Below are 288,358 nucleotides of genomic sequence, written 5' to 3'. Positions count from 1 at the left end.
AGAAAGAAAAAAAAAGGCATAGCACCTTTCAAGGCAGGCTTTTTTGGAGTGTTTACGCTAAAAAATTATAAGCAGCACAGCTACAGGAAACAGTGATAGCAAAAGCTATCTAAAGTGTGCATGTGTGAATGCTCAATAGAAACCATATTTTAATTATATACTGGCAACATTCTGGAAAGCAAAAATGATACAAGCACCTTGTTAGGAGAGTTAGTAGCAGGAAAAATTGCAGCTATATTCTGATCACAAGCAAATGATGGTTCAACATCTCATTGATACTGATGTACGTCAGTTATCACCACCACCCCAAAAATTCAATATTTGCTTCAGGATTTCATTTTGTTTATTGAATACTCCACAGATTCTTTTGTGAATGAAATTTTTATTTACATACTGTATCTAGAAGCAGATACATAAATCCTTATACAATTATTTTTCAAAAATGTGCAAGAAATTACTATAATTTTGTTTACAAACCAAAACACATTAAAATCAATGGACTTTGGATAATTCATTGTGTGGTGTGCTTAGTACAAATACCGCACACCTAGCTTGAAACATACAGAAAAATGTAAACTACAGCAATCTGGATTGCAAGTATTAATTTCATGGCACTCCATCACCAAGATAAAATTCTTTAACCCAACATGTATTAATACAAAACTCTGTAAGAATTTTTTTCATTATCTATGTGTAGGGTTTAGAGCACTTTCCAGATACAGCAAACTCCATAATATTTTGTGATGTTGTGAGCTATTAACTATCCCATGTCTTTAATAAAGAATGGTTTTTAATATTTTTCTTCGTAGAATTTTAAAAAGTATTAAAAGAAATAAGATTGGCAATCAATATTGTACCCATCATTTAGCTGAAAATTTAAAAGTTATGTAACTGAGAACCATTCCTTACTGGAATCACAGGCAATATATTGCTGGTATTATGATTTAATTTACATATCCATAATTCACTCAGTATGAAATGCAGAAAAGAAAAACTGCTCATATTTTGATTAGCCCAGCCGTCAATTTTCATATAAAAGCACCTCTTAGCATGATCAGAATATGAAATGTATATATTTGAAAATAAAATTTCTAATTAATAATAGCATTTCTAAGGCTACTAATGGTGGAAGCCATCTTGATAAAAAAGATGGTATTGATTGATGTCAGCAGCAGCATAAGGGACCTGCAACCTGACCAAAGAATATAAATAAACTTCAATTTTGCTGTTCAATTAACTACAATTAACACTGTTGTAAGAATCAGAAAAAACCTTTCTGACATAATATTGAAATACAAGCTGTAGCTTCATTCTTCTAATTAGTTAACCAGCCAGTGTCACCAATAACTTCCATCATCTTGTAGCTTCAGAAATCAATTTTATTTCAAAGTTTCATCTTCAAATACATTTTCCAATAATTCAGTTGCAACTCTGACTGTTGTACTGAATAAAAGAAGCACTGTTTTACTTTAAAGGAACAGAATTAAGTTGTTTTTATTTTATTTTTATTTAATCTTTATCTTCTTTTAAAAGCCTGAAAATAACTTTTTTCAACCTACCATATTTGTTTTCTTCCATTTGGCAAACACAGATTTTGTTCCTATATTTGTTATGGAGCACAAATGAAGACCGTCTTTCCTGACTACAGTTGTAGCCCTTTAATAATTTTCAGTTGCCTTGTAACTAAACAACATTACTGTGGCTATCACAGTAATCATTATAATAAGCAACTATAAGTCAATGTTGTCAAAACAGGGTTTCTTAATTTGTGCTCCTACTATTGGCTGGAAGACTGCTTCAGTAACAAAAAGAGATAGATTCTGAATCTGGCAGCTTTTAAAAAAAGTCTTTACAGAATGGTGGATTTCAAAATATTTGAAATTTAGGACATTACAGCATCAGATTACAAAAAAATTCTAGGCAGGTCTTCTCTTAGGTCTAAATTACTTGTCAGGGTCCTTTTAATCAAACCTATGGAAAGCTCATCAAAAAGAGCCAATTAGAACTGGACCTTTTACTAAGTTTACAATTAAAGTACACAGCAAAGAAGGCAACTCAAAATGGACTGGATGAATTTAACCAAAAGTAATATTTCAGAAGTGACCAACTCTGATAGGTGACCAAACGAATAAATGAAGACATGGAAAAGAAACTTAGCACACAAGTTCATATATATTTTCTTAATACAGCAATGAAATTGGGATATTAAAGTTTCACATGTTTAAGCCCTTATGCAAGGTCCATTAAATACTTATGCACAAAGCATATTTTAAATGTATCTTTAAGTTTGTTAAACATTGGGATATATTTCACTAATTTTATATCATTGCCTAATGTACTACACAATTCTAGAGACTTTGTACAATGTACAGTCCCTCTGGATTGTATGGGGGAAGAATTTTTAAAGTGAAAAAAATGTGAGAGGTTTCATCCTAACAAGCATGTTTCATATTCCATAAAAATGATTTCCTCCGTCCTCCCCTCAGATAGAATCAGAACACTGTACCATGTTATAAGATTATTGTGCCTTTTTTAATAAAGTTTGTAGCCCTGATTCAAAGAAGAAGAAAAAACCTCCAGAAGAGAGAAATCTGGATTCAAGCTTGCATAAATATATATGAATGGCAGAGACAACAAATTAAACATATATACTTTGCTGAGAATATTTTTTTAATATTCAAAAATATGATTGGACAAAAGAAGAAATCATCATCCTCTATCCCTCAGAGCAGACAGGCTTTATCTGCCTTTGATATTTTTTTTTTAAATACTGTGGTCCAAAAAATAAATAAAAAAAAATATATAAATTTAGCATATCAATTCAGGCAACCCAAGATGTAGTGCTACTGTAGCACTTTGCAGCAATAGTGTATCCAATGCTACAAACTCATTTCAGGGGGCAAAAAAGCTAGATAAAATAACCAGAAGAAAATGATTCAAAAAGGATTTATCCCAGCTTTTTTCTATGTTGATCTTTACTAAGTAGCAACTTCTACCAACTGCTGACGGAGAAGGTGACAGGCTAAAAAATATAACATTGATTTAAAAACAAAACTAAAAAACAAATTTAGTCATGGTCACCTTTAAAATTGAAAGCACAAATGTAAAATAGCTATAAAGGGAAACACCAATATGATGAATATTGCACAAGGAAAACTTTTCAATCTAGGGCCTAGTCTCCCAATTCAGAAATCTCTTTTAGAAGGTCAGGCTCCCCATAGACTTTTTAAATGCCACTATTCTTGTCAGATGTTAGAAATATTTACTAAATTGATATGATACCTTTATGTCAAAACAGTCAATTTTCATAACAGCTCCTGAGACTGTTAGTAACAAAGCCCTTTTCTGTGGCCACTATATTAAACCAAAACCCCTTCTGTTACTAATTTCAAATATACAAAGGTTAAAAAAAATGCAGCCTTAGGTATAATTTGTTTAAGCCCTCCCCAACTCCCCCCAAAAATCCCAGAATCAAATACTAAATATCAAAATGCAAGAGGGAAAAGGGGGAGGGCAGGGACAACCAACTGTAGTGTAGAAATTGTTTTCAGAAGTCTTGTCACATTATCACTTTAATTGATAGTTTCTACAATTAGGGAGATTTGTAGATTTTTTTTTCCCAACAATGTCATTAGTAATCCATGTTTAACATAATTTTAAATACTACAATTTCCATATTGATGCTCTGTACTGTTTTTCAAAACTGTTTTTAAAAGGCTGTTTTTAAAAGGAGAAGAAAAAATTATAAGGAAATTCCAAGAAAAAGAAAACTCAACCCAATTTCTCAAAGGCAAAATAGCGCATACAAACTACGAAATCATTTAGGAGAAAGGAGGTTTCCAAAGATATGCTGCATAACTATATTCCATCACACAGCTACATCAATTAATAAGTTTTAAATTAGGGCAGTTCTATGGAGATGTTCATTTAGGATGCTGGGAAATCATTTTCGCTGTATACCTAAATTCTGTAATTTATCTATCTGTATGTTTTGTCCACAATTATCTTTATAAAATAGGCCATTTTAAGAAGACAAAAATTCCATTCTACAAGTTTCATTTCACTTTTACTTATGGTTGAATACACATGAAATGCACTCAATGCATAAAAATCACAGTGGATAGCAGCACTTGGGGAAATTAAGGAGAATTTGATCATTCACATTGTGATTATTTTCTGCACATTGATGAAAGATAGCTATTTCACACTTCTAAAAACCTTGTGAACCTTTTTTTAAAAAAAAAAAAGCCCCATAAAACAAACAAAAAACACCAAACATAAACAAACAAAAAAGATGCATTACCCTTCTTTACACACAAAAATGAAACATTGTTATGGCAGCAAAAGATTTTGATAGCAATGAAAATTTGTAAACTGTATTTCAATCTTTTTTTTGTTCCCAAAGTGCAAGATGCAAGATTCCCATAAGCTTTCAGTAGTGCTTTTCTTGTAAATAATCCTTCATTTTGTTTGGCAAAGGCAGTTTCTGGATCAGGTCTATTCTGGTATACTGACGTATAACAAAACGACACAGGTACTGTAAGGAACGCACCTGCATAAACCGAGATACTGGGTTTGTCAATCTCACTGGGTAAGTTGCAGATCCAGGCAATCGAGACCGTGAATAGCAAAAAGCTCCATTTTCAGAGTCCCTGATTGAATGTTCAATTAGATCAACAATAGAAGTATGTCCCTCCACATCTGGTTGTTCATAAAAGCTAAACCTACCATTTGAATGTTCAATTCTAGTATGAAGGGTTTTACCATGGGAGCGAAAACTCAGGCTTAAAAGATAACGGTCATCAGAGCTATCTCGAACAAGAAATGAACCATCAGGCACATTCGCCAGTTTTCCCTCTGCCTCCCAACGTGTGATAGGGCCCCAGTACCATCCTTGTTTTGCAAGTTTTTTCAGTTCCTCTGTGAGGCTCGTCACAACCATTGGACCACTACTTTGTACAGAGTCATAAACTCTTCCAACTCCTGGGGCAGAGTTAGGATCAAAATTCAAATGGCAGCGCATACTTTCAGCCACATGGGCATCTGTGCCATTCAGTCCATTAAAGTTCCTTTGGATTTGATTATTCTGAATCGGAGGTAGCAATGGTGAGAGTGGAGGGACATCACTGTGATTAACTCTTGGGCTTTGCAACATGACTCCTGTGGTACCAATCAACAAACCGTTCACTGCCTGGTCCACAAATATATCTGGAGCAACAACTACATCTTGATCCACCTGACTCTCATCTTCATGAAAAGCATTTCCGCCCACTTGAGAAGAAACAGTTGAAACTTCCATGGGTGAAGAACTATCCAGACAGTAACTACGTGATCCTTCCAAAGGATACATTCCCTCATCTAAAGGCACAGTATACTGAATGTAGTCCTGAGGCATTAGTCCAATAACTACAGGCACATGTTCATCAATATGAAGATGTAGGTCCCCATTCTGGGATTCTGTACTTTTTAATGTATTGTTTTGTTCTTGAAACACACTATCTGACTGCAAGTCATGGAAGTCCTTTCGAACACCATTCAGTGCTGGGCTTGGGTTAGAGGAGTGGACCAAGGCCTTGACTTTCACTTCCATTTTGATACATGTCTCTTCTGAGTTTGTCGATCGAAGGGGCCATGGTGTTGGACTGTAATGGTGGTTACGGAGGGATGTGGATCTTAGAGGTCTTTGAGCTCTCACATCTTTAAAGGTTATTGGAGCAGATGAGGAAGAAAAGGTATCGTCATCAGCAGAGCTTACAGATGGCGTGCTGCCTTTCCCTTTCTGCTTTTGTTTTGCTGAAAGCCTTCTTTTTAAAGTACCCATTAAGCTTTCACTTTTTGATCTATTTTTGCCACCTTTTTCATCTTCACTGTTAACTTCACAGCTAGCCAAATCTTTACCATAGCAGCTGCCGAACAAGGAGTCATCTTTTCCAAATTCACTTAATGATGGCTGCTGAACCACTACAAAGTCACTTTCTTCTTTGCTTTTATTTAAGTTAAAGGATTTGCGAATTGTTTTGAGACTAATTTTCTTCATTATGACAAGCTACCAAGTCTGGCTGATCAAAAACTCTTCTGGTATTTTAGCCTTAACACATGTAGAGCAGCCTCTGCTTCATGTATGTATTTTATCCAGTCTCATTTAACTTCAAGAGCCATTTCCTGGAAACAAATAAAAAGACATTTAACTTCACACAAAAAAAAAACATTTTAAATGAAAACTACAGTATTTAAGAGATGGACACCAAATGAATGCAAAGCTGTACTTAGAAAATCCAGTCAAGTTCAAGAAATGACTTAAAATTACAACATTTGCTTTTGAGTTGCCTGCCAGTTTTTCTGGTTTTAAAATCACATTTTAGTTTTATATATAATTTTCCTCTCTCCTTTGCTATATGAAAGACCAACCCAAACACAGGGGAAGCTGACTAATTGTTGAAGATGATAATGGGTACAACAAGCTTCCTACTCCAGGGCTAGATTGTGACTGGTCCTAACATGGCCATGAGGAAATTTTCCGGTGTAGACAAGCCCTAAGAGACCTTCACCCACTCTGTGCGCCCAGCCTCTTTGGTTCCCACATCATAGCTCCAGGCATGGGGGGTGGAGAGCAGAGAGAGCAAGGTGTGCCAGCTCAATACTACTCCTTACCCTCTTCTTCCTTCCCCACCCCAAGAGTATGTAGGCAGAGAGGAGTGGGGAGTAGGTGGAGCCTTGGCTCCATTCCTTCTCCCACTACCCCCAAGTGAGATGAAATGGTGCAAGGGGCGGAACCAGGTAAATGGCTACAATAAGTTACTTCCCCCCTACTCCCTACTGGGAAAATTCTTTCCCAGGGCTCCTCCTGAAGCAGCACAGCTACATGCCTCTCCTTACTTATGAGCCATGCAGCCTTGTAATATGCCTTTTAATTTGTGCACCACAACTATATTCACTCAGTTACTAACAACCAACCTTAATTTTTTGGTATAAATTATTACAAATGGAGCTCCCCAAGTAAGGGCTGCAGGATCATGCCCAAACATTAATTTCAGGATTTCTGTCACACTTCAAAATGCCTTTTAATTTAAAGAACACTTTAAGAAAAACCATGTGGCTACAAGAAGACATAACCATGAAAAACATTTTCTTGTTATTAAGGAGCAGTAGTTAAGAGTGAAATGAGAATTTCATTCACAGAATTGGCAAAGAGTTCTGTGGCACCTTATAGACTAACAAACGTACTGGAGCATGAGCTTTTGTGGGTGAATACCCACTTCGTCGGATGCATGACGCTTTTACAGATCCAGACTAACACGGCTACCCCTCTGATAAATCACAGAATTGGACTTATAAGTTATAATAAGACAATATTAATAACAACAACAACAAAACAGTCTCCTTCACATCTTATTACAGGGTAACTTTTTTTTTTTAAAGCAAATCAAACAAGGAAATTCAGAGATATGGGTATTTCCAAAAATTCCTTTCATTCACTTTTCAAAGGTTCTCCCAACTCCCTTTTGGGTCTTTTCTTTAAAAAACAGGTGCACCCAGCAACATCAAATTTCACTTCTCTTAGAGACAATGTTAAGAAGGAGCTTTCACAAGTTTGAGGGAGTGCATGTAGGAATTATAGAGATATTTAAAGGTGGTGTTGTGAAAATACCTAAATATGTATGTAAGTAAAATACATAATGATATGGCATGGTATAATTATTATTAGAATGAGTTTGTGATAGCTGAATTACTCATGAGTGGCAAAGTAGGGAGTAGCCAATAGAAAACTACATTGGGGCCACGGGAGAGGGAACGCTGTATATAAGATGAAAGGCCAACATGGGGAATAGGAAGGAGGTAGCCACTTCTGGAAATGGGAGGCTGTCTGGTCCAGCTTACATTCCAACAGGACTTGGATCTATGACTGGCTTCCAAGGTTTACAGGTACTTCTACTACTGAGCAATTCTTAAACATTTTTTTTTAAAATCTAAGGAAATACTCAAGGAAAAAACCACAATGAATCTATCATTTACGGCATTTACAAATTAAGTTTCTGGATTTCTTAATTCTCCCTGCGCCCTCCACTGTCAAACGTTAAGAATGTATGTAAAATGTTTGTAAATTGTAAGTTAAGGTTCTACTTTACAAAAATCAAACATATTTTAAATTATGCATATGCAGAGTATGATCATCCAAACTACCTTAACTTTGACCCCCTTGGAGCACCCTGATAGCAGGCAACACACATCTGCAAAAACTTTATCACAAAGTTTCACTAAGTTTAAGAATAAAGTATTAATTTTGAAGCCTTTAATTAAACGAATCGGTGGGAAGAGAGGAAAAGGTCATCTCTGAATTTTTCTTGGTTCTGAGTGCCACTGTGGGAGCAGAGTAGTTCTTTTTAGGATTGATTTAAACTGTGCATTAGCATACTTTTGATTATTTGAGGATTTTTGCAAAATGGAACCTTACCTTGGAATTTCAGGCTAACATATCTTGAGAAAACTACATTATCAAATAAAACTAAAATAACTACTATATTGTAAAGCAGGGATCAGCAACCTTTGGCACGTGGGCCATCAGGGAAATCCGCTGGTGGGCTAGGCAGGTTTATTTACCTGCAGTGTCCGCAGGTTCGGCCGATCGCACTTCTCACTGGCCGCGGTTTGCTGTTCCAGGCCAATGGGGGCTTCGGGAAGCGACATGGGCCGAGGGATGTGCAGGGCCGCTTCCCACTGCCCCCATTGGTCTGGAACGGTAAACCGCAGCCAGTGGGAGCTGCGATTAGCCAAACCTGAGGATGCTGCAGGAAAACAAACCTTCCTGGCCCGCCACCAGATTTCCCTGATGGGCCTCGGGCCAAAGGCTGCCGATCCCTGTTGTAAAGAATACAAGAGAACTGTGTCACAAAATGACACTGCTATATTTTAAAATGCTGTAGCTGCCAATATTTTCTCATGCTAGTCCAGAAAGAAAGATCTGCCACTGCAACTGTAAACACTATGTTTTAGCACAGAAACCTTCTGGATTATAGGTCTATAACTTTTGGTAGCTAATATATTTATCAGATTAATAAAGCATATCATGAGAATGATGGTCATGCCTTGAAGTTATAAAAACGTATGCAGTCATGAGCAGGATTAACCTTGGTATGTCCGAGGGCATCAGTTTATTCACCCAGGAACAAGCAACGTGATCAAATGAACTATGGTCCTGGCCTGAAGCCCACTGAATTCAACTGAAATACTGAATTTAACTGAAATTGATTTCAATGGGCTTTTTATTAAGTCCTATTACATATTGGACCTTCTGCATTGAGAAATCCAGTGACTTGGTTTAAGTTAAAAATTATATTGACCTTGCTACATCGCAGGGCTGTGAAAAATCTGGCACCGTAAACACCGCAGTTAGGTTGACCTAACCACAGTATAGATGCAACTATGTTGATAGATAAATTCTTCTGTCAACCTAGCTACTGCTTCTCAGAGAGGTGGATTAACCATCAACAGAAAGGTCCTTTCCTTCATTGTAGGAAGCATTTACACTGCAGCACTAGAGTGGGTGTCCCTGCATAACCAATAGCTGTTCCTCTGTAGCGTAGACACACCCTTAGACACACCCTTATAGCCTCTGTCTCAATTCTTCCAGACGTAAACCGCTAATAATGCTTACCTCTGAGAAGTAGGTAGGCCTTATATTGAGGGCTGTTAGTAAAGAACTGTACAGACATCATACAGATGTGCAAAGAATGAAGCATTTAGGAACTCACTGGGACACTTTTGCATGCACAGATTTTTCCCACCTAGGGATGACAAAAATTAGTATATGTATTATTTCATGGAATGCATCTTGATGTCGTATTTGTTATAAAAATAGCAGTTAACACCAGCAGGACAACTTCATTTGGAACTCTGTAAGAATTATACTATTGCTGAGTCCCTGAACAGAAGTGCTTTCTCAGTAGTACCTCCTGCATAGTCAATTTTAATAAGATCTCAAGAAAGGTCTGCTGCAGATATCTGCTGCTGTGAATATGCAATAAATTATGCCATGGTGTTCCAAAAAGTCTAGTGGACAATATAAATATTTTAGGAATACTTTGAGATCAAAGGAAGGAGAAAGCTATAGAGACAACATGAAATGAGAGTGGAGACAGCCAGGGACCAAAGGAAGAAAAAGAAACATAGTCCAAAAACTTTTATTTTAAAATCAGATTTTTACCAAACATAATTTAGAAGAAGACATAGATAGTCAGTGTAAACAAACTGTCTCACAGCCCACCAGCAGATTACTCTGACAAGCCGCAGGTTGCCCACCACTGATCTAACCTGACCTGTATAAAACGGGCCACAGGAATTCCCTGATTTAATTCCTGTTTGAACCAGATCATGTATTTTAGAAAAACATACAATCTTGATTTAAAAATTGTTGTTAAGTTGTTCCAAGGTTAATTACTGTCGCTGTTAAAAAACTGCAACTTTTTCCAGCCTGAATTTGTCTAGTTTCAACTTCCAGCCATTGGATCTTGTTATACCTTTGTTTGCTAGACTGAGGAGCCAATTATCAATTTTTTGTCCCCGTGCAGGTACTTAGAAACTGTGAACAAGTCACTAGAACTATCTCTTTGTTAAATGGACTAGATGGCGCTCCTTGGGTCTTACCACTGCAAGGCATGTTTTCCAATCATTTAATCATTCTCAGGGCTCTTTGCTGAACCCTCTCCAATTTATCAACATCCTTCTTGAACTGAGGACCCCAAAATTGGACAAAGTATTCCAGCAGTGGTTGCACCAATGCCAAATGCAGAGGTGATATAACTGCCATACTTCTACTTGAGATTCCTCCGCTAATACATCTATAGACTGATTTAGGTCTTTTGGTCACAGCATCACACATATGTTCAGCGTATTATCCACCATTGGAATCTGTATTGGAATCACTACTTCCTGGGAGAGAGTCCCCCATCTTGTGAGCATGGTCTACACTGTTTGTTCTTTACATGTGGCTGTATCAAAAGGCACATTGGTTGCTTAAACAAAATTCTCCAAGTGATCCAGCCCAATGGTTCTCAAACTAGGGCTGCCGCTTGTTCTGGAGAAGCCCCTGGCAGGCCGGACCTGCCACGTCCGCAGGCTTGGCTGATCACGGTTCCCACTGGCCGCGGTTCACTGCTCCAGGCCAATGGGGGCTGCTGGAAGGGCGGCCAGCACATCCTTTGACCTGCTCCGCTACCTGCAGCCCCCATTGGCCTGGAGCAGTGAACCACGGCCAGTGGGAGCCACGAACGGCCGAACCTGCGGACGTGGCAGGTAAACAAACAGGCTCGGCCCGCCAGGGGCTTTCCCAGAACAAGTGGCGGCCCTAGTTTGAGAACCACTGATCCAGACCACTCTGAATCAGCAACCTATCCTCTTCATTATCTACCACGCCCATAGTTTTTGTGTCATCTGCAAATTTTATCAATGGTAGTTTTCTGTATTCTTCTAGGTCACTGATAAAAATGTTAAATACGATAGGGACAAGAACCAATCCCTGCACGAACCCACTAGAAACACACTTGTTTGATGATAAGTCCCTGCTTACAATTACATTTCATGACCTGACAGTTAGCCATCTTTTAATCCATTTAATGTGTACCATGTTAATCTGTATGGTTGTAGTTTAAAATTAAAGTCATGTGGTACCAAGTCAAATCCCTTAGAGATGTCTAAGAATAATATAGTAACACTATTGCCTTTATCAACCAGTCTTGTAATCTTATAAAAAACAGGTTTCAAGTTAATTTGACAGGATCTATTTTCCAGAAACACATGTTGATTGGAGTTGTTATAGTGATGCTGTATTTAAAATATATCGTGAAAGCTAAAGAATGCACAGAATCATAGAATATCAGGGTTCGAAGGGACCTCAGGATGTCATCTAGTTCTACCTCCTGCTCAAAGCAAGACAAACACTAACTAAATCATGCCAGACAGGGTTTTGTCAAGCCTGACCTTAAAAACCTCTAGGGAAGGAGATTCCACCACCTCCCTAGGTAACCCATTCCAGTGCTTTACCACACTCCTAGTGAAAAAGTTTTTTTCTAATATCCAACCTAAATCTCCCCCACTGCAACTTGACACCATTACTCCTTGTTCTATCATCTGGTATCACTGAGAACAGTCTAGATCTATCCTCTTTGGAATCCCCCTTCAGGTAGTTTAAAGCAGCTATCAAATGCCCCCTCATTCTTCTCGTCTGCAGACTAAATAATCCCAGTCCCTCAGCCTCTTCTCCTAAATCATGTGCTCCAGCCCCCTAATCATTTTTGTTGCTCTCCGCTGGACTCTTTCCAATTTTTCCACATCCTTCTTGTAGTGTGGGGCCCAAAACTGGACACAGTACTCCAGATGAGGCCTCATCAATGCTGAATAGAGGGGAATGATCACGTCCCTTGATCTGCTGGCAGTGTCCCTACTTATACAGCCCAAAATGCCATTAGCCTTCTTGGCAACAAGGGCACACTGTTGACTCATATCCAGCTTCTTGTCCACTGTAACCTGTTGTCCTTTTCTGCAAAACTGCTGCCTAGCCACTCAGTCCCTAGTCTGTAGCAGTGCATGGGATTCTTCTGTACTAAGTGCAGGACTCTGCACTTGTCCTTGTTGAACCTCATCAGATTTCTTTTGGCCCAATCCTCTAATTTGTCTAGGTCCCTCTGTATCCTGTCCCTACCCTCCAACGTTTCTACCACTCCTCCCAGTTTAGTGTCATCTGTAAACTTGCTGAGAGTGCAATCCATGCCATCCTCCAGATCACTAATGAAGACATTGAACAAAATCAGCCCCTGGACCCACCCTTGGGGCACTCCGCTTGACACTGGCTGCCAACTAGACATGGAGCCATTGATCGTTACCCGTTGAGCCCAATGATCTGGCCAGCTTTCTATCCACCTTACAGTCTATTCATCCAGTCCATACTTCTTTAACTTGCTGGCAAGAATACTGTGGGAGACCATATCAAAAGCTTTGCTAAAGTCAGGGAATAACACGTCCACTGCTTTCCCCTCATCCACAGAGCCGGTTATCTAATCATAGAAGGCAATTAGATTAGTCAGGCATGACTTGCCCTGGGTGAATCCATGCTGACTGATTTGTGCTCATCCAGCTTTTCTAAATAGTCCTGAACTACTTCTTTCTCCACAGAGGGCTGGTCACCTCCTCCCCATACTGTGCTGCCCAGTGCAGCAGTCTAGGAGCTAACCTTGTTCGTGAAGACAGAGGTGAAAAAAGCATGAGTACATTAGCTTTTTCCACATCCTCTGTTACTAGGTTGCCTCCCCCATTCAATAAGAGGCCCATACTTTCCTTGACTTTCTTCTTGTTGCTAACATACCTGTAGAAACCCTTCTTGTTACTCTTAACATCCCTTGCTAGCTGCAATTCCAAGTGTGATTTGGCCTTCCTGAGTTCACTCCTGCATGTCTGAGCAATATTTTTATACTGCTCCCTGGTCATTTATCCAATTTTCCACTTCTTGTAAGCTTCTTTTTTGGTGCGTGTTTGATTGTTTGAAAAGTGTGAATTGGGAGTGCTCTGTTTTGTGTGTTTAAAATATTTCAGAGCAGTTTCAATTAAATCATTGTGTCAAAATGATTTAAATAGGACATCTGGCACGTCTGTCATAATGGTTTATGTGTGGGACTGTGTCAACAGAAAGTTTGTGTATTTGTATTATAGAGCTTTTATGCATTTTACCTATTTCACCTAGGTTAACTATAGCCATTTCCTGAGATAAACACTATTTACAGTGCTGCCAGAAGACATGACTATGTAACAGGCCAGCTTTGGAAATTAGACACACACTTTTTCTCCTTAAAAGAGTTAATACAAAAATCAGACACACCCATATGTGGCCAAACTTGAACAATTACAATTCAAATGATAATTCTGAAACACTGAATAGAAACAAAAATAGAATCAGAAATTGACACACAGCCATTCTTTAACATGTATTTATAGAATTTACGCTTTCCTATAATTAGGGCTTCAAGTCTGTCACAGAGGAGAAAAGAACTCACGGATACTGTGTCTTCTCTGTTTGTCCATGTGGGAAGGCACTAGGTGGGTTGCCCCACTGCCCAGTGGTGAGGGTGGCACTGAGGGGAGGGACAGGGACGTGTTGGAGAGCCAGACTGCTCTGCACCCACTCCACAGTGGCAGCTCCTGTGTCTCACAGGACTGGGCCCAGCTCCCCACTCCATGTTGCAACCTGGCACACAGGGTTGCTCAGCTGCCCTTCCATCATGACAAGGGTACAGCCTGGCCAAATTTGAATGAGTGGCATTGTAAGCTGGTAAGTGTGGAGTGGGTTTGCTCTCAATGCTCAGGCACAGCCTCACAGGACCCACTGTTGCCCGGAGGGAGCCTGAGGTAGGCTCTCTCTTAACCCTTGGACCCAGCCCCACAGGATGGGAGTCATCGCTGCAGGGTGAGTGCAGGGCAGGCTCACTCTCCAGCTGCCTCCCCCTGCCAGGGGCCTCCCACCTTACTAGGATGGAATCAGGGTTTCAGTGACTGTGGACAGGGTGCTGTTGCAGGTCATCGGTGCTCCCCAGGCAGGGGAGGAAGAGGAAGCAGTGGTTGCAGAGGAAGAGGAGGATGCTGGTCTGCTATGATTTTGAAGAGGTAGGGTTCAATTTCATTTATCAATTGCCCTTCCTACAATTAGGAATTTTAATTAATTAACTTGTCCATTTATTTCCATCAAATGGAACATGAAAATATTTAACTTGATTTTTACACTTACAACTACACTATTGCTGCACTTAGAGTATGCTCTAGGTATCAATTTAGAAATACAAAATCCCAGCTATAACAAGTTATTAGATTTATTATAGTTTAGCATAAAGTATAAGAAGGCTTATCTACAAAGTTTATAACATAGCAAAAGCACATCCTGTTTCAGAGCATTCAGCACAACTGTGCACAGAGATAAACTGAACAGAAAAATATAGACAGTACCCACAATCACCACTCAATGCATGGCTCTGGAGATTTAAAAAAGGAATTTGTATGCCTTTTTTTTTTAAGGGGGGGAACACGTTTCTGAAACATTTGATTAAAGCCTAATACTGAAAATTGGGAAGTACATAGTTAGCCTTGGATCTAAAAGCATCTTAATACAAATGCATAGTTACCTAAAAATTGTGTACTTAATTATCATAGGTAACATGCCACTGATTTTTAATGCCGAATGTGCTATTGATTTGAAAAAGGAAATTATGCTTATAGAAGAAACTGACATGACATAGCCCCAATTTACTAAGAAATATGTACATTTAAACTTTGCACTACACATTAAAGCCACAGCCACTTAATTTCTTTTTATTCTGTATGGATTCACACCAAATGTCCAATACATCGTTTAAAATTTTTTAATCCTAAACAATATATTAAAAGCCTTCACCTAACTAAGTCACATTTCTTTACTGATGAGGCACAACCACAATCAGGTTTCAATGCACTGAAAGATTCACAGTAGTTTAAATATTTGCATAATTCAGATTTCTTTTCAAACTGAGTACTCAAAATTTACCTTAAAATGAATACCTCTGTGATCTAAGAAGCCGTGTCAAAGTATTATGGAATACTTGAAGGTTGGGGCAAATAGGAAGTACATTTATTTTTATACATATCAACTGTTAAGAAATGGTTCTTTAAAAGCAAACATCACTTATTTTACTTAACACTTCTTAACTTCCACTGGTAAGTTGCACCTTCAGCAATATGTTAAGAGACGATGCTGTCTAATGAGATTTTCCCACCATCCACCCTCAACACTTCAAACAGAACTGTAACAGGGTCTCCTCGGTCCTGCTTCTGTCTCAGTCGACAAACCACACAGAGACCCTGGTGCTGGTTCAACATCCTGTGCAGTTTATTTATAATTGAGTCCCACCACACCTAGCATCTTTACAAGCAGGGGGAGAGCAATCACTCTCTCCCCCTCACTGCCATTGACTGGGAACAGTGAACCGCAGCCACTGGGAGCTGTGGGGCAGCCATGCCTGAGGACGGTCAATGTAAACAAACTGTCTCATGGCCCAACAGCGGATTACCCTGACAGGCTGCATGCGGCAGGTTGCCCACTACTGGGCTAATGGCTTATTTAGCCTTTCTGCCCTGCCCCACCCACAAATTATGCACAGGTCTGCCTCATCAACTCCAATCTGCTATGCCTGATTGGAGCTGCTGTGACTCAGGGTTTCATGCTTAGCACTCTGTAACAAGTACTTAAAATGTTTAATGTAGAGAGTAATGTCCATGTCCACACTAGACACTACAAAATAAAAAATTCCAGGTGGGGAAAATTACAAACTGCACAGCAAGCTTCAATTTTTTCACTGTGTCACAAGCACATTGGAGATGCTGCTATGTTTTCTTTTTACTAAACTTGGACTACATTCCTGGGTCAAAGGTGAAAAAATCTGCTTTCAATTAAGCCATTTTAATCTGAATACTTCTTTATGTTGATGCTCTGATGCCTTCTGAAAACAAAGAAACACAACAGACCTGTTTGGGACTGGTCTCAGCACTGTTTTAAATTGTGCCAGAGCCCATCCTCTCTCCTTGCTTTTCTTTGGAGCTCTGCTGCTCAGCATGGGCCTTGTAGCTCAGCATAAGAAGTGCACAAACACACTTTCATATGCGAGATGGAGAGAGGTAAAAGCAGTTCTGAGGTCCTTATGGACTTGATGATATAGATAATTCAAATCTTACACTTTCACAGTTTAACAGTAATTCAGGCCCTTTCTTGTCTAACAATAAATAAATACCTACCTATGCCCTGAACTTTCATTATTATGCACCAAGCATTTAAACCTTCAAAACTTTTATAAAATGACTAACAAAGGAAAAAAGTTTTCTGTCTCACATGGGTCTAACAAAGTCCCTTTTCCCAATGGCAAACAGCATACTCTTCTCTAGCTCCAAACACAAAATAGCTAGTCCCATCTGTTCTACAATTCTTTTTACCAGAGATATATAAAGCATAAGTAGAAAAACTGCCCATCAGTAATAATGCTTTATCAGCACATACAGCAAATCTGGTAACCATTATCAATCCTTAGAATAGCAGAAGTGAGGTTCATCTTTGCTAATAGAAAAGTAGGAGGAAAACCACATTAATAAAAGAAACCCTTGAAAGTTTCTGTATCACTAACAGTGCTATCAGTTGTACACAAAATGACAACAGAATGCAAAACCATTTAAGCTGACGTCAGAGTGCAGAGTTGGGACCTGACGACTGGCCCTACCCTCAGGCAGCATCACCTTGCTTGCTAGTCTTTTGCCTCCTATAAGGAGGCCAATCTGTAGCCAGACCCAACACTTCTACCAGGTAACTGGATTGGCCAGCAGGCAGCTGAAAATGCAAACCTGCAATGGGCTGAAACAGACCCTTTCCCTACTTCACCCACCACTGCCTGCAGGGACTCCTGTATCTTTCCACATCTGTCTGGTTACAGTTCAAAGTAATACCTAGGTATCTTTTTTCTTTGTATTTGAAGTTTTGAATTTTTCACACAACTGCATTAACTGAGTTGTTCAAGTATTCCTCTTTTTCTTTTGTATGGCTTGGGTAGGTAGCAATGACTACAAATTTATATCTAAGTTTGATAGCACATTGTCCTTCAGCCCCCTGGCAAAAGAATGAAGGGGACACTCAGATATGATGTTGTTTGTTTGTGCCTGGTATGACAGTTCTAAGATTCTGTTGCTCCCCTCTCCTTTTTTTTTTTACTGCTGTTAATACCTAAAAGAAACATTGTCCTATCTTATTAAAGCTATTTTAATAAAAGTTACAGACACTTGGCTAGAATTACTTAACATGGTGTGTGTCTTCATAGCTAAGGGCAGAAAGCAATGTACTTTTTAAATATATTTTATTACAATGAAATAAAGGGTCTTCAGCAGGGGGACAGTTTCTAAAACTATTTATTTGGGGAGCAAAAAGTCTACTACAAATTTATGTAATGAAAATGAAAGGGAGAATAGAAAAGATATTTGTAAAACCATAAAAGGACCTATGCTTCTCTAAATTAGGACAGTCTCTGCAAAAAGAAAACACATAGAAGTATCAACAAATGCTTTTAGTCCTGGAGAGCTGGAACACTTGTTGAAAAGGGCATAACCCAATCAGTCATCCACATGAAAGTACTGCCAAAGAATTTTAGACAACAGAGTTTGTCTTTGAAATCCCAAAGCATTTCAAAAAGTAATTTTAGAAACACAGTACAACTGTTTAAGGTGTACACTGAAAGGCTAGAAGCAATAAAATAAAGCACTTTCTCAAAACAATTTCCTGGCCAGCATTAGTCTAATCATTCTTCTCCTAATATGACTCCAATAACATCACCTCCAGCAGCAATTTTCAAGCCTTTCCCTAAAAAGGGAAAGAAAACTGGCTGTAGAGTAACAGCAGTTGAATGCTCGTACACCATTAAAATGCTACTCCAATTTTCATGTTGGTACTGCAGTTAGTTTTTATTTTATACTGTACTGATTTTGATTAATATTTCTGTAACAAATAAATACAGTAACATTATTCATGGTTCCTGAATTGAAATATGCACCAATCGCAGAGAACACAAGTGCACATGATGCGTAGTCAACTCAACAAGACTGCACCAAACTCGTAGCATGAATGATATCTAAAAGAACAACCTCCACTCCAATGGCCACATAAAAAATTGAATATGGTCAAATTCCTATACTGATTTCCGATTATTGCTGGCTATGGAATAAAAAGCCAGTGCCATAAGAAAAAACAATCCACAGAACATACTCTACTCAGACTTGTCTACACTAGCAACCTATGTCAATATAACTATGTAGCTCAGGGGAGTGGAAAATCCACACCCCTGATCGACGAAGTTATACCAACCTAACTCCCGGTGTAGACAGTGCTATGTTGATGGAAGGGCTTATCTCATCAACATAGCTACCGCCTCTCAGGGAGGTGGAGTACCTACCTTGACAGGAAAAGCCCTCCTGTCGGCATAAGTAGTGTCTTCACTGAAGCTACAGCGGCACACCTGCATCAGTGCAGCTGCACCGCTATAGCATTTTAAGTGTTGACAAGCCCTCAGTTAATTTGGTCTCAATCTGAAGAGAGTGTGGAGGGTTAGGAAGAAACAAGAGAAAGTAATGGTACCATATCATTTTACACTAAAGATTATGTGAACATCAGATTTAGAAATATACCATAATTTTACTTTGTGATAGCCAACTAGATTTATTGTTGGTGTAAACTGGTAATGAGGAAAAACTGAAGGTGACTTATCGAAAAATTCTAGGACCAACTGCATATCACTTTTTACCCCCATTTTGTGTAGCCAAAATGAGGTTTCTCAAATTTGTATGTACTATTTGTTAGGTGGAGATATGCATTTTTATTGCTCAATTTGTGTAAGTTGTATTTTTCCATTTCTTAATACTAGACAAAGTAATAATCCAGATTCACAAACTGATGTAGTTTGTAATGGACAGACTGATATATGCATTATTCCTAACCAAATATAGCTCTAAAGGGGTAGTGCAGCAGAACCTCCACTTAGACAACAAGTTGGAAGAGGAGATGGTGATCTCAAAATCAAAACTGAAGCAAGCAGAACTGTAACTAGGCATTTTAATGCCCTGGGCGACCAAGCATATTTGCACCCCTTACAGGGTTTATTTTTTTAGGTGATATGAGTTAGGATATTATAGATTAATGATAATGCATTTATTTTTGTGTATCAGTACAGTATGTAGACAATAAAAGCTACCATATGATTTTTTCAGGTGCCACATTCATTTTCACACAGTCCCACATCCCTATAGTATCCTTCCCATGCCTAAGTGTGGAGACAGAAGAAAGTATATGGCAGTAACTGTGAAATCAGATTATGCTGTGCTTCAGTGTGAGACAATGCCAATGCCGTTGTTATAGTGGCTAGATGGACATATCACTGAGGTGATGGCCCCGGTCTCGTAGAGAACGGTTTCAGGAACAGACTGGCTAGGTCACAGCCCAGAGTACTACAAGCACAGGTCACAGTGGACATGCTTCTTCACCAGTGCATATCTTACCAGCAGCCCCAATCCAGATCTGCACTCAGTGCAGATTTCCCTATTGGTCTCTTCACCTGTACAATAAATGCCCTGTATTTTTATCTGTCTAGGCACAGCTGAAAATTGTCCCTAGCCCAAAATTAGAGGCCTTTTAAAAGAAAAGCCAAGATGCATTCACCATTCTGGGCCAGTCTGCCCTGAAGGTGTCAATTCCCTAATGTGCCGATAGACCTTGCTGACTGGCTAATGGTGCATTATAACAATGATTTAGAGGGAGGCTCCTTATTCTTTTCTCTGTAATAATGACTAAATTAGGCTACGGCAGCAAGAAGTAAGGGTAGGTCACAGTAACAGGAAAACACAGCATGAGGCGGGAGCACATCGTGTTTTACCCCTACTGAGAGTTGACTAAAAAAGCATGTTTTACTTTTGCAATATTTACTTTCTTTGGCTATGTCTACACCTGCACTTTTGTTGGTAAAACTTCTATCAGTCAGAGGTGTGGAAAAAAAACCTTGCTACCCAGGGTTTTCAGAACCCCCAACAGGGGCAACTTAACTATTTTACTTTAGGCGGTGTTAACAGGAACTCAGCTATTCTGTCTGATAAGATCCATGCAACTAAGCATACTCTATTTAAAACTGCAGTTTATTAGATTTTTAAGTACAAACAAACAAATAGGTTTAAAACATCCCAGATAATTACCAAATATCTGGAATGGTATTGAGTAATTAACAGCAGGTTCACAGTGGCCAGCTGCTCACCTACCGGGGAGAAATGGTATCAGGAAAAACATCTTTTTAAATGGCTTCAGAGGACTGCTTTAAAGTACATTTTATTAGATAATTTTTTATAACTAACTTTTATAAAACACATGGGTCACAATAAACCTTACTGCATTATTACCTTTTTAATAAACTTTTACTATTAAAAGAATCTGGACTCAAGAAGTTTTAACCATCAAGGTTTTTAGTTTCAACTGTTTGCTTGTTTGTCCCCTCCTCCCATTCTGATTAGCAGAAACTACCAGCTAAATATAACCTTGCTTCTAAAAGCCTTCTCTAAATTAAACCTTAATTATGTGGTGTTTTATTTTATTAATTTACAGTGGCCAAATGCACATAAATATGGTTACAATTAACTTAATTACATTTTGAGGTACACACATCCCTTAAATCCAGGGCAACACCCTGACTGACTTAAGTTCCACTGACAAAAACACCAGTGTGGCCAGTGCTATGTTAGCAGGCAACACGCTCCCACCCACTTGTTGGGGGTGGCTTAATTATGCTGACAAGAGACCTCCCACCGGAACAGAGCAGCTACACGGGAGACCTTACAGTGGCACAGCTGCAGCGGTACAGCTGTGCCACTGTAAGGTCTGTAGTGTAGACATAGCCTTTGTTTCTACTGTTGCTTCCTCTAGCTGTAAATCACAAGCAGCCCAGGACTTGTCTGAACACCTCCTCCTAAACATCGAAGTACCTCTACTCCCCACCCCCTATTTTAGCAAACAGGGCAGATGGCTCATTCTATTGGGGTAACACTTACCCTATTGTTACCCTCCTGCCCCTCCCTGTTCCAGGGTTTTGCCCCCTGCCACCACCTGGCAGCTCCTCCCTGGCCAAGTGTGCTCCTCGCCCCCTCTCTTTCCCCTGCCTCCAGCTGTCCGTGTGTGCGCACGCGCACACACACACACACACACTCAATTTCCACTCCCTGCTCATCACCTCCCTCCCCCTGATTTGCCTCCTTTAACCTTTTTAATCCCCAGCGAGGGCAGCAGCTTCAGCAGATTTTACTGAGAAATGAGCAAGCTAGTAGGAGCCAAGCTAGCACTCAGTGCCCTGCCTGCCTGCTGCCCTGTCAGGGTCCTAGTGCCGGGAATCCTGCTCCAGCCAGGGTCACTGGGTCCACAATCCTGTGGGGATGGGGGGGGGGGCCTAAGAACCCTAGGCTCCAACTGGACGTTTCTGGGCCCAATCCTGGGGGCGGGTGGGGGAGGCTGACGTTACTGGGCCTGATCCTGTGTACTGCCCTATTTTTGCGCCCTGTGCAGCAGCTGCCCCTCTCTAGTTACGGCCTGAGAACGGTCCACAATGTCATGCTACTGTGAAGAGAACACAAGGCTGCCATTGTTCCTCACCACTTTAAGACTGAACTTGATGCCAGAAAGGTGAGAAAGATACTGTATGTTTTTTACATTGCTTCCCTCTCTCAGTTAAAAGCTGAACTGTGTTTAAAAAATAATTATGCACCGCCTGGCCAGGGCGTACAACCTGAAAATGAAAACTTGCTTTCCGTTTCAGTTTTCTTGTAACAGCCACCAAACAGCACTTATGTGCCTTATGCTGTACTTTGAGGGAGCACAGACATCATTAGTCATGTCTATACCTCAAAGTAAAGGGGTCTTACTGGCTAAGAGGAAAGAAAGGAGGAATTTAACAATGGTACAGCTCAGGTGAGCTGTCAAGTACCATTTATGAGAAAATCAAGTCAGAAAACCAGCTTTCATTTTCGACTGCTGCTTGGACATCCTACTCAGGAAAGCTAACACAAGACTTTCAAGTGCAAGTTAACAACCTGACTATCATGCAGTAAGTGCTTCAGTTTCACTTTCCCAGACTTGGTTTTTACCATCTGACAGAGATGACCTGGGCCCTGATACTACAATGGTTCCACTGGGTGTAGAGGTTCATCCCCATGCCACCAGTTGCAAGATCAGAACCTTAATTAGTTTATCCCCACACATACTTAATGAAACCAGATTCCACACATTGCAGTGGCTTGTTTTTTTATTTATTTGAGTGATGCATTCAGCAGGGGCGGCTCTAGGTATTTTGCTGCCCCAAGCACTGCAGGCTGCCTTCGGCGGCTTGCCTGCGGGAGGTCCCCGGTCCCGTGGATTCGGTGGCAGCCTGCAGGAGGTTCACCGAAACCGCAGGACCAAAGGACCCTCCGCAGGCATGCCGCCGAAGGAAACCTGCCTGCCGCCCTCGTGGCAACCGGCAGAGCGCCCCCCCGTGGCTTGCCGCCCCAGGCACACGCTTGGCGTGCTGGTGCCTGGAGCCGCCCCTGGCATTCAGTCTTGATAATTATGGTTAATGTTCCAGACAAATCAATGAGACTGTTCACAGAAGTAAAGTTACTCATATTCTAAATGTTTACAAGATCAACTCTTAATGGAATGAACTGTGAACCTAGAACTGCATCCACATAGGTGGACTTCAATGAGCAGTATCCCAACAAAATCAATACAGAGGAGAAATTATGTTTTTCTTCATGCACTACTCAAAAGCTTTGATACCTGTTATCTACTAAAATAACCAAAGTAAAGCATACAGAATGAAGTTACAACAAGAAATGATCCATTCCATGTAGGTAGTAGCTACACAGACCATGCAAACACTCATACTTATGTTGCACATGTGTATCACTGTCCAAGAGTCTGAAACAAGTTTGCAAACTGACACCTGAGGGCAACTAGAGTCAGAATGAGTTAAACAGGAAAAGAAAAATATATATATGTACAATATAGCTTCCCCAGTGTGTAGATTACAATCAGATTCTATAATCAGAGGATTTGTACTTTATTTTAATTAGAGCTTATTTTCTCCTATCATACTTTCTTGAAGCATGAATTGAACCCCAATCTACTACTGCTGCAGAGATTTTGTACACACATACCTACCTACCTGCCTCAGTTCCTGCTGATTAACTATGGTGGCACCCGGGACTTCTCAAATTAACCACAGATTGGCTGTCTTTAGACTCCAGATAGTCTAGTATCAGGAAACAGCTGATAGATTCCATCTGATGAAGCTGAAATGAAGAAACTACAGTTCTCAGCACTTCTACCTCTCCTCCTTCAGTTAAATGCTTCTACTTTTAGAAACAGGGGAAGAAAAGGAGAAACACTAAAACAAAAAGTTTGTCTTTCATTATAAGACACTAGTCTCTCTTCCCAACTTAAAATAAGATGCAGCCATACTTCAATATTTAGTTAACCCCTTCAATAAGTAAATGAAAATTAAATGGATTTGCTTGTGCCTTTATGAACACAGCAAGCATGTTGCCTTGACAAAAAAAAAAGAAAAAGTAAAAGATCTTTCATACCCATCTGTATAACACACAAACACACACACACAAAGAATTTTAGATGCAGAGGAAGTAGAAGCTGAAAGGTAACATTCCTCAGATTTGTAGAGAGAAATAAAAAGGAGATCCAATCTGGGGATTTTTCCACAAAATGACCAGAAGGATGGCAAGAAAACCCGTTGCCTACCATTATCTAAAAATATTTGTCATCTTAAAGTAAGGCAAAGGTTAGGAAAAGTTATAAAGTTGGATAGAGAACCACACCTACTTAAGGATTCAGATAGTTTTACTACTTTGTATTTTTGTGAAACTAGCTGGTACCTACTGTCTCTAGGTTAACTGAAAACACCAAAAGAATAGAAACACTAAGGGCCTGTCTACATTTACCAGAGGATCGACACACGGCGATAGATGTATTGGTGATCAATTTAGCGAGTCTAGTGAAGACCCGCTAAATTGACCACAGATCGCTCTCCCGTCGACTCCTATATGCCACCTGAACGAGAAGAGCAAGGGGAGTCGACGGGAGAGCGTCTCCTGTCAACATAACACAGTGTGTACCCCGTGGTAAGTAGATCTAAGTACGTTGACTTCAGCTATGTTATTTACGTAGCTGAAGTTGTGTAACTTTACAACACTTGCTTCTCAAACTGCTATATAATGTCAAAAAAGGAATTGATTTGTATCTACAATCTATGAGATCCTGATAGTTTATGGAGTTCCATAACATAACAAGCAATTTATTTATTTTTTAAATGTGGCTAATTTAGAAAGGGACGGTATGGGGACAAAATGTGTGGAAGATACTTCTCATTCATTATATAAATTCTCATTCATTATATAAAACTTCATATAAATTACCCACAACATTAGAAACGTACATCATTTTATATCAACGTGACTTGTATTTTTTTAGAGAATTTTATTCCTAAAATGATTACTGTTAAATTCCACTTGACATTATGGGATCTTATTTTGAAATTTTCAGTGCATCGCCTTGATTAAAAAATTATTATTAAATATTCAAAGTAAAAATACATGCTTCACATTTACTATTCAAAACATCAACATACTGAGTAAACATCAGTTTACCTTCTTTATCTACATTGTGTAATACCTATACAAATTGCAAACAAACTACATTAAAAAAACATTCAGGTTGCAAAGTCAAGAACTCAAAAGTTGGGAAATACCAGAATTAAGGTTGCCTGAAAAAGCCTTCCTCCAGGACCTCTGCCTGAGAGACTCAAGTGACTTCAACTTGGACTACTCTCATGCTTAAAGTTATGCATGTACTACGGTCTCAATACAGCAAGGTATGAGTTCCATACAGGACAACTATTGTGCCTGTGTAGAGTTTATTGTAGGATTAAGTACTTTGGCAACTCTAGGATGCAGAACAAGGCTACAAAACACATTTCTGGCACTTACATTTTCCATGTCTGGTCTCTGCCCGATAGAGAAAGAAGCAAAGTTTGAGTAAAGTTCTTTCAGCTCTTTGAATTTTGGAGAAGTGTGTGTGGGACAGGGGAAGGGAAGGGAATCTTTTTTTTATTTTTATTTTTTAAAGACTATATTGAAAGGTTAAGTATGAGATATGAAACTGTAGTTACTCCTGAGGACATTCTGCACCAAAAAATTAAAAATTCTGCTCACAATTCTGCAAATTTTATTTCTCAAATGTGGAGGCTCAAGCATGGCACTGGGGAGCACAGGCCACTGGCTGCATGGAGGTGGGAGATCACTGTGAAGTTCCTCCCCACCCCCAAGGCACAGACTCAGTAATGAGGCTACATCCAACCCTGACACAGCACAAGGACAGGGCATGCCCCAGAAACACCCCAGAGCCCTGCCCCTCTGTGCCAGGTGCACCAACTCAGCAAGGCAGGATCCAACTATGGAGGGATCCAGGTGTGGGTTGAGAGGGTTCTGTGTGGGGCAATCTGGGTGCAGGTGGCTCAGTGGAGGATCCAGGTACAGGGGGAGATCTAGATGCACAGGGGCTTGTTGAGGGGTTCTGGGTGCAACAGTAAAGGGACTCTGCAGGGGGTCCAGGTGAAGGTGGTTGAGGCTCAGCAAGGGGGGAGTCTAGGTGTGGGGGGATAGAGCTCGGCAGGGAGGTCTTGGTGTTGGACTCAGCAGGGGGTCTAGATGCTGGAGGAGTGGGGCTCAGTAGGGTGGGGATCCAGGTGCAACTGGTTGGGGCTTGGTAGGGTGGGGTGCAGGTGGCTCATTGGGGTGGTCCAGTTGCAGGGGGAGTGGGGCTCGTCAGATGGGGTTCTAGGTGTGAGGCTCGGCGGGAGGATCTGGTTATGAGGGGGGTCTGGATGCATGGGGGTTGGGCAGATGGGGGAGTAGCTCCCTGTACAGTAATCCCTCCCGCTACAGCTGAGGAGCAATAGTTGCAGGAACCGTGGGGGCGGGGGGAGAAGAGAGTTTGCAGAGCTTCCTACAGCCAGAGGAGAAATCTGGGGGTGGGTCTAATATGGCCCTGGTTGCTGTGCAGAAGAGGAAGTCTCGTCCTCCCGAGCCCAGCCGGGACTGGCATCTGAACCTGGCGCAGGGTAGGAACCACCAGCCGGGTCTTCCCCAGTCCTGTCCCCTGCCCCACAGTGATTTACCTCTCTGCCGACTGCCCTGGGCACCTGAAACATATTGCTGGGGAGGGTCCCATGATCGCTCTTGTGACTTCCCTTTCCTTCCCCATCAGAAAATCATTTTTCTGCAAGGAAGCAAATAAATCTGTACAGGACATAAATTCTGCACATGCACAGAGGTGCAGAATGCCCCCAGGAGTCGTTAGTGAGGATTAGTGGTTTTACTTAGATAGAAACCACAGCAGAAAAGTATGATGGGACATGGTCAACTTGAAATCTATTCAGTTTTATAAAAGGAGTTAAAAGTAATGTCAGACACTTGCACCCCAAGTTTCTCCCTATCAATTCACATTATCCCACCCCTTTAAACATTTATCTCCCTTATACGGCTTTGTTTAAGACCCACAGAAACAAAAGTGGAAATGAAGGCATCGCTAGGGTCTATCTATGTAGAATAGGTTGAAGGATCAGTATCTGACTATCCGGGGAAACAGTGAAAATGACTATACCCAACATACTGTCAAATACAGTAACTCCTCACTTAACATCGTCCCAGTTAACCTTGTTTCATGCTGGAAACAACGTTGAACATGCTCATTTAAAGTTGTGCAAAGCTCCTTTATAATGTAGCTTGGCAGCCACCTGCTGCGTCCACTGCTTGCAGAAAAAGCAGCCCGTTGGAGCTAGCTGGTGGAGGCTTGGAACCAGGATGGACCAGCAGCCCCCCATCAGCTCCCCTAAGTACCCTGTGCAGCAGGCTATCTGCCTACTGCCATGTGTGCTCCTGCCCTCTGCCTTGGAGCTGCTCCCGGGAGCCTCCTGCTTGCTGTACCAGGAGGGAGAAGGGAGGTGGAAAAGGGGTGCTAATGTCAGGGTGTTCCCCTCCCCCCGCTCCTGTACTCCATCTCCACAGAGCAGGGCGACACACGATAGAGCTCAGGATGGAGGGAGCTTGCTGGCAGCAGCTGCTGTCTCAACTTGCTGATCTACTTAAAAAGGCAGTGTACTTAGAGTGGGGTCAGCATACTTAAAGGGGCAATGCGCATCTCTTTCTCACACATACGGTGTATGTCTCTGTCTCTTCCTCTCCCTCTCCCTCTCTCACACACACACACGGTGTGTGTCTGTGTCTTTCTCCCTACATTTGTGCTGCCTTGTAGAGTGTGAGGCTACATTAACAACGTGTTAACCCTTGAGGGCTCAGCCAAGTGCTAGTTCATCATTTAACACAGTGGTTCTCAAAGGCCAGCACATCCCTCGGCCTGCGCCGCTTCCTGCAGCCCCCATTGGCCTGGAGCGGTTGTTGGAGTCATTAGGCATATCCCTAGATAATTCAGGAAGGTAGAAAACCACAGTATTAATGAAGTCTTTCTGTACTAGGCCTGAATTGAACCAAAGTTATTTTATGCTTGTCCAAAGTGCTTCCATATTAAACTCTAATTGAACTCCCAGGCTAATATTGAGAATGGAATGTGTAACAGCTTCTTATCAGTGTAAGACACCAGAAGATAGGGCCTCTTTTTACTATCTCCTGTTTAGTTTAGAAAGAGGGGAGGGGAGACAGGGTAATAAATTCAGAAGTAAACCAAGGTAACAGCCTTGAAAAGTTACGAGATGAATTGTCTGCTGTCAAAGATGATTTAATTGTTAACTATACACTGTATAGGAGTGGGGAGGAGACTAGTGGGGGGTAATGAGGATGCCTTGTTGAAATCATGTATAAGAAGACACACACAGCTTGCATCTGTGTGCAGGATCTGAGATTGTAATATCTCCCTGGCACCTTACTTGAGCTCAAATAAACTTTTTCTGCATTCTCCACCCTGGTGTGATAATTAGTGCGACGCACACCGGGCAACGAACCACTGTTTGCTGCCTCAGGCCTTTTTGGGCCGGCAACAGTCTTGGCGTCCCTGGGTGGGCTCGAGGCAAAATTATGCCTTGCCCGGACTCCTCCAATGGCCGGTGGACGACAGTCACAGCCGATGCCAGCGCGCACCGGTGCTTTTACCGGGGCCTCGGCAGGGACGTGTCAGACCGACCTTGGAAGGCACAACGGTGCAACGCACTCAGATAGTGGAGAAGCAGCTGCAGGCGACGGTGAGGAACCGGTCCTGTGGAAAAGGTAGGAACAGTTCAGTGCTGTTAACCTTTTGTTTGCCTGTTAAGACCTGGGGACGCCCAGTGTCTTCCCATAGGTATGGGGCAGGGATGGAGTACAGGCAGGGCATGGTGTATGCCCCCAGAATGCATTCTAGCAAATTGGAAAGTGTTTGGTTTGGATCCAATGATTAAGGGTAAACTAAAAAGGTTCTGTACAGTTGACTGGCCTCAATATCAACTAGAGAGCCAGGAAAGGTGGCCACCAGAAGGATCACTTAATTACAACATGATCCTTCAATTACTTTTGTTTTGTTAGCAAATGGGTAGCTTTTGAAACTGTTTGTATAAAGAGCTCTTGTAAAAATCCCCCACCATATGCCCCAGAGCTGCACTGGGAGGAGGATTGTCCGTAGGAATAATGGTCTTGGTGTGTGTGTGTGTGTGTATACCAGTGTGAGTGTCTGTTGCTGGAAGACGCCCAGATTAACCTGTGAAGCAAATGCTAATGATCAGGAGTAGTCTAACGCAAGCCCAGTAACTAGTGGATCTTTAGGAGATCCGACCCACGGTGGGCTGACTCAGCCTGGCATCGTCCGGCGAGGAAGCTGCCTGGGTCTAGGAATGTGTGAACCTATCTTCCCTCCCCCCCCTTCCTTTCCGTGTGGGCTACTGACAGTCTGATCATCTCATTGAATGCAATTAGAGTATACGGCGCTGTGTCTCCCAGAGACTAGCCGACGCTCTTTGCTGAAAGGAGATGTAGAAGAGTCAGTCATCCTCGTTAATCTCTCCTGTGTGAGTGTCCTGTAGGGAGAGATTCTTAGTTTATGAGCCGCTAGCGCGGACAGGGCCCCCCTCTTTGTGTGTGTAAGTGGAAAAGGGGGGAAGGGACAGTCTAAACGTTCTACCTCACCCCCTAAGGGTACCCCAGCATAGTACATGTACGTACATTATGGTCCTGAAACCTGCAGGTATTTAGAGAATTGGAATCTTTACACGCGTAAAAATCCATCTAAACAATGTCCATTAGAAGGTACCTTCAATCTAGATAAGATCATATATCTCAGAGGAGCTTTTAATTACCAAAGAAAAAGCCTCTGACACAGTGTGAGCAATTCGTCTAGGAATGGGTTAATTTGAAACTCTGCTAAGCCCAGCGATAAAGAGAGAGCTGCTCTGTGTATTAGGTCAGACTATGTTAAGTACAAAGAAAAATTGCTTTTAGCCCCAGCTGGCTGTGGGAAAATATAGACAGAGGTAAATTAAAGGTAATCTAAGTTACAGAACTGAGATTGCATTTGCAAAGCTTAACTGTTCAGTGAGATTTAACAGTCTTTGCAATCCCAGAGCTGGTATGGCTTGGTGACCTGAACTGGAATCTCTGAAAGAGACACTGCAGGAGATTCCAGGGTGTAAAAGAACAGCTCTCCCAAGAGTGGAAGCATGTTGGAAATACTGGATAAGCTGTATACAGAATAATCTCCCGTCCACCTATTCCCCTTCTCTGAATGTTATATACAGACGTGGCCAGTCTGGATATGTGTGAGTATTAAAGTGGCTTAAGGCTTGGGGAAGCTTTGGGGTTTGGTTATATGGTGTGTTTTATCCTTCCCCCAACGTCCTGCAGTAGATAAATTGGTAACAGATTTGTCACAGTTTGGTGAGTAATTGAGAATGGGGGAGCCCTATAGAATTTACACCATCTATTTGTTTTACCTTTGTTATGTTGTGTTTCTTTTGTTTGGAACTGTTGGTGTTATATGCTGAGGATTGCATGATTAAAGGTGAACCTACTCTCAGCTACAGTAAGTCTGAGAACTAGAAAGGGGTTCTACCCCCAGTTGCAGCAGGACTGGGCAATAGAGTAGTTGGAGAAAAAGAACAAATATGTACTTGATAACTAGAATTGAGCAATTAAGAGCATAGATCATGACCCAGACAGCAACTCAAACCTGCACCCAGGGCAAGTTGCAGGCTTTGAGACAGGATTTCCAGTTAGAAAAGGAAGCCCTGGTTAAGCAAGTACCAGTCCTTCAGGGACTTGCCAAAATTTAACTATTTGTGCTCAGCATACACCGTAATAGTAGTGTGTTTGCTACAAGGGGAGATTAAATAATTAAACACCAGTGGGCCATGTGTTTTGCCCAGGTGGCAAGCCTCACAAGGGAAGACTTAGGTAGTCTTGTGAGTTAAAATGTTTTAGGGAAAAAGACCAGAAGGGTGGGGGCTAGTTGAGAAGCCAACCCCCCCTTAGTTAAAACTGGCAGTGGAGCAAATTGGTGTCTAGGGAAAGAACGGTTCAGCTAGAAAAGAAGGATCGGGCCCAGGCAGGCAGGCAACAGACGGAGAGATTGGAAAACAAGTTGGAAACTTTTGACGGTCTAGTGGAAGAAAGGAGTAAATAGGTATAAACATGGGGATTTCAAATACCCAGGAGGATACTTGTCATAGTGATTTAAGTTGAGAAAAGTGGTTGTTGGAGAAAATAAGTGAGTGATTTAAGGCAGTGTGAAAAGTTAACTCCGTAGTTGCTGGAGGGAACAGCAGTTGAACTTTGTAAAAACGCTAAAGAGAAAAATTCTTGGTGTCTTTGAAATGTTTGTAAATAAATTCAGGCAAAGAAATTATTAGATTGCAATCATTTGGTTATGACCCATTTAGTTGAATTATCTAAAAAATGTTTATATAGTGCTATGTAATTGAAATCTTATTAGGTTCTAAAGGCACTATAAGTGATGATGTTTTCTTTCAGTGTTTAAAAGCAGGAGTTAAAAGTACAAAGCAAGTCAGGAAGCATCTGTATTGATGCAAGTTATCTAACTGATAAAGTAGAAGTCACTGAGACCAAAGCTGCCTATGAAACATATATATGAAAATATGGGGTAATTCCCCTGTTTTGCCTGAAATCAACTAAGGTATTTGTATATTTTCAGTGATGATTGATTGCCCAGAAAGGGTAGACTTCTGTTTTTGCCTTTCAGATAATCAGAGAAAACTGATGCTAGCTGAACAGCATTCAACATACCATGCCTTTGATGGCACAGTAAAAATTATGTTTTGTTTTATGTTCTGTCTTGTGGTGTCTGTCTGGTGGCCAAAATTGTTTTGTTTATGGGATGGTCTGGATTGGAATACAGATACTTGTTTTGTTCAACTTGGAATACAAAGTGCTTGGATAAATTGGGAAAAATGTGATATACTAAAGTCTAATACATCTCCTTAAGTAAGAGAAAGAGAAATTTTATTGGCCAAATCTTTTAATTGAAAATTGTTAATAAAACTTGCATACCAATAGTTTTTGGAAGCAAGGACATGGAAAGTTAACCCACTCCCCATATTGTACATGGGATCCTTCTGGCTATCTCAGATTTCTAGCCAGAGGGCTGGGGATGGTGGGAAACTATTGGACTAGAGGCTCTATGAAATAAACTCATCAAAGTGGGTGTGCTTGTCCTAACTTGTTGTCCCAAAGCTCTGGAAAAAGTTATTTTAGTGAAAGGATAGATGTGACAAACTTTAAATAATAAGACTAATGTACTGTATAAAGGCAATGTATATGTGTTCATTGTTAGAAAAAGATGTATAAGTGAAGGCTAAGTTTCCTTTGTAGGTTAAAAGAAGCCAAACAGGACAAAGGAAGAAGGACGAGTTAACTGAGGAAAAATAGCTAACATGCTGAGTTTAAAGATAGGGCATTAGCCCCATTTCAGGACACTGCTCTCAGCTAAGACTTAGCTAACAACCAAGACAAGGGAGGCTTAAATGTGCCCACACAGCTGTAAAGTCTGCAAATCGCTGACAGGCACTAATGAAATGTGTTAGGTTTCTTTTTTCACAGGTAAAGATGCACTACACAAAGACCCTAGGAGTCCTGCCACCCTTGGAACCAGGAAACTGGATTAATGTAAAGCTCCACCAACGAAAGACTGCTTTTGCTCTATGCTGGAAAGACCCTTATTAAGCCCTGCTGACCACCAACAGCGTTGTGCAGTGTCAGAATCCAGGATTTCCTGACCAAAAAGGACATTAAGGACTGACCCTGGTGTAGAAACCAAGAATTATACACTGGCAGGAAGAAATTTGTGGGACCCCTGTTTGAGACTGTGGTATTGATTAGATTTTGGGGTTTATTCTACAGGCTGCGCCCTGTGGTTTGGATAAATCCTTCAGCATGTATTGCTCACAAGGGGCTGCCATTAGATTAGCACAACAGAAAGCCTGGGTTGTTTCCTCTGCAAGAAGAGGGAATTGATCAGATCTCTGTGGACTCAGGCCAATAATACAGCAGCCATTTGAAATATTCTTACAAGCTGGGAACATGATAAGAAATTGGGCTAACTAGAAGGGGCCACTAGCCTTATTTTTAGAGCTCAGCTATCCCAAATACAGGCTGGAGTTGGTGGGTTACATGTCATTTCCACCCTCAGTTCTATGACCCAGAAGTTGCTGACAGAGATGGTATTGAGAATTACTGAGACTGGGAAGGTATTGCAGTGGGATCTGGTATATTTAGATGGATCTTGAGCACCAGACTTGGCCCACTGCCCTTACAGACTATCAGGAACCATCTGATCTGTGGTCAGGGGGATGACATACTTGGACACTTTCTGGATGGAAGTATGCACATTCACAATGCTCCTTCCAGGCATGAGGACCGGTTAGGGTGGGTGTGGGCTTCCACATACCGAATCCTACCGGGTCCATAGGGAGGATGAATGTGGGACTGAATACCCCAGCTCCCTAGAGTTTAATTGTTTTTTGTCTTCAAAGTATGAGAAAACTCAGCCAAATGTTTGTTGAGTATTCTCAAAGGGGGGGATTGTTGGAGTCATTAGGCATATCCCTAGATAATTCAGGAAGGTAGAAAACCACAGTATTAATGAAGTCTTTCTGTACTAGGCCTGAATTGAACCAAAGTTATTTTATGCTTGTCCAAAGTGCTTCCATATTAAACTCTAATTGAACTCCCAGGCTAATATTGAGAATGGAATGTGTAACAGCTTCTTATCAGTGTAAGACACCAGAAGATAGGGCCTCTTTTTACTATCTCCTGTTTAGTTTAGAAAGAGGGGAGGGGAGACAGGGTAATAAATTCAGAAGTAAACCAAGGTAACAGCCTTGAAAAGTTACGAGATGAATTGTCTGCTGTCAAAGATGATTTAATTGTTAACTATACACTGTATAGGAGTGGGGAGGAGACTAGTGGGGGGTAATGAGGATGCCTTGTTGAAATCATGTATAAGAAGACACACACAGCTTGCATCTGTGTGCAGGATCTGAGATTGTAATATCTCCCTGGCACCTTACTTGAGCTCAAATAAACTTTTTCTGCATTCTCCACCCTGGTGTGATAATTAGTGCGACGCACACCGGGCAACGAACCACTGTTTGCTGCCTCAGGCCTTTTTGGGCCGGCAACACGGTGAACCGCGGCCAGTGGGAGCTGCGATCGGCTGAACTTGCGGACGCAGCAGGTAAACAAACTGTCCCGGCCCGCCAGGGGCTCTCTCTGAACAAGTGACGGACTGGCTTTGAGAACCACTGATTTAACAGTAAGGCATTCCCTGGGAAATATCTCACCCTCTTCCACCCTCTGACTCCACAACCTCAACCAAGCTTCACAATCATCATTGCTGGGTAGGTATTAAATTGTTTAAAATTTATACTGTGTGTACATAGCATGTATATCAGAGGGTGGCCCTTGAGCTCCTGGCCAGGGAAGCTAACCCCCCCCGGCTCATCCCCTACTGTCCCCCCTCCCCTGCAGCCACACTACCGCGAGCAGCGCTCTGGATAGCGGGGCTGCATGCTCCTGCAGGGCAGCATGGCAGCGTGTCTGGCTCTGGCTGAGTGGCGTGGCTGCCAGACATGTTGCTCTGAACGGCATGGTAAGGGGGCTGGGCCGGGGGGTTGGATAAGGGGCAGGGAGCCCCAGGGGGCAGTCAGGGGACAGGGAGCGAGGGGGCTGGATGGGGCAGAGGTTCTGGGGGTGGTCAGGGAACTGGGGGCGAGGAGGGGGATTGGATAAGCGTGGGAGTCCTGGGGAGCCTGTCAGGGGTATGGATAGAGGTTGGGGCAGTCAGGGGAGAAGGAGTGGGGGGGTGGAGTCCCGGGACAGCGGTTAGGGTTGGGGGGTCCCAGGAGGGGGCAGTCAGGGGACAAGGAGCGAGGGGGGGCGGGTTGGATGAGTCAGGGGTTTTGAGAGGGCAGTCAGGGGACAGGAAGTGGAAGGGGGACAGGCTGTTTGGGGAGGCACAGCCTTCCCCACCCGCCCCTCCATACAGTTTTGCAACTCTGATGTAGCCCTCGGGCCAAAATGTTTGCCCTCCACTGGCGTATATAGTATATATATAGTATATAGTCTTTTGTCTGGCGAAAAAAATTTCCCTGGAACCTAACTCCCCTTATTTACATTAATTCTTGTGGGGAAACTGGATTTGCTAAACATCATTTCGCTTAAAGTAGAATTTTTCATGAGCATAACTACAAGGTTAAACAAGGAGTTACTGTATACAGTAAACAAAACTGAAAAGAGAATATTCTTCTCCCTAATCTCTTAAAATTATAGAATTATTTCATGTTGCTCATAACAGTAGATACAATTATCACAGAGAAGTATTTTCTCTAATTACCAGTCTTTTTAAGCCTAAAGCGTGCACTTGGACAGATGTACTACATAAATATACACAACTAGTTAACGGCCCTAGCAATTCTACCTGCATTGAACTCAATGGAAGCAGGATTTCGGCCCCAAGGCCTTGATCCTGTAAACATTTCTGCATGTACTTAACTTTATACTGAATAGGTCCATGGGACTGCTAACGGGGTATAAAGTTAGGCATATGCATAAATCTTTGCAGGATTGGAACCTTAGATATGAGTAACTATATATAAATGTATAGTCCTAGTGCTGTTTACATGATTACATAGTTCTGTAGTCCTTATTTGGAGGATTGGATATTAAGCATTAACTGGCTGAAGAAATTCGCAGTATAAGATTTGCACAAATCTAAAAAGATAATTAGCTTCAGAGTAATGAGCTTACAACTTTGCAAGTCAAATAGTTGCAGAGCAAGGAGTCTACAAGCTCTGCTGCAGAAGCCAATGGCTTCTGACAGCTTGAAGCAAAAACTGTCTCAGATTTTTTTCCATTTCCCATCATGCTTAAAAAAGCGCACCACCACCTTCAAAAATTAAAGACTTGGTGGGACAAATCTCATGACTGAAATATTGGCATAAAGGAGTATACCTTGTTCAGGAAGGACAGGTAAGGGGGAAAAGGGAGGAGCTGTAGCATTTTACACCACAAACACACTTGCTTTGAGGTTCACAGGGAGGTAAGAGACAGACCAGTTGAAAGTCTCTGGGTAGATTAAAGGGGGGAAAAAAAACAGGAATGACATCATGGCAGGAGTCTACTATAGACCACCAAATCAGGAAGAGGGGTTGGATGTGGCATTTCTAGAACAAATAACAGTAACAGTCATAACACAAGACCGGACAGTAAAAGGGGACTTAAAACTACTGAGGACAACTGCTGGAAAAGTAATACAGCAAAACATAAAATTTCCAGTAAGTTTTTAGACTATATTGAGGACAACTCTTTGTTTCAGAAAGTGAAGAAAGTAGCAAGGGAGACAGCCATTTGTGACGTGATTGTGACCAACAGGGTGTAATTGGTTGCTAATATGAAGGCAATTTGAGTGAAAGTGATCATGACATGATAAATTTCATTATTCTAAAGAAAGGAAGGAGAGCAGCAGAATAATGACAATGGACTTCAAGAAAAGCAGACTAATAAATTCAGAGAACCGATTGGTGAGGTCCCATTGGAAGAAAATCTAAGGGAAACAGAAGTACAGAAGAGCTGGCAGTTTCTTAAGGAGACAATATTAAAAGCACAAGTGCAAACTACCCCTATGCAAATGTAAGGGGATTGTTGTCCCCTTACTAAAACTCAGTGGGGGTGTTTTGGTGGGCTATCTCCCAGTACCAAAAGAAAGGGGAAGGGTCGATGGGAAATCAGGACCCTGAGACTGACAGTCCCGAGGAACAATGGGGAGAGGCCAATGCTCCAGGTCAGCCTGATTGACAGGGTGGGCAGGCTAATCAGGGAGTCAGGAGTCCTCCGTGTGAGCTGGAATTGCCTGGGTCAGACAGAGTGGGGCCAAGCTAAGGAGAAAGCAGGGTCCCAAGCTGAGTGGGAGAGTAGAGCTGTGCCGGGGCCAGAAAAGCATCCCAGGAAGCAGGTCAGCGCTAGGAGCATAGTCACAAAAGCAGCCCACAGAGCAGATCTGTGCTGGGAGGAGAGCTGCAGCAACCAGAGCCAGAGGGGCCAGAGAACCAGCCCAGGGAGCTGGAGGCATAGCAGCAGTCATGCTGAGATAGAGTGGTGGAGCTGAGGCGGAGTGGAGCTGGAGCAGTTCAGAGCCGAGTGCGGTGAGCAGCTGTGGAGAGCGAGGGGTCATGGGCCCAGTGCAGGGAGACGCCCCCAGCCAAGATGCCTTGCAGGCCAGACTTGGAGGGGGATCGTAACCCGGACGGAGTGGGGGCAACACTGGGAAGAAGGGTCCTGACACCTAGAACCTGAGAGCGTGTGGCCATGGCCAGAGCAAGTGTCCAACCTGCAGCATCCCTGCAGCACTGCCAGGGCCTGAGAAAGAGGCCTGGGATTCATGAGGAACAGACTGAGCTTCCCTTACATTCCAGAGGCTGCTGTTTGTGATGTCCTCGTGCCACTGAGCAGGGTTATGTGTTTTCCTTTAATCCTTCCCATTTTTTCCTTATTTTTTTAAAACTGATTGCTGTTTAATAAATTGTATTGTTTGAACTGTATGTAATGATCAGTGGGTCAGGGAAGCATCCAGTGCAGAGAGAGCACCCCAGAGTGGTGACACCCTACCCCCTGCCCTAAGTGACCACAACACGGTTGCGGGTCAAGCCCCTCAGGAATCCTGGGCCCAGCCTTGTTGGCGTTACGAGGACTCTGCCACACAGGAGAGTGGAAGGGGAGCCTTCAAGGTCAGGCAGGCCCCTGGGCAAAGGAAGTGGGAGCAAGGACTCAGATCCTTTCACTAGCCCACTTCACTGGGGTAGTGTATTAGCCAAGAAAGTTCCCCACAATAGCAGGACCATTCCCCCGCTTACACAAAGGAAAGATAGGAAGCATAATAAGAGGCCAATAAGGCTCCATCTGGAGCTCTTTAATGACTTGAAAATCAAAAAGGGATCTGCAAAAGTGGAAACATGGATGAATTGCTAAGAAGGAGTACAAAAGAATAGTGCAAGCATGTAGGGACAAAATTAGAAAGGAAAAGGCACAAAATTAACCTACCAAAGGACATAAAAGGCAAGAAGAAGAGATTCTTTAAATACACTAGGAAGTCCCCAACTCAATAAGTAACTGGTTAAAAGACAGGAAACAAAGGGTAGGTCAGTTTTCAGAATGGAGACAGGTAAACAGCAGTGTCCCCCAGGAATCTGTACTGGGATCAGAGCTGTTCAATGTAATCATAAATGATCTGGAAAAAGGGGTAAATAGTGAGGCGGCCAAGTCTGAGGATGATACAAAATTACTCAAGATAGTTAAGTCCAAAACAGAATGGCTAGAGTTACAAAGGGATCTCACAAAACTAGGTGAATGGGCAACGAAATGGAGGATGAAATTCTAAGTTGATAAATTCAAAGTAACGCATATTGGAAAACATAATACCAATTATACATATAAAATGGGGTCTAAATTAGCTGTTGCCACTCGAGAAAGAGATCTTGGAGTCATTGTGGATAGTTCTCTGAAAACATCCACTCAATATGCAGCCGCAGTCAAAAAAGCAAACAGAATGTTGGGAATCATTAAAAAAGGGATAGATAAGAAGACAGAAATTATCATATTGCCTCTATATAAATCCCTGGTATGCCCAAATCTTCAATACTTTGTGCAGATGTGATCGCCTCATCTCAAGAAAGATAGATTGGAATTGGAAAAGATTCAGAAAAGGGAAACAAAAATGATTGGGGTACAGAACGGCTGCCGTATGAGGAGAGATTAATAAGACTGGGACTTTTCAGCTTGGAAAAGAGACGAATAAGGGGGAATATGATAGAGGGCTATAAAATCATGACTGGTATGGAGAAAGTAAATAAGGAAGTGTTGTTATTTACTCCTTCTCATAACACAAGAACTAGGGGCCACCAAATGAAATTAATAGGCAGCAGGTTTAAAACAAAAGGAAGTATTGACAACACACTATCCTGTGGCACCTTATAGACTAACAGACGTTTTGCAGCATGAGCTTTCGTGGGTGAATACCCACTTCTTCAGATGCAAGTCATCTTGCATCTGAAGAAGTGGGTATTCACCCACGAAAGCTCATGCTGCAAAACGTCTGTTAGTCTATAAGGTGCCACAGGATTCTTTGTTGCTTTTACAGATCCAGACTAACACGGCTACCCCTCTGATACTTGACAACACACTGTCAACCTGTGAAACTCCTTGCCAGAGGATGTTGTGAAGGCCAAGGCTATAACAGGGTTCAAAAAATAACTAGATAAATACATGGAGAATAGGTCCATCAATGGTTATTAGCCAAGATGGACAGGTATGGTGTCCCTAGCCTCTGTTTGCCAGAAGCTGGGAATGGATCACTTGATGATTACCTGTTCTGTTCATTCCCTCTGGGGCACCTGGCATTGGCCACTGTCAGGAGAAAGAATGCTGGGCTAGATGATCTGACCCAATATGGCCGTTTTTGCGTTATGTTTAAAAATATACAAATATAAAATAAAGAAAACTCCTGCCGTCATCCCTCAGCCAACAACGTCCCAGAAATAAGAAAAGAATAAAGTGTTTTAAGGCTTTTATTAGATTAGCACAATTACAACTACTCACAATCTCGAGATTTAAGCTCTCCCACAAAATCCAGCAAGGGGGGAGGCCTTCCAGGGTGCATCTGAAGAAGTGGTGTTTTACCCATGCCTGAACCTTATGCCTGAAGAAATCTGTTAGTCTTTAAGGTGCCACCAGACTCCTTGTTGCTAAAGGTCAACAGATTCAGGCTATTTTGGAACAGAAGGGAAACTGAGTACTGAGTTCCAAAGCCAACATGCCCTGCCAGGAGCTTTTACACCTAAGGGACACCAGCTCAGCTACTCCCACTGACCACAGCTAAGGCAGTATGGCATGGGGAGAGAGGTATTCTCGGATAGGCAAATCCCATATTATTTTTGGAGTACAATTTAAAAAAAACCCTCATTCCCCAGTGTCTGTCTTGACAGCTATTCATACTCTTGCTGTACGTCAAATCCACTTGACCTAATGTTACATTTTCCTTGTTCATTGCATCCATTCATGTCACCTCTCCTAATTTGACAGATTACTTTTAACGACTGTAAAGTATGTAAAAGGCAGATTTCTAATATTGAAAGAGATTGTAAAGTCTTGCTAGGACAGAAAAAAAACCACACTCAGCCAAGGAAAGAACTGGCTAATGTGTGTCTTGGAGATACAGCCCTACTCCAGATCACTTGCCAACAATATCAAGCCTGGAGGGAAGGCTCTCCAGTTAGTGGGAATAAAACAAGAAAGCAGGCTTCAGAGCTAGACTGCCCTGCCAGAAGGATCTTCAGTCTGAGTAACCAGAAAGAGGGTGCGTTTTGATCCTACTCAAGGACTGTGCTTTAGAGCATGGAAAGTAACCTACTCAACACACTCCTACAAACTTCTATTATTCACATACAACATTAAACATGGAAATCACTCAAAGTAATTAAAAATAAATCAATCAGAGAAAAATGAAAAAGTACAAGTTGCAAAATCAAGTCTGTTTGGAGTATCACTAGCAGCAGCTTTGTGGGCCGGAACAGCAAACAATGTATAATTTTAAAGAATCAGATCATCAGCTAGTGGTAACAAAGGTAGGAACTTTGGTTGCATTCTGAGCCATAAAATCAATCAGTTAATCTAGATACCTGTGCGCTGTCACTGCCACTCTGCCCTCCCCCCTCAAAAAAATAATCACCCTAAAATGTGAGCATCTAATCCCTATACAAGCCCTCTGACTGATGAGCTTCTTGCAGCATCATGTGATTTAAACAATGGAAATATAGCTTTTTACTATGTATTGTGTTAGGGGGCAGGAAAAAGTATTACATATATACATGGTTTTCATAGCAATATTACTATTAGTTTCCAGTGACACTGTCATTTTCCAATGTTTATATTTTTGTTAGAACATGTAGAAAACATACTGAAACATCTATTACTCACACCTGCAATGTCAAAGACAAAGTGGATTTCATCCAAAATTACTTTATTGCAGGTCACAATAAATAACCATCACTGTGACAAGAACATAAACACTGTAATAAACCTGAAGTTTTCTAAAAATGTCTGACCATTACATTTAACAGATTACAGAAATGAAGGAAGTTAAATCAAAATACATAATCTGTATAAAGTTATTACGGAAGCAATATTCAGAGGGGAGTGTTACAGCCAACAAATGGGTTCACTGTGCATCTCAAAGTGGGTGATACTTGGACATTTCAGGATTGTTTTTATATTACTTCAGAGAAAGTTAAATATTGTATCTTTTAAATGGATCAAAAATCCTTACAAAACAAATAACTAAAAATCTAATTTTATTTGCAAGGCTCACTCTGTAATAAAAATGTGAAAGCCACTTAGGAACAACTTTTTAGACTTTACATAACAAATGCTTTGCCCATATAGCTATACCAGCAGAGCCCCCGGTGTAGATGCAGCTTATGCCAACAGGAGTTTTTCTATAGGTATAGTAATACACCTCCCCAAATGACATTATTTATGCTGAGAGAAGTACACTTCTACTGGCATAGTTGTGTCTACACTGGTGTTTTAGCCAGCATAGCTATGTCAGCTGGGGGATGTTTTTTTTCCACACTGATGACTGACATAGCTATGCCAACCAAACTCTGTAGTCTAAACCTGGCCTTACATAAGATGTGGCTTACATTCTTGCCCTTACATCTTTTACCCAGTTGGCTTGGGTAAAGGGTCAGAAAATGGTGGTGAATAGTTAAGAACCAACAGGAATTTGTACAGGTGCTGAGCACTAATGAATCCTGTTGAAGTCACCTAGAATTGCAGGTGCTCAGCAGCTTTGTAGCAGGGATGACTTTTATTTAGGTGCTTAAACTTGAATTTAGGAGCCTAACTGCAGGCAGCCAGGTTTGCAACTGTTAGCCTGTTTGATTTTGTTGGTTTCCACCACACCACCACCAGTGTAATTCTATTACCTAATAAAGGACAGCATGACTGGAAGGAAGAATGCTCTAATCCAGGAGTAGGCAACCTATGGCACGCGTGCCAAAGGCGGCACATGAGCTGATTTTCAGTGGCACTGACACTGCCTGGGTCCTGGCCACCAGTCTGCATTTTAAATTAATTTTAAATGAAGCTTCTTAAACATTTTAAAAACCTTATTTACTTTACATCCAACAATAGTTTAGTTATATATTATAGACTTATAGGAAGAGACCTTCTAAAAACGTTAAAATGTATTACTGACACATAAATCCTGAATAAATAAAGACTCGGCACACCACTTCTGAAAGGTTGCCGACCCCTGCTCTAATCTAAAACACGATGGCTAGCAATGAGTGATGCCCTCCCCAGAAATTTCCAGAAGTTCTTTCCTCCCCCTTATCCTGGTGTGAGCAGAGGAATTCTCTTCATTCCCAAAGACAGAACCAGCTGCTGCACAGCACTCTCAGGCTGTTCAGCAGCAGTCACTGGGTCTCTCTTCACAGCAGAAGCAGCACTAGAGAATTGCTTACAGTCACTTTTTTTTTTTTAGCAAAAATAATGGTATGTAGGAGGATTAAATGTACAAAAGCAAACAATATTGCTGTGTCATGTCTACCTCAGCATCTGTAATGACAGGCAAATAGCAAATCAGCAGCAACTAGCAGTGGAGGAATATTTTAAAATGACGTTGATTGAATCAAGTTACTTAAAAGCAAGTCTCCCCTCCCTACTCTCTTTTATAGCTCAGGATTGTAAACCCTGCTTCTGCTTCACCTTCACCCCGAATGCCAGAATAGCAATATATGATGTAGTCAAACGAGTTCACCAGTAATGCTAACACAGTCCTAAATCAACCCGGAAAAGCTAGAATCCTGGGTTTAAATTGCATGGAGTTGTATACACCTGTAATCTTTCGGAATGGTGTATAACCACACAGCCTTTCTAACACTTAACTGCTCTAGGGATTTCCACCCCTCCATGAAACAAGGTATTTCCATCTAAGTGTAATGAACAATTCCATAACAACAGAATTGTGAAAAATACAGCTCCTGGAATTCACTGGATTGTAGGCAATTTTGTAAAAATTCTTCAGAACATTTGCCATAGAAAAAGAAGGATTTAATGTTACCAGAATAAAGTAATATTTTGGATTACATACTGTACTGAGTCTCCTGAAGGCACAATACAGAATGTGCAGCAGATCAGGGAAAGGTAATGGGGAAAAGGTAGCTTTAAATGGCATTGGGTATACATTAGTGATACCAGGGACTATTCTAATTCACAGTAATCTCTTGATGGCTAATCCCATAGCCCAGAATCGCCCATATCACTGTGTGCTATGGCCCCTAACTGCAGGGCTTGCAAGAATGCCAGTATAGGTTGTGTCTGCACAGCAGTAATTCTCCCTGGGGTCCCTTGCAGCACAGTTCTGTCCTCTGTATCACTACAGTGACAAATAGGCAACTGATCAAGAGGCATAATCCGTCCCTTTTTTATTTTCCAGTATTTAAGACTAGTTCTCAGAATTAAATTACTAGACCAGACTGTGCATAATGTGCTGTCTAATGATACATCTTTAGTATTAATACTTTAATATTATTACACAGATTGTCCTCTTTTTGCAGCATTGGTGAATCCACACCCAAGGTAGAGTGCATCTATACACCTCAAAACCAGAAAAATATTGACAGACTGGAGGGTATAGGAAGACAAGCAACTAAAAGGTGGAAGAAAAAGACTGGCGGGACTGATTTATGAATAAAGTAAAGATTACAAGAACAGGAGCAGAAAACAAGTTGTTAGGAATGAAATTTTAGCAGATACCTGAAAAAGCAAGCAAAGAGATAACTGAGATTAAACCCAGGAATACATAGTTTAAATATCAGGAAGATGGTTCTAGCTGTAAACTCTATTAAACTGTGAAATAATCACTCAAATAAAATAGTGGAATTAATCTAGTCACTTACAACTGGACAAACCACTAGAGACTATCTAGTAAAATATAATCCTATACTTCAAGGGTATTAGCAAGCTGATCTAATAGAATTTAAAGATGGAATCTGACATCCACCAATTTTGCAGAAAGCGAAATCTTAAAAATATACTGCACTTAGTATGTGTTCTATGCATTTTCAAAATTATGGCCCTAATCTCATGCTTGGATATGCGCAGGTGGGTCCCTATACTCACAGGAAGACACCACTGATTTCAATCACACTCTGATTTATAAGGGTTTGACTGAGTGGATCCAATAGCAGGATCAGGGTGTAAGATACAGAAGCATACAGAGATAGCATCAAAAACACTTAAATCTGCCCATTTTTTCTACCTTGTTAAAAGTTAAGACATGGTATTAGAGAAATATTTTGCTATTTTCTCCCCTTTCTTTACTTTCCATATTTGACAACACTATGTGTATAGGCAGTTTTCACTTTTTGTGGGTCTTTCACACACAGCAACAGGGAAGAGAGACTTCTTTAAAGTGTGACTGTAAAAACACCAAAATGCCAGGGAAACGAAGTGAGATAACTTTATTTTGTTAACTGAATAAATTAGGTTGTCTGTGACATTTTAAGCTTCCTTTAAGAAATCCAAAACTAAGGGGAAAATGAGATCATACTGATTTTGTACGTTTTTATCAAAATTAAGCTGTTAAAAATTCTAATGTCCTTTTTAAAAAATCCCATCACTTGTCCAATTTACTTAGTTAAGAGTTTCAATTCAAACGTTCCAATTACTGTGAGAGAGAATATGAAACCAGTGATAAGCAGAATAACCCCAAAACCCTAGTCTCCACCTGCAGTTAAATTGGATGTATATGTTTTTGAATGGCATAAAGCTGCATTATTTAAACATGGTTAATAAATATTCCAATATAAATACAAGTTTCCTTTCAGGGATCTTTCTTGCCTGATGCTACTATAAATTTGTTGAGCTTTGTTACTGAAACTGCAGCCCTTGGTGAGTAACAACTCAAATATGCCTTCTGGTGTTTGCTAAATAATCTCTCTCTCACTCACTCACACACACACCAACCTACCAAACCTACATTAAAATGGAAATCAGTTGAGATTGCCTATCAGTAATTTAAGGGTAAGAAATATTACAGGAATATCTCAATTATTTCAAACAAACAATACAAACCCAGGAAATTCAAAGTTCAGGTTAAACTTAAAAGAAACCCAAACATGTTGTTGTATGGAAATGTACAGTTAAGACCCACAAAATAATCTCAACTCTGCCCTGTAGTCATCATGCCACAACCATACAATGATGATCAATGCAATTTAGTGTTTGTAGCCCTGGACTATATTAAACTGATTTGTAGATTCCCTCCCCCACTATGTGGTTTGAGGTGTGCTTGAATTGCTCCCTCTGGCACTGCTGCCTCAGGACCATCATGCAGCAAGACAGCACCATCAGAGGAGCTGAAAAACACATCTGCACACATAGACATCTGCACACACGCATTGAGTGAGTCTCCATCTTTCACTTCCATCCCACCACTCTCCTCCTCTGCACACCTCCCCTTCCACCCAGACACCCAAAAGCAGCACTGTGGGGAGAGAAGGAGAATGGCAGTGGCTATAAACAGGAATGTCTCTGCACTTCTACCTCAGTTTCCCCAGCAGTGCTGCCCCCAGTGGAATCAACACAGCAGTGCCATGAGAAGCCTTTCAAATATTGATTGAAAGTTAGCATAACCATAGAAATTTAAAGGAGCAGTGACAGTTGGGACCAAGTAATCTATCTATGGTAATTCTTAACATGAGTTCAATCTCTTTTATGCCACTGTCTCATTGCACAAGCACAACTGTAGCATGCAAATTAGTTATAGAGGAAGGATGATTGGTTGAGTGACCTCAGCTGTTGGTCTGGCACTGTCTATAATCATAACAATTAAAAATAATAACTTAGTATATTTGCAAGTTAATTTTTTAAATGTAGCTTTTACACAAAATGTAAATTATTAACTATATGGAAAATCTGAAGAATGTATATTCTGCTAAGGGTTGATCTACACTTGGAACTTACATCAGCATAGCTATGACTCTCAAGGGTGTGAAAAATCCACATCCCCTGAGGAACGTAGCTATGCTGTCCTAACTCCCAGTGTAGACAGAGCTAGGTCGACGGAAGAATTCTTCCACTGACCTAGCTACTGCCTTTCAGGGAAGTGGATTAACTACAATGAAAGGAGAACTCTTCCCATCACTATAGTGAGTATCTACACCAGTGGTTCTCAACCTATTTACCATTGTGGGCTGCATATGTGGCCCACAATGTGTTATGTGGGTCACATCCAATACTACCTGTATAGCCCCGAGGATGTCACATGGGCTGCAGCTATGTGCTGATTGGGCCGCAAGCAACCTATGGGCCACCAGGTTGAAGATCACTGGTCTACATTGAAGCACTACAGCAGTGACACTGTAACATTTTAAGTGTAAACATACCCTAAGTGCTAAACTTCTTCAAGGGTTCACTTAATTTGAACTCTAAAATAAATCTTAGTTTAATTCACTGAAATCATTGTATGGGGAGGGTTTATCTGCATTTCTTAAAGAGGCTGAATACATGCTTTAAGGAAAAACAATTCAGTTTTGACTACAGAGCTGTAACCCCACTTCCACAATTTTATTATGAAATATGTAATAGGAAACAAAGAACCTCATTAGTGAATTGCTTAAGAGAAATTAAACATTTTATAAAAGCATTATGAAAACTAAAGCAGATATCTTTTGCTTTAACTCATAATATGCTTTCAGTTTATCAAATATAAATGCATATTTTCTTGTGTAATAGCTTTACTAAAAAAGATCTACTAAAAAATTAATGACTACTTGTACTTATTCTCCAACAATCTTCCAGAAAAATTTAAGACTTCTAGCCAAGCAAAATAAATTATTTCATGACTACTATGAAGCTTCCCCATGATCTATACAATCTAAGGACATGCTTATTAACATGAACCAACAGTAATACACCACTACCCCGATATAACGCTGCCCTTGGGAGCCAAAAAATCTTACCATGTTATAGGTGAAACCGCGTTATATCGAACTTGCATTGATCCGCCAGAGTGCGCAGTTACTCACCAAGGGCTGCAGTTTCAGTAACAAAGCTCAACAAATTTATAGCGCGTTATATCCGAATTCGTGTTATATCAGGTCGTGGTATATCGGGGTAGAGGTGTACCACACTTCAACTCTCCAGAAGAGTTGTACACATAGTGCAGTACAACTACTTCTGGGCTATAACTCCCTAAGAAGCAGGGAGGCATGGTAGGCGGCATATTTTTACTGGGGGATATGTACGTGATTTGGGGCAACACTGGGGAAAATATATTTGACAGCTAGAAAAGAGGTATTGAGGCAGGTTAGCAGAAAAGATGCAGAGTGGTAACTGGAAGTCAGGTGGTGACACTTTGCCAGATTGAAGTGAAGTGTTTGCAGATCCCATCCCCCTCACCCAGACAGAGTGTGATCTGCTCTGCACCAGTGTTTGCGTCTCAGAATCATGGAAGCCCAATTTAATTTTGAAACCAAAAATAATGGAATCACAGGAGCTCAACTAGGAGCTTCTCTGCTTAAAGCTCCAGCAACTTTGGCAGCTTTGATGATTTCTGGCAACTTTGGTGTTTTGTTTTGTTTTGTTTTTAAGTAATGGACTAACCATAGGCAAAGACTAGGCTGTAGTTTGTCTGTTTCTGGTGGAGGAGGAAACAGTTTGGGGCAAGAAGGCTGGGGTGCATAGGTGGGTCGAGTTGTTTCAAAATCTCTCCTCTCCCTCTCTCACACAGCAGCATATTATTTCTGCTCTCTAATTACTCCTGGGTGAGAGAAGATTTATCAGATTTATATAATGCAATAATAACAGTGTGACATTTAGATTTTAACCTTCTCCTGAGCCTCTGAGGCAGAGGCCAAAGGGGGTGACCACAGCACGACCACTGGGCACCTGGCCTGCAGGGAACTTGGTCGGAGAGCGACTCTGCCAGCTCCCTCGTATGGGGGAGCTACACACGGGAAAAATCCTGCTGCCCTCAGCACTGGGATTTGGAGAGGGAGCTGGGCAGAGGGAGACTCCTTCCTGCACCGGCCTTTGTGGGGTTGGGTTGTTTGTTTTGGTCAAACTCAGATCCAGCCCCCCTCGTGGGCCGGGATTTTGGGGGGTCACGGACAGACCCAGCCCCCTTCCTGCTCTGGGATTTGGGGGCGGGGGTATCTCTGCGGCCCTGCCCCGGGCGCTGCTCGCTCCCCCGCAGGCCGCGCCGCGGCCCCGGTCTCTCCGCGAGGCCTGGCGCCGCGGCTGGTGCGGGGAGCGGAGCGAACAAAGGCAGAGCGGGACCCGGGCCGCAGCCCGCAGTGGCCGGGGCGGAGGTGCCCGCTGCCAGGGGAGCTCACCCAGCCAAGGCCGCCGCGTCCCGTCGCTCCAGGCCGCTGCCGGCACCGCGGCCCAGCTTCGCGGGCGGCACCGGGGCCGGGCCGGGCCGGGCCGACCCCCCACCACCGCCGCCGCGGCTGCTCCCCGGCCGGGCCGCGCTGCGGGACTCACCGAGAAGGAGCCGCCGTCGCTGCGGGCCCGGCTCCGACTCCACCAGGCTCCCTCGCCGCCGCCTCCCTGCTCCTGGTGCCGCCGCCGCTTCCTCCGCCTCCTCCTTCCTCCTCCCCCCGGGCCTCGGAGGGGCGCAAGGGGGCAGCCAGCCCGCAGCACCCGCCACCAGCAGCCACAGGGACGGGACCGGCGGGCTCGGCCACACGCACGGCTCGGCCGGCGCCTCCCGCTCAGCCCTGCCAGCCCCTCATCCCAGCCCTGCCTCCGCCCGGCTGCCCTGCCCTCGCCGCCCTGCGGGGGAGGAGGCCGTCAAACCCCTTCCCTGGCCCGCCTGGCCCCCTCTCTGCGCTCGGCTCACTCACTCCGTTCCCCTTCTGCCATGCCCCTTGCCGCCCGCTGCTCTCTGCCCTTGGGTTTCCTTCCTCCCTCGGCAGCTCCAGCAGCAGGAGAACCCGCCGCAGCCTAGCCAAATCGCCCCTCACGGAGCACGGTGCCGGAGCAGCCACAGAAGGGGCCAGGGCTGGCCGAGGATGCACATGGCTGCGTTGGAAAGATTTACGGGAGGGACCGAAAGTGAACAGCAGAAGTGCAGCTTGTATCCCCCACTAGGAAAGTCTTCATTTGTACTTGTTTATTAAGGGAAGTCCTTTTGTGATCCAGTAACCTCCTTTCCTCCTAAATGGTCCACTTTTGGAACCCTCGCCTTTGTATAAGTTTATAAATAAGGCGTATGCAAGTGCAGTGTGCACGTTTATTATGCTGTCTCAATCCCCAAATGGGTACAGTTCACAGTTTACCTTCAGATGAATGCCTCGCTCACACCCCCATCCTTGCAAGATGCTCAGTTCTCTTAACTCCTACTGAATTGAACGGAAGCTGCAAAATACTCAGTAGCAACCCTCCTGCCTCTGCTCTGTTTATGCCAGATCCTACAAGGTGCTGCTGAGAACTTCCTGTGAGGTCAATAATTTCTATGGGAGTTAAATATGCTCAACACTTTACAATATTGTGTCCCCGAGGATTTGTATCTTCATTTCTGTTCTCCTCTCGTATAGCCTGACTTGTATCTCCTTGGCCTTGAAATTGGCATTTTTTAAAAGGCCATTTTTATCTTTCAAAGAGTGCCTGCAGGAGTATGCAACCACAACAGCTGATAAGCTTTTTTAATGTAAATGAAATGCTAATCAAGAACAATAAATAAATAAATAAATAAATAATCCTTGATTTAGCCTTTTTGACAAAAAGTGACCAGAAAGAACAAAGCTGATTGAAATCTGTGGGCAGCAAGCAGCCTGACATTTATAAAAATATTTACTGAGTGATGAAACCTTTGACCTTTTGAGTAATATCAGTGCCATGAAATATGTCTTTCCTCACTTCCTGTTTTGATTTATAGAGTTAATAACTAATGCAAATCAAGAACTCAATCCTGTAAATACTTTCACACTTATGTAATTTTACTCTTGTGAGTAGTTTCGTAGGAGTCAATGAGACAATTCAGATGAAGGAAGTTATGTATTTGCTTAACTGTTTGCAAGATAGGGGCTTAAGTTGCAATTCTTTTGGGCCATAGTCCTTTAATTATTTAAACACATGCTTAACTTATAAGCATCCAAATAGTTCTAGTGAATTCATGGAGATTTCACTTTTTTAATTCTTCTATGGCCTGGGGATTCTATGGATAGGGGATTATTGTATGAATAAATTTAAGTTTTTATAGCCCAATCATATGAGATTCAATGAGAAATGAGGACTATCAATATCTCTCAAGTTTGAGCTTTCAGCTTGGAAACATATGCTGTATTCTTTATCTTTCTTTAGAGAATGCCCATTTCCATTTAATCTTTTATAGCTCTTAATGTGTTTGGTACATTTCAATGGATAGTGGACCAAATTCATCCCAGAAGGCACTGACTCCAGTTACAACAGAAATGATATTTTTTAAAGAAAAGTTTAAAATGAAAATGGTCTTTTTCAGGCATGGTGCACCTAACATCTGAATAAGCATATATTTTAATGGATTTATAATATTGTTATTATGGTATGAACAGTGGTACAACAATCAAGACTTGGATATGGTACACAGTTCATGATACAAGGGTGGTCATATACAGATAAGTAACATCAAAGAAAGTATATTGGGGAGGTTGTAAATATTTAAGTAACCCTCTGGGAATGGTAAAAACTGCTCCATTTGATGAGAGATGTTGGTCCAGATTGATCAGAGTCTAGTCACTCTCATCTTTCCATATTTACAGTTTCTAAAAATAATTGGATCTATGATCCAATTCCGAAACCTATTGATGTGATTGGTCCTATTGAAGTCATTGAGACTATTTGACAAAAAGACTATATGTCTAAGGCCGTGGAAGAATGAGACCATATTATTGGTAATGGGGTTTGTGTAGAGTGTAGTGATATTCATATCATAGAAGCTGTTTTAAAACAATATTAAATTGAGTGTTTTGTTCAAAGGTAAAATTAAAATGGAAAGTCTAATTCCAAGGCAAATCAGTAAGGGGTGCTATTCAGTATGCCTCCTGTTTGGGAGACCTGTGCACCACTTTGAGAAGTATGAAAGTAGGTTTTGGGGAGGGGCAGGAAAGCTAAACTGGACAGTAAAAGGGAGTAGTGAAATGCAAGGACTAGTGAGGGTACGGGGAAATGTCTGAACCCCTTAATATAGCTGGTGGACTTTCCCTTTTACTGGGTAACTTGTTGAGCATTCAGCAATGTAATCCAAAGGGTGCTCAGGGCAAATCAAGGTTTGAAAGAGATCTGTGCAGAAAGAGGGGTTAAGGCAGTGTTTCTCAAACTGGGGTCGCTGCTTGTGTAGGGAAAGCCCCTGGCGGGCCAGGCCAGTTTGTTTACCTGCCCCGTCCGCATGTCCGGCCGACTGCGGTTCCCACTGACCGCGGTTCGCTGCTCCAGGCCAATGTGAGCTGCTGGAAGCGGCGCAGGCTGAGGGACTTACTGGCCGCCGCTTCCAGCAGCCCCCATTGGCCTGCAGAGGCGAACCGCGGCCAGTGGGAGCCACGATCAGCTGGACCCGCAGACGGGGCAGGTAAACAAACCGGCCTGGACCGCCAGGGGCTTTCCCTACACAAGCGGCAACCCCAGTTTGAGAAACACTGGGTTAAGGAAAGTTACGGAAAACCAGGAGAAATTGCAGTAAATGACTGTTTCAGTCATATTACAATAAAGTCAGTTTCTCAAGTGAGTGTTTTTGTGTCTGTATATTTTTCACAGCCTCCATTCTGTTCAGAGTGCAGCACTTGAATGAGTAAGGATTTTCAGAATTAGATTGTTGAATTAATGGAGATATTTTGGTGTAAACATTCTACACTACTTGATGGACAAAGCATCTCCAAACTGCTTATCTGACAGAACTAGTTAAACTAGATCCTGTACTAGTTACAATTGAAGTCAGTGGAAATTTTGACACTGTCTTTCATGAAAGAAGGTTCAGATCTATAATTAAGAACAGAATAGTTTAAATGTAGACACTTTTTGAGACTCTTCATTTGTTGTTCACACAATGAATATTGCATAAATCTTTATCATATGAGGAAAATGTTCAGTTCTGTTTTTACCAGACTTTCATTTTTGCCCCGTCCACATCAGTTCTGAGTTAGCAAATAATAGAAGGTGAAGTTAAGATTATTTAACTGTATCCAGAAATAACTGCAGGAGCAAAATAGAGGCCATCTTTTAAAATCCTGGCCCATTATCAGGAATAAAATTAGGGCATTGAAATCTGATTCAAGAGGTCCAAGAGAAAATTTCACAGACTTTAAAACACCCTCTTTATTTTTAACAATGAATTGTTACAATTTAATTTTTTTAATGAGTAGGATATTTTTCCTGCCCAGGAAATATCATTTGCCATACATATTATTTCAACTTTATTCTGAGTTAATATAGGCCCCAGTTCATCAAATACTTAAGCATGTATTTAGTCTCACCCACATCATTCCCTCTGATTTTTCTGACAGTATTTCTGTTGACATCTGAAGGAAGCCTGTTGCACAAAACAACTGTTCCCTGGTACCACCAACTAGTTTATATTTTATCTTTTGTGTATGTACTTCACTCAGCATGCATAGTAAAGTTTGATTGACACTAACTAATCTCTGGTTTTAGTCAATTTAACTTTCTTATTCCTTCACAATCCTGTTCAATGTGGATTTTCAACATCACATTAAAATTAGAAAAGAAACCGATGTAATGCCTTTTAAAATGTAAACTACTTTCTTTAATGAAACATTTCTATACTTTCTAAATTTTTTAAGACTGCCCTTATAAATGTAAGGCTTATGCTATTTGAAAGTGTCTAGTTAAGACGCAAGGTGGGTGAGGTAATATATTTTATTGGACCGACTTCTGTTGGTGAGGGAAAAAAGCTTTCATGCCATACAGAGCTCTTCTTCAGATCTGGGAAAGGTACAAGAAGTTTCACAGCAAAATACAAGATCAAACAGACAGTTTATTATAAGTATTTAGCACATATTCTAAGAGATCATTCAAGGTGAAGTGGCCAGTTAACACCCCTATAATCATAGGACAAAAAGGGGGGTTAGTGGGTCACAGATTGTTGTAATAACTCATAAATCCAGTGTCTTTATTAAAACCATGATTTTTAGTATCTACCAAAGTTATTAATTTACGCTCCCAGGCTCGTCTTTTGAAAGTTGTGCAGGTTTCCTTTGAGGATGAGGACTGAAAGGTCAGATATAGAGTGATCGCTTTATGAAAAGTGTTCACCCCGTCGTGATATCGTGTTTTTATCTTATCATTTTCCTGTGTGAGTTCATTGGGAGAGTGTAGTGATTGTCTGGTTTCACCCACATAGTTGTTGCTGGGGTATTTAGTGCACTGGATAACGTACATATGTTTGATATCATCACAGCTACCTTCATAGAACCAGTAACCATTCCAAACACACTAAGAAATCTGTTATCTACAGCCACTCAGGCACTCAGATACCACAGAATATGCTCTGAGGAGAAAGTCCAGTATATACACCTTAACACACTCAAAACCGCCTTCGCTAAACAAGGACAGTCCACCAGAGAAGTAGATCACGTCATGGAACATGCCACACAAATATCCTGAGAGAACCTGCTTCAATACAGAAATAAAACCCCCTCTCATTGCACACCCCTGGTTTGTCACCTACCACCCCACACTAGAACCCATATAAGGTGTCATCAAATAACTACAACCAATACTTGATGGGGACTCCATCCTATAAGAAATCTTTCCTGAATCCCCTCTTTTGGCCATCAAACACCCCCCCCACACACACAACCTCTCCAAGCTCATCATCAAAAACAAGCTTCCCACAGACCAGGAGACACCAACTCAAAGCAGAACCTGACCCTGCCAGAACAACAGATGCAAAACCTGCAGACATATCTCCATTGCTACAATGATCAACGTCTCCTCCAATACACCTCTCAAGATCCCTGAGTCCTACACATGCCTATCACAATATATGGTGAACCTTTCAAAAGATGATCCTGGAAGCTTAAATTCATAGCTTTGCTAGATACTAAAAAGCATGGTTTTTATAAAGACACTGGATTTATGGCTTATTGCAACAATCTATAACCCACTAACCCCCCATTTTGTCCTATGACTATAAGGGTGTTAACAGGCCACTTCACCTTGAATGGTCTCTTAGAATATGTGCTAAATACTTATGATAAACTGTCTGTTTGATCTTGTGTTCTGCTGTGACACTGACTCCTAATACCTTTTCCAGACTTGAAGATCTCTGTAGCATGAAAGCTTGTCTCTCTCACCAACAGAAGCTGGTCCAATAAGTGATATTCTTCTAGCTGTGAGGCAAGCAGAACACACATGAGCACTAATCTACAGCTGACTTCCAAATATTAAAAAAAATCCAGGAAGCCATTCAGTCTTTAGAAGTATGAATTATTCCAATATAGGAGTGTCCAATTGTGATCATTTGCCAACTGACGTAATGATGTCTTTCTGAGCAGAAACAAAAATGGTGTGGGTTAGATTGCTCACACGCTCTGCGTGAGCAGCAGTATGAAACTGTGCAGCCACAGGAGCAGATCAGACACCAGGTTGAGTGTTTTTGAGTCAAACTCCACCCGCTCATTGTACACCCACCTGTGTGAGAAGGAGTATAATAGTCTTGTGGAGGTTGCTTCCACTCAGCATTATGATCTGCAATATGAGTAAACCCAACAGCAGATTAAGGAGGTTCTTTACATCCTCTTTTACCTTATGTGGGTATGCAGCTCCCTAGTTATGACTGTGCCCAAAGGAAGTATAGACATGTATACTTCCAGCTATTTAGATGACTGCATATTATGGAGACTTTAGCTTTATGGGATTCTAGTATCTTTAAGACATTTCAGACCCAGCTATATATATTTTTTCCTCCAGAGCAATAGTACATTTACTTTGATTAATTTTGTCTTAAATTGATCTACTGGCGGGGGGGGGGAGTTAATTCAGTTGAACATGGGTTACTTAGTAAAGCATCATGTTCTTAAGTACAATACATGTTTTTCTTCTTCACTTCTGGGGAGTGTAAATTAGAAAATGCATTTGTCATACTTGATCACTGAATCAGGTTTATGTTTTCTGTCTCATTTTTAAATAATTAGACTATTTGTTATATTACATCAAACAATTGCAGAATATTGGACAAGAATATTAACTCTGTAATGATATCATCTTATGGGAATGTTTTTGTCTAATTTAGTAGACATTTAGTTCCAAATTACCAGTATTTTAGTATACTTAAGTTTGTGCATACCAAGATTTTCAGCGTCAAAAATGTGAGGAATGTTATCCATTTAAAAAGAAAAATCAGTCTATTTTAGGTAATCAATATTGCAGTATTTGCTAGTTGAAATGATAAATTGAGTCAATCCCTAATTTCCATAAACAAAGTATGTAACATACCATAAGTAAAACCCAGAGTTTCAAAATGACGTTGGGTGTCTGAATTTTTGGATGCCCAACTTGAGACATTTACAGGGACTTGATTTTCAAAGAATGTGTGCTCAGCACTTTCTGAAAAGCAGAACCTTTAAGGAAACACAAATGCACACACTAATGTGCCAATATCATTGGTTATTTTTTAAAATTATGACCCAAGTTTTAATTTTCTTGCTCTTGTAATATTTTCCTACAACAAGATTTTTATTGGCATAAATAATTATCTTCCTAAATAATGTATTGATGCAAGCTGCTGATGGTTCTACTTTATTTTTCCTAGGTTTTCTTTTTGTGTATCTGTAAATAAATTCCATTTTAAAAGAATATGTGAAATGACTGACAGATGTACATATTTTTCAGAGCATAGTTTATTCCTTACATGCAGAGTCCCCCATCATCACTTGATCTCATTGGGGAGGAAAACAAACACAAATTATGTGTGACTTTTTTCACTTCTGTCTGATATTGGCATTAAATATGCAGTTCTTACTGTGAGTGTTCACCCCCTGGTGATTCCTGGCCTCACTAAAGTTCATGGCAAAATTCCCATTTACTTAAAGGGGACCAAAAGTTCACCCTAGCTGCTAAAGATAAAAGGACCATAAGACAACATGTGGGATGTCACTGAATGAAGCATAAGCAGCAGCGCTGGAAACTACCAACCCTAGTTTGGGACAGGTCCAGTCATTCCCATAGCTGCTGCTTATACTTCTTTTTCTGTTATGTTGTGACATCCCACATCTTCTCATTTAGTTTTTTTAAGAACTAACAAAAGTAAGATTATAATTTTGTCAGGGTACCTGTGATGATCAAGACTATTATCCTCTCCTTCTGTATTGGTCAGTGAGTATACAAACTGGATCACAACATGGTTTTCTAGGCAAAGTTTATCTTTGGGTCAGCTCTGAAACAATTCGCTCTTCATAAAAAGTCTTTGCTGGGCAGAGGTCAGCCATATGAAATAATAAACAACTGTTAACAGGACAATGAATAAAACTAGTTTGTCTGGGACTTTACAACATCCTCTGTCAAATACTGACAGAAAATGGTATGTTTTTCTAAATGAAGATCTAAGCAAAATTTTAGTTTTCAATTAAAATAAAAAATAAAAAACCTTGAATTAATGTTTGTACCAAAAAATTTCCTGCTAAAACATTTTTAACTACTTCTAGTTATAATGCTTAACAATTTCATTCTATGTCAAAAGGAATCATTTAAAAAAAGGAATATCTTTGAAAGTAAAGTACATATGTCCAAAGCAAACATGTTTAAAGTTTCTGGTGAAGATAATGTTGCTTAGTTTCTGGCAAGAACAAAGAGAAGTGGTTTCTTAGATCAAATTGCTCTAATAATTACACTTACGGTAGACATCAAAGGCAGAACAGCAAGATAAAATGTAATAAAATTACTTCTGATGAATGCACGGAAAGACTGTTTGCCTACTGAAAAAAAAATAGCAGTTTTCACTGTCTATGGGCCAAAACCTGGGTAAAGCCAGAGTAAACTGGGCCTTGCAAACAGGATCCTTGCAAAGAGTTGTCAGGAGAATAGTGTAGAATTCTCCTTCCCTTTCAAGACACACTGTAAGTCATCAGAGTAGCTGCTACAGCCTAGCATCCAGTCCCACTGTTTGACTCCACCCTCCAACCATAGGCCAAAGTATCTACATACTTCTGGAACTATTGGTCACATCCTGGCTTCTCTCATCATCTGCCACAGTCTACCCCTCCAAGATGCTACAGAAACAGCTGTTGCAGAGCACTATGTTGAACAGAGGAAATGCAGAAGCCCCATAAAGGCTTTTCTGCAACCTCCTTCCTTCCTCAATAAAAAGATATTCCCAACAGGACATTTTATGGCCACTGGTATCAGAATTGGGGTGGGTGGTCCAATAGTTTTAAAACAGATATTTCTCTTTCATTGGCAAACTATTTATTTCTCTGTAGTCAAGTTTATTCTATTCAGATACTTATATCACCCTCATCACTGTGGTATCCAATCCCTACTCTGCAACCCTCGCAAAAGTAGTCACACTGAAGTAATTGAAACAAGAGTTATAGAACTGGAACATTCATTTTTATAAAATTCAACTTTTTTTTAATCCAAGTGCAAAAAAGCAACTGAAATATTCCAGATGCCACTTTATGTTGTTCCAAAGCAGGCAGTTCTAAGCCTCTGGCCACACAGAGGCCATAGTTTTGGGGGGAAAATTAGAATTAATGTAGCAGGTAAGAAACCTCCATGTGTGATTTGACTGTTGCCATAAACAGTTGCTTGTGACAGTTGCCAGTGAAAGGTGTTTCCTAATGAATGGTTCCATTTTTGAGGGAAGGCGCAGACTGAAGAAGTCTTATACTTTGACCTTTCAGGCTAGAGCTGGTCAAAATTGCTTGAACAAAAATGTTTTTCATTGAAAAATGGCCTTGTTTCAACAACAAATTTTCGTGAACATTTTCCACTTTTTCAGGATGATTTTTCACAACCCTCTTTTTTGTTCTTTTCACCCTCTTCCCCTCTTCCAGAGGGAGAAGGGGAGTGAGAAGAGTGGAAGGAATAGAAATGACGTTTTTTAATTTTTTGTAATTGTTCAAATAAACCAAAAATCATTCCTTTTGAAAACTTAAACATTATTTCTACATTAATTTTGTCATGAAAAATCTCTCATTTTTCAATCAATTCCAGTCCAGACTTTGTAAAACAAAAAGACAAGCAATTATAGATAGCACCTTTTTGTTAAACTAACTGAAAATAAAGTTGTCAATATATCACACTCAATTCACTAGACCTTGGAAAAGCGAGCAATGTAGAGCAGTAGATACAGAATCAAAATGTTAGTTCACTCCTCAAGTTTATAGTCAATTCAAAAACAGTGCATAAAAACCAAATACGTAGTATCAGGTACGATTGTGATCTGATGTTTTTCCACTTGCTGTACAGCAAGTAGGTGTCCCATTGGCTGCCAGAGTTGCAATCACTCACTCCAAACATGAAAAGGCCAGATGGGACATTCCTAATCTTTTTCTTACCGCATATATTTAAAAAATAGAGTCCCAGGAGCCATAGAATATATTCAAATGTATGGATATAAGTGCTTCTAAACTTTTAAAATATATCCCCAGTCTCATGAAGCCTGCAGACTTCACAGTTCTGACTGAGCTGTTGTCCTTGATTCTGCTTCCACTCAATTTAGTGGAAAAACATCAAATTAATGGGTAGAATCAAGCTCCTCAGATCACATGCCACTCTTTTTTAATTCAGTGGCAAAACTCCCACTGACTTCAATAAGTAGCAGAGCCAGCCTCCATCATGACAGAGGGTCATCTAGGCAAAATCTGAGTGAGAGGCAATGTAATATCATATATGGGGTTGCGGCACTACAAAACCCCATGTGCCATGTTGCAGTGCCCAAAGTGGGAGCAATGCCCAGTCCTGAAGGATAAGAGCTGCTGCTGCCAGATAAGTGAAGCATAGGTTCACTCTCCAGATCTGTGTGAAAAATTGTTTTATACCTCCTTTTGTCAATTGCATAATATGCTTGAAAAGGCATCACACATACAGCTAAAGGCCACCAGAGGCAGTCACATTCTCCTACCCCCATTAGCTCCACCAATGACTCCAGGGCTGCTTATAATGGGCTTGTCATGTCACAAAGTACCTGCAGCTGCTACTTTTAATTGAAGGCAGGTTGTATATAAAAGAAAAGCTTCTCAGTTTCAAAACTTCTTGTGTATAAAAAACTCAAAGTCATAAAGTGGTTGGATTTAAAGTAATTGCAAGTTATTTTTCAATCAAGCAATTAGTTCCACTGGCTTCTGGAATAAAAATACCTATTGCAGAAGAAATCATATTTAACTCTAGGTAGCTCAGGGTATTGGGGAGATGTGGACCTATTCATGTCTAGGTCACAAATGCAAATGTGGTCCTCATTAGCAGGAAGAAAGTTCAGTAACAAAGACATCAGTTCTTTAGCCAATGTGCAAAGAGTTGGGAACCTCATGCTGTTCATTGTATATAATAAACAGCAATGACAGGAGGCTGAACTTTTTCACAAGAGAAAATTGTGTTGAAAAGTGATCTTTCTTTAAAAAATGAAACTTTAAAAAAAATTGTCAAAATCAGTTTTTCATAGGCTCTTCATGTTAAGTTTTATTGAAACTCAAAATTGATATTGACATTTTTAGTTTACTTGGAATTGTGTCTTCTTACTGGCAATGGAGTTCTGAGTAAATTAAAAGTTTATCCAAAAATATCATGGAAAATTGTTGCAGAAGATGGGGAAAAGCAACTTGGTAAATTTTTGTGAAATTGTTTTCCCTTTGTTATATTTTGACCAGCTCTAATAGTACTGCTGATAGTCTCAGCAATAATATATTGCTGGTGGCCATTGAAAGTCACAGCAGGAATGAATTTGGCCCAAGGATTAAAAGGGGGATATAAACTGAACTACAAACATTCACCTAAGCGTTTCTCTCTCCATGTCCAGGGTACAGCAGATTGCCTCGCCAATGTGGAAAATCTTGCCCTACTGATCATCATCCTGTACTAGTTCTACAGACTTTGGTTTCCAGAATATGAGATCTTTAAACAGTATTATGTTCATTTGAAAATCTTCCACTCAGTACAAAATTTCCCAGTTGTTTTTATGAAGATACCTGTTTAGTAATGGAATTAACACCTAAACTAAAATGTAGTAAGTGTGTATTTTTCAATTTTACAGTCAGTTCTTATGTTAGAAACAAAATCGTTTGTCAGTTATATCAGGTTATTTTGAAGGCACGTTATAAAATTCACATATGGTGGGTTAACATTAACAATTGGACAGTTTCAGGGGGAAAAAACAATATAAAGAGTTCAGCTCATAAATAATTTCTTAGGTTATTCTTAAAATTCAGAATCCCCAGGAACCTTGCCTGCCCACATTCACCTGGCAGACTTTCTCCCATAGCCTCTTTTGAGATTAATATCATCTCCAAAGGGGCAATGGCAAAGACAATAATCTTCTGAACAAGACTGTCCTTCACCAAGCTTTACAACTATCTAAAATATTTTGTCATTATTTGGTATTAAAAAGGTAGTTGATATCCTCACTGTTGTTACAGGGATCCACTTGGTGCTACAGTGTCATAACAATGGCTTTCATCACCCTTGCCATATGCATTCTTTGGTATTTTCAACACTCTTTGTTAAAGTTGCTGATCCTGGGCAGAACAGCAGAATCCTGGTCACATTGAAAACAATATCAAAACTCGCACTGACTTCAGTGGGGCAGGATTTCAGCCAGGAACTCCATCAAAGCACAGCATATAATACTTAACGTGATGTTCCCTAGCTGCAAATGATTATCCAGCAGTGCAGCATCGTCTTCCACTGCACAGCAGTAAATGCAGTGGGCTTGAAGCTGCTTCTCAATATGCAGCCTAAATCAAAACCTCTAAACCCAGAATTGAGAATGTTATAACCCTAAATTCAGAGCTGCAAATGCTTTCAACTGAGCCTGATAGACAAGGGCAAACTTTCATAAACTGGAGGCTGATATGCCTGCAAAAGGAGCACATATAACACAATTACTTTGCATCCACACATGCAGGCGTATATATTATTTTTTGGGTGTAAATCCATCTCTAGTTTTGTTGAAAATGTTGCCCTGTAAAATAGATAATGCTTTCCTTCAATAGAAGCTAAAATGTGCAACAATGGTAAGCCACTAAATGTCAAGAATTAACAGGTAGATATTCAAAGTCACAAAAGGCAGCAGGTGCCTGACTCCCTTTAGCCCTTTAAGACAATGAATGTCTGACTGCCATTTATGCCTTTGAAAATTTTCCCCCGAAATGTGTTAGGATTACATGAACTCAACATTTCTTTGCTTTTGTGCTCATCTGTATAATCATTTTGCTAATAATAAAATACTTTTATAAATATATTGATATGAGGCAGGGCAGAACACATTTCCCACTGTAAAGTGGATGGCTACTTAGCAAAATTGAAGAGAATAAAAAGAGAAAATCTGAATGGAGGCACATTCAATAGCTACAAGAACCTCTGCTTACTTTGATTATGATGAGAAGAGAAAGAATATTTTATCATAGATGAAAAAAGGAAAATCTTATGTGCCTACTTTGCAACATTAAAAATAGAACATTATTCTGAAAGATATTACATAACACTATATATACCCCATCTTGAAAATCTTTATCAAATATAGCCATAACATATTAACTTTTTATTATTAATAATCAACCATAGATCAAAAATAAGGAATAGATCAGGACATTCATATTTATCAAGGATATGCAATGTGGGATCAATTTTTAAACTTGGCACCTAGACACCCATTCCAGCCACTTTTAAATGCCTGAATCAACACTCTTGTTCCTAAAATGGGTATGTAGGGGTTAAATCCTGGCCCCATTGACATCCATGGCAAAGCACCCACTGACCCATTAATAGGACTAGGCTTTCACCCTAGGTGGCTAAATACAGACTTAGATGACTGACTTTAGGTGCCCTCACTTGAAAATTGGACTCTTCATGCAATAATTTAGAGCCTATGTCAATGGAACACATTATCTTTATAGGATCATAGTGTCCTGCAGCTTGATAAATATTCAGATGAATGTAAGCTTTTCCTTTAAAAAAATCAAATTGGTCTGTAACAACGCTTCTTTGAATTGATTTGTACTGAAGCATCAACTTAGGATATTTAACATTTTGTCTAATGGATGTCAGGATATTACAGTGACGGTTGTCACTGTCCCATAAATAAATGGAGAACAGTGTATGATTTACCCAACCCAAAGGAGGCCTATCCATAAAACTATCAATGGGAAATAATGTAAAAATTACCACAAAGAAAAAAAGCTTCAAGATAGTTTACTATTAACAACTCTGAAGGGCTCCACTTTGAAAATTTCAAAGGTTACCAAGACACGAATTTAGCATTCTATATAATTAAAAACAAGAAATAACTTTATAAATTTAGCACAGTACAGATGCCTCAGTAATTGAGCCTGGCTGTATTGTTTGTCTCAGTCTTGCAGCTGACTTCTGTCTCTTGATGAGACTATGAAAAAATAAGGAGGAAGTATGGCACTGTATAGTGTCTTGCAGGATACGTGGTAGCTTTTAACTTCTGCTGAATCTTAACTCTGCACCATGTGGCCAACACTACAGCTAGGGTTGTCATTTTGCCGCCAGCTGGGCCACAGTGACTTCAGCTGCTTATAAGTCACATAGCTCCTGTGCTTTTCTGACATCACAACTAGAACTGGTTAAAATTTTGTCAAAAACTGGGCTTCAACAACAGAAATTTGTGGAAAAACTTATTTTTGTCACTGAGAAAACTGACGTGAAAAACATTGACAATTTTTTTGAAATGTCTTTTTAAAAAGATTATTATTTCCCACTCCACAAAAAAGCTAAAAAAAAAACAAGCAAAAAAATGTGAAAAATTTTAAGGAAATTCAAAAATTTTAATTTTCCCCTCAATTTTTCCATGAAACATACACTTTTTTAGTCAGTTCTATACACCATTGTGGCAGAGTGCTTTCCATCCACACTTAGCAGGACATTTCAAGGGGGGTCCCACAGAGTTGTGTCATGGGTCCATTACTACTTAATATTTTCATTAACTATTGGATGATGGAGTAGCAAGTATGCTTGTAAAATTTTTAGATGACACCAAGCAGGGAGAGATTCCAAGCACTTTAGAGGACAAGGTAAGAATTCAAAATGATCTTGATAAATTGGAGAACTAGTCTGAAAACAAAATAAAATGAAATAAAGACAAGTGTAAATTACTGCACTTAAGGCAAGAAATAGCAAATGCACAAATACACGATGTATTGTAATACAAGCATTATACAGAGTTTGCAGGAGAGAGCTTGATTTTACTGGTTATGATAGCAGGGTGAGGAATGTCATTCACTCAGTAAAAATACTTTTCCTAAGTACTGTGACACAGATCCTGAGACACTGGAGTGTAGCATGATTAAGTTTCACCACTTAACAGTGTGTGTGTGTGTGTGTGTATGCGTGTGCACAGACCCAATAACTGGCTAGACAGTGGTATTGCAGAAAAGGATCTGAGGGTTATAGTAGATCACAAATTGAATATGAGAGAACAATGTGATGAAGTGGCAAGGCAAATATCATTTTGGGGAGTGTTAACAGAAGTTATGTAACACACAGGAGGTAACTGTCCTGCTCTCTTTAGAGCTGGTGAGGCCTCAGCTGGAGTACTGTGTCCAGTTTTGGGCACCACATGTTCAGGAAGATGTGGAAAAATACAAGAGAGGGGAAAAAAATGAAAACAGATTTAGAAAACCTAACCTATAAGGAAAGGTTTAAAAAAGGGGCATGTTTAGTCTAGAGGAGAGAAGATTGGATAGGGCTTTATAACAAAAGGTTGTTATAAAAAGGACAGTGATCAATTGTTCTCCATGTCTACCAAAGGTAGGACAAATAGAAATCAGCTTTTTTTGCAGCATGGAAGATTTAGGTTAGATATTAGGAAAATCATACTTAAGCACTGGAACAAATTACCTAAGGAGGTTGTGGCTTTTAAGAACAGATTAGACAAACATCTACTGGGGTAGACTAGGTATATGTAATCCTTCCTCAATGCTGGCTGATAGAGTAGATGACCTCTCAAGGTTCCTTTCAGCCCTACATTTCTGTGATTCTATGATTCACTTTGCTTAACTGTGCTTGTAGAACTGAAATCTGGGAGATTCTGAGTAATTATTGCATATTGGCATGGGCACTATTCCCAGCAAAATGAGTCATGGCCACGTCTAACCTGCCCAAGGCTTCCTCAAATTATTGACTATCAAACTTTGCCTTTCCTCCTACATATGTTTTATCATTTGCATTACAGTAATACCTAGAGCGGTGGTTCTCAACCAGGGGTACCTGTATCCTTGGGGATACGCAGAGGTCTTCCAGTGAGTACAGCAACTCATCTAGATATTTGCATAGTTTTACAACAGGCTACATAAAAAGCACTAGCAAAGTCAGTACAAACTAAACTTTCATACAGACAAAATGAGAAAGTAAGCAATTGTTCAGTAATAGTGTGCTGTGACACTTTTGTATTTTTATGTATGATTTTGTAAGCATGTAGTTTTTAAGTTTTAAGGTGGAATTTAAGGGACGCAAGATAAATTAGACTCTGAAAGAGGTACAGTAGTCTGGAAATGTTGAGAACCATTGGCCTAAAGGACTTACTCTCAGTTGGGGCCTCATTGCACTAGGCCAGTGGGACTCAAACTTTTTTACTAGCAGCCCCTTTCACACAGCAAGCCTCTGAGTGCAACCCCCCATATAAATTAAACACACTTTTTAATATATATAACACCATGATAAATACTGGAGGCAAGCAGGGTTTGAGGTGGAGGTTGACAGCTCGCGACCCCTCCAGGTAATAACCTCGTGACCCCATGAGAGGTCCCAACCCCCAGTTTGAGAACCCCTGCAGTAGGCTTTGTACATAGTAAGAGACCGTACCAGATCCAAAGAGCTTACAGTCTAAATAGACAAGACATATAAAGTGTAAGAGAAGAAACAGAGGTGAAATGACTTCACCAAGGTCACACGGTGGATCAGTGGCAAAGTCAGGAGTAGAACCAGCTCGCCTGGACCATGCTGCTCTATCCACTGGACCATGCTGCTTCTCAGTGCTGTTTTTTTCCTGACTCCTCCTTTCTTAGCTTTCTTTCAGCCTGGTAAAATCTCTGCGAAAACCCTAGGCCTGCAGGACAAAGTCTGCTTATATAGGGGCACCTTCAACACATGGGGGGAAAGCATTGTAGAGTGTTTGCAGGAGAGAGCTTGATTTTACTGGTTACAATAGGACGGTGAGGGATACCTCTTCACACAGCAAAAAAATTTGCCTAACTACTGTGATACAGATCCTTTAACGGGAGTGTTCCATGATTAAGATTCACCAATTAACAGTGTGTGTGCGCAGACCCATGCTAAGGGGCTTATCCTCATCTGATGGCAACTGATTTACTTCAATGAAGTTGCATTGTTTTATACCAGCGATACTCAGACCACAGTGGTCCAGGAGCTACATTAGTGATCAACATTACCCAAAAGACCCATAGTAGGGTGAATTCATTGTTTCATTTACTATAGTACTATATATTCATATTTAAATAGTATGACAGGGAAAATATTTTATATCTATTAGGGCTGTTGATTAATCACAGTTTACTCACGCAATTAACTCAAAAAAATTAACTGCGATTAAAAAAATTAATCAAGATTAATCACACTCTTAAACAATAGAATACCAATTGAAATTTATTAAATATTTTGGATGTTTTTCCACATTTTCAAATATATTGATTTCCATTACATCACAGAATGCAAAGTGTACAGTGCTCACTTTATATTATTGTTTTATTACAAATATTTGCACTGTAAAAATTATAAACAAAAGAAATAGTATTTTTCAATTCACCTCATACAAGTAATGTAGTGCAATCTCTATCATTAAAGTATAACTTACAAATGTAGATTTTTTTTGTTATGTAACAGCACTCAAAAACAAAACAATGTAAAACTTTAGAGCCTACAAGTCGACTCAGTTCTGCTACTTGTTCAACCAGTTGCTAAGACAAACAAGTTTGTTTACATTTATGGGAGATACTGCTGCCTGCTTCTTATTTACAATGTCACCTGAAAGTGAGAACAGCATTGGCATGACACTTTTGTAGCCAGTGTTGCAAGGTATTTACGTGCCAGATGTGCTAAGCATTCGTATGCCCCTTCATGGTTCAGCCACCATTCCGGAGCAATTAATTAAATCATACAGTACTGCAAAGAGCTGCAGGAGACACTTAAAGAGCCACTTGTGGCTCTCCAGCCTCAGTCTAAGCATCATTGATTTACACCATCTGAGCATCTGCCCCATGTTTTTAAGCCAACCATCCTCCCCTAACCAGTCAGTGGACAGTAGAAAAGTTGGTGTGGCCTTGAACTGAAAGCTTATAAGGTAATAGCATGCCAACCAGTGTGAATTACTATAGGAAAATGAAGTCACTAGACTCATCAGTACCATATTTTGACTGTTTATATGCGAGTGATTTTTACTGGTTCTCTAAGATCTCTTTTGTATCAAAGCTTAATTAGTATATGATAATTTACTGCAACATTTCTTACTGTGATACCTCTAAGCAGATAGGCAATGCATTTGAAATGTCTGTTTTTATCTAAGAAAGTAACTTAATAAAGCATTACTTGCAATTGTTTAACATTCCTATGTCAATCAAAACATAGTTCACCCATGTCACTTTTGGATGGTATTAATTCACAGAGGAAACTTAGATGTTACTCTCCAGTCTGTGACTCTCCTACACAGATTCAAAAGACAAAGGCTGCATTGTCTGCTTCTAAGGAAAAACTGCTGCAGGCACTTCTTTTGTGTTCCTAATGAACACCATATGAAAACAGTCATAGAACAACTCTACCCATATGCACTGGTTTATTAAGTCATGATATATGGGCTGCCCTTCTTGGCATGCCTGGGTGCATATGACAGTAGTGAGATAACAGTGGCCAATTTAATTACAGGATATTTTTTGTCATGAAGCTACTGATATATTGCTTTGATTGGAATTTTTAACATGGAGTTAAAAGTGTGAGAGCACGTACATCTAGCTTAAAAGATCTATCAACCAGTGCAGAAATGTGCAAAGGGAATAATGCTTAGTTACTCTAAATGCTATTAAATCAGTGCCATTCCTTCATTAAACTGGAAAGTTAGACTTTTTAAAATAACAAATATTGTTCCTTTGAATTTAAAGTTTCTTCTATGCAGGGTATGATAGGCTGTTCAGAGGGCCAGGGAGCCTACCAGTTAGTGCACCTCACCACCAGCCCCTTGTCTTTCTGTCAGGGCAGTAGAGTGCCTGTTTCTTGACCCTAAGCCAGGCAAGTTTTGGCATCTACCCATGTCTGGGCCTTCACCCTTAAGGTTGTGAGGGGGGACGCAGGCCTCCCTCTCCACCACATACCAGCCCAGGGTCCTGCGGGAAGCAACACCAGAAGGGTCTTCCATGCAGAGAGTCTAAGTCCACTACGCTGAGCTACTTCCTACCTCCTCCAGATTGAGGTATGGCCTATATTGTCCAAGCAGAAGAGTCCAAATGAGCAGACTCCTGCAGGTTCTCAAATGGGGTGGTGGTTGGAAAAAACACTGCCTGTGGGCCTTACGCACTCTGTTGTCCCCTCTAAGGTTCATCCTTCTGCATGGCTTCCTGAAGGAGGACTCACCAATTCAACACCTTTGACTGGGCTTCTGAGCTCCTTTTAACCTGCTCCTCTACCTGGAGTATGCTTGGCAGGACTGGAGGGGCGGGGCTATGTGGGCCCAATATTGCCTTTTAACTCCTTCAGGCCCAGTGTGAGGTTTATATAGCCTATCTCACAGGGGTAGGAAGAACGGTCTAGTACAGTGTTTCCCAAATTTGGGATGCCGCTTGTTTAGGGAAAGCCCCTGGTGGGCCGGGCTGGTTTCTTTACCTGCCGCATCTGCAGGTCCGGCCAATCGCAGATCCTGCTGGCTGAGGTTCACTGCTCCAGGCCAATGGGAGCTGCTGGAAGCAGCGCGGGTTGAGGGATGTGCTGGCTGCCACTTCCAGCAGCTCTCATTAGCCTGTAGCAGTGAACCATGGCCAGTGGGAGACGCGATCGGCCGGACCTGCGGACGCGGCAGGTAAAGAAATTGGCCTGGCCCACCAGGGGCTTTCCCTAAACAAGCGGCGTCCCAAGTTTGGGAAACACTGGTCTAGTAGACAGTGCACTGGGCTAGACTCTGGAGACCCTGGTTCACTTCCTGGTTCTACCACAGACTTCCTCCATGATCTGGTGCAAATCATACTTCCTCAGTTCACCATCTATGAAATGGGGATAGTGTTTCCCATTTCATAGGAGCGCTGGCAGGATAAAGTCAATTAATGACTGTGATGCCCTCAGATATTTGCAGTGAGGAGGGTTATATAATAATACATAGGTGCTCTGTAGCACATTTTCTCCACAGACCTCAAAGATTTTACAAAGGAAGTTGGTATTGTTATTCCTATTTTATAGGTGGGGAAACTGAGGCACAGAAAGGACAGTGACTTGCCCAAGATCATCCAGCAGGCCAGTGGAAAAAGTTAGGAATTGAATTCAGATTTCTTGAGTCCCCCATCCACTAGGTATAAGTACCTAGAGAGACATGCTTGATAATAAAGATATGTGTAAAAGGAAATTTGGGCCCTAATACAAAATAATAAAACCCTTACATGAACTATTATGATATAATGTCAATATAGAAGTGAATCTACTATTTACTATGTAATCTAGTCTAAGGACATTTTTTCTAGCTATATATAAACTCTGGGATAGATAATCAGTTTGCAATTTAGTCTAGGGTAAGGAGCAGTGCATTACTGCATTGCCTCTGGAGCAGGCCAGGAGAGAGATTGTGATTTCTTGAGTCACAATCTCCCTCCTGGTCTCCTGCTACTCTGGAGAGGGAATAAACCCTAGCAGGTCTATATCTGTAAGAGCATCCAGTCCCCAATGCATTGGCATACTTATATAACTGAACATGTTGGATAAGTCAAGTCAAAGTTCTGTTGCCTCCCATCTTCTTGCGAAAGGGGTGTTGGACACAATGGCTGGCCCTAGGGGAGATCACTTATCTTTTATAAGTAGAATACAATTACAGATAGGATGTGTTTCCATATATGATTTTTTTTTAATTCCTAATTAATTTGTATTTCTTCCAAAGATGCTAGTCTTCCTGTGAAGGTAACTCAAGTTTAATCCATGTGTTCTAATGACAGAAACTATGTTTCATAATAACACCCTTTTCTGGAGGAATGGGGTAAACCATAGAGGTTTTCCATCCAGTAAAAATGTCTCCTTACTAAATCTTAGTATAGAAAGAACAACTGACAACACCAGAGTGACAGCTTGGACAAAAGTAATAGTATAGAAAATGACTTTCTGAACATGAATTTGCCAGCTTGTGTCTGAAAGTTTCAGAAGGACTAACCACCATCAGATTGACATTACCATGCTTGCTGTTAAAGATATATCGCTTTCAATCAGTGAAGAATGGGCTGCAGGAAACTAGCATCAAAAGCCAGTGAAGTGAAGTAATGATTTATTTATGTGCAACCTGTGATATGACTATGACTATGACATATGAGAATATGACTTGCACAGTTGAGAGGGCTGTTCTGAAGAAATATTGCAACAGTTTGAAAAAAAATGAGTGCTTGCTACTGAAAACATTATATTAAAGTGAAATAGATAATAAATATCTCTCAAGGTGACAGTTCAACAGTTCAGCTCCACGAGGTCACAGGTCAGTGACAGCTTTCAATGTCATAATGGATTTTTCCTATAAAAGGCTTGATAATTAAACAAAGCACTGGTGAAACAGTTAGTTATGCTAACTTGACAGTACTTTACGTTTAAATATTTAAGCTTTCACAGTCAGATTCTCTTTGCTTCAATGTGAGGCAAGAATATAATCTATTTACGTTGTCAGAGGAACATTAGCAAAAGAACTGTTATGTGAGCAGTTATTTAAAGTTGTGCTTCTTCCAACTTAAATCTTACCCTATTCTGTCTGTTTAATATGGTCACTAATAGCATGACATCCTGCACCCATACCACTTCTGGCTGTTACATTATCAGATCTTGTCAGATATGTGGAAAAAGCTTAGCAGCATCAGCTTCAAGTCTGAAATACGTTAACTCTTTGGAACTACAGGGTCAAATACAGGATATGGTCCACTCAGCCTTTCATCCTTTTTGGGTAGATAATGACTAGAATCTGCATTTCTGGGCCAAATTCCTTCATACTATAAAGTTTATAGGCAGGGCTGGCTCCAGGTTTTCTGCCGCCCCAAGCGGCGAAAAACAAACAAACAAAAAACAGATCAGCCACACTTTGGCAGCGGGTCCTTCACTCCTTCTCTTCCTCTTCGGCAGCACTTCAGCGGCAGCTCAAACAGGAAGAGAGGGACTGAGGGACCCACCACCGAATCCCGCAGAAGATGCAGACGTGCCGCCCCTTTCTATTGGCCGCCCCAAGCACCTGCTTCCTTAGCTGGTGCCTGGAGCCGGCCCTGTTTACAGGCTACAGAAGGATGTAGCTTGTGCTGCCCTATGCAAGGATTCTTGGGAACTGGTTCAGCCCTAAGGGCTGCCCTAAGTGCAAGAGCCCTGGTGTTAATATATTCTACATTTTAGTGCAGAAACTGCCTCTGACTCACCTCAGCCCCACTCCTGGATTGGGGCCTTCTGCAATGCTGGTATGTACAGTCAGCAGAGTGGACTCCCCTGATCCTGCATGGGGCCTTCTGCTCCAGGCGTATTCCCCAGAATGGGGACCTTATGCATTAGTGACATTTCCCAGAAGGGGCTTCAGTAGAGGAGTGAATTCCCCTGCTTGTGCAATGAAAAACTCTCACTGAAGTTAGTGGGAGTTCTGGGTGCACAGGGAATGCAAGATTGGCCCCAAAATGAGTCATGCCATGCAGTTCACTGTATGAAAGTCTTTTGTGAGAGAACTTTGACTCCAAGGTCCCCTTCAATTTGTGTGGACATGGAAATCTCACAGCACTTTTAGTATAAGTAGAGGTTTGCCATGGTACCTTGGTCAACATTTCTTCTTTCATCTCACTGTATTGCAGAGGCTCGTAAGTTGCTGCCCTCCGTGGCAGAGGTGCAAAATTTCAGTGGTGTTTTACATATATAGTTGAGAAGTGCTATACACATGTAAAATGTTAGTCTTGATAAATCAATACTTGGATGGGATTCAGCTGAGAAGAACCCTAATGTTATAGGAAGCTATGTTAGTGGCTATAAGGGGCTGATCCTGGGAGGTGTAAGTTCAACAGGAGTTGTGAGTGCTCAAAATCAAGCCCTTAGTTGGTAGCACTCTTCCTACTTATGAGTGAGATCCTTAGGATAGGGCCAGGTCCTCTGTTACGAGCCAGATGCACACATAGCCCAAGTTTATGGGCGGGTTGTGGCGGACAGCGTCAGAAAGTTCATCTTTTCACTTTGTGCTGGTCCAGTCCCCACAGGAAAGATAGACAAACCTCCAGTCCCTTACTTCTCCTGTCTGTTCTTATGGTAATGAGGACCTTAAGAAAGTACTGGGGCTCACTGATGGACCATGGATCATAATTTGAGAACCATTCATTTAATCTAGTTATTTTTAAATTAGCATTTTATAATTAAAATGTTCACTATTTCTGGGTTAACACTCTTATCTCCTATGAGCATTACACCACAGTTAATTATGTTAACCTACAGTAAAATGCTAATTTAAAAATAACTAGATTAAATGAGTAAATTAACAAATACATTTTTATCTATAGGCACTCCCAACAGTTTCAGCTCTGGACTAGAATACTAGGAATTATTGTCAAAAGATAGCAATTAACTATTAGAGGTCATAGATACGACTGTGGCTTTCAGGTGCTACCGTCAGATGCATATTAAATAATAATTCATTTTTGTACCAAATATTTTCAGTGACCTTTGTGCTTTACAATGGTATCTGGCATTAACATTTAGGGGCAAATCCTAATCCTAGTTTGTAGCCCACAAAATTGGGCTATGTGTTGGTGAGTTGCAAAGGGAAGGAATCCTCCTCACTAGGTCCTGGAATAGCATCGCTGTGCAGGCATGCAATAAGAGGCTCCATAGCTCTTATACTCTGTGCCTGGAATGGCTAGTAGATCCATGTAGACATGAATCCACCAGATCCACTCCCAAGGCTCCCTGGGTGCTGTGAACTAGGGGCCAGGATACCACACACACACACACACACACAAAATCACATCCCCACAAAGCACGAGAGATGCAATGGGGTGCCAGCACCTTGCTGTCCTTCATGAAGTGGTTCTGATATCATTAGGGGACTTCTCTACAGCCATGAGATGAGGAAAGGGAGAGACAGGATTTGTCCTTAAAGAAAAGTCACATAAAATAGAAAACAAAAATAAAATCCCTGCAGAAATTCTACGGTTTTTTGAGGGAAACCCTTCTGATTTTCCTTCCTAATTTGTTTGTTTTAGAGGTGACTAGCAGTGGCCCTGATTCAGTAAAGCACGTAAGTACATGCTTAACTTGGAGGGCATGCTTAAGAGCTTTGCTGAACTGGAGCCATTTTCATATAAATCATTTAGGTGCATTTTTTAAATTATAACTTGCAGTTTGCTATGCTCTTAACTTGTTTCTAAACAAAATATTGAGAGGTATTTTTGTCATGCATTCAGGCTATGTCTACACTTGGAGCTGGGGGCATGATTCCCAGCTTCAGTAGACATACTCATGCTCTCATTGAGCTAGCGTGCTAAAAATTGTAATGTAGCCATGTTACCATGGGCAATGCAAGCAGCATCACAGGGTAGCTACCCTAAGTTCAAACCTGCCCACACCATATGGATACATACCTGGGTGGTTAGCCCATGCCATTACCCATGCTACTGCAGCTACACTATTGATATGTCTACTCGAGCTGGGAACACCTCGGCTTCAAGCATAGAAGTAGCCTCAAAATGCTATTAAGAATTTAAACAGCATAGGAAGAGAGTTCGGCTTTTGGTCAACCAGATGGAAATGAAAAACTATAACAAAGACTAGTGTCAAATCATGAGACATTTTCTTTAGATTCCAGCTAGGGCTGGGTAGGAAATGGCTGTCCCATTCCACAAATATCTTTGAGAAGTTCCTTCCAAATCAGGATGAAAAAAATCAATCTTGAAAATTTTTGTGACTCAAAATTTCAAAACAAAATCCAGTTCAAGTCAATCAGAACATTTTGTATTGATTTTGACCATTAAAAAAATCACTATAATTAACTTCAATTTCTAAATAAAAAGTTGATTAGAGACAGAAAACCAGATTATTTTATTTTAAAAATGTTTGAAACTTTTCAAATTTTGTTTCAATCAAAAAATTTCACAAAAAATGACCCTTTCCCATTAGAGTTTTGGTTTCAGCAAATTGGCATTTTCTAACTGTCCACTGTCTGGAGTGGCTCACAACTGTGAGTGCCTATTTCAGGGAAGAATGACAAAAAACAAGGGCAGACACCCCAAACTAATGGTATATTCTATTATTAGATTTCACTAAGCCAGTAACAAATGTGAACTCCTGAATCATTATAGCAGTCTTACCATGCAGTCACAGACAGTTCCCTTAGATTCTCCAGCCTCTCTTATCACCCAGACAAACTGAACTTTCTGATAAAAGATTATTATCTTTTATCACACCACATCAGGTTTCTCCCGGTCCCAAGAGACCAGTCACTCACGCCAAATCAATTGGTATTCCAGATCTTACCCAAAAGACAACACTGGCTGCCAATTCTATAGCAAACGAACTATAGGTTTATTAGCTTTAAAAAAAAAAGAAAAAAGGAATGAGAGTTATTAAGAGGTTAAAACAGATAAAATATAACAACAGGTGAGTTTGTAAGTCCAAAATGGTGGTAGTTTCCCAAAAATCTTTTCAGGGCTACCCAGAATAACTCTGGGCATGTCCATCTTCTTATTCAGTGATTCTACCTTGTTAGAATCCAAACAGTCCAGATATAAAGGATCTTCCTTTGAATCAGTACTTACCAGTATATCTTCTTTTCCAGACAACTAAGTGTTTGTATCCACACAATGGCCAATTGCTTTGAATTTAGCACCCTTCTTCATTTGCATTTGATTAGTTATTTAGTCATAGGGATATACATAATGTAAATGCTTGCCATTACATTATAATAGGAATAGATAAGTGAAAACAATACAAGTACATTCCAATAGATTTCATGAAGTTCTAACACCTGAATACACTGTTACATTAACACACTTTGATCTAGGGTTATTTCATTATCAGGAATGCATAATATAAATGTAATGTAATAGTAAACAACAGGATATTGATAGGCAAAAACTATAGAATTAATATCTCCTTTGATCTCTATCAACACACAAGTGAATTGGCCTGAATATATACTAATACATTTAACTCCTTTGACAGTCGCACACAAGTGAATTCTTTGCCAACTTTAGAGAGAACCTGTGCTGATTTATAATTTGGTATGGAAATAGTGTGAAATTAATTGTGTGTCCCCCCCCCCAGTTTCTGATTTTTGTTTTATCATAATAATTCTTTTTCTGATTACAATGTTCCCTGCTGATCACCAGAATAGTCCCTCTACCTTCAAATATATGAATCTATAAACTTTAGCTGGTCTCCCAAGGTTTGCTTTGAATTTCAGGGTTCGAAAGCAAAATTCAAAAAGGGCAAACTCAACATGAAATAAAAATCTTTTCATAAAACCTGTGAATCAAAAACACCAAGTTCTACATAGCTCTAGTCCAGTCTCATTCTATGCTTCTCCTGGTGTGCAATCCAGATCTTAACCCAATAATAAAATAAAAATTGTATCCACCCAGTAAACCAACACTGAATTACATTTCCCCATGACATAAAATATATGAAAAGGGCTAGATTCTCATTCTCTTGTGGTGTGTTGGTTTTAGTTTTATCCTGTAGCTGATCAGACTTCTATAGTTTGTAGAAGTTGCATTCTTAACGTTCAGTCTCTGGAAAAAAATCACAGGAATTTCCTAGGATAGTTTGGTTAGTTTTCATCTTCACTGGGAGAGACGTGTCAAGCTCTGGGTATTGCTCTGCATAGAGCTGATCTTGGTCATAAGTTGCACAAATATAATCAAGTTTTGAGAAAATTAGTCATAGAATAAACAAAGCAATAATGCATCAAGTGTTCTCCTTGCCACGGTAGTTTAACAATAGTCTCTCTTTATGTGTGGGTCTTTTGTTTCTGGATCTGGGAACAGCATATGGGCAATTCCCCTAACCCTCAGAGGTCAGATTCCTTTATATCTGACCTCCACATTACAAACAGCAAACAAAGCCACTTGTGAGCTTTCTCTATTTATTATTGTTATTCATGCAAATCCTTGAATGGTACTATTTCAGACAGTCATTGTTTTAACCTAAGCTATAGTTTATGGAAAATGTATGCAAATAGACAATATATTGAGAGACTAACAAACAAAATATGAAGTTAACAGCAACATAATATGTAATAGAACTTTATTATGAATTTCTCCATGATGTATTTAGTTATGGTAAGCAAAGAAAGGTTATAAATATTATACCAAAATGCATCATGTTCCCAGTTCAATGCCTTTAGATGTGGGCTCATTTTCATTTCTTTTTGTGTTTTCTTTTTCTTTCTTTGCTATTTTTGAAGGGGAAAAAATCACACTACAAATATAATAGCGAATATATATGGTATATGGAACAGGTATTACAGACAATGTAATAATGACAATGCTTTTGTACATCAGAATGTAACTTACAAAGAAGGCTAAGGTTAGCTCAAATTCTTACAAGAGGAAAAATAAAGAATAGCCATTATTGTCAATAAGAATCAAAGGACAATACATTCTGAGGCCCAATAACATTAATGTTAGATGCAGTGTAAAATATGAGTGGTGCCCAAAATTGCAGACAATTGTAAGGTTTTGTCTTGGTTTATCAGTGGGGAAAGGGGATCAGTGTAGTGAGTTTCTCCACAGCAAGAATATCTCAGAAGTTGTTGAACCAAGTATCTGTGGCGGGAACATGAGGGTTATTAGAAGCTATGGAAAGGTAAGCAGCAAAGAAAAGCAAATAAAGGAGGGGATCCAATTTATTAGTGTAATCAGAGTTACCAAGCCCCAGAAAGGCAATGGGCATACTAAATCGTATAGAAAACTCCAGAAACCAAGTGTATGTTGTGTTGTGTGTGTGTGTGTGTATTTGTAAACGTTTCCAGAAAGATTTGGTCTAGCTTGCAGTCCCACCAGAGATGTTTAAAGGATCCTATGGAATGATTGCATTGCGAGCATAGATCAGATTCAGTGTGGTACATTCTATAATATGATTGTGTGGTATCTAATGCAAAGTTTGTCATGTCAGGAGTCTTCGGAAGGGTCACGATGTACTGAGCATTGTTGTTATGGTAATGTTATAGTAATGTTATAGGTTGTTATTTCATGTATATAATTATGAGGCTGAAAATGTGTCAGAGACTCCCCTGGGGATAACAAACCTGGTGCATATCAATTTCTTTGTTAAATTGATGAACTCATATAAGCTTGCAGTGCCAGCAGGCATAACTGGACACTGTAAGATGGAGGTTCCTAGGGTTGTGTCTGGGACCAGAGATATTGGCTAATGTCATTTGGTTGCACAATCCAAGGAGCAGTTTACATGCCAAAGGCTGTGTGTGAACAGCCCAGGAGAGGGGATTCTCACAGCAGAGCTGGGTAAAGCTGGCTCCCAGAGTAAAGGATTGGAGTGACCTAGCAGATCACCGGTCCATATAACACCAGAGGAGAATGTCACAGTCCCCTGAAAATTGGCCCCCTTCAAGTTGTATCAAGTTGGGCCCCCCAAAATGGAGGCACCCAAAACACTAGTCACTTTTGAAAATGTAGTCCTAAAATAGTAACTTATTTAAACACGCCATGTTGATACAGTTAAAGGCAAAATCAAGAGTACTGGGAATTTAGGATTCAGTATTCTTTCTTGTTGATGATAAAGTGGACTGCACAAATTGGAAGTAGAGAATGTGAAAAGCAATCCTACAGTAGCCAAGAAATGGACTACGTGCTCTGATAAATTTGTAACATAAATGATTCTATATGACTCATCGCTTGTTTACAAAATGGGTTTGACTGGTGTAAATCTGACGTTAGGTGTTATAACTGCTTTAGGTTCTTTTCAAATAATGGTATTTAAGCCAGGCTTATTTATAATAACAATTGTCCTCTGGAACTTGATCTTCTTGTAAGGGCACTTACTTTCTGTAAAAGAATAATATTCTGTATTTCATGAATAGGGAGTGGGGGAAATCCAGCAATTAATGATAAACTACTATGTATGTGGAGAATGCAGAAAAAACGTGACAAAATACCTAGGTAGGAATTATTATTCATTGTTATGGCTAAGACAATGAGTTTATGAGTTTATGAATTTATTCATAAATTCAGGTTCATCTCAGTATCTCAATGTTGAGCTTATTTTTAGAATGGGACACAAACTCTATTAAATGTCTGCAAATTAAAATTTAAAAATAAGAAGATGGCTTCGTCAAACTTGGCTAGAAAGTTTGCTTCCATCCATTCTTCCATGTAGAGATAGCCCTATAGAGCAATCCTATCCTTAAAAGTGGTGTAAAAACCTTGATGTGGAGAGACTGGATGGACAAAGGAATCTTGACTGTGTTGCAGCTAATTGACAATGATAAATTTAAACCATTTGTAGATCTTCATAACAATTTGGCTTGTCCTGCTCCAGATCATGGAAATATCTTCAGATAAAGCAATTACTTATGAATGTATTTGGACCAGATGCATTTGGAGCTCCAGAACTTTTATTATTTTGGAGGAAACTTCTTGGATTTACTCAGCCAGCAGTATCCTTTAATGACTTTCTGGCCCCAAAACTCTGCTAAAGATTGATAATTTGAAAGTTCCTTGGAACAGAGATTTAGATACATATGGTAACTGTCTCCCTTTCAATGAAATACAATTGTCTCTAATGTTGAAAGGCAACTATAGACTGAGACTATGGCTTATTCACCAGAAGACACTGGTCCCCACATAGACTAATGGTAATGGGCCTCATAAATGCTGAGCATGGTTAGATATGTAACTCCCTTGGTGCTACATTAGCTCATATGTTTTGGGAGTGCCCCTGTATCAAGAATTTCTGGTCTGAGGTGGGTCAAAGGGCCAATTTATATTGATGTTAAGTTGGAGCCCTCCCCGTTAAGTTTCTTTCTTGGCTATATTCCTGATACCTGGAGGTTACCTGATAACAAGCCAGTGTGTTTCCAATGCACAGCTTTGGTAGCTAAAAAATTACTTCTGCAAAAGTGGAAAAGTTGATCCCCAGTAAATATTGATGTTTGGCTCAGTGACATGGCTGACCTTGCAGCTAACAAACAAGTGGCATTCCACAGAAAGGGAATGCCCAAAAAATTCAAAACAAGTTGTGATGACTTTTTAAAGGTCCTCTCCTCCCTTTATCCTAACTCTCTTTATTTAATTTGTGTATTATGATTAATCTGGTATTTTGGTATATTTGTTGTGTTTGGAAAAATTAATACAACATTATAAATAATAAAAAAGAAGATGGATAGGAAGTAGTGCATGGAGATCCTTACTCTATAATATAATGAAGATAAACTTCTCTCTTTCCCCCTTTTTTCTGCTTCTCAGCTTTATTTCCTTTTTGGGAAAGGCATAAGGGAATTACCATATTTAATAAATATGGAGAGAAGTAATAGGCTCACCACTGTTAAGGGTACAACTAAGTTACATTATAAGTCCTGCTTTTAGCTCCTCTGTACCTTTGGCTTGGAAAATTTATTTGGACTGAAAATGGCCAGGTTTATCCTTAAGGCAAAAGAACATTCTGCTATATAATGTAAATAAGCAAGGTCAAACTCTTTCTGAGTTACAGGTCACTAGGCATTTAACATTTATCTAATGTGTCTTTGTTGTTGTTCTAGTCCCAAAACAGCTATAGCTATTTGAAAGATTGTATAAATTCTGAGTGTATCTAAATATAGATCTACCTTCTCTTAGCTCCCATTTCCTTACTTGCAAACATTTACTTTGGGCCAGACACTTGGCTGGTGTAAATTAGCTAGTTCCATTGACTTCAATGATCAATGAGGATGGACTTAAGTACTTGCTTAAAGTTATGCACATGTTTTAATGCTTTGCTGAATTGGAGTCTAAATCTATAAAACATTCTGGCGCTATTAACTTCAACAGAGCTATATCACTTTGCCCCAGCTAAAGATCTGGCCCTTTTATTTAAAACTCTAGTGCTCCTTGGTATGTAAATACAGTTGCAACCTTAATTTGAAATTAGAAATTTTCTGTCTCTTTTATCTGATATTTTATGTGAATATTTTGGATTAGATTATACTTTACTGTTTTATGCCTGTAATGCTATAGCCAACTTAAAACCTTATAGAACCTACAAAAGCTCTCATATCCAGCAATCCAGAGTACCTTATGTTATCTTTTCATGTCTGCAAAATCTTACAAGGAATTCTTCCCATGCCATCTGCTAGCACTAAGCACTGAAGTGTACTCTACCACCTTGAGACACTGCATTAGTCACTGAAACTCTTCTGACTCACTGTTGAGCCAAATTAGCTGAAATATCAATACCTTTCCTTCCCAATACTAGTTTTATCCAAGCATTTAATGGTGTTTACTTTATCTAGAACAGAGACTCTTTTTGAAGTTCTGAACCATTTTCTCTCACAAGGAAGCTTTATTAATATAAGTTTACAGGCAAAATGCTGTGCCTACATTTTTGTCTGACTCATCTATTATCACATAGACTGTAGAGACTTTTTTAAATCTAGAATCTACTAAAACTTCAAAATGGTTTAGAATCTTTCAAAGCAAGAATTTTGCATTCCTAGCAGCTCATCTTAAACATGGTAATGGAAAAAAGAATTACAGCTACGTTAGCATTCTGTGTCCTGAAAAACTGCTAAGATAAGATTTATCATACCAGATCAAAGCATTGGTTCAACATCCTGTCCAAGCCAAGTCATCTGCTTCCAGCTGTAGCCAATACGTGATGTTTCATATGAAAGTGAATCCTTCTACTCCCTAAGACAGAGTTCATTGTGAGGTACTGTACATAGTGTTGACAGTTTGGGAGACACAACTGCATCCTAACCTATACAAGTCATCATCTGAGTCCTTATGCTGCTCTAACCCATGTGAGGCTGGGTTGGAGCATAATCAGGGATCTGTAACAGTGTCTCTGACATCCTCATTTACCTCCTTTACACTGGATGGAATAATTAGACTGAGGCAGCGATTGGGTTTTCTAAGCCCTATTAAACCAATGAGTTCTATTAAAATAGCTCCCCAAGTCTTAGAAGTGGACAGAGCTTTTGACAAGGCACTTAAGTGTGTGCCTGTGCACATGCATACACACAGTAGCCCAAGGCCTTTATTTTGTTTATTTGCTAATTGAAAAAATGCCTTTTGTTTTCTCTTTGTATAACCATGCCCCGCCCTCCCCAAACAACAACAACAGCAACAAAAAACACCTTGGAAACAAAGCCTGGGAACAAAATCTCTTGTAGGAAAGGACTTTATTGCTGATGGACTGGGTTAGCCCACTATTCTAGCTTAGAAGATAATATTACATTTTATTAACAATGAATAATTCCTGATAACTATTAAACTGACAGTGCATTCTTGGAGTTCCATTGACTTCATTCATAAACTACTCGAGCTCTACTTTCATGGCTTATAGTATCAGTGGAATTTCTTTAGCAGTGAATTATCTCTCTGGTATTCTGAAAGGCCTTTATGTATTACTGTATATTTCACTGTAATATATCATAGTATCCCCCTAGCAGTAGTGTAGTTAAGGTTGTCTTGGTGTTTTCTTAGTAAGTTCTATTTTCTGAAACAAGTAATTTGCCCAAAATCAAAATGTAACAAGATCAGGTTTATCATACAAGGTCTCAGATCTGGAGACCATTTAAAATAAATTGCACAATAATGCTTAGGTCATTTTTGACTTGGTCTGTTTAAGTAAAATATAAAATGGAAATGTATAGGGATTAGATAGTATGAAAGACTTGATTAACATTTTCTCACCATATTTTGAGTCTTTACATCTTTTGAAGGACAATTCACTCTTCAGGTGAATTTCATCCCTATGCAAACAGCCAGGACAAAGCCTATATGCCACTTGGGTCCAGCCTAGGTTCTCAAAATAGGGCTTCAATGGGACTAAAGCAATATATAGATCTTATGTTGGCTTTATGCTCTGGGGTGAATTTAATCACTGGGATGAAATCCTGGCCCTATTGAAGTCAATGGCAAAACTCTCAATGACTTTAATAGGGACAAGTTTTCATGTTTTCATTCTTTATATGTAATTGATAACTGGGCAACCAGGTGTAATTTTATGTGTTCCAGTTTAAAAAATATATTGATAAAATGAAGACAGTTCACAGAAGGGCTACTAGGAAGATAAACAGCTTGAAGGAACTGATGTATGAGGGAAGATTAATAGAAATGAATATGTATAGCTTGCATTAGGAAAAGGAGGATGAGATGGATGGCATGTTATCAGTCTATAAATATGTGAAGGTTGTTAAAATCAAGGAGGGGGAGGAATTGTTCATAAGGATGTCAGGAGGAAAAATGTAGGCATATGAAATGGTATACATAAAAAAAGATTAATCATCAGAAAAAAATGTTTCAAGGAAAAACATTTAGAATGTAGAATAATTGCATGAGGTCCAAAGTGAGCAATCATCAGAAACAGTTAAAATAGGCTAAATAAAACCCTTATAAATATTCAGTGGGGACATTCTGATCCCTGTAGTAAAGGTGAACTAGAAGACTTTCTCAGTCTTTTACACCTCTGCTATCTAGCCTGAGATTTTAAAAAACTAATCTTAATGGCAACTAGGCATCCAGATGCTTTAGGTGGTTATGAAAAGTTTCATCCCTAATCCGTGATTCTGCGTACAATAGATCTCACAAAAAGATATGCTGAAAGTGTTCTGATGATCTAAAGGATGGTCTTTATCTTCCCTTTCGTTAGTCATACAGTTCCAGTATTGTTTGTTCTATTTTCTCTTAGATAGCAGGTTTAGCAATTCAAGCAGGTCCATTAAGCTTTCTTTTACACATTTCTGTAAGGGACAGGCAGGATATCAATTCTATTCCATCTGACTGCCCATTGGATTGTGTGAGCAGTGCCCATATTTGTAGGTGTGAGCAGTGCGCTTTTACAGCTAAGGCTATGTTGACTCTGGCATGCATACTCAAGTACTGGATCGTGTACATGCTCACACGTGCTCATCATATTTGTGCCAAGAGTCCACATATGCTGTGCTGGAAACAGGTATAGTGCTGGTGTAAGCGTGCGGACTCACCCCCTGCAGCACCTCCTGCTGGTCTCTGTCGGGAATTAGCTCGTCCAGCTTCTGACGCGCCCTCTGCAGGCCGGTGATCCGCCTTACCACTGCCGCTTGGCCTCTGTGTCCCTCCCTGGACTCCGGTGCCCCTTTATCTGGGGTGCTGCCCCCTGACAGTAGACCCCTCAGTCTCAGGGTCTCCCCGCCCAGGGGAACCCCCACCCCCTATCCCCACCTTGCCTCAGTGTAAGGCTACTGCCAGTCAGCAATTAGCCCCCATTCCCTGGGGCAGACTGCAGTGTATGCCACTCATCACTGGCAAGGGGGGGTTGGACCCGCTACTTTTCTCTGCAACCCAGTACCTCTATGGGGCCTTGGACAAGGCCCTGCAGCCTGGAGAGTTGCCAGCCTGGAGCCCCCCAGCCCCTCTGACCTTTGCCCAGCCCTGCCTCACTCTAGGCACCCTGAGCTTTGCAGCAGTCAGGCCCCTCTCTCTCTGAAGGTGTGGCTGCAGCTCTGCCTGCTTCCTTCAATCAGCCCAGTGGCTGCTTTCTCCTGCCACAGCCCTTTCCTAGGGCTGTTTTAAGCCCCTCAGGGCAGGAGTGGGTGTACACATATATACCCACATATATCTACCAATATACCCGCTGTTGTTATACAACATTAGCGCAGGGGTGGTATCTCACAGTTCTGTGCATTGCAGGGAGATACTCTAGGAACCACTTTGCTATGTGTTGTTGGTACTGTCCCCTGCCTTCACACCTTTACCGATGGTAGTTCCTGTCATGTCACCCCTCACTGTTATTACCTGCAAAATGGGATGGAAGATATGGAGCAATGGGATGATGATCTGATTTTGTTTCTGCTTCTTATTTCAGGACAAATGGTTATGCATGGAATAGGGGATTTGTGAGGTGCTGAATGGAATTTGGGCAGAATTTTCTGACATGTAGAAGACATCTGACCTTGAGGATCAAAAACAATTCATTCAGCTACCATGGTACAGATATCGTGAATGCTGGTATTGCCATGATATGGCCTTGGGTGGACCCAGGGGCGGCTCCAGGCCCCAGCACACCAAGCGCGTGCTTGGGGCGGCATGCCACAGGGGGCGCTCTGCTGGTTGCCAGGAGGGCGGCAGGCAGGCAGGCTTCGGTGGCTTGCCTGTGGAGGGTCCGCTGGTCCCGCGGCTCCGGTGGACCTCCCGCAGGAGTGCCTGCGGAGGGTCCGCTGGTCCCACAGCTTCAATGGAGCCGTGGGACCAGCGGACCCTCCGCAGGCACGCCTGTGGGAGGTCCACCAGAGCCGTGGGACCAGCGACCGGCAGAGCGCCCCCTGCGGCATGCCACCGTGCTTGGGGCGGTGAAATGTCTAGAGCTGCCCCTGGGTCGACCATCACTTCTGGTGCAGAAGAACCAGCATTGTGTGATGGGACCACATTGTTTTGGAAACCTGGGATGACCAGCAGTGACTTCAGAACTTCCAAATGAAGAAACAGAGCTTCATGGAGCTGTGTGAGGTGGTTGCATCAATCCTCCAGTCCCAGAACACTTAATTCAGGTCAGAAATTCATACCAGTTCAGAAGTTGCTATTGCCATGTGGAAGCTGGCTACACCAGACAGTTATAGGTCTGTTACAAATCACTTTGGTGTTGGAAAGTCCACTGTCGGGGTTGTGGTTGTGCCATTTTTTGAGGCAATTAACAGAGTACTTGGGTGGCTGCCATATGAAAAGTTTCAGGAATAATAGCTGGATTTCAGAGGATGGGGTTTCAAAACTGTGCAGGAGTCGTTGATGGTACCTGTGATAAATGAAGGGGAGAGTAGCTTCCTTTTGTGGACACCCAGCCAGTTAGTTACCTATAAAGTCCCCCTTGGTGACTGTTCTCTACTTGCTTTACCTGTAAAGGGTTAACAGAGTTCCCCAGGAAAAGGAAAAGGAGTGGGTACCTGACCAAAAGAGCCAATGGGAGGGTTAAAACTTTTTAAAATGTGGGGGAAAAACTTCCCTTTGTTTGTGTGTTGTGTCTCTCCAGGAAAGAGGGGAACAGAGGGCAGCAGGAATGCTGTGTAAGGCTTGAACCAGGTATAAAAATTCATCTTCCATACCTAGAAGAAATTATTGGACAGGGCATGTTTAAATAGACATGATTAGGTTTATTTTTTTTTCATGTCAAGGCTGAATCCCCACTCTGGTACTTTGAGTGCAGAAGGTGGGGGCCTGCAATGATTCTAAAATTTGATACTTGCCACTCCAGGCTTGTATTACACTCCCAAGGTTACAGCTTCTCTCTGACCTTGGCTTGGTAAACACTGCGAACACCCAAATGCAAAAAAACCCACCTTTGAATCCGGGAAGGAGCACTTGGGAATTCCTCCATGTGGTGTACCATCAAGCCCTTTCACCATCACCCGCCTGCCCCGGGAAGAGCTGAGAAAGAAAACAAAGGAAATGAGCTGTGGCTATCAGCTAATCAACCAACATGCACAAACCTCTTAGGACATCAAAAATCCAATCCTGTTCTTAAAAAAGGTAAATTTTATTAAAAATAAAAAGGAAAAAAATACATCTGGAACTCAGGCTTTCTGCTAGATCTTAAAAGAAACAATTACAAAAATTAAGCACCCAAAACAGATTTCTTGAGGGTTCAGCTTAAAAGTTACAAGCAAACAAAAGTCTCTGGGGTTAGCACAGAGAAGATCCACAAACCAAAATTAAAAAAAATAAATCTAATCATGTCTATTTAAACATGCCCTGTCCAATAATTTCTAGATGCTGAGAGGGATGGGCCTGGCTGCTGAGAGTTTAGCAGGGTACCTAAAGTGGAGCCAGGCTGGGGAAAGGCCAGAGGAGCTGGGGAGCTCCGGCCTGGAAAACCCCCAAGCTGCAGGCCTTATTAAAGGCCAAGAAGGGTACTGGGGTTGCAACGGGGCATCCCAAGGGTAGGCAGAGGTAGCAGGTCCAAACCCTCCTTGCCAATGATGAGTGGCAATTATACTGCAGTCTGCCCCAGTGAGTGGGGGATAGATGGTGACTGGCAGTAGCCCAAGACTGAGGCAAGGTGGGGATAGAGGGCTGGGGGTTCCCCGGGGAGGGGACACCCAGCGAGACTGTGGGCTACTGCAGGTAAGGGTAAGGGGCACCGGGGAGGGACACCAGGGCCAGCGGCAAGTGGGACACCGGCCTGCAGAGGGCGCTCCTGAGTGGAAAGAGCTAATTCCCTGGACGACCATCAGGAGGTGCCACAGGGTGAATCATCTCCCCGTTACACCCAGTATAAGCTTTATACAGAGTAAAACGGATTTATTTGGGGTTTGAACCACATTGGGAGTTGGGCATCTGAGTGTTAAAAACAGGAACACTTCTGTAAGCTGCTTTCAGGTTAAGTCTGCAGCTTTGGGGCACGTGGTTCAGACTCTGGGTCTGTGTTGGAGCAGACTGGCGTGGGTCTGGCTCAACAAGACAAGGTGCTGGAGTCCCAAGTTGGCAGAGAAAGCGGGGGCAGAAGTTGTCTTGGCACATCAGATGGCAGTTCGCAAGGGGATTTCTGTGATCCAACTCATCACACCCATATCCCAGTACTTTGCCTATCACATGGGGCAAGTGAGTGTGTGAATCAAAAAGGTTAGTATACACTCATTCTACAAGGCTTAGTGGACCACAGAGGCAGATTCATGAATACAAGTGCAGGAAACTCTGGAAAGATTCAAAATGCCAGGCTGCGTTATTCCCCAGAAACAATATTGTTCTGTATAGTGAGCCTGTGCCAACTGTTATTTTGGGGGACCCCAAATATCCACTCCTGCCTTGGCTCATGAAACTATACCCTGACAGCAATAACCCTGGAAAAAGGGAATTCAGCTACAAGCTCAGGAGCTGTAGAATTGTCATGGTATGCTGAAACCTCATAGGCTCTGCCTATGCACTCATCTGGATGCCAATCTGGCATCACCTGCTGTTGCATAATGTTTGTGAGGATAAACGGAGAGTATTTCTGTCCCAGGTAGGCTCAAGACAAGTCCAGTTTGTAAACTCTGAACAGGCAGCCAGATCCCATCCAGGTGCAAACTGAGTTTAGTTCTCAGTAGGCGAGGGAAATCAGGGATGCCATACATGCACATATCTTGGCACAGCAGGGAGACAGAAAATTACATCTGCCAGTGTGGCTGGACACCTTCATATCCTGTACAGCTGCTGGAATGCATGCGAGGAATCATCGGTACATACTTGTGGAGCTACACATTTTGTGAGGGGTTTGTTCCCCTGTAGCAAAAGGTTGTTAGCCTTTCTGTGACACAATGACATTGCACACATTCAAGACAATCACCACAATATATCTTCCTTGGTTTATCACTTGGGGTTGGGCTTGTCAAGTGGACAGTGGAGACCGAGTTGCACAGTATTCAGTGATTTTATCTTGACTAGTCACACTTGCTTACAAACCTCTGTTATCAGGAGCACTCAATCTCTCTTAATGACCTTATGTGCCCACTTCTGAGCCTCAAATATCTTCAGTTCACCAAACTTAAGAAGGAGGGGCCACACACTTATCAAGGAAAAGATAACATTTATCAAAAGTATTAGATGGAATGTTTAATTGAAATATTTTTTTAACAAGAAAGGTCAGCAACAAATCTTTGAAAAATAAAGGGAATGCAAGTAGGAACACTGCCCAAATGTTAATGTCTCTGCACCCATCTCCTTGCCCTCCTCCTGAGAAAAGGGGATACAACAGGGAAAAGTGACTCAGGAAAAACCTGGGATATCTCCTGAGAGGGATTTGGGGGCAGGCACTTGGTGGGATTCAGAGACTCACACAGGCTCATTGTTCACCTCCTGGACTTTCAGGTGGATTCCCCTGTGAGGGGTTTCAGGTGCCGATGGAGGATGAGGTCCTGGGAATCCTGCAGTCTCCATGTTCTCTTCCAGGTCACTTGGGGTGGGGGTTCTTGAATCAGGATTCAAGCACCCTGGGCAACAGCTGGAGGAGGAGGAGGTGGCAGTTTCTGGTTCTGTGGCCTCAGCAGAACCCAAATTTGTTCGACTACCAGTTCAATGAGCCTCTCCATTAAGGAATGCTCCCATTCCCTATATGTGCCTTGTACTCCATGAACCAGTTCATCAGGGTCTCTTCTTGCTGAATATCCCACTCCTCCCGCATCCTGAGGAATTCAAACTGCTTCTGGTTTCTCCTGTCCATCCTTGTGAGCTGCTCTTCCTTCCAGGGTCCTTCTCGGTCTGCCTCCGCTGTCTGTGGGGTGCTGCTCCTGCCCTCCTGGCATGGTTTCACTTTCGGGAGCTGAAGATCCTGTCAATTCAAACAGAAGGGTAGCATTATACTTTTGGCCTTTGGAACAAGCTGAAAAATCCCCTTCACATAACATTACTTTGCTGTAGAAGGCCACAATTTTGATACTTTTCAGTATTCCAGGAATGCAACTGCTAGATTATCCTTGTCTCAAGTTGGTGGGTGGAGGGTGGGGGGAAGGAGCTGTCCCTTCCAGGGGCCATGTTTATGTCCAGTGTACAATTTTTTCTTTAAGGGCTAACCAACATTTGGAGAACATAGTATTTTTCAAGGTAGCAGAATGGAAAAGACAAGTGATTTTCCAGTCTCATGGAGGAGATCCGGCAGTCTGTGCCAGAGAAATGGTTCTACTTATGGTCACCCCTCTACATATTGTTGAATGGAGCAGTTTGATCAGCTATAATGGTAGACCAAACAGATTTTCACTGTAATTGAACCTTAAGACCCAGCTGCTACACCAGAAATTTGCTGAAATACGCTTACAGGAGTGGTAGACAATCGTGGGAATAGAGGTAGAGAACAATTGAAACTTGAGACCTAGTACCCACCATAGTGCTCCCTATCCACACTGAAAACTGGCACAGGCATGGGGCCGGGCCACAGTCTGAGGCATGCACTTACCCACTCCCCTCAGGCATACTATCTTACTTGCCTTCTATTTGCCTTCAGACATGTGCTCCTGGGGTTTAAATGTGGACAATAGGTGGGTTATGGCAAAACCATGCATATAGACGTGTACAGTTGCTAGTGTAGATGTACCTTAATAGCGATATGTATAGATAACTGCATAAGAAAATCCCCAAACGTCTACCTAGACCCCCTTCCTCTCTTCTACTTATGAGCAATATTTGACTGACAAATACATTTCCACTGTTATGGTGCTACTTTTGATCAGAATGTGGTGATTTGGGTTTTCAAGATCAGGGTGAAGAAAGAGAAAGAATTTAGCATAAGAAATCATATGAGTCCTCTAATGACCTTATCATGGCAAAGGCTGATTGGAGGCAATCCTGGCTTAATATAGCCATTTTCCTTTAAGGGAACATGTCCACCCTTCAGCTCTAGTCTCCTTTCTCTCCCAACAAAGGCCCTGTGTTGTGGCGACATACTAAGCAGACAAATAGGACTGGATGTGTTTCTCTCTGCAGCTTTAATGACACTCCTGTGTCAGTCCTAATCCATAATTTTATCTGAAGTATATCTCAAAGAGCTCACTCTCCCTCTAGGAGCTGCCTCCATTGCACTTCAGTCCTGGGAACAAACAACCAAGCTCATCCCTGATCTCTGGTCCCCTGTGCAGTGGCACAAGTTGCCCTTTGGGGTGGCCCAGTTATTTGTCACTTTCATTTTATCTCATCTTTTTTTAAAAAGGTCTAATTAACCCCCTTTTGATTAGTACAGATGCAATTTAAACAGCATGTCAGATGGTGGATGTCTAAAAACACAGTAGATCTGAACTTGCAGCTGGTCTTGTTCAATCCTTATTCTGTTGCACTTTAAGCATTGTGGGATCTTTTCATTTGATGGTGCACAAACTCTCGCACATAATTTTGGGCTAGATTGTGGTTTCAAACCCACATTGGCAGGTGGGAGGGATAGAGAAGGATGAGCTGTGCACTAATAGCAGTTCCCAGAGATGCTCCCTGTTGTGCTGGGGAGGCACAAGCAGCAGCAGCTGATTCTATACCCTTTAACAGGGAGTAGTGTGTACTTCCCCTGTGCCAATCCAGCTTTGCTTGTATATGTTCATGCATGCATGAGAACAATGTCATAACCGCTCTTTTGCTCTTTATAAGGTTTCTACAGTTATTCTTGCCACTGGAGTCCCCTGGTCCTGGTGTACAACACTTGAGTGTGGCTGAACCTTGCACAAAAGAGCAAGTTGAGGGAAGGGAGAAAGCACCTTCAGTTGTCTCCCCAGGCCTGCACAAACATTCATAACAAGGCACTATCGAGCAATTTGTCCTGAATATTTCACTGTGAGATCTCTGCAGGGATAGAGCCTGCAAGGGTGGTTTGGAACTCAAAACTTAAAATCTAAAATGCCGCTGGCATTGAAACATCACCATCTAAATGTTGCTTAAGCTGTGCACAGTGTGAACCCTCCAGTTGTGCTTTTATTAAACAGGCAGCCAGCGACTGGCCTCTAGTATTTAAAACTTAAGTAGTGGTTGAATGAAAAGCTTTAGGTCTAACAAAGTGCTGCATGCTGCACATCAGGCAAATGGTTATATATCATTAGCCATACAGAACCCCTCCAGCCTGCTTTCTCAAATGGACTGTTAATGTAATTAGTTGTTTTATAATTATATAGCTAATTACATTATGGGGAAGAGACTTGCTGGTAGTAGAACCAGAAAAAGAGCAATTTTGCTACCTTAAGCCAGCAGGATCTGTATTATATCTGTCTAACCCAGGCTTCATTCAATATCAGGTCAGTAAATTTTCTTAATGCCCATGGGAGAAAAGTTTTATGGATAACAGAATATTTCTATAATAAATCACTTTCTTATAGATAACTATAAATCTGCTTCCTTCAGGCGCTGAGCACAGCAGCAACAGACACTGGATTGCTCTTTCCTCTGTCCTTGAAATTCAGAGTTGGAAGGTACCCTGGGCAGTTAATTGGCCTTCTTAGCCGGAGACCTATGTTCAATACATGCAATTTAGATTGCTGCATGCTAAATTTTAAAAAGTATCATTTTGTGGTGGGAAATAGATTCCTCTCCTGTAAGCATTACCCAACTAAGGGCTTGGCTACACTTGCAAGTTAGAGCACATTAAAGTAGCCCCAGGCACCCTAACTCATGACCCGTCCACACTGTCAAGGCACTTAGAGCGCCTGGACTCTGCAGCTGGAGCGCTCCTGGTAATCCACCTCTACAAGAAGCATAACGCTTGCTGTACCTTGGCTGAAAAGCCCCTGAACGAGGTGTTGCATTACTGCGCTTTGATTGGCCTCCGGAAACATCCCATAATCCCCTTAAATCAAGTGGCCACTCTTGTCATTGTTTTGAACTTGGCTGTAGGAATGCGGATATGCCCTTTCAAAGCTCAGTTTCTGACAGCCAGCATGCTTATCTGCTCCGGGACAAAGCAAGCCATTAATGTGGAATGTTGCTTGCTGTGAGTGTGTGAGAGAGAGAGGCGGAGGGGAGAAGGGTCTGCTGCTGTCTGAACTTACAAGACGGCATGCTAACATGTCAAAAACCCACTCTCTCTCCACTCACATACACATTCCTGTCACACTCCACCTCCCCCCCCCATTTGAAAAGGACGTTGCAGCCACTTGCGTGTTGGGATAACTACCACAATGCACTGCTCTCTGTGGCATTGCAAGAGCTGCTAATGTGACCACACCAGCGCACTTGAATCTGACAATGTGGACACACTGCAGCACTTTCCCTATTGTGCTCTCCAAGGGCTGGTTTAACTCACAGCACTCTACATCTGCAAGTGTAGCCATGCCCTTAGTCACAATAGTTATGCTAACAGCCACCAGTGCCTTCATAATATCACTACTGTACATTTTTTTGCACTGAATGTCAGCTATTCCATGATGTCAAAACATCATCTGTAAATAGTACTGGAAGGATTCTGGAAATCCTTCCTGTAACAGGGTGGCTGATTACAGAATCAGCCCCACTTCAGGAGAATAAGGGCTTGTCTACACTTACAGAGCTGCAGTGGCACAATAGTGCTTAGTGAAGATGCTACCTATGCAGACAGGAGAGCTTCTCCTGTTAATGTAGGTACTCCACCTCCCTGAGAGTTGGTAGCTGTGTCAAAAGGAAAAGCCCTCCCATGAACATAGCGCTGTCTGCACCAGGAGTTCAGTCAGTATAACTGCTTCTCTCAAGGGTGTGGATTTCCCAAACCCTTGTGCGACATAGTTATACAGACATAAGTTGGTAATGTAAACCAAGCCTCAAGCAAATACCCCATAAAGAACAAAAGGTGGCTGCAGTAATGGAAATGAACGATGGGCTTAAGTGGTAATAAAAACCCAGCTGGGGAGAGGTGTGTGTGTGTGTGTGAGAGAGAGAGAGAGAGAGAGAGAGAGAAGGAGGCAAGACAAGGCCAAACAAGCTAGCTCATTGTCCAGGCAGAGCAGCCTCCCTCGGAGAGACCCCATTAAGTGGGAAAGAGATAGACCTAGAGGAGAACTTAAGAGGCTGGGTAGCAAGTGACACAGGGAAAACTACAACACAGATAGAGCAGTCCCAGCTTTTCAGTTAGGGGCCCTGGTTCCAGAGTGGATGGTTGGGCTCGGTTCCTCTGCTGACTCCACTTTAAGGGTTTTGAGCCCAGCAAGTGGGCTACAGGCTGAGGAAGAGTCTCAGAGAAGAGGAAATATTTTTGTTTGTGTTAAGGACACTGGGGACTTTCAGTTGGGACAATTGTGACCCTGGAAGGCGTGGACTTAAGATGGTGACACAGCTGGAGGGCGAAGTCACTAGAAGAGGAACTGCTGGAACAAGTGTTAGCAAGGGGTGCTAGCCCAGTCAGAGCTGCTACACCACTCGCAGGGGTGAAAGTAACTTAGAGGGCTTATGGGTACGCCGGCGTTCTGAGCAGGGGGTGTGGCCTCAACCGGAAGAGGCGGGACCTTTAAATACCCAGGCCCTTTAAATCACCCCGGGAGCTACCAGCTGCAGAGCTGCTCAGGGGTGATTTAAAGGGCCCTTTAAATCACTGCTGGAGCCCTGCTGCTGCTACCCAAGGGCTCCGGCAGGTGGGCTTGGGCAGTGATTTAAAGGGCCCAGGGCTCTGGCCACTGCAGTGAACCCCGGGCCCTTCAAATTGCCAGCCTGGGGAAGCTGGTCTGGTCCGGCACGGCATACTGGCTCTTGCTGGTACACCGTACCGTACCTGCTTACTTTCACCTCTGACTCCTGGTCACAAGGGGCTCCCAATCCCCATCTGTTATACTACCAAGCAAGTAAATTTGCTTCTATAAAAAATACAAATATTTCCACATTTGTCACAACTAACAACCCACAAGCTTTATATGAGCATGTTTAGTCCTACAATTAATTCAAATGTGGGTTATTTGGGGGAGGGGGATGGGGATTGGGAGCCAGGATTTTAAGGAATTCAGTTCTGTACAAGACACAAATTTCAAATGTTTGTTGGCACACTAAGTATTTACCACAGGATGTCTTTAGGCTGCCATTCGTAAAGTTTTCCTATATTAATCTCCCATTAAAAGTCATTGCATAACTATAATGTTTTGATGTGAAACCTGATTCTGTGACTTGCTGTTTCTAGTGGTCTGTTGTGCTGTCTTTACAAGTGTTTAACTTCTACTAGTTCTAATGGCAGTTATACATTTGTATCAGTGCCTGAATAGACCCTTTAGGGTATATCTCCTCAGCAGCTGGAATGTGTAATTCCTAGCTTGGATGCATGTGCACAAGCACATGCTAGCAGCTACAAATAAGAGAGTGGTTGCAGTGTGAGAAGTGGTACAGGTGGGATCTAGTTGGGTTGTATTTGGGTGGACAGCCAGAGCTGCTGCCTGTGTAGCCATGACAACACTGCTAATTTTAGCAAACTATCTTGAGCAGAGCTAGCTGGTGTAAGTCTACCTGAGTTAGGAATTACACCTCCTAGCTGCTATGTAGACATAATTTTAATGATTAGATGGTAAATTCTAGTCTGATGGCTGCAACACAAGGCCTAAATGGTGGAGAAGACAAAGGAACTGAGAGCTTCTCAGTGTTATAAGGGGGATGCAAGGAATTCTTGTTTTGGGGGGAAATTGCCTAGGCCTCAGAATTCTTAAATTGTCGTCTATCTTCTGTAGACTACACTTTGAAAAAGGAGGCTCAGCTTCAACTTAAGTCACAGTGTTTAAACACATGCCCTCTTTACTGAGTGTGACTGCAGCTTCTGTGTTTTAGAATTAGCATATTAACTGAATAAGATCATGGTCAGAAAACAACTTTGTAACAGTGACATCTTGGCAGCCATAATTAGTGTCTCTCCATGACTTTGATATCCAATTTCTCAGTTTACACAAGGCAGTTTATGCAAGTACTGCAACCAAATGTCTGAAAACAAAGCAGTATTCTTTCTCCTTCATGTGTTACTCACTATTCATCATCAGTGATTGAGACTATGGAGTCAGAAATCAGCAGGCTGGCAGTTCTGTTATGCATTTAATTCCTGAGGCAGAATAGAATAGATCCAGCTCATTCTTTGGCAGCTATTCTGACTCAGCAGCTGTGGCAATAGCAAAGACTTATTTTTGTTCACTAACTAAGCAAATTTGACTGGGGTGAAGGCACACATATGGCTAAATTTTCAAAGCAACTTCTTAAAAATGTTCCCACAATATTTGGAAAAGTACCCATTTTCACAAGAAAATCTCTGTAGTTGCATATGCAAAGCAGGCTTTTGTACATATAATCATATGTACTTGCAAATGTAACAGATGTACTTTTGTAGGCCCTTTTTGAAAATATGGTCCAAAAGGGATCAAATAAGAATTTCTGTTCCAGAACATACCAAAGGGCCTTCCAGTTTCTCTCCAGTAGTATCTAATTCTTAATGCTTCAGAGGAAGATATAAAACCTCAATGGGGCCAATAACATGCAGTTCCAAAGTACCATTTTTAAAGAACAGTTTTTCTTATAATTACTGAAGAGCTCATCAGCCAATCCATTCTTATACGCTTATAGACATATGGCCAAAAAGAACTCTTATGTAGTCACATAACATCTTTATATCTCTTGCAGTGTTGCCTTATTTCAGTGATCTTAGCTTTAAGCACAAGAGAGGCCTCTAAATAGCTTGTATTGGGTATTAAAAATTCACATATTAATAATCTCTTTCAAAAAGGATACACTGTGATCCTCAGATATCAAGCTGTGGTGGATATGAAGTTGGTCTGTATTAAGTTATGACTAATGTATGTAGACCTGGTTATTGGGATGTTCACTGCCTGACTATATTGGTTTAATTTAATAGCAGATTGTAAGAAAAACAAGCAGGAAGCTAAACAATGTCTTAAGATAGGGCACTCCGCATGTACACTTGAGGGTTGTTATGGGACAACGGGAGTGCCAATGACTCTGAGGAATCCACTTCAATCTCTTGCTGAACCTACTGATCTGGGTTTAAGAAGCAGGGCTGAAGCCTGGGAACTAACAGGAACAAAGGACCTCAGGATGGATTAAAAGATACTCTTTTTATGGGGGAGTCAGTTTGTTGGGGGCTAATTAAAGTCAGACTGACACAGGCACCCTGTGGCATGTCTGAAGAAACTAAGCTTGCTTATACTATCACCAGGAGATGATAAGCTTTAAATAAGATAGACATGCTTATAGACTGTTGTTTTTAAAATCCTCTTTCTCTAAGTGCTTTCTTCCTACTGCTGAAATTAATAAGCAAAGTAATTAAAGTGTCTGGTTACTCTATTCACTACTGCTCACAGACTCCCAAAGGAGAGAGCTGCAGGTGCTGAACCTAGTCAGACCTGCTGGGTCAGCATGGTTGATACAGAGTACTTACTGTAGTCTAGGGCCCAGCCTTTAGAGTGGGAGAAATGCATGAGTCCATTCCAGGAGAGATGAACATACAAAGCCTGAGACCTGAAGGAATGCACTTAGAGACAAGAAGGGAGACAGAGGTTAGGCAGCTGGCCCTGTAATCTTGACACAAATATGGCTCTGATTACACCCCATAAAACCCACTGACTTGACTTGGGCACCAGTATGTAATTTCATGAGTATGTTGTAATTCTCTGAATTATAAATTTTAGCAAGAATTTTCTTGGACACAACCTACAGGGTTTATCACTATTTAGGGCAAATACTAATATAATTATAAATTACCTTAATACTCAATAAGTTTTAAATTCAATTATGGCTGCTATTCTAAAAGACATGAATAAGTTGTCATTTTCAAAGCTGTTTCTATAACCATATTACCACTATAGATCAAGGGTGGCTTCAAATTTTAGACAAATTCTATATCTAGAGTAACTCCACTGATTTTTATTGAAGTTACAAAGCACTCAGACAACTGAGAGCCGAATTTGACCCATTGTATTTGGCTGTCATTTGAGAATTAATATAACTAAATATGGATTGGAACAAATATGTGGACACTGGTATGCCTCCTTGCACTATCCTTGGGGTAGCTGATGTTGCCATTTTTCCTTGTCCATCCTAGAAGTAAAACACTAAGTTGTATTCAAAGCTAACTGCAAAGCAATGTAATACAGTAGTCTGCAAATGCAAGGAATTTGCATACCAGTGTGTGAAGAACACACAGCAGATTCCTCTTCATATATGTTAGGCATAAGGTACCTTAAAATAAAATGTAATGTTTATTTTAGCACAAACTTCTTATTTTTTTCTTTTTTTTTTTGTAATACTTAAAAATAACATTCAGAGCCACCAAGCTGTTGCTTGCATATTGGGGAAACAATTATCAGGTGTTAGTGGGTATTCGTTATGAAAGGAATAGCCTATATGGGAAATACAGACTTTTAAATATGAAATTTTCAAGTTTTATATTTTAAATGGGTTTCATCTTGAAAGGTTTTAGGATACTTTTCCTCTATCAAGACGAGGATTCCAGAAGACAAGTGGGCGATTTATAGTCCAGTTCCAAAAAAGAAAGATTACTGTAAATTTTCTTCTTTGAAAGAAGAATGTCAACTGATCATAAACTAATTTCAAGCTTATTTTTAATTTTGCTGATGGATGAATGTTGAGTGACTGGCTTTTGCTAGGGTTCTTCCCCCTCCCCATGCCAAATAGCCATTTTAATAGGAGTTTTATGTTGAATTTTCTGTAAATTGGTGATACAATGTCATCTTAAGTCCTTTTCAAACAGAAGGCCATGCCAACTTTCTCAAAAGTAGTCTTATGTAACTGAATTTATATTATTTTGCGGTTGCGGGTGTGTGTGTGTGCATATTTAGTCTCTGTGCTATGAAAAACAGAATATTTTTAATTGCTTATTTAAATTAGACTTTTCCAAGTTGATGCTTACTAGCAATGACCTAATTATTTGAATCAGATTTGACCAAGGTAGGCCTTGCAGCTGATTTATCTGAAAACCTTGCAGTGCTCCCCTCCAAGGCCAAGTAAGCAAAGCTGCAAACTGTGAGAATCAAGATTAAAGCAGAGAAGCCTCATCTTTTTGGGTCATGAAGCCACCTCAGGGAAAAATAATATTCTAGACTCTCCAAGACCAGCCCTCTTGGAAAGAAGTCACAACATCAACATACAGGCTACACCAGCCTTTGACCAATCTCTCCCTCCTCCTGAAGAAGGTCCATGAGCAAGAAACATCATAACATGCCAGCAGAATATCACTGTCTGTCTCTTTGACTACCTTTCTAACTCCTACGCTATAAAAGTCCAGAAGTCTGTGCAATCTGAAGATTTCACAAATTCCCTGTTATATTAAGTATCTTACTTTTCATTTTCATTTTTTTTTTGCTTGGAGATGTCCTAGCCTTTTTATAGCTTTCTTATTTTTAGAATATGAGTGTCTGTATGTATGAGCACCCAAAAAGTCCACATGGAGAAGGTAAGAGAAAGAAAATGCCCCAGATTAAAACATTCCTAGATATTATCCCATAAAATTGCTCATTAGACTGCAGTGTGATTTTGTTTAAAAGTTTAGAAATAGTTTTGAGATTGTCTGACTGTAATTTCCGGTGAACACGACTTGTCAAACTTCTGTTTATCAAGAGTGTTCTGTTAAAGTATTATAACATCTCAGGAATGGGAGGAGGGAAGGGTTAGTCAACACATAAGAACTGAACTCTGAGATGAAAACTTTATAATTGTCTGTAAAATTATAGCTAGACATTAGATATAATCTGGTAGTACTAAACTTCTTGACCAGCTTTAAATCATAGATTCAAATGACTTTGATAAAAAATAATCCTTGGGATTTACAATCAAACAGCCAGTTACCTTATTAATATATATAAGGATTGATTATTTTTATATTAACTTAATACTAAGACTAACTTGATGATTTGACATTGATATAATCTTGATTTGATAGCAGTGATGTTTTGTGTTTAGTTTAATATTAATGATAGCTTAGATTTGATATGTTTTCTTGATTTTATTTTTGTTTTTAAGTGTCTTTAATAAAATTTGTAAAAAGATAGTCATAGTTCTTTCAATAAGCAATGGGGTGCAGAACCTTTGAGGACCTGAGTGGATATCATCCAGTCAGCCTAAAGCCTACTCAGCTCCCCCAGTGGAACGCACTTAAAATGACCTTTTCAAAAACACTATGAATAGGACAAGCAATATATTTATGCTTTATGCAGCCTGTGGTGAGCTTGTAGAGCTCCCAATAAGGTCAATGTTGATCCGAGGTTGTCTATGTCCTTCCCTCCCACCCCCAAAGATTATTCTAGTTCAAATCTTTTGTTTGGGGTGGGGGGAGAGAGAAATGAAGGGAAGGACATTCAGTGGAAGGTTGTCAAGACCAATTAAGGAATAAAATTGCTAAAACGGAGCTGAATGATAAACTTTATAAAACAGTTCAGCAACATGACTTGCAGATCAGATTAATAGAAATTTGTGCTCCTAGGACCCACAGTTGTCAAAAGATAAAAAATAATAATGTTAATCCAAGACTTTAATTGTCTTAACAAGCTCAGAGACCTTGACAAATTTTGATAGAACCCTGTACTGTTCAGAGACTGATTACTATCCAGGGACATTTGGATAATTACACTTCTTGCAGATATCATGGTGTCAGGTTTGTGGGTAATGCTGAGCCAAATGCTATTTTGGATATTTGACAAATAGCAAATGAAAAATGTGCATTTATAGAGCCAGTCACAATATTGTGCCTAGGAAGCAGTAACAGAAATAATTATATGGACAAAGAATGATATAATGAGAAGTTGTTTGGTTTCTAAGGACCAGATCAAAAGCCTAGGTAAGTCAATGGGAGTCTTTCCATTGACTTCAATAGGTATTGGGTCACACCTTAAACTGATATAATTCATTTGGAAAAATCAGTACAGAGCTCTCAGATGAAGTCTTCACTGAATCTAGATCTGCAAAGTTTGCTCAAGACAAGAATTTTTTTTCTGATGATTTTACTTGTCTCGAGAGAAACACCACAATGTTCACCCAAGAGCTCTGAAGGAACTCAAATATGAAATTGCAGAACTACTAACTGTAGTATGTAACTTATATCAGCTTCTGTACCAGCTTCTGTAACTTATATCGCTTATATCAGCTTCTGTAGCAGATGACTGGAGGATAGCTAATATGAAGCCAATTTTTAAAAAAGGATCCAGAGGTGATCTTGGCAATTACAGGCCTGTAAACCTGGCAAATTGGTTGACACTATAGTAAAGAACAGAACAGACACATAGATGAACATGATTTGTTGGGGAAGAGTCAACATGGCTTTTATAAAGGGAAATCAGGGCTCATCAATCCATTAGAATTCTTTGTAGTGGTCAACAAATATGTGGACAAGGATGATCCAGTAGATAGATTGTTCTTGGACTTTCAGAAAGCCTTTGACAAGGTCCATCACTAAAGGTTCTTAAGCAAACTAAGCAGTCATAGGATAAGAGGGAAGGTCTTCTCATGGATCAGTAACTGGTTAAAAAATAAGAAACAAAGGGTAGGAATAAATGGTCAGTTTTCAGAATGCAGAGAGGTAAATAGCAGTGTCCCACGAAGGTCTGTATTGAGACCAGTGCTGTTAAACATCTTCATAAACGATCTGGGAAAAGGTGGTAAACAGTGAGATGGCAAAGAGTTACAAAGGGATCTCACAAACTGAGCAACAAAATGGCAGATAAAATTCAATGTAGATAAATGCAAAGTAATGAATGTTGGAAAACATAATACAAAACTATACGTACAAAATGATGGGGTCTAAATTAGCTGTTACTACGTAAGAAATAGATCTTGGAGTCATCATGGATAGTTCTCTGAAAACATCTGCTCAGTGTGCAGCAGCGGTCAAAAAAGCTAACAGAATGTTCTGAACCATTAGGAAAGGGATAAGAGAGAAAGTATACTAATGACATCATATAAATCCATGGTATGCCCATACCTGGATTACTGTGTGCAGTTCTGGTTGCATCATCTCAAAAAAGATATATTGGAATTGGAAAAGCTTCAGACGACGGCAACAAAAATGATTAGGGGTATGGGACAGCTTCCATATGAGGAGAGATTAATAAGACTGGGACTTTTCAGCTTGGAAAAGAGACTAAGGGGGAATACGATAGAAGTCTATGAAATCATGAATGGTATGGAGAAAGTGAATAAGGAAGTGTTATTTACCCCTGTAGCAGGGTGCTTACCCTGCTCCTGCCCTGAAGGGCTTAAAACAGCCCTGGGGGAAGGTTATGGCTGGGAGCTACTAAGCTGGGCTGATTGGGAAATGGCTGCAGCTGGGCCACACCCCAATCAGGCCACAGCTGGTCTGTATAAAGAGGCTGGGAGCCAGGCTCTCAGAAGTCTCTCTCTAGGTGTAGAGGGAGATGGACTTGGCTGCAGGGACTTCAGCAGCATACCTGGGTGAAGCAGGGCTGGGGACAGGCTGAGGAGCTGGGGAGCTCTAGCCTGGAAAGCCCCAGGCCAAGGGGCACTAGGGGTTGCAGAGGGCAGCCCAGGGGTAGGCCAAGGCAGCAGGTCCAAACCCAACCTTGCCAGTGATGAGTAGGCTGATACTGCAGTTTGCCCCATGGTGTGGGGGCTAGACAATGACTGGCAGTAGCCATATACTGAGGCAAGGCAGGGATAGTGGGTGGGGGTTCCCTGGGGAGGGGAGACCCTAAGACTGAGGGGTTACTGCCAGGGGCAGCATCCCAGGTAAAAGGGCACCGGGATCAGGGAGGGACATGGGAGCCAGAGGACAGGCAGATCACCGGCCTGCATAGGGCGCACCGGAGCTGAATCGAGCTAATTCCTGAAGTCACCAGCAGGCGGCGCCGCAGGGGTGAGTCTGCATGTCTACAACCCCCTTGCATCACACAAGGACCGGGGTCTTCCAATGAAATTAATAGGCAGCAAGTTTAAAGCAAACAAAAGAAAGTACTTCACACAACACACAGTCAATCTGTGGAACTCATTGCCAGGAGACATTGTGAAGGCCAAAACTATAACTTGATTCAAAAAAGAATTAGAGAAGTTCATAGAGGATAGAACCATCAATGGCTATTAGCCATGATGGTCAGGGATGCAACCCCATGGTCTGGGTGTCCCTAAGACTCTGACTGCCAGATGCTGGGACTGGATGCCAGGGGATGGATCACTTGATGATTGCCCTGTTCTGTTAATTCCTTTTGAAGTATCTGCCATTGGCCACTGTCGGAAGACAGGATACTGGGCTAGATGGACCATTGGCTTGACTCAGTATGGCTTTCTTATGTTCATAGTAATATTTCTTCTGTGTTAATATGAAAATAAAGAATATCCATTTCTATCATCCAATTATTTCTACATTATTAATTATAATTTCAACATTTTTGAATAAGCTAACACGGCTGCATATAGGAAGATGTATTTCCTACCCCATCTTCAGTTACGATCATCAAAGGCCCTCCCTTCCTTTTAATATCTGTCTACCCCCCCTAAGTCAGAATGCAGTTTAAGACAGAATATTTGGCTCTGTGGCTTGCCTCCTCTTGCCTTCTCCTTAATTGACCCTATAATTGACTCTATATTTGACACCAAAGGATTTACAGAGTGCACTAGGTCAATCAGATACATCATGGTGTTATCTCCATCAAGTTAAATCTTTTGACAATCATTATTGATTTAGATACAAGCAATTTGTTTAAAATGTTTCACATAAACTGTATCTCAAAATGCTTTGAAAAGTTAAATGAAAATAGGAGGGAGGAGCTGGAAAAATTACAAGGTATGGGCAAGGAAGAAAAGATGTGTTTTAACTATGATTATAAATGAGGTGAAAGGAAAAATCTCCATAGCTGCATCCAAACTGTACCTGCAATGTTGCACATGGAAACAATTTGTAACAGATTAGATAATTAAGTACTTGTACAGCAAGCAGAATTCTAGGTAAAAATCTAGAGTCCAAATTAAAGCACATTTTGACATTTGGCTCAGATTTTAGTAAGAAGAAATATAGGAAAGCTGTTCCTGATGGTAGAAACTATAGCGGAAAAGGATCTTACACCAAAAGTAGCCAGGTTTTGTAAAGGGACCAAAAGGATATCATTGCTAAGGGAGTAGAACAGGGGGAGAGTTCCTGAGAGATGCCTAAGCAGAATTATGGATGGTTGTAAGAACAGGAAGGGCACTTTTTAAGTAGATGTTTAACTGGAGGAGGAGGATGTTATGGTTATGTCAGTTTGTATGAGTGAGATGGCGGTATGCAGCAATCCACTCTTGCTGGAATGTGGACAGCCAGGACTCATGGAAGCTGTAGAGAAGGAGTTGCAACAGTTAAGCTGAGGAAAGGCATGATGAGGATTTTATCAAAGGTGAAGTCAAGATAGTGTCTTGTAGAGGCATTGTTTTAGAGGTGATCATAGGAAGATTTTCAGAATAGGAATACTGGGAAGAGAGAATTCAAGTGGAGTGAACAATGGAGGCAAATGGATTGAGAAGTGAGATAGAAGAGACTTAGCCATGTTTGAGAATGCTCCTCAGAAAAGAAACATATTTCTCTTTGAGACATTTAGCTGAATGACAACTACAAGGTCAGATTAGACTAGATAGTACGCCTTACAAGAAGTATGGAAAGATCTGAATATTTGAGTATCATCTACAGATAATATGACAAATAGAGAGAAGGTAAATAGAGCAAACAGTCAAGATCTGAATATCTTAGGATACTGCAAAGGAAGACACAACACAAAGGGGGAGTTTGAGATTAAATATGATTGATAAAAAAGAGATTGAAAAGAGGTGTTTGAAAGGTAGAAACAAACCATGACAGGAGGTAACAGAAGACAGTGCACTACTGTACAGCCTGTGACTGTGTAGAGCAGAGAGGCAAACAGAAGGAGTTTGTCTGGGATCCCTCTGAGCAGAGGTACGCTAAGTGCTGCAGTAGGGGGACTGCGCTGGTGTATCTGAGTGTCTGTTGGGGGGGCAGTTTGGCAGTTTGACTGTGTGCTTGATTGTTTGATTGCTTGTTTGACCAGTTTGATTTGGGAGTGCTTTGTTCCAGCTGGGCCTGACTGTTATAAAAAGGCAGTCAGCTGCGAACCAGCTGAACGGCGAACAGAAGGAGTTTGCCTGGGAGTTCGCCTGGAGAGAGCTCTTAGAAGGAGGAGACCATGGATGCTGAGCAATCCGCCATTGTGACCTGCACAGGATGCGCCATGTTCGTCTTCCTTCCACAGGATAGGAGTGACTTTGTCTGTACAAAGTGCAAGCTGATCTCCATCTCGGAAGAGAAGATTCAAGGTCTGGAGAAACGAATAACAACCCTGCGTTCCATAAAAGAAAATGAGGATTTCCTGGATAGACGTCAGGATCAGCTGCAGCGGGCACAATGTTCTGAAGATTCAGAGCAGGCTACGCAGCGGGGACAGAAGGCCAGCAAGGATAAGTGGCGGCATGTGACTTCCAGAAGGGGAAAGAGTACCAGAAACGTCCACGTACCAGAAACACAGATACAGGTGAGCAACCGTTTTCATGTTCTCTCCACAGGTACTAGTGCAGAGAGTGGAGTGGATGATACACCTGAGGGAACAGAGCAGAAGGAGACTCCACTGATTGGAAGGCATGAGATGCACCGTCCTAGGGATGGGGTTCCACGACCACCACTCCCAAGAGGAGGAGGAGGAGGGTTGTGGTGGTCGGGGACTCTCTCCTCAGGGGGACTGAGTCATCTATCTGCCGCCCTGACCGGGAAAACCGAGAGGTGTGCTGCTTGCCAGGGCCTAGGATTCACGATGTGACGGAGAGACTGCCGAGACTCATCAAGCCCTCGGATCGCTACCCTTTCCTGCTTCTCCACGTGGGCACCAATGATACTGCCAAGAATGACCTTGAGCGTATCACTGCAGACTACGTGGCTCTGGGAAGAAGGATAAAGGAGTTTGAGGCGCAAGTGGTGTTCTCGTCTATCCTCCCTGTGGCAGGAAAAGGCCAGGGTAGAGACCGTCGAATCGTGGAAATCAACGAATGGCTACGCAGATGGTGTCGGAGAGAAGGGTTTGGATTCTTTGACAATGGGATGGTCTTCCAAGAAGAAGGATTGCTAGGCAGAGACGGGCTCCACCTCACGAAGAGAGGGAAGAGCATCTTTGCAAGCAGGCTGGCTAACCTAGTGAGGAGGGCTTTAAACTAGGTTCACCGGGGGAAGGAGACCAAAGCCCCGAGGTAAGTGGGGAAGTGGGATACCGGGAGGAAGCACAAGCAGGAGACTGCAAGAGGGGAGATCTCCTGTCTCAGACCGAGAAAGCGGGACAATCAGCGGGTTATCTTAAGTGCCTATACACAAATGCAAGAAGCCTGGGGAACAAGCAGGGAGAACTAGAAGTCCTGGCACAGTCAGGGAATTATGATGTAATTGGAATAACAGAGACTTGGTGGGATAACTCACATGATTGGAGTACTGTCATGGATGGATATAAACTGTTCAGGAAGGACAGGCAGGGCAGAAAAGGTGGGGGAGTTGCGTTGTACGTAAGAGAGCAGTATGACTGCTCAGAGCTCCAGTATGAAACTGCAGAAAAACCTGAGTGTCTCTGGATTAAATTTAGAAGTATGAACAACAAGGGTAATGTCGTGGTGGGAGTCTGCTACAGACCACCGGACCAGGGGGATGAGGTGGACGAGGCTTTCTTCCAGCAACTAACAGAAGTTGCTAGATCACAGGCCCTGGTTCTCATGGGTGACTTTAATCACCCCGATATCTGCTGGGAGAGCAATACAGCAGTGCACAGACAATCTAGGAAGTTTCTGGAAAGTGTAGGGGACAATTTTCTGGTGCAAGTGCTGGAGGAACCAACTAGGGGAAAAGCTCTTCTTGACCTGCTGCTCACAAACAGGGAAGAAATAGTAGAGGAAGCAATAGTGGATGGGAACCTGGGAGGCAGTGACCATGAGATGGTCGAGTTCAGGATCCTGACACAAGGAAAAAGGGAAAGCAGTAGAACAGAGACCCTGGACTTCAGAAAAGCAGATTTCGACTCCCTCAGGGAACTGATGGGCAAGGTCCCCTGGGAGAATAACATGACGGGGAAAGGAGTCGAGGAAAGCTGGCTGTATTTCAAAGAAACCTTATTGAGGTTGCAGGAACAAACCATCCCGATGTGTAGGAAGAAAAGTAAATATGGCAGGCAACCAGCTTGGCTTAACAGTGAAATCCTTGCTCGTCTTAAACACAAAAGAACAGCTTACAAGAAGTGGAAGATTGGACAAATAACCAGGGAGGAGTATAAAAGTATTGTTCAGGCATGCAGGTGTGAAATCAGGAAGGCCAAATCACACTTGGAGTTGCAGCTAGCCGGAGATGTTAGGAGTAACAAGAAGTGACAGAGGATGTGGAGAAAGCTAGTGTACTCAATGCTTTTTTTGCCTCTGTCTTCACAGACAAGGTCAGCTCCCAGACAGCTGCACTCTGCAGCACGGTATGGGGAGGACGTGACCAGCTCTCTGTGGAGAAAGAAGTAGTTCGGGGCTATTTAGGAAAGCTGGATGAGCACAAGTCCATGGGGCTGGATGCGCTGCATCCGAGGGTGCTAAAGGAGTTGGCCGATGAGATTGCAGAGCCATTGGACATTATCTTTGAAAAATCACGGCGATCGGGGGAGGTCCTGGATGACTGGAAAAAAGCTAATGTAGTGCCCATCTTTAAAAAAGGGAAGAAGGAAGATCCAGGGAACTACAGGCCAGTCAGTCTCACCTCAGTCCCTGGAAAAATCATGGAACGGGTCCTCAAGGAATCAATCCTGAACCACTTAAAGGAGGAGAAAGTGATCAGGAACAGTCAGCATGGATTCACCAAGGACAAGTCATGCCTGACTAACCTAATTGCCTTCTATGACGAGATAACCGGCTCTGTGGATGAGGGGAAAGCAGTGGATGTGCTATTTCCGGACTTTAGCAAAGCTTTTGATACAGTCACCCACAGTATTCTTGCCAGCAAGTTAAAGAAGTATGGGCTGGATGAATGGACGGTAAGGTGGATAGAAAACTGGCTAGATGGTCGGGCTCAACGGGTAGTGATCAATGGTTCCATGTCTAGTTGGCAGCCGGTATCAAGTGGGGTGCCCCAAGGGTCGGTGCTGGGGCCGGTTTTGTTCAATATCTTCATTAACGATCTGGAGGATGGTGTGGACTGCACCCTTAGCAAGTTTGCAGATGACACTAAACTGGGAGGAGTGGTTGATACGCTGGAGGGTAGGGCTAGGATACAGAGGGACCTAGACAAATTAGAGGATTGGGCCAAAAGAAATATGATGAGGTTCAACAAGGACAAGTGCAGAGTCCTGCACTTAGGACGGAAGAATCCCATGCACTGCTACAGACTAGGGACCGAATGGCTGGGCAGCAGTTCTGCAGAAAAGGACCTAGGGGTTACGGTGGACGAAAAGCTGAATATGAGTCAACAGTGTGCCCTTGTTGCCAAGAAGGCTAATGGCATTTTGGGTTGTATAAGTAGGGGCATTTCCAGCAGATCAAGGGATGTGATCATTCCCCTCTACTCAGCACTGGTGAGGCCTCATTTGGAGTACTGTGTCCAGTTTTGGGCCCCACACTACAAGAAGGATGTGGATAAATTGGAGAGAGTCCAGCGGAGGGCAACAAAAATGATTAGGGGGCTGGAGCACATGACTTATGAGGAGAGGCTGAGGGAACTGGGATTGTTTAGTCTGCAGAAGAGAAGAATGAGGGGGGATTTGATAGCTGCTTTCAACTACCTGAAAGGGGGTTCCAAAGAGGATGGATCTAGACTGTTCTCAGTGGTAGAAGATGACAGAACAAGGAGTAATGGTCTCAAGTTGCAGAGGGGGAGGTTTAGGTTGGATATTAGGAAAAACTTTTTCACTAGTAGGGTGGTGAAGAACTGGAATGGGTTACCTAGGGAGGTGGTGGAATCTCCTTCCTTAGAGGTTTTTAAGGTCAGGCTTGACAAAGCCCTGGCTGGGATGACTTAGTTGGGTTTGGTCCTGCTTTGAGCAGGGGGTTGGACTAGATGACCTCCTGAGGTCCCTTCCAACCCTGAGATTCTATGATTCTATGATTCTATGATAAGGAGATAAGCTGTTAACCAATGTGGGCACACTTTAAATGAAACTCAGTGAATAATTCCCCCAGCGTCATTACTCCTACACAGTTCTATTAGAGATCAATAGGAATGTATACAGTAGAAACTCAATTATGTAAAAGTGAGCTCATAAGTAGAGATGTGTTCAGCAAGGGAGCCTGCTGACTGAAGGCAAGGAGAGGAGCTGCTTATACCAACCATTCCCCTTCGGCCGAACAAAGATAATATGAAAAGGGAGAGAAGAGCTATGTTGAACACATAAAGACTTCTGTACAGAAATAGATTCTTAAAAAAAAAAAAAAGACACTTCTATACCTGAAGGTCAGGATTTTCCTTTGAGGTTTTCTGCACACATAGCTAAAGAGGAAGACATGGAGAGATGTTGCCTGAGCTACTGGCTTCCTCAATACCAGCAGACTGAAGAGGAGGTGACAAGAAGAGAAGCTACATTATGCTTTTTCTGTTTAATATTCTTCATGTGTATGACATAGATAGTTCCTCTTTTTCTTTGCTGAATTAAATAAAGTATGTCAGTGCAGGCTTGGGTCTTCTATGTCTGTATAAAAAGGCAAATAAGAGGTATGAAATAATAGGTCTTGTGTCTTTATAAATGAGCTCAGAGGTTGTGATTCTTTGTTTTTGGCTTAGTCCTAACATCTCCTGATTGGATTGTTTCAAGGTTTGAGATGCTACAAATACTGGTCTTGAACATATCAAAATTTGGAGCATTTGGCTTAAGGCCTACAGAGGAGTACAACAATTTAATAGAGAGGCATCATTAAGGATTGCTTAGATGCAAGTGGACAGCAAGAAAAATGTACACAAAGGAATGCCAAAGGGGACGGAGAAATCAGAGTTGATTGGTAAATAGTTACGGGAGTCTGAAGGCTGATGAAAGGCAGATGGCTGAGAGATGCAAAGCAGAAGGAGAGTATATTATCTCTGGGATAGGCACTTACAATAACTGGGGCCCAGATTCTCTTCTTAACTGATAAAGTGCTTAACCACACCCCATACAAACTGCCAAACCTTCCTTCATTTCCAATAACAAATGAAAAGTGTCCTTACCCAGCATCCCCTTGCAGATACACCAAGCCTCATGACATCTTTTTTCCCTTTGGCGTAGCATTTGAAAATATTAAGCAAAAATTGGTCATCTTGATTACCTTTGATTTACATAGCTTAAAGACAGTGGCCTGTGAATGAGAGAGTTTTCTGGACCTTTCTCTCATGTAAATATCCATATAATTCAGGCATCCAACATGGAGCAAAAATATTTCCTTACTTCCTTAGTGCTAAGGCTGACTGACCATATTCAGACAGAGAAAGGGCTTTCATTAGTCTCCTACAGATCCACCTAGCTTTGCACTTTCTTCTGAAGAAATGTTATTGAATCTATTTTAGGGAGTGTAATGCTCTGTACCTCGGGGGAACACAAGCACCCCCATGTTACTCCTTGTAAAATGATTGTATGGTATCCAATGCAAAGTTTGTCATGCCGGGTGTCTTCAGAAGGTTTGTGATGCCCTGAGCATTGTTGTTACAGAAATGTTATGTTATAGGTTATAATTTCATGTATATTATGAGGCTGAAAATGTATCCTCATGGCTTAAAATAAACCCAGGCAAAAACTCTCCAAGAGCAGAGAGGCATGCCTCATCAGGGCATGTATGGGATGAACTCTGCCCATCCTCACAGGAACAAAGGTTGCTGGCCTAGGCAGCAACAAAAGAATCTGTTGGACTCCTGAGGGAGTCACCCTCCTTCCTTTGGTCAGTTTGGAACTGCGATGAAGTAATGCTCACCTGACTCTGAAGGAGGGAGGGGCAAAGCCAAGAGGGAAGAAAGGACATGTTAAAAGGAAGAGACATTTTCCATGCTCTTCCTCTCTCTTCCACCTATATCTACAGACACAACACCAAGTGACTGAAGCACTGATCAAAGGGGAGAGCTTGGCTGAAGAGCAACCATTCAGCCTGTGGTGAGAAGCATCTAAGTTGTAAAGGCATTGACAGTATTAAGATGAGCTTAGAATGCATTTTTGTTTTTAGTTCATTTGACCAAATCTGACTTATGTTTTGACTTATAATCACTTAAAATCTATCTTTATAATTAATAAATGTGTTTGTTTATTCTACCTGAAGCAGTGTGTTTGGTTTGAAGTGCTTCAGAGGCTCCCCTTGGGATAGCAAACCTGGTACATATCAATTTCTTTGTTAAATTGACAAACTCATATAAGCTTGCGGCGTCCAGTGGGCATAACTGGGCCCTGCAAGACGGAGGTTCCTAGGGTTGTGTCTAGGACTGGAAAGATTGGCTAGTGTCATTTGGTTGCACAATCCAAGGAGCAGCTTACATGCCAGAGGCTGTACTTGAACAGCCCAGAAGTGGGGGTTCTCACAGCAGAGCAGGGTAAGGCTGGCTCCCAGAGTCAAGGATTGGAGTGACCTAGCAGATCACCAGTCCAGATAACACCAGAGGGGAATGTCACAGGGAGTGATTGTGTTAGCTAAGCAATTCCTTCTTTTCACTTCACAACTGAGGTACAATGTCATTCCACTAAAGAGTGAAACACTCCCATGGAACTCACGAGTTTCCCACAAATCTCATTGTGGAAACCTGAGAGTCCCTGTTCCTGTCTGATGGGAGCACTTTACTTTTCATTGTATGAGGTTGTAACTTATAGCCAAAAGGAACGTCACTCTGCTAGAGATGTTGTTTCTGTAGTTGCTCATGAAAAATTTCTTTCCACTGTTAAACCTGTGTGATTCTAGCCTCTGTGGAAAAACTAATTGCAGCAATGATTGCAGGTTTATTATTACTTTAATAAAGCCCCTTTGTTTTATTACTCCAGTGACACAAATACTATCTTGCAAAATGATGGACAACTCTGATTACTGAGTGAGAAGAAAAATTAACACTCTGAGGCAGGGCTGGATTAAATTTTTGTGGGCCCAGTACCAAACATATTTGTGGGCCCCATGGGGCAAGGTGCAGGGGGGCGGGATGGTCAGTCTCCACAGTCAAGGGCAGGCTGGGGGCAATGATGCACAGCGTGGCAGGAGCAGCCCAGCTCTGCGCAGCCCACCAGGAGGGCACTGTTTACAAACCTGCAGCTGCCAGATGCACACTGGCCTGCCCAGCCCTGTGCTGCCAGCATGCCCCTTTCCCTTGAGGGCAGGCCCGCACCCCACCGCTTCCCTGCCCAGTGTCCCACCCTTATGCCCAGCACCCCCTTGCCCAGAGATCTCCATCACAGATCTCTATGCCCAGCCCCCACACCTCCCAGAGACCTCCTTTTCTGGCCTCCCACCACAACTGCAAAGCACCCTGCACACCACACCACTCACCCAGCACCCTCATAGACCTCCCCACTGCCCACCACCTTCCTCATAGTTCCACCATCACAGCTGCACAGCATTCCATATTCCTGAGGGGATTCTGCACCAAAAAATAAAATATTCTGTGCACAATATTTTAAAATTATGTAAATTTTATTTGTCAATAAATAAATGTGGAGGCTCAAACATGGCAGTGGGGAGCACAGGCCACTGGTTGCACAAAGGTGGGAGATTACCCTGCAGCCTCCCTCTGCCCCACCCACCCCAAGACAGGGACTCAGCAGTGAGGCTGACACAGTGCAAGGGCCAGGCCTGCACCAGAAACACTTTACGGCCCTGCCCCCCTGTGCCAGGTGCACCAGGTGTGAGTGAGCAGGCTCAGCCCGGCAGCAGGATCCAAGTGCCAAGGGACTTAGTGTGGGGGATCAAGGTGGGGGTAAGAAAGTTCTCTGTGGTGCAATCTGTGTGCGGGCAGCTCAGTGGGAGATCTGGATGCACAGAAGCTCATTGGGGGGTTCCAGGTGCAGGGGCAATGAAACTGCAGGGGATCCATGTGAAGGTGTTTGGGGGAGGTGGGGTTCAATTGGGTGGGGGGTCCAGGTGCAGGTGGTTGGGGCTCAGCGGGGAGGGTGTCTAAGGAGGTCTCTTCGGGGTGGTATGCAGGGGAGGTGGGGCCTGTCAGGGTGAGGGTTCGATGGGCCTGCTTAAAAGGGGAGCCTCAGCTTCTGCCAAGGGGATGCCACATGCTGGGCTCTAGCTTCCTCCCCGCCCCCGCTTTCCCCATCCCATACCCCTTCCCTGCTGCTCCATCTCCTCCTCATCCCACCCCCTTCTTTCCTGCCTCTTTCCCCCTGCCCCTGCTTCCCCAATCCCCTTCTCTTCCCCATTCCATGCCCCTTCCCTGCCGCTCCAGCTCCTCCCCACCCCGCCCCCTTTCTCTCACTGCCTCTTTCCCCTCCCCCCTTCTCTCCCCCAACTGTCCTCACGGTCCGGGGTGTTGGGGCAAAGCATCCTATTCAATTTTGCTTACGGGAAGGAGATCAAAGCCCAATAGTTTCGCCCTGCAGCACACACATTGTGGAGTTACTAAAAAAGTAAGGCTGAAATCTATGTTTTAGATAATTTCACTCCACTGCACGCTGGCACTGCTATGAGCAGCAACCCCTGCGTGGCTGGTCTGCAGTGGGGGAAATGACACACAGGGCCGGCTTTAGGAATTGCAGGGCCCAATTCAAACAGTTTCAACGGGGCCCTGGCAGGGATGTAAAAAAAACCACATGTAAAAAAACACATGGGGCTTGTACTCACCGGGCGGTGCTCCGAGTCTTTGGCAGCACTTTGGCAGTGGGTCCTTCACTCGCTCCAGGTCTTCGGCGGCACTGAAGGACCCGCCGCCGAAGTGCCGCCGAAGACCTGGACCGAGCGAAGGACCCACCGCCGAAGTGTCGCTGAATACCCGAAGTGCCGCCAGGTGAGTAAAAATTAAAAAGGCGCCTCTAGCCAGGGAAGGGATTCTCACTGGGCGCGGGGCCCTCTTAGGCATTGGGCCCGATTTGGGGGAATTGGTGGAACAGGCGTAAAGCCAGCCCTGATGACACAGCATCGGTGCAGGCAGGTGAGCTGGGTCCCTTCACTCGCTTGGGGGAACTTCATGTCCCGCAGCGAGCGACACGGAGCCCAGCGCCCGCGAGGAGCCCCAGCGGGGCTGGGCACCACGTGGGTTTCCCTGCAGGGTTGGGGGCCTTTGCAGCCTGCCCCGTCCTCGCTAATCCCCAGCGCGGGGCTCTTCCCTAGGGGAGCCCGTGGGACCCGCCCTGCGCCTCCTGCTGCCCCGTCCCAGCAGGGGGACCGAACTCCGAAAGGCAGAACGCGTTCCGGGCGCGCGGCATCATGGGAATTGCAGGCCGCCCCGGGAAGAGTGGTGGAAGAACTGCATCTCCCAGGGTCCTTTGCGGGAACGGACTACACCTCCCAGGATGCCTTGCGGGTTGTTGCGCCCACCCCCAGCAACGGTCTCTCTCCCCTTGCTCCCGCCCGGGCAAGGCGGAGCGGATTCGCTGCGGGACGCGGCGGTTGGATTCCGGGCGGGCGCGCGAGCAAGCAGCGCGGCGCCGGGGAGATGGAGCTGGCCCCGCTCATCAGGAAACTCGGTAACTGTCCCGCGCGGGGTCGCCCCGGGACACCCCTGCGGTGCGGGGCTGGGAACGGCCGTGGGCGTGTGGGGCTGAGCGGGGGCTGAGCTGGGGGGCGAGAGCGGTTCCCGACGGGCTGCGTGTCCGATAGGTGGGTGGGGGTGTGTGTGTGCGCGCACGCACGTGTACAGTGGGTTTGTGCATGACACCGGCAAAGCCCCGCGGGTAGCTCCGCGCGCACACACGTTATTTATCCCCAGTGCTCAAGGCAAAGCACCCGTGTCAGACACGAAGTGCGCGTCGGATCTTCCTGCCATCCCCGTGCATGACTGAGGCTGGAGTTTTGCTAAACTTGGTTTCTTTCATGGTGATGGGAATGGATACAGCTTATTGTTGTTCTCTGTTTGTTTGTTCGTTGTTTTGTATATGGACAGAACTACTTACTCTTACTCCGAAGAAGTGGGTATTCACCCACGAAAGCTCATGCTGCAAAACGTCTGTTAGTCTATAAGGTGCCACAGGATTCTTTGCTGCTTCTACAGAACCAGACTAACACGGCGACCCCTCTGATACTACTTACTCTTATTTCCCCTGTTGAGCCCAGTGGGTTAGCCCCTATTTGGAGTTGTTTCTCTTAAGGAGGCGAAATTGATTATGGCAGTCAAGTGGTTTTTTTTTTTAATGCAAGTGCTGTTTACTTACAAAGAATGTGCACAAAGTCCTTTTTCTCTGAACACAGTAGAACCAAAGTAGGTCGGGTTTATCAATACAGCCTTTTATTTCAAAGTGAATTTAGAACGTTAGAAGATGCTCTGTTGACTCAGGGATGGAGAATGACGTACCATTTGTCCCCATGACAAGCAGCAGCACAAGGTTTCCTAAATCTTAGATTTCCCTGCTGAGACACCAAACAAAACTAAGAATTGGAATGGTATTGTAGATATGTTTCTGAACCACTTTAATTCCTTAGCACTCCTTCACCATCCTCTTCTTCTTTTTTTTGCACAGGTCATCAACTTGCAGAGATAAGAGAACGAGCTCTCAAGAATATATTGTGTAAATTAGATCATAATTTGATTTCATATGCTGATCTAGTCCAAGAACAGTTGCTTTTTCTCCATTTGCTGGAATGGTTCAATTTTCCTATAGTACCGATGAAAGAGGAGATATTAAATTTGTTGGACAACTTGGTAAAGGTATAACATTTTGTTCTTAAAGAGTATGCATTTACAATATTAGACATACAGGTCTGTTGCAACCTACGCGCACTTAACATGCACAATTTCAACTTTACGCTGTACGGACGGCGTTGGGGCGGCGTGGCCTGAAGCGGAAGAGGCGTGGCCTCAGGATTTAAAGGTCCTGGGGCACCAGCTGTGGCTGGGAGTCCCAGGGGCTTTAAATCACCCAGGGGGCTCCCAGCTGCAGAGGTGGTTGGTAGCCCCTGGGGCGAACTAAAGGGCCCGAGGCTCCAGCCACCATGGAACTCCAGGCCCTTTAAATCCTGCCCACAGCTCCGGCGGCGGGGTTGGGGCCATCATTTAAAGGGCTCCACTGGGCTCCCTGCCTTGGCGGAGCCCTTTAAACCCTGTCCGCAGCTCCGGCGGCCGGGCTGGGGGGGGCATTTAAAGGGCTCCACCAGGCTCCCCGCCGCGGTGGGAAGCCCGGCGGAGCCATTTAAACCCCACCCATCGCTCCGGTGGCTGGGCAGGGCGGTGTTTAAAGAGCTCCTCCGGGATCCTTGCTGCAGCGAGGAGCCTGGAGGAGCCCTTTAAATGCTGCCCTGGCCTGGCCGCCGGAGCGGCGGGCGGGATTTAAAGGGTTTGGGGATATAATTTTGAATATACGCAGTTTTCGCTTTACACGATAACCGTGGAACGGAACCCCCGTGTAAGATAAGACTTGCCTGTAAATGGAATTTACTCACACAGTACACAGTGCTCTTTTTTTTTTTAAAGAGTGCTTTGCAACTAACTTAGATTAATTTATAAATGAGGATAAGTATCACTAAAACCATTGTATAGATGTGGAAACAGACACACAGGTGAAATAACGTGCAAGATGACACGGCAGGTCAATGGGAGAGCTGGAAAAATAACTCTGGTCACTTGATTCCCAGTGCAGTGACCAATGTCCACTTTTGCCACATAGACTGAAATAATCAGCAAAATGGAGAGCAGGGATTTGCTTAGAACAGGGTTAGAGAAAACAGTGATGAAAATGCTTTTCCTAAAGTTTCCAGCACTGGTAATATCTGCACAGCAGCATTATTGCTGAAAAATAGGGGGATAATTGCCCGGTTGGATGCATGTAAAGAGGTTAATGGCTTGCCCCAAGTGTCACAGCTAGTCATTGGCGAAGTTGGGCATGTAATAGGATCCCCAGACTCCCAGTTCCCTGCGCTAATCACCATACAACAATGTGGAAAAACATTTGATATTGAGTTGAAAAACTTAAATTCAGCTTTTTGTTATCTTACAGAAAATTAAAGTTCAATAGCTCTGTCTTTCTGATGTAGTATAGAAACTTTAAGAAATTGCCAGCATGTCTTAACTGATTGTCCTCTTTCTGATCTAGCATCCGTCTGCTGTCCGGCAATTGGTTGGGATTGGTGCAGTGGAATTCTTTTCTCAACTTCGTCATAATATGGATCCACATCTGCAGACTGTAATTGATGGGATTCTAGATGGGCTCTTCCTACTTCCTTCAGAAATTCCTGCCAATTATCCAGCAGTGTCTTATCAAGGACAGCCCTTACCATCAGAAGACAAACCAGGTAATCTGTATTTTTGAAAAGTTTACTTGCTTGGTATTTTAAAAAGAATATTCTAGTTTACACTCTGTTCGTTTTCCCTTCGTGCTCTCTGAGCACAAATCTCTTTGGGAGAAGGCACTACAGAGTTTTGTTTTATGGGGCTCCTTATCTGGTGCTCATGATGTTTGTGGGAAAGGATGATGATGTATCATTTATGTTGCTCACTGGCCTAACCCCCTTGTGTGTGGGGAAAGGTAGTGTCAGCAGCTATTCTAACTTTGAGGTTGCAGTGTATGAGAGTGGAACAATTCTTTTTTTGGGGCTCTTGCAGCCTTTCCGACTCTTCCACAGTTTCTCTGTGCATAACTTGTTTATTGGGCCTCTGTGAGGAATCAAGATTAGGCCATTAACTAGTGTTAGAGAACCTAACTGGTTTTATTGGTTCTTTTTTGACAGTTCAGGCAGATTTTTACTTCTCCAGTTTTGATTGTGTGTATGAAATGTGGTGAGCCCCTCACAGCTACTAAGCTGCAGTCCCTCTCATATGCCTACCCTAAATATCACAATTACTACCTTACAGTAACTTCTGGTTCCAGTGTAAACTATATGTGAGAAGCATGTGCTAGTTTTACTAAATTCTTTAAATCAGAAGCCATAAATGCCTCTTCTATAAATAGTTAGCCTTTTTTATTGTAGGGGAAATTTAAAAATCAGGCTAACAGCATGGATGTCGTTAGACCAAATGAGATTCCTAACTTGGTTTTCTGAAGCTTACTTTTGGGAATCCATATTCCTACTGATGTTCCAAAGGGATATTAGAATGATACGGTGTGTGTGTGTATTTCATTTTTTTAATTATTATTTATATATATCTAAAAGCCCAGTAAACTACTGAGCTGACCTGCTACTTACTTTAAGGTTGACTGTGTATCTCTAAACTATTATTCTCTTTGGAAACTTTACCTATTTTGTTACAAAATTAGTACTTCACATTAAAGGAAAACATTTTCTCTCTTTCAGTTTTGTTTACTTTGTTCATTTGGCAGCACTTTGTATATAGTCAGTTTCCCTGTTTATGTGGGACACGAAGGAAACAGAGAAACCTCATAAAAATTGGAGAATGTGATTGCAAAATTACAAATCGAGAGGACTCGGGCAAAGTGTAATATCTGAAATGACTTTTAACTCCATTTTTCCTATAGATAAGATTTATAATTTAGGGATAAAGTAGTAAACAATTCAACCACAGAATACAGAAAAATATTGTATTTATATACAATGAAAACGTGCTTTTTTATTTACTGCCATGTTTTGTTTGGTTTAGTTTTACCCCAAGAAGAAATATTCACTGGATATTTTCACCAAGGCAGAAGTAATTTGCAACAGATGGAAATCCCTCCCAAAAGATCAGTTGGTATGCAATTGAGATAATTCTGTCATATCCATATATTCAATAGAGGATTCTGTGGACAATATAATTTCCAATATCTTTTAATTTACACTTGGCATTGTTGTGCCTTCTGCTTCCTGCTGCCATTTTGTGAATACTGGCCTCATAGAAACTCTAGTGGTAGAGATGATAAACCTCCATTCTAGTGGAGTAACAATTAAAAGTAGACATTTAGAACATTTTAAATTTTTTTAATATTTTAAAATTTAAAGCACCTAAGTCCCACTGGAAAAAGTGACTTAGGGAATTAGGCGCCTAAATACCATTAACTTGCAATGAAATATAGACTCTTATATGCCTAAGTCTTTTTTGAGAATGGGACCTAGGTGCTTTTGAAAACATTATCCTGTATCTAAATAGTAAATGGCACTAATGCTTTTTTATTTATCTAGTATCACTGAGATAACTATAGCAGAAACATAGCAGAAGTACCTCTGTCACACGTGGCCCTGGTCAAACTTCCCCTGACTGGACAATCGTCTTATTGCTGTATTTGGATCTCATATGCTGGACATGTGTGCTCTTAAGCTTCCTGTGATCTGAGTAGGCTTCAGAACTGTCTGTTCCCTTGGCTTCTTTGGCATATTTCCTGTCCATGGTCTCTGTCTGTTACCCCTTTAAGGAAATGGGGCCCTGGGGCCCCATTGCCAGTGACTCCTAGCCCCAGAAGCCTCAGTAGTTCAAGCACACCCTTTTCCAGAGTTCCACCTTGTGAATTTATAGTTCACCTTTTCAGGGACATGGACATATGATAGTTGAGGGAAACAGACCCAAAGTCTTTTTGCAAATGTTTCTAAACAAGTCATTCTTTACTTGAGAGAGCATAAAAGATGTACAGATCCAGAGACACCCCCTTCTCCCACCCCCGGCTCCCTCTAAAACACTCAAAGCCTGCACACATTTCCCTGCCTGAATTTTCTTACCACTGGCCACTGGGGGCCATGCCTGCAGACAGTCAACATCAGCAAAATGTCTTGCAGCCTGCAATCAGATTATCCTGATGGGACGCAGGTTGCCCAACACTGCTCTATAGCCAGTGAATCAGACCAGTATGCTGGAAAGTAATCCATAATGTGTAATGTTCTTTTAATTGTGTTCTTATCAGTAGCGTGACAAGATGAAAACTAGGTTTTACAAGTTGACATTGATGTTACCATACTTCTTTCACTAATTCACTTTTCAGCAACATATTGGCCATCATTAGGAATACAAAATTACTTGCATACAATTTTTAATTAAAAGGTTAATTTAACAAGATATTGTCACAAAGTGCAGAAATTACACAAATTACAATTAGGTGTAGAAATTGGAAATAAAATTATTTTACGTTCAAGTTTGGGAAAGTATGTGTTTTGGCAGCAGAACAAAATAAGATTACAGATTGATGCATTTAAGGTAGGGGAAATATTGCTGCTACGTCTCCTTACTGAATCTTTTTATGTAATATCAATGAGTTACTGCAACTTGTTCATTCTCTGATTACTCTGCTGAAAACTCAATGCATTGGCAGCTCTTCAAATAGATGTAGTTCAATCAGGTTTTATAACTAAAAATTCACTGTACACATGCTGCAAATATTGACTCTCCTAAAGAAGTACATTAACATTTTTGAAATATGCTTTTTAAAATACTTTTGCTATTTTTAACAGTAAATCAGGCAGTGAAATGTTTGAAGTTTTCCACATTTCCTTGGTTAACACTGACCACAACGGATAGACATGTTCTTTCATCAAATGAAAGGTATAGTAATGGAGATTTTATAGTTTATATTTTTTACTTCATTGGATTTCAACCACTCAAACTTTGTTTTTCAGCACTAACTACTCCTGTTGTGAATATTTTTTAAATGAGTTGAGTGATTATGAAAGCTATTCTGAAGACTGATAGCAGTCATAGTACACGCTACCCACTGCAGTGTGTTAACTTTGTCCTGTACCTTTGTCTTTAGCATAAATTGCTTTGGGTCAGCCAACACTGCCAATTTGTGGGTTTTGGGATGTGGACAATTTGTTGGTACTAACTGGAATGAGATCATGAACTTACTTTGCATGGGCCACCAAATCATTATTAGTAACTAAAATACTGTATATTCCGGCGTATAAGACGACTTTCTATATTAAAAAACAACGCCCAAAAATCGGGGGTCGTCTTATACGCCGGGTATAAACAGCAGGCGACTGGGATTTAAAAGGCTCTGGGCTCCCCGCCGCAGCGGGCAGCCCAGAGTCCTCTGATTCCCGGCCGCGGCTGGGATTTAAAAGGCTCTGTGCTCCCCGCCGCAGCGGGCAGCCCAGAGCCCTCTGACTCCCCGCCGCGGCTGGGATTTAAAAGGCTCTGGGCTCCCCGCCGCAGCGGGCAGCCCAGAGCCCTCTGACTCCCCGCCGCGGCTGGGATTTAAAAGGCTCTGGGCACCCCGCCCCAGCGGGCAGCCCAGAGCCCTCTGATTTCCTGCTGCGGCTGGGATTTAAAAGGCTCTGGGCTCCCCGCCGCAGCGGGCAGCCCAGAGCCCTCTGATTCCCGGCCGCAGCTGGGATTTAAAAGGCTCTGGGCTCCCCGCCGCAGCGGGCAGCCCAGAGCCCTCTGACTCCCGGCCGCGGCTGGGATTTAAAAGGCTCTGGGCTCCCCCCCTCGGAAGGGGGGGGGTCGTCTTATAGGGCGAATATAGGCCAAAACCTATATTTTAACTGTAAAATTAGGGGGTCGTCTTATACGCCCCGTCGCCTTATACGCCGGAAAATACGGTAGATATGAATCCAGACAGCTGTAGCTATTTTATCTCAATTCCAGTTCCTTGAGCCAAACACTCCTCCTTCCTGGTGTGAAAGGCTTTAAACCTTGATGTTACTCCCTTGTTGAAAACTAGATCATTTTCTAATGGTGGAATTTTAGACTATAAAAGCCTTTAAAATGTTGTGGTAAAAACTTCTGTTGCTTGAATCACTTAAGAATAGACAAAACAGAAGATAGTGTATGTCTAGTACAGAGATAATGGAGGAAGATGGACTAGATTACTTAACAGACCTATTCCATCTCCAACTGATTCTTATCACTGTTTGCAGAAGAAACAGATTTGTCTACTTTTCCCATGTGATAAATTCTAAAATCTGGAAAATCTATTTAATGTTTTTAATTTTCCCTTTAAATCTGACAGATCTCTGGTTCATAAAAAGGACAAGGTTGCTACTTTGGCTTGAGTATTTAAAAACTATTTGTAATGAAAGAAGAGGCACAGTGGGGAAGAGAGGGTGGAGTGAAAGAAAATTGAAAAAGGAAAGAAGGACTTGAGAAAGGGAAATTGGTGGAGAAAAGAACTTTTTTTAAAAGGAAAACAACAGTAAAGTTAGAGTAAATGCCATTTGTTCTAAATTGGGCTTCCTTTATGTAAATTCTTACCTCTGACTGAAATTCTCAATGTTGCTAATTTGGGTAGTGGTAATGGTAGAATTTTGTTACTGATGACATGAGTCAATTTGTTGTTTACCATAGCGAATGACTAAGTTCACAGGGAATTTCTGATTTTCTTATCTCAATTTAAAATTCCGAAGGGGTTAAGGAAGTAGCTTCTCCTTGAGAAATCTAGGTTGAAACTTGGTTTGATCCAAATGGAACTGAGTTTGGGTGTAACATTTTGCTTGTATTGATCTTCACTGTTGAGGATGTGAGGGAGATTTCCAAACCTGATCCATTCTTTTTAGGTGACAGATATGAGGAACTGTCCCAAACTGAGGTGTCATTAGAGGAGGTTTCGGAACAAATTGATAAACTAAACAGTAATACGTCTTCAAGACCTGATGGTATTCACCCAAGAGTTCTGAAGGAACTGAAATGTGAAATTGCAGGACTACTAACTGTCATTTGTAACCTGTCATTTAAATCAGCTTCTGTACTAAATGACTGGAGGATAGCTAATGTGATGCCAGTTTTTAAAAAGGGCTCCAGAGGTGACCCTGGCAATTTATGTGAGGCAGTAAGCCTCACTTCAGTACCGGGAAAATGGTTGAAACTATCATAAAGAACAAAATTGTCAGACACATAGATGAACATAATTTGTTGGGAAAAAGTCAACATGATTTTTGTAAAGGGAAATCATGCCTCACCAATCTACTAGAATTCTTTGAGGGGGTCAACAAGCATGCGGACAAAGGAGATCTGGTGGATATAGTGTATTTAGATTTTCAGAAAGCCGTTGACAAGATCCCTCACCAAAGGCTCTTAAGCAGAATAAGTAGTCCTGGGATAAGAGGGAAGGTTCTCTCATGGATTGGTAACTGGTTAAAAGATAGGAAACAAAGGGTAGGAATAAATGATCAGTTTTCAGAATGGAGAGAGGTAAATAGTGGTGTCCCCTAGGGATCTGTACTGGGCCCAGTCCTATTTAACATATTCATAAATGATCTGGAAAAAGGGGTAAACAGTAAAGTGGCAAAATTTGCAGATGATACAAAACTACTCACAATAGTTAAGTCCCAGGCAGACAACAAAGAGCTACAAAAGGATCTCACAAAACTGGGTGACTGAGCGACAAAATGGCAGATGAAATTTAATGTGGTTAAATGCAAAGTAATGCACATTGGAAAACATAATCTTAACTATACATATACAGTGATGCGGTCTAAATTAGCTGTTACCACTCAAGAAAGAGATCTTGGAGTCATTGTGGATAATTCTCTGAAATCATCCACTCAATGTGCAGCGGCAGTCAAAAAAGTGAACAGAATATTGGGAATCATCAAGAAAGGGATAGATAATAAGACAGAAAATATCATATTGCCTCTATATAAATCCATGGTACACCCACACCTTGAATACTGCGTGCAGATGTGGTCACCTCATCTCAAAAAAGATATATTGGAATTGGAAAAGGTTCAGAAAAGGGCAACAAAAATGATTATGGGGATAGAACCCCTTCCATATGAGGAGAGATTAATAAGACTGGGACTTTTCATCTTGGAAAAGAGGCGACTAAGGGGGGATGTGATAGAGGTCTATAAAATCATGGGTGGTACAGAGAAAGTAAATAAGGAAGTGTTACTTACTCCTTCTCATAATACAAGACCAATGGGCCACCAAGTGAAATTAATAGGTAGCAGGTTTAAAACAAACACAAGAAAGTATTTTTTCATGCAGTGCACTGTTAACCTGTGGAACTCCTTCACAACACCCTCTGGCAAGGTCAGTATTATAACGGGGTTCAAAAGGGAGCTAGATAGGTCCATCAATGGCTATCTTCCATGAATCTATCAACCAAGATGGGCAGGAATGGTGACCCTTGCCTCTGTTTGCCAGAAGCTGGGATTGGGTGACGGGGCAGGGATCACTTGATAACCTGTCTGTTCATTCCCTTTGAGGCACCTGCCATTGGCTACTGTAAGAGGACAGGATACATGGCTTGATGGACCTTTCATCTGACCCAGTGTGGCCGTTCTTATGTTGTTTGTCCACAGAAATAACACAACCAGGAACCTTTACTTGGAAAAGGCTTTCAATTGCACTGATAGCTTTGTAAGGAAACGTCTACCTCTGATGACTTCCACTGTTCTAGTATTTCTGACATTAACTGAATTTCAACTTGATTTTTAGCTCTTTGAGAAGTAATAACCACAGTTTAATTTGGAGTACATGTGAGCTTCTACAGGATGTTATTATGCAAGATTTCCCTGCTGAGATTTTCCTTCAAAGACCAAAGATTGTTCAGGTTAGAACTACCATCAACTAAACCTTTCCGTTGGGTTACAAAACAAGTCTTGTAAAGTGGGAGCTCAAATAAATTTTCCTGATAATCCATCTGCAGCCGATGCTTCTGTATTTAGATAGAGTGGACACTAATTAAATGAATGTTTGGCTAAGTGGAAGGAGAAAAGGGAATTTACTATATGGCACACTTAAGAGAGGAAACCTGCATTTTTAATTTTTTTATAGTCTCCTGCTTAGCTGTTCACAACATCTAATCTATATATACTGTGAATTGGGGTTTTTCTCCATATTTTTCTGGCTAAGGTGAATGGCAAGTATCTCCCATAAAAGTTGTTTCTAGGCTGGTGACAAAGGCTCATTTGAAACTAGCGTGAAGTACACGCTTCTCCTTAGACTAATAATGTTGCCTTCAATGAACAAAGAACTTTTAACTGTGCTTTCAGTATGATTTTGCTTACCCTGGTTCAGAAGTTATTTTATTTCTGTTTACAAATTTCTGTTAATCCTTGTGTTTTTAGAGCCTTCTGTCTCTACTAAAGCTGGCTTTTGGAAAAGATGGAAAACACCGCTTAGCCTTGCAGGCGGTGTCATGCCTGCAACAGTTATGTATCTTCTTAAGAAATAGGCTTAATTTTCACAGAGATCCAGGCTTTTTCTCCACTGACCAAGGTGTGTATATGTAATGTTGTGGTGTGTGATTGTGGAATGGATTTTTCTAAAGGTGATACTTTACATGTTTGAAAATTCCATCCTGTAGCAATGTGAGTTTGGGATGGCTGCCATGCTCAAAAGTGATGATGAATCTCTTCTATCACATGTAGGCTGTGCATGCTACATGTGTTAAATAAAAAATATTTTATAAATGTTTTAGGATTCTAAAAATATTAATTGGAATTCTTTCTTATGCTTCTCCACCTGTAAAACTAGGTGTATTAGTTACTGAGAGTCCAACTGTACAGGCCTCAAATGGAGAGGAGAACTCAAATAAATTAATTTTAAAATTAAAACATCAACAGCAGCATTTGAACCTGGGACTTCTGGATCTAGAAGCAAAGCTTCATGACCCAGCAAAATCATGACTGATTTTCACTAAAGACTGAAGGACACCCTCTCCTTCCATGGCCTATTACTCTGCCAAATTTCATCTTTACCTCTGCCTGCTTTGATTTTAGAGCTGTTCATAAAACATTGCAAGCATGTTGTTACAGAAACCCTGCTTGTGATTCTGTAGTTAAGACTGAACTGAATTTTGCACTTATAGCAAGATTCAGACATTTTTTACATGACGAATGGAGCACTTATTTTTTGAGTAAGAGCACACAAATCTTTAACCAAAAGCTGACCCCAAACTTCTTTAAGGCTTAGATAACTTAAAAAAAAAATCTTTACTGGGCTCTGCACTTCTAGAACTTTAAGCAGAAGTACCAAAATACCACAAAATATTCATGCGAGACTTCTGTTAGAATTTTACAGACCCAAGAATTATGTTTAAATTTTTTTTTTTTAATGTTAGTCTGCAATGAACCTTTGAACTTTTTGAGATTCATATGGACTCAAGTAGTTTGTGCCAATCTCCTGTACTTTCCTCCTTATTTTTCTTATGCTACTTTTTTTTGCCGTTTGTTACCCCGCTTGGACTTTTCATACTTCACTGTGTGGTTTGTAAGACTGAGAGGTGTGTGGTAAATTTATTTTTCTGCTTTTGTTGCATAAGGTACAGCTTCCCAGAATTCTTCTATGTCCTATGGCCAAGAAGTAAGAGGACCTCACCATTCCCAGAATCCATCGCCTGGAAGTAGTAGCCCTCGACCATCTGTGATTGGACGTACTGGTCAGCGTCCCAGAGGTGATGGCCAAGACTGGGATGCAGCGTCTTCCAGGTGAACAAAGTGGGAGGTTAAGTTAAGCCTATTGCCTATTACCAGAATTACCTATTTTGCTCCTAGCCAGCTTGTGGGAAAACATGTACAGTAAAACCTCAGAGTTATGAACACCTTAGGAATGGAGGTTGTTTGTAATTCTGAAGTGTTTTAACTCTGAACAAAACTTTGTTCTTTCAAAAGTTTACAACTGAGCATAGACTTAATACAGCTTTGAAACATTACTATGCAGAAGAAAAATGCTGCTTTCCCTTTAATTTTTAGTAGTTTTCGTTTAACACAGTACTGTACTGAATTTGTTTTTTTTGGTCTCTGCTACTGCCTGATTGCATACTTCCAGTTCCAAATGAGGTTTGTGGTTGACCGGTCAGTTTGTAACTTTGGTGCTCATAACTTTGAGATTCTACTGTAAGTCTAATTGTTGAAATTAGGATGCTAACTGGAAAAAGTCTTTAAAATAAAGAAACTTAAATTTAAAATGATATTCACAATTTGTAATATCCTTCTGATCTCTCACATTCTGCTCTTACGAGAGAGAAGACTGGTATTTTACAGATGAACTACAAATACCTGACACTCTTTCAAATGACTAAAGATAAGAAATCAGCAATTCACTGTGTGTGGACTCGGTTTACAGTGAGATTTGAAAACCACTTCTTCTGCTATTTACTTGACAAGTATTGAGATCGGGATTTTTTGTTTCCCTTCAACAGTTGGGAACATAGAAAAAATTTAGAGTGAGTGTAATTTAATCTGGTTATTGTGATTATACACACTTACATAAAAAGTTTCTAAGGATTTTTGGCATACAAGCTTGACCACATAAAATTTCAATTGTGCATGATTTAGCCACACAACTCAAACTTTATGACTAATTTACTGGAGACTCTTAAAATTTAAAGGTCAGTGTGTATATGTGGTACTCATCTTGGTCCAAGATTTGTAATCACTCTGCAAGAATCATTGTCGTTTACTAGGTCATTAGTTGAGGATTTAAAAAGACTGAATTCTTATTTAGTCAGTGGTGATACCTTTTTGAGTCTTAATAGTTAGTGGATCTAACCAATATACAATAAAGTGTTCTCACTTTATAGATATAGTAGCTCAGATTTGGGGACTGTTCTTTCCTGGAAGATTCTATGGGTAGCCAGAGAGGTAGCAGGGAAATGACATAGATGATACCAAGAATTTATTTATTGAAATGAGACTTTAATTCAGACTACTCCACTTTGGGTTATTTTGTTATTACATAGGGCTTGTCTCCAATTACTGTGGATCGATGCTGCGGCGATCGATCCACCAAGGGTTTATTTAGCGGGTCTAGTTAAGACCTGCTAAATTAACCACCTATCGCTTTCCCGTCGACTCCGGTACTTCACAGGAACGAGAAGCATAAGGTAAGTTGATGGGAGAGTTTCTCCCATTGACCCAACCCAGTGTAGACACCTCAATAAGTCAACCTAACGTATGTTGACTCCAGCTACATTATTCACGTAGCTGGAGTTGCGTAACTTAGGTCAACTTAAGTAGTGTAGTGTAGACCTGCCGTTAGTTTTAGCACAAACATCTAACAGACAGAAGGAAAAGCTCTTTTTGGTCAAAGATTCAACACTCCATTCATTCCCGATCCACAGTTCTAGGTCCATCTTTGCAGATCTCTACTAAAACAGGCAACATCAGATTTAACATACTGTAGATTTCTAAGGGAAAAAAATGTCATCGTACCCCCCCCCCCTTTTTTTTGTGGGAGAAAAAGCTAGGCTGCCTTTATAAATCATAAAGAAATGGGAAAAAAGGGTACAGTCCTTTTTTTACCTCTTCAGGTCACTTTTTTTTTTTTAAAGACTATTTAAGTTTGTTTTGTTTGACAGTGTTTAATTCCTATATTGTATTTGCTTTCTAGTGGAAGCAGTACTCATGCTAGTGCAAACTCCAGAATAAATCTGCAGTCACCGCTGGATGTAGGGCACATTGACCTGCCAGACCTGGAAAGTGAGGATACTTTAGAGTTACAGTTCCAACAGCTCAGCCTTCCTCAGTTCTGTGTGTCCATCCTGGAATATGCTGTACCTCTTCTAAGAACAGGTGAATGGATATTAGATTTTTTTGTGTGTGCAGGAATCCTTATTTTTCCTCATTTTGTATCCCATCCCAGTAGGAGAGTCCCATAATATTTTCAAAATTGGTGCTTTGTAAAGAATTTTTTTTTTTTAAAAGCAGCCATTCTTAAGCACATTAATCACATTATTGTGGTTATTTTGTTGTGGGGTATTTGGTCAGCCCCTGTAAAGTTGGATTGGCGAGTAGATCTCTGGCTCTGTTTTGCCTTAGAAAAAGGCTGCAGGAAGAGATTGAATGCATGGGGAAGGTGACAGAGGAATGTAGTGTGATTCAAAGGGAAGAAGAAATAGTGAGTTTGGCTGAGACAAAGTAAAATGGAACAGGGGTGTGTGGACTGGCAAGCAGAAAAGAAACCCTCTCTCAACTAAACCTTGTTTTTTTTCTGAAACTAGCATGAATGTGCGGCTCTTTTTTCTCTTTACTAGTATCCTTTACAGGTGTCTCTATATTCTCCCTCCATAAGTTTATGCAATTCACATTTTTAAAATAAAAATTCATTTTAATGAAAAATTATTTCTATATAATAACTATGAAGAAAAAGATCTCACTCACTCACTCACTCTCACTAGAGCAGGTATGTCATCTCCGGGGCTAGCTCTGTAGCTTCCTGTCATGCAGTCCTGGTCTACCCGGAATGTTTCTTGGCCTTGTCCATGTGAGAAAATATTCATGTGTGGGAGAAACATTTAGATTTTCTATATTGTTCAGGCCTTTTCTTCTTGGGTGGACATAGAACCTTAGGGTCCATTTGCTTTGCCTCTGGGTCCGGCCGCCCTCCTTTTTTTTTTTTTTTCTTGGGGTGGCAAAAAAGTCAGAGCCAGCCCTGTCTTCTTGCATTTCATTAATGACTTTACTAAAAGAAAGTGGTGATCAGATGGGTTGCAGAAAGGAACGAGGATGCCTTTCCTGTAAGAAATCTACATAACCTGTCAGTTATATTAGTTAGCCAGCTGAAAAATCCAGGTCACTTTTGACGTGTGGTGTTACAGGATTTGTTTTGGTAAATGGAATATCCAGATAACTTTATCAGGAGAAGTATTTTAATGGGCAATTTATCTAAATTTATTTAGGATATATTTATATTTTCTGTTATCTGCCAGAACAGCAGAAGAAGTCTGCATTTTCATAGATTCATAGTGTTAAATCCTGGCACCATTGAAGGCAATGGTAAAATTCCGCTTGAGTTCAAACAGGCCAGGGTTTCACTCATAGACTTTAATGCTAGAATGAATTATAATTATACAGTGTGACATCTAAGGTTATTTAATTTATGCAGAACAGATACATTTCAAGCTAGTCTCTGGTTTTTGCATGCGGCCTTTCAGTTGAGTCTGCCACTGCAAAGCCCCAGATTCACAGTACAGTCTTCTCTTCAACTGACAAAACAGCTTTGGCAGTTGGGGGAAGATTAGTTCCCTTGGATGATGCATAAGCATACATCTATGCAGCAATGTGATGGGGGAGGGTTCCAGAGCCCAGGCTCCTGCCTGAACCCGAATGTCTGCCCAGTAATTTTTAGCCTCCTGGGACAGCCACAGGTCTTGTATGCCAGTATAGCTGTACCCTATGTGTCACAGCTGGTTCACAGCGAAGAGGTCTGTAAAAGGACTTCAACTAACTAAACGTGGAAATGTGCAGTAATTTGAAAACCTAAAGAAATCAACCTGTACTTGTGACTCCTTAAGTGAACAAGGTAGGGTTACTATTTAGTTTTCCTTGCTTAATTTAAAACTCTCATCACACAAGGTTGAGGAAATGCTTGTCTGCATTAATTTCAGACTTTAAGAACTTCCCAATATCTAGTCAGTTTAAATGTAATAAATGACTGATAATGAATCTAATACTATGTAAACATCTTAAATGCTTTAAAACCTTATTTTGATCTTTAAAAGGCAAAGGATAGTAATTCAGAGTAAGTCCATACTTCAGGCTAGAGTGTGAGTCTCAGCTTGAGGAGGCATATGGTAGCTTTAATTGATCTTGTTCACTAAAACTAGAATGTAGCCAGAGCAGCATGACAGTGGGAACGTAAAGTATTTACCTAGCATTTCTGATCTCTAATGGCAATGCTTGATTAGAGCTAGTGTGAGTATGTCTTCGTGAGCTGCGAATCTCACCCCCAGCTTGTAGCATAGACATACCCTACCTTACTATCCTTTGCCTTAAACCTAAAGAGAAAAATAAGTATTAAAACATTTAAGATATTTACATATTATTAGATTCATTATCAGTCATTTAGCTCTTGTACAACTTTAAACTGAAGTGTAGATGTACCCTCAGTTAAAGATTCATTTTGCTTTTAACAGTGGGTAGGAGATATTTTTATTTTAAATTATATAAAATAAAAATTAGTTCCAGATTGGAAAATTCACTAAGATAAAAGTTAAAGTTATAAATTAATATATATTATTATAATCTTGATTTATAAAAAGTCAAAGTAAAAATTCAAAGTTCCACAACTGACCTGAATATATTTCTGGACTCATTTTTCAGCTGCCCCTCCCCGTTATGTTACTTTATTTGAGAAAGACCTATCTGAAGAAATTCTGTTGATATGATTACCATCGGTGATATCACACAGCAAAGGTCCTCTACTCTGTACCAGTTCTTGAAAGTTCTTGAAAGTATGGCTGATTGAAGGTGCTGCTGAAACTGGGGAAAGAGTTACGTTTTAAGGTCCTGGTCCTTTATTTGGTATTGGACTGGATGCTTATGTGGAGTATTGTGTGATACTCTCACCATTCTACTTTGTTTAGCAAGAGGACCACAATATGTTGAATCAGCTGTAGCGTGCATGTGGGCTGCATAGTCATTTCCAGGTAGAGTGCATTGCAATTGTCTAGCTTGGAAGTCACAAAAGTGTGAATCACGTTAGCTAAGTCTTTATCTGTGAGAAGTGGGTGCAGTCTCCAGCTAGAAAATGCTCTGGCTGCTGTTGCTGTTATCAGTATTCATGAGGTTGCACTGAACCTTGAGACTTCATTCCACCTCGATGATGGATAATGGAGATGTTTCCTTCACTAGGTAGTGAAATTGTTGCTTTTGCCAATTCTTAAATGTTTTCTCTTTCCCTTTTCCACACTCTCACTTCAGTCTTACCTTACTGACTACTTCTGGATCAGAATTCATACACATCTAGACTCCAGATCAAGTATCAACCCTCAGGGGGCTTACTGTGGAAATGTAGCATTTCACTACTAAATAAACATATGTTTGAAACCATAACTAAGATCAGGAATACTACAGTGACCCACTTGACCTATAAATGGGAAACTTTTAAAATGTAGTGTGTGGACCTCAGGTTTTCTTCCTGAAATACCCTCAGAAGTACAAGCAAGTATGTCACAAAGGAGTGGAAGCATAGGGAAGAAAATGTACCCAGTGAGTCAGTTGCAAGAAGACCTTAAGCATTGAGAATGCCAAACCTAACTTAGCCCTACTAAAGTTTTGCCCATGCTGGGAGGCAGGGCCTAATTTGTTGAGAAAACTGCATGATGTTGAGTCCACTCCCTATAAATATGCAACAGATAAAGCAGCAGCTGTCACTTTGAAAGCTGCCAGACTTCCATCTGTGCTCCTTTTGTGGCCACTAATGGCTTAGTGGCAACTCTCATGTACAGCACATCTGCAGGCTTGCCAATTTTCTTTTGCTCCCAGATTCTCAGCTGTAAGAATACGTGAAGGCCTACCTCAAGGAGTCACCAATAGGCAATCCACATTAAGCAGAATGTAACCTTCTGGTTAATGGGGACCAAGAAAAGGGGCTTACAAAATAAAAGAGTAAAAAAGAAGACCAAAAAAGGAGTGGGAAGTGGGGGGATGGGAGTAACAAGGCGAAGGTCCCCAGGTTGAAGAACAAGAGAGAGAAAATGGACCAAAAAAATAAAGAAGTCTGTGACAGTAGCTTGGGATGGTGGGAAAGAGCATAGCAGAATCATCCATCTACCAGCCTTTGACAAAAAGTAGGGAGCTGCTATCCTAGTACATAGGCTAGTGTGGAAACATGTATTCTATGTTGAAAACAAAACCACCAAGAATGGGGAGAACTTTCTCTCCTACTTGTCCAGGTGGGAAGTTTCAGACAGATTTATCCTTGAGCTAAAAAGATCAGTCAAATAATATCATATCCACAGCAATGGTAAAATGTGTCTGCAATACTATAAAACTTTATATGTAAACATTCGTATCCTGTCCTTCCTCATATAGCCAACTGACTTTATTTGGCAAAATTCCTATCCATGGTAAATATACATTAGCCTTTTTTTCCGGGAGTGTCTTCTCTGAGCAACTGTTCCCTAGTTGTCATCTCAGCTGCGATTCAAGGAGTTCACCCAAGGTTAGCAATGTCTCTTCACTTACAAAAATGCTAACAGCAGGCACAGTAATACAATAGAAATGTCATTGGTGGTAGCTTTTCTAGTATAGGCTATACTCATTAAAACAGTCTGGAAAATACACGTCTACCTTGATATAACGCTGTCCTCAGGAGCCAAAAAATCTTACCACGTTATAGGTGAAATCGCGTTATATCGAACTTGCTTTGATCCACCAGAGTGCGCAGCCCTTCCCCCCCCTCCCGAGTTCTGCTTTACCGCGTTATATCCAAATCTGTGTTATATCGGGTCGCGTTATATTAGGGTAGAGGTGTATATTAAAGTTTAACAGCTTCTGTACAAAATCTATTTCCCTGCTTTTTAAATACTCTAGTGCTTGATGATAAGAACTAATATCTTCTTTGTTTATGGGGGGTGAAGGGGAAGAAGCGAAAAATATCCAAGTAGCTCTTCCTTATTAAACATGGTGCTGCTGTATTTAGAAGAAGGAATTTATCATTTCAGTAAGCTGACCATTGTGAATTCAGGGTAGTTAAAGAATCCATGGTGGAATGTGACTTTTTCCTCACAAGAAATGTGACTGGCTGGCTTAAGCAGTCAGAATCATCAACTAGCATAGGCGTGGCCAACCTGAGCCTGAGAGAGAGCCAGAATTTACCAATGTACATTGCCAAAGAGCCACAGTAATACGTCGGCAGCCCAACATCAGCTCTCCCCCCGCCCAAACCTGCTCCCAGCGCCTCCCTCCCACCTGCAGCCCTGCTAATCAGCACCTCCCCCTCCCCACCCCACACCTCCCGATCAGCTGTTTCGTGGCATGCAGGAGGCTCGGGTGTGGGGGGGAGAGGAGCTAGGGCATGGCAGGCTCAGGGGAGGGGACAAGAAGGGATGGAGTGGGGGCAGGACCTGCGGCAAAGCCAGGGATTGAGCAGTGAGCATCCCCCGGCACATTGGCAAGTTGGTGCCTGTAGCTCCAGCCCCGGAGTCGGTGCCTATACAAGGAGCCGCATATTAACTTCTGAAGAGCTGCATGTGGTTCCGGAGCCACAGGTTGGCCGCTCCTGGACTAGCATGTGAAGAGCTGTCTGTAGTACAAAGAATTAAACCATGTTAAGATCTTAACTGGGGGGGAGGGGCTAGTACTCTTGGTGAATAGTGAGTTCTCTAGTGAATTAACTCTTAAAATGTTCTTTCCAGAAAACAAAGAAAAAGTAGACGTGATTCAAAGCTATTGCTGGATGTTGCAATGGTGACAATTGATGCTAACTGAGTACATGAATGCACAAGAAAATTAAATTTACAGATGTTCAAAGTTAAAGTTTTCCCTGGCTGAAAAGGTGCTGCTCTACTAACACTAAATCATTTATACGCTGTCTACAATTGAACTGCTGTAACATCTTTCACATTTTCATTCATAGGCAGTAGTAGAGTGACAATGCAAGTTCTTGAATTACTTTCTGAAGATGTGCTTCTTATTGGTGATGCAGTATCTGAAGATGTTTGGGAGGACCACAGCTTCTTTGGGTTAGAGTTGGTGAGTCTGGAAAGTATCTTATCTTTAGACTTTGGTTAATGGTATTTAGCAGTTTGTCTTTGCTGTAGACATCAGACATTTTCTGTACTGGAGGATAGACAATTCTACTGAACTACCCTTTTTCAAACATTTAAACAGTCCAGTAATTACAAAAGGTTGATATTGCTGGCATGTTCCTCTTATTTTAAACTTTGATATGTATACTCCTCTTCCTCCTACTAGAAGTATTGAAGTCATAAGAGTTTAAGGCCATAAGGGACCACTAGATCATTTAGTTTGACCTCCTATATGTCACAGGCTGCCAGCACATTAAACTCAACAACAGAAATGAGACTGAAATAAATGAGACCCACAGGGAGAGCATAGGAGGGATCGACATGCACTAGCTAGAGGCCTTGCAATGGTGGGGAAATGATTAAATGAGATATACACAGACAGTCCTGGCAAGGGACCCACTCTCTTATGTGCAGAGGAAGGCAACAACCCCCCAAAGTCACTGCCAGTCTGATCTGGGGAAAAATTTCATCCTGACCCTGTATATGGGGATCAATTAGACCCTGAGCATGTGAACAAGAACCAGCCAGCTGAGCATCTGAGGGAGAGAATTCTCGGTGCTAGCGCACTGAAGTTTCACCTTTTATAAATACTCAACATAAATTTTGACTTACAACAAAGGGTTACTGAATATCTATTGACAGAGAAATATATTTAGGGATAGGTTGCAGAAGATATACATGGATAGAGAACAGGAGAATACGGTCTTGTTTAAGTGGCGAGATTTCATTTCCCTGACTTAGCCTTTAGTAGGCAGGGCCGGCTCCAGCCTTTTTGCCGCCCCAAGCGGCGGGAAAAAAAAAAAGGAAAAACAAAAAGAAAAACCCGATTGAGCTGCTGCCTAAGTGCTGCTGAGGAGGAAGACAGGGAGTGAAGGACCTGCCGCCGAAGGCTGAGGCGGGCCGGTTGAGCTGCCGCTGAAGTGCCGCTGCCGCCAGCCCGGACGTGCCGCCCCAATAACGGACGAAGTGCCACCCCTTTCTATTGGCCACCCCAGGCACCTGCTTCCTTCGCTGATGCCTGGAGCTGGACCTGTTAGTAGGGCTCAGTTCATTTCCCTAACTCCCTCAAGGAGTTAAAAATGTCGGGTACACTACAGCCTTATTCATCCAAAGGGCTCAGCAGATACTCAGAGCTTTTAGATGAAGGGCTGCTGGTTGACCAGTTGAAAACACCACACTCCAGGTAAATGATTCCAGAGTTGCGTCAGGATTTGCTGCCCACATTTGCAGATGTTCCTTGGTCCCCTGGAAGGTGGAGATGGGGAGGCTCAGAGTTGACCAGACTTTATAAATAGGGTCCTACCAAATTCACGGCTGTGAAAATCATGTCATGGACTGTGAAATCAGACCTCCCCCATGAAATCTAGTGTATTGCAAGGGAGGAGGCAGGACTGGGGGCTCTTAGCTGCTAGTCCCGGCTACACTGGGGTGGGACTTGTTCTTCCCCTGCATTGGCCGCTCTTGGGGGGAGATCAGACTAATCTATGGGTACCTCCACCAGCTGCAGGAAGCTCCGCCCCCAATAACTTCCTGCCCCCATCGCTCTGTAGCTGTGGGGGGAGAGATCACTGTACAGGGAGCTGCACCCCTTCTAGATGCAATTATTAGCTTGTTTAAATAAAAATGTAAAGGAAGGTCAAGAACTTGACAGGATATTTTCATTGACACTTTACAGCAGCAAATAACATTCAGGATTCAACTCACTGATTGGTAGAGATGGAGACATTGGGGGGGGAGGGGTTGTAGTGTAGTGTTCTCAATTGGCAGCCTACCAGAAGACAAGTGAAATTACTTGAAAATGAGTGTTCAAAGTAAATAAAAAACCTCTATAATCATTACTGCAGTGGATTCTATGAAAGAATTTGGAAGCCAAATTCTACATGCCAATGGTGTATTTTGTAAAGCCTGCAGTGTGTTTCCTTGGATCACACATCTGTGACAATGATTAGACTCGGAAACCCATAGAAGCAGAAAGAGGGCTGCAGATAGCGCATTGTTTCCCAGCAAAGTTAAAAAAACACAATCCAATTTCATCTCTTTTTAAGAAGATGACAGAGAGCTCTGAGACCCATCATTTAGCTAGACTGGAACCTGTGGATGCAATTTCAGGTGCAAATATATCATTGGAAAAACTTAATCACTCAAAGCTGCGTGAATTCACAAAATGCTGGTTGCCTACCAAGTGTGAATAAGCTCCAACAGGACTACCTTCCAAAGGTTTTTGCTACACATTTTGAGGAGATGAAGTCTCAAATTAACTCATGAAATTATTTCGTCTGAGTCCACAGATGAGCAAGACAACTACGTACTGAATGTTCTATTTGATTTTATTGCTGACAAGACCAAAGATGTACAGACAGGAAAGCTAACAGTGCTTGCTGACCGTGTTTACTTGGATGCTCTTGCTATACTACAGTTTCTCAAGTGGTAATTAAAACCATTTCAGAATACGGTGCGGATTTGTCAAAGTATCTGTTTTCATAAGTGATTCGACTTGCATGAAATTTTTCAAATCTGTTTTCCAAGGCCTAATGCCAAATGCTGTCCATATTACATGTAACTCGCATATAATTTCTCTTATCAGTAAGCTGTGGAGTAGCAAGTTTGGTAAAGATGATAAACTGGTCAGCTGCATTAAAAAGATCTTTAAACACTGTATAAGCTGCAAACTTTGATACAGGCAGCACATTGCAAACATGACTGAAATCGGGGAACAAAATATTGTACTTCCCCCAGGGCCAGTAATTACTCATTGGAATTCCTAGTTTTTGGCTGCTGTACAATACCATGCAGCTCACCTGAAGTACTACTGAGTTTGTCTCAGAAGAGCTGACACTGACATCAAAAACGCAGGTTTTAACAGAATTTTCAAGCCTTCTAAACAATGTTCAGCTGAATGAGCAACTTCAGTTTGTTGCCGAGAATGCCACAGGACTGATGTACTTAATCATTTGGTTCGAATCTTGGCATGTCACAATCCACCAAGCTTACAACAATGTACTATTTTGGGCTGGAAGCACAGTCAAATGAACATCAGTCTGACAATGTTGAATTAAATGCCAGTGTTCAGCAGGAGTTTTCTTCAGTAGCATAGCTGTGGTGGGGGGGGGGGAGCAGGGGGAGCGGCTGCTGCACCACTGAGCACAAGTGGCGCCTTTTAAATTTTTTGGCTCCTTTTTAATTTTTACTCTGAATGGAGGGTGAGGGGGGAAGACATAAAAAAAGGCGCCACCTGCTGCTCCCACTTGTACTCACCGGGCGGCACTCTGGATCTTCGGTAGCATTTCGGCGGCGGGTCCTTCAGTGTCACCAAAGACCCGGAGTGAGTGAAGGAGCCGCCACCGAAGTGCCCACCGAAGACCCGAGCACCGCAGCCGGTGGCGCCTTTTTTATGTCTGCCCCCCTTGTTCCACCTGGCTACGCCACTGGTTTTCTTGCATGGCAAAGAAGCTCAGACAATACTGCTGCTACAGGGAAAAGTCAAGCGATGTAGCAAAAATGGCTCAAAAATTTCAACAGCCTGCAGCAGGGCTCCTGAAAACTCTATGTATTTTTGACACTGCACAAAGGTACCGGTACTTGTTGATGGTTGATTTAACCTCACTTAATGTAATTCCTGGCTTGGACAAGAATTGTAGGTTGGAGATTCCTGCTTATAAAAATATCGCAAAAGATGCGGATTGTAGTTTGCCTGTGTTACAACTTTGGAACTCTGTTGAAGGCAGAATTGCCCACCCCTCAAGGCTAGCTCGGTATTTTCAGACAGTTCCAATGAACTTCATGGATGCAGAGAGAGCTGTGTCTAAACATGGACAGGTGTTTTCAGCGCAGAGACAGAATGAAGAAAGACAGTTGCTGGATGCTCCATTCTGACATTCAATTTATGATATTTGAAACCAGAACTTTCTTCCACTTGCTTTTGTTAACTTAAGGCAGTGCTTCTCAAGTTTGAGGCTACCAATGGAGATCACTGCCCTACAAAACCGCCTCACATGCCCATATCTTCCAATCAGGGAGTGTTATTTGCTGCTGTAAAGTGTCAATCAATAAAACCTGTCAAGTTCACATGACCTTGCTTTATTTTATAGAAATAAGCTGCTAATTGCATCTGGAAGTGCACATCTCCCTGTACACTTGTGACTCTCCCATGGCTGCGGAGCAATGGGGCAGGAAGCAAATGGGTGTATGTGTGTGGTGCTTTTTGCAATGGTTGTGCAGGGGAAGAGGAAGTCTTGTCCTTCCCGAGCCTGGCTGGAACTAGCAGCTAGAAGCCCCTGACTGGGGCTTCCCCCAGCAGCATGAGGGAAATTAGACTCACCTCTGGGAACCTCCCCTTGGCTTCAGGAAGCTCCACAGTTGCTGCAGCACATAAGTGAGGGTGTACCAGCCTCACTTCTGCACTGCCTCTGGAGGTGGATCCGATTTCCCTCCAAGACCTGCTGTGCAGGGGAAAGCAAATCTTGGCCCTCCCTACTCCGGCGGGGACTAGCAGCTAAGAGCCCTCTGCTGGTGCACTCCGAGCAGCATGGGGGAGATTAGACCCACCTCCACCTTTGGGAGCCTTCTCTGGCTACAGGAAGCTCCACGGCTGCTACCTTCAGAGCACAGCTCTGAAAGCAGCACAGAAGTGAGGGTGGCAATACCGTGACCCCTCCCCCCCCCAACAACCCCTTTTTTGGTCGGCATCCCCACAGTTACAATACCATGACATCTGAAAACATGAAATAGACTAATTTTCAGATCCTGTGGCCATGAAATTGACCAGAATAGACTGTGAGTTTGGTAGGATCTGTTTATAAAGGTTATACTTGGTGTTCTTGGTCATAGAATGTGTCAAATAATATACCTACTGATCAGATGTGACAATCCCCAAGGGAAACATAATTCATTTAACCTTGAGTATGGCAGGGTGCTGCTAGAGAGGCCTTAATCCAGGGATGGGCAAACTTTTTGGCCTGAGGGCCACATCTGGATATAGAAATTGTATGGCAGGCCATGAATCCTTATGAAATTGTATGGCGGACTCTGCGGTGAGACTGGGATGAGGGATTATGGGCTCAGGAGAGTGCTCCAGGCTGGGACTGAGGGGTTAGGAGGGCAGGAGGGGGATCGGGCTGAGGCAGGGGGCTGGGACACAAGAGGGGTTGAGGGCTCTGGCTGGGAGTGCAGGCTCTGGGGTGGGGATGAGGGGTTTGGGGTGCAGGAGGGTTTCCGGGCTGGGATTGAGGGCTTCAGAGGGGGGTCAGGGCTGGGGATGTGGGGGATGGGGCGTGAGGTCAGGCATGCAGGCTTTGGGTGGTGCTTACCTCAAGCAGCTCCTGGAAGCAGTGGCATGTCCCATCTCTGGCTCCTAGATGGAGGCGCAGCCAGGCAGCTCTTTGTGCTGCCCCTGCAGCTCCCGGAAGCAGCAGCAGTAGCATGCCCCCCTCTGGCTCCTATGCGGAGGCACGGTGCCAGCCTGGCAGCTCTGTGTGCTGCCCTGTCCGCAGGTTCCTGCCCAATGGGAGCTGGGGGAGGAGGGTGGTGGTGCTTGCGATAGGAGCAGTGTGCAGACCCCCTGGCTGCCCCTATGCATTGGAGCCAGAGATGGGACATGCTGCTGTTTCTGGGAGTGGTGTGGAAAGCTCGCCAAAGGGAGCTTGAGGGCTGGATTAAAAATTCTGACAGGCCGGACATGGCCCGCGGGCCACAGTTTGCCCACCCCTGCCTTAATCAGCTCCTGTCACTCCAGCCTCAGTCAGGGGGATTGGATTGGGGCTGGGTAGGTAGCCTGATGCTTGCCTGGTAACTGATCACACCTGCCAGACTTGTTACCGGGAGCTATAAGACTGGGAGGAAGTGAGACCAAGGGCGGGGGTGGAGACCGGGACAGAGACGGGAGTGGAAGGTCAGGTCTAGACTCAGAGAGAGCTGGGAGTCTCCTAGTCTGTTGCTAGCCTACCACAGGCCTGGCCAAGCTGTTGTAAAAAGCCTGAGTATAGTTGGAAACTGGTGGTGGGGATGATCACAAATAAAGAGCATGGGTGTTGCACCAGCCTGAAGTGTCCCTGAGTCTCTGAGAAGAGGGAGAGAAGGGCCAAACCGGAGGGGCAAGGCATGTGCCCCGTTACATGGAGTTTAATCAGAATTTGATTAAACAAAAGTGTGGTGTGTGGTTTTATAAATTCACCACGTTAGTCATAAAACACACAGTTGAAAAGTATTTTTTTCAATGACAAACATGTAATATGCCAGTGTTCAAAAACATTGTTTTGATTTGCTGAAATGTTTATACCCCTCCATGTATGGCATAATGGTGGATCACAGTGAGCTGTTGACCTCTACCCAAAATGTTTTACTGTCTAAAAGAAAACAATAGATGTTTGAACTAGGAAAATTTTACTATGATTGCTGTGATTATCAGACTGATCAATTAAATGAAGTAGTTTCAGGAAGTTAATTGTTACATAATTTTAAGTGCTGTCCTCTTAGAATATAACAAATTGATTTTGTTACTTTAAAGGTTAAAGCATTTATTTAAGATCTGGTCAATGCCAGTAATTTTGCTTTTAATGTTTAAATAGATCAAGATGTTCAAACACTTCTGCTGGTTTGTTGAACTATATAGGAAAGTGTAAAGATCCTTCTAGGAGAGGCATGACTTCATCTGGTGTATGTAAATAGATTAAGGACTTAAAAGATTAATTAGAAACAGTTAAATTGCCATGTGCATAGTATTAGCAAACTGCCATATAGGTGAATGAAATTGAACTAAATTTAAATGTCTAAAACCATACTAAAAGCGCAAAGAGTTCTGTGGCACCTTATAGACTAACAAACGTATTGGAGCATGAGCTTTCGTGGGTGAATACCCACTTTGTCGGATGCCCACATCCCTCGCCCCTTCCTGCCGCCCCCATTGGCATGTGACGGTGAACCGTGGCCAGTGGGATCCATGGTCTGCCGAACCTGCCGATGCGGCAGGTAAACAAACTGGCCCGGCCCGCCAAGGTGCTTACCCTGGCGAGCCGCGTGCCAGAGGTTGCTAACCCCTGGCCTAGAGTAAAGGGTGCATTAATAATGTTTACATGCTGGAAACATGCATGTTGTCATTTTATATAAAATTGGCTGTGATTTGTATATCCTTTTGCTGCAGAGTTGTTTTCCAAAGTCTAAACTTTCTTCTTTTTTAAATTCTTAGTTTTTATAATTGCAAAGAGAACTGTCCAAATGTGACCCCAGGGCAATATTCTTCCTGAATAGGTTGACAGCGTGAAGTAACAGCTCTGAAATGTGTGAACTAGCTTACTCACCCCTGAGTTCATTCTGAAAGCTAATGATGTTGAAATTAACTATTTAAATGCTGATTATCTAGATATTTCTATTAATATTATGTGCTTGTCCCACAACCCCAAATGCCCTTGGATATCAAAACTCCTAGCTGTTTGCTAATAGGATGATGAATCATCTATCTTTCTCTGACCACTTTTATAATATGACTTATGACAAAAATGTGCAGCACACTAAAGACTTGCAGCAGAATAAAATTTAAAATTAACATCCAAATATGGAATACTGTACTGATGGTTATTTTCATATCTGACCCAGTAACACCTTTTAAAAAAAAATTTACTCAAAGTTGATTTAATCAGTTGATACTCAAAATATTGCAGAAATCAGGGCCTTGTCATAGAGTTTGAATTTAGTTTTCAATTGAGTGCACAGAGCTTTGCCTTTATCTGTAAAAATGTCAACAGTTGTGAAATGCTGCTATTGTAGCATTCACCTCTTAATAATTTTATAAAATTTAAAACATCTGACACTAAGTGATGGTAACATGGCTGTAAATAATTATTTACAGGATCAAGTCAGTGAATGGCAGATTTCCCATTGCTTTAACCTCCTGGAAGCTAATGTTTTCAGTCTTGCAAGCACAGTTATAATTGAGCAATATTAAGTCTATTCTGAAGTTTCCTTATTGGAGATTTGATATCCAACTAGTTTTAATCCTTTGACTAGATATTATTTGACTTGGATGAATTTGCTCATGTGAGAGAGACAGATAATACAGTGGGAACAAATATTTCTTTACACACATCCGCGAGATCACTTCTTATCTGAACTGCCAGCATCAAATCCTGAATCTTTGCTGACTAAAAAGAGCCAGGCATGTTAAATTTCATGTTGGAGTTTTGATTTGGTTTAAGTTCCAGTAGGGGTTTCCTAGTTAGGAAATATGAAACTGAGCCTGCAGAATAGGGGAACAAAAAGATTTGTGGTGGGGGAACTGTCTCATTCCTATCATTGTAGTTGGACCTGAGAAGATGATTTTGGGAGACCAACTGTTTAGCTTGATTCTCTATTTTAGTGCTACATCAAATGAAACATCTTTGTCTTTTACCAGGATTTTTTTTTAATGGTGTATGCTAAATAAATCTATTAGGCTTCGCTTCTTGAAAAGTAAATGGTGACTTGAAGTCTTTTATAAATCAAGTTTTGAGGACTTCAGTAACTCAACCAGAGGTTATGGACCTACTAGAGGATTGGATGGTGAGGTTCTGTGGCCTGCAATGTGCAGGATGTCAGGCTAGTTGAATTATGATAGTCCCTCCTGGCCTTACAAGTGTATGGGTCTATAAGAGTCTTTGTTTTGGATTAGTTCTGAGGGAGTGTCTCTTGTGACCCAGAAATGCTTATAAATTTCCTGGGCACTTGGTCTTTTGTATTTTCCTTGTTTTAGTCACAGCTTGACAGCTCTGCGAAAAGGGATCCTATTTTTTTTTTCTTATTTCAGATTCTCTAGAAGAGAAAATTGATTTCGGTAATCCCTTCAAGAACTAGTAGGGGATGCTTCAATGCCTACTTTTGTCCTCTACCCATGTTTCTGTTCTCTCTGTCTTTTTTTGTTGTTGTGTTTCTGTTCTCATTGGTGTTTGGAATGCTTCCCAATTTTTTGTAATGTGGATTTAATTAGTGTGCTGTTTTCCTCTTCCAAGTCTGTAATGTGAATCTAATTTATTGGGAAATAGGGGGGGCTGATACTATGAATTGTCACAGGTTCAACTATTTGTATCACTAGCAGGGATGTGACTGTTTTTTAGGAGTAATAATTCTTGAGTCTACCACTGAGTAAAAATACTCTTCTTATGTTCCTAAACCAGTAAGTTAAGCTACTGTATTAGTGAGGCAAGGAGAAATAAATTTTCTGTATTTTTTTCAGATGAGTATGAATCCTTTTCATCTGGCTATATAATAACTCTGGACAGTGTTTACTTTGGAAGAATTATTGTTCGGTTCAGTTATATAGCTAGGTATCAGATACCGTTCCCACCTTACAGATTCTAGCAAACCAAGCTTTACTAACAGTTCATAGTTCAATCCATTCCTTTCTCTCTCAACATCCAAAGAGCTGATTTCATTTGGTAGTGATCTCCATTCACCAGTGATTCTATCCATTCCTCTTCTGCGCTAGACTTCTAAGCAGTTCTAGAAATCGCTTATTGTTTCCTGGTAGGGCTAGCAGACATAACAGAAACTTCTGATGTTCTCAAGACTCCCTTTTTTACTTACTAGGATAAAACAGACATTCATAGATTTAAATTAGATCCTAATGTTTCTAGTATTGAAACAGACTTCAAAATGTGTTTATTCAAATATTACAGAGTGATAGACAATAAACAGGATGGATGAAATACTAATTAGATTATTTTTCTTTAAAACATAAAATAAAACAAACAAAAAAACCCCTCAAATCCCCAAACTAGTGTACAGAATCTCTAAGAAATGTTCTAGAACGTTTCAGCACGTTTCTGCTTAAATGCCAAAATACAGTTCAACTTGTGTTATATTTCTGAATAATATAAAGAATAATAATAGAATGTTGACACTTTGCTTAGTTGTGGTACTTATATAAATATTTCACTTTTGTTCTTGTAAAGGTACTGCTATAATAGAGAGTGATTGGTGATGATGCTTTCTGTTGATAGGAATTTATATTGTATCTTTTTGTTTTCACTTGCAGAAAGATAAGCTGCTTATGGTCCTGGGTTCACTTGGAGAAACCATATCCTACCACAAAAGTAACATCAACTCAGAGCAGCCTGAGCTGATGTTAGTGCACCACAGAATGGCATTTATTAGCATTTCACTTTTCACCGTGCGACTATTGCAAACACTTCTCCCTGTAGAAAAGGTGAGGGGGAACAAAGTTAGTAATGAACTGAATATTGTTAATGGTCTTTTGGCAGTTGGCCATTGGAATGTAGGGTGGAGCAGCATTATCACGTAAATAGTACTTACTCTTGAAGATTCTTTAATTCATCGTGACTGCCACTAGCACTGTGAATTGATTATAGATGCATCATTTCCAAATACCGTACCTGGGATCATATTAGATCAGTAGATTAGGTTATGCAGGAAACAGATTTTAATTGACCTAATTGTGTGATTGGCTTACAAAAGGTTTATTTGCTTAGATGGACTAACTGGGTAAGTCTATTAAAAGGATACTTATACAAAAGCATAATTTTATCACTGCCGTGTTTTTCAATCTATTCCAAGAGTTGTTTGGTTTGCGAGACTATGCTGCCCTCTGCTGGTTAATAGCAAATTGAACACTGATCAGATAGAATTATTTTTGCTTCACTTGCTGTATATATTAAGATACTTGAACTTTTGCTGATGCCTGGACCATTATATGCCATGATAATACCTTATATTTTGCAGTAACCTTAAACTTTTACTGTTTGCTATGAATAATTACATCATGATAAACAGCCCTGCAATTATCTATAAATTGTAGACAGTCTAAAAAATTGGAGCTCTATTTAGGAGTGGAGTCTTTAGAAACCCTGGGAAGTTTTTGGTTTATATTTAATGATTTGTCTCTATTTAAACAATTTTTCACTGCTTTGCTCTGCAGTGTAACTTTTTTGTTTTTTTTTCAGAAGTTTTGGAACTTAACATTCATTGTCTAGGAGGATCATTTAACTGATACAAATATGATTTACCATGAATTATATTGTACTATTTAATGTATATGCCTTCTCTCAGTCCCTAAAAAATGTACATTTATATCAGTTTTTGTATAAACACTATTTTCATTACTATCATTTTGTGTTCAGCAAATGGTTTTTTGTTTATTTTTTATCTTGTGTATTGACAGGAGTTGAGCAATGTAGCTTTCAGATTCTGAATTACTAATTTCTGCTGAGTTACCACTTATTGTAGTCAGAACAAGTTCTCATCTGGTAATATGTTGCAACATCATGCAAATGTAAAGCTGCAAGTATTTTAGGGATTATAAAGATACCTGTAATGATAACATTATCAAGGACAAGAGGCTACAGAAATAATTGAGTCTGTGTTACCATCTGGTGGTTACCCATTGGACAAAATTTAACAAATTAGTGGAGGATCCAGTCCCATGCTGGACTATACATATATATCTATTACTTCAGCACAGACTTGCACCTATAGGTTCCCCTCAGTTTTTCCTAAAAGGTCTCCATCTGCAGCAGATGATCTTCTCAAACTTGTATAATTTGGAAGTCACTTTTCAGAACTTCTATCTTTTTAAAAATACTAAATAGCAGCATTGAGGATTGCACTTGTTAAATAATTCAAAAGTTGAATTTAATAGCTAATGTTTATATATTTTTTCCCCCCGCTCAACTTTTCTCAAGGCCAGCAAAGTGTTACCAGAGAGCTTGGTGACTGCTTTATTTCTTCTTTCCTTGGACATGCCATTCTCCTTGGAATATCCAAGTATTCATGAGTCGGTGGCAGCCTTTTTGGAGCAGATGAATTCTGAGAACTACAGTATTTATAAACAAGCTGCAGAGGCTGTTCATTCAATTGAGTGCACCTGTAACTTTATGATGGATGTCCACAAGGAGGTATTGAATTCTGGTATACAAACTATTCTGAAAAGCCTTTTGAAAATTAAAAACAAACAAAAAACTAGAGACCAAAATACTTGGGTATGAGAATATTGATTGTTCTGTGTTGATATGTGTACTTGTCTGACATGAGGGTAACAATCAGTTTCACTTAATATTAACCACAAAGTTGAGAAAATCTGGCAAATGCAGGAGGAAAAACTAAGGGGGTATTGCTGTGTGAATTTATAAGCAGAAAGGTATGAAAGTAAGAGTAGTATATTTTAAAGGAAAAAATGCTGTAAAGTAATTGTGCACTATTTGAAATAACTTAGAACATTTTATATTCCAAGCAGTCCAGATAAGATGGCACTAACAACTAGGTAAAGACCTTTGGACACTCATTATGCTGCTAATTTTGAGAGAGAGATCATTGTTGTCTTCATGTGTTCTATGGACATTTACTCCATTAGGTACTCTATTCCTTGTCTCCTTGTTAAGGACATAAATGTGTTTTATAGTATTAAATGATTCCAGTGTGGTACTAACATGTCCTCTTCCATGACCCAGTGTAAAGTTGTTCCTGTTTGTACAGACTACTACATTCCTTGTTCTGTTAATAAAGCCAATAGAGAGAGGTTACATCAGGCACAGTACCAAAGAAGTCTAATCTTATTTCTGGACAGAAGTATCATCATGTGGCTAGAATGCAGAGTTCATTCACCAGTTACATACACAGATTCAGAAACTGAATTTATGTCCTTGTACTTAACATCCAACTTAACTAGCTCTTAAAATTAAAGTTTAAATGGTTCATATTTAATACCTAACTCTAAAGGATTAGCCTTTACAAATGTACAGAAATATAATATTTTGTTTTGATGAGATTAATAAAGTTAGTTCTAGTACAGATAATCTGGATTAACAGTGTAATACTTTATAGACCCCCAGTTAAGAAAACACACATTGATCTTTACTGTTGTCTTGAAGGGCATATTTCATTATTAAAATAGCTTAAATATTAAGGACTCAAGAATATTTTGAGATGCTCTGATGTGTTATGGTCCTAATGCCGCAAAATGCTGGGCACCCGCTGTTCGTATTGACATTAATGGGAATTGAGGAAGTTCAGCACCTGCGAGGTATTTAGCAGCCCACAAGATCAAGCCCTAAATATGGGCATTTGTACTCGCTAACATGGACAATTGATCACATTGTTGTAATTTGTTTTAAAAGTATTTAATAGTAACTGTAACTTGTTATCCTGGTTAACCACATGGAATAGTGTTATTTTCATTGCAGAGAGAGATTGAGCCTGGTAATTGGTGGATTCCACAGAATTTTCTAGTACTCAGAATGTATAGAAGTAGCTTATTTTTTAAATTAACATTAATAATTGCCTTTTATTTTTTTTATTTTCTTTTAGGGAGAAAAAAATTTCTTTGAACTAGTGGAATTGGCAAATCAGGCCCTAAATAGTCTTCCTTATCATCAGCACTTTCCCATGCTTCAGGAAATCATCCACATTTGCTTGAATATGTAAATAAATTATTATTTTAAATCATTACTGTTTGAGGAAGTACACTGTTTTCTTTGTATAGAAGTACTGTCTCCCATATGTTGCAGGTGAAGTGTGGGATCTTTACTCGTTCTAGATTACGGTCTTGTTCCCATCATTAATTTATCCAGCCATATCTTAAAAGAAAAGAGCTGTGCAAAGTTTTGTCACTAAACTAATTACAAAAAGGGGTAGAGCATTTGGATTTTTTTTTAAAGGCATTTCAAATATATTTGAAGGTTGAAGCCACCATTTTAACTCTGACATTATTTGAAAACAGATTAGAAAGTAACTTTAAGGAGACTTGTTTAAGGACAACCTGGCATAATTTTGCTTTTGAAGCTTAAATGTGATAATGAGGAATTTGGGGAGTAGCCCTTAAAACTTTTCTGGTAAACTTTCTCGCTCCTGGGTTGTTGTCCCTCCTTCCCCTTTTGGCTGACTTCTGCTCTGATTGCAATTTTGGATATTTTTTTTTTTTTACACTGCAGTTGTTCTTCTAGCATAATTTCTAAAGGAAACTCTTTCTTGTGTTGTAAATTCCAATGGGAGCTTATTTACCAAATATCTCTTTTAAACGTACAATAGGTAAATATCTCTGCTAGTCTGTGGTTCCTGAAAAGGGGATTCTGCATTGTAGTCTTGGTATGAAATTCAAATCTCAGGTGGCTAATTATACTCCAAAATTCTTTTCATGGCCAGCAGGTATCAAAGACTGGGGGATGCTGTGCCTTGTGTGGTCCTGCTCACGCTCTGCCCCACTGACCGCCTCCTGCTTCCTGTTGGCGCTCTGCAGCTCTACCCCATGGCTGGAGCCCCGGGTTGAGGCTGGTGCCGGCCAGGGGCTCTGGGCAACGGGCGCTGGTGCTTGCGCTGCCCACCCGCCCAGCGTTCCGAGTCTTGAGGGCGGGGGGGAGTCCTCTGGCTGCCCGCCTAGCGCTCCAGGGCTTGTGGGGGCGCTTCCCGCCTAGCGCTCCGAGGCTTGTGGGTGGGGGGACATGCCACCCACCTGGCGCTCCGGGGCTTGGAAGGGTGCCACCCGCTTGGGGCACTCAGGTGGTCCAGGGCTGGGGGTGGGGTTCTGGTGGGAGGGGTGGGATCTTGAGCAGAAGGGGTGGACCAGGCTGGGGACTAGCCTCCCTGAGCCCAGGATTCACCTTCTGCCCATGATTCTTTTCATTTTCACATATGTAGTTCATTTGAAAAACTGTGGTTTCTGACAATTGTGAGCAGGCAGGAAACAACACATTTTATAGTCCGAAGAGACATTTCTCTTCATGCTGCCTGACAGAAAATGTGAATTCCAGTCCTCTCTTTTCTGCCGCTAATTAGGTTTATATCTGATAAATGTTTATTACTGCTAGTGGATTTGCCACTACCTATTAGTACTAAGGAATCACTTAAAGTTGTGATCCTTTTTTCAGTATCCATTGCAATCTTGAGAAGTATAGACTGCCAGATTCACTTTTGTTTCTGGTCATTTTCACTTCTTGGTCCTTGTGTATTAGTGCAATGTAATTTGAGCTGTTAGCTGTTTTAGGAAAGGTTCACTTATAGAAAAAGTTTACTGAAAGTATTAATAAAGGCACAAACATATTTTGAATCTATATTCAAGTAATTGATTTAAATGTTTATTACTGCAAGTGGATTTGCCCTACCTATTAGTGCTAAGCAATCACTTAAAGTTGTGCTCCTTTTTTCAGTATACATTGCAATCTTGACATCGACTTTGTGGTTTTAGTTATGTTGGCTCACTTATATGTACATTGTTTTGATCATGTGCCAGATTTATACAACTTAAACATGATAACTAAAATATGAAAAATATCACAATATTTATACATTTTTCAAATTCCCCAACCAGGATTGCTAGTCTGATCATCTGTAGTGCCACATTATATCAAGGTAAACTTAAATGAAATGTTCACAAATGTGAATATCAGTATAATAAGTTGCAGTTTTACAATGTTGGAGGAAAATTCAAAATGACCTCTGAACTCTGTCTATTGAGTCATTTCCTCTTCAAGATGATGACCAGCTGTACTTTAGAAGGAATGTTGCATGTGTGCCCTGCAGTACACTGGATGTCATGATAAATTTTGCAGAAGTCCTCCATGTCTTACTCTGTAAAACAAGCATGTTTATCAATATGGTACAACAAACTGTATAGCAGCTAATTTATCTTGGATATTTAACTGTTTCCACTTGTAGCTGGAAGTCTGCCCAGGCTAACCCATTGCTGCAGGCAGAGAGTCAGAAGGTGCTTCTCCATCTGTTGTCCCATCCTCTGCTGAATATAAAAACTGAAGCTTACCATTGCTGTCTGGAAATTGTTAAGGTTAGAGCTACATATGGGTTTTGTAATGTTTTCTTTGAAGAAAATGTGGATTTTTTTTTTGGTCATTTATCAGTGGTTTTACAGCTTAGTCTGTTTCCAGTCTGCTATATATTGGTCTGGATTTGAAGACTGATCTTTTACTTGTAAAAGAGTAAAGTTTAACTGGTTTGGCTATAAATCATACTACATATAGTGGCAGGGGTTCATAGTGTCTGGGATTCATATTGTTTGAAAAATGAAAATAATGTGTTTAGGTTTTTCCAAAAACCCTCTCAGTAGCCTGCATCTCATTAATTTTATCTCCCGTATAACAGATTAAAATGTGATATTTAAATTAATTTTAGATCACAAATGAGTTATGCAGTCTAATTAGCTTGGACACTGAAGCTAGACTGGCTAAGTTCACTTTTGTTTCTGATCATTTTCACTTCTTGGTCCTTGTGCATTAGTGCAATGTAATTTGAGTTGACAGCTCTTCTAGGAAAGGTTTATTTATATAAAAAGTTTACTGAAAGTATTAATAAAGACACAAACATATTTTGTGAATCTATATTCAAGTAATTGAGGAAGGATCTCTTTAGACTAATAAATGACCTGAAAAAACAACATAAATTCGTTTGTGTTTTTTCTTCTTTATGACTGAAATACCCTGTTTAAAGTGTTTAATTTAAGACAAGTCAACCTTTTTGTTTACGTGTTTGTACCTAATTTTGACTTTAAAAATATCAGGAATATTAAATCTTATCTCTTCATTTTTCTGTGGATATGTTTTATGGATGACTCATACATGTGGCTTGATAAGGAGTTTCTTGTCCTTTAGCCAACGGGATAGAGTTGTGATTTCCTTAAAACGTAGCTGTATTCTGAAAAGTGATTAAGTAGAAATGGCAACTTCTTACTAAAAGCTTACTTCCTGCTTGTATTCAGAGTTGTATTTGTTCACTTTAGTGACAAATATATTTTTACTACTTTTTACGATTCTGTCTAAATGTTAACTCTTCCAAAACAACAAACAACGGGCAGAGAGAATTATGGATTTTTTTCCTTTATGAACAGAATTGTTTTCCTAAATTTCAGTCATTTATATTTGTGCAATCCAACTGAAGGTTGTACATGTGTGTCACTTAGGCCTTGTCTACACTACAAGGCTATTTCGAATCAACTTAGTTCGAATTTGTGGATTCGACCTTATGAAGTCGAATTTGTGTATCCATACTAAATACACTAATTCGAATTTCAGAGTCCACATTCACGGGGCCAGCGTCGACTTTGGAAGCGGTGCACTGTGGGAAGCTATCCCACAGTTCCCGCACTCCCCGCTGCCCATTGGAATGCTGGGTAGAGCCCCCAATGCCTGCTGGGGGAAAAAATGTGTCGAGGGTGGTTTTGGGTAACTGTCGTCATTGAACCGTCAATCACGCCCTCACTCCCTCCCTCCCTGAAAGCGCCTGCGGGCAATCTGTTCGTGCACTTTTCTGGTCAGTGACAGCGTGGACGGCACAGCACTGCAAGCATGGAGCCCGCTGCGCTCCTTGCCGTTTTCTCCTCCTCGCACTTTATCGTCCACCTCTTCCACATTCAGCTGCTGAGAAATTGGGCTACTTTTCAATGGTTCTGCAAGCACTGGGGGACCATAGGGGACGTTTTACCAACATGAACGTCGGATGGCCGGGCAAGGTTCCTGATGCGTGTGTTCTCAGGAACTGTGGGCTGCTCAGACGCCTGCTGGAAGGTAGTTTCTTCCCGTACCACGAAATAACTGTTGTGGATGTGCATTTGCCTATAGTGATCCTCGGTGACCCAGCCTGCCCGCTAATGCACTTGCTCATGAAGCCCTATACAGGCGCCTGGGACAGCGACAAGGAACTCTTCAAATACCAGCGAGCAGCGTGACCTGTGACTGTTCAGTTTCTTTACAGAGAAGCTGAACCTGCCCCTGTTTCTTTACCCAGTTACTGTTGACTCTCCTCTTCGGTTCAATACCCCGTTCTCCCCGTTTCCCCCACTCTTCCAAGACACGTGTAAAAAATAAAATACATGTCACACTGTTACTGAGGAGAGGTTTCTTTATTCATGACTTTTCGTTAAAAGGGTTGAAACTGGAACGCAGACTGTGGTGGGTAGGGTGTGCGCTGATGTAAAGACCGCCTCTAAACTCAAGGAATGACAGGCTCCTGCTCCTACAGCGGTCCGCATTGCCGGACTGCTTGTTTCAACGGAGCCTGCCATCCCTCCTTTTTGGGATTCTGTGTGGCGGGGGGCTATGTGGCCCTTGTGGCGGAGGAGGACGGATACAGATTCCTCTGCTGCGTGACTCAGCGGTCCAGGACAAGGACCGCTGTATAAGAATCTGTAACCGCCCTCCCCCGCTAAAAAGTCACATCCCCACCGCCCACACAGAACCTGGAAACCACCTCCAAAAAACCGACCAGGTTGCCTACTGACTGCACTGTGTGTGTGACCCGCTGCTGATCCCGGCCCCGTGTCTGTACCCTGGGAAAGGTGCCTGTCCTATGCAATTAGCAATGCACTTCCCCACGCACCCCATTCAAACACAGTCTTCAGTGAAAAAACATGACGGAAACAGTACTTAACAGCAAAGTATTTTTATTACTTAAGTACACAGTTATGGGATGTGACTGGGATTGGGACTTGTTTGAGTCCGGAAGGGAAGGACTTATGCAAACGTATGGGATTGAGAGCTTTTGGTTACTTGAGCACTCTGCTGGGGTGCAGTGACAGTATTCACGGCCCAGGGCGGGCATCCTCCTGGTTATTTAGGGTGAGGGGGGTATGTGACTTTGTGGCGGGGGAGGGCGGTTGCAGAGATACTGCCGGGGGCTCTGTCCTGCAGCGGTCCTGCAGAACATACACAAGTCGCCGGAGCGTGTCCGTTTGCTCCCTCACTAGTACAAGCATTGCTTGAGTCGCCTGCTTGTGGTGTTCACGCCACCTCTCCTCCCATTCGCTGTGTGAGCGCTGGTACAGAGAGACTTTCTCCCTCCACTGCCTCTGCTGGTCCGCCTCGGCTAGGTAGCAGCCGACACATTCCTCGAAAATCGTGTCCCTTGTCTTTTTCTTTCGCCGCCTAATCTTCGCCAGCCTCTGCGAGGGGGATGCTGTGGAAGGTCTGGAGACAGTGGAAGCTGTGAGATGGGAAACAGGGAGTGAATTCCTTGCAAAGATACTTTTTTGCGAACAATTAACTGAGTCTAGGCTGTCTCTGTGAATTTTTTGTTGAGACCCCTGTGCCTGCTGTTGCACAAATCATTTGCGCGGTGGATTCTGGGTAAATGTCGCCAGTCATTCCTTCCTCCGGGAAAGCAACGGCAGACAATCATTTTGAGCACGTTTTCCATGAAATGCCCTGGCACAACGCCATAGCGTGGCAACAATGGACCCTATTTTGCCTTTTGTGTATGTCACCCGTATGTGTACTAGATGCCGCTGACAGAGGCGGACCAGCAGCGCTACACAGCAGCATGCTTTTGCTTTTGCATGACAGCAGCGATGGTTACCAGGCATACTGTACCGTCTACCATACCATGAACTGGTAAGAAGATGGTAATAAGATGGTCATGGTTACCTGTCCTTTTGCACTGCGCCATTTGGTGCTGTCATAAGTGCCCCTGGCCAATCAGCCAGGGGCGCAAAAAGCAAAATTTGGGAATGACTCCCCGAGTCAATCCCTCCTTTTTGGGTATCTAAAAATAGAATCAGTCCTGCCTAGAATATGGGCAACTGTACTAGAGAACCACTGTATCATAGAACCAGAGAGCACAGCTGCCTCTCTGGCCAATCATGCATAAATTTTGAGCTGAATGCTATTCACAGAGTGTGCTCCTGAAACAACCCCAGCTGTTCATTCCGTTCTTCCCCCAGCCTTCCTGGGTTCCAATACCAGTGTCCCCCCACTTGTGTGATGAAGTAATATAGAATGCATGAATAAGACACAGGTAGTCGTTTGTGAGAAATGAGTGGAAGGAAGCCTCCAGCTGCAATGATAGTCCAGAGATGACATTAAGGGGTGTGGAGGAGGGAGCCAATCATCCCTCTGCTAAGTCCAGGGGCAATTGAATCTTTTCTTTACAATGAAGGGTGGGGGCTGATGGGAGCTCAGCCCCCTGTTGCAATGATGAGGACGGTTACCAGCCATACTGTACCATCTACCATGAAAAATTAGGACCAGGCAACCTTGATCGACCTGTCCCCAAGCAAGTTGGTATGGTTACCAGCCCTTTTGCACTGCCCCATGTGCCAATAGGCTGATGATTGAGGATGGATTTCCATCATTTTGTACCATCAGCCATCCATAGCGTGGGGGGGAGCAAGGATGTTGTTGTTGAGTGCTGCAGCAGCGCGTCTATCTGCAGCATTCAGTACAGATACGGTGACATGTAAAAGAGTCAACAGAGGATTGTTTTCCCTTTAACTTCTGGGCTGTGGGGTCGGGGGGGGGGTGCGTAAATTGCCGAGCTATGCCCCGACCCACCGCGGGGACACTGTGTTTGACCCTAGAAGCATTTGGAGATCAGCCAAGAATGCAAATGCTTTTCGGAGACAGCAGGAACTGTGGGATACCTTGCGTCCTCGTTCCCCCCTCCCTCCATGAGCGTCGATTTGATTCTTTGGCTTTCCGTTACGCTCGTCACACAGCTGCGTGCTGAGTCTGTGCTATGCCGTCTGTCCGGAGATTTTTTAAAAATACTTTGGACCAGGCGTAACATTACAGTAATTCCCCTACTTAGATTCAGGAGTCTCCGAGCGAGATAACCGTGAGGACGGGCACTGAAGGAGATAGAGAGCGCATGCTGCGTGAAATCTAGCACGAACCACGGACCTATGCAGCCATGCTCAGGGAGGCAGTGCTCCCTGAATACCGCATGAAAGCACACTTTTCCGCGCGAGGCTATCACGGAGCACCCAATAAGGCAGCTCTCCCCAGGAACCTCCTGCTGATGCTTATCGATTAACAGCAGGAGAGCTTCGTGGAGATCTCCCAGGAGGATTTCTGTTCTATCACAATATATAGAGAGACCTCCTTTTCACACACTTCAGATTCCTGTTATATTAAGAATAAAAGTTAACATGGTTAAAGCACTTACCGACTGCTCCTACCCCTGATTCAGGATCCGGGTTCATGGCCGGGGAGGGTTGGTAGGGGATCTCCGTGACGGTGATGAAGAGATCCTGGCTGTCGGGGACACCAGCGTTGTAAGCGCTATCGCCTGCCTCGTCCTCCACAAACCCTTCCTCATCTTCCCCGTCCGTGAACATCGTCTAGGAACTGTCCGTCGACACTGTCCCATCATCACAGTCCATGGTCACTGGTGGGGCAGTGGTGGCAGGCTCCGTAGCATCCGTTGGCCGCTTTGATTTTTTGGTAGCCTTGTCTGGGGTCCTTGATTTTCACGCGGCGCTGTGTTGCATCCCGCCTGTATCCTCTGTCTGTATCATGGCTTTGGAGACCTTCTCGTAGGTCTTTGCATTCCGTGTTTTGGAGCGCAGCTCCGAAAGCACAGACTCCTCGCCCCCCACACCGATCAGATCGGAGAGTTCCCGGTCAGTCTATGCCGGGTCCCTCTTTCTATTCAGAGATTACATGAACTCCTCTGCTGGAGAGCTCTGCATTGCTGCCGGTGCTGCTGAGCTCGCCCCGATGTCCAACCACAAAATGAGATTCTAACTGTCCAGAAAGGAAAAGGAATTCAAATTTTCCCGGGTCGTTTCCTGTGTGGCTGGTCAGAGTATCGAAGCTCGGACTGCTGTCCAGAGCGTCAACAGAGTGGTGCACTGTGGGATAGCTCCCGGAGCTACTAAGTTCGATTTCCATCCACACCTAGCCTAATTCGAACTAGCCATGTCGAATTTAGCGTTCCTCCACCTGGCGGGGTGGAGTACCAAATTCGAACTAAAGAGCCCTCTAGTTCGAATTAAATGGCTTCCTGGTGTGGACGGTTGAGCGGTTAGTTCGAATTAACGCTGCTAAATTCGATTTAAAGTCCTAGTGTAGACCAGGCCTGAGTGGTTCATTTAACTTATAATATTTGCGTTACTGGGGCTGATGCATAAAATAGAAAGAACATTAGTTGAGTTTCACAGACAGAAGTTAAAAATCAAACATCCATTGTACTTGTAAACAGATGGAAATCCTTTAGACTCAAACAAAAAACCCCTCAGTTCCTGCCCCAGAGAGATCTTTGTCTTCCCTTTGCACAGTGCCTAGCCTGTGGTCCTTGTCTGTGACTTAGGTATCTAGGCATTACCACAATACAAATAATATTCAAACTATTATTTTTAATCACTTTTCACACTCCAAAACCTGTCCCAAATGTTTGCATTAAATATATATTCACAAAAAACAAAAGTTTAAGGAGTTTGAATAAAATCAGGTAACTTCTCAATTGTTTTTTATTTTCACTTTCATAGTATCTGTGATGTTATAATCCTACTAATTCTCCACTTATCTATCATCTAAGATAGACCAGATCTAATTTTTGATGCAAACAACAAAAGGACAAAAACTTTTTTCCAGGTCATGATATATATATTTTAAAGAGTAATATTCAATCTTTTCATTTGTAGGGTACCTTTAAGGAATTTTGGTGAAATTCCGTGCCCATTGTAGTTGATGGTAGTAATCCATTGACTTCAGAAGAGCCAGAATTTCTTCTTTGGTCTTTCTTCTCTCTCTTTCCCTCCCCCCCCCCCCAATATTTTCTAATACATGGGTTATATTTGTCTAATCTAGCTTCTGCAGAGTTTGGGAAAATATATGCATACTGGATGAGATGCATATTGTATATTTAGTTTATCTGATTCTTTTTACTAAATCTTCTTTTAGTAACCCCCCCCTCTGGTTTTATATTTAGGAATTTCACATGGACCATTCAAGAAAGTTTGAAATGACATTCAACCTTTTAAAAAAAAAAAGTTCATGAAGGATCAGAGTCTACAGCCTACTTTGCTTGGGATTCTCAGTGAGGAGGCAAATGTGGCTACTTCCGTAGCACTCCGCTTTCAGGACTGGTCCTTTGAAATGCTCAGGAAATGCCCAATTAACCTCAAATGAGAATTGAGTTACCAAGTTGTCACAGCAGGAAAGGGGAAAAGCAACAACCTGTAAAGAATAAAATATTTGTATTGGCATATAAATTTATGAAGCAACAGTAACACCAACATTTATTCTGTAGCTCCTGAATGCTTATACTTTGCATGGTAATTGGGGCCATTTTAGCATAGTACGCTCAAATCCTTATCCCTGGAGTGAGAAGTAGCATCTGCAAGATAAGGTATAGAAATGGGAACTTACTTGAATTTTGAAATTAACCATTTACTTTTTTTCTAGGAATGTTTGGGTATCCATAATGTCACAACACCTGTGTCTTCAATTTGTCATGGAGTTCACTTTCTTCTTCATCCAAAAGTTTTATATGAAATCTCTGCATTTGGCCTCCAGGAGTCCAAAAATGAGGTACAATATTTAAAAAAAATCTTATGGGTTGGCATTTATGCATGAAGGAATGGTCTATCTCAATATCGTTAATGGTGTTTTCAGTCTTGGGAGATGGAAAGATAATTTTAACTTCTCTTCAGGAATTGTAACAAAAGAGTTAAAAGTACTTTTTACTGAGAAAGTAATAATAAACCGAGAAATAAAGTTAATAATTTCACTGCTTAGTTTCTTGCATACTGAACAACTGTATATACAGAAAAGCTGTGCAAAGGATTCTTTCCTGTACATGTATTAACATACAGATGAAATTAATCTGGTTTATATTACTAGATAAAAATCTTCTCTAATGCATTGATTTTATTGGGAAGATACAGTAAAGAGGAATATGTTTTGTTTTGTTTTTAATCTTATTATCCTGACTAGTAAAATAATACTCTAAGTACTAGCTTAACAAAGTCTTTGAAGCGCATATAAAGTTTAGTGAAGTAGTAAATGGATATCCTCTGAGGAATAAAGACAATATTTTTTAAAATTTTGGGTACCCTTTGAATTTGCGTTAATAGCAAATAATCTTAGGTCCTGATTCATCAAACACTCTTAAGTTTGCTTAAATTTAAGCATGTGAATAGTTCTGTTAAAAGAAAAGAGACTACCCATGTTAAACTTCATGTATAAATGTTTGAAGGATTGGGTTCATAATTTATATTCATTCCCTCAATTTAATTTAGAATTGGTGTAAATTAATTGAAATAAATTGGAAATTTAGTTGAAATCAGTGTAGTTGTACCTGCTTTCTAGTAGATTTGGATTTGTACTGTTGTCTGTCGATGGTTAAGGATTCCCTTAAAGCTATATGTAAGCAACATTTAACAGCTTTCTTTAGCTGCAAATTTGCTGAAAAGCATTCTTTCAAAGATTAATATCTTTAAGAGGCTTAAGTAAAATTTTGTTGGAATATATACATTTTGTGCATGGGTTTTCTAATACTGTAAAAGAGCAAGTACTAAAAGCTGTGTTATCCGGCGCTTTACCAACCAGAAAGCTCTAGAAACAGGAATTTGATATCCATTAAAAGTCCGGTTGGAACGGGTCTGGCAGGCTCCCTACCTGGCTCCATGTGGCTCCCTGGAAGCGGCGACATATCCCTGCTGCTCCTAGGCAGAGAAACAGCCATGAGGGCTCTGTGCATTGCCAATGCCCTGCCCCGAGCACTGGCTCTGCAGCTCCCATTGGCCAGGAACCGCACCAATGGGAGCTGCGGGGGTGGCGCCTCTGGGCGGAGGCAGTGTGCAGAGCTGCCTGGCTGAGCCTCTGCTTTGGAGCAGCAGATACATGTTGCCGCTTCCAGGGAGCCACCTGAGGTGAGTGCCAGCCGGATCCGACACCCTGAAACCTCTCCCGTGCCCCAATCCCCTGCACTGAGCCCCTTCCTGCACCCAAACTCCCTCCCAGAGCTCGCACCCCACACCTCATCTCACTCACCAACCCCCAGCCCCCTCCCACACCCAAACTCCCTCCCTTCATTAGTATAACTCTCTGTTAATCCGAATTTTTGACTAACCAGCACACCTATTTCCCCAACATGCCGGATAACAAAGCTTTTTACTTTTCTGTGATTTCTCTTATTTAGATATTTCTTTAAAAATGACTCAGTTCATTTTGCATAATGACATGAGAATCACATGGCAATTTGAATTTTACTTTTGGAAATATAATTTAAATTGTGCTGAACTAAGGGGGGAAATTATTGGACTTGGAACACACACACACACACACACTCTCTCTCTCTCTCACTCTCACTCTTGATTTGATGCTGTTCTACAAGTAGCATTCTGACACTCTTGCTAAGCATCCTTCTAATAAAATATATACATTTAGATAAGATCTGGACTTACGCTTTGGGTTTGGGTATATTGATGCACTTCGTTATTTAAGTTTCAGCTTAAGCTTTCAAGCACTTAACATCAGGGTGACTTAACAGAAGATCCCTGGATTCCCATTTAGAGTCTAAGAATTTCCTAGGCTGAACCTCAGTCTGTGAAGGATAAGTTAGTGAGTTATGGTTATCCTCTATGGCAGTTAAATGTTTTTGTTGTTGTTTGGAGGGAGTGGGTATCTACCTTTTGCTACATAAACCTTGTTGCCATAGAGCAAAAATAGCATTCAGCTCTTAAACTCTTTGAAACGAATATAGTTATTGTTGATTGTTGCAAGTGTTATCTGGGTCTTAGGCCATGTGTACACTTTACTGGTGTAGAATTACTGATAAACTGTGCCAGCAAAACATGTCTACTGGGGAAGTTGCGTGTATAGTAAAACCACCCCACAGAACCAAAACAAGCTGTACCAGTAAAAATGCAGCTTTGTCAGTTTAGCTGTGTCTGCACTAAAGACTTCTGCCTGCACAGCTGTGTTGATAAGCGATCACACTCATCACACCCCTGACTGATGTAGTTATGCCATCAAAAGTCTGTAGGGCAGACATTGCCTTAGCTTGCTTTGTTTCAAAAACACAAACAACTTGCTATCTTTGGTAGTGTATGAGAAGTAATTTTGACTGTTTTCTTGAAGAAAGACAAATGGTCATGCAAATAGCTTTAAATCACTCTGGGGAAAAAACTGTATGTCACGGCAGATTGAGAATTAAATGTTCCAGAGAAGTACAGTCAAATAAGAAGGGAGAGAGAACTTGTTATATAAAGCCAGACACTGAAGGAAAGTAAGAAAGAGGCCAATAGGTGTCTGAGTTCATAGTCACTAATTTCTCTTAATGAATAATACTTTCAGTGCTTGGAAAGATTCATTAGTCTTTGAAAAGAATATGAAGTGCATTAAAACTTAGAGTCTAATTGTGGCATTTAACCACTAGTGCAAATAGGAGGTGGTACAGAGTTGTGTTGCCACATGTACTGGTTGCAGAGGAGTTGTTTCAGGAAGAGCAATACCTCCCCTCATGGCTATGTGTACAAGTTGACTCAATTTTGAACCATCATTTGGAATGGTTGAGCCTGCTACCTTTGGTGCAACCAACCTGCTCTGTGGAATGAACAATGGCCTCACCCCCTCCCCCTCTTGCCCTTTTGGGATGAATGGAGGGAATTATTCCCTCTGAGCTCAGAGACTAAGGGTTGCAAGTCCTTGCACAAACTGTGTAAGGGAGAAGAAACTCCTTGCTTGTTCCCTCTCTGTAGTCTCCTGTAAAGGTCTTTTGCAATCTAAGCTCAAATGTGGAAGACAATACTAAACTAGCAAGTAATAGAATCTAGTGCATTACATTTAATTACAGGTGTTTTCTCCTTCAAAACCTATTTTAGAAAGCACAGCTTAATTTCATACTGTGGGATCAACAAATTGACCTAGTCACTTTCTTCTTCCTTTATTACGTTATTTTATTCTTTGTTGTTGAACAGGTGAACTCTGCTGCCAAGGCTATTCTACTGTATCTCCTGCAGGGGCGATTGATGATGACAGCACTGACCTGGAACAAGTTTATTGAGGCCCTCTATCCCATCATTCCAATTTTACAGGTACCTGCAGCTTTTTTTAAAACTCAGTTTATGTTGAGCTGAGGTTGATTACTTTACCATAAGAACACTTAAACTGCAACATTGTCATGTTACACAAGGAGAAGAAAATTCAACAAGGTAGAGGGTGGAATAGATGAGCAAGTAATATTCATTTGAGCAGGCCAAAATATATGGGTGTTGAATAGGGGACAGTTTTGTATGTATCCTAAGCAAATATGGGAAGTTCATTGCAACTGAAGAATCTGGTACGCCTGTAGAGATAAGACAAAATGGCAGACGATTCTTCCCTGTGTCAGTTCAGAACCCAACTCTTCCCATCAGCCCAAATTCTTGCCTCCAGGTTCAAGAAAACTGAAACTTTAATGTATTTCTAACATATATCTCAAAGTATTTTTTATAAGTTTTTCTGCCTTCAAACCTCCCAGACCAGAGGAACACTAAAACAAAACAAAAAACACCAAACTGTAAATGGAAAAAACCCAAGAAGCTTTCCCTTAGGAAATCTTTTTAGGATCAGGGTCTCGTATACCACAGTTTGGAGCTTTAGTCTCTGTTTTTTATTCTATTATGTCTGCTTTTTTTTTTGCCTGAGAGATCTTAATGTAAAGGAAAATACAACAATTTTTTTTGCAGTTATACAACATTCTCATCTTTCAGAATGGAAAAATACTAAGTGTCTTTCTTGTCTGTGATTTGATATCAAGATTAGAGACCAAAAAGTTGTGCAGTAGCTAACCACATGATCTTATTTGTTTCCCTTATGCTGGTTCCTCCTTTTGCTTGTCATAGGATTTATTTAGACTTGAATTTTGTAGTTAATTGACAATGTATTAGCTAACACAACTATATTTGAAAATGAACACAACTGGGAACAAATGTTCATGTCCTGAAACAAATGTTCATGAAGTGTCTGTGGTAGAAATTCCAATTGTGTTAGTTAATATGTAGTTATCAACACTAGTTAAAGCATGACTGAAAATTCCAGTGTAGATTAACACACATTCACTTATGGCATACTGCTCAAATGAGATTGCAAGCTTTTTGAGGGAAGAACTGTATTTTACTGTTTATGTAGCATCTAGTATAATGGACTCCAATATAGATTGGTGCCTGTTGGCGCTACTACAATGTAGATTGTAAAAATAATAAGGATCTGACCACTTTTGCTTTATTTTCCCTCACTGTTTTTTGTGTCACTAAGTTTGGACATCCGTGGGAGGTCCCTGATTATTCAAATTTCATGTAACTTAGTGCAATACAGACCTAAATATTCTTACTATGTTTTGACACGAATTGACTGTCCTCCATTAGGGTAGCTTGTCTTTTTGAAACTCTTCTGTTGTCTTGATTAAACATAATTAATGACCCTTACTGTCCTGAGACCTTCAGCCAATCTCTGTGCCCTGCTTTTTAAGTCAGGGTTTGTCTACACTAGCTGTGGGATTGATTTGCCGCTTGTGTAGATGTACCCACACTAGCTGTGCTCTAGCTAACTTGCTAAAACCAGCAGTGATGATGCAGCAGCACGGGCTTCAACATGGTGTGTCCAAGCTTCCCCTTCTTCACCCCCACACCTCCCTATGTATGTACTTGCTGGTGCAGCCTGTGCTGCCTCATCCTCACTGCTGTTTTTAGCAAACTAGCTAGAGTACAACTGGTGTGGGTATGTCTACACCAGCTATAAGTTGTATCCCTGCTGCAATGTGGACATGCTCTTAGAGCAAAAGGTGTCCGCTTATCTTTACTCCCTGTTCAATCCAACAAGAACTCTTGCCCTTCTCTTTTCTCCCGTATCCTACTTGCTCTATCCCATCCTTCATATCTGTGTCTGGTGCTAAAATCTCCCTTCTACTATGTGCTTCTACTCCTACAAGCTTGTACTTCATGTTATGTCTGACTCTTTCTGATTCCTTCCTTTTGCCTAACCTTTAAGCACACACGGTCACCTGTCTTCCCCCATTTTCCTTTAAATTTCTTACTTCTGGGCCTACTTTTCTTCCTACATCTCCCTTTTCCTGAACAGTGATTCCATATTTTTTCTGGTTTAGGCATTGATCCTTTCAGTGAGCTGTGTAAGAATAGACACTTTCATGGAGCCTAATCCAAGCACTGGGGCCTCAGATTACAATCTCTTCAGTGCAAATAATGTCCTGTTTGTGATTTGCTATGTAAACGTACGGTTCAGTGATTTTTGTTAAATAACTAATGGTAGGTTGTTTTTTCATGGAAATGAACACTTTTGTGAGTGCTTTGAATATATTCTATCCCCCAAAATGTCTAGAATTATTTTAAAACAATTTTTTCCAAGCTATTAAATTTTTAGGGGTCTGCAAATAAAAAAAAAAAAAGTTTAAAAACCACTGCTGTAGCCATCCAGGCTAGAGGATCCAATGTTCGCAGGCTCAGAGGGTACTGTACCCTATGTCCCCTAAGTGATGGATAACTAAAATGTCTTTTTGCTCTTATAGTACCCAAAGTCCATTGTCTCAACCTCAAGAGTCACGAAGGATTTCTGAGGTGCTTGCTAAGCTGCCGCTTGTTAGCCTGATTGCTTTGTTTACCTTATATGTAAATATTCTTTCCTTGTCCTCTGCCTGTAATCAAGCCAGTCAGACAAGTGAATCCACATATCTTTGTCTAAGGCAGATTGGATTTATGCACTGCCTCCAAAACACATTTTAAGAACATATTTTCCAGCGTGCGCACGCACACACATCTTTGTACACAAACTGTACATACATCAAGCGTTGATATTTGGGACCAGCTTGTCACCAGTTTATGTATGATACTTTATGGCATATCTTTTAGATACACACTATGACAACAGTGTTTGTGGAGGGGATAGTGAATATGTCAGGCCTGATCTGAGTTACAATATGGTTGGCCTTCTGCTAGTGGGCATTGAGAAACTCTTAGTCACACCTGGTTTTTGTGGAAGCATTTTATTTTGCAGAATTAAAATGATTAACTTCATGAAACAAAGCGATAGTTGCCTAAATAGTCCATCTTCTATTGTCTTAAAATAGGAGGCGTCCTATTTTTTAAATTACTGGGTTGTAAGAATTCAACTTTAGTGTGTTCTGGAAAGGTAATCATTGTCTAAACTTGAATTAGAAAGTGTGAGAGGCAATTCCTTCCCCAGATGTACTTAGAGGGAAAGAGCATAGACTTATGAGCTGCTTGCTTTATGTGCACTTCCAAGACTGTTTCATATGAAGTACTTAGTACAACTCAGTATAATCTTACCTAGAAAACATAGTTTCCATTCATACGATTTTGTTTTTTGTCAAAAGTAGATATGCTTGTTTCTTATTTAAAAACCTATTCACCAGTTTGTCTAATTATTTTTAGGGTTATGCAGACACAGAAGAGACACTGGGTAACTGCATCCTCAGTCTAAGCGAAACAGCTTCTGACAAAGGAGAAGGGATTCTCCCTAGAACTACTAGATTAAGGGCTGCTCTACGACTTCTCTTCTCAAAAAAGCAGTTGTGAGTAGTAATGTCCTGTAATAATTTCAGCATGTGATTGATGTGTGATATTAGCAAGTCTAATCTAAACTGTTAAGACTGATTTAATTGATTTACAGTGAGGGCTGATTTGAAATGTTGTGGATAAATGATAAATAGAAGTAAGTCTTAAGCATTATCAGTGTGTTTTTCTGACATTTTCTAACTCTGTATGTAGATCTGAAGAGCTAAAATGCCCCACTGAAAAGCATCTTGATCCTTAGTACTTTGTTTCCTTAGAGTCCGTTCTGTGGCACTGAAACATCTAACATTCCATCTCATGAATGAAGAAGGGGCCAGCCTGAAGCGTCCTCTTTTGCATGGTAGTGTTTTCTCCAGTGTTCCTAACTTGTTTATTGTGGAAAGACCTATTGAGCTGAAGTTGGATGATACAAAAGAGTCAATTTTTAAGGTGACCAAAATGTCCTTTTAACATATTTTTGTAATTCTGTCCTTCTTGAACTGCTTATTAACGTCATGTGGGAAGGCTGCTGCATGTCAATTATTTCACCTTCTGCAGGTTGCAGTAATCTTTTCCCTTGAATTGTCTTGCACCTTATTAAATAAGTCTGCCAGAGAACCTCTACCCTACAAACTTTAAGAGTAGCTTTTATGTTATAAGATATGTAATGGGGTCGCCTCTCGCAAGTGCCCCCTTCTGGTCCGGTGTGAGCCTTCCATTTCTTAGTCCTTGGAATGGGATGGCATCCACCTTTTGCTTCTCCCCTGGAGACACTGGCCTCTGTAACAGTCCAGCAGGGCCCATCGCAATACCCTCCATTGAGGTGTTCTTTTCAGCAGCCCTCCCTAGGCTCAGACCTTAACTAGACCAATAGGTTCCTCGTGGTACCCCTGCTTGATCTGGCTAGGTTTTGGGCTCAGTCCTTGCTTGGTCCCTGCAGCCAGCCAGGACCTCCTTCTTAGCTTCTCCGTTCTTCGGCAGTCCTCCCTGGTCTCAGCCCTGCCCGCGCTGAGCTGTCCGTAGTCCTGTTGCTCTTCCAGCCAGCCAGGAACCCAGTCCTCTGTCTTCCAGCTCCAGGCAGCAACTGACTGCTCTGTCTCTGCTGCTTTTCATATGGCCCTTGTGGCCTTTGCTCGGCCCTCCAGCAGCCCCTCTGATTGGCTGCTTCCCCTCAGCCACTCTAGACTGCCTGGAGTACTTCTCTGCTCCTTTGTGGGGCACGGTGAGACAGGGCCGTGAGACCTCCAGCAGAGAGCCTCTGGATCTAGACCACCCCGACACAAGGTGCAACGGTGAATGAGACATGGATTCACTTACTACTCAGCTTCACTAGATTTTACCCTGTGCAGATAAGTTAGCTGCACAAATGCAAACTGGATGTACTTAGCTGCACACTGTAATAGCTTATCACATTTGTTCAAATTCTATTGTGCATGAGTAGAACATTTTTTCAAATGGTCATAGTTCTGTAAAATCAAAACTATCTTTTACTAGAACACTCAAAGGCACTTTTCAGTGTGAAATATTTCCAGGCCAAATGTCAAGTTTCTGCCTCTCCCACTTGTGCTGCTGGGAAACAAAAGATCACAAGGCTTTTCTAGTAATGGGAAAAGTGTACCTTTAAAAAAATCTTTCTTTTCACTCAAACAGCTGAAATCTTTTTTGCTCAGTTTCCAAAAAATATTCATATTGGGTAGTCTGTCTAGAAAATCTCAGCCCAAAAGATGAAAATTTTATGATGCAGATATGAACAATTGAAATGGGATTAGCAGAGAAACAACTACGTAACCTTTGGTAATAGTGGTAGGTAGTTCCTACTATAATTTTTAATAATACAGGCTGACATGAAAGCAAATATCAGAGGTCTCTTCATACTGTTATCTTGTCTTTAGCTGTGTTTTTTTTGCTTCAGGTTGAACAAAATTCCACAGACCCATGTTCTCATAGTCAGTCTCACAATCATGGAAGGAATTCCTGTAGAAAGTAACTTTGGCATAGAAGAATGCATGATTATCATATACAATAGCGCCCACTATGTGCTGGCTTCTTTTGAGACACTCAAGGAGTCTCTGCTTGGTAGAGCTAATAATGGAAGGATAAAGAGACAAGTAAACAGGTTAAGGGAAGGAGGAAAAACAGCAGGCCCTTAGGTAGGGGCAATATCTGCCGCAGAAGATATAGATAAGTGAATATCACACACTTTCTGGGAGGCCAACAGGTAAATGTATACCTTTTTGGTCACGTTACTGTATGTTGAAACTTGTTGAAAACAGCTTATTATCCCAGCTGCTTATGTTGTGCAGCCTCAACCTCAAATAACAGATGCTTATAATCCAGGATACGATAAGTGCAAGACAGTTCCATACCATACAAGCAAATCCTTCATCTATAATATAAGACAAAATCCAAGACTCTAGATTAGAAGTTCATGGTCTGCAGGAAACAGATGGAAACAAACAGCAACCAGTAAAATAAATCAAAATGTTAAACGAGTTCTGAAAGATGACATTCTTTTTCCAGCATAAAAATAATCTAGCCCCTCGGTTTGCCATAGATTTTAGATCTTACTTTTTTTTTAAAAATCAATCTGTATATGTTTAACTTAATTAACAGCTGACCTAAACACAAGCCATTTTACAGGTAGTCTTTTTTGGATTTAGCTACAACTATACTGCAATGAAATGTCAAGCATTTGCAGTTAGTTGAACATAGGATGTAGGACTATTGACCCTAGTTCCCTGCTATTTTAGGTAACTACGTCACATAATCATGAATATATGCACATAATAATAATGTACATTACTGCACTTGTTAATTACACACGAAAAATGAGTCTGAATATAAAGACTTTTTTGAAATTTCTGCATTTGCATACTTTAAAAACCAATGGGCATGATATGTTCTTTCCAATTGCTACATTCTGGAAATTGTTAATTTTTTGTTCCCCAAGAAATGCTTTAGAAGCTCAGTAAATCATACCATGGTCAATTCTGAGTGAATATATATATGCTGCTTGTAAGGATTTTTAGAATGGATCCTAGTCACATTTATTTATATATTTTTTTAATATTTCCTACACTTCGAGGGAATAAGAGGGCTAGTTTTCCTGTTTAACTAAGAGACATATATTATATGTATTTCTAAACATAGTTTTGTTTTAATAGGAAGAGACAGTGGAAAAACTATATGGTATTCTTACTTCTGACACCATTGATCTAGTTTTGAGAAAGTCTGCAGCAGAGCAGCTAGCTATAATTATGCAAGGTAAAGTGTTCTGGAAATATTGATTCATGTGCTGGTGAGCTGGTTTTCTGCTTGGAATGCTATTTTCAAATTTTAAATACATAACTTACCCTTATATTACCAGACCAATATTGCAAAACTGTCATGAAAATTTCATAGCCCAGGTTCAAAATTTACTTGCCTGCTCTTGTTATGCTTGAGAATGAGGGATGTAGATTTTATTCTCTCATCTGGGGGAAAAAAAGAATGGCTCAGCCTGGTGAGAGGGCAAGTATAATTCTGCAAAGTTAAGGTAAACCTAGTGATTGGTCTTTAAAATAGGGCTTTTTAGATTGTCCCAATCAACATGTCTTTTCCTTCCTTTTTTTTTTCCCTTGAACTTTATCACCTAATTTATTCTTGTTTATTAGAGATAATGATACTGCAAAATTCCTGCATTTCCATGCTAGTTATTTCTGCTTGTGTGGAAGAGACCATTCTCCTTAGCAAAGAGTAGGTTTTTTTTTTTCAGTGTCATTCTTGGCTGAGACTTCATAATCTAAAAAGTGACAGTCTAATTTGTAGACTGCAGTATTTTCTTCAAGTGGGTGAGGTCAGTCTTTAACTTGATTTGATTGTTACACTTGAAAACATGAGCAGTCACTGGAATAGTAGAGGCTTCTCTTATCCAAATGGTCTTGTATTCAGAGTATTTAATAAAATAATTCCAGGGGCTAGTATATGGAAGAGATTGGCAATGAGATACAGGATTTCACTTGAGGAATAATGGTAAAAATCATTCTCTGATGTCTACTATGTATTGAGAGAAAATGAGTTCGTGGTCTCTCTCACACTTAGTAGGCAGGCATCTGTATCTCCACAACTACCGTTGTGACTGGCATAGTTATCGGCAGCCTCATTCTTGAGGACAAGTATTGAATGGTTGTGTAAACCAAACTTCCTTGTGACCCCTTGAGAATAGGTGTAAGACATGTTGACAAGGCTTTGAGGAGGCTTGCATTGCTATTGCCTGTGCTGTACCTGTTCGGTGGATAGAGGGCTTTGGCATTCAGTGATGTAAAATTAGTACATCTCAAGAGCATTAAAATGGTGTGTGCTCCCACACAGGAAGTTAAATATAAAATTGATGTGGAACTAATGGCTTTTGCTAATACGTTTTTCTCTTACAGATACCAAAATGCATGATGTTGTGAAAAAATTGGGTCTGATAGATAAGTTATTTGTTTACTTTACTGAATGTGTACACCGAGATGGCAAGGTAAAAATAGTACCATGAGGTTTTTTTATAAATGTTGTTGTGGTAAAAGCAGTAGAACTTGGTATCTACCACTTTTTTTAAGCACAGTCTTTCAGTACATTAATTCCACTAATAACATGACCATCGAAGAACACAAGTATGTAATCTTCCTGTATCTTTGCTTTATTCACTTGGCTTTTGCTCATGGTAGGTTCTCTATTAACTTAATCCATATATGTAGTTAGTATAATTATCTAAATTGCGATGGAAGAATCCGCTGTCCCCATTAACACAGAAACATAGAAATGGTCTGGGAGAGACTACAAGAGGTCATCAAGTCCAGTCCTCTTTGGTGAGGCAGGACCAAGTAAGCCTAGACCATTCCTGACAAATTTTTGCCCAATCTGTTCTTAAAAACCTTCAGCAGTGGAGTCCACAAGCTACCTTGGAATCCTGTTCTTCAATTTAGTTACCCTTCTAGTTAGTTTTTCCTAATACTTAAACTAAATCTCCCTTGCTACACATTAGCCCATTGCTTCTTATCCTACATGGAGGACATGAAGAGGACATGAAGAACAGTTAATCTTGGTCCTCTTTATAATAGCCCTTAACATATCTTAAGACTGTTATCAGGTTCCCCTTCAGTCATCTTTTCTCAAGACTGAACATGTCCAGTTTTTTTAACCTTTTCTCAAAGGTCAAGTTTTCTAATACAGTAACTCCTCACTTAACATCCTAGTTATGTTCTTGAAAAATACAACTTTAAGCGAAACAATGTTAAGCAAATCCAATTTCCCCATAAGAATTAATGTAAATGGGGTATGGGGGGGGAATTAGGTTCCAGGAAAAAAAAATTCAACAGACAAAAGACATTAGATACATATATAGTATAAGTTTTAAATAATTTTAAACAAACAATTTAATACTGAACTCACCAATGATGATTGTGAAGCTTGGTAGAGGCAGGGGTGTAGCGGGTTTGGGCTGCGGGGGCTTGTCCTGCTCTGCCCGCCAGGCGCTCCTGCCGGGGAGCGGGGGGGGGGGAGGACCTTACAATGGAATATTGCAGGACTTGAAAGGAGTTTGTTCTCTAATAAGTCAGCGACCTAATAACAAAACAATGTTAACCGGGAAAATGTTAAGTGAGGAGTTACTGTACTTGCTATATTTTTTTGTTGCTCTCTGGACTCTCTTCAGTTTATCCACATCTTTTCTGAAGTGTGACACCCAGAACTGGACACAGTACTCTATCTGAGGACTCACTAGTGCCGAGTAGAGTGAAACAATTAACTCCTATGTCTTACAAACAACGCTCTTCTTGATGCACCCTAGAACGTTAGCCTTTTTCACAACTGGCCAAATTGTCCATATTTATTCTGCTCTTTACATTCTGAATGAGGCCTTGGTTCTGTTTCTGGCTAGTCCCCTGACACTCTAATCTTGGGCAAGTTACCTCACCTATCTCTTCTTCAGTTTTCCTGTCTGTAAATTTGGGATAACAGAGTGCAGCACAGCAGTGACTAAATTTTGAGATCTGCAGATGAAAAATGCCATAAAGTATAAAATATTATTTATACTTTATTTAATCAGAGCTATTTGGAAATCTTTCAAATATAGACAGGACTTTAATTTTGGTCTTTGAAGTGAACATTCGAAAAGGGGTGTGAGGTTAGAAGTCCAAAAAATATCTATTTACACCTGGGCGTAATTAAAAATTTCCCACTGAACTTGTTACAGCCAGTTAGGATGCACTCATTTCCAGATTCAGTCTGAGTTTTCTAGGTCTTGGTGCTTTTGGTCTTTTGAGAGGATAAATATTAGAAATGTCTACTAGTTGTAAATTAAGAATTTTCTCATGTACTTGACTATATAGTACTGCATATAGGGAGGCATCTACATTACCATATTTTTTTTCTCCCCTGCAGATCATGGAATGTATTGTGTTGCCATGCCTTACACTTCTACGAAAACTTGTATATGCTGATCCAGTTACACGCCTGTCATTAGCACAGCAGCCTTCTATCCTGCTAACGTTATTGAGAGGTGACTTTAAAAGGCTTTGAAGTGTCTTTGATGTACTGTAAATGGAAAGAAAATGTCTGAAGTGTGATTACATATTTACAAACTCTCCTCCCTCCCCCCAAAAAACAAACACCAAACTCTCTACTGACACAGGATCAATCTGTGGCTGCTTCAGATAGCATAACATTTTAAGAACAAATGGCTTACTGATTCAAGCCGTGAATCTGTTCCTGTTGAAGTTAGCACTCCTGTTAAGTTAAAAGGGCTCTTGTATGTATATATGACATGCGTCTGACGAAGTGGGTATTCACCCATGAAAGCTTATGCTCCAATACTTCTGTTAGTCTATAAGGTGCCACAGGACTCTTTGTCGCTTTTTACAGATCCAGACTAACACGGCTACCCCTCTGATACTTGTATGTATTGTTGACTACCAATGTTTTATTGAAGAATGTTTTAAATTTATCTTGTTTTGTTCAGTTTCCTTGATTTTCCGAGATGACTGTGCTGTTCTGACTGAAAGTGCAGCATTGCTTTGCCTTCTGTCGTTTGATGAAGTAGCAAGAAAAGAAATCTGGTAAGCTAAACTATAGTAATTTGATTATACCTCTCTACATTATCCTTTTGTATCAATATCTGGGATTTTCTGATGGCAGTAAGTGCATCAGCAACTCTTATTCAAAATTTCTACATTTCCAAATCTATAATTTTCCTGTTATGTTTTTGAGTTTGCACAAAATATTTATCCTACAATTAATATAGAGCCTGATCTAAAGCCTGTTGATATGAAGGGGTGTTTCTCTTTTGATGTCAGTGGACTTAGGTTTTAAAGGCCTCATCCAAAGGTCCTGATCCAGCTGTTGGATCCTTGCACTTACATTGAATAACTCCTGTAGAGTGATTTGCAAGATAGAGGCATAAGAAATTTTCGTTTAACCTCAACAGATTTTCTTTGTACATTTATTTCTAATGCATTAATGAAATGTATTTCATTTCTTACAATTTGATATATACTTAGTCATGTTTGTACAGTTCTTAACACAATAGGGCCAGAACCTGGCTGAGGCTTCTGGATTCTACAGCAATATAAATATTTCATAATAATTCTGTTGGTCTTAAATTATAATATTATTGTAAAAGCCCTTAGTGTTTATTTGCATACCTTTTCTGTAAATGCATTCCTCAATTATTTAAACAGTAAGCTCTGGGTCTACTTCATCTTTCTGGTCTCTTAAAATTTGAAAAAAGAATACTGGGATTCCATTTAAAAATATGTTTGTCTTTCCAAAATAAACAGTTGTATGTGCTTCATCACTCAAAACTTTGGAAAGAAAGTTAGTATTGTCTTCTTGCAGTTCATATGCTTGAAACTTATTGGAAAGAGTTGTTACTTTTATGTGAGGAAATACAGAATTAATTTGAACTGACCATATCACTTTAATATACTGCTGTAATGTTACCATACAGTAGACACGTACAACAGATATTGTAGATGTAAATATCAAAATATGTATGTCTTAAATTATAATATTATTGCAAAAGCCCTTATTATTTGTTTGCATAGTCTACAAACAAGTCAGTATTAACAAAATAATATTATATGAATATACTGTTTGTTCAGAAATATCCTGTGAAGAGCCAGAAAGGAATAAGGAAATAAAAAGATAGCTATCAGAATTATGAAGTCATGGAGCCTTAGTAGAAAAAGTAGGGTTTAAGTCAGGAAATAGCAGCTAAAGATTAATTTCAGTCTTGTACTACTGTGTAATGAATCTTTCTTTTTGCAGGTCCGATGCTGTATCCAGTAATTGTTCTAACCTACCTGCTTTCAGCTTGCCTGTAGCTATTGTCAGACGGTAAGCCTCTTTACAATTAACTTCATTTTTGTCTATATGCTGCCAACTGTTGGGGACGAATACGTTCCTGGGATAAAAAAATATAGATACAATAGAAACTCACTAATCTGTACATTTTGAAATTCACACAAAAGAATGGTGGTAACTGGGTCTTTCGAAAGAAAATTCTCAAAGTAAATTAAAATATATTTTGTGATGCATTAGCCTTACTATTCTGTTTTTTTCCATTTACTTGTTAATTTGCAGTAAGTTTCATAGTTAGGGTGACCAGGTGTCCTGATTTTATAGGGACAGTCCTGATATTTGGGGCTTTGCTTATATAGGCACTTATTACTCCCCACCTCCTGACCCAGTTTTTCACACTTGGTATCCGGTCACCCTATTCCTAGTCATCTATGTGGCTTCTGAAAATTGTGTTATAAAGAGCAATGGTACTGTGTGTTTTTGCCCAAGTGCTTATTTTATAGGTAAATCAATATGAAGCTTTTATATCAATGAGATTTTACTTAGTAGACATGAAAATTCTATTTGTTTCACTGAATTGATCTGAAATTTCTGATTTATTTTTTTATAACTTCAGCTCTACTCAAGCTGAAGGAATATTGTTTGCCATTGTGACCTGCAGATGACAGCAAACAAAAACTCTGATCCTGTAAACTCTTATGCAGGAGTTTAACCTACATGGGATAATCAGTGGGATTATTTACAAGCGCAAAGATAAGCATGGACATAATTGCAAGCAGGATTGGATCCTCAGATGCTAAACACTTGGAATTCTGAGTTATGTTAACGTTCTGCTCAGCTCTGTGTTTTACGTTTCCTGTAAAGTTGTCAGCTGCAAATACTGCAAAATACTGTTGGCTGCAGAAGTACTAGTGGCCCATTGTGGTAGGCACTATGCATTTAATGGATGCATGTGAAAGAAACATCTGTGCATCAAGGAGCTTACAGTCTAAGCCGGGGGTGGCCAACCGGAGCTGGAGAAGGAGCCAGAATTTACCAATGTACATTACCAAAGAGCCATAGTAATACGTCAGCAGCCCCGCCGATCAGCGCCTCCCCATCCCTCCCCACACCTCCCGATCAGCTGTTTCGTGGCATGCAGGAGGCTGGGGGTGTAGGGAGGAGCGAGGGCACAGCAGGCTCAGGGGAGGGGATGGGAAGCGGTGGAGTGAGGGCAGGGCCTGTGGCAGAGCCAGGAGTTGAGCATTGAGCACCCCTGTGTCACTGGAAAAGTTGGCACCTGTAGCTCCAGCCCCAGAGCCGGTGGCTATACAAGGAGCTGCATATTAACTTCTGAAGAGCCGCATGTGGCTCCGGAGCTACAGGTTGGTCCACCCCGATCTAAGCATATGATGAGAGGCAATAGATGGAGAAAAGCAAACTAGTGAGGGTTACAGTGAAGTGATTAAGTTCTTCTTCGAGTGATTGCTCATATCCATTCCAGTTAGGTGTGTGCGCACCACGTGCACTTTCGTCGGAAGACTTTTACCCTAGCAACCCCAGTGGGTCGGCTGAGTGCCCCCTGGAGTGGCGCCATAATGGCACCGCATATATACCTCAGCCGACCCACCCGACCCTCAGTTCCTTCTTACCGCCCGTGTCGGTCGTTGGAACAGCGGAGTGCAGCTTGTCTGACCTCCGCTTTCCTAGCTTCCTCATAGTTTTCTCTGTAAAAAATTGTACATAGTTCTTATTTTAGCTTAGGTTTTCTTGTTTTGATAGTTAAAATCAGTTTAGTGTAGATAGTTAGCGGGTTCGGGGGTTAGCCCCACCCGCACCCGGGACCGGAGCGTATGCCCGGCTCCCCGGGTTTCAAGCTGTGCTCGGCCTGCCGCAGGCCTATGCCTACAGGAGATCCTCATAGCTCCTGTTTAAAGTGCTTAGGAGAGTCGCACTTATCAACTAAGTGCCCAATTTACAAGGCTTTCAAGCCTCGCACTAAGAGGGAAAGAGACATTAGGCTGAAACAGCTCCTAATGGAGGCAGCCTTAACCCCTCCGGCCGCGGTACCGCCCGCTGCCCCGAAGGACTCTCGCAGCACCGCCACGGTGCCGGGCCACTCTGCGGTGCCACCGAAAACGCCATCGGCACCGAAACCGGCCCAAAGACGCTCTCTCTCGCCGAGGGCGAAGAAAGGAAAGGCCGCTGCCTCCACGGCACCGCCGGCTCCGAAGCCCCAGAGTGCGCCCTGTCCAGACCGCCCGGCACCAAAACCTGCCGCGGCACCGGTTCCTCTGCCGCAGACGCTTCTGCCGGCACCGGCGACTCCGGCCCCTGAGAGGCCGTCGAGCCCGGCACCTATAACCTCCCCGGCTCCGGCCGCGGTTGAGATGCCACTGCCATCGACTCCTGAGACCTTCGAGGCGGCACGGGACCTCATTGCGTTGACAGAACCGGTTGTGCCCCCGGCGCCGCCGGTGCGGGCGCCCCGCTACATGGGCAAGCCGTCCATGTTTAGGCCACCGGCTGGCACCGACTCTGACCGGCACCGAACCCGTTCCCGTTCTCGACGCCGATCCCGTTCCCGCTCTCGGCGCCGATCCCAATCTGGCCGTCGATCGCACCGCCGCTTGCAGTCCCGGCACCGCTCAACCACGCGGCACCGGTCGGACTCGCGGCACCGGTCGTTCTCTCGATCTCCGACCCGTCACTCCCGGCACTGATCAAGCTCTCGGTACCGATATGGCCGCCGCTACTCCCGGAGTCGCTCCTGGCACCGATCGTGGAGATCCCGCTCAACCTCCCGGCACCGCACCAGTCGCAGGTCCCATTCTCGCTCCTGCTCTTGGTACCGAGATGCCTCCCGGCACCGTTCACCACAAAGGCGGGAAATGAGATCTGTGGGCACTTCGGCGCAAGGCTTATCTGCTCCTCCTTGGCCCTCTCGACACGCTTTGGCCTCCTCACACGCCGACAGCTACTATGTCGATGACTACGACTCTCAGGTCCCTTCAGGAGTTTTCCGGCAATCCCATCCTGCAGACCAGGACCCAAATCAGTGGGGTTATTGGACTCCTTGGGCCTACCACCAAAGCCAAGGCCCTCCTGTGCCTCCTATGCGCACCGTATCGCATGAGCCACGCGTCCCAGAGGCTACCGTAAGCCGCCCCCCAGTTGACACTGAGGTACCATCCGGTGCAGACGAAGGGGCTCAGCCTGCCCAGGAACCTCTGGGGCAGGAACCTTTACAGGGGCCGGATGCTGACCAAGACGCCATTCTGCCCGGCACTTCTTCCTCCTCCTCTCCCCCAGATGAGGCGGTGGCAGGCTCGTCATCAGCGGGTCCCCCGCCAGTTGACTTAAGGGCGCACCAAGAGCTCCTTCGCAGGGTGGCACTGCGAATGGATCTCCAGGCTGAGGAGGTATCGGAAGTCAGTCATCCAATAGTGACCATTTTGTCCGCGGATGCTCCAACCCGCATAGCTCTTCCCTTCATAAGGACTATCCAGGCGAACGCTGATACCTTGTGGCAGACTCCGTCGTCTATTGCGCCCACAGCCCGAGGGGTGGAACGCAGATACATGGTCCCTTCCAGGGGATACGAACATTTGTATGTGCACCCTGCCCCCTCGTCCTTAGTAGTGCAGTCAGTCAACGACAAAGAGCGCAACGGCCAGCAGGGCCCGGCTCTTAAGTCAAAGGAGGCCAAGCGCATGGACTTGCTTGGTCGCAAGGTCTACTCTGCCAGTGCCCTACAGATCCGTGTGGCTAACCAGCAGGCCTTGCTCAGCTGCTACGGCCATGACACTTGGGCTGAGGTAGAAAAATATAAAGAGCTCCTGCCTCAGGATTCCCGACAGGAGTTTGCGGCCTTTGTAGAAGAAGGCAAAAAGGTAGCACGCACCTCCTTGCAGGCCTCCTTAGATGCGGCTGACTCGGCGGCACGTACTGTAGCCTCGGGCGTTACCATGCGCCGGATCTCTTGGCTTCAGAGTTCGACGCTTCCTCCTGAGGTTCAATATACCATTCAGGACTTTCCTTTTGATTCGAAGGAGCTCTTTTCAGAAAAGACAGACTCCAAGCTTCAAAATCTAAAGGACAACAGGGTTATCATCCGCACTTTGGGGATGCATACCCCGGCTACCCAGAGGCGTCCGTTCCGTCCCCAATTTAACCGCCCTTACTATATGCCTCGCTACAGGCAAGACTCTGGTCGGTGGCGGGGTCGTGGCGGCCGTGGGCGACGGCCTGGCAACCAACCGTCCCAAGGGCGAGCCCCCTCTAAACCACTGGGGCCTAAACCATCTTTTTGAAGATGCGCCCGGGGACGACATACCAGTTCTTCCTCCCAATTCCTCCCTGCTTTTTTCCAACCGCCTTTCCTATTTCCTCCCGGCGTGGGCCCGGCTGACCACCGATGCCTGGGTCCTGTGCACGGTGGAACGTGGTTACCAACTCCAATTCGTTTCACCTCCACCTTCCCACCCTCCTTCCCGGTCCCTCTTCAGGGACCCCTCTCACGAGCAACTCCTCTCACAAGAGGTGCACTCGCTCCTAGCCATCGGAGCGGTCGAGAAGATTCCGGACGCGAAACGGGGCAAGGGGTTTTATTCCCGTTATTTTTTGATCCCCAAGTCCAAAGGAGGCCTTCGACCCATTCTCGACCTGCGAGGACTCAACGCATACATGCTGAAGTTGAAGTTCCGCATGGTATCCCTCGGGGTCATTATCCCTACTTTGGATCCAGGAGACTGGTATGCCGCCCTCGATATGAAGGACGCTTATTTTCATATCGCCATCTTCCCACCGCACAGACGCTTCCTCCGTTTCACAATCGCTCACCTACACTTCCAGTTTGCGGTACTCCCCTTCGGCCTCTCCACGGCCCCAAGGGTGTTCACAAAGTGCATGGCCGTTGTCGCCGCCCACCTCCGTCGACGCGGCATCTCCGTTTTTCCCTACCTGGACGACTGGCTCATCAGGGGGGACTCGCAGGCCACGGTCCAGCAACATGTCACAGAGATCAAGGACTTACTCACGCGCCTAGGCCTACTTCTCAACATAGAGAAGTCCACCTTAGTTCCAACTCAGAGGTTGGATTTTATTGGCGCGACCCTGGACTCCTCTCTAGCCAGAGCCTTCCTTCCGCAGGTCCGGTTCCAGGCCCTTACGCAGCTAATCCGCGACCTTCAGGCCTCTCGCATGACCTCGGCCCGTGCTTGCCTCCGCCTCCTCGGTCATATGGCGGCTTGCACACACGTTACCCCGTTTGCCAGGCTCCGCCTCCGCCCGCTTCAGCTGTGGCTCCATTCCAGGTACCGCCCACACAGGGACCCCCTGGATACCATACTCACCATCCCAGCGGGTGTCCTTCAATCCCTGGATTGGTGGCTGACCCCGTCCAACGTATGTGCGGGCGTCCCATTCCAGGCTCCTCAACCTTCCCTGTCTCTGACAACGGACGCCTCGTCCCTTGGATGGGGAGTCCATCTCGGCGATCTTCAGACTCAAGGTCTTTGGTCGCTGCAGGAATTAAACATGCACATCAACGTCAGGGAGCTCCAGGCAGTACGCCTGGCCTGCCGAGCGTTCCAGACTCGCCTCCACGGCCGTTGTGTCTCGGTCTTTACGGACAACACAACGGCCATGTACTATATCAACAAGCAAGGCGGGACCCGCTCATCCCCCCTCTGCGACGAGGCGATGCTACTGTGGGAATTCTGCATAGCCCACTCGATACATCTAGTAGCGTCGTTCCTTCCTGGCGTCAAGAACACCATCGCGGATCGCCTGAACAGGTCCTTTCTCTGCCACGAGTGGTCGCTGAGAGCAGACATCGCTCATGCCATTTTCCGACAGTGGGGATTTCCCCACGTAGACTTGTTTGTGTCCTGATTGAACCGCAAATGCCAAAAGTTTTGCTCCTTTCAAGGCCTGGCACCGGGCTCTCTGTCGGACGCCTTTCTCCTTCCATGGACTTGTCACCTGTTCTACGCCTTTCCGCCGTTTCCCCTCATACACAAGGTCCTGCTGAAGCTCCGACGGGACAAGGCACGTCTCATCTTAATTGCGCCAGCGTGGCCCAGGCAACACTGGTTCACCACGCTGCTCCGTCTCTCCGTAGCCAGCCCAATTCCTCTACCGCTTCACCCAGATCTAATAACACAAGATCACGGCACTCTCCGTCACCCGGACCTGCCGGCCCTCCACCTCACAGCGTGGCTCCTCAGTGGCTAGACCAGACGGAGTTGCGCTGCTCTGCTCCCGTGCAGCACGTTTTATTGAGCAGCAGAAAACCTTCCACTCGATCTACCTACCTGGCCAAGTGGAAGCGCTTCGCTTGCTGGGCTCAAGCGCGTGACGCTATTCCTTCGGAACTCCCGCTTCCGATGGTCCTGGACTATCTCTGGTCGCTAAAACAACAAGGTCTTGCGCTGTCCTCCATCAAAGTACACTTAGCGGCCATCTCCGCTTTCCACCCCGGTGAGGGGGGATATACGCTGTTCTCTCACCCGCTGACTACTCGCTTCAGAAAGGGCCTTGATCGTCTCTACCCCCAGGTTCGTCATCCGACTCCCACCTGGGACCTCAATCTGGTCCTCAACAGGCTCATGTCTCCGCCCTTCGAGCCGCTGGCCACCTGCTCCTTGCTGTACCTCTCATGGAAGACGGTTTTTCTCGTGGCTATCACATCCGCCAGACGAGTCTCTGAGCTCAAGGCGCTCATGGCGGACCCGCCATACACCGTTTTCCATAAGGACAAGGTACAGCTACATCCACATCCGGCGTTTCTCCCGAAGGTAGTGTCCGCCTTCCACACTAACCAGGATATCTTCCTGCCAGTTTTCTTTCCAAAGCCTCACACATCTCCAAGAGAGCAACGACTTCACTCCCTCGATGTTCGCAGAGCGTTGGCTTTCTGTGTTGATCGGACAAGACCGTTCCGCAAATCCCCGCAACTGTGGCAATTGCTGACCGGATGCGAGGTCTTCCTGTCTCATCGCAGCGAATCTCCTCGTGGCTCACAGAGTGCATTCGCACCTGCTATAACTTGGCTAATGTCCCCTTGGGCCATCTCACCGCCCACTCTACCAGGGCCCAGGCGTCCTCCGCTGCCTTTCTGGCGCAAGTACCCATACAAGAGATATGCAGAGCGGCGACCTGGTCATCCGTCCATACTTTCGCCTCACACTACGCCCTGGTCCAGCAGTCGAGAGGTGACGCAGCCTTTGGCTCGGCGGTCCTGCATACCGCCACGTCTCACTCCGACCCCACCGCCTAGGTAAGGCTTGGGATTCACCTAACTGGAATGGATATGAACAATCACTCGAAGAAGAAAAAACGGTTACTTACCTTTGTAACTGTTGTTCTTTGAGATGTGTTGCTCACATCCATTCCAGACCCACCCTCCTTCCCCACTGTCGGAGTAGCCGGCAAGAAGAAACTGAGGGTTGGGTGGGTCGGCTGAGGTATATATGCGGTGCCATTATGGCGCCACTCCAGGGGGCGCTCAGTCGACCCACTGGGGTTGCTAGGGTAAAAGTCTTCCGACGAAAGTGCACGCGGCGCGCGCACACACCTAACTGGAATGGATATGAGCAACACATCTCGAAGAACAACAGTTACAAAGGTAAGTAACCGTTTTTTTTTTGCATAATAGTTAGCAGTCAGAGCAAATCAGTTGTTAGGCAATATCCTTAACTTTGTTACTACTGTAATAATATATAACACTATTAAAACTAAAAGAATTTTAAAGATCTAACCTATTTTTCATAAGGGCCAGATCCTAAAGGGAGTTGTAAACACGTGAAAGTCCCCCTAAAATCAGCACGAGGCTTGAACTATTCATAGATTTTGTTGTTTTCTCAGCCTGGATAACAAAAATATACCGCTCAGTTTCACTTTGATTAATAATCACTTTCTAATGAATTTCAAGTTCTCATGCACCAGAATATTATTAGTGTTTAGATTGCTAACACTTAAAGGGATATTTGTTTTAATAAAAAAAAAAACCAACAAAAAAACACCAACTTTATATTTGAATAACCCCCACTCCCACCATGAGGTTGACAAAGTTGCCTTTGTTTACATAACCTAGATTTTGGGCTATGGTTGGCCTTTGCATCACTTTAAAAGGAGTCTATCTGAAAAAGTGACTAAAATGACATTTTTGGTATTCCATACTTTTTGCCCTGCTCTGGTTTCCATATCAGATTTGCTCAGCGTAAAGCTTATAATTTTTTCCCCCATTTAAACTTTTCAGTTCAGGCTAATAAGGTTTTGAAAGGTTTCAGAGTAGCAGCCTTGTTAGTCTGTATCCGCAAAAAGAACAGGAGTACTTGTGGCACCTTAGAGACTAACAAATTTATTTGAGCATAAGCTTTCGTGGGCTACAGCCCACTTCATCGGACACATAGAATGGAACATATAGTGAGGAGATGTATATGTTCCATTCTATGCGTCTGAAGTGGGCTGTAGCCCATGAAAGCTTATGCTTAAATAAATTTGTTAGTCTCTAAGGTGCCACAAGTACTCCTGTTCTTTTTAAGGTTTTGAAAGTATCAGTGAGCCCTGAAGTTAATGGAGTTGTGACTCAGGGATTAGTTTGAACTACAGATCTGTTGTTGATGAAGCTGTGTGAGATTGAGAAACTCCAGCTTGGCTATCAGAGGTCAGGGTGAATATTGGGCCTATCAGTTTTAAAACAAAACAAAACAAAAAACCTTCCAAACTGAGTACATTTACATGGAAATCAATAAGTAATAGGAAACCTCACAATACATGTGTAGTCCTTGCATGCTTTAAATGTTTTCATTCTGAGCATCTTCGTGGTTTTCTCTTTTGGTGGTGGGGCGGGGAGTTGGATTGTGATTGAAGTGTTTTCCCTTCAGTTATTCTTTTGTTTCTACCCAGAGGCTCCAGTTTTGAGTCTTGCATTGTCTAATATTTTGACCATGTTGATATCGTCTTGTTGACTGTCATGCTGGTAGAAAATGTTCAGAAACAGACATACTGAAAAAGAGGTTATAGATGGAAATAAAACAAATGCCTTTTAGTGAACTTGCATTTCTGTAGTGGCAGGAGTAGTAGTAAATGAGAAGCTAAATTTCTAATTGTTTTAGCAACCTAATTCTATGGTGTTCCTATATGCCAGCCCAGACAGCAGACTATATTTCCTAGCCAAAGGAGATGGAAACAAAGTATAGTTCTTCACTTGTTTATCTCTCTCTTACACATAGGTGGTGGTGGTAAGAAAATCCTTTTTAAGCTCTGTATTCAGTGTTTTGGAAGGAAAAAAATGGGCTTCTTCATAGTTGAGTAATCTTTCTTCACACACAGAATCCTTTAGTCTGGGAACTTGTAGCTTCCAGACTAGAGGATGCTTTTGTGAAGGGAAGGACATATTTGTGTTCTGTGTTCTTAAATAGTAAATGTGACTTTTTTTTCTACCCCCACAGACTTTCAAAAAACCTTGTTGAAAGATTGAATGTCATGTTATAACTGAATATTTCAATACAATTTCTCTAAAGGTATCACCTCCCAATCAGAGTCACTGCTCATCATGCAGTTAGTCCTAACTCTGTTGTTTTGCTGTTATCTTCTGACTGCTTGACCTCGAAGCCTGTGTCTGACATGCTTAAGATGGCTTGGAATCTGTCATGGTATCACGGGATTGATAAATTATTGCAACTGGTGAACTATGAAACAGAAGCACAAGCGTAAGTCATGATATCTTTATATTGAATCATAATATAATTGAAGTAGCCTTCCTTCAAGGTTAAATACCCTTTGACTTTATATTGCATTGTAATCCAAACTCTTTATGGTTCAAAATTGCTATAATTTTAAGTGGTAAAGGATCACATAGCAGCTGGTTGTGAAAAATGCTGTCAGGGGCTGCAAGTTTATCTGAATTGCAGCTCTGTGATAAATCTAGAGCCTGCTCCTACTCCCATTTATATAGATTGAAAAACAAACTCCCTTTGATTACAATGTGAGCAGGGTTAAGCCATAAAGATAAGTGTTTCTGAACATGAGGCCGCTCATCTTGGTTTTAGGGAGTGCTATATCCTGCTGAAGTAAACACTTGACTTAAATTCTTCATCTACTGTTCGTTTGTTTGGGATGGAATTTCCTTAAAACTGTTAATTTATATACATGAAGGACCATACTGGTCTGACAAGAAATTAGCCTTCATATCACTTTAATTATATTTAACATAATTTTTAAAAGTGCTTAAATTTGCTATATTTTGGAGTATTTTGCAGAGCTTAAATATTCTACAAGTTTGCTCTGCTCAAAGGGCATTTGATTTATTTAGTAGGACTGAATTATCTGCTTACGTATCTGTGGTGCTTCCCAGGGTTACCCAAGGCTGTGAGGCATCTTGCTACCACCTGCCCTTAGCGTGAGGCGGCCTTGTCTGTACCTGCTGTGGATCAGTTCCTTGACTCCGCCAGCCTTTGGCAAAACAAACACTACCTTTTCAGGCCTTGCTCTCACTGTACAGGTTAGCAATAGGCACGCACCAACCCGCAAGTCTTCCAAGCATCCCTCTGGAGTGGCCAGCCCATGAGCTGTTGAAAACTTTGAGGACTCTGATACTTTAGTCACAAAGGACTAGTACATACTAGCTTACTAGTTTTAATTCAGGATTACCAGTCTTCTTAACACATTGCACTGAGATATATATTTATACTGAAAACAAGAATAAGTTTATTATCAAAGAACAGAGATTCAAATGATAATAAGAACATTGGGAACAAATGGTTACATATAAAATAAAATCATAACATGCTTTCTGGAACCCAAATTTAACTAATACATTATCTTCCTGTGTAAAGAAGTTTCTTACCCAGAGTTCTTCTCAGCATTTTCACCAAGCTTGACTGAGATCCATTTTTCCATGAAGCAAACTCACTATCATCTTAATTCCTTGGGGAAGGGTGAAATCTCATCTCCTCTCTGCTGCTTTTATGCAGCTCCTGAATATGGTCCCTTACCGCAGGAGGTCCCCTGTTCAGATGCTTATGTTGGGGTTCCTTTGTTTTTGTAAATCCTTGGGCCTGCACTTGACCCAGACAGCAAACAGAGCCTGTCTCCAAGTATGTACATTTATTTTATGGTGATTGAGTTGGCCCAGAAGCATAAAATACGCAAAGATCTGCCAGAGAGAGAAGTGTTTACTACCCCCTTCCTGCCTAGAATCTGTTTATCACCTTCCGGTGACCTGTCTTAACTTGCATCTTTTCAGTATACATACCTAGTTCCTTATGCGTTATCTACACATACGTCACAGGGTGTGGTTGTATATTTTAAATAGTTCTTCCAGTTCCTGTTCATCTCAACAATGACTTAACAATGAAGTAACTTGTCTAGGATAAGATACTTTTCTGTCTTATTATCCATCTATGAACATTGCAGAATTTTTTTAACTAAAGGAGAGGGGGGAAAGGAAGGAACAGAGCTGACCAAACCGAGGCTTTTCCAAAGGTGCATTTATATTGAAACTCGTTAGAGGGGGCATAATGAAGTGGCATTGTGCATGTTGATAATGCCAGACGTCATTGCTATTGAATGTCTTGTGAGCAGTAGATTGTATGTGAGAGGGTTTTGGTTTCAGTTCATCTCTCAGATGTCCACATCATGAAAATCACTACCAAAAATAGAATTAATTTGATACATCTATCTGCAAATTCAGCAGAGAAGCCAGTGATTTTCATGAGGGGTGAAACTGGGGTATTGTATAAAGCTACCTCAACTCAGTAGATTGGCTGGACAAGCAGAGGAACTGATGATGAGTTGTGGACTTCATTAGAATGGGGACGGAGCTATCCTTTGGAAGTTTCATCTATTTTAGGACTTTTGAAGGCACGGAGCCACTAACAACAACATCATCTTTATGGCAGGACAGTCATATTTATGGTGACTTTCCATAGGCAAATGCACACTGATCTGTGCACATTTTCTAGTATACTTTGTTGAAAATAAGAGTATTCTCATAGAAGTGATTACCAACATTAGTATCGTGAAGACGTAAGTACCATAATTATGCCCAATAGCTTCCTAATACAAACCAACCTTTAAAAACAAGCCAGCTCAGGGTTAATTTTTTTTTTAAAGACATGATTGATCAAAACGAATACCTAAGAGGTTCACAATTAATTTCCTCATTAGAACAAGAAAAATGGAGAAATCAGTGGCTATTAAAATCATTTTAAAAGATGCAGGCTATTAACTGTCATTCTATGCCTTTTATTTCTTTTTCAGATTTTTAGACACATTAAAGCTATCCTCAGAGGACATTCTTACGTTGAAGATAACACACACAACCAGTGGACTGCAGGATTGTCTTAATGCAGTAATTCAGGCCGTGTCCCACAGGGAAGTTAGAGCTGCTGTGACTAGGATGAGTTTTTATGTTCTAAATGACAAGCTGGCTTTAAAATTTAGCACTGGCTCTTGCAGGACCACTTCGAAGGGCGTGGCTTGGCAAACAGCATTCAACAGGTAAGCATAAGTGAAAAGTGTAGTCACCTAGTTACAAAGCAGTGTATCAAGGTATATAGGTATATTACATTAAAAGTTCTGACATTAAAAGAATGTTATTTTGTTTGCAAAGTCAAGCACTTGCAAACTAGGACACTCCAGATTTATAGATGTCCAGACAACTTTAATTTCGTCCCCTTTTGTGCCTAGTATGTGCACTGAATGAAGCTTGGGGATGTCTCGTTATTGTTTTAGGGTATGGAGACAAATTAATAGGAAATTCACATTGCTACTACCATGGCCAACAGCCACTCTCAATACCATACCATGCCATCTGTACTTCTGGGCTGCTGCTGGCGGCAGCTCTGCCTTCAGAGCTGGGCGGCTGGAGAGTGGCGGCTGTTGGCCAGGTGTCCATCTGTGAAGGCAGTGCCCTGCCAGCAACAACACATAAGTAAGGATAGCAACACCCTACCATGCCTTACTTCTGTACTGCTGCCTGCAGAGCTGGGCCCTCAGTCAGCAGCCTCCACTCTCTGGCTGCCCAGCACCATAGAAGTAAGGGTGGCATGGTATGGTATTGCTACCCTTACTTCTGCACTGCTGCTGGCGGGGCTCTGCCTTCACAGCTGGGTGCCTGGCCAACAGCCACCACTCTCCAGCTGCCCAATTCTGAAGGCAGCACATAAGTAAGGGTGGCAATACAATGATCCCCCTAAAATAATCTTGTAAAATAATCCCTGCAACTCCCTGAAGGGTCAGGACCCCCAATTTGAGAAACACTGGTCTCCCCCATGAAATCTATACAGTATAAGGTAAATGCACATAAAAGACCAGATTTCAAGGTCTGTTATGCGTTTTTCATGGCCGTGAATTTGGGAGGGCCGTACTTATTTCCATATTTCCATATTTCAAGGTCACAGACGTTTCTTCCGTTTCACAGTGGGTGGATGCCATTTTCAATTTACGGCGCTGCCCTTTGGCCTCTCATCGGCCCTGAGTGGCTGCTGACTTGAGACATTGAGGGATCTTGGTTTTCCTGTATCTCGACGACTGGCTTATCAAGGACAGGTCTCGGGAGCAAGTGCAGAAGAGCCTCGATCTGGTGCGTTCTAAATGCCGTGACCTGGGCCTGTTAATAAACGAGAAAAAAATCCACCTTAACGCCGGTTCACCGAATAGAGTTCATTGGGGCACTGCTCAACTACATGTGAGCCAGAGCCTTCCTTTCGGAAGCACGTGTTCAGGCCGTGTCAAACCTTATATCCCATGTAAAGAACCACCCTCTCACCATGGCTCACACCTGCTTGCTGCTGTTGGGCCACATGGCCACGTGTACATATGTGGTCAGCCATGCTCGGCTCCATCTCTGGCCTTTGCAAACGTGGCTGGCGTCGGTCTATATCCCCAACAAGCACGACCTCCACTGGGTAGTTAGGGTGCCGGACCACATCAGATCCTCCCTGGATTGGTGGTTGGACCCTGGCTCAGTGTTGGAGGGAGTTCCCTTTGCGACCCTATCCCTGTCGCTAACCGTGGTCTCCGATGCTTTGGACCTGGGCTGGAGACCCCACCTGGGTGAGCTAAGCACCCAGGGCCGCTGGTTGCAGAACAATCTGGTCCTCCACCTCAATGTCAGAGAGCTCAGAGGGGTTCGCCTGCCCTGCCAGGCTTTCTTGCCCCACTTGAAGGGCAAGGTGGTGCAGATCCTGACAGACAATACTGCTGCAATGTGGGTGGTGCCAGGTCTTCTGCTCTTTGTCAACAAGCTCTCCGCCTTTGGGATTTTTGTGTGTGGCATGCCATTCTTCTGATAGCCGTGCACCTGACCAGAACAAGGAATGTCTCAGCAGATCACCTCAGCAGGACTTTCTCATCTTGCCATGAGTGGTTGCTCCATCCAGAGGTGGTCAGCATAATCTTCCAGAAGTGGGGGACTCCCCAGGTCAATCTTTTTCACATCCAGGCAGAACAGAAAATGCCACATGTTCTGTTTGATCCTGGGGATGGACAGGGGCTCCCTATCAGATGCCTTTCTCATTCTGTGGTGGGGGGCGCTGATATATGCCTTCCCGCCAGTGCCATTGATTAAGAAGGTCCTTGTGAAGATCAAGCAAAACAGAGCAAGAATTATCCTAATAGCCCCTGCATGGCCTCGCCAGCATTGGTTCAACATGTTGCTGAGCCTTTCAGTAGCTGCCCTGCTGTAACTGCCCCTCTGGCTGGATTGCTGTCCCAGAACCACAGCAGCCTTTTGCACCCGAACCTGGTGGTGCTGCACTTGACGGCTTGACTATTGCATGGCTAAGTGCAGACAAATGGGCATGCTCGCCCCATGTTCAGCAGGTCTTGCTGGGTAGCAGGAAACCCTCCAGCAGAGCAACTTACCTGGCTAAATGGAAAAGGTTCACGTGCTGGGCCTCAGGACGGCATATCCAGGATGAGCAGGCCCCGCTGCAGGAGATTCTGGATTATCAGCGGCACCTCAAACTCCAAGGTTTGTCCCTGTCATCGATCAAGGTGTACCTGACCGCTATCTTGACTTTCCATCCTCCGTTCCAAGGCAAGTTGATCTTCGCTCATGCCATGATGGCCTGGTTTTTGAAAGGTCTGGAGCATCTCTACCCGCACATCCGGGATCCCGTCCCTCTCTGGGATCTGAATCTCATGCTGTCGAGGCTCATGGGGCCTCCCTTTGAGCCTCTGGCTTCTTGCTGTCTCCTGTTTCTCTCGAGGAACGTCGGCCTGCAGGGTGTCCGAGATCAGGGCGCTTACTTCGGAGCTGCCCAATGCGGTCTTGTACACGGTATGGTCAGCTATGCTCAGCTCCATCTCTGGCCTTTGCAAGCGTGGCTGGCATTGGTCTATATCCCCAACAGGCACGACCTACACTGGGTAGTCAGGGTGCCGGACCACATCAGATGCTCCCTGGACTGCGCCTAACCTTTCTGCCCAAGGTCATTTCCCAGTTTCATCCTGGCCAGGACATATACTTAACCGTATTCTTTCCAAAGCCTCATGCATCAGATGAGGAGCGCACGCTACACACCTTGGATGTTAGGAGGGCGCTGGCACAAGCGTTGTCAGCGGCCTTCCTGGCACAGGTACCAAGAGATCTGTAGGGCCGCTCCCTGGTTATCTGTCCACACATTCGTGTCTCATTATGTGCTTATCCAGCAAGCTCAAGACGACACTGGCATTGACAGAGCAGTGCTGCAAGCTGCAAGACTGTGAACTCTGACCCCACCTCCATTGATGCTGCTTGTGAGTCACCTAGAATGGAATCAACATGAGCAAGCATTCGAAGAAAAAATGGTTACCTACCTTTCATAACTGTTGTTCTTTGACATACGTTGCTTATGTCCATTCCATAACCTGCCCCATCTGCCCAGAGTTGCTGGCAAGAAGGAACTGAGAGGCCATAGGGCTGGTGGTGCCTGATATACCAACCCTTGAGTGCCGCAATCGTGTGGGCACCACAGCCGGCCCTGTGGATACCGCTAAGGCAAAAATCTCCGACTACCATGCACGTGGGCGTGCACACACCTAGAATGGAATGGACATGACCAACACATCTCAACGAGCAACAGTTTTCTCGACTATGTATAACACACATGCTCCCCATCACGCATCATCAACAGTATTTGAACCCATAGCCTTCATGACTGCAGCACAGATTGCTGCTACTTGAACTACAGGATTAAGTACATTAGCTGTATCCTAGTCCAGAAGAAGACAGGATGGGCTGCTGGCACCATGTGCTGGGTCCAGAATACGGTTGAGGAGAGCCCAGATAGCTCTCTTCCCAACCCAGTCATGGGGGAGGCTCCTGCCCTATGAGAATGGACTGCTGGGGCCATATGTTGGTCCAAGAGGGTTACAAGTGGAGCCCATCTCAGTAGTTTCTCTCCCTGGGAGTTGAGGAGGAAGGCAATGGCTCCAGGGAAAGCTTGGCTTATCTCTCTTTCTTGGCTCCCTGCATGCAGAAGTTGAAGAAGCTCTTGTCCTATGTGCTTTGGGCATGGTGGGGAGATGGGATGGGACTCTGGAGCTGAGAATGGGCGAAGTAGGTAGGAGGGATTGTGGGGGGAAAGCCTGGCTTTCCCCCTTCTCTTCCCCGATCCCTTTCCACATAGCAGCAACTCTGGCAGCTCACAGGTGTATCTGTGATATTGCTAATGCTACTGTGGCAGATTTAGCCAGTCTTGGAATTTTCATAATTTTGGCACACTGCCAAAATTTTCTGACAACTACAAGTGAGATGGAAAATGACGATTTGAACACTTTAGAACTGAGCTAAATCTGAATGGAATTGCCTGGAACAAAGAAAAAGCACTTCTCTGTGAGAGGATTTCCCCTGTTGAATAGCAGAGGCCTGCTACAAACAATGGAAATGTGATAGCTTCTTATGGAAAAGGTCAAAAATCTTACATAATGGAAAATGTTAAGCAACCTAAATAGAGGTTGTTACCAGCTGCCCCTATAATATTGAGTATCTAAGCTTTAAGATGTATAGAATACTTGGAGTTTTCCTAATAAACTTTTCTCTACAGAATAAAGTGACAAGAAAAGATCCTCTGTTTTCAGTATTTTAAAAAAAGATATATTAAAAAGGAATTTACTTTTTAGTTGCCAAGTATATATAACTTAAACTTAGAAAAGGAGCAAAATCTAAAAAATAAATATGACTAAAACAACTGAATTGAAAAGGTGAATTGTAAAAATGAAGGCAGCTAATTCAGCTCTTTCCCCTTGTAGTTAGTTTTGGTAGTATATTTAAGTGTTAATAGCTCTTTCCTTGTCTTTACTTCTGTTCATATCTCTAAATTTAATACTTACTACAGAGAAGTCCATAGTGTTGCTATATTAATGGATATTTCATATCATGTTGGAATTTCAGATCTCAAGTCATGTGCTTCAGATATGAAAGTGAAATCTATAGTTATGCTGTTTGTTTGTACCAAAGGTTTCTGCAAGTACTTCCAGCTTCTACAGAAGATGAGAAGCTTCTGGCTGATGTCTTAAGTTTTCTAAACAAGTTGCTTAGGGAACAGAAGAAGAGTTTGGAAGCAGAACATCTAAAATGGATTCTGGAGGTACTGCTTAAACATGTAAGAATATACCTAGGGGAAAATATAAATTGCAGACTTCACAAAGTGATATAACTGCAAACCATCCACAAATAAAGCCTTTAAAATGTATCTTGATTTTGTTGTTATTGTTTGCTTTTGGTTAAAGCATTCCTGGTAGAAAACAGCTAAGCAGTTTCTGCTGCTTTAAAGAAAATCATATTGTTTTTACAAAATCAAGAACTACAATTAAATTTATCATTAGTAGTGATAGGTTACCTTGTAGTCTGTATCACAACTTTTAATATTTTGATGATTTAACATCAAACAATTGTAAAAGGTTTTGCTTTTTTGTTGTTGTGTGAATGACTTTTCTGATGGCAAGTGTTGCTTTTGCCAGATGATACTATTGGGTTTCTACTCATATACTTCTATGATTTCAGTGTTACGCTTATGGCTATGTAGTAATGATACTACTTAAATGGTGGTAATACATTCTCTATTTGGACTGGATGCTGATTGTCTGTAGCTTGTAAATAAAACTTCTTTTGAAGTGATACTGTGAAAAACTGATAGTAAAATACTATTAACCAAGGATGAAGTCTGCAGTACTTTTAGGTGCTTGAGCTCATAAGGTACCAGTTGCTTTATTTTCTAAACTACATGGGCCTAAAAGAAGGATAATTTATTTGGTTTTCTACCTTGGAAGAGATCCTGCATAGGGCATATCATCTGCTTTTTAAAGAGTACAAATGAAATGTAATCTAAGCATAAAAGTAAGTATTCAGCATCCAGCAGCTCCCATTGCTCTCATTTATTATGAAAATCTGACTACTTATGGAAATCGGATCATTCCATCTTCTTTAAATGAGAGCCTAAGCACTGTTGGAAAGATAGCCCATTAAATATAAAATATATTAACAACTAAAAGCCATCAGATTGAGTGTTTCAGGAAATGTAGTCAAACAGGAGGATATAATTTGAACTAATATCTCAATTGCATGTGTGTATTTTTCACATGCCTTTTGGAATCTCAGGGAAATAATTCATCTGACATTTGCATTATCTTGAATACCACTGATTCATAATGCAGTTTACTATGACTTAATGATCAGAATTTTTCTTGTGTACTGCTTAGTAGACTGGCAGACCTAACAGAAAATTATACATTTCAGGTTTTTAAAAGAAGTATTAATTAGTGAAATTATTAAACTACATTTTAACTTATAACAAGTGGACCAAAAAAAAATCTCAGTAGACAGGGTATTAGGATAGGAATTGAAGATTTTAATAATATTTCCCTCTTTAGAATTCAAGCTCACTGTTAGACCTTCTGGTCCGACCTGAATCCCAGGAGCAGGATGAAACAGATGACATACAAACTGCTGTCAGGCAACAACTGCAGAAAGAACTGATTGGTCTCTTTAACATGTTGCTACTCTGCTTCACATCAGTTACTAACAGGTACAGTATAAGAGGATAGTATAATCATCTGTCCACATGATTCAGGGTTCAAGTATATGGTTGCTGAAATATTGTACCTCAGTAATATAAGTCTTTGGTGGCACAATAGAAAAAGATTGTAACTACATAGTTCCCATATATTTTTTTAAAATACCCTCTCCCCACTGTATACATGATCATACTGTATGAACATGAACAAACTTATTTAGTCAATTCAGTTTTCATTTGGATCCAAAAGATCAGACTATGGCCATGCTATAAATTGGGCTACTGCTTAGACCTGGTTTATTGCTAAGTGTGAGCCTCTGAAAGAATTGATGATACATTTGCACATATTCAGTTCACAACATCTGTCACCTTGGACAGATGTGATTATTGACAGAGTCACTTGTGAGTTCAGATTGGTAAAAGCTATGACATTTAGTTTAATTATTTTAAAATAAAATAACAGCAGTTGTTCCGGCCCTGACCAAGCAGCAAGCCAGCCCAGCACAAGGGACCATGCAAGTGTAAGAGATTACATTGCCTTCGGATACCCTGGATACCTTCAAGGCTGCTAGAGGGCTTATCGAAATGACAGCCCCGCTACCCCCGGTCCAGGCCTGTGTGCCAGTACCATCCAAGGGCAAATCGGCAATGTTCGGACTGTCAGCCCCCAGACCAGCATCTCCATGCTGCTCGGAGTCCCGGCACCGTTCCGAGTTCCAGCGCCGTCCTAGGTACCAGTCTGACTCACGGCACCAGTCAGATTCGTGGCGCTGGTCCTACAGTCCCAACCCTCAGAGCTATTCCTGCTTGAGGTCACTGTTGACTGCTGGAACATGGTCCCGCTCGAGGTCCAGGTCACGCTCAGCGACTTCGCGGCACCGTTCGGACCGACACCGTACAGAACACCAACCCCCACGTCAACTGTTGCTACGTCACCGGCTCACGGCCTGACACCGATCTGCTTCGCGGCACTGCTCTCCAGCGCGGCACCAGTCACCGGAGCGCTACTGCCCCTCTTTGTGGCACTGCTCTACCACACGTCACCATCCCTCATCGCGGCACCGTTCTCCACCGCGGCACCACTCTTCACTATGGCACCAGTCATGGTCACGAGCAACCTCATGACGCTGATCTCCGCATGACCTGCGGCTGCCAAAGGACTCGGTGCCCCCTTCTGTCCATTCTCGCACTGCTCCTCCTTGGCTGTTGTGATCTCAGTCAGGTCGGGGAGAGCTTCAGGGGTTTCAGACATTCCCCGGTTGGGCCCAGGAAGCCTCGGTCAAGACCCCCCCAGCGCCCAACTGGCAGCCCCAATGGCAATTTTGGACTCCCTGGGCAGCGTCTGCTCCCCCATCTTCCTGTGGAGCCCCCCCCCGGTTGCCTGACCATTGTCACGCTTGGACATGCGACCTCCCAAGGCGACCCTCAGCCGTCCCCCTCCGGACCTGGACCCGGACCCAGACCAACCCGCTGAGTCAGCACCCGTGACTTCCGGTGGAGTCGTCTTCATCCTCCTGTGATGAGGCTGTGACTGGCATGTCCATGTCTGGCCCACCTCCGATGGACTTTAGAGTCCTACAAGTATTGCTTAGGCACGTGGCCCTTAATATGATACAATCCTTCCTTGCCCTAGGGGCAGTGGAGGAAATGGCTCAGGAGCTCAGGGACAAGGGTTTCTACTCCCGCTATTTCCTTGTCCCCAAGGCAAAGGGAGGCCTAAGACCCATTCTGGACCTCAGGGAGCTCAACAAGCACATAGTCAACCTGAAGTTCCGTATAGTCTCCTTAGCCACTATCATTCCCTCTTTGGATCTGGGAAACTGGTATGCCGCCCTCGATATGAAAGACGCATACTTTCACGTTTCAATTACCCTGTCTCACAGACGTTTCCTCCGTTTCATGGTGAGCAAGATGCACTGTCAATTCACAGCCCTCCCATTCGGCTTGTGCACAGCCCCTCATGTCTTTACTAAGTGCATGGCGGTCATGGCAGTTTTCCTTTGCCGGCATCATGTGCACATCTTCCCGTACTTCAATGACTGGCTCATATGGGGCCAGTCTCACCAATAAATCCGGTCTCAAGTACAATTGGTCACGGACACGTTCAGTCGCTTGGGCATCATGCTGAATGTAAGCAAGTCTGTCCTCTCCCCTACTCAAACAATAGAGTTCATCGGGGCAGTCCTGGACGCAAACCAAGCGAGGGCCTTCCTCCCGGAGACCCGACACCTGGCTATAGCATGCATAATTACCAGCCTCTGCAAGTTTCCCACCACCACAGTAAGGCAGTATCTCAGGTTGCTGGGTCACATGGCATCTTGTACCTACATGGTGCAACACGGCAGGCCTCTGCAGACGTGGTTGGCGTCAGCCTATCAACCGTGACATGACAGCCTAGAAATGGTTCTCACGGTCCCAAAGCGCACACTCAACTCCCTGCGCAGGTGGCTGGATCCTCGTATGGTGGGTGCCGGGGTCCCGTTCCATCCCCCTCAACCCACCTTGACTCTGGTTACAGATGCGTCTGCCCTGGGATCGGGGAGTCCGCTTTGGGAGCTTGACAACGTTTATGGCACAAAAGCGAGCTGTCGCACATCAGTATCAAAGAGCTCAGGGTGATTCGCCTTGCGTTCCCTCCCTCCCAGGATTCTGGAATTTTCTTTCCCTCTCTTTGGTGTGTTTCCTAGTATATTACAGGGTTCTTTCTGTATTCATCCATTTTTTTTTATTTGAGCGAGTGTTCCTAAATTTTTCAAAATGAAATTTGGGGCTTTCAGAACTGAAAAACACTTGAAGCTGCAAATGTCAAACTTTGTCCTGCTTTACCATATACAAGAGATTTGGATACCTAGACTTATAGAACTACAGGTACAATAAGATGCCATTGGTATCCAATAAAATAATACCGATTAAGTTAATTTTTATACATCCATCTGATACATTTGCCTTTTGTATTTGGAACAGAAAAGGCTTGGAACTTACTGATTGTTTCCGAACACAGCTGGCTCTGAAACTGCTACAGTGTTTACGGGTAACAGATGCGCCCCACTTTTATGGATTGCCTTCTTTGGAGAGAACGTTACGAGGAATGGTCCATGTCACTGGACACCCAGGCTGGAGTTCATACTCAGCGACAGCTGAGCCATTCACAATTTGTATGAAATATTTGACAGGTCTTCTTGAGGTAAGTAACTTACGTTATCACTTGTATTTTGGTGGTTGCAATCATAAAACAAGGTACATATTACTCTTGTCTGTTTTGTTAAATGAAATATGATTGGGAAATTTTACTTGGTAATCTTGTAGCACAATGATTTCAGTGAAAATGGAACAGTGAATGAATTCTGGGTGTGTGTCCACCATGCAAGTTGCAGGAAAGGAGTATCAAATAAAAAAATATTTAATTTCACCAGTTAAAAATAAAAAAAACCAAACTTATGAGTGGTGGAGTGAAGCAGATCCATTTTGTCCAGTTTGAAATTGTATATTTCAATGTCTTTGTGTTTGGTTAGTTCGCCATATTTGATCCACTACTGGACCTTTTAAGAAGGCCTTATGAGGTGTACATGTTGAGTATCACCACTGCATTTTTAAGTGAGCTGCTAAGTTATTCATGCATGAAGGTGAAGTGTGGTCTTCCTCTTTTGTGCACTTTCATCTTTACCCTGTTTAAATGAAATTAATGACAAAATTCCTTTGACATAATTATGTAGGGTTGATTCCTTTATGAGCTTAGTAAAAGTCTATGCAAAATATAATGTGCATATATAATTTTCAAAGAATCTAATTGGTGAACTCAAAATTAATTTAATCCCAAACAACTCAAGTCTATGCCAAATGAGGACTATTTTCATGCCAAATACATCGCTAACCCGATATAACACGACCCGATATAACACAGGTTCGCATATAGCATGGTAACTGCTCTCGCAGCAGCTGGAACCCTGGGCCCTTTAAAACGTCGCCTGAGCCCTGCTGCTGCTACCCACAGGGCTCCGGCAGCGGGGCTCGGGTGGCAATTTAAAGCGCTTGGGGTTCCGGCTGCTGCGGGGAGCCCTGGGCCCTATAAATCACCGCTGGAGCCCTGCCGCCGCTACCCTGGAGCTGCAGCAGTGGGGCTTGGCCGGCGATTTAAAGGGCCCGGGCTCCCCACAGAACCAAGATAGCCATAAATAATTTCTTCATAATATTGGAAAGCTGGCTATCCAACGGACAATTATGAAGAGCTACAAAATATTTTAATAGACTGCCATAACTGAAAAGTGTGTGTGTCTTTATCAGCCATGCAAAAGATGCTTTGTTTTTAAGTTATCCAAAGGGGGTGTTTTAATACAAAATAGTACCTTGGGACATAAGGTTTGTGGCAAGCTGGATATGTGAATTAGTCAAGGCTAAAAATGGAACATGTTTAGCTAAACAATACATTGTAATCCCAGACATACTAATACAAGACTCTGAACAAAAACACCTGATCATGAATAACTGTCACAACCACAAAAAGATCCATTAGGTCCCTGGCTCACAGACAAATGAAGGACACTGCAGACCTGAATGAGAGCCAAGAGATGAGCCGGCTGCTATTTACCCTTAATCATGATTTATATTAACTGAAGTCTGCAGGACTATTTGTATTTATCTATGTATTCCTCATAGTAAAGCCACCATGAAATTATGTTTTTACTTTTATTTTTTATTTTATTACAGGTCATCTCATCTTTTTATGTTGAATGGGGAGGAAATGCTATGTCCTTCATGGGCAAAGGTGTCACAAAGAGCACAGTACTTTGCTTGCTTCACTTGTCCCATGAAATGATGGCTCAAGCCAAAAATAGGGTGAGAGCAGTAAAAGCTGCCCTTAGTTTTTCATCTGTGTGATTTAAGCATTGACACATTGTTACTGACAGAGTTCAAACCGACAGTCTAGTTTTGCTTGACTTTAGAGAGCAGAAAATAGAATTTTAACTGATGTTTTCCTTGGAAATGTGATGCTTTAAATTACTGAATTTGAATACTAGAGAATGCTAATATCACTATTTTAAGTGTACCACATATTCTAGCTAAAGTCCAATTCTGCTAACCTTACTTACTGAGCAGTATCACTCTTAAAGTAGTCCTCCTGATTTAAGAGGAGCTACTTGCAGAATGAGGTACTACTCAAAGGCAAGGATGGAAAATCAGGGCTAATAGTATGGTATTTACTTCTAAAATAATTTTGTAATAAGTATAGTTTCTTCAAGAATATTTTAAATGAAGTTACTTCTGGTATTTGGAAACAGTACGGTTGAATAAAAATACCTTGATTTTCCCAACAGTTCTGGAAATGAAGGTTCTTTTAACAGAATGCTGCACAATATTAAAACTTGCTTATGGTAGTGTTGATGTACAAGATGCTGATTCAAGAAAGTCGAAACATATTCTTAACGTTAAATGTGTGAGTGAGTCCTATTAAAGTTAAGACTGTGCTTAAGCTTTGTGGTGTTCTGGACCATTGAGGTTCTGGACTCTTCTATTAAATGTCTTAAGTCTTTGTGCAGATGTAGATAATCTATAAAGTTGCTTAGGTGCTTATGTGAAAAATTAAACTGGCTAAAATACCTACTAATGAGTATGGTTTGATTTTGTTTAATTAAATCCTCATAATGTAGCCCCTAAATGTGCTTGTGACCATATTCTGTAAATTGCATTTTTTTAGGGTAAAGAGTAAGGTGGAAGTCATGGTCCTGAGCTTAAACTGGATAAAAGCAAAGCCAGAATTTTACTATAATTAATTTTGGAAGACTAAAATCCAGAATAGGAATGCTCTCTGTTACGAATGAAAAAAATTGAATTCAGGATGTTCACACTGGGTTCAGATAGCAGATGTTTTTAATTCTGCTACCCTTACTCATGTTACACAGTATTTTACTCTGGAAATAGCCCCAATAAAATAAAGGGCCTCCTGGTGAAGTAAAGTACTACACAGTTCAAGGATAGTAAAGTTAGGGTCTTAGATAGCATTTCTCACTTGTGCAGGTAATAGACAGAATTAAGTATTTATTTCTCAGCATTTATTTTTCTTTGCTAATTTAGAAACCATTATACCATATTAAGACAGTCTTGTCTTACAGACAAGTAAATTTTTCGTTTTAATTTTGTTTATAATGCAAAAAGTGTTTTATATCACACAGTAATATTGTTAAGTTTTACATTTTGCCTCTAGAATCTTTGCCAAACAATATTAGTGCTTTGTACTGAAATAAAGAAAAAAATAGTTTATAGAGTGGAGGGCAGAGTTTATTTGAACAGTTACTGTCTGAAACAAAACCTTTTTTTTTTTTTTTTTCTGATCAGGACTGGGTGTCTCTCTGGTTCTTGCCTTACGATAAAAGTGAAGAACAAGTTCCTTCTCGGCTTGGGCTGGCATGGCTAGTTCCATTATGGGTAGATAGAGATCCTGAGGTTAGTGTACTCTGGCATAAAACTGATGCTCCAAGTTTAAGAAACAAATGTATTACAAATCTAAAAATTATGTTTAATATTGAGACTTCACTAACTTGTCATAATTTTAAATGTGTGTTTTTAAAAAAGTATTCTAAAGAGTAATCACTGTTAGTATTTTTCATTCAACGCATCTTAAAATGAATCCCTATCCTCTAGAGCTGTCAAGCGATCAAAAAAAACTAATCACGATTTAAAAAATTAATCATGTGATTAATCCCACTGTTAATAATAGAATACCATTTATTTAAATAATTTTGGATGTTTTCTGCATTTTCACATTATTGATTTCAATTACTACACAGAATACGAAGTGTACAGTGCTCACTTTATATTTATTTTTATTACAAATATTTGCACTGTAAAAAACAAAAGAAAATAGTATATTTCAATTCACCTAATACAAGTACTGTACTGCAATCTCTTTATAATTACAATTGAACTTACAAATGTAGAATTATGTACAAAAAAAACTGCATTCAAAAATAAAACAATGTAAAACTTTAGAACCTACAAGTCCACTCAGTCCTACTTCAACCAATCACTCAGACAAACAGGTTTGGTTACAATTTGCAGGAGATAATGCTGCCCACATCTTGTTTATAATGTCACCTGAAAGTGAGAACAGGCATTCGCCTGGCACTGTTGTAGCCAGCATTGCAAGATATTTGTGTCGGATACACTAAAGATTCGTATGTCCCTTCATGCTTCAACCACCATTCCAGAAGATGTGCGTCCATGCTGATGATGGGTTCTGCTCGATAATGATCCAAAGCAGAGTGGACCGATGCATGTTTATTTTCATCATCTGAGTCACATGCCATCAGCAGAAGGTTGATTTTCTTTTTTGGTGGTTCGGGTTCTGTAGTTTCTGCATTGGAGTGTTGTTCTTTTAAGACTTCTGAAAGCATTCTCCACACCTCGTCCCTCTCAGATTTTGGAAGGCACTTCAGATTCTTAACCCTTGGGTCGAGTGCTGTATCTATCCTTAGAAATCTAACATTGGTACTGTCATAAATAAACAGATCAGGGTTAAGGTCTCTTTTACCTGGAAAGGGTTAACAAGCTCAGTAACCTGAGAAACACCTGACCAGAGGACCAATCAAGGGACAGGATAATTTCAAATCTCTGTGGAGGGAAGCCTTTGTGTTCTTTGTTTGCTCTGTGTTCTCTCTTTGGATCTAAGAGAGGCCAGACATGTCTCCAAGTTCTCCTGGAGTAGTTCCTACTATCCAATAGTGAGTATTAATTAGAAAGGCGGATTAGTCTTATTATTTGATTTCGACATTTGCAATTGTGTGTTTTGCTATAGAATTTCTTTAATTCTGTACTGTTATTGCTTTTACTGAGAAAGAAAGGAGGGGGGATTCTCTCCAGAGATTGATAAGTTTAGACCCTGTGTATTGTTCCATCTTGGTATTACAGAGACAGTTTACTTTTTTTTTGTTCTTTTAATAAATTCTTTTCTTTTCTTTGGACTTGGTTAATTCCTTCTCTTGTGGAAATTCAGGGGAAGGGGAGGGGGGAAGAGTGAGTTCCTCCTGGGCTTGATTCAAGGAGTTTGAATCAAGGTATCTCTCTCCAGGACTAGGGAAGGGGAGGGTGAGGTAAGTCCCTCTTTGTGTTGAGTCAAGGATTTGACTCGTGTGTATCTCTCCGGAGTAGGCTAGGAGAGAGGGAGGGGGGAAGTGGGCTGCTTCCCTTTGTGTTGAGATTCAGGGAGATTGAATCTGGGTTTCCCAGGGAAAGTTTGGGGGAACAGGCAGTGTGTTACTCACTTAAAACGTAACTGGTGGCAGCGAGAACCGGATTTTAGTTTAGAGGAGTCCATGCAGGTCCCCGTCTTGTGAACGCTAAAGTTCAAAATGGGGAATAAACCTATGACGTATCTTCTTTGTGTTTTGTCAAATCTGCTGTGACTGTGTTCTTAAAACAAACATGTGCTGGATCATAATCTGAGACTGCTATAACATGAATTATATGGCAGAATGCAGGCAAAAAAGAACAGGACACGTACAGTTCTCCCCCAAGGAGTTCAGTCACAAATTTAATTAACACTTTTTTTTTATGAGCATCATCAGCATGGAAGCATGTCCTCTGGAATGGTGGCCAAAGCATGAAGGGGCATACAAATGTTTAGCTTCTCTGGCATGTAAATACCTTGCAATGCTGGCTACAAAAGTGTCAAGCGAACGCCTGTTCTCACTTTCAGGTGATATTGTACATAAGAAGCAGTCAGCAGTATCTCCCGTAAATATAAACAAACTTGTTTGTCTTAGCAATTGGCTGAAAAAGAAGTAGGACTGAGTGGACTTGTGGGCTCTAAAGTTTTACATTGTTTTGTTTTTGAGTGCAGTTATGTAACAAAAAAAATCTACATGTGCAAGTTGCACTTTCACGATAAAGATTGCACTAAAGTACTTGTATAAGGTGAATTGAAAAATATTTCTTTTGTTTGTCATTTTTATAGTGCAAATATTTGTAATAAAAATAATATAAAGTGAGCACTATACACTTTGTATTCTGTGTTTTAATAGAAATCAATATATTGAAAATATGGAAAAACATCCAAAAATATTTAATAAATTGCAATTGGTATTCTATTTTTTAACAGTGCGATTAACTGAGATTAATCGACAGCCCTACTATCCTCATTTCCCTGTCTCCCCTCACCTTCCATTCTTTTCTTGATAATCCAGGATAGTTGTTCCTGGGGCCTTAGCATGGAAGAGATTTGTTTGCATTAGTTTAACTAGGCAGAAAACATTTTGAAATGATCTTTTAAAAAGTTGTTTGCAGTGCTGTTGTAGTGTGCTGTTGTAGTGTATTGGTCCCAGGATATTAGAGAGACAAGGTGGATGAGGTAATATCCTCTATTGGATCATCTTCTGCTCGTGAAAGAGACAAGCTGTCAAGCTTACACAGAGCTCTGCTTCAAGTCTGGGAATGGTACTCAAGGCATGACTACACTTGCAGATATAGAGCGCTTTGAGTTAAACCAGCCTTCGTAGAGCGCAGTAGGGAAAGCACTGCAGTCTGTCCACACTGACAGCTTCAAGCGCACTGGTGTGGCCACATTTGCGGCACTTGCATTGGCATTGAGAGCAGTGCATTTTGGGCAGCTATCCCAGCATGCAAGTGACTGCAACGTGCTTTTCAAATGGGAAGGGTGGGGTGGAGTGTGACAGGGAATGTGTTGTGTGTATGTGGAGGGAGAGAGTGAGTTTTTTGGGGGTCTGAGAGCATGTCAGCATGCTGTCTTGTAAGTTCAGACAGCAGCAGACCCCCACCTCTCTCTCTCTCTCTCACACAGCATTCCACACTAATGGTTGCTTTGTCTCGGGGAAGATAAGCAGCTGGATGTCAGAAATGGAGCTTTCAAAGGGCCTATCCGCATTCCTGCTGAGATTCAAAACAAAGACAAGAATGGCCACTTGACTTAAGGGGATTATGGGATGTTACCGGAGGCCAATCAGAGCGCAGTAATGCAACACCCCATTCACACTGGTGCCACAGCACTCCAGTGGGGGCACAGCAAACATTATTCCACTCGCCGAGGTGGAGTACCAGCAGTGCTGTAGCCGTGGAGTCAGAGAACTCTACATGCCTTGCCAATGTGGACTGGTAGTGAGCTAGTGTGCCTGAGGCTCCTTTGTTGCTCTGTAACTCGCAAGTGTAGCCCGTCCCTCAATGTCACCGCTAAATACAAGAGTGGAACCAATAAGGAATTAACATATGTTGCAAGAGACCATTTGAAGTGGTCAATTAACTTCTGGAGTCGTAGGACAGAGTTGCAGATTGTTGTAATGCGCCATAAATCCAGTCTTTATTAAGACCATGATTTTTGGTGTCTGTGTTTTTGGAGTTATGAATTTAAGTTCCCAGGCTTGTGTTTTGAAGGTGTGCAGGTTTCCTTTGAGAACAAGGACTGAGAGGTCAGATATGGAGTGGAAAGTGTTCTTCCCAGGTGATATGGTGTTTTTGCCTTTTATCATTTTCCTGTGTGAGTGATTGTCGTTTCACCCACATAGTTGTTGGGCCAGTTAGTGCACTGGATGAGGTACACCACATGTTCTGATAAGCATGTGTAGGACTCATGGATCTTGAAAGATGTGTTGGAGGTGTATTGATCATTGTAGCATGAGAGATGATATGTCTGCAAGTTTTGCGTCTGTTTTTATGGCAGGATCTGATGCCACCTTGAGTTGGTGAATCCTGAGCTGCGGGGAGCTTGCTTCTGATGTTGAGTTTGTAGAGAGTGTTTGAAGGCCAGAAGAGAGGATTGGGAAAGATTTCTTTCAGAATGTGGTATCCATCAAGTATGGGTTGTAATTGTTTAATGATAATCCATATGGGCTTCAGGGTGGGATGTTCAGTCAGAAGTTTTTTGTTTCTTTTGTTTTTCCTTTGTTGAAATAGGTTCTCTCAGGGTTTTAGAACAGTGTTCCTGCTCTGCTCCAGTTCCAGGCAAAAACCTGCAGCTCTACTGCTCCGGGCTCCAGCTCCGGGCTCTGCTCCAAAGCCCTGGGTTCTTTCAGAGTGTTTGGATGGCCCGTTCCATGATGGTGTCCTTGTTTAGTGAAGGCAGTTTTAAATGTGTTAAGTTGTGTATCCTGGGTTTTCTTCTTGGAGCATATTTCTGAAGTATGTGAGTGCCTGACTAGATAACTAATTTCTTGGGGTAGTTACTAAATCTGTTAAGGTAAGAGGGGTGATCCATGAGTTTCTTCATATACTTCCATTGTTGAAGCTGATCATGGTGTCCAGGAAGTTCATGTCGGTGTGGGACTGTTCTAGAGAGAGTTTGATGGATGAGTGGTGGTGGTTGAAGTTGTGGTGGAAATCTATGAGGGAGTTTAGGATGTCTTCTCAGAGGATGCCAATATCATTGATCTGTCTCCAGTATATCATTGGTTTTGTGGTGCATTTGACCAGATATTCTTCCTCACGGTGGCCCATTGGGAAGTCATCCTAGTACCCCGGGCTGATTTAAAAAAAACCAAAACACTGTGTCCCCTGTGGGCAAACACTTCTTACAAAATAATCACTACATATCGGTCTTTGTCTTCAAAGGAAACCGGCACTACACCTTCGTAAGACAAGACTGGGAACTTAAACTGATAACTCTGCTAGACATCAAAAATCATGGACTTAATAAAGACTGGATTTATGGCATGTTACAACAGTCTGCAACCCACTGACCTTCCTTTGTCCAGCTACTGTAGAGGTGTTAGAGACCATTCAATGGGCAGTTACGATATGAGTTAACTTCTTATCGGTTCCACCTTTGTATTTAGCTATGACATTGATTACCTTCCCCAGACCTGAGGAAAAGCTCTCATAAGCTTGAAAGCTTCTCTCTTTCATCAACAGAAGTTGGTCCAATAAAAGATATTACCTCACCCACCTTGTCGCTACTTAAAAAAAAGTTCCTATTAACATGACTTTCACAAAAATTTAAAGCAAATATGCTCAGACTCAAACTATCAAGAACATTTTATTTAAAACTAGTTATCTGGAACTTTACATATACAATTCCAGAATAGGCTCACTCTGTAAAGTAACTAGATAATGCCATCTCCTTACTCATCATATCTGCTTTCTGTGTGTATTCAGTCCTATTGCCTTATTTTAGCAACAATCTTTGGTTTGATCTTTAGTGGCAGTTAGATGACACTATGATGGTGGGCACCAGAGATGAATCTAAATAGAAAATTTTGGGCTTGCTGCCTTTTTTTCACAAAATGTTATGACCATATTGACGAGAGGACTATCTGAGGGAGTATTTTGTATTTTACAGTTTTGGTAACAAAGTGTTCATGAACAACTCACTATCCATATTTAGTCAGGGATACAGTCATAGTAACCTACTTACAAAAACAGTGTATAAACAGCTTTGATTAGAAAGGTGTCAAGACTAGTTTCAAAACAGGCGCCATTTACAATTAAAAAGAATATTCAGGTGTTCTTCTTTCATGACATTTTTAAGATGTTTGTAGGCTTCATATAAGGCATCTGCATCCATTTTCCTACTGAGCAGTTAATATTAAATGGTGAATGCTATACTATTTTGTTTATACTTGTTAATGAAAATATATATACAGTAAAATGCTTCTTTTATATAGTGCAGGGATCGGCAACCTTTGGCACACGGCTCGCCAGGGTAAGCACCCTGGTGGGCCGGGCCGACTTGTTTACCTGCCACGTCTGCCGGTTCGGCCGATCGCGGCTCCCACTGGCTGCAGTTTGCCGTCCCAGGCCAATGTGGGCGGCGGGAAGCGGCGCGGGCCGAGGGATGTGCTGGCCATCACTTCTTGCCGCCCCCATTGGCCTGGAGCGGTGAACCACAACCAGTGGGAGCCACGATCGGCCAAACCTGCGGATGCGGCAGGTAAACAAACCAGCCTGGCCCACCAGGGTGCTTACCCTGGTGAGCTGTGTGCCGAAGGTTGCTGATCCCTGATATAGTGTTGCAAAAATAGAGGTGTGCACAACCCTGAGACCACTTAAAGATGTTCACATATGTTTTCAGCTTTCTAGACATGCCTGATCTGTTTGTTAGATGGTGAGAATTATCTCATCCAAATACTGAAAGCTATAATGTTAGTCTTTTATATGCTCTTCTATGATAATACAAGTCATTCATTAGTAGTTGTTCAAGAGAATTTAGAGATAATGAAGACTGCATGCTTTATTATAAAGGTTTCAGAATGAACTATGAAATATTAACATTTCATACAATGAAATGCAGCTTCTTTCTTGCTAAAATGTTCCAGGTAAGGTTCACCTCCCTTGGAATCGGATCAGCTCTTACATCTCTTGAATTAGGATGCATTGCTTTAGCAGACAGCTGTCAGAACATTTCAGGAGGGTTATGGGGAACAGTGATAAACATTCTTCTGGACCAATCGGAATGTAGCATGGTACGCAGAGAGGTATGTCTTTGTCCTCCTATTGTCCATGAATACACATTTCTCTTATGAATGTATCTTCAAGGGAAAAAATAGTACAAGATGCTTCCTTTGTAAGCTGTTACTGAGAGGAAAGCTTCCAAGACTTTATCTCAGGTGGCTCAACATTCCTGCAGCCTTGTAAGTTAAATGCTAGCTAATAAAAATACATCTTTTTCTTGTCTTGTCTTGTCTTAGCATTGTCTTGTCTTAGCATTTGCTTGAAAAGCACCAGGGACATGACTACTAATGTAAAGCAGAAGTAATTTGTTTTAGTGATATGCTAGTCTCAGTGGGCTCATAAAAATAATGAGTTGCATACAAAGATATTGTCTGCCGTTACTTTCTTTAACCTTATAAGAACAATCTCTAGCCATTCTTGCTATACATTTTTATAGCATCTTGAAGTCTAGACTGCAAATGGTTTAAAGTTCATTTTGATGTGGTATGTAATGCAGAGGCTTTTCTTATCTGCTTTTCTCCGTGTTAAAAGAACTTAAAGGTTGGGTTCACTTTATGCTCATTACTTAACTTTGCACATTAAACTGTGTATTTTTCTTTTATTAGACAGAAAAGTGTATCAAAATATTTATTAGTAATAAGTGACATACGTGCTACAGATTATAAATTAGAATCTTAATCCTCTGCAGTTAGAGACCACTTTCACATTAGTAGCTAACACCACAGCACTGTGTAAAATAAGCTATTACATTATACGTACAATTTGTATTTATTATCCAGTAGCTGCTTACTTAATTTAAATAGTTTAAAAAAGGACTCTAGAGGTATGTCTTTTCACATGTTATTCAATGTGTTGTTTGTAAGCAACAAAAACTGCAAGGTGATGACTAGTAGTTTGTCTATTGCTTGCTAAGAACACCATGATACTCAAATATAAAGCACAAAGTTGTGTACGCTTTCAAAACCAGTGTACGCTACTGGTCTCTGTTGCAACTTCTGTTAAATTCTGGAAGAAGCTCAAATTCTATTTATACGTTGATACTTTAAGGTTGATGCACAATTCATGGAGAAGCATCCGAGGTATATTTTGCCCAGCGTAACAAGTATATGTAATACAAGAAGCAATGAAGCATCTCACCTTAAATAGAAAATTCTTATTTCTTGTTTGTTGATAAACCATTCCCAGGATACCTCTCATGGACTGGGAGAAAGCCTTATAAACAGTTCAGCAATTGACCTCTCGGAGTGCATCCCTAGACAGGTGTTTGTCCAACCTGTTCTTAAAAACATCCATTGATGAGGATTCCACAGCCTCCCTTGGAAGCCTGTTCCAGGACTTAACTTTCTAATTATAAGGGTAGTTTTCCCTAATATCTAACCTAAATCTCCCTTGCTGCAGATTAAGCCCATTATTTCTTGTCCTATCTTTTAGTGGATATGGAGGACAATGGATCACCATCCTCTTTATAACAACCTTTAACATATTTGAAGACTGTTATAAGGTTCTCCTCCCCCTTCAGTCTTCTTTTCTCAAGACTAAGCATGCCTAGTTTAACCTTCCCTCAGAGGCCATGTTTTCTAAACCTCTTATAATTTTTGTTGCTCTCCCATGGACTCTATCTCCAAATTCTCCACATCATTTTTAAAGTGTAAAGGCCAAAACTGGACATAGTACTGCAGCTGAGGCCTCCCCACTGCTAAGTAGAGAGGACAGTTACCTCCTGGATATTATGCACAACACTGCTGTTAATATACTCCAGAATAATATTAGCCTCTTTTACTACTGTGTCACATTGTTGGCTGATATTCAATTTTTGATTCATTATCACCCCCAGGTCTTTTTCTGCAGTATTACCACCTAACCCAGTTATTCCCCATTGTGTGTAGTTGGGAATTTGATTTTCCCTTTCTAAGTGTAGTATTTTGCACTTGTCTTTATTGAATTTCATCTTGTTGATTTCAGATCAGTTCTCTAATTTGTCAAGGTCATTTTGAATTCTTATCCTATCCTCCAAAGTGCTTGCAACCCATCTGAGCTTGGTGTCATCCACAAATTTAATAAGTCTACTCTCCACTCCATTATCCATTCATTAATGAAAATATTGAATAGTACTAGACCCAATACTAACCCCTGGGGGACACTACTAGATAGACCCTCCATTTGGTAATGAATCATTAATAACTACTCTTGAGTATGGTCTGGCAACTAATTTTGTGCCCATCTTATAATCATTTCATCTTGATCATATTTCATGGTGATCATATTTCCCTAAAATCACCATGTATCCTGTCTACTGCTTACTCCTATCCTTTAAGCTGTAACCATGTCAAAGAAGGATATTAGGTTGATTTGCCATGATTTCTTCTTGACAAATCCATGCTGGCTATTCCTTCTAACCCTACTATCCTCTTGGTCCTTACAAATTGATAGTTTAATATTTTGTTCCAATTTCTTTCCAGGTACAAAAGTTAGACTGACTGATCTATAATGCCCTGGTTGTCTTTGTTCCCCTTTTTGAAGATAGGTACTATGTTTGTCCTTCTCCAGTCCTCTTGGACCTCACGGACCTCCAAGAATTCTCAAAAATAAATTACTAATGGTTCTAAAATTGCTTTTGCTAGTCCTTTAAATACCCTGGGATGAATTCTATCAGGACTTGCTGTCTTGATTACATCTAACTTACCTAAATATACTTTCACCTGTTCTTTCCCTATTTTGGCTTGTGTTTCTTTCCCCTTGTTGTTAATATTAATTGTGTTTAGCATCTGATCAGCATTAACTTTTTTAGTGAAGGCTGAAGCAAAATAAGCATTAAAAAATTCAGCCTTCTTGAAATGAAGCTATAGGTTTGTTCTGATATCTCAGCTCAGAGCTAGATACACACTGATCCAAACGAGGGTGAATCTGAGAGCCATTTATGAATTTAATGGAATACACTTCTCAATTTAAAATGAAATAACAATTTTCCTTCTCTGTTTTCCTTATAGCCCTAATAAAGCTTTGAACGGCATGAGGCACCTTCTAGTGAAAAATAGAGCTAGGAATGTTCAGCCAATCGTTCATATTTTTAATTGTGTTGAAAGAGTTTAAAATAACATCTGTAAATGTCTTTTCAGTTTGCTTCAGTGACCACAGTGCAACCAAGATGTAGTTAGATTCAAGCTTTATAATTGAGTTTTAAGACATTAAAAAACATTTCAGCTAAACATTTACTTAACAAATTACCTATTCCAAGTAAAACCACTTGTAAGCATTGCTGCACGAAAAAAGCTTTAAAAGAGTTTAAACCTCTCATATTGTAAAAATGCCCACATCATCATAGAGCTGTTGGGATCATCTTTTATTGTATTTTGTAAAATGATTCAATGACACTAGATAGAATAATTTCACGTTTTATCATTGAACCCATTGTTAAAAATATCCCCTAGATATTTAAAGAGGAAAACTTGGCACTGTGTTGTTTGTGTGGCAGCATGTGTTTGGTGCTGCACAGATAAAGAAAGACACTGTCCTACACCAATGATCTTACAATTTAAACAAAAATAGTCAAGCACATAATGCACTGAGGGTCATTGTTGAAGGACTTTGCTGAAGTGCAGTGTCTTAAAAAGAGTCAACTTGAAATCTACCTATTTTTAAGTTTTGAAGTAGTCAAAAAAGCAAACAGGATGTTAGGAATTATTAAAAAGGGGATAGAGAATAAGACTGAGAATATATTATTGCCCTTATATAAATCCATGGTACGCCCACATCTCGAATACTGTGTACAGATGTGGTCTCCTCACCTCAAAAAAGATATTCTAGCACTAGAAAAGGTTCAGAAAAGAGCAACTAAAACGATTAGGGGTTTAGAGAGGGTCCCATATGAGGAAAGATTAAAGAGGCTAGGACTCTTCAGTTTGGAAAAGAGAAGACTAAGGGGGGACATGATAGAGGTATATAAAATTATGAGTGATGTTGAGAAAGTGGATAAGGAAAAGTTATTTACTTATTCCCATAATACAAGAACTAGGGGTCACCAAATGAAATTAATAGGCAGCAGGTTTAAAACAAATAAAAGGAAGTTCTTCTTCACGCAGCGCACAGTCAACTTGTGGAACTCCTTACCTGAGGAGGTTGTGAAGGCTAGGACTATAACAATGTTTAAAAGGGGACTGGATAAATTCATGGTGGCTAAGTCCATAAATGGCTATTAGCCAGGATGGGTAAGAATGGTGTCCCTAGCCTCTGTTCGTCAGAGGATGGAGATGGATGGCAGGAGAGAGATCACTTGATCATTGCCTGTTAGGTTCACTCCCTCAGGGGCACCTGGCATTGGCCACTGTCGGTAGACAGATACTGGGCTAGATGGACCTTTGGTCTGACCCGGTACGGCTTTTCTTATGTTCTTATGTTCTGTTACTACACCTGCCCCAGACTTAATCTGCCTTTTTTGATGTGTTTAAAATCATATTTCCCTGTTCTTTTAAAATATTTTTCTCTGCTGCTCTGTAAAATCCACACCAACATTATACTGGGAAAACAATAAACTGCTGTATAAAATGCTTTCAGTTTCACAAAGTGAAGTTTTTTTTTTCTCTGTCTTTGTTATAGTTGTAGGTGTTTGTGATTTTTAAGTTGACTTTGTCCCTTTTAAACTTTCTAGAAGCTTGAAATTTGAAACAGCCTCAGGAATAGTTAAGTCAGAAGGATGACTTGCTGATTAACATATCAATTTGACCTATGCTTTTGCTTTTAGAGTGCTGTTGGATCTGGTTGCTTTGCTTTGCTTTGTTTAGCTGCTGCAGCAAGATGGCAGTATCGATGCTTTCATTTCTTTTTTTAGGCTGCTTTTATTCTTCAGAATCTTCTTGTAATCCCAATGCCAACTGAAGAACTGAAAGATTGTGCGTGGCAGGTGAGTGACAACATTTTAGTAAGAAAAGTCCATGTGGTAGAAGTAGATTAATTGAAATTAAAACAATTTTGCATCCTCAGATATTTATTGCATGTAAGTATAAGTGAAAGAAATCATTCTGTGTAGCTGTCAGAACTGATTCAGGTATTTTTCAAATGAAAAATATGAATATTCCTATTCTTTTCATGTTTTCAGTTAGATTTGGAGAGAAAAATATCTTTTTGTTTAACTATATGGAATGCAATATACCAAGGGCAGCTGATATCACTAATATAAATGGAGACTATTACACAACATGAGTAATTCAGATTTCTTGAGACATAGTAATTTGTTTTGACCAAACTCAGAATGTGATATTACTCAGGAAAAAAAAAAGCTCTTTGGGCATATATTTTAATACATTATAAAATATGTTAAAAGTATCAATAGGTGGAAACAGTCATCAGCCCCCCCCCCCCCAAAAAAAAATGGTGAGGGTCATGCTGTATAAATAACTTTGGTCACTTTTTAAAATTTAAAATTTCAAGAGCCTCTGTGCATTCCCGCTTGTGGGGTATGGTATGCCTGGTGTTGAGATGTGGAACTGCCTTGAAAAGCCATGTTCATTAGTGGGTGTACAAGAGGCCTTGCATGAGGGTGATGACCTTTCCCTACTTTATCTGAGGGAGTGCAACCTTCAACCACCGCAGTTCTTCCCCATCAGCACAGAGAGTGAGCAGATCTCATCTTTGTGTTCTCAGACTAGACCTTCCCTTATCCTAGGGTAAGATTTTCTTGTAAACATTTAGAGTGGCACAATGTAGAGTTGTTCCCCTGTCTCAGGAGTCTTTAGCCCCTTAACAGGACCATTTTGAGCCCAGAACCACATAAGGACTTCAAGAGGTACATTTCCTACCTGGTGATCATATTAAAAAAAGACACCCACATTCAGTGCCTTCTGTGGCTGGGTGAGACCTACTTGGAAAGTCAGTATGCAGTTTATATGTCTTTGCTTGCTGTGCCATAAGAGAGAGAGAGAGAGAGAGATGCTTGAGGCTTCAGTCCCATCTAGTTCTCAATGTATATATAGCGTGGTACTCTGATGGGCTCACTGAGGGTGCAGGGACCAGCTTCTGTGCCAGCATCTTGTTACACACGACCCAAGATACACTTTCCACTTTGGCTTCAGTGCTGCCTTCTGTCACTGGCTTGAAACCAGAATCTCTTTGGCCTTATATTTGGAGCAAAGCCCTTACACGGCTAAATCTAAAGCAGAATCAAAGAACAAACCAGGATTGCCTATTAAGTTCTCAATAGCCTTGGTGATACTGAAGAAGTGCCCATCTGAGCACCTACTCCTTATTTTGAACCATTAGCCTTAGCACCAGTTCTGTACCTATCTGGCACTGACTCCTCTGTCGCAGCACCACAAGCCTACTCAGGACCCATTTGGAAAAAAAGAAGAGGAAGCATAGGGCCCCACAAGAGAGGCAAAAGTAGAATACAAAAGAGGAAGTGCCATTTCTCTCTTCTTCTGTACTCTGACCCACAAGTGCTTTGTAGACATAGACAGCAGTGTTCTTGCCTCTTCTCCACACTCCTCCAGAGCAGGATGTCATGACACCAATTTAACTTGGACCTCGCAAAAGTTTATATTCTGCTAACACCTTTGATTTCTCTGTTTTGAGAATCCCCTGACTGAAACACAGGACACCAAACCTCTTCCCTTGCCTCAAATCCACACATCATTATACGGAGGCCCTTTTCAATTACTCATGTAGCCATATGTGCCCTTTTCTTTTGGAAGTTGCAAGAAAAACATCAGCACTGGTGCTAATAACTGGTACACTCTTTTGGCACCAATGCCCTCATCAGTACCTGTCTCTCATTCTGCATAACCAGAGCCTTCCTTGTTTGCATCAGTCCCCCAGATCTGCAGGAAATTCTGCCTGTATCTCAGGAATGGAATTGAAACTCTATCAGAGGGACCCTACAAGACTCCTTTGGAGGTACATACAGATGGCACCTCACAAGAGGGTCAACAAGCATTGAGGAGAACATTCCTCTCTCTTATCTGTGGAGGCCAGAATACTATCATTTTAGTGTATCCAAAACCAAATCCATTTCATTTCACTACAGCTTGTAGGGGAGGAGAACATGAAAGTCGACTCTGAAATCTGGCCCTTGTTTTAGTCTTTGTACAGGACAGTTAAATTTAGCTGATGTACTTTTAGGCCTGGTCTACACTGAAAAATTAGGTTAACCCAGCTACATCACTCAGGGTTGTGAAAAAATCTACGTTCCTGAGCAACATAATTAAGCTGATCTAACCCCCAGTGTAGGCAGATCTAGCTTGATGGAAGAAGTTTTCTGTCTACCTAGTTACCTCCTCTCAAGGAGGTGGATTACTTATGCCAATGGAAGCACCCCTCCCATTGGCATAGGTAGCGTCTACTACACTGAAAAGCTACAGCTGCAGCATTTCAAGTACAAACAAGCCCTTAGAGAGTTGTGAATTATAATATAAAGCCATTTGCAAGAGGTAGCCATTGTAACATTTTAATATTGGTTACAAAAGATTTTCACGAAGTTGCTTTGTCTTTTTATAAAAGAAGTTTCAAAGGCTTAAAAATAAGGTGTGAAAGAATCAAATCACAATTTTCCAAGTGAGGTGTAACAAATTTGTAACTGCTACTAGTACTGATTTGAGTCAATGTAACTCTTATTAAGAAATGCAATTTAACTGAAATGTCATTTGTCACTTAAGTATTCATGCTGAAAGATAGTATCAAAGAAGATTTCAAGGTAACTGGTTGATTTAATACAATAGAGAATCAAGTCACCAATTTAAAATGTAAAATTACTACCAGGATTAAACTTTGTACTGGAAAAAAATATAACTTCCTCCCCTCCTTGGTGTCAAGTGTAAGGTGATTTATCTGTAAACCATCTAACAGAAGAAAGTTCAAAAGAAAAACTGACAGAATATGGAGGATAGTAAGGAAAAGTGTCATAGGCATGCAGCACATTAAGATTTTTATCCCTGAGGCAAACAGTTAAAAGGTTGTTAATAGAGAGTGCAGCCCAGATTTTGGATGTTAGTGTTTATTGCATAGTTAGTGTCATTATTGTTCTTGATGGCAGCAAGTTCTGTATCTCCCACATCTTTAAAATGGCATAGCAAATTTTTGCCATCGGTAAAAATCAACCCATATAATTTGATGATATTGGATCACAACACAGTATGTTATCTCAAGGTTGTTGAAGTCAGAGCATGCTGTGAACATAATTGGTGAAAGACTTCAGTGCTTTTTAGCACACCCCTGTGGCCATGAAGTGCTTGGCACAGGATTTTTAAACTGGCATAGGCATCTCTGGATGTCAAAACTTGAACTCAATGTCATCACATTTATTGTCTGTAAAATTTCCTGATTATGCAGAAGTTGTGGTTGATATAATCAGTGCATAGTGCTGATAGCTCTGTGCATATGGAGTGCAACTCTAACTCATTGTTAACAATTTACACAAAACACAGATGTATTTGTCTAAGTAACTGTTGCATTGTATTGATGCTACATTATGCACACTGAAAAGAAAAAAAGGTACTGCTGGATTATCACTCAGAATAACTTTATAACCCAGAGTACACTTTGTCCTTCTAGTTTGTTACCCACTTGTTTTTCTTCCAGCTAAGCTTAAATTCTGCAGAAATTGATATGTTAGGGCCTGATTTGAGGCCCATAGACGGTGACAGGAGTCTTTCCATTGATGTTAATGGGCTATGGATCAACTTCCATGCCCTTCATATGCCAAAGAAAGCTACTACCAATGACAAGTTGTTTTCTTTCAAGGAATTTTTACAATAGTTTCTCTTAAATCAGTGTGAACTACTATTAGGACTTCTTTTCAGAGTAAGCTTTTCTTGTAATATGTTTTGTTTGAACGTTACTCAGTGTGAGTTCCATTGTCAAGTAATTCTTAATTATTGTTTACAGTCAGTTCAAATTAGGTCTAGTGAAACCTAGCTGAATGAATGTTAAGTTCACTGCATATCATGTTGGGAAAATATTTTTAATCTAAGAAGTCATTATAATAGTCTTAGATTGGAAACAGTCCTGTTAAGCCTTTCTCTAAAGGTGTAACACAAGTCATCAGATTTATTTGTTTCTAAATTCACTGCCTAAAAATGAGTGTTTTAGAAACTTCTTGTCTTTAAAATCATTCCCAATCCCCCCTTGTATCCTTGTAATTATTTAGCTGTGTCAGATATTCTCTTACTGTTCAGTATATTTTATTTTCTAAATAGATTTATATTTCTTATTGGATTGGAATGAATGGATACATCTTAGTGTTTCTGTAGCTTCAAACAGTATCTAATTTGTTCAGGATATTTATGTTTAGGGGCAGAGAAATAAAGTATATTAGAATGCTGTGAAGGTGCAATGTCCTTTAGTGGATCTGCTGTCATCCCCGAACTCTTAATATTATTTTTATTGTTGTTAAAAGTATGGAACTTTCTGGGCAAAGAGTATGATGTGCATTGTAGTATATGCCCTCTCAGCACATGCTTTAGCAGCAACATCTATTGACTTCTGAGCCAAGATTTCTAAGATTCCTTAAGTTATTTTAGCAACTTTAGCTTTGCTCAAAATCGCTCCTTTTTCCCCTTTGAAATAAACTGTCAGTTGCTATTCATGAATAGAATTAAATGAGAAATTATAACAACTTTCTAGAGGCTAATTGTAAAGCTTTCTTGATGATATACAGGAGCAAGCACAGATTGAAATCCATACTCTTATATTATAATTAGCCACCAGAAGTCTAGTTGTTTAACTGTTAAGTTATTTTAAAACAACCAGGTTTTTTTTTAATTGACTACTTGTGATTTACAAAAGAAGTCCTAAAACTGCATTCATGTGTGATGAATGCTTACAAACCCATATAAAGTGTGACTGAACATGTTGCCATGATACAGAACAAGTTTGCTTATTTTAGTTAAATATAATTTATATGGTGAGACTTTTCTTTATACAGACTGTATAGTAAAGTTTTGGGCTTTGTTTTCCCCACAGGGGAGTATGTTTTGAAATGTAGATTCCTGTAAATAAATACATTTTGTTTACCCTTGTTTCCTCAGGGGCCTTGTGTACATGATGAAGATTCTGGTCTGTCTCATATAGGAAAACCTGCCCTTCAGGCTCTATTATATCATTGCCACTTCTATGAACATTTGAATCAGATGGTGAAGCACTGTTACTTGGGTCGATACACGTTTGATTTGAATTGTTCCGCAGGAGACAGCCTCATGGCAGAAAAAAATGGCATAAATGGTAAGTGACATTATTTATAACTTCAATGGTATGTTTTTAAGCCAAATGCTCTTCTAGTTTGGAATTCACCTGTAAGTGTTTTTACAGAACATTGTGTTTATTCATCGCAACTGCCATTTTAAATTGAATGTATACTTAAAGAATTAAATTGTGTGTGCTATAAAGTTAGAATTGTTGGTCTCTTAAAGATATAAGAATGAAAATTTCAGTTCATCTGCTCCAGTATCCTAGAGACAATGATGTATTTTGTATGTGTTCATGGAAGTTATAGATGGAAAATACCTCTTAGCTCATCCAGTCCATCTTCCTGCAAAAGGTAAAGACAATGGGAAAATACTTAAATTAATTTAACTTTTAAGAGGTGTGACTTTGCAGTATAATAGCAATGAGAAAACTCAGGGAGGCACTGAATATGTGGCCTGTTCTTAAAAGTGAAGTGGCCTTCATAGCCTCTTGAGAAGACACAACTTGTGTGTTTTAAGGAACCTCCACAGGGGCTCTTAACAGAATGGTGCTATTCAGACTTACTCTGATATATGACATAGCAAGGAATGTTGTGTGGTGAATATAAGATATTATTTGGCAACTGTGTCCTCAGTGGGTGAATGATTGAACTCATACTGATGCAAGACAGGAGAGGAGAGTTAGCTATGACTCCATATATAGACTGTCCAAAACCATTTTGTTTGTTTGATATAGTATCTTTTTTACTACAGCATTGCACAGACTCAGAGAATGCATGTCTAGGATCTCAGCAGTGAAATGATTATACATCAACTTGAAATTACTACTCCTTGAGCTAATTTCCAGCAGGACAACACCCTTACTTGTGTCTTAATTTAATGTACTTAGAACTTTTCTATACCACAGAAAGGTGCTCTTCAATCAGAAACATAGTTTTGAAAAATCTGTCTACAATCATTTTAGGGTCATTGTTGTCTTACACTTCCTCACATAACATTTCTTTGTCATTTCTCACTATATGTTCTTCTTGGCTTATCCTATCTAGATTTCCTTAAGCTATTCTATTAATTTTTTAGTGTTTGATGTATTTTCCTTACTTACACTCTACAGTGCTTTGAAAGAAGTTCACCCCAGGTGCAAAATATCTATTTCTAAGGGAAGAAAACAAACCAAAACCTATCTTGGACAGTTACTGAATTTTTATTGCTGCAATTTTTAGTATTTTGTAAATGTAATCATATAACCTTGTGCTGTATAAAGCTAGGCAGAATTGGGTTTGGTAACTATTTTCATGGGAGACATCAAAGGAAAGCCTACTGTAGTACCATATAGTGTATTGTTGGTGACATAGTATGCGGCACTTTTCATTCTCTGCCTACCTTTCCTCTCTTTTCTGGAATCCTAACCGATGTTGGGGATTTGGAGAAGTGGTAGAGGGAACTGAGGTGGTTGGAGCACCAGGCCCAGTTTTATAGCCCCACCCTTAGAATATTGAAATACACCAAGGGAAGGGGTTAAGAGGAGCTCATGCGCACTTCTGTGGCCATTGCTAATAAAAGTTCTGCTGTCTAAGCTGCCCCCAGCTGGCACATCCCCTAAGTGAAAATATGCAGATCCTGTCTCAAAGAACTCCGGTTACAAGTAACTAAGTTTCATTTGCTTAGTAACTTTATTTTCTTGGTTGATTATACCCACCTTTCTTTCCATGCTTTCTCTACCTTTTTTACCATAAAAATAAAATATTAAAACAACTAATTTTTGAACTATTCTATTTCCTTTTTCTGCAGATTTCGATGACTCTATTAATTTTTGGAGAGTTCCATCCAGTCAAAGCCAATCTCCAAGTTCTCAGTCAACATCTGATACTATGGTAAATGCCAAAGTATTGCATGCATATTACATTTAATGTTGTTTATATAGTATTTTTAAGAAAACAGACAGTAATGTAAGTGCTAAAACTGTAAAAATTGAAAAACTAAGTTATGCAATCATCAAGCTTTATACTTGTTTAGTTTTAGTAAATTGAGTAAAACCTCTGCATTTAGTCATGTATGCAAGTTCAAAAACAGTGGCTTAATTTGCCCAGTTAAATATGCACGTAAACTTCAGTTCTAGAGCCTCTAAATCTGATGAAATTTCCTAAATTCCTGTAATTTACTCTATTGAGTAAATCCAAATGAAGTTGTTCCTAACTACTTTTTACTTTGTCCAAACTAATGCTTTTACATCAGCATAACGTCACAGAATCATGACAATGTGTCAGAATATCAGTGTGTGCAGGTGCAAAGTCACAACATCTTTTAGGCCCCAAAATGTTTTTAGAATATATGAAAATGCCGCAAGCAATGTTTGCAAGACATAGGACGTTAGCAAATCTCTTTCTGGGTAGAGATTTAGAGATTGTAGCTGCAATACAAGACTACAAGCATACGTTATCCATCAAGATATTAAATATAAAGCAAGAGAAAATTGAAATGAATCCTCAGGGCTCAAAGAAGGGAGTCATAGGATCTCTGAAAAGGAAAAAAATATTGTACAACATTCATATATTACCTGGTGTAAGTTTTACATGTCTTGTCTACTCAGGGTTTCCCAAATGGTGTTGAGATATTGCACAAACATTTTAAGTTTAGTAAAATGTAATTCAGTAAACTTAAAATGATAAAAAATAAATACAACAGAAACCCTTTAATGGTATGTTCCTTGAGGTCTCTGTATTGTTATAACCTGAGCACCTGAAGTGAAACTAGCTGTATGAGGAACACAGATATCTTATTACCTAGAACTTCCAGCTAAGGCTGCATTTCAGACAGCCGCCAAAAAAATGTGCCCAAAAGTGTTGGCAAGACCTGTCCAAAAAGATTCAGGTCTGTTTTGAAAGAGGGGACATTTGTGGTACCGATAATAGAATTAAAGAGGCACTTGGTCCACCTTGTAAAAAGACCACCAACCTGAAAGTGAAAGATGATACCATATTGACTGACAGGCAAAAACAACTTGACTGATGGATTGAGCATTACAAAGCACTCTATTCAAAGGATGCCATTATCTGTGATACTGCCTTAGCTGCCATTCCACAGCTTCCAGTGATGTAGGAGCTGAACCAAACACCAACTCCTGAAGATCTAGAGAAGACTATCAAAGAGATTGTGCCTAGGAAAGCAGCGGGCAATGACCAGATACCTCCAGAGCTCCTAAAGGCAGGGGTGAGAAAGCTTGCGAGTGACATTTATGCCCTTCTCTGCGCTTGTTGGGAAGAAAGCCATATACCCCAGGATCTGAAAGATTCAAAGATAATTACTATATATAAAAATAAAGAGGATAGGGCAGACTACAACAACTATAAAGGGAAGTCTTTGCTCAGAGTGGTCAGCAAGGTGCTTGCAAGGGTCCTGTTGAAAAGACTCCAAGTCCTTGCTGAAAGAGTCTAGCCTGACAGCCAGTGTGAGTTCAGAGCTGGATGCTCCATGACTGACATGTTCACATTGCACTTGTTGCAAGAAAAAAGCTGTGAACAGGCACCTCTCTATCTAGCATTTGATGACCAACAAAAGGCCTTTGTTACAGTTAGCAGGAATGGCATCAGTAGGATCTTGTTGAAAATTGGCTATCCACAAAAGATGCTCTCCCTATTCAAGGAGTTCCCTGAGGGAATGAAGGTAATCATCCAGTATGAAAATGAAACATCATCCAAGTTTAGTATTGATACTGGTATGAAGCAAGGCTGCGTCTCAGCACCTACTGGCTTTGATATCTTCTTCTCTGTTCTTCTTAAGTATGCCTTTGGAAATGATCAATCTGGCATATTAATTGAATTGAGGATGTAAGGCAGCTCGTTTAACATCAGATCATTCCAGCATAGAAGGCATGGCACCCAACTTACTATTTGTGATCGTCTTTTTGCATATGACACTGTATTCGTCTGTAATTCACCTGATGAACTGCAGGTCATGATGAACAAGTTTTCTGATGCATGCACCAAGTTTGGCATGGTAATCGGTATTAAAAAAAAACAAAACAGTTGTCATATCATGAAGTACCAACATTCCATCTAAAATCTATGTCAATAATAAGGCTCAGGACAACATGGATCACTTCTGCCATCTCGGCTCAATTCTTACCAGCTCACTTAACCTGGATAGGGAACTTGATGCTAGAATGGGCAAAGCTTCTGTTACCTTTGGCAAACTTACCTCACGCATTTGGAATAACAGGTTGCTAACCCTGAACACAAAGGTGTCTATTTATCAGGCTTGTGTCCTTAGTACCGTCCTTTATGGTTGTGAAAGCTGGGTTACATATTCCAAGCAGGAGCAGAGATTGAGCAGTTTCCACTTCCACTGTTTTAGAAAAATCCTTGGAGTTACCTGGGACCAAACAGATCACCAATAACGAGATCCTTGAGAGAACCAACCTACAATCTATTCAAACTATGCTGGACTTTCACAGGCTTTGCTGGTCGGGACACATGGAGTACATGCCTCAAGATTGTCTGCTGGAGGCTGTGCTCTATGTCCAAGTTAAGACCTGCCCACAACACAGAGGAAGACCAGAGCTCCGATACAGTGACAAGGTGAAGTTAGACCTCAAGAAATTCAGCATTCCCACAGACACATAGGGAAAAAACTGCCCAGAATCATTCAGTTTGGAGAAACCAGGTTAAGACTGGTGCAGCCACTGCAGAGAGCCATCAGAGCGCTCAAGCTGAGGCCCACAAGTGAGCCAGGAAGCAGAGTATGCTTCAACTTCCATCTGGTGAGTGGACCTGTGGCCACAGTGGGAAGGTTTGCCGCTTGCACATAGGGCTCTTTTCCCATACCATTGCTAAGCACCACTGACGGACCAACTTTGTCGCGTCTCCTTTCATCTATCAAGACATTGACAGCCATAACCAAATGTGTATCTTTAAGTTTGACCTTTATCTAATTAAAAGTACCAAGAGAAGATTAGCCCAAGCCCAACAGATGTATGCTTTCCCTATCACACCTGAGAGAGAGCCTAGTTGTTTTAATTGGTGAGAAACTGCAGGAGCATTTATGTACAGTGCAGATTAAGTCTCACTGACCCTAAGTAACTGAGAGTTGCCAGCTAGTAAACAAAATCTCCAGCAGAAACTGCTCTTTGATATTGTAATAGAAATTAAAAAATATATATCCAAATTCTTTGCCAGAGTGCTAATCTCTGTATACTGAAGCTCCTCTTTGTGTCAACTGGTTGAACTTCAAGATTCTTTATGGAGGCAACTACTGCCTCTTTTCATCTTTAGATTATTATGTAGGGTTATTTTTTGACATACTAAAACATAATGGTGTTCTTTTTCTTTTAATATATAATGATGGTTTTGAGTGTCACACAGTTCCTACTTTCATTAAGCTATCTTATGCCAAAGACCTAATTAAAAATGGGTTCCTAATGGTCTTAAACAAGAGTGTTATTAAATTATTATCGTTATTTTTGGCTTCTCCTACTTTTGACCTACTTCTAATATAGAAATCATAAGTGCTTTCACTCCAATTAATCATAGAAATTGTCTGTTGTTGAGAAAACTAATATAATACCTAGTTCTTGTATAGCAATTTTTCATCCATAGAGCTCAAAGTGCTTCACAAAGGAGATAAGTATAGTTATCTCTATTTTACAGATGGAGAAACTGAGGCACAGAGGTGAAATAATTTGCTCATGGTCACACAGCAGGGCAGTAGCAGAGCTGGGAATAAAATTCAGGTCTCCAGAGTCCAGTCGTTTGATCTATCTTATTTGTTCACACTGCCTTCTGTTGCAGGATCATATATTGTAAGATCTCTCTGGATTGCTGATTTTATACCATATCTGCATCTTTTGTTTTCTATCAGTTCATAGTATGGATAGTGGAAACATATAATTTCTACTTCTCCGAGAAAGTGTTTCCTTTCAGCAGATAGATTATAGTACTCAGATATGGTGAAAGCACTCTTAAATAAGACGTTTCTTTTTAACTTTCCCTCTAATTAATAGTATCACTGTACAGAAGTGACAATTATATTATGTTTATTTTATTAGCTTTATATTAAAGTATTAGGTGTCCAAAGATCTCAATTAGTACTGTGGCCCCAACATGCTCAGTATTGTACAAAGAGATAGGAAGTTGCAGTCCCTGTCCAGGAGTGTTTATTGTGTCAGCATGACCAGTTAGCAGTAACTTTTACAGAAGGTGGTACAGATTGAAGAAACTAAAGCCATCTCCAAAATGTGGCCATAACTTTCAATGGTGACCATCCTTCCTTAGGGAACCTTCTCATTATTTTATACATGTGTGTTTATGCTCTGGATCCATGGCTATCAAAGTGTTATACAGTGAGGTGTTTAAACCTTGGGATGGAGCTCTCACTAGAACTGATTATTCAAGGTCTATTATGGCAATGCCAATAGTTTGTTTTGGGCGTGGGGTTAATACTAATGGTAAAGAAAAGAACCTTAATTTGTAAGTAATGGTAGATGAAGGACAAAAACTCAAATTTCTTTTGTAATTTTTGCTTACATTTATGCTTTCCATTTTATTAGCTAACTCACAAATACTCCTTACTTCCCTGTCTTTTCCAGTCTTAAAAATCTTTAGTTTTTATGCCATAAGAAAGTTAAATTACTTCTGGTGAGAGGACATAGGTAGTGGTAAAAATATCCTTTTACTGGATATAATGTCTTGTACTCTAAGTTCATCACCATCAAAGGTGATTTGTGAAGGTGATAAGATCTTTCCTTCCTAGAACAGCAGAACATTGTGAAAATGGCATTGTTGTTGTGTTGTATGTGTCCAGTTTAGATAGCAGAAAAATTCTGTTTTTAAGCTTTATCCTGCTGTGATGCCATTACCAGCAAAGGCTTCACTGGTGCAAGAAGCTAACTAGGTACATTTTTATAACCCGTTTAAATTATTGTGGATTTTTACTTAAGACCTTGTTTTCCTTTTCTTGGGCTGTAAGATTCAGGCAGTTTGACAACACAAAGTAGGGATAAGGAAGGTGGAAAGTGTACATATTTTACCTGTACTATATGCTGTGCTACTAATGGTTTCTTGAAGTTTTGGGTTACCATAATTGAGATTCCTTCTCTAAGCTTATTCTGTATTGTGATAGACCCAGGCCAGTTGGGTACAACAAAGCAGAAGAAGGCAGATATACACTGGCCACTGGATTAGCAGTTTTCTGTTCCCTGACTGACCAGAGCAGGTGCTGCTCCAGACTAATGAGAACATCTAACTCCAATCCCTCGTTGCTCGCTTGTGAAGTCATCCTTCCGTCACTATTGCTACTTCATTCATAATGGCAGGAATGTCTCTTGAAAAAAGAGTTTCTGCTGAAAGATCACCCCACTGTTATGTCTGGATTTCAGCAGAAAAGACCACAGAAAGGGCTTCTGTCCTCTCTCTTTCAGCTATTTACGCCTGCAGCGGAGAAGCCCTAAGAGTGGCGGTGATGGGGGTTGGCTGCAGGCAGATTCTCCTCCAGTGCTAGGGCCTAAGTGGGCTAGCGCAGCCTCCTGCTCACCATCCCCGGCCACTCTGCTGCTCCTCTGCCCTCTCTCGCGGGGAGTCAGCCCATGGAGCGCACCGGCTGGCCGGACCCCCACCTGTGCTGCACTGCCCTCCCGGCGTGGAGCGGGGCTGGCCTGGCTGGGGCTGCTCAGGAGCTAGGCAGCCTCCAGGAGCAGAGGGGTCAGCTGGGCCCTGAGCTGTTTGCTGCTGCCCCAGCCACCCGCCGCGCTCGCTTCAGGCTGGTCTGTTGCAGCTGCTCCCAGCTCCGCCAGCCTGTGCACGCCTCTTCCCTCCTCTCCGCCTCTCGCACATACACAGGCTAGGGGAGCCACTGTCTGGCCTCGGCGATGCCTGTGGGGTCCTACCGCCTGCAGAATCAATTCTCTGCAGAGCCAGAGCTCCGACCTTGTCCCTGTGAGTCCGGCACTTCTAGGCGGCTTATGCTAGCCTCAGAGGCTCACTGCGACCCTCCACGTAGCCCTTCTCTCTCGAGGGCCAGGGTTACAGTCTACTGAGCCCTTTTCATCATAAGCCAGCAAGGAGGTTGGTGAGAGAACTCCCACAGTCTCTGTTGTCCTTAGGGCTAAATTCAGAACAGTTTAGCCTCCTGTCCTGACAGGGGCCTGTCTTCCCTTCCCAAGAAGTGTTTCTGTAGCGGCAGGTTGGGGGGGAACCGGGGCCTGCCCTCTACTCCGGGTTCCGGCCCAGGGACCCTAATGGTAGCAGCTGTCGGTAGCCGACCTTTCACTGCCAGAGTTGCTACATTTCCCTGGGCCACTTCCCCACAGCTCTCCTGCTTCTCCCTTCTTCACCCTTACCTTAGGGCTCCCTTACCGATGGCTTGAGGGTATCTTCATTAACCAGTCCTTCAGCCACACTTCCTCTCCTCTGGCTTTCCACAGCCTGACTAGAGTGAGCTCTTTTATAGTATCAAAAGGGCCTTAATTAGAGTCAGGTGTTCACATTACCTTAATGGACTCACCTGACTCTTTGCAGGTTAATTGGAGTCAGGTGTTCTCATTAGTCTGGACAGCACCTGCTCTGGTCAGTCAGGGAACAGAAAACTGCTAATCCAGTGGCCAGTATATCTGCCTTCTATTACGCTGCTGTACCCAACTGGTCTGAGTCTATCACAGTATATAGTAATGAACTCATTCTTTCAACACTTGGGCACACTTACGCCTTTGCTGGTTTATGTAATGTTATTTACTAAAGGTTTTTCTATGACTGTTGGAGAGTTTCTTTAAAAAGAAACGGATTTAAGGCTTTAGCCAATCATTAAAAAGATTTTCAGAGTGAAGGTGCAATGCTGAATCAGTGCAGAGTTGCCCATAGGTGGGCATCTCTTCACTTTGCTGACCATTGTGACTGCTGCTTTGTATTTGGGCCTGGTTTTTTTTGTCAATGAGTCTTCTGATTTTATTTTTTTTTATTTTTTAGTAGTTTGGGTTTATTTTATTTCTGGATCCTGACCTTTACTAAATTACAAGACAGCTGTGCTACACCCTTCTTTCTGCATGTACCAAGGCAGTTCAGACCTGTCCATGGGCCTGCAGGGATTGGCCAAACCTCCTTGTGTCAGATTAGCTGCTTCTGGTGATGCAAACGGCGACGATTCAACACTCTTGCCTTACCCATTAGCTTCATAACTTCTGAAGTTGATTTGAGGAAGTTGCAAGCAAAGCTTTCACATTATCCACTTCTTAGGGGACTGACTTTCTTTTACTTTTATTTCTTTCTCTCCCTGTTCCTCCCAACAAAGCTGAGCAAGTCTAAGACTAAGAGGTGAACCCAGTCTGAGAAGAGACCCTCTCAGACCCTCAGATCTCTCAAAATCAGCAAACACTTGCTCAGAAACTACTTCACAAGGACATCAATCCTCTTGAGTGCTTGGGATTCAGCAAACTGGTCTCTGCTCATTCAAGGATTTTTCTTCATGAGTAAGCCCAAAGTTCCCCCTGAACAACTTGGTCTGGTCCACCTCTAAAGGGATAAACGACAGACTCCTGCCCCTGATTCTTAAGTGGTCAGTTAAGACCACTTGACAAGGAATCCGACATCCATTTAGACTTTTCATCTGTGCAAAAGGAAGATCTGAGTTCTGATAGGATGATCCCCTGCACTTCATCTCCAGTTATATATTGGAGAATGAGGAGCATCATGTGTCATGTGAATAAGCTCAGGACACATCCACCAGCATGGGTTATGACCTAAAAGGAGAGAACAGACAAAAAAAGTAGTTGGTCCTCAGGGGGGGCTACCATATGCTCAAAATGTAAAAGGAAATCAAAAGGACCAAATAGATATATAGATATAGATAGATAGATATCCCAAAGCTGTCCTGTTGCTCATCTATTTCCACAACCTCTAGCATCTACCCTAAAGAAGGGAAGCTCCACTTTGGATCACAGTAACAATGAAGCTGAGAAGTATAAGGAAATTTTTCCATTCAACTTCATTCCTTTTTCAAGGAGGAATGGGAAACTCCTAACAAAGGGTAAAGGCTCTGGCAGGAAGCTTTGAAATTCTGTAGGATAATAGAAACTTTTTCCTTCATCCTCCCCAAAGCCAATATAGCAATTGTACTCCCCACGAAGAGCATACTTCCTGCAGACAAAAAGATAAAAGCCACTCTTAGAAGCTTCTTCAGAATCCCTGATAGCTTTATTTGCAGCCACATGCTTCACTAGAGCAACAAGCTAAAAAGACCTGATCATCATCATAAATTCAACTATACACGGGGGGAGGGATAGCTCGGTGGTTTGAGCATTGGCCTCCTAAACCCAGGGTTGTGAGTTCAATCCTTGAGGGGGCCATTTAGGGAACTGGGGTAAAAATCTGTCTGGGGATTGGTCCTGCTTTGAGCAGCAGGTTGGACTAGATGACCTCCTGAAGTCCCTTCCAACCTTGATATTCTATGATTCTATGAAAATATCTGTAGCCACTACATTTGTGATTCCCTGAAACTGGTAGCAAGAGTTCTAGCTAATTCAGTGGCTGGATATCACATCTGGCTTTAGCAGATAGCTATTTAAAGCACATTCTTGGTGCTTCAAAACTGTCTGGTGGACTCATGTTTGAGAACTATTGATAAGGTGGTCTCTGATGACTTGGACAAGCTAAGCCTTCTCACTCCAGCGAAGTCCTAGGCTGATTATAAACCCTAGGCAAGGGCAGAGATTCCTTTTTAGACAGATCCAAAGCCCATTGAAGTCAGTGGAGTACCTTTCCATTGATTTTGGTGGGCTTTGGATGAGGCCTTTTGTTCTTACCTACAGAGAAAGAGAAGGGAATCTTCTTATGCCGGGGTAAAATCTGGACATGGAACACCCACAGGAAACCCAGATCAGGTAACAAGTCCAACCCGTCCTTCCAATCCAGTCACTGTGGATGGGGTGGGGTGGGGAAAGAGGTAAGACTGTTTGAGAAGCAGCATTTGTAGGGGACAACCTGTCTCTCCCAGTCACAATGGTTGCGGTGGTGCCTGGGTTAAGTAGAACACATTTAAACTGGAAAAGAAAGGCTAAGTTTAGGTAAGACAACGCATGTAGGCTTTTGATATTTTTGACCCTTCTTTCTGCTTGCAGTGTTCCTATGATTAAATAAATCATACTGCTTTGAATAAGCTATTTTCTGACCAGTTGGTCACAGCTTCTGGAGAAAAAAGAATGAGGAGTACTTGTGGCACCTTAAGCCTGGTCTACACTACGCGTTTAAACCGGTTTTAGGAGCGTAAAACCGATTTAATGCCACACCCGTCCACACTAAGAGGCCCTTTATATCGGTATAAAGGGCTCTTTAAACCGGTTTCTGTACTCCTCCCTAACGAGAGGAGTAGCGCTAATATCGGTATTACCATATCGGATTGGGGTTAGTGTGGCCGCAGATCGACGGTATTGGCCTCCGGGCGGTATCCCACAGTGCACCACTGACCGCTCTGGACAGCAATCTGAACTCGGATGCAGTGGCCAGGTAGACAGGAAAAGCCCCGCGAACTTTTGAATATTTCCTGTTTGCCCAGCGTGGAGCTCCGATCAGCTCAGATCACGGGTGGTGATGCAGTTAAAAATCAAAATAAAGAAAGAGCTCCCGCATGGACGATGCGGACGTGATCGCTGTAAGGGCAGGCAAATCTGTTGTATCAGCGCTCCGTTACAGAAGACGAAATTCAAAATCATTTTTAAAATATCTCCAGACAGATGCCATAGCAGGGACTCAGCGCACTGCTGCGTGACAAGCGTAACGGAAAGCCAAAGAATCAAATGGACGCTCATGGACTGGAGGACTCAAGCTATCCCACAGTTCCTGCAGTCTCTGAAAAGCATTTGCATTCTTGGCTGAGCTCCAAATGCTTCTAGGGTCAAAAACAGTGTCCGCGGTGGGTCAGGGCATAGCTAGGCAATTTACGCACCCCCCCCCACCCACCCCCAGAAGTGAAAGGGAAAACAATCCTCTCTTGACTCTTTTACATGTCACCCTATCTTTACTGAATGCTGCAGATAGACGCGATGGTGCAGCACTCAACACCAACATCCTTGCTCCCCCCACGCTATGGATGGCTGATGGTACAATACGACTGGTATCCGTCCTCATCATCAGCCTATTGGCACATGGGGCAGTGCAAAAGGACTGGTAACCATGCTGACTAGCATCTGTTAGGTCGATCAAGGGCGCCTGGCCCTAATTTTTCCTGGTAGATGGTACAGTATGGCTGATAACCATCGTCATCATAGTGACAGGGGGCTGAGCTCCATCAGCCCCCACCCTTCATGTGTAAAGAAAAGATTCAATTGCCCCTGAACTAGCAGAGGGATGCTGGGCTCCTCTCCTACACACTCCTTACTGTCCTGTCTGGACTATCATAGCAGCTGGAGGCTGCCTTTCACTCATATCTCACTAACAAGTCACTGTGACTTATTCCTGCATTCTTTATTACTTCATCACACAAGTGGGGGGACAATGCTACGGTAGCCCAGGAAGGCTGAGGGAAGAACGGAATCAACAGGTGGGGTTGTTGCAGGAGCACCCCCTGTGAATAGAATACAGCTCATAATTTCTGCAGGATCTGACACAGAGCAGCTGTGCTCTCTGGTTCTCTGATACAGTTGTTCTCTAGTACACTTGCCCATATTCTAGGCAGGACTGATTCTATTTTTAGATACCAAAAAGGAGGGATTGACTCAGGGAGTCATTCCCAATTTTGGCTTTTGCGCCCCTGGCTAAGAGCAGCCAGGGGCACTTAATGGACAGCAGCAAATGGCACAGTGCAAAAGGACTGGTAGCCACGATCATCTTATTACCAATTTATGGTATGGTAGATGGTACAATATGGCTGGTAACCATCTCTGCTATCATGCAAAAGCAAAAGCATGCTGCTGTGTAGCGCTGCTGAATCGCCTCTGTGAGCAGCATCTAGTACACATACGGTGACAGTCACAAAAGGCGAAACAGGCTCCATGATTGCCATGCTATGGCATCTTCCAGGGCAATCCAGGGAAAAAAGGCATGAAATGCTTGTCTGCCATTGCTTTCCCAGCGGAAGGAGTGACTGACGACATTTACCCAGAACCACCCGCGACAATGATTTTTGCCGCATCAGGCACTGGGATCTCAACCTGGAAATTCAAAGGGGCGGGGGAGGCTGCGGGAACTATGGGATAGCTACGGAATAGCTACCCACAGTGCAATGCTCCAGAAATCGACGCTAGCCTCGGACCGTGGACGCACACCACCGATTTAATGTGTTTAGATTTTATACAATCTGTTTTGTTAAACCGGTTTTTGTAAATTCGGAATAATCCCGTAGTGTAGACGTACCCTTAGACTAAGAAATTTATTTGGGCATATTCTTTCGTGGGCTAAAACGAACACTGGCAATCATACTGTGGCCAGGCAGCATGAGAAGCTGAAATCTAAATGCTTTAGTGATTCAGATTCTTTTCCAAGGGGGTGAAAAAAATCATGACTTACAGAATCAAAACAGAATGGGATTGGGAGGCTTCCAATGTATTGAACATCTACCAGTCAAGAAAACTGATATGCCTCAGCAGGTCTGTACTCCTTCATTAGGGTTTGCAATGACAGGACATTTTTCAATGAAGTGTTTAAAGAGAAGACTTAGGTCCTGAACCTAAAAAGACTTACTCAGGCACTCATGTTTAAGAACTTAATAGCCCCATTTTCAGTACAGTGGGGCTGCTCACATGCTTGAAGTTAAGCACCTGCATGATACTTTCCAGGATCAGAGCTTAAGTGTTTTCAAAAAACTGTCCATTGAATGCATATATATTAATATAAACAGCTAGTGTAATGTTCACAACCAACTGTTGTGTGTCTACAGCAATTGCTAAGGGAGGAGCTATTTGCTTACTGCTACTTTGGTTATCACAGTAATCTGAGTATTTAACTATATTCACTAGAGATGAAATCAAAAGGTGTGACAAAAAATAAGTTCTGTTGTGGAAGGTTTTATTCCGTTTTGCATAGTTGAAAACAGTTGTGGAAAAGGCTGAGGAGCACTAATGATCTGTCATTACCATTGAGCATGTGTCACTGGCACTGTGGAGCTTCAGGCGAGGCCAGGAACCAATTTTTTAACACTGACTATTAAAACACACACACACACACCCAAACACTTTGCTCCTGAAAAATTAGCTATATTTGGACAATAAACATAATACTAACAAAGAGTAAATCAATTGCTTTGTTTTTATCGCTTCCTAGATCCTTTCTGCCTCACCGTCAATGGGGAGCGTTGATGAGCTGCAGGCCCCTGCCCCGCTAGCATCAGCTTGTTTTGTCCCTGAAACACCAGTTGACCGGCTTATGGCTCAAGGTAAACCAGATTTCAGTTTAATTTTTAAATGTATCCATGGACATAAATATTTTTGGTTGCTTTGGGATGAGGGGAGATTAACAATATTGCATAAGGTTTTCTGTGGAATTGAAAGTAAGAAATCCTTTATCCTTGTGAGAAGGAAGAGAATTACACATGAACATTAAATACAACAGCTATTTCTTAAAGTTATAGCTAATTTTAAAAAGTATCTTTTTGGAAGTTGGTTGGTTTGGCGACCTGACCCACATTTTATAGAAATAAAAGGTTCTATGTACTAACAAATTGGTAATAACCAAAAGTTGCATGTGGTGGCTTTTTTGTAGCCTATCTGAAATAAATTCATGGTCTGTCAGTTTCTAATGGACAGATGTCTGCATTGCAAAAACAATCACCACACTTGGCACTGATTGATGGTCTTACTGGAGGTCTCAGCAGTGGGGCCATGTTATATGAGCACAGAGTCTGAGCTTTCCTGGCATAGCTCTGTAACGAAGCCTTTAGAGATCTTTTTAGAGATGCACGTGTTTGATGGACTTCGGTTTTTATTGCTGTCAATCTGTCAGCTTTCCAGAACACTAGGCTTTCAGTAGAGAAATAAATGTCTCACATAAAGATATTCTGTTATGAATTTCATTGTCCCATTCTTTCCCCATCTCTCCTAATCTGTCCTCAATCTGAAAAAAAAGTATTTCGCCCCCCTGTAGAAAAGTGGTTGTTTTTTAAAGTGATTGTTATGTTACAATGAAAAACTATATTTTTAACATTTTCAGGCAAATTAGCAAGCATTATGAATATACTTCTCTGGATTCCTCAGTCATAGAATCTGGGCATCATCTTACACAATTTATATAATTTGTGATGATATATTTTATTATCACAAATGATTAAATAAAAACAATATTTAAGGGAAAAACTGCATAAAAATATTTCATTTATTATTTTAAATTTTTCCTGCGTTTCTTTTTTCTGATTATTCATTCAGGTTTCTTGTGCCACAGTTTGCCAAGCAGCTTTCCATATTTGACGTCTTATAGTTTGAGGTCTTATAGAAATTTCATATGTTTTGTTCCAAGAAGCTCTTGTTTTACTGTTTAAAAATCTATAGGGGAGTTGGATACACTGGGTATCAAATAAAATGTATAGTTCTTTGTCTTATGTAATTACTCTGTCTTATCTTTGGGTGAGTGTTTTTGTTTTGATCACTGTGTTCTAGGTCAGAGTGACACTACCACAACAGCATCTCCACATGCTGCAGCATCTCCCCAGCCTGATGTTCTGTCTAATCAGTGTGCTCTAGTCACACCTCCTCTCCTGTCAGCTGTATGCAGCCTGCTGGGCAACCTGCTGGTGGTTGTTCCAAAGGACACTGGAATTGCTCTTCGAAAAGCACACGTACTAACACCTCTCAGTAGGTAAGAGCTCAATAACTGCTGAGCTACAAACAGATGCAGCAGTAGAGGAGAACTAGAATATGATAAGAAATATCCATGTTTCTTACCAGAACTTTGTGACAGATATTGATTGGCTCTTGGGTACTCTGAAATGTTCACTAACGCTTTTTAAATGAAGCTAGCAGATGCATGTGTTCATTTTGTGCTTACGGAAAAGGTACCTATTTCCAGACAGATGATTCTCATTATTTTCAATGAGTCTTTCTGGTACAGGTTTTCATCAGTGCGGGCATCTCCTCTTTCCCTCTGGTAATGATTAACCTTTGTTCAGATGGGTATTTATTTATTGTCCATTTTTGAATATATGATCATCAGACATTCAGAGTTGTAAGTGATTATATTTCATTGTGATTTTTTTTCATTGCACAAAGTGTATGTTTGTGTATATTGGAAAGTTGGGTTTGGAGGGGAAAGTGGAATTTGACAGCATGAGTGTTGTCCTATATCTCCAAGTGATATTTGGCAGCTGTGAGAGGGCTTAGGTTTGAGACCCTCACTATTTTTGTTTCTTTTTTTAAAGAACTTAAAATAATTAATTGCAAAAACTGTTAATACTAAACAACATTAAAGTGATACTCAGGTTAAAGTTAATATATATTTTTAGAATAAATGTACTTACAGTATGTTACAGTTTGAAAAACTAAACCTTTTTTGTAAGTGGTTGGTCCACCTGTGAAATATGAAGCACTAGAATTACGTTTGGTCACATGAAGGAAGTATCTGATAGTGTTTTTAAACAGTGAAGCTTCCTGCTAGTTGTATCTTAGGGTATGTCTACACTACGGGATTATTCCGATTTTACAGAAACCGATTTTTGGAAACAGATTGTATAAAGTTGAGTGCACGCGGTGTGCACATTAATTCGGCGGTGTGCGTCCATGTACCGAGGCTAGCATCGACTTCCGGAGCATTGCACTGTGAGTAGCTATCCCATAGTTCCCACAGTCTCCCCCGCCCATTGGAATTCTGGGTTGAGATCCCAATGCCTGATGGGGCCAAAAATTTGTCGCGGGTGGTTATGGGTAAATGTCATCAGTCAATTCTCCCTCTGTGAAAGCAATGGCAGACAATCATTTCGCGCCCTTTTCCCTGGACTGCCCGGGCAGACACCATAGCACGGCAACCATGGAGCCCGTTCAGCCTTTTTTCACGCTCACTGTATGTCTACTGGACGTTGTTAACAGGCGCGGTACTGTAGCGCTACACAGCAGCATCCCCTTGCCTTTGCAAGTTGACAATGACGGTTACCAGTCATACTGTACCATCTGCTTCTTCATGGGTGCTCCTGGCCGGCCTCGGTGAGGTCGGTTGGGGGCGCCTGGACAAAAATGGAAATGACTCCCCAGGTCATTCTCTTCTTTAAGTTTTGTTTAATGGAGAGTCAATCCTGCCTAGAATATCAGGCAAGCCTACTAAAGAACCAGAGAGGCAAACGGCCGCTCCGGGTCAGAGCCCCAGACCTCCCGCAGAAATGATGAGCTGCATGCCATTCTAGGGGGTGCCCCTGCAACAGCGCCACCCGTTGCTTCCCTCCTCCCCCACCCCTCCTGGGCTACCGTGGCAGTTATCCCCCTCATTTGTGTGATGAAGTAATAAAGAATGCATGAATAAGAAACAACACTGACTTTATTGCCTCTGCAAGCAGAGATCAAAGGGGGGAGGATAGGGCAGCCTCCAGCTGCTATGATATTCCAGGCAGGAGTGAATCTCCATTAGACAAAGCTTAAAGAAGAGAGTGACCTGGAGTCATTCCCATTTTTGTCCAGGCGCCCCCAGCCGACCTCACCGAGGCCAGCCTGGAGCACTCACAGGATGACAATGACGGCTATCAGTCCTACTGTACCGTCTGCCGTCCGCAAGGGAAGGGAAGGGGATGCTGCTGTGTAGCGCTGCAGCACCGCGTCTGCCAGCAGCATCCAGTAGACATACGGTGACACTGAAAAAAGGAGAGAGAGGATTTTTTCCCCTTTGCTTTCACGGAGGGAGGGGTGCCGACGACATATACCCTGAACCACAGATGACAATGTTTTTGACCCTTCAGGCTTTGGGAGCTCAGCCAAGAATTCAAATGATTTTCGGAGAGTGCGGGAACTGTGGGATAGCTACAGTCGTCAGTCGTCCCTCCCTCCGTGAGCGTCCATTTGATTCTTTGGCTTTCTGATACGCTTGTCTCAGCTCCTTGTCTCAGCTCCTTAGTTTCACGCAGCTCTGTGTTGAGTCCCTGTTGTGGCCTCTGTCCATCATAGCCTTGGAGATGTTTTCAAATGTTTTGGCATTTCGTTGATTGGAACGGAGTTCTGATAGAACAGATTCATCTCCCCATACAGAGATCAGATTCAGTAACTCCCTTACGGTCCATGCTGGAGCTCTTCTTTGATTCTGGGACTGCATGGTCACCTGTGCTGATCAGCTCTCCACGCTGGGCAAACAGGAAATGAAATTCAAAAGTTCGCAGGACTTTTCTTGTCTACCTGGCCAGTGCATCGGAGTTCAGATTGCTGTCCAGAGCGGACACAATGGTGCACTGTGGGATAGCTCCCTGAGGCCAATACCATCGAATTGCAGCTTCACTAACCCTAATTCGAAATGGCAATACTGATTTGAGCGCTACTCCCCTCGTCAGGGAGGAGTACAGATATCGATATTAAGAGCCCTTTATATCGAAATAAAGGGCTTCGTTGTGTGGACTGGTGCAGGGTTAATTCGGTTTAACACTGCTAAATTCGAGAAATTCGTAGTGTAAACCAGGCCTTAGTGCAGGGCACTCTTTAGAATTTCAAAGACTTTTATTAGAGGCTTGTCTACACAATATATATTAGTGGAATTAAAGCAGTAAAAATCCTACTAGTGTGGATGCAGTTACAGCAATATTAAGGTGTTTATACCTGTATAGCTTATTCCTGTATAGGAAGGGGAATAAGCTATACTAGAATCAGGCACCTCCATATTGATATAACAACATCCACACTAGTGGTTGTACTGGTAAAACTATTTTGCTTTAAAAAAAATCACAAACACCTTTTATACCAGTATAAGTGCATCTGCTCTAGGGTTTGAAATAATATAACTATTTGGGGATAATTGTCACATCCATGTAATGTATTTTACTCTAAGTTAATGATATGTACTGTTATCTTTAATAGCATATTTGTAAAGTTTCTTTTATTTTGCATGAAAGTTGAAACATATTACTCTAACAAACTATTTATCCTATATTTTCCATTAGTCTTGTAAATGCTAGGTTGGTTGAAAGATGTATGTTGGAATTGAAAGCTCCTCTGCCTCATCCATGTCACACTGAACATACAAAAGTTCAGGTTAGTTTTATGTGATTATGAAATGCACTGTATGAATTTAAAAGCTTGAAGTTCATTAAACGTATACAACTATATCAGTTTGTTTAGACTGTATACCCAGTATCTTAGAACAGCTATCAAAGCTATTCTAAACTGTCATGTAAATTATATTAAATCATATTTCAATCAAATTCTATGTAAACTTGAGAGGAAAATATACTATGCACTATTCACAGTAGGCTATTCATTGTGTTTTAAAAAGAGTTGTACATAAAACTGTCAAACTATAAAACAGTTTTAACAATCTATCTAAACCATCAAGAAAAAAATATTTTCTTTAAAACTTGATTAAAAACCTCCCAAACACTACCCTAAATCTGTATGTTAATTTTTGACTTAGAGTGATATGTAGAGAGAAACTAGAAACTCTTCAGGTCATAATTAAGGCTACAATTATATCGCAGAGGTCACGGAAATCATGGAATCCGCGACTTCCATTGACCTCCATGATATTTTCTGCCACGGGGTTGGCGGACCTCCCCGTAGCTGCCCTGCCCCACAGGCAGGGGGACTCCAGAGCTCCCATGTGCCCCAGCAGCAGTGGGTGCTGAACCTGCTTATCCCTTTAGTCAGGGATATGTTTAGTGAAAGTTAGGGACAGGTCACAGGCTTCTGTAAATTTTTGTTTATTGCCTGTGACCTGTCCATGACTTTTACTAAACATATCCGTGACAAAAACGTAATCTTAGTCATATTGTATTCTAATAGTTATGATACAGCCATTGCTATTGTGGTAGGAATGGAATCACAATAATTATATTGAAACACCATAATAGTCATTATGCCAAAGACATTATATTTTAAGTGTCAATTAGCTTAAAGTAAGTGGTGTTGTGTCCACTTTTCCATTTGAAAAAAAAATGTTCTGAAATGTTTAAATAAAAGGAAGACTGTCAGCAAATTGCTAGGATACTGTTGTCCCACATGTTCTGTTGTAAAAATGTAGCCTTATGTCTTCAGAATGAACTCTTTGGTGATACAAAAGCACATGACAGGCTGGGCATTATGATGTTTTATACTGAATAGTTTCAACCAGTTACTAACTCATATATCCGTTGTTTTAAGTAGCTGTTTAGCATGCAAATCCTTGGCTGCACTCATATTTCTCCATCTAGTTGTCCATAACAAACATGGCCACTTCAGTTGAGGCCCTAGATCTTGCAGACATTAAAGCAGATGTGTAACTTTACATCTGAGGAGTTGAACTGTTGTTAGTGGGACAACTTGCATGTGTATAGTTATGCACATACTTAAGAGTTTCCAGGATTGGGGCCCTAGTGCTAAATAGTTTTTCTTTCATAGAGTAAATAATATTATATAGAAAAAAATATGGGCAGAACTTGTCACAGAAAACTTCAGAAAGAAATAAAAAATCTAATTACCTAAGTTTTGCAGGCAGATGTACTGAGAAGTCATTACCCACTCCTCAAATATTTTGTGAGGCTCACCATTGATGTATAGGGTGAAAACTTGAAGCCAAGGTCTTCCACAACATCTAAGTTATATCAAAAAGAACGTTCATAGTCTTAATGTATATATAACTGTGCGAAGGGCTGCCATATTCTTTTATTAAACAATTTACTTAAACTACCAAAGAGACTGCAAAGAGAGAGCCTCTTTTGAGAGAGACGGGAAACACTCAAAAAGCTGTAATTCACTGACCCTCCTTTAGTTCCTTTGGGGAAAATCACTAACATTTTTTAAATCTTCAGTTACAGTGGCCATGATGAGGATATATTCATATTCTCATCAGTGTCCCCATGCTGTATTTTTTCTGTTTGCTTCACAACTATTCCGAGGAATATCATTTAGTCCTCTAGGTTTCTCCACAACTTCCTCCTAAGAAATTTCTGTATCTATCAGTGATACTTTGGATTTCACACCAGTGTCTTCAGAATGGGAATTTTCCATCATCTTGTATAATAAACGTTTGTGGGGAAAAAAACTAACTTCAGTCCACATCACCTTAATTTCCCATCTCTTTAACTGATATATATTTAGGCTTGACAGGATTAAATTTTAATTGATAACTCTCAGTAATCGCTGAAATCAATGACAAAACAATGAATGAGTATCTATAGGTGTATCTGTGAGTCCATGCTGGGAGTCATCTGCAGCCCTGCTGTCACGGAAGTAAGTGGGTCTGTGACAATGCAGCTATACAAGGCTCCTTGTGCTGCCTCAGGTGACAAATTAGGAGTGGGAGTGCGGGGAGAGTCTGCAGTCCTTATGGGGCAGAGCAGAGACCCCTGACTAAGGCTGTGAGGAGGAGCCCCCAGCTGTGAGGGAGGCCACCCCACTGCTGAAACTGCAGTCCTGCTGACACAGACCTGCTTTCTCACTCACTAGCTGGGCGTGCTCGGGTTCTCTGCTCTGCCCCACCAGGACTACAGACTTTCCCACACCTTGTGCTAGCAGGGATCAGGTGTCACCAGCAGCTCCATTGTCACAAGAGTGAGGGGATAGGGCTGTGACAGCAGAGCTGCAGAGGATTCCTATATGTTTGCTGGGCTGGTTACACCTGATCCCTGCAGACTCCAGATGCAGTGGAGGCTATAGTTGTCCTAGCCTTGCAGAGCAGAGACACCCCCTCCCACCCCGGTGACTAGGACTTCAAGGAGGAAGACGAGCCCCTGGTGGCAGGGAAGGCTACCCCATTGCTGAACAGTTCCTGCATGGTGGTGGCTCCCACACTCCTGGCTGGTGAATGTGTGAGTGAGACCACTGACACCCAATTCCTGCAGGCACACGGTGCAGGGAAGGTTGCAATCCTGGCCCAGTGGAACAAAGACCCCCTCAACCCAGCTGTGGGGGGCTTTAGGAACTAGTCAGCAGCAGGGTGGCCTCATCTGCAGCCGGGGATGACGACGACTCCTTATAGCCCTGGCTGGGAGTCTCTGCTATGCCCAGACAGGACCCTGAGTCTTCTCTGCACCTTATCATAGAATTCAAGATCAGAAGGGACCATTATGATCATCTAGTCTGCCAGCAGAGATCCAGTGTCAACAGCTCCATGGCTGTGCAGGGAGCCCTCTGCAGCTCCCTAGTCATGGCCCAGCTCACTCACTCACCAGCCAGGAGTGTAGGAAGCCGCCCGTGGCAGGAACTGTTAGGCAGTGGAGTGACCTCAGCAGCCACAGGATAATCCTTCTTGTGGCTGGGGATCTCTGTTCTGCAGGTCCAGGACGACTGCAGCTTCCCCTGCACCTTGCTCCCCGGGGCCACAGAGAGCGCCCCACGCTGTCAGTACTGCCCTAACCCTAAGTACAACCCTATCCCCCACAACTTTAAAAATTAAAAATAGTTAAAAATAAAAAAATCTTAAATGAAAATGGACAAATTTAAAAAATGAATATCAAATTCTGCCAGCCATCTATATATGTAGATTCCCCAAAAGGTGTATTATGTGGTATTGCCTAAAGTAGGTCTTAACATACTGTAAAATCAGGTTTCAAGGATCCAGCTTTTGTGTCCTTTTTACTATTTTAACAGGTTTTATTCCTACTTCAGTACTTGTCTTCAGTGTCCAGGCTTCTACAGTCATGTTTATTGGTAGACACTCAGCTTGTGATCCAGGATGAGCTAATGAAACCTCTTTTGGGAAATACCTTAATGATCCTCTCCGTTCGCTCTCTGGATGGCTTGGGTAATACGTAGATATTTCTCTTGTCTAGACAGACAGATGCACTTCTTACTCAGCAAAATCAGTACCATCTTTCCTGACATTGTATGTTAAACTGTAGAGTTACATGTTTCATTTGCTACATGCTAATATTTAGAAGTTTATATCTGCTAGCTATTTACTCTCTAGTCTTCAAGCATAATTACGAAATAAGGGGAGAAACTGAGTTAAAATTGGTTTGGGACTGAATTATTTGTGTATGGGATGGAGGTTGCATGTTTGTTTTTTTTCATCACTTCTTATTTTAAAGGTAAGTTTCTGTGGTCAGGCTTAGATATCCAGATTTCTGTTTGTGTTAATAGCTTGAACTTCCTATGTTCTGTTTGCAGATACTGAGTTAACATATGCGGTTCACCAAACATGGACAGACTTGTTTAGCCTTCTGGCTATGCTGTTAAGGAAAAGTGGCCAAATCGCTCTTCCATCTGTGACAGCAGCTCTTGGAAAACGTTGGACTGCAATAATTGGTAATGCCTATTCTTAGATGGATTTAGGCCTTGCAGCTAATAATGAGGATGACCTCTTATTAGATGCTATCAAATACTTATAAAGGACATATCCATAACAATAAACAAAATGTGCCTGCTTTTTACTGAGAAGATACCCTTGTTTGTTTTTATAACTTTTTCTTATATAGTTCGGTAAAGTCATTTCTCAGCTATTACACAGCTTTCCAATTTTTTTTTTGTATAGACTTCAACAGTTTCTGGTTCTGGACTTTGGGATAAAGTAAATCAGCTTTAATTAGAGGCTAAACAGAGCTATAGCATACTGTTTTTTTGGATTTTTTTTCTTACACTGATAGTTTATGTAAAACGTACGAAAGCAAACAAAAACATACAAGCCTGAAAAACATTTTTAAAGGTCATAAACTTTTCTTGCTGCATGAGTCATCATGTAGTCACTTGTTGTTGTATAATGGTTTAAACTATTACACAAATAATAAGTTAATTATTATAATTAAGACCCTGATTAAGCAAGGTAATCTATCATGTGCCTACAATTAATCACCTAAGTAGTCCCATTGAAATCTATGCTTTTAGTTAGGCATGTGCTAAGTAACTTGTTGAGCCAGGGCCTAACTGCACTTCTGCCAAGAGAGTCAGCTTCTAATGAAAAGCTTCTGATTGTTGCTGTCTTTAATATAATGCAAGCTCTGGTTTAAAGTGAGGGGAAGGCTAAAAAATTCAAATAAGTGACTCGTCTAGCAAGTGAAGGTTGACTCAACAGTTTCAGTGCTCATTTGTGGTTTTGTTCTTTTAATTTCAAATGTAACATGGAATACTTAGGCCTTGTCTACACTACAAGACTATTTCGAATCAACATAGTTCGAATTTGTGGATTCGACCTTACGAAGTCGAATTTGTGTATCCATACTAAATACACTAATTCGAATTTCTGAGTCCACATTCACGGGGCCAGCGTCGACTTTGGAAGCGGTGCACTATGGGAAGCTATCCCACAGTTCCCGCAGTCCCCGCTGCCCATTGGAATGCTGGGTAGAGCCCCCAATGCCTGCTGGGGGGAGAAATGTGTCGAGGGTGGTTTTGGGTAAGTGTCGTCATTGAACCGTCAATCACGCCCTCCCTCCCTGAAAGCTCCGGCGGGAAATCTGTTCGCACCCTTCTCTTGTCAGTTACAGCGCGTACGCCACAGCACTGCGAGCATGGAGCCCGCTGCGATCATCGCTGCACTTATGGCCGTTGTCAACTCCTCGCACCTTATCGTCCACCTCTTCCACAGTCAGCTGCTGAGAAATCGGGCGAGGAGGCTCCGGCAGCGCGGTGAGGACAGGAATTCACAGAGTGGCGCAGACCTCTCACAAAGCAGGTTACGCCGCGCCGTGGAGATCATGGTGGCAATGGGTCAAGTTCATGGTGTGGAACGGCGATTCTGGGCCCGGGAAACAAGCACGGACTGGTGGGACCGCATAGTGCTGCAGGTCTGGGATGAATCACAGTGGCTGCGAAACTTCAGGATGCGTAAGGGCACTTTCCTTGAACTCTGTGACTTGCTGTCCCCTGCCCTGAAGCGCCAGGACACCCGGATGCGAGCAGCCCTGAGTGTGCAGAAGCGAGTGGCCATAGCCCTCTGGAAACTTGCAACGCCAGACAGCTACCGGTCAGTAGCGAACCACTTTGGCGTGGGCAAATCTACCGTGGGGGTTGCTGTGATTGAAGTAGCCCACGCAATCGTTGAGCAACTTCTCTCAAAGGTAGAGACTCTCGGAACGTCCAGGACATCATAGATGGCTTCGCCGCGATGGGATTCCCAAACTGCGGTGGGGCTATAGATGGGACTCACATCCCTATCCTGGCACCAGCCCACCAGGCCAGCGAGTACATTAACCGAAAGGGCTACTTTTCAATGGTGCTGCAAGCACTGGTAGACCATAGGGGACGTTTTACCAACATCTTCGTTGGGTGGGCGGGCAAGGTTCATGACGCGCGTGTGTTCAGGAACTCTGGTCTGTTTAAACGCCTCCAGGCAGGTACTTTCTTCCCGGACCACAAAATAACGGTTGGGGATGTGCAGATGCCTACAGTGATCCTCGGGGACCCAGCCTACCCGCTAATGCCCTGGCTCATGAAGCCCTATACAGGCGCCTTGGACAGAGAGAAGGAACTCTTCAACTACCGGCTGAACAAGTGCAGAATGGTGGTGGAGTGTGCTTTCGGACGTCTCAAGGGGAGATGGCGGAGCTTACTGACTCGCTCGGACATCAGCGAAAAGAATATCCCCGTAGTTATTGCTGCTTGCTGTGTGCTACACAATCTCTGTGAGAGCAAGGGCGAGACCTTTTTGTCCGGATGGGAGGTTGAGGCAAATCGCCTGGCTGCAGTTTACGCTCAGCCAGACACCCGTGCCGAGAGAATATCCCAGCGGGAAGCGCTGTGTATCCGGGAGGCTTTGAAAGCAAGTTTCCTCGGAGAGCAGGGTAACCTATGACTCTCCACTTGCTTTCAAGAGAAACTGACCCTGGGCCTGTGTCTGTATGTGTCGATTTCGATCTGCGGTTACATACCCTGTTCTCCAAGTTTCCCCCACTTCCAAAGCACGTTTTAAAGCAAATTAATTGTAACACTCATTATTAATAAATCTTTGTTTTACTTTGCATTTCTGTTCAGGTGTTGAAACATGGACGCATACTGTGCTGGGCACGGTGTGCACTGATGTACAGACCGCTTGTTCCATAGAGGAATGACATCCTCCTGCTCCTACATAGGTCTCTGGGGTGGGGGACGGTTGCAAGTGGTTGTGCATGAAGGGGAGGGATTGCAGGAAGGGGTGGGTTTGCAGGAAGGGGCGAGTGGTGCCTTCTTTGGATAGGGGTTTGGATGACGGCAGTGGGCTGCGGGTTTGGGCGTAGGAAGGGGTGAGGGGTGTGGGGGAAGGGTGAGTATCTGTCCGTGGATGAGGGCTCTTGTTGGGGCTCAGGGCAGCGGAGAGGCTCGTTGCTACGGTGGAAGTGCATGGTAAGGGCAGCGTGCCTTAACATTAAGGGGGTGGCAGGCACTAGGACCCTGGACAAGCATACACATCACAGAATGACCCGGGGCAGCATACACCACACAGAGTGACCCTGGTGCCTACTGACTGCAGTGTGTGTGTGCCCTGCAGTTGATCATGGCCCCAAGTCTGTACCCTGGTAATGTAGGCTATACCGTGCAATTATAAATCCCCTCCCCCCCCATACACAAAAAAATCCTCTGACACGAAAGACGTGACCGAAAGAGTGAATAACAGCAAACAGCTTTTAATAATCTAATACACACTGGGGGGATGAAACTTGGATTTGGGACTGGGTGAGCCTGTAAGGGAAGCACTTCTACAAATTTATAGCGTGAGAGGTGTGTGGTACATTAGCGCTATGCAGTGGTGCAGTGACAGTTCTCACGGCCCCTACCGCCCCGCCATCTTGTACTTTTGGGTGAGGGGGGGGCAGGACTTCTTGGCGGGGGAGGGCGGTTGCAGATACACTGCAGGGGGGCTCTGTCCTCCTGCCTAACATCAACAAGGCGCCGGAGCGTGTCCGTTTGCTCCCTCATTAGCCCAAGCACCGTTTGAGTCGCCTGCTGGTCTTCCTGCCGCCACCTGTCCTCCCGTTCGATGTGTGTGCGATGCTGTTGACATAGGGTCTCCCTCCACTGTCTCTGCTCTGCCGCCTCGGCTCTGGAGCAGGCCATCAGTTCCGCGAACATCTCGTCCCTAGTCTTTTTCTTTCGCCGCCTAATCTGCGCCAGCCTCTGCGAGGGGGATGCCGGGGCAGTCCGGGAAAGAGCCGAAGCTGTGTGATGGGAAAAGTAACTGATTTCCTTGAACAGATACATGTTTGCGAACAGTGAACACAGTCTAGTCAGTTTCTCTGAACAAGACCATACAGGGCAACAAGTCTCACGAGATCTCAGGCCAAGTTCGAGATTTCGGAATACGCTCTCATTGGCTGCGGCATTGCACAGGAGAGCGGACAAGTGGGGAGAGACAGCTGAATCCGTCTAGCAGACAGTCCTGGTAAGCCTTACAGTACATTCTGCTTATCAGTTAATGGATAGCTGTGCCCTCCCGCTAAAGGCAATCTGGAAATCATATACTCTGACCCTTTTCCAGCCACTCCCGCCAGTGCACGGGAAAGATCAATGTATGCTTTTCCTATGTGGCCTACAACACGTGGCTGTTAAGCGAGGGTCATTGTTATGCAAAGTAAAAGTCAACCATTCACAACAGTAACAATACACTAATTGCCCTAATTAGATGCAGCATTTTATGAACGAGATCACCCTGATGCGGGTCCCTCGGAGTCACAAAGAGTGGATGCTAAGGGAAGCCCTGCAGAGACCAGGACCATATGCGGCCATGCTTGTGGAGGCGATGATTCCCATCTACATAAGGATGTCCTGGCGCGGAAGAATGTGCTTCCACGGAGCACCCAACAAGGCACCTCTCCCCAGGAACCTCCTGCGGAGGCTTTTCGAGGACCTAAATGAGACCTTTCTTGAATTGTCCCTAGAGGATTATTGTTCAATCCCTATATGTGTGGACCTACTTTTCATATAGTTTTTCATTGAAAATTTTATATATAGTATTTCTATTTTTTTATACCTGTTTTATAAAAAATAAATGTTTACATGTTTATAGCACTTACCGCCTGATCCTTCCCCTGATTCAGAGTCCGGGTTAACGGCCGGGGAGGGTTGGTAGGGGATCTCTGTGAGGGTGATGAAGAGATCCTGGCTGTCAGGGAAAGCGGTATTGTGTTCGCTGTCGCCTGCGCCATCCTCCACAGACCCTTCCTCATCTTCCACATCGGCGAACATCGAGGAGGAACTGTCCAGGTTCACTATGCCATCCACTGAGTCCACGGTCACTGGTGGGGCAGTGGTGGCAGACCCACCTAGAATGGCATGCAGTGCCTCGTAGAAGCGGCATGTCTGGGGCAGGGCTCCGGAGCGTCCGTTTGCCGCTCTGACTTTTTGGTAGCCTTGTCTCAGGTCCTTGATTTTCACGCGGCACTGCATTGCATCCCGGCTGTATCCTTTCTCTATCATTGCTTTGGAGACCTTCTCGAAGGTCTTTGCATTCCGCTTGCTGGAGCGCAGCTCCGACAGCACAGACTCCTCGCCCCACACACCAATCAGATCCAGGACTTCCCGGTCTGTCCATGCTGGGGACCTCTTTCTATTCTTGGATTGGCCGGACTCCTCTGCTGGAGAGCTCTGCATCGTTGCAGGTGCTGCGGAGCTTGCCCCGATGTCCAGCCAGGACGTCAGATTCAAAGTGCCCAGACAGGAAAATGAATTCAAATTTTCCCGGGTCATTTCCTGTGTGGCTGGTCAGAGAATCCAAGCTCCGACTGCTGTCCAGAGCGTCAACAGAGTGGTGCACTGTGGGATAGCTCCCGGAGCTAATAAGTTCGATTTGCATCCACACCTAGCCTAATTCGAGCTAGCCATGTCGAATTTAGCGTTACTCCACCTGTCGGGGTGGAGTACCAAATTCGAACTAAAGAGCCCTCTAGTTCGAATTAAATGGCTTCCTGGTGTGGACGGTTGAGGGGTTAGTTCGAATTAACGCTGCTAAATTCGAATTAAAGTCCTAGTGTAGACCAGGCCTTAGTCATTCACACTTTCCATGAATTTAGAATACAAAAATGTATTTTTAAACTTAGGTGCAAATACTTAGGGCTCATTGGATGTCTCTTGCAAGCACTAGTGTGCTGTTCCATGACCCAGGCACATACCTTGGATTAGTTTGTTGCAGTTCTGAAATGTTTAACCATGTCTTGAAGCTGAAATTTAAAAAAAAAATCTGTTATGTATTTGACCTTTTAGATACAATTTGTGACTGTGTGCATCTGTCCACCACATGTCCCAGCTTATATATGGCCAGTTTGCAGTTCCTCTCCTTTCTTTTGGCTGAAGAGGGGAAAAGGCAGCTCCAAGATAAACAGAATATTTGCCCCAACCCAACAATTACTTTTCTTCTAGATGAAGCGGAAGGAGGTTTGGCATCAGGAGCCAAACTTAATGAATTAATAATTCAGGTATAAATTTATGTATTCAATAAATTAATACGATGGTATTATGGTTTTGATTATATGACTGAGATCATGTTTCTATTGTAATGCTGAATGTCTAATTAAAAGCTAGGCCAACCTATTTTGAGAACTAGTCTTAGTAAAGAATCCAGAGCACTTCAAACAAACTGGTTTATTAACTGCATTTAGAAATCACTCTTCCCACCACTGTTATACAGCTTTTTAACACCACACAGCAACATTACATAATAGTTTAGGGTAGGAAGTGAATACAATATTTTATTTAAATTGCAGGGGAAGATTTTACATAATTAGAATATCATTATGCAAATTTAAATTGGAAATAACTCAATATTTGGTCAAAAGGATTCCTACTTTTCCAAATATGCCTTGGAATATTTAAGGATTGAGACCTTGTTTTTCTTCCCGTAAATGACAGCAGCTGAGTGCTCTTTAACACCACACAATCATAGAAATTAGGGACTGAGAAAACCTATTTAGCCATTTAATCCATCCTTTGCCAGTGTCTGATTATTGCATACAGGACTATCTAGTTTTAAATCTGCCAGGCATTGAACTTTTATCTCTTCCATTGGGAGACTGTTCCTCAACATAATAGATCTCACCGACAGGACAATTTTCTTGATATTAACCAAAATGTTTTCTCTTTCCTAATTTAATCTCATTATTCCTATTTATACTTCCTTGTACTACCCTAAATAATTCCTTTCCCTCCTTGATATTTACACCTTCAGTTGTAGACCCTTAACATGTCTTACATTACTTGTCACTTAGACAAGATATATTAGTTGCTATATATTTAACTTCTCTTTCCTCATAAGTCCTTCAGCTCCCTATCATTTTTATTGGCCTACTCTTAACTACCTGCACTTTATCATTGTATATTTGGTAATAATAGTAAGATTTCATGTGAAACTATAACAAATGATTTATTAAAACTGAAATATCCACATCAGTCTGTTTTTCACTATTTTAGTCAATAGAAGCTGTCAAGTTTGTCTGAATTTGTTCTTTATAATCAGATATGGCTAACTGCTCTTATTGTTCTGATACCTAGATGCCCAGTGATATTTCTCTTAATATTCCATTATTTTGCCACAATTGCTGGAACAATAGTTCTTTTTTAAGTTTGTGTCGGTGTGGATCTTACTGTAGATGTGCTTTATTTACACACGTGAGACTTGAAAAACATTGAGTAGCAGTGACTGTTGGGGCCTCTCGTGCTCTGTGACACCTTAAGCTCTTGTGCATGGACATGAAGGGAGGTGTGAATGTCTTATGGCAATACTGGGTCAGACCAGTGGTCCATCTAGCCCAATATTCTATCTTCCGACAGCAGCCAGTGCCAGATGCTTCAGAGGGAATGAACAGAACAGGGCAATTATCAAGTGATGCATCCCCTGTCATCCACTCCCAGCTTCTGGCAATCAGAGGTGTCGGCACACCCTCAGCATGAGGTTGCATCCCTGAACATCTTGTTAATAGCCATTGATGGACCTGTCCTCCATGAGCTTATCTAATGCTTCTTTGAAACCAGTTATACTTCTGGCCTTCACTACATCCCCTGGCAACAATTCCAGGAGTTGACTGTGCATTGTGTGAAGAAGTAAGAAAAAAGGAAGTTTGTTTTAAACCTACCGCCTATTAATTTCATTGGGAGACCCTGGGTTCTTGTGTTATATGAAGACATACCTAACACTGCCTTATTCACTTTTTCCACACCATTCATGAGTTTATAGACCTCTATCTTATTCCCCCCTTAGCTGTGTTTCTTCCAAGATGAACAGTCCCAGTCTTTTTAATCTCTCACCATGCAGAAGTTGTTCCATACCCTTAATCATTTTTATTGCCCTTCTCTGTACCTTTTCCTATTCTAATATATCTTTTTAGAGATGAGGTGACCAGAACAGCATGCAGCATTAAAGGTGAAGGTGTGCCATGGATTATGGCATTATGATATTTTCTGTCTTTATTATCTATCCCTTTCCTAATGGTTCCTAACATTCTATTAGCTTTTTTGACTGCTGCTGAAAATTGCTGTCTGATAGGAAACTGAACCTGAACTGTGGGTTTAGGGCTCTTCAAGACTTGATTTACCCCAACTGGTACCACTTTCCCTGGGGTTTCCACTTAGGGAAGGAAGCTTTACATTGCTTTCAGAGCTTGCTAAAAGCTTGATGTTGGAGATTGCTTGCATAATGACTCAGCACAGCTCCCAGCTGTTCTGGCTATGTCCCTCCCTTCCTAGGACCAATCACATGTTGAGTTGGTTAATTACATACTCCTTTTGAGAGGGTTGAGAGGTAGTATGTACTCCCACAGTTCTACACTCTCTCAGACCCTTCCGTTCTTTATTATACCCACCTAAGCTAGCATACCTAAAGATAAATCAAGGCCAAAGTCAGTTTTCTGCTGTTGAGAGACTTCCCAGCTGGAGGGCTTAGTGCGAGATTTTCAGTGGCCCAAAGGGGAGTTAGACAACCAACTCGTATGGACTTTCAGTGGGAGTTGAGTGCCTAAATAATTTTTGTACCTTTAAAAATTTCCCTCTTATTTCCAACCACTAATACATATAATTCTCTGCATCCCAAACTAAGCCGTTCTTATTTAGCTTCCATTTCCCCTGACTTCTCTTGTTAGTATCTGAGATGCCTTCCAGTTCTACACACTACTCCTTTCTCCTAAGGTGATTTCCTTGAACTGCCATACTTTAGCCAAAAGGTGACCTACATATAAGAACTACAGCATCATATTTTTTTCAAGTTATGTTAAATCTGTTAGTGTTGATGAACTGTTCATAAACAGTACTTCATTCTAGATTTTCATTTGTTGCGGTCTTAGCAGAAGAGATTCCCCCTCCCATCTCATCCACTTCACCTACATCAATATCCTTGCAGATCCCCTGTTCTTACAGTATTTTACTCTTCTCTTTTCTTGTAGAACTGTTTTCATTAGATATGACCTATTGCCATCTAAATCTTTATCTTAAACTTTGTGTTAGTAATATATACAGAACCACTTTATGCCTTTGTATTTTAATGTCTTCTCAGTTACCCATATAGAGTATGTCTACACAGCAAATTAAAACCCACGGCTGACCCGTACCAGCCAACTCAGGCTTCTGGGGGTTGGGCTGCGGGGCTGTTTCACTGCTGTGTAGACTCTAGGACCCTGTGGGGTGTAAGGGCTTCAGCCTGAGCCCAGAAGCTTACACAACAACGAAACGGCTCCGTGAACCTGAGTTGGCCAGCTGCAGATTTTTCTTTGCTGTGCAGACATACCCATAATCGAAATGTTTGTTTTACTGTCCGAAAAACATTGCTCTTTTTTATTTGTATTTTGACTCTTTTTCAGGCCTGCCTTACTGCCTTAAGCTCTCAGTAAATAACCCTAAAGCAAGCATCAATTTATTGCATATTTAGGGCTTGAAAAACATACTGGACAATGATGTATCTGGAGGACTAAAGCTAATAGCCAGGGAATGATATGTAAGATAGAGGCGGGTGGGGTACAATCTGTGAAGTCTAGGCACAATGCACTCAGGAGAATTTCTGTTGTAGGTGGTAGGATTTTACTAGGGTTCTATCTTCGTTGATAATTTAAGTTCCCTCTAGTGCATTCCAGCGGCTGGAAGGGAGGAGACCTTCCCCTCCTCCCCTACAACCCCAGAACCTCCTTACGGCTGTTGTGTGTGCATCCACTCTAGCCTTTCCACAGCCTTATGGGTTCCCTGTCTTTTTAGGGCTCTTCTCAAGTATACATCCGGGGTTCTGTTCGTAGCTTTACCAGATAGCAGAGTGACTTCTACAATTCTGTAGAAATTGGTGTCTTATCTGCTCCTCCCCACTTACTCCCTAGGGCAGGGGTCCCCAACGCGGTGCCTGTGGGTGCCATGGCGCCCGCCAGGGTGTCTTGAGTGCGCCCGCGTACTGGCCGGCGGACGAGCATCTGCCGAAATGCCGCCGAAGTTCAGCGGCATTTTGACGGTGAATCCTCTGGATGATGATGCTTGCCGGCGGCATTTTGGCGGATGCTCGTCCGCCACCACGGTCCTCCGTGGCGCGTTGTCTGGCGCCCGCCAGACAAAAAAGGTTGGGGACCACTGCCCTAGGGGAAGTTACAAATTCGTGAGTGGATTTTTGCAACTCTCTTGATATAGCAAGATCAGTACACATAGTATTTAGAAACTCAAGACTTTACAGTAAGCCTAGGGATTAACATAGTCACTGTCCCAATATCTAGCTAATCTTCCTGTACACTTTTCCCTAGCAAAAGATAGCGCCCATATAGACACATTTGTCACAGATTGACAGTTGTGTAGGAGAAAAATTAATTGTTCTAACTTCAATATGTTTCTCTCCAATTAAAGTAGATAGACACTATGGTTTGGTGTTCGTAAAACAAAAATTTGCATAATCTCTGGCTCGTGGGAAATTCTGAAATGTTGAAATTTCCTGCAAAATGGAAATCTTGAATTTTGACCAGCTCTAATTTTGAATTCTCAGAATGAGAATTCAAAGTGGTACATCACTTTTACAGGCATAAACATGATCATGAACATTTCTCCAGTATATGTTTTACTTTTCCAATGTAGTGATAAAATCTTTACTTATTTGCAGAGCTATGAAGAAAAATCCTCTAAAGATGTGCTGAAACGAGTTGCTGCAGGTGCTTTACTGTCCCTGTTGGCTGTCAGTAAAAGTGCCCAGAAATGTGCTTTGGAAGGTAAGCCTGAAGAGACGCATGCTACAATATACTTAAAATACTCTGTAAATCAAATGCTTGCCAATAATATTTTTTCATTGTCTTCTGTCTAAAAATAAAGCTGTTATTTTTAATATTGCTTTTAAGAAGCTGCTCTGTAAATACAATGTTTGATTACTGAAGTTTACAATTATATATAAATGTCAATGCAATCTAACACTTCTTTGAATTAATTGTATCTTTATTATTAATAGTAATATTTCAGGTTAGATTAACAGGTTACAACCTATAGCATTTCATTTAAGTGGATCTAGCTTTCTTAGTACTAGACAGTAGTGACCATCTGATGACTATCATCTTTGGCCGGCTTTTCCTCATCCGTGCTGCCACAAATACCACACCATGCTATTTTGTTCCGAGCACATTCTTTACATTTCTGGCCAAAGAGTTTTGTCATGAGATCGGCCCAGCGTGTTTTCAGTCTGCCCAGCAGTCATTTATGGTCTCTGGGGATCCAGTCACTGATGCGGGTTGTCCACCTATTGTATTGCCTGCGGACTACAATATCCACCCATCTTTGCTTTGCGTCGTATATCGCCTGCACTACATCGGTCACCTCTGTATGCCTTCTGATCTCCTCATTCAGAATATGATCATGGAGCGATATCTTACACATTCTCCTTTCCATTGCTCTCTGGATGACAGAGAATTTTTCTTCCTCTGCTTGTGTGGAGAAAGTAAATAAGGAAGTGTTAATTACTCCTCATAACATAAGAACTAGAGGGTCACCAAATAAAATTAATAGGCAGCAGGTTGAATATTTCTTCGCATAACGCACAGTCAACCTGTGAACCTCTTTGCCAGAGGATGTTGTGAAGGCCAAGATTATAATACAGTTCAAAAAAGTACTAGATATGTTCTTGGAGGATAGGTCCATCAATGGCTATTAGCCAGGATGGGCTGGGATGGTGTCCCTAGCCCCTGTTTTCCAGAAGCTGGGAGTGGGTGACAGGGAATGGATCACTTGATGATTAACTGTTCTGTTCATTCCCTCTGAAGCACCTGGCATTGACCACTGTCAAAAGACAGGCTACTGGGCTAAATGGAGCTTTGGTCTGATCCAGTATGACCATTCTTATGTTCTTATGCCATGTGGTAAAACAAGGGGTTTATTTTTACCTAGTCTCTTTTAAGTAAGTATAATGTTTTAGAAATTTGTATTCTGTTAAAAGTGTGTGTGAGGGGAATCCTTCAAGGATTTAAAGTTGTTGAAGTAATTAGAATAACCCTCATATGAACAGCATAAACTATAGCATCTTCATTTTTAAAACCCCTAAAATGTTAAAAATCTCTAACTGACAAGGGAATTTACATCAATATTAATCTACCATTACAGTTTGTACATCTGGTTAGTAAGAGTATAGATAAGTGAGAAGGCAGCTTATTTCAATAACAACCTTAACTCTGACCACAAGCTTATGAAATTGCCTTCCCCTTCCAAACTTATGGACTTTGCAGAGATTGTCTCACCTAAACTTCCCCTGCTGCTTCTGTCTCAGTAGTGATGTTATATTGCCAGTTTCTCATACTGCCTTACAAAGTGTGCAAGAGTATCTATAAACCTTAGAATATTGCAACAGCCCCTTTATGGGTAGATCAGTAGTCCACAGTTGTTCACCTCAGGAGATATACAATAGTGGGGTTTGCCTGCTCGATACCTTAGGACAGTGGTGGGCAGCCTGCGGGCCGTACGCAGCCTGTCAGAGTAATCCGCTGGTGGGCTGCAAGACAGTGTTTATATTGACCGTCCACAGGCATGGCCGCCCGCAGCTCCTAGTGGCTGTGGTTTGCTGTTCCTGGCCAATGTGAGCTGCGGGAAGTAACGCAGGCCACAGGGGTGTGCTGGCCACCACTCCCCGCAGCTCATTGGCCAGGAAGAGTTAAGGCACTCAAAGGGTTTATCACTGACAAATGAACTGGAGTCTCCACTGTTTATGGGTAACAAGACCCACTCGATCAACCAGACTCTCATATGTCTCTGGTGCCTTCCAATTCCAATTCATCACCTGTTTTGGTTGGAGCTCCTCCACTGGTCAGTGTTGAGGAAGATGATGAAGACTTCCCTTCAGTCTCATCTTTCTCTGGGATCTCCTACCTATTTATACAGGAACCTACTCTTTGACACCCACCGTGAGAGAGAGAGAGAGAGAGGAATTTTGGGGAAGACGTCACTGATGGTGGATGTCACCACCTCTTCTGTATGGCCCCCTACAGTAGCCATGCTGGGGGGTCCCTGGACAGCATACCAACAACAGTTTTCCAAGGCATTGAGTCTCATCCACTGGGACAGGAGAGGCACGCAGTCCCCTCCACCCTAACCCATTCCTCAGGAAGAGACACTAGAGATACAGGAATCCAGTGCAGATAAGGAGACTACCCCTCAAACTACCATTTCCTCATAGTCTCCAGATGAAGCAGTTATGCTTCCACCATGCTCTGTGGCTGATGATTTCTGGCAATTTCAGGACTTATAAAATGGGTGTTGGATGCTCTACCGATACCACTCGAAGAGGTCAAGGAATCGCAACACAAGTTGTGGGATGTTCTACAGTCAGCAGCACAAACCAGAGTTGCACTACCTCTCAATGAGTTCATTTTGGACCCAGAAAAGATGGTTTGGCAGACCCTAGCAACAGTACTGCAAACTTGCAGATGGGCAGATAAAAAATATTATATCCTCTCCATGGACTCTGAATTTTTATTCTATCACCCACCACCATCACCTAATTCTCTGGGGGTGGATGCGGTTAATGAATGGGGAAACAACACCACATTAAGTCAATTCAGTATGACAAAGGCCAGAAGTGTCTGGACCGTTTTGGAAAAAGTTCTACTCATCTGCAATCCTGCAGTTTTTCGAATAGCGAATTACCGGGCAATTATGGCAAAATATAATTACACAAACCACACAAAAATGACTTTTATGGAGCACCTTCCATTGGAGCACAGAGAACAATTTCAGGCCATCGTTGCTGAAGGACAGTTACTGGGCAGGACATCCCTTCATGTGTCTCTAGATGCAATAGACTTTGCAGTCTGTTCCATATCTATGGCAGTAGTTATGCACAGGGCATCCTGGCTTCAACTGTCCAGCTTTCCCAGAGAGGATCAACCTTTTGATGATTTGAAGTTGTTTTCAGAAACAATAGATGAATCCCTGCACGCTTTGAAAGACACCAAGGTCACTTTATGATATCTAGAAATTTACACTCCTACAAACAAAAGAAATTGTAATAGGTCACCCAGAGAACTTGTCCAATCCAATTCTCTGGGTTCCATTGACCTCCCCCCATACCCAAGTAAGATCAAATAGATGCCCGAGGGGGAAAAAAACTCTCATCCACCGCAGCTGACATCAAAACACCAGTTTTGACTTAACCTGTCCATGAAAATGGCCTTTTTGGTAACCATCATATCAGCCTGAAGAGTTGGAGAAATTGGGGCCTTAATGGCAGATCCCCTTCATAGTATTCTTCAAAGACAAGGTTTCTTTCCATCCCTAAATTCCTTATTCCTTACATTCCTATCTAAGGCATCATCCTAGTTTCATCTTAATCAATTAATTCATTCACTGCTTTTTTTTCCCCCCTGAAACCACACAATTCTCAACTTGAGACTTCCTTTCATACCTTAGGTGTCACATGAGTTTAGGCCTTGTATATGGATAGGACCATACTATTTTGGAAGTCTCCTAGACTTTGTTTCCATTTCAAGCAGATCTAAAGGATCCACTGTCTCCACTCAGAGGTTATCAAGGTGGATCTATTGGTGTATTTTTGCATGTTACAAAGCTACCAGCATTCAGCCTCCTTTTTGGGTTGTTAGCACACTCTACAAGGTCATAATCAACATCTATGGCATTACTTAAAGACGTTGTAGTATATGAGATTTGCAGAGCCTCTAGCTGGTCTTCAGTACATACCTTCTCCAAGCACTATACCTTGGTCCATGCCTCTAGATCTAATATAGGGGTTGGCAATGTGGTTCGTTCTTGAGTTCTGCAATCTATTCCAAAGCTCCCTCCTCCCTGCGGGGATGATGCTCAGGAGTTACCTGAAGTGGAGTGCACTCATGGGGACACTACTCAAGGAAGAAGAAAAGATTACTCACCCATGCAGTAACTGTGGTTCTGTGAGATGTGTGTCCTTATGGGTGCTCCCTTACCTGCCCTCCTTCCTTCTCTGCTTCAGTATTTCCTTTGTGGGGCTTTGCAGTAGAGAAGGAACGGAGGGTGGTTTATCCATGCAGCCCTATTCAGCTTTTGAGCAGGGCATGAGGTTGAGCAGTGTGCATGTGTAGGCCAGACAGACACCGCTAATGAAAATCTCTGAAGGCATATGGGACATCTGTGCACCTGAAGTGGAGCACCCATAGGGGGTCACATCTCAAAGAACCAGTTACTGCGTATGTAAGTAACCGTTTCATCAGAGAATGGAGGCTTGTGTGTAGGTTTTTAATAATGTGATTTATTAGTAGAATATTATACATTCTATATTTATTTTTAATCCTTACAACTGTTCTCTGTGTGATATAATTATAGGATCTACTGCCCTAATGAATTTTAGAATACAGTTTGAATCACTACACTTGATACAGACACACAAATATTTCATTTGCCTAAATTTCAAAAAATAATATTTTTAAATCTGTTTATCTTGTTTCTTTGAAACTATATATATCACTGAGCATTAAACTTGAAATTTAGAAAACACAAAGGTTCTATTTCTCAGTCTAAAGATATTGTCTGTATAAGATTCTCATTCCTGGTTCTTGGTTCCTTAGCATGAGATTGGTAGAACTCTGCTGGCTCTGAAGTATGTAGATGCATGAAGACAATGAATTGGATAGAGCATTAGCTTTACTAGAAATCATCCACCACCCTTGCCAAGTATAAGTATTGCCCTCTGAATGTTGCTTCTTGACTATAGTTAGCAAAAGAACTCCCTACAAGCTACTGCTCAGATCACAGTGACTTGACGCTCATTAAGTATACTTCCTTCATCCCAGCTCTACCTGCTGGTCGGGTCCAGTACACCATTATACATTTCTGAAAGTTGGGCACATCAGTGTACTTTTGTGGTGTTCCAACACCTGTCTGTCTTAATGCTTTGACACCTATTTTCCTCAGCACTTAGAGTACTAAAAACATTCAAACACTGCTGGTGTCTAACACCTGTTTTTTTGTTTTGTTTTTGTTTTCTCTTTACCAGTGTCTCAGTGCTTTTGTGGTGTTCTCTGTGAAGACGCTGTGTCTTTGTATATGTGGACAGTTGTAGCACATTGGGCACTCCAAGCATACAAATAATAATAATAATAATAATTATTATTATTATTAATATGCTGTCATAAACTAGTTAAACTGTTACCTTTTTTTATCTCAGAAGGGCTGTATTTTGTAGGTGGATCCCTTTGTATAGTCTGCTTATTATTCTAAACTTGTGAAGCACTTTGGGGTCTTCTGGGATGAAGAACACTAGGTATAGTGTATATATAAGACATTACATCCCCCACCTGTTGCTGTTAGGTCATGTAACTTCCACTATGTGAAATTGCCTCACAGATCCCCACTTGCCTGACAAATCCCAGAACTGTTAAAAACCAATTAACCTAGAATGGGACACTATGCCTTGATGCATGCACAAAGAAGCAGAGAGAGTTTTAAAGGTGTACAACCCTAACTCCATCTGTTCCTGGGGTTTTTTTCCAACAAGGTTGATGGATCTCTGACCTTTTGTTCATAACTTCTTAATGTGAACTGGGTTTAGATATTGAACACAAATTCCTGTTCTTGGGTTCCAGTTGAGATATCCTAACCACCTAATTATTTTGAGTAACCAGTTGGGTTACTTGTTTTTACTCTTGCCTCATTTCCATCATATAGAGAGCCTTAATTGTGCTTTCCACATAAAGTTGAAGAGTTGATTAGGAAACAAAATTTCTTATTCTTTAATTTATAAGTGAGGGGTTTTTGATACTTTTGAATATAAATAGGCTTCTGAATTGTATGGATTTTGTCTTTCAGCTAACCTTATAGACAGCTGCATGGAACAGATGAAGCACATTCATGCACAGCTGAACTTAGAATCCCTCAGGCCTGGAAAAACAGCACAGAAAAAAAGGGTAACTGTAAAATCTACAAGGCGGACACAAAAAATTGTATCTGCAGTAGAAGATTTTTTTTTTTCAGATATTTGATATTCTTTCTTGGAAGTGAGAGTGCATTTGGTTAGAGTATTGCCCAATTATTGTGTTTTGATTGAATAATTAAATCTTTCTGTAGAGAGAAACAATTCAGACAGGGTCTCTGTTCCACTAATCATCAGTCCAGCTAATTTTATCTGCTTGGACTCTTCACTCTTTTGGAAGGGAATTATGAAGAGGAGGGTTGAACATGATTCTAGAAATATATGGAGCCACAATATTGTAAATACTATGGATGAGTATCCTATTTGTATGTTTGCAACTTTCTAACATCCCAATGATTTCCATACAGTTAATGTTTAATTATAGGGTATTGGTTTTTTGGAAAGAGGATTGCAGTTAGGGTTTATTATTTAAATACAAAGATAGCTAATAGTGTATATAGAAGCGCCTACAGCAATTTTTGATGGCATGTTATCTGTATTTTGTTAAAATGGGAAGAAACGTGTTACAAATGTCACTTGTAAAAATGACTTGTATATTTCCTTCTATTTCATCCTCCCCTTCTCTCGCTGTCTCACATTGCCTCTTTGAGAGGCCTTTTACTTCATCACTCAGAGTCCCAGCCAGCATACATAAAGGGATTTAAAAACAAGTGTTACATGTATCACCTTACAGAGATGAAGCATGGACCCTATTTTATATCCCTGTTCCTTTATGCTTGATAGAACAGAAATAGATTTCTGTGGTGGATGAGCTTACTGAAATATCACTTTTCAGAGATGGTTAGCATTCTACAAGTAAAGATTCTGTGTAGGGTGACCAGATAGGAAGTGTAAAAAATCAGGGCGGAGATGGGTGGTAATAGGTGCCTATATAAGAAAAAGCCCCCAAAATCAGGACTGTCCCTATAAAATTGGGATATCTGGTCACCCTAGTTCTCTGGCATAAGTGGAGAGCTTGGGTGTTAAAATATAGCCATTAAGACAAACATGCTGCTTATATAAAATGGATTCTGTTTTCAAATTGACACTCTTGAAACATTTTTGTCCAAACAGGAGGATAACCTTATAAGGGAACTAAGGGTTGTTCTGCAGCTCCTAAGAAACTGCCTCTTTCGAAATGAAGAGTGCAAAGTAAGTAGTCATACTATTTGTATTATAATATTACTGCATACGGCTAGTTTGAGGTCTAAGAATAAAGATTACAGATATGTTCAATTTTAAATATTGTTCAGGTTGATTGGCCCTCATCTTAGTACTAATGGCTAGAATACCTCATTGTTTCCTGCAGCAGAGAACATTACATGCATACATCAGACCTTTTAACTGACACTGAAACTTTAGCTCCAAGCAACTGAATACAAACTTTTGCCAACAGAGGTGGAATAGGATGCTATGCTAAAAATCTGTAGCTGGTGGCCAAAATATTTGGTAGGGGACAATGGATGCCAGAGACCTGCTCCAATAAACCTTCTTTTCTGTTTCCTACCCATTTCTTACCTCCCCCTGCTAGAAGACAAAATTTCAAAAGTGAAAAATGGAACACTTATTGGTAGGATGGGGGGTGAGGAAAAACATAGGAAAGAGTTCTAGGAGATGTCCCCCTATTGGTGCTCCATTACCTGCCTGCCTGCCTCCCCTCTGCTTTGGAGAGAAGGAAGTGGGGAGCAGTTGGACTGTACAGTGCTATATATAGCTGCCACTCACAGCACAAGACAGGGAGGTGTGCATGATCCAATGGGCACTGCTACCAAAGATCTCCAATCCCAGGGATGGGGATGCTGCCGCACCTACAGTGGAGCATCCATAGGGACACACATCTCGAGGAACCTCCGTTATTGCACAGATGACTTTTTTTTTTACTGCTTATGACTGAAGTTCTCTGAATGTATTCTCTGCAGAACTACACTGATCCTCCCTCCTTTGCTGCTTTTTCCAGAGTTTTAGTAACTAATTTAGTTGAGGTAGAGGGAAACAGTATGTGTAGGAGGGTGAGGCCTTGTAAAATCACAGTTGGAATGTTAGAACATTTTCAGTTTCATGTGCATGCTCCCCAGTAATTAAAAGTTCTGTTATCCAGCTCTGTACCAACCGGAAAGCTCTATAAACAGCATTTCTAATCTTCATAGAAAGTCCGGTTGGCACAGAGCCAGCAGGCTCCCTACCTGGCTCCACGCAGCTCCCCGCAAGCAGCAATCTGTTCCGAGGCGGAGGCGCAGTTAGGCGGCTCTGAACACAGCCTCCGTCCACAGGCGCCACCTCTGCAGCTCTCATTCGCTGCAGTCCGCGTCCAATGGGAACTGCAGAGCAAGCGCTCGGAGGAGGGCGGCAGCACAGAGCTGCCTAGCCATGCCTCCGCCTCGGAACAGCAGGGACAGGTCTCCATTTGCGGGCAGCCGCCCAAGGTGAGTGTCTCCCTGATCTGGCATCCGGAGCCCCCTCCTGTGCACCGAGCCCCATCCCGCACCCAAACTCCGTCCCAGAGCCTGCGCTCCACACCTCCTCCCGCGACCCAGCCCCACATCTCCCGCACCCAAACTCCCTCCCTCTTAGTTAACTGGAAATTTTCACTTACTGGCACCCCCCATTTCCTCAACATGCCGGATAAACAAGCTTTTACTGTATTTAGTTGCTGGTAAATAACCTTCAGTTTATACAGTATGAGGATGAAACAAAAAAAAAGTCAGTGCACATCTATGAGAATTTACTAACGAGTCAATGGAGGCTATTCCAGTATCAAGAAAATAGCAAAAAGTATCAGTGCATGTAAATAAAGACAATCTTCTGGAGTCCAGATGGAACCAGCTCAATCAAGTCTCAGTGTTGACTTGAATTTAAATGTGCTTGAGGCAGCTTGTGGAGACAACATTCCAGTATTGAAACAAGACTGTCTTCTGCCTCTATTACCATTTAAAGCAACCAAGTCAATTTTAACTAAAGTAATCTAAAGTACATTAAAGGGACCCTTCAAGGTAAAAAGAATTTTTAAAAGAACTCCATAGGATGTTAAAATTCTTTAATTTCCTTTGTTTGCTTTCAATATTGCACAAAATACTTCAAAACAATATTCATTATTGTACTGTACATTCCTCCTCATTCCTTGCTGTTAGGTGGCAGCACTTGAGGCTCATCTTGTCCCTGTCCTCCACTCTCTGTGGCCATGGTTTATAATGGATGACTCCTTAATGCAAATCGCTCTTCATTTGCTTTGTGTCTACACTGCAAATTATCCCACAGGTAAGAGACTCAAGTTTTGATATATGATGTCAAAACATTTTATCCAGAGTAATTTCTATGTAAAGAGGAAAAAAAGAGGCAAAAGAATGACTACTTCTGGTGCTCTTCACAAACAAGTATAAAGAAAAAGGATGAAACCTGGCCTCATCAAAGTGGATGGGAATTTTGTCATTGCCTCAATAAGAGTCAAGGGTGTGCCTCAGGTCCCTGTTCTGAGGAGCATATTCTTTAAATCTGAACGTCTCCATGTCTTTGGGGGTGGGGGAAAGGTTGGGTTTTAAAAGATCCTATATTAAATAGGTATTAAATTCTAGGCGAGCCTCAATGCTACTAAAATCCCCATAGACCCACACATTGTAATATATTCTGTGGAAATACCACCTTCAGGAATTACGTGGCAGAGAAAAGTAAAACAATACTTCCTTTATTAAGAACACTTGTGGATGAGCCATTATTAAGAAAGCTGCATTCCTGCAAGAAAGTGGTAATGTGACATTATAAATTCATGGAATTTAAGGCCACAAGGGAGTATTAGATCATCTAGTCTGACTTGTATATTGCAGGCTATTAAATTTCACCCATTTATCCCTGTATTGAGCCCACTAACTTGTGTTTGACTAAAGCATAACTTGTTTTCCAAAAAGGCATCCGGTATTGATCTGAAGGCATCAAGAAATGGAGAATCCATCACTTCCCTTGGTAGTGTGTTTCAGTGGCTAATCACTCCAACTATTAAATTCAAATTAGAAATAAGTCTTATCTAGCTTCCAGCTATTGGTTCTTGTTATGCCTTTCTCTGCTAGATTAAAGATCCCTTCAGTACCCGGTATTTTCTCCCTATGAAGGTACTTATTCATTGTGATCAAGTCACCTCTCAATCTTGTGATATGTTATGATAGCAATAGCAAATACCTTTCTAAACACTTGATAAACACTGTTTTAGAGGCATCTGTGTTTTTATTGTGCTTCCAACAACCTCTGTCATTATTCTCTTTCCATAATAAGTGTACCTCAGCATTCAGAGCATCAAGGGTAAATACAATAAAACAAACTGATGACTATCTGTTAATTGTGATCTGCTATCAGCCAATCAAATTTCTGTTCCAGTAAGATTGCCTGTCTTCTCCATATTAACTCACTGTGCAGTGCTGTTACCAAGTTCCCAAGTAAATAGAGAGGAATAAAGCCCTCTCAAGGTGAGTCATCTTCAAGTCAGCTCTTCTTTCAGGGAGGAGTCATTTGGCAAAGGTCATCCAAGGAGCTTCTGCATTCCGTTGGCCCTTTCTCAGTAGCTAAGAAGTGAAAGTCTGCTGTCCTCTTTTCACTGCCCTCAGCTGAGCTTGGTTTCTCCCTTTTAAGCTCTTCCATCCATTTTTGACCTCTCTCACAAGTTTGATGGGGTGGGGCAACCTGAATCCACATTAGCTCATTAACCCTGTGTTGCCCAATGTGTGATTTGTATACCCCATCACAAATTCTCTGAAATTTCCCTTGGGGTTGTCTACACAAAGGAGTTGCACCTGTGTAATTTAAATTGGTTTAAGCCAGTGCAAATACCCATGTGGACATTCTTATATCAGTTTAAAGTTGGTTATATCAGATTAGCTTGTGCCTAATATATCAATGCAGTCTGAATCAAAGTAAGCCAGGTTTAGAGTGTCAACACACACAAACTAAATACACCTTAGTTGAATGGTGAAAATTAACGTGTGGACCGTGCTTTAATGTATTTCCAGTAATAGACCTGTTCAACTGAATTATCTGTTGTATTCAGCCTACTGAGGAGGAGACTGCTCAGCAACAAAAGCCATATCAAGTTTAGGAACTTCCAATTATGAAAAACATTTGTTAAAATGAATGTTTATATAGTAAAAAAATTATGGATTACTTGCTCATTTTTATTTTAGAATTTAACTTAGCATATACATGCAAAAGCTATCTGAAAAGTGGGATTTTTTTAGTAGTAGGGAAGGACTTAATATATTAATTTATATTGGAACAGCTTCATGATGTGGCCTTGATCCTGTACCATGTGGACAGACTGCTGTATTTGCATGGAGTTCCATTGATTTCAGTAGGGATCTGCCCATACATTATAACTTGCAGCATAAGACCTACATCAGCCAAAAACACAGACAGTTGTTAACAAACTTCAGTGAACTTTCAAAAGTTACCTATATTGGTGAAAAAACTGGAATACCGTGTGTGTTTTGTCCACATTTAAAGAGGATGTTGAAAAACTTGAGGCTGAAAAAGAGCCACAACAATTATTTGAGGGCTGGAGAAAATGCCTTATAGTAAGAGACTTAAAGAGCTCAATCTGTTTAATTTATCAAAAAGAAGACAAAGGTGACTTGATCATAGTGTAGAATCTAGCAGAGAAGGTCATAACAAGAACCATGCTGGAAACTGAAGCTGGACAAATTCCTAGAATTCTTAAAAATAGGGCATACATTTTTAACAGTAACAGTGACTAACTAATAGAACAAACTATCAAAAGAAGTGGTTAATCCTCCTGACCCCTTCAAATCAAGACTGGATGCTTTCTGGAAGTGTATGCGTTAACACATGAATGGTGTCAGTGCAGAGACAACCAGGTGAACTTTACTGGTCTGTGATATGTAGGAGGCGAGACTAGATAATTTAATGGTCCCTTCTGGCCGTAAACTGTTTGAATCTAGGTTAGAAGGAAGTTTCCATTCTTCTTCGAGTGATTGCTCCTATGCATTCCAGTTAGGTGTGTGCGCGCCGCGTGCACGTTCGTCGGAAGATTTTTACCCTAGCAACACTCGGTGGGTCGGCTGGGCGCCCCCTGGAGTGGCGCCGCTATGGCGCAGGATATATACCCCTGCCGACCCATCCGCCCCTCAGTTCCTTCTTACCGCCCGTGTCGGTCGTTGGAGCAGTGGAGCGCGGCTTAGCTGACCTCCACTTCCCTAGCTACTCGTAGTTTCTCTCGTTAAGTATATAGTTCAGATGTTTATAGTTGTAGTTAACTTTATTTGTTTGTAGTATAGTATAGTGTATTTATTTCACAGGGGTTCGGGGTTTATCCCCATCCCCTCACCCGGTGCCGGGTCCGATGCCCGGTCCACAGGGTTTTATAATGCTCGGCCGGCCACAAGCCGATGCCGACAAGAGATCCTCTCCTAAGTGCCTCGAGGGATCTCACCTCACAGATAAGTGCCGCATTTGTGAGGCCTTTAATCCGAGAACAAAGGGGAGCGGGACTTTCGTCTCAAACAGCTCCTGTGGGAGGCAGCTCTTGCTCCTCTGCTCTCGGCGCCAAGCGCTGGTTAGTCTTCAAGGAGCGCTCCCTCGGCACCGGATCGCCGGTACCGCCAAGGCCTCTCGGCACCAGCCGTCGCTGGCTTCCACTCGGCATGGATCCCTCTCCTGGAGGATGACGAGGCACAATATCCTTGCGTCTGAGCCGCCTGCTCTGCAGCCGAGCGCTATGCTCAGTCGGATCGCCCGGCACCGATGTCTGCCGTGGCACCGACAATATCCGCACCGTTAACTCCGGCCAGGCAAGAGCCGTCGAGTCCGGTGCTGGAATGCTCCCCAGTACGAACCGTGGTTGAGCTCGCTATGAAGCTGCGTCCGAGCCGCCTGCTCCGCAGCCGAGCGCTACGCTCAGTCGGATCTCCCAGCACCGATGTCTGCTGCAGCACCGACAATATCTGCACCGTTAACTCCGGCCAGGCAAGAGCCGTCGAGTCCGGTGCTGGAAAGCTCCCTGGTACGGACCGTGGTCGAGCTCGCTATTAAGCTGCGTCCGAGATGCCTGCTCCGCAGCCCGAGCGCTCTACTACGTCGCACTGCCCAGCACCGGTACCTGCTGCGGCACCGATAGTATCAGCACCGTAGACTCCGGCCACGCAAGAGCCGTCGAGTCCAGCACCTGAACGCTCCCCGGTGCGAGCTATGGTCGAGCTCACTATTCCCTCCACGCCGGAAACATTTCCACAGCGAGGGAGTTGATGGCAAGGGCAGAGCCTGCGCGGCTTTAACCCCCGGCACCGCCGGTGCGGGTTATATTGTCTATCGGCGAGCCTGTCTTGCTCACGCCACCCGGCGTCGGCACCGCAGAGCGGCACCGTTCATGATCGCGGTCCCGCAGACGTTCTCGGTCCCGTCACCGATCGAGGTCCCGACGCCGCTCGCAGTCTCGGCACCGTTCTCCATTTCGGTACCAGTAGTACTCGCGGCACCGGTCAGCGTCCCGTTCGCCGGCCCGGTACACTCAGCATCGATCCAGCTCCCGGCACCGCCCCAGGCACCGGGACTCCCGTAGCCACTCCTGATCATCGAGCCTCGCGCTCTCGGTCGACCGCCCGGCACAGCTCCGGTGGCAGGTCCCGTTCTCGGTACCGGTATGTCTCCCGGTACCGATCCCCGGTGCCGCGTCGAGCGACGTCAGTTAGAGAGGGAGACTCTACCAAGGGCTTTCAGCTCCTCCAGGGCCATCCAGCCATGCATCAGTGTTGCCCCGTGCGGACACTTCATATGCGCAGTACTCGGTTTTCCGATGTGCCCTCCAGAGTCTTCCAGGAGACCTATCAGTGGTCATTCTAGTCACCTTGGGCGTACTACCACGCCAGAGGCGTACCGGTGGTCCCATCTCGCTCCGTTCCGTCGGAGCTCTGGGTGCCAGAGGCGACAATTAGCCGTTCCCCTCCGACCGGTACAGAGTAAGCCCCGGTTCAGCCACCGGGCTCCCAGATCCCACCGGATCAGGAGGTCGTCCAGGAGCGCGAGCCCATACAGGACCCGCTTGTACCTGGCCTTTCTTCTTCCTCCTCCCCAGATGAGGCGGGGGCAGGAACATACTCCTCGGGCCCTCCTCTGATCGAAATGCAAGTACATGGTATCCTCCAGGGGGTACGAGTACCTATATGTACATCTCCCCCCCCCCCCCCCGCTCCCTTGTCGTCCAGTCCCTCAATGGGACGGAACGCCATGGCCAACAGGCACCAGCCCCTAAATCCAAGGAGGCTAGGCGAATGGTCTTACTGGGCCGTAAGATGTACTCGGCGGGAGCACTGCAACTTTGTTTAGCAAACTAGCAAGCCCTGCTTAGCCGCTACTATGGGTGGCGGTGGGCAAATTTACAGAGTCGGTTCTTCAGAACTCCCGTCAAGAGTTTGATGCCCTGGAACAAAGGAAGAAGCTGGCGAGGGCTTCCCTCCAGGCCTCGTTGGATGCAGCTGACTCCGCTGCCACAACTCTGGCCTCGGGTGTTGCCACGAGGCGCATTTCATGACTCCAGTTATCGAGCCTTCCCTCGCAGCTGCTGCACTCTATACAGGACTTGCCCTTCAATGGCAAAGGCCTGTTCTCTGAAAAAAACTGGCCCTAGGCTGCAAAGCCTAAAGGGCAGCAGGGTCACTTTGCGCTCTCTCTCTCGGCATGCACACGCCGGTGCTTCAGTGCCGACCTTTCCGTCCCCAGCCTCACCGCTCTTACCCTGCGACTAGACAAAGACAGGACTTTGCCAGCAGGAGTCGCTTACGCGGTCGTAGGCGTCAATCAGGACCCCAAAGGAGCCAAAATTGCAGTCCTTCTAACCACAATGGGAAAAAAAAGCCTACCCATCCTCGTCCCTCTTAGGGACCCCTCTCACGAGTGATTCCTCTTGCAAGAGGTGCGGACGCTCCTCTTCATCGGAGCTATACAGGAGGTATCTAAGGACGAAACCTAATCCCCTAGGCGAAGGGAGGTCTCAGACCTATCCTAGACCTGCGGGACCCCAACAAGTTCACGATGTCCCAAAGACTGGAATGCCGCCCTCGATATGAAGGGCGCGTATTTTCACGTCGCCATTTCTCTTCCACACAGAAGGTACCCCCGGTTTGGGGCTGTAACAGGGCGGTACTCACCCCTGCTGCGCCTCCTACTGGTTACTCCGGGAATTAGCTCTTCTTCCAGTCCGGAGCGCCCTCTGCAGACTGGTGATCCACCTGTTTTGCTCTCGGCCCCGCGTCCCTCCCTGGACCGGGTGCCCTTTTAACTATAACAGGGTCTCCTCCTCCCAGGGGAACCCCCACCCTACTATGCCTCAGTAGTGGCCACTGACAGCCATGGTCTAGCCCCACACCCTGGGGCAGACTGCAGCATCGGCCCACTCATCACAGGCAAAAGGGGTTTGGACCTGCTGCTTTACCTACTCCTGGGTTGTCCCTTGCAACCCCCAGTACCTCTTGCCCTTTTCTAGGCCGCAGCCAGGGGCTTTCCAGGCTGGAGCTTCCCTAGCTCGTCAGCCCTTCCCCAGCCCTGCTTCACCATAGGTACCTTCTCAGCCTCTAAGCAGCCAGGCCCATCTCTCTCTGGAAGCAGAGAGAGACTGACTGCTCCTGGCTTCCCTGCCTTCTTATAAGCCCTGTTCAGTTTGGGGCGTGGCCTCCAGCTGCAGCCACTTCCCCAATCAGCCCAGCCAAAAAGCCCCTTCCCAGGGCTGTTTTAAAGCCCAAAAGGGCAGGAGCGGGTAGCCACCCTGCTACAGGGGTCTACCGTCGTTTCCAGTATACGGCCCTCCCGGTTGGCCTCTATACAGCCCAAGTGTATTCAAAGTGCAGGGCTGTAGTCGCCGCCTCTCTTCGCCACCGTCGGATACACGTTCTCCGTATCTAGACGATTGGCTCATTCGAGGGACCACCGGGCCCAAGTTACCAGTCATGTGGGCATCGACACGGAACTATTCCTGTGTCTAGGCCTGATGATCAATAGAATAATCCACTCTGATTCCCACACAGGGAATAGAATTCATTGGGGCCATCCTGGACTCCAGTCTCGCCAGAGCCTGCTTACCTCAGCCTCGGTTTCAGGCGATGGTAACAATTGTACAAGGTCTACGGACCTTCCCGACAACTTTGGCTCGCACTTGCCTAGGTTTTCCTGAGTCACATGGCTGTCTGCACGTTTGTTTCCAAACATGCCAGGCTTCGCTTCCGTCCACTTCAATCGTGGCTCACCTTGGTGTACCACCCGGGCAGAGATAGCATACTCATGGTCGTCTCGTTCCCCCTGAGCATCCTAGGCTCCCTCGACCGGGAGTCAGCGCCCTCCCTGGTGTATCCAGGGATGCTGTTTCATTCACCCCTCGGGGTCCCTCGTGACAGACACCCCATCTCTCAGCTGGGTGCTCACCTGGGTCAGTTTCGCACTCATGGCCTTCGGTCGGCTCAAGAGCTGGCCTTGCACATCGATGTCCGAGAGCTGAGAGCAGTCTGCCTTGTATGCCAGGCATTTCAGCTGGCGGATCGCCTCAGCAGATCCTTCCTGTCTCACAAGTGGTCGTTTCCTCCGGACATTATCCATTCCGTTTTTCGGAAGTGGGACTTTCCCCGCATAGCCCTCTTCGCTCTCACGAGAACGAAAAGAGAGAGAAGTTCTCTTCATTCCAAGGCCTCTCCCCGGGCTCGATCTTGGAGGTGTTTTCTGATGCCGTGGATGAGTCATCAGCTGTACGTTTTTCCACCGTTCCGGCTGGTTCACAGGGTCCTGCTGTAACTCCGCAGGGACAGAGCGCACCTGATCATGATTGCTCCAGCGTGGCCCAGGCAGCACTGGTACACCAGGTTGCTACCCCTGTCGATAGCCAACCCTATTCCCCTGCCTCTTTGCCCAGACCCCATAGCGCGGGATCACGGTAAGCTTCACCACCCAGATTTGTAATCCCTGCACCTCACAGCATGGCTGCTGCGTGGCGGAACCGATCCGAGTTACATTGTTCTGCCTCGGTTCTACAGGATTCTCCTGGGTGGTAGGAAATCTTCCACTCGGTTAACGTATCTGGCAGAGTGGAAGCGTTTCTCCTGCTGCTATGTAACGCACAATGTTTCTCCCACCGAGGTCCCAATCCATTCCCTCTTGGTCTACCTCTGGTCTCTCAAACAGCAGCACCGGGCGCGGTCCTCCTTAAGGGTACACTTGGCAGCCATCTCTCCCTTCCACCCAGCGGAGAGTGGCCACTCCGTATTCTTACACCTTGTGGTTTATAGGTTCCTCAAGGGTTTGGAGCATTATACCCCCCCAGTTGGCCCCCGCCAAAACCTGGGTCTTCAACCTGGTTCTAACCAGTTTTATGATTGCCCCATTCGGGCCACTGACAACATGCTCGCTGACACCTGTCCTGGAAGACAGTTTTCCTTGTAGCCTTTCTATCGGCCAGACGAGTCTCCGAGCTTCAGGCTCTCACAATGGACCCATGGTATACTGTGTTCCTCAAGGACAAGGGCAGTTGTTACCACGTCCGACCTTCCCCCCTAAGGTGGTGTCGGCCTCTCATATCAACCAGGATATCTTCCTTCCGGTCTTCTTTCCGAAGCCACACTCATCGCAAGGAGAGCAACAATTGCCCTCCCTAGACGACCATAGGGCGTCCGCAATCTACATCGAGCGGACAAAGCCCTTTCGTAACACCCCCAAACCTTCGTCGTACCGGCATACCGGACGAAGGGCATACCTGTCTCCTCCTAGAGGATTTCATCTTCAATGTCGTTGTGCATCCGCACCTCCTGTGTTTTGGCCCATGTTCCATAGAACCACCTTACTGCACATTCCACCAGGGCTCAGGCTTCTCTGCTGCCTTCCTGGCTCACATACCCTTTCAGGGGTTGTGTCGTGCAACTACCTGGTCCTCGGTCCACACCTTTGCCTCATTGGTCCAAGAGTCCAGAGCTGATGCAGCCTTTGGCTCAGCAGTTTTGCATTCTGCAACATCTAACTCCAACCCCATCGCCTACGTAAGGCTTGGGAATCACCTAACTGGAATGCATAGGAGCAATCACTCGAAGAAGAAAAGACGGTTACTCACCGTTGTAACTGTTGTTCTTCGAGATGTGTTGCTCTTATCCATTCCAGACCCGCCCTCCTTCCCCACTGTCGGAGTAGCCGGCAAGAAGGAACTGAGGGGCGGATGGGTCGGCTGAGGTATATATCCTGCGCCATAGCGGCGCCACTCCAGGGGGCGCCCAGCCAACCCACCGAGTGTTGCTAGGGTAAAAATCTTCCAACGAACGTGCACGCGGCGCGCACACACCTAACTGGAATGGATAGGAGCAACACATCTCGAAGAACAACAGTTACAACGGTGAGTAACCATCTTTTTTTTTATTTTGTTGTACTTTGCCTATAAGGGGATGTGGTTTCAGTTTATTCATGTTCTTTCTTACTATTCAGGCTAGCTGCAAGCTGAGCCAACCCACTCACCTTATCAGTTCATTAAACCACTTCCGTTAGCGTCCTTGGAGTAAAGCAATGTTTGGTGATGCTCATCTATAAGCAACAGCTAGAGATGAACTACTTTTTTTTTTTGTATTGTGGGGGTCCAACTTGCTTGTGTATGTGTGTGCTGGCTGCTACTGCAATATAAAAGTTAAATACATGTGAGATAGGGGTATTTGTAATGCAAAAAATATTTTGGGGGAGGGGTGGGTGGAGGAAAATTGAACCTGACCTTGCTGGTAGCTGCATAGAGTAATGTTGGCTCAAACAGTCCAGCTTGCATGAAATGAAGGCTTTCAGAGCATTAGGTTTCTATTTTTAAAGAATAGTATTTCAGGAATGACTTTAAACATTCAAGGCAGTTCTGCTAATTTTTCCTGTGAGCAGTAACTGTGCACATTACCTTAGATGTAGAAACTGGGGGGAAAAAAGGCCCTGATTTTTGTGATGTTCCTCTCAACTATAGCATGAGATTAGTTTAACAGTTGCACCACGAAGGCCTTATTTCTGCAAATTGTTCCATGCAGGTGGGTCTGTGGACTTTTTTGGAACTCCACACAGAATAGCTTTCAGGATTGGGGTCCATCTTTGTATTCCAGAAAAATAAAATGGTTACTTATACGGCAGACAGAGGCCAGTTTATTACCACAAAGATACCCTGTATTTCACATATTGCATTTATATTATATTTTATAATCCAGAAATAGCGAACTTTGAGGTTAATTTTATACCTTGCTTTTCTTTTTTGAGATTATAAGAGTTTTCCTCACACCATTGTGGGAAGTGTAATAATGACATTGAGTTCAGACTGAGTATATGATAATAATTATTTAATAACAGCCATTCTATTAAGGTTTGAATATAAATAACTGGAAATAAAAAATAAATTCACTGAATAGCATAAATATTGCTATTTGTCATTGAATAAACATAAATGTAATTATTGACTTGATTGTTGGAGAATTACTTTTCCCCCAAATTCAACCAAAGGTAACCATATATTTAAAAACATTTTTTCTCAAATGTTGAGTAATTTTTTTTTTTTAGATGAGACTTCCTGTTGCTATTATTTACCAAGTTTTATAAAACAATATGTTTTTGGAAGATAACATGTCTTTCAATAATTTGCAATAGAACTACTAAATGCAGCTCACCAGAATATCAGAATATTCTTTAATTAAAATATTTTTTTCCCAACAGAATTAGCAACAATTGTACCAGTGGTCCACTGGTAAATTACAATCGGTGTAATATATTTAATTTGTTCACACAGTTGTTTCCAATTATTTTTTAGGGTAATACCTCCAAATTGTACATGAAATTCCTTTGTATCACATAGTCATCTTTTCTCTTATCCTTCCTATTTTAGTCTTACTGATGTAAAGTAGTGCCGATAAGTAACATGTAATAATTTTCTTTTGTACCACAAAATGCTGATCATTTTTTCCCTGTGACACTTTTTCATTTCTTCAGTAAAGGCAGAAGTTCTTCTCTCTAAAACTTGGGATAGTTGTCATTCACCTATAATAAACAGTGTTCCTGTTATTATTCTTCGATTTTGTGAATATAGCAAATTTTAGGAATTGTATTTTCCTTTATCTGTTAATAATGTCAGTGACAGATGAACCCCTGCTTTCCCCCAATATTTGATAAAGTCCACCTTTGCTAAACTAGGATTCAAATCCTTATATTCATATATTGGCTGAAGAGACGATTGAGGCAGATTTAATTTCTTTGACATGGAATCTCATACATTAGGTGTATAATATTGTCATAAATAAAGAGTATGTACTTTCTTTTTTTGTTCTTTTAATAAATTCTTTTCTTTTCTTTGGACTTGGTTAATTCCTTCTCTTGTGGAGATTCAAGGGAAGGGGAGGGGGGAAGAGTGAGTTCCTCCTGAGGATGATTCACAGAGTTGAATCGGTGTGTATCTCTCCAGAGTGGCTAGGAGAGAGGGAGGGGGGAAATGGGCTGCTTCCCTGTGTGTAGAGATTCAAGGAGTTTGAATCAAGGTATCTCTCTCTCAGAAGCAGGCTGGAGAGAGGGAAGGGGGGGAGGGGAACTGGCTGTTTCTCTCTCTCTGGTGAGATTCAAGGTGGTTGGATCTGTGTTCCCCAGGGAAAGTTCAGGGGAACAGGGAGTGTGCTAGACACTTAAAAACCTAGCTGCTGGCAGCAAGAACCAGATCTAAACTAGGATTTTAGTTTAGAGGAGTCCATGCAGGTCCCCATCTTGGAACCCAACAGCTCCAAGTGGGGGAGAAACCTATAACAAATATAAAGTGGACAAAAGACTATTTTCCCATTACAGTAGCATCTAGAAGTCCCAAGTAATATCAGGTTTCGTTTGTGCTGGGAGCTTTATAAACACATAGTGAAAGACAAGGCTTTGCCTGGAAAAACTTACTATCTAAATAGATCAGACAGACAGGGGCAGAGGTGAAATGTCTTGCCCAAAGTCACATAGCAGGTTAGCACCAGATCTGAGATTAAAACCCAAGTCTCCTGACTCCCAGCCACTTGCTCTATAGTCTAGCTGATGCTGTCTTTCTATAGATATAGTATATGCTGATTTCCCCCATCCAGCCTGGTCACTTTTTTAAATTTTGTAATAGTGAAGCAGTCTCATGTAAATGTTAATGATAACAATGTTTCATTCTTTAAGGCTGTGGTTCTCTTTGCTGGGCAAGCAGTGGACTGTCTCCATTTCAGACTGCACAGAGAAGCGCAACCAGCAACTCACTAATACACAGCATTATCAAGTTAGCTTCCCAAACACTAACTGAGAACAGCTCAATTCAGCGTATGGTCTTTACTCTTCTTTCCAACCTTGCTATTTCTCATGACTGCAAGGGTGTTATTCAAAAGGTAAGGTGGCAACACTATTTATTTCTATATTTTTTGAGCACCTAGAGAGCTGCAAGGTGCATCACTAAACTAAGACAAGACACGTTCTTGGCTCTTGAAGGCAAAAAATCTAAAGCCCAATCCAGCAAACACTTGCAGATATGAGTTACTTTGTGTATGTGTGGAGTCCCAAACATGTGAATGGGACATGTTTAAATATTTGCAGAATCAGGTTCCTACATTCAACATGACCTAATTAAGAGGGTGGGGGAGGGAAATGATAAAAGATGTCTATCTTATGATCATGACATGCTATACACTTGGTTATTCTCATAAGCAGTGTAATTCAGCAATTCTCAAACTTTTCCAAAATAGGGATACATCTTACTACGTGTCATGGACTACTTCTTATGCCTTTCACCAGACCATATTCCCATCATTTACAGTTGCGTAATATCCCAGAGGCAACTATAGGAAGAGTTATAATAGAAACGCATTTGAAAACTGTTAATTGCACAATATACTTTTTTTTCTTTCTCTCCTTTCTGTTCGTTTTTTCTTTCCCCCCTCCCCTCCCTTGCACATTCATCTCTGCTTAGTCCCCTTCTCTTCCTATGCATGTGTCCCTCTCATCTGTACTCTGTTCTCTCCTGCTTGTGGCTGGTAGCACCTGTCTCCCTTCTCCCTCTTTTATGTAGCAGTAGCCTCTAAGTAGAAGCAGCTACTTCTTCCCTGTTTACAGCTTGTTTTGCTTTGCTTTGCTTTGCTTTTCAGTGAAGAGTCTCGGGGGTTGTAAAAGCAGCTGGAAACAAGGAAGACCACCAAATGACCATCTAGTGCTCAGTCCATGGAGCGCAGTTTAGGATCTGCTTTGTATCTGATGGGAATCTTACTATAAATAGAGTAATAGATATGGGTGACATACTACTAGTCCATACAGTTGGACAGGCTCTTTCCAAAGAGCATCAGGGCTACTCTTTGCACTGAGCAAAGTTCCATTAAGGATTATTGTGGAGATGGGGGAACCTCAGAGTTTAACTATCAAATCCCAACAGAGAGTTGCCTTCTATTGCTGGAAATGGGAGAGGCTGGAAGTTCAGCTGCTGTTCCTCTACAATTGCATTATTCTAGACAAATCATGTTAAGAATCATACAATAGTATCATATGCATTAATCATAGTAGTAGTAATTTGGCACATTTATTTTAACACACTTACTAGAAAAGTTTTAAGACTATTTTTAAAAGTTTTCAATCCACTAAAATTTAAATTAATTTTTGAAAAGGAAAAGAGACTTGTAAAAGTCTCTTATGAGAGACACAAAGTGGGTGAGGTAATATCTTTTATTGGATCAACTTCTGTTGGTGAAGGGGACAAGCTTTGTAGCATCACAGAGGTCTTCCTCAGGTCTGAAGATGGTAACCAGAGTGTCACAGCTAAATACAAGGTGGAACAGATTGTTAAACATAAGGGGTTCACACATGTTGTAGGATACCACTTAAAAATGAAGTGGGCACTTAACACCTCTGCAGTCCTAGGACACAAAGGAGGGTTTATAGGCAGTAGTGTGTTCCAAATTGTAGTTGGTGAACCATAAAACCAGCTTCTATTAAGTTCCTGATTTTTAGTGACCAGCAGAGTTATGATGAGGGATGTTGCTGTATAGGAAGGTGGCATCCATGATGGCAAGGATGGTTTTCTGAGGAAGGTTGTTGATGATACAGAGTTTCTGGAGGAAGTCAGATGTATCCTGGAGGAAACTGTCCCTTTCTGTTGTTGAGTGATTTGAGGGTGGTTTCTAGGAGTCTTGATATTCATTCAGTAAGAGTGCTGCTGATATTCATTCAGTAAGAAGGGTCTGCCTAGGTTACCTTGTTTGTGTGTCTTGAGAAGCATGTGGAAGATCCCTGGGGTGATTTTTGTAGGGGAGGAGGCTACAGAGTTTATCTTTGAGTTGTTTAGGGAAGGATTTCATGATATCCTTAAATTACTGTGGTGTGGGATCTTCTTTGAGTTCTTTATCGTAGGTGAGGTCCAAGAGTTGTCAGCTGGCCTCTTTAATGTAGTTGTCATGACTGCATACCCTTTGTCTGGTGGTTTGATCACTATCTGGTGTTTGGATTTCAGGGACTGTACAGCTGTCCTCTTGGTGGTAGAGAGATTATGGTGGATGTCATTTTTGTTAAAGATTTCAGAGTTGATTATTTTTCCTGAAGCAATCAATATAATGATGATCAATTGTGTGCTTTTGTCCACTGAGCGGGGGTGTCCAGTCATGATATTTTTTTCTTGTAACTGAGAGAGGGGACATGGTTGTTGTGAGTGAATTATTTGAGGCAGAGTTGGTGAAAGAAATCTTCTAGTTCCACATGTTAGTATGGTATCAGGTTCTGTGGTGGGGCAGAAGTTCAAGCCCTTACAGAGTAAAGATAATTCATTTCATGTTAGGGGGAGTTCTAATCGGTTGATGTTGTCAAGGTGTCATTTGGTGTCAGTGTTGTGGGTCCTGGTGTTGTGGTTTCTACCAGAAGGGTCAATCTGTTGGTTGTGGAGTTGCTGAAATTGGTGTGTGTGGGTGTGTGTTTTTTGAATGGCTGTCATCAGGGTTTTTTTTGAGGGGGAGGTTATAGTTGTTTTAGGTTTCCTACAGTGCCTCCATGATATATATTTTTTTTTAGGAATATAAGAATGACCATACTGGATCAGACCAAGTCCATCTAGCCCAGTATCCTGTCTTCCAATAGCAGTTGGTGCAAGATGCTTCAGACTGAGTGAACAGAATAGGTCAATTTATCTAGTCATCCATCCCCTGTCATCCAGTCCCAGCTTCTTGCAGTCAAAGGTTTAGTGCCGAGATCCCCAAACTTTTTACTTTGTCCCTCTGCAACTCCTGGTGCCGGGAGTGGGGCCGCAGCTCTGTGAGGTGGGGACGCAGACAAGGGTAAGGGGGTCAAGGCTGGGGCCACAGCTGGAGGTGGGTACGGAGCCTGGACGCAGAGCCGGGAGCCCAGGCAGGGGCCAGCAGCAGCGGAGCTCCAGCTGTGCCCCCACCAGCATTCCTTGGTGCCCCCTAGAGGGGTGCGCCCCATGGATTGGGGACCTTGTTTAGGTCAGTCAGTGGCTCTGGGTGTCCCTATCTTCCATTAACTTATCTAATTCTTTTTTAAATTCAGTTATACTTGTGGCCTTCACTACATCCCCTGACAATGAGTTCCACAGGTTGACTGCATTATGTGGAGAAGTATTTCCTTATGTTTGTTTTAAACCAGCTGCTTATTAATTTCATTGAGTGTCAGACCCCTGGTTCTTGTGTGATGTGAAGGGGTAAATAACACTTCCTTATTAACCTTCTCTACACCATTCATGATTTTATAGACCTTATAATATCCTCCCTCAGCAGTCTCTTTTTCTATCTGAGAAGTCCCTGTCTTTTTAATCTCTCATATGGAATCTGTTCCATACCCGTAATCATTTCTGTTGCCCCTTCTCTGTACTTTTTGCAATTCTAATTTTTTTTTTGAGATGGGGTGACCAGAAATGCATGCAGAATTCAAGGTGCTGGTGTGCCATGGATTTATATAGTAGCATTATGATTTTTTTTCTTCTTATTTATCCCTTTCCTACTGGTTCCTAGCATTCTGTTAACTTTTTTTGACTGCTGCTACACATTGAGACGATATTTTCACAATGACTCCAAGATTTCTTTTTTGAATGGTAACAGCTAATTTTGTATTTAGAACTGGAATTTTTTTCCGGTGTGCATTACTTTGCATTTGTCGACATTAAATTTCATCTACCATTTTATTACCCAGGCACCCAGTTTTGTGAGATCCCTTTATAACTTTTTGCAGTCAAGTTTGGGCTTAACATATTGAGTAATTTTGTATCATCTGCAAACTTTGCCACTTAGGAAAAACTATTTCACTAGTAGGGTGCTGTAGCACTGGAATCGGTTACCTAGGGAGGTGTTGGAATCTCCATCCTTAGTGGTTTTTAAGGCTCGGTTTGACAAAGTCCGATCTGGGATGATTTAGTTGGGATTGGACTAGATGACTTCCTGAGGTCTCTTCCAACCCTAATCTTCCATGATTCTATGAGTTCACTATTCATTTCCTTTTTTCCAGATCATTTATGTACGTTTTGAACAGCACTGGTCCCCAGCTGGGAGACACCATTGTTTACTTCTGTCCATTCTGAAAACTGATAATTTATTCCTATCCTTTGTTTCCTGTCTTTTAACCAGTTACTTGTCCATGGGAGGACCTTCTCGCTTATCCCATGACTCCTTACTTTGTTAAGAGCCTTTGGTGAGGGACCTTGTCCGAGGCTTTCTTAAAATCCAAATACATTGGATCACCCTTGTCCTCATGCTTGTTGACACCTTCAAAGAATTCTAATAAACTGGTGAGGAATGATTTCCCTTTACCAAAGCCATGTTGACTCTTCACCAACATATGTTGATCGGTGTGTCTGATAATTCTGTTCTTTACTATAGTTTCAACCAATTTGCCTGATACTGCGATTAAGCTTGCCAGCCTGTAATTTCCAGGATCACCTCTGGAGCCCATTTTATAAATTGACATCACATTGGCTATCTGCCAGTCATGTGATACAGAGGTTAAATACCATAGTTGTTAGTTCTGCAATTTCATATCTGAGTTCTATCTGTTAGTCTATAAGGTGCCACAAAACTCTTTGCCGCTTTTACAGATCCAGACTAGCACGGCTACCCCTCTGATACTTGTCAGTCTGGAACAGTTTCTCAGATTGGTCACCTAAAAAGAATGGCCCTGGTGTGGGAATCTCCCTCACATCCTCTGCAGTGAAGACTGATGCAAAAAATTCATTTAGCTTCTGCACAAAGGCCTTGTCTTCCTTGAGTGCTCATTTAGCACCTCAGTGGGCCAGTAGCCCTTTTGATTGTTGGGCAGGATTCCTGCTTCTGATGTACTTCATTTCGCTGCTAGTTTTTGTCTTTTGCTAGTTGCTCTTCAAATTCTTTTTTGGCCTACCTAATTATACTTGACTTGCCAGAGTTTATGCTCCTTTCTGCTTTCTAGGATTTGGCTTCCAGTTTTTAAAGGAAATCTTTGTGTCTCTAACCACCTGTTTTGCTCTGTTGTTTAGCCACAGTGACATTTTTATGGTTCTTTTACTGTATTTTTTATTATTTATGTTATTTGGGGTATACATGTAGTTCGAGCCTCTCTTATGGTGGTTTTAAAAAGTTTCCATGCTGCTTGCAGGGATTTCACTCTTGTTACTGTTCCTTTTAATTTCTGTTTAGCTAGCTTCCTCCTTTTTTATGTAGTTCCCCTTTTTGAAGTTAAATGCTGCTGTGTTGGGTTTCTTTGGCATTTTCCCCTCTACAAGAATGCTACATTTAATTACATCATAATCGCTATTACTGAGAGGTTCACTTATATTCACCTGTTCAACCAGACTAAATCAAAAATTCCCTTGAGTCTTGTGGGTTCCAGGCATTAATGATGTCTAGAAATTTTATCTCTGCATCCCATTCTGAGGAAGCATATTCCCAGTCAATATAGGGATAGATTACATCCCCCATTATTATTGGATTTTTCTATTTTTGTAGGCTCTCTAATCTCCCTGAGCATTTCACAAATCACCATCATCGTGCTAGTCAGGTGGTCGGTATTGTACTCCTACTCTTATTTTTCAACCATGAAATTTCTATCCATAAAGATTCTATGGTACAATTCGATTAAGATTTTTACTATATTTAACTCTGTGCTTTCTTTCATATATAGTGCCACTCCTCCACAAGTGTGACCTGCTCTGTTAGTCCTATATATTTTCTTCCATTTTGTTGGATCATATGGTAATTTCTTGTTTGAGGTGCTACCTTCTGGAATGTGAGAGATGCTGGCGGTGGTTTCTCAGTTTTTCTGCAGACCTTCTAGAGAGCTGTTCAGCATATTTGGAGTTGTATGTGATGGTCAGAAGGTTATAGATGGTGAGCCGTCTGGGGATAACGTTTTATTTCTTGCATTTGCTCAGGAAGTAGATGTCACTGTTGAGTTTGGTTTCCTTCTTCATGTTATGGTGTTTCTATTTTAAACAGCAAAATTAAAAGTCTTCCATTGTTATAGCCATAGTCCCAAGACATGAGACAGACAAGGTGAGTGAGGTAAGATTTTTATAGCAGTCAGTATATATTAGAAGAAGCTGTTCATGATTAAATAAGAAGATAAACTTTTGGTAGTGTCATTTGATTTATCTGTCTTAGAGACACAGTGGTAATTAAAAAGAAAAATACACTTTTAGAGAGGATAGCACCTAAATAAAGTACTTTTACACATCAGTGGAGTTCTTGTTTAGTTATATAGGTTTAAGGGTTGTTTTTTTTCTTTTCCCTTATTCAGGTGTATGCTGAAAAGTTCTAATTTCATTCTTTTGAATTTTGCTTTATTTTGCTAGCTTTCATTGTATTAGATTATAAACTCTTTGGGACAAGGACCTTGTCTTACTACGTACAGAGACTAGCACAGTGAGGCTCCAATGCTGACTGGAGCTTCTGGTGGTACTGAAATATAAATTGTCTTTGGCACTGATGCCCCAAAAGCTGGAAATAAAACATGTTTGGTGTTATCTGGTTGTATTTTATTTAATGTCTTTGCAGAGTCCTTTCCAAATTAAGATTATATTATTACTGGTGCCCCTTTGTGATTAAGTTGCTGTGTTCTTAATCTCGCCTTTCTCCATGTGCTGTCAATGTACAGTACTGCACTTGAAGCTAATTTTTTGTTTGAAAATAAAATAATTAGCATAATCATGTATACAGCTCAGTATATTTAGAAATGAATTATATTGAAATGACTCGTATATCAGTGTTTCTTTTTCTGGGAAAGTTTTCCTGTTGGAAGATATCTCTCTAGCCTTTTTTTTTTTTTTTTTACTGTGAGAGCAGCTATCTGTCTAGTGAAAAGATTTGACTGTGGTTTTCTCTCCAGAGCTTATCCTTTGCTTTGGCTACAAAGGTTCACTAGTTGAATGATTTTTCCCTCCTCCCTACCATCTGAGTGCTGCTGTCACATCCTACTGGGGTTGAACTACATTCCCTTGTGAGAGAATTAACTCATCACTATTCTACTTCATGTGATCAAAGCCAAGAAGAGTCTATCAACAAGATAAAAATGTTTTGTTTTGTTGATTTAACAACTACCATAATGTGTTACCACTTCAGATCTGAAAGGAGTGACACACTCAGCTACAGACCCTCCTTAGGGTGGAGACCAACAAGCCAGACCCTCTCTCCCATGCAATGATAGAGTAGGGCTTCCATCTGCTCTAGAGCTCCTTAAAGTGGACGTAGAGTTTTTTGATACCATGACCAATGCCAGATCAAGCAAATCAAAGAGTCTCTGGGGCATCTCCAGCACTGAGGAAGCTATGTTCAGGAGAATGGAGGTTTCATAGCAGCTGCACAGAAAAGAAGGTCAACAAAGGATGGTTACTGACAGTGGGAGGAGTGGGCAAGCTCTTTGTTACACTTTGTTTCTAGAACATTAGGGTAGATGATGCACTTTCCTGTAATGGCCAAGAAGTTCATGCCCTTTCACCACACTTTATTTTCTTAAATGCTAATCTAACAACTTTCTTGAAATGTAAGTAAAATGTACATACTGTTTTGATTTTTATGTCTGCAGATTGAGAGGGTCATGTGAGCCAATGAACTGAGAATGAGACACTGTAACTCTTAAAACTGTTTAATTTGACAGATCACCAAGAAAAATGCCGGTAGTCATTGACACAATAAGAAGCACTTAGTTTTGAAACACTTTTTTTTTGCTATCACAAAATATTGCCGAAGATATGTTTTGAATAATATGGACGTAGGAGACTAACAGTGGGAACGTGGGACAGGTAGACTGGTACACTGGCTACATGGAGGGTGTGTGTGAAAGCAATGTTACTTAGCAATGAAATAATACTGTGTATTTTCTCTCTTCTGACAGAGTAACTTCTTACAGAACTTTTTGTCTCTGTCATTGCCAAAAGGAGGAAATAAAAGCCTTAGTACATTGGCTAGCCATTGGCTAAAGCTGCTATTGAATATATCCTTTGGAGAAGATGGACAGCAGATGATCATGAAGCTAAATGGTGGTTTAGACCAGCTGTTGGAGATGAGCAAATACAAACACAAGAGTAGTCACCATATAGTCCTCCTTATTCTGCACAACATCTGCTTTAGTCCAACTAACAAGCCCAAGATACTTGCTAATGGTATATATCCAAATGATATCTAAACTCTCGTATTTTATTGTAATTTCGAGTACTGACAGAAAATCCAGTATATTGTTTACAAAAGCATTTTTTATTAAGTGAAGTGCTCAGTACTCTAACAAAATTTTGGGAAATTAACATAGTTCTTCCAGTTTTTGTGGTTTATAAAGAATACTATAGCAAATATATCAGATAGCTAAAATTATTTTTATTGGTTCTTCTTCAAGTGCTGGTCCCAGGGGGTATTCACTCTGAGTGCACATGTGCTCCAGGCACGCCGGGACCAGAAATCCTTCAATAGCAATGTCCAGTGGTTCATGCCTGCACTCTTCACCTCGTGCTTTCAGTTGAGGGAATAAGGGGTGGCCCAGGTCGACCTGCCTGTCCATTTCCTTTTCTACCACTCCTGGTCTGGGATAGAAACCTCTTGTGTCTATAGCCTTTAGTTTGCTCTAAGCTCTAACCTGTGAATACTGTAAATAGTTTAATTATTTTAAAAGATTTAGCATTTAATTTGTTAGTCATTTTAGCAGGGAGCAGGGAATGTATACCCCCAGTTATTCCTCCAGTGCTTAGGACACTTTTATGTCCAAGGTCCTTGCTTTGTCTCACCTCTGGTCTTCCCATTAAGCAATCCACACAAGAGCTGCCTGTACTGGCTTGGGAATCACACATCCCATCAAAGAGTGAGACCTGCTGTTCCTTCTCCTCTTGGACTAGGCAGTCTTGGGAGTTTAGATTTTGACAACATCTGATGGAGCTCTCCATGAGACCGTAATTGGATCTGGGACCCTTCTGCTCTCTGCCTCACCATCTGGTGCCTCCAGCTTGGCAGCAGCACAACCCTTAGCAGGTCTAGAGACCCTATGAATCAGAATCATAAAGAGGGTAAGGAGATACACGCTCAAAAGAAGTCAGACAAAATCAGCTCAGCAGTCCTGGAAGAAGAGAGCTGCTTCTTCCTTTTCCTTTGGGTCCAAATATGACTCCGTGCCCTGGAATGGGTATATCGGAGCTCACAAGGAACATAGGCCACTCCCTGCCGCTGCAGGTCCGTGCTGGGGCTGGTGCGGAGAGGCGCCTCTCCCCACCGCAGCAGGTCCATGCTGGGAGAGAGGTGCTTCTCTCTGTCGCATCTCTGAGCCCCTGCATAGGGCTTAATAGGAAACTGCACAGCCACGCAGCCTAGAGGGAACTTAAGTTGGCACCTGGTCTGCCAGCATCTCAGATCCCTCTAGAGCAGGGTATAGCCAGAGAAGCTCATATCGCTGGATCCACCAACAGCTTCTTCATATTCTCTGGGTGAGACAGTGATGGTCTCCCCCTGTCCTCCAGATGACTAAAGGCAGTACCAGGAATTTACACATAAGCTCTTGGACATTCTCCTGTTGACTGCTACCTCCAAAGTGGCACTCCCCATGAATGAAGCTATTTTGGACCTGGTGTATCCTCTGAGGATATTGAACGAGATACACCAACTTGGCTGAAGCAGGTCCAATACTCTTACCTGATTCATCTCATTTGCAGACCGGCCTTGCTCATCTGCTGTCTTGGGATTCCAGTCCAACACTCTGTCCTGACATAACTCATCATCCAACTCAGAGCTTGGCTCCTCAATGGTTCTCAGGGATAGGGGTTCCATGTTCAACAAAGGTATAATAAGTCCTATTTAAAAGAACAAAGAGCTCTACTAGAAATACTTACCTTAAAAAAATGGAAGCGATTTCACCATTGGTGTACCTAGCAACAGTGTTCATCAGTTTATTCTTCCCACTCCACTGTTCCTGATTGTGTTGGATTTTAAAAAATCAGGTCTTTGCATGAGTTCTGTCAGAGTTCATTCGGTGATAATTACAGTCTTTCATTCCCCTGTGCAGGAATTCTCAGTCTTTTTCAACCCATAGTAGGATTCATTAAAGGGTCGGTTACCCTTATTCCACAAATCGAAGAACCTACTCCTATATGGGATTTGAACTTGGTCCTTAATAGTCTTATCAAACCTTCTTTGAGCTGCTAGCTAAGTGTTCTCTGCTGCACTTATCTATCAAAATGGCATTCTTAGGGGCCATTACTTCTGTTCAGAGTTGGGGAACGGAGAGCATTAACGGCTGATCCCTTGCCACCACTACCATGTTTTATTGTTTTCTTCAAGCGTAATGTATCATGACACCCACATCCCAAGTTCATACCTAAAATACCCTCCAATTTTCAAATTGACCAAGTTATCCACCTTCCTGTGTTTTTTTCCCCAAAGCTACAGGGATTTAGAGAGAGAACTGCCCTGCATACCTTGGACATTAGAAGGATGTTAGCCTTTCATTTGGACAGAACCAAACCATTTTTAAAGTCTTCTGGACTTTTTATCTCAGTTACGTACAGATCTAAACAATCCACAGTCTCCATCCAAAGACTTTCAAAGTGGGTTTCCAGTTGTAACAAGCAAGAATACAAGGCTGCTAATATTCAGCTCCCCTGGTGAATAATAGCTCATTCTACAAAATCCCAAACTACCTCCATGGCAATATTAAAAAATGTAACAATTGAAGTAATTTGCAATGCGGCAACCTGGGCATCAGTGCACACTTTCCCCAAACACTGCTCACTGGTATGCTCCTCTATGTCAGGTGCTGCTGTTGGAATGGCAGTATTAGATCCAGCTCTGAATCCCCCAACTCCTTCAGGGGATGCTGCCCAGGAGTAGCCTGAAGTGGATCACACATAGGGACAATACTCTGAGAAGGAGAGGTTATTCACCCTCCAACGCATCATCAGGGATCTACAACCCATCCTGGACAATGATCCCACACTTTCACAGGCCTTGGGTAGCAAGCCAGTCCTCGCCCACAGACAACCTGCCAACCTGAAGCATATTCTCACCAGTAACTGCACACCGCATCATAGTAACTCTAGCTCAGGAACCAATCCATGCAACAAACCTCGATGCCAACTCTGCCCACGTATCTACACCAGCGACACCATCACAGGACCTAACCAGATCAGCCACACCATCACCGGTTCATTCACCTGCACGTCCACCAATGTAATATACACCATCATATGCCAGCAATGCCCCTCTGCTATGTACATCAGCCAAACTGGACAGTCTCTAAGGAAAAGGATAAATGGACACAAATCAGATATTAGGAATGGCAATATACAAAAACCTGTAGGAGAACACTTCAGCCTCCCTGGCCACACAATAGCAGATCTAAAGGTGTCCATCCTGCAGCAAAAAAACTTCAGGACCAGACTTCAAAGAGAAACTGCTGAGCTTCAGTTCATCTGCAAATTTGACACCATCCACTCAGGATTAAACAAAGACTGTGAACGGCTTGCCAACTACAGAACCAGTTTCTCCTCCCTTGGTTTTCACACCTCAACTGCTAGAACAGGCCTCATCCTCCCTGATTGAACTAACCTCGTTATCTCTAGCTTGCTTCTTGCTTGCATATATATACCTGCCCCTGGAAATTTCCACTACATGCATCCGACGAAGTGGGTATTCACCCACGAAAGCTCATGCTGCAAAACGTCTGTTAGTCTATAAGGTGCCACAGGATTCTTTGCTGCTTTTACAGATCCAGACTAACACGGCTACCCCTCTGTTACTTGTCACCTTGTGCAGTAACTGGAGTTCCTTGAGATGTGTCCCCCTATGGATGCTCCACTATCCACCCACCTTCCCCTTTGCTTCGGAGTTTTGTCTCAAGGGATTTTGTAGTAGAGAAGGAGTTGAAGGCAGTTTGCCCACACAGTTCTTTATATCCTTGTTACGGGACACGATGATGTCTGGAGCTGATGCACAGGTCAAACAGGCACTGAAATAAAAAATACCTGATCAAAGGCACATGGGGTGCACATGCATCTGAAGTGAAGCACTCACAGGGATACACATCTCGAAGAATTCCAGTTACTGTGAGTATCCTCCCCTTATCCTGGATTATCTTCTCTCCGTAGTCATAGGGCCTGTCCATCAGCTCATTGAGGTTCCCTTTAGCAGCTATTAATGCCTTTCATCATCTGAGAGAGAACTGCTCAGTTTTCACCCAGCTCACAACTGTAAGGTACGTAAGAGGCATTGTCAGAACATTCCTGTCAGTATCAAGACCTACTCCTGCTTGAGATCTAAACCTTGTACTATCAGCATTTATTAACCCATCATTTGAATCCTTGGCCTCCTGTTCCCACTTACACTTACCAATGAAGCTGGTCTTCCTGACAGTTATCACCACAGCCAGGAGCATGTGTGCTCTGAGCCCTTATGGCAGACCCATCTGATATGATCTCTCATAAAGAGAAAGTATCCCTCAGACTGCATCCCAAGTTTATCCCCAAAAATCCTTCTGACTTTCACTTGAAGATGATGATTTGGCTACCTCTATTTTACCTGAAACCTCTCAACACTAGGGAAAACCGAAAACTCCATTCTCTAGATGTACACAGAGCTCTGGTGTTCTGTCTAGGCAGATCTTGAGAAGATCTCTGAGGTTATTCATCTGCATTGCTGAGCAATGAATGGAGAGGCAATATCTTCCCAAAGGGCCTTAAGATGGATTTCCAATGGCATCGTCCTCTATCAGCTTGCAGAAGCCCTTCCTCCTCAGTCTGTCAAGTCTCATTCTACCAGAACTCAAGCCTCTCTAGGAAAACTGTAGGGTGACAACTAGGGGCTCCATTCACACACTTATCAGGCTCTATGCTCTGATTCAAGCCTTGGCTGAGGATGCTTCCTTTGGTTCAGCAATCCTAAAAAGTGTTGTGCAGAGTATTTCCTTGCACCTACTTTGTCAGTAAGCACTGCTTGGGAGTCACCCACAATGAATACCCATAGGCACCAGCTGAGACAGTTACCTTATAGTAACTGGAGTTCTTCATGATGAGTGATCCGTGTAGATATTCACAACCCCTCCTCCTTCCTCTCTGCTCAACTGAGATGATTCATGGTAAAGTAGGAACTGTTGAGAGGGAGACGATCTGTGCCACCCTTCATTTGAAAGCATGAGGAGTTGAATGGTGGACACATGGACCAACGGACACTGCTTTTGAATAATTTCTGGTCCTAAGTGCACAGACTGCATGTGCATCCATAGTGAATGCCCAAAAAGACCACGCATCTGAAAGAATTTCAGTTCCTATAAGGTAAGTAAATTCCCTTTATTCTGAGATCTTGCTATTTTGAAATTACAATAATACAACTTGAATGAGAAGGTTTTAACTAGACACTAAAATGGGAGACCATGCTTTCCTATTAAAAGGAAGTGAGGAGGAGCCCTGTGCCTCAAACATTTTAGCTTTTAAATAATCTGGTTTAGAAATACAATTTAAAAAAAAGAAGCTTCTGAGTTAGTTATGAATTCTGTCTTTCAATTATACAAACCTAGACTATGCATATTTCCTATACCCCCCAGAAATCTGTGCCTCTGAGGTCAAGTCATGCCACTTTTCTCCAGATATACCAGGGGTTCCCAAACTTGGTTCGCGGCTTGTTCAGGGTAAGCCCCTGGTGGGCCGTGAGATGCTTTGTTTACCTGAGCATCTGCAGATATGGCCGCTCGCAGCTCCCAGTGGCCACGGTTCACCATTCCCGGCCTATGGGACCTGCGGGAAGCGGCACAGGCCTGGCCACCACTTCCCGCAGCTGGGAGCTGCAAGCTGTCATACCTGCGGGCGCTCAGATAAAGCGTCCTGTGGCCCGCCAGGGGCTTACTCTGAACAAGCCGCAAACCAAGTTTGGGAACCCTGAGATATACTGATCCACTCATGTACTATAGGGATGAATATGGCATAAATGCTTACTGTAGCGAGATAGAAACTCTCTTTCGTAGTTTGTAGAGGCCAAGACTACTTAGACAGGATGCTCCACTCTTTCCTAATGAAGTTCCCAGTAGCTTCCAACTGAAGCTGTTCTCAAATTTTTCCAGATCTTTGTTGAATGTCTTTGATAAATAATCATTACTCAACTCCATAGTCTACCCCAGGGGTTGGCAACCGGCACGTAAGCCGATTTTTGATGGCACGCGGCGTGGACTGAGCTGCTCAGCCCGCTGACGCTCTGGGGTTCCCGCTGCTGGCCCCTTGCCAGCCGGGGCCCTGCCTCTGGTCCCACTCAGCGCCCGCTGCTGCCTTGGGTGAAGGAACCCCAGGCTGGCAGTGGGCTGAGACCCTGGCTGGCAGGAGCCAGCGGCCGAAACCCCAGAGCAGGGCGGGATGAGCCGCTCAGTCGCTGCTTTGGGGTTCCCGCTGCTGGCCCCTTGCCAGCCGGGGTCCCCCGTCGCAACCCCACTCACCTTGCTTCCGGTTGGAGTTCCAGCGCAGGCCCCCTGCCAGGCAGAGTCCAGTCCTCTGGCCCTGCTCAGCCCTACCAGCCACCAGCTCCACTCACCTCAGCTGCCAATCTGGAGTTCCAGATGGTTAACAGCTGATCACTCAGAAGCCTGTGTGCAGCTTAAAGTAGTCAAATACATGCCAGACATTGGAAAACTCAGCAAGGAAAAGCAAGGGCAAGGATCACACTAAACTGATGATAAGATCTGCATTTTAATTTAATTTTAAATTAAGTTTCTGAAACAATTTGAAAACCTTGTTTATTTTATCTATAACAGTAGTTTGGTTATATATTATAGACTTAGAGAGAGACTTCTAAAAAACGTTAAAATGTATTACCAACATGCAAAGCCTTAAATTAAAGTGTATACATGAAGACTCGGTACAGCACTGCTGAAAGGTTGCCAACCCCTGGTCTACCCAGTGCATTTGTATTGTGGGGTGAGCAGTCAGATGCATTGAATAAGTAGACCAAATGGCTTTCATTCCACTTAAAGCCCAGAGGTAAACTTTGGAGATGAGAGAATCTGAGAAGGTTAAGGCAAAAAATGTGACAGTAGTGAAATCAAGCAGGTGGTAACCACTGTAAAAATTGGCACAATGTCTTAATTCTATCCCATTGGTACTGTATATATGCCTATCAGGTGTTTAAAACAGCTTAATATGTAGTATCTCTTGTGTGGTTCAATATTTATGTGCAACAGTCAGCTAAGCATGTTGTAGGGGCTATAATTTAAAACGCCCATTCTTTTATGGCTTAATCTTAATTTTTAGTGTAGACTATATTTTGGTGCTTATATTTATTAACATTATTTTATAGTGCTTACAAGTATGCTAGGTACTTATTCATATTAAACCATCTGATTATATAAACCTTGTATTTGTTGTGCCATAGCAATATTTATCATGGAAATAGAGACAAATTGCCAGAATAAGAACATTTCATAGGTGGAAATCTATCATAATGTGTTTTGCTAGTCTTTGTGTATGCTTTTGTTTTCTTATTAGATAAAGCTATTGCAGTGCTATCTGCTTGTTTAGAAAGTGACAGCCTCACTGCTCAGAGAATAGGAGCAGCTTCACTTTGGTCTTTGCTCCACAATTATCAGAAGGTTAGTATTTGGAAAACACTTCCTATTCAAAAAAAAAAAATCAAAGCACTTAACCTGCAGTAATTATAGTTATATCCTTATAACATTTTTGCTATAATGTTGATCTACTACAAGTTAGATGTGCTGTAAAATGTATCCTCTATGTACAATTATAAAATTAGGCCCCAGTTCTGCAACTTGTTCAGCCTGGGCAGACACCCATACCTGGGCAGATCCCATTGAAATGAATGAAGCTCCATGCAGATGTAGGGATCTACTTCCAAAGAACAAGTTGCAGGATTGGGGCCTTAATAAATAAAAACCTACTCACTGGAAGATTCACATCCTTTAAAATTATTTTTAATTAAAATTAAATCACTAGTTTTCCTTTAAGAAGAGATATATAAAGGAGGGACACATTATTTTTCACATCAACCTAAGTAACATGATAGTGTTCTTGTAAGTTATCATGTAGCTTCTGAGATATGCTGATTACAATATGACATTTTTATTGCTTTAGAAGTCACACAATATATGCCTTTTTGTACTGTGCTTTTTTTACCATGAAGTTTGCAAGAATGTCATTTGTGTTTGCCAATTTAATATTCCAAGCAATACTTACTGACACACCAAGCCATGGCTTGGGAAATGGGTTCCATTATTGCTGCAATTCATTGCTTGCCTGTTTATTTTTCACAAATGCAGTATACATGATGATATAATCACTTGTTGAACTGTTAAATTCTTGAATGCTATATTCTGTTGGCTTGCTGCCAAAAAATAGCTGCGGGTTGAAGACATAGCCTGATTTTAAGAGCATCAGCATGTGGGAATAAATGTAGTTATTGGATTATTCTTATTTGTGCTACAGGCAAAAGTGACTTTGAAGAATCCATCAATAAAGAGAAGAGTAGATGAGGCTTATTCTTTAGTAAAGAAAAGTAAGTTATTGGAGAATTTAGTTTCCATCTCAAAGGAGTAACAGCCATTCTGTAATTTTTCTGTGAAAAGAAATCATTAATACACTATAGTGCTCTGCAGTACAAGAGAAAGGAAGCATTTTCTTGTGTTGTAAGCTTTTTCTAAAATGTGGGGTTCTGCTTGATGATCCTTTTAAATCCACATGTGCTTTACTGTTCGGCATCTCCCCACCCCCCTCCAAAAAAACCTTCTGGTGACAAATTGTAAATAAGATTTGTGCGGTGGTAATTGCTAAGGATTAGTCTGCGAGATACATTTGATTGTGCTGGCAGCAAAACGATTTTGTTGCCACAGACTTTCTCTGTGCTAAAACCTTGTATTTTGGTGATAAGAACCACTGCCCAGTTAGAACTGACCTCACTTAACCTTGCTGAATTCAGCTACACAGGAAAGACCAGAATACTGTGCTATCCTGACAGTACTGCTCTGTAAATTGGCTGGTTTTTACTTTGACTTTTTAAAAGCATGTTGACTGTTTTAAGAAATTGTAATTAGCTATAATTTGGACAGCTTTTACATAATAGATAACTGTACTTGCAAGCAGTCCAAAAAAAGATCAAAAGCATTTCTAATTGGACATTTCTCTGAGCAGCACTGTGGAGTGGGGTTGTAGCTACAGTAGCTAATATGTGGGCACATTTGTTCTGCTCATTTTCATTGGGACCCTGCTCCTGCAAAGACTTACGTGCATGCTTACCTTTAAGCACCCGAGCACTCCTAGTGAGTTCAGTCAGGCTGTACATGCTCTTCAGTACACATACACATCATTGCACAATTGGGGCTAAATTGCCATATTTGTTTACAAGACAGAGTGGCCAGCAAATGGCTGCTAAATTCAGATGATATTTGTTTTATTTTGGAGTAGACTAGCCCTGGTTAGATGGATTTTTGCCAGGATATCTGATGACCATCCTGTGTTAGGAAATACATTTTAAATTCTATATAATGAATGTACAGTGGTTTTCTTTCCACTCATTTGTGTATTGTGTTCTGTTCGTACTGTTCCAGCTTATTCATTCAGTAGGTTAAAAGTACTTGCAATCGGAATGTCTTGTTTGCCTGGCAAAATCATTGTACCTTACAGTACTTTTGTATGTCCATAGAGCTATATAAAAACTGCATATGCTGCTGAGAAAGCTTTCATGACTTTACAAGGCTGAGCAGGCTTCCAACTAGGAGAGTGAGTGGGAATATACTGATTAGGGCACCTTAGAAATCCTTTTAGAGTGCAGGTGGCTCGTCTTCTGAAGTGCATTAGTAGCCTTGTTTTAGCCTTGTCCTTCCCCACTCTACCGTGTGCTCTGGAGGAGTTGTTGTAGAAGCATAGTCTCATTCATGCTGAGGCAACTGCCAAGGATAAACTGGTTGGAGCCTGAGCAAAGGCTCGTTTGCCTTCCTTATCCCACTTGATTGGAAATTTCCAAGGGTATTGTATTAGTAAATGTTATGTAATGTCTTTTTTGTAGAAACAAAGACAGCAATATGAAATGCCAGTACAGGATATTGCTGTAAAATATTTGAGGGGAACACAACTGCCAATTTTTTGTGCGGATTATAAAATGTGTGCATTAGCAAGAGGCTCTTGAATCTGTGGGTTTGATGTAACCTTTGAAGTACTAGTATGTGAAATATTGAAAGGTAATAGAAAAGCTCTGAAGTCTTGGGTTTTTTTTTTTCCTCTTTAGCTCTTTCACAGCCAGAAGGAAACCAGCTAAAAGCCTATCACTTAAAATGTCTAGAGAATCTAGTGAGACTTCTCAATAGTTAATGACTGTTGGTGAGTTCTCATGTTGAAGGTGGATTGCTTACTCCATGGAAGACTGGAATTTAAAGAAAAGATTTCTAATGCTGAGATTTGTGGAGGCATCGTGTCACAGAAAAAATGTACTACGTCTTTGGGAAGGGAGTTGATCACCTAACACCAAAGAAATAATATAGATTATGGTTGAAACAGCATATATTGTATTCCCAATGGGAAATTGTGGTGATACTGCATCTGGGAAATGCAAAAGGAGAATGAGAACATGGGGGTGGGGGGAGAGGAGGAAAGAGTATAAGAAATTAATAATTTTATTAAATTATGTGTTGAAATTATTACTGGAAAATATTAGTGGTTGGTTTGAATCCATCTAAATAAAGTTTTTTATTAAAATAAATTTTAGTTGTGGATCATAATTTATAGATGAGTGTAAAACATGAAAAAGGAAGGAATACAACTCCTCACTTAAAAGAGGGGTGTGTAAATTTTTACATCTGCTGTGCTGAGATACCCTGGTATATCATAATGGTTAGGTGTCTGACAGCAAGAGTAAATCTTAATTCTTCTTCAAGCGCTTGCTCATATCTATTCCAATTAGGTGTGTGTGCGTGCCACGTGCACAGTCGTCAGAATGTTTTTCCCCTAGCAGCACCCGTTGGGTCAGCTGTGGAGCCCCCTGGAGTGGCGCCTCAGTTCCTTCTTACTGCCCATGAGAGTCGTTGGA

General features: G+C 42.1%; 2 protein-coding genes across 11 annotated transcripts; one reads left to right on the top strand and one right to left on the bottom strand.

The window, feature by feature from the left end:
* Window positions 1-1,492: 1,492 nt before the first annotated feature.
* SOCS6 (suppressor of cytokine signaling 6) lies at window positions 1,493-49,769 on the bottom strand. 6 transcript variants are annotated; one of them, XM_045007358.1, is made up of 3 exons: window positions 49,512-49,769; window positions 9,653-9,782; window positions 1,493-6,162 (listed from the first exon to the last, which is right to left on the bottom strand). In XM_045007358.1, the coding sequence occupies exon 3, from the start codon at window positions 6,035-6,037 to the stop codon at window positions 4,433-4,435; it is 1,605 nt and encodes a 534-aa protein (XP_044863293.1). In that variant the 5' UTR covers window positions 6,038-6,162; window positions 9,653-9,782; window positions 49,512-49,769; the 3' UTR covers window positions 1,493-4,432. The 6 variants fall into 6 exon arrangements, with proteins under 6 accessions (XP_044863293.1, XP_044863296.1, XP_044863294.1 ...); XM_045007361.1 differs by lacking the exon at window positions 49,512-49,769 and adding an exon at window positions 49,077-49,169; XM_045007359.1 differs by lacking the exon at window positions 49,512-49,769 and adding an exon at window positions 48,715-48,805.
* Window positions 49,770-112,606: 62,837 nt separating this feature from the next.
* RTTN (rotatin) lies at window positions 112,607-288,007 on the top strand. Of its 5 annotated transcripts, none has more exons than XM_045006473.1 (50): window positions 112,607-112,735; window positions 113,726-113,913; window positions 115,295-115,493; window positions 116,797-116,886; window positions 118,572-118,662; window positions 122,503-122,617; window positions 123,135-123,285; window positions 124,337-124,496; window positions 126,400-126,581; window positions 132,370-132,485; window positions 142,542-142,712; window positions 144,205-144,417; window positions 145,826-145,938; window positions 148,169-148,295; window positions 155,644-155,769; window positions 159,162-159,278; window positions 162,630-162,769; window positions 163,028-163,199; window positions 165,914-166,013; window positions 167,162-167,250; window positions 169,155-169,272; window positions 169,732-169,828; window positions 171,039-171,107; window positions 180,581-180,769; window positions 183,321-183,560; window positions 188,506-188,650; window positions 189,918-190,072; window positions 193,025-193,244; window positions 194,765-194,893; window positions 196,391-196,498; window positions 203,314-203,472; window positions 208,275-208,346; window positions 213,463-213,655; window positions 215,407-215,489; window positions 224,408-224,479; window positions 227,853-227,964; window positions 229,181-229,379; window positions 232,645-232,735; window positions 236,267-236,420; window positions 236,786-236,923; window positions 242,786-242,997; window positions 247,632-247,737; window positions 253,799-253,896; window positions 254,976-255,053; window positions 257,030-257,156; window positions 269,052-269,254; window positions 277,212-277,479; window positions 284,812-284,915; window positions 285,766-285,835; window positions 287,561-288,007. In XM_045006473.1, exons 1-50 carry the CDS (start codon window positions 112,705-112,707, stop codon window positions 287,641-287,643), a joined length of 6,783 nt encoding a protein of 2,260 aa, XP_044862408.1. In that variant the 5' UTR covers window positions 112,607-112,704; the 3' UTR covers window positions 287,644-288,007. The 5 variants fall into 5 exon arrangements, with proteins under 5 accessions (XP_044862408.1, XP_044862409.1, XP_044862407.1 ...); XM_045006474.1 differs by having other exon boundaries at window positions 124,331-124,496; window positions 188,506-188,635; XM_045006472.1 differs by having other exon boundaries at window positions 124,331-124,496.
* Window positions 288,008-288,358: the final 351 nt, after the last annotated feature.

Source organism: Mauremys mutica, chromosome 2 (assembly GCF_020497125.1).
Source record: "Mauremys mutica isolate MM-2020 ecotype Southern chromosome 2, ASM2049712v1, whole genome shotgun sequence".
Taxonomy (NCBI): Eukaryota; Metazoa; Chordata; order Testudines; family Geoemydidae; genus Mauremys; species Mauremys mutica.
This window is presented reverse-complemented; position numbering and strand designations above follow the sequence as displayed.

What these genes read in the sequence shown, in the direction of transcription:
- SOCS6 (XM_045007358.1), bottom strand. Translation starts at nt 6,037, where the DNA reads ATGAAGAAAATTAGTCTCAAAACAATTCGCAAATCCTTTAACTTAAAT.
- RTTN (XM_045006472.1), top strand. Translation starts at nt 112,705, where the DNA reads ATGGAGCTGGCCCCGCTCATCAGGAAACTCG. An exon ending in TTCACATCAGTTACTAACAG is followed by an intron (nt 190,073 to 193,024) that starts GTACAGTATAAG and finishes TATTTGGAACAG; the next exon opens with AAAAGGCTTGGAACTTACTG. An exon ending in TCGCTCTCTGGATGGCTTGG is followed by an intron (nt 236,421 to 236,785) that starts GTAATACGTAGA and finishes TTCTGTTTGCAG; the next exon opens with ATACTGAGTTAACATATGCG.